Source organism: Strongylocentrotus purpuratus, unplaced genomic scaffold (genome assembly GCF_000002235.5).
Source record: "Strongylocentrotus purpuratus isolate Spur 01 unplaced genomic scaffold, Spur_5.0 spur5_scaffold_4, whole genome shotgun sequence".
NCBI lineage: Eukaryota > Metazoa > Echinodermata > Echinoidea > Camarodonta > Strongylocentrotidae > Strongylocentrotus > Strongylocentrotus purpuratus.
In genome coordinates, this window is record NW_022145610.1 from 8,928,558 (window position 1) to 9,216,915 (window position 288,358).

A 288,358-nucleotide genomic window follows, 5' to 3' on the forward strand; every position below is an offset into this window, starting at 1 on the left:
CTCCTGTTGGACATCCAACTTATTTCGTATTACACTACATAAAACTTGTACTTTGTGTATATATATTCATGTTTGTTTTAGATTTTGATTTCTACTATTTGTATATCTATATATTTTTGTAATATTGATAATGTTTTTTGTTATTTGTTCTGTCTGAATTCAAAATGTATTCTCAGTATATTAATTTTCCTAGTGTCATGATAATGAATATGTATCAGATTATGCAAATGTGACACCTGTGACCTCAGGAGGTCAGATCGCATGTGCGCATGTATATGCAATACGCGTGACTTGATACCCAGTGCGGGGAATAAACACCAGACTATGGTTTATGGAATTCAACTACTTTGTTAGTTTGTTTGCACTTAATATGTGACATTGGCGACGAGGATTAATGTTTCTTGGATGTTGAATCTGTGGCTACGAGCTGGAAAAGTTTCAACATGGCATTCGCTGGAGCGGAATTGTTAGCGCTTCGAGGAGTTCCACACTTCGATCCGACGGGTGGTGCAAGTATTGTCAGCGGCAAGTGGAAAGCTTGGCTTGAAGAGTTCGAGGCCTACGCCGATAGTCGCGGCCTGTTTCTGGACGGATGTACGCCGGCCCAGGAGGCGCAACGGAGAGCACTGTTGCTGTACACTGCGGGGTCCTGTGGTAAGGGAGACTTTCAAAACACTTCCCAATAAAGGAGAGAGGAATGAGTATCAAAAAGCCACAGATGCCCTAAATGCTCATTATGTTGTCAAACCTAATGCTACGTTTCAAAGACATTTGTTCAGGAAAACAAAGCAGGAAGATGGTGAAACGGTTGCCCAATTTGTTACCAAATTACGACAGGTTGCTATTGGATGCAATTTCGTAGCTGGGGATGTAGAAAACCAAATTCTTGACCAAGTAGTTCAGTACTGCAGAGCTGATAAACTTCGCAGGAGAATGCTGGAGAAAGGAGGTGAGCTCAAGTTAAATGATGCATTGTCCATGGCTGCTGCTCTGTTGAAGGTCAATTTAACTCCATGTCATTGAGAGAGAGAGAAAGGCCTAGAGCTGGTGGACAAGTTCAAGTGAACCAAGTATCGTATGAGAATGACAGAAAAAAGAATTTGGAATGCTACCGATGTGGGAACAAAGGACATTTTGGGAAGGATGCATCATGTCCAGCCAAAGGAAAGATCTGTCGGAAATGTGGAGGCCAAAACCACTTTGCGACGATGTGCAAAAGTAAGGCCAAGAGCACAAGTGAGGCGAGAGGAAAATTCAGAGATGGGAAGTCCAGAGATGGGAAGTCCAGAGATGGAAAGAAGTATAAGAATAGAGTTCGCCAAGTGGAAGGTGAACCCGGACATGATAGTGATGATGACAACAGCCGTGGCCGTGATCAGAGGTACTATCAATTTGCTGTGAATGGTGATCATGAGAAAGTCCCAATAATCATTGGAGGTGTCACAGTCCCAGTGATAGTAGATTCGGGAAGTGATTGCAATGTAATAGATCAGATATTGTGGGAGAAACTGAAGAAGGACAAAATCATCTGCAAATCTACTAAGAGTACCAAGAGGCTTTATCCATACACATCACATATACCATTAACGACCATTGGATGTTTCACAGCCACCGTAGAAGTTGGCAAGATGAAGTCGACTGCAGAGTTTGTTGTCATCAAAGAAAAGGGAGAACCTTTACTGAGCAAACGTACGTCTAGAGAGCTGGGAGTGCTCCAGGTGGGAATTGTACATGTAAATGCGGTACAGAGTTATGCAGGTTTAAAGCAGGAGTTTGAAGCAGTCTTCAAAGGAGTTGGGAAGTTGAAGGGCCGACAGGTGCGGTTAGCAGTGGATGAAACGGTGAAGCCAGTGGCCCAGCCTGTGCGAAGGACTCCATTTGGACTGAGAAAAAAGGTCGAGATGAAGATTGCGGAATTGATCGATCTCGACATCATTGAGCCAGTTGAACGCTCCACGCCATGGGTAAGCCCAGTTGTCATAGTTCCAAAGAGAAATGATGAAATCAGACTGTGTATCGATATGCGTAGAGTGAACGAAGCAATCATAAGAGAACGTCACCCCATTCCCACTATTGAGGAAGTCCTACAGGAGCTGTCGATTAGCAAGGTCTTTTCGAAAATAGACCTGAAGTGGGGGTACCACCAACTGGAGTTACATCCGGAGTCTAGAGAGGTGACAACCTTTGTCACTCATTGTGGGTTGTTCCGCTATAAGAGACTGTTGTTCGGAATCAATGCTGCTCCAGAGATTTATCAATATGAGATACACAGAGTGATAGCTGGGATAGAAGGAGCTGCGAACATATCAGATGACATCATTGTGCATGCATCGACCCAGAAAGAGCATGACAAGAGGTTGAAGCAGGTGCTTGGCAGACTGCGGGACGCAGGACTTACTGCAAATGCAGAAAAGTGTAAGTTTGGTGTCTCTGAGTTGGACTTCATGGGGCACAGACTGACTAGCGAGGGACTCAACCCAGGATTGGCCAAGGTGAAAGCAATTGCAGAGGCCCGTGAACCCCAGAATGCAACTGAGATGAGAAGTTTCTTGGGGCTAGTCAACTACTGCGCAAAGTTCATTCCGAACTTTGCTACATTGGCAGATCCACTGAGAAAGCTGACCAGAAAGGACACGCCATTTCAATTTGGTCATGAACAGCGACAAGCGTTTAAGTCGCTAAAGGAAAGCTTGATGAGTGCAGAGACCCTGGGCTACTATGATCTAAATGCACCGACAAAGGTCATAGCGGATGCCAGTCCAGTTGGCTTAGGAGCAGTGCTGGTGCAGGTGCATGCTGATGGCCCGAGGATAGTAGCATATGCCAGCCGCTCGTTAAGTAACGTTGAAAGGAGATATTCTCAGACGGAGAAAGAAGCCCTTGGACTTGTGTGGGCTTGTGAAAGATTCCATGCGTACCTGTATGGAATAGAGTTTGATCTAGTGACTGATCACAAACCGCTTGAAGTCATTTATTCACCGAGATCTAAGCCATGTGCGAGAATAGAGCGGTGGGTTCTGAGGCTTCAACAGTACAAGTACAGGGTAGTCCACATCGCAGGAAAGTCCAACATAGCAGATCCATTGTCAAGATTGCTGAAGGATGATCAACCGAGAGAAACTTCTGTGTTGGAAACAGAAGCAGAGAGCTTTGTGCGTTTTGTGGCAGTCCAGTCAACGCCAGGTGCGGTGACAACGAAGGAAGTCGAAAGAGAATCTGAACATGATCCTGAACTCGAAGTTATCAGAGAGTGTATTCACAGTGGACAATGGGATGATTGTCCATATAAAGCATACATTCCCATCAAGGATGAACTCTGTATAATTGGTCAGTGTGTGCTGAGAGGTAGCAGATTGGTGATTCCACAGGCACAGAGGCCAAAGATGGTGTCATTAGCTCACGAAGGACACCTGGGCATTGTTGGCACCAAACAGAATTTGAGGACCAAGGTATGGTGGCCAGGATGTGAGAAAGATGCAGAGAAATTCGTCAAGACTTGTCATGGTTGCCAAATCACAAGCAGGGGTAATCCACCAGAACCAATTCGAAGTACTATGTTGCCAACAGGACCTTGGGTGGATGTAGCTGTTGATTTCCTAGGACCACTTCCGACAGGAGAATCTATACTTGTGGTAGTTGATTATTATAGCAGATACTACGAGTATGCAATCATGAAATCAACCACTGCAGAGAAGACAGTCAAAGCCCTAGCTGAAATCTTTGGCAGACATGGGTTACCTGTGACGTTATACTCAGACAATGGACCCCAGTTCATCTCAGAAGTTTTCGCAGAGTACATGAACATTACAGGAATTCACCACCATCGGGTGACTCCTAAATGGCCCCAAGCCAACGGCGAGGTCGAAAGACAGAACCAGAGTATAGTGAAAAGGCTTCGAATTGCACAGGCAGAAGGCAAGGATTGGAAGGAGGCCTTGCTGACTTACGTCGCAGTCTACCGGGCTAGTACTCATTCGACAACAGGAAAAAGCCCGGCAGAAGTGTTGTTCGGGAGAAAGATCCGAACTAAACTACCACAAATCCAGGACATTAGTGAGGATCAGGAACTCAGAGACAGGGACCTCCAAATGAAAAGTGGTGCAAAACACTATGCAGATCTGAAGAGGGGAGCCGTACATTCTGACATAGTGCCAGGAGATAAGGTGATAGTAAGACGTGATGAAAGGAGGAAACTAGACACGCCATACTTTAGCCAGCCATACACAGTGACAGCAAGAACAGGAAGTATGGTAACTGTGAAATCACCTGACGGAGTCCTGTATAATAGGAATGTATCAAGTGTAAAAAGATACATGTCCCGAGACACTCATAACGAAGCTGCCAATCCCGAGAGGACAGATGGCAATCCTGAGGCGGTGACCGGTATTCCTGAAGGGTCGGACGATAATCCTGAGGCGGAGACCAGTACTCCTGAGGCGGTGACCAGAGATCCAGACTCAGAGGCAGCGAGCAACACATCAGGCGGTGACCAGAGACATCAAGATGGTGATACCCAAGCAGAGACAACAAACACCAACGTTCCTATGGCAGCTAGTAGACCACAACGCCAGAGAAGATTCCCTAAGCGATATGATGATTTTGTGTGATTCCAGATCAATATGGTGGGGAGGAGCTCTTTGTAAAATAGCGACAGTGATATATGAAACTACATGTGCCAAGGAGAAATGTTTGGAAATCATTGGTTGAAGCCAAGTTATGATTTAAAGGGTGTACGCCTTGCGCTGCCCATATTTGTGAAATCGACATGTTGGAGAAATCACCATGGAAACCAAGCGTACGAGGAAGTTGTGTTATGTGCTAAAATAATAAGTTCTGATATATATGTTTCAATATTACACATACATTAATCAATGTAAAAGGGTGTACGCCGAACGCTGCCCTTATTGTATGTGATAGGTGTTGCGAAAAACACAAGTTTGAGTTGGAGCATCGATCAGTTTTCAAAAATGGATTCAATCATCGAAGAGAGTATTTCCAGAAACTTCAGCTTCAGCTAGTCGTATGAACGCTTGGAGATAACAGATGATTTACACGAACTCAAAACTAGAACTCAAATAGTATCCAGTGAACAGTTGAACTTTTATTTGGACCACAGACTGGATGCATGAAAGATATTGCATGAAAGATATTATATTGCATGTTATGTTTTATGTTGTTCAACAAAGTTGTTTGGAAGATAAAACATTTGGGAAAAGTTTATCGACCAGATAAATTTGTTGTTTGTTAGAAGTTGTTTTTTAAAAAAAAAAAGAAAAAAAAAGGAAGAAACAAAAGCAAATGCACCAAAGCATGTTTATTTCAGTAATTCACATATGGCTGAAACACAAGAACAAAAGAAATATTACAAGAATTTTCAGTGAAACTATAGTATAAAAATAGACCAGGATAAAGTTTCATTCTGGCAAAGGAGGGATGTCATGATAATGAATATGTATCAGATTATGCAAATGTGACACCTGTGACCTCAGGAGGTCAGATCGCATGTGCGCGATGTATATGCAATACGCGTGACTTGATACCCAGTGCGGGGAATAAACACCAGACTATGGTTTATGGAATTCAACTACTTTGTTAGTTTGTTTGCACTTAATATGTGACACCTAGTACTATTTTAAAGGAGGTGGAAAGAAAAAAAGTTTGAAAGTTTTAACAATGATTATTTTTCTAGATTGAGACTTTTTGAACCAAATATGGTGTATATATTCTCATGTGCTTGCTGTAAGCATCCTGTGTTTTCTTTTTTAATTATATATATAAGATGTGTTTCATTGGTTGCCTTTACAATACATGGGTAATCCGTTAAACGATTTGGATCCAGATATATGCATATTTGAACACGGTAATACTTGTTCATGTTATAAACCCAGTGAATTTAACTCTTCTTTTGTAAAAAATGAATATAATTTCAGTTTAATTCATATGAATGCCCGTAGTCTTAATAGAAATTTTGATAGCATTACAAATCTTCTCGATACATTGTCAAATAAATTCTCAATAATTGCCCTTTCCGAAACATGGATTTGTGGTAAACCAGTTACTCCATTTCACTTACACGGTTATACTTTCATACATTCGGATAGGGCTGGTTGTGTTAATAGAGGAGGAGGTGTTGCACTGTTTGTAAAAGATGATATAACATGCACCGTTCGGGATGATATCTTTAACACCTATGATAATTCAACTTGTGAATATTTATTTGTTGACATTACACTAGGACCTACTTTAAAATACACAGTTGGAGTCATTTATAGAAAGCCAAATTCAGATCTTGATGTTTTTTTCAAATTTTATAATGAACTACTACTTCGTGTATCTCGTCGCAGTTTAATTATTACAGGCGATTTTAATATAGATCTTTCAAACTTAACGAACAATAATAGTGCAAATACATTTGTAAATTTAAACTGCTCATTTGGTTTATTAAAGTTGATTACAACTCCCACTCGTATTACAGTTAACTATGCAACATTAATCGACAATATAATTACCAACCTTACTCAATCCAAATGTACGAGCGGAACAATTTGTACTGATGTATTAGATCATTTACCTGTATTCTCCCTTTTCAATATAGATAATTATGAAAGACATAGGAAAACGATTCAAACTTATACTCGGAAAATCTCAAACGAAAATATTGCAGCATTATTAAGTGAATTGTATAGAATAGATTGGACTTTTTTAAACAACCTTCAGGATATAGAACAGATGTACGATACATTTATATCGGTGATAACCACTGCATACAACAAATGTTTACCTTTGGTACCAAATAAGTCTAAGCGATTGAAAATCAGAAAGCCTTGGATAAATAAAAGTTTGATACGGTGTATTCAAAAGAAAAATAAACTTTACAAAAAATTTATACATAATAGGTCTTTTGTAAATGAAAATAAATTCAAATCTTATAGGAATAAAGTGAATAATCTGTTAAGAAAGGCAAAAAAACATTACTTTTGTTTAAAATTTGAAAATTCGAAAAATGATATCAAAGATACATGGAAAACTATCAATACCCTTTTAAATAAATCAAAACCCAAATTACCCACATATATTATGAAGGATGGTAAAATGGTTGAAAATGATCAATCTATTGCAGATGAATTTAATTTGTATTTTATTTCCTCATGTTCTGGGTTCGATGCAAATAATCGCCTTGCTCAAGTTAATACTATTTCTCACACAGATTACCTACATGTCCCAACTTCTTCTTCAATATTTTTTAAGCCTATATCACAAAATGAATTGATTGAAGTGTGTAAATCATTAAGAAATACAAAATCTTGTGGATATGATAACATAGGTTGCAATGTACTCAAACAAATCATTCATGCTATTGTAAAACCATTGGTCTACATTTTTAATATATCACTGTCAACTGGTACGTTTCCAAGCAAACTTAAAATTGCTAAGATTATTCCCGTTTTTAAAAAAGACGACCGTCATTCATTAAAAAATTATCGACCAATATCTTTGTTACCTTGTATATCTAAATTACTAGAAAAATGTGTTTATAATCGATTGTATAGTTTTCTTTCTAAACATAATATACTTACTGATTGTCAATTTGGATTTCGACGTAATCATTCCACAACCCATGCTTTAATTGATTTGCAGGATAAAGTGACTTTAGCAATGGAAAAAAATAATTTTTGAATTGGAATATTTATGGATTTATCAAAAGCATTTGATATAGTTGATCATTCAATTCTCTTGTCCAAATTGAACTTTTATGGTGTACGTGGAAACCCTCTTAATTTTTTAAAAAGTTATTTATGCAATCGACGTCAATTTACTATGTATAATAATAATGCTTCTGATTTTGCAGACATAACACACGGAGTTCCTCAGGGATCTATACTTGGCCCTTTGCTTTTTTTGATATATATTAATGACTTAATTCAATCTTCTCATATCATGCAGTATATTATGTATGCAGATGACACAACTCTTATTTTTTCACAACCTGATTTAAATAATGTAGAGCACGAGGTCAACAAAGAATTAGACAAGGTATCAACTTGGTTCAAAGCTAATAAATTGATAGTAAATCTTTCTAAAACAAACTTTTGTATATTTCACAATAAGAGTAAAAATGTGTCCAATGTACTAGATAAGGTAACTTTAAGTATTGATACTACATCTATATCAAAATTAAATGTTGTAAATTTCCTTGGAGTATCCGTAGATAACAACCTTCGTTGGGATCCCACATCGATAATGTTATAAGCAAGGTATCAAAATCTATTGGTGTTTTATATAAATTAAAATTTCATGTACCATTTCCCATTTTATTTACTTTGTACAACTCACTTATATTACCTTATCTTACATATTGTATAAGTATTTGGGGAAATTCGTGTCATGGAAAAATTAATACCCTCTTCAAATTACAAAAGAAGGCTCTACGTATTTGTACAGGTAGTGATTGTTATGCCCACTCTGCTCCTTTATTTCTTCGTTTAAAAACCCTAAATGTTTTTGATTTGTTCAAATACCATACTGCACTAATTGGTTTTTATTTTTTTCAAAATATACTTCCAAAAAGAATATCCTCCATATTTTCGATCAATAACCAAATTCATACTCACAATACTCGGCTTTGTAACACGTTTCATTTATGGAAAGTAAAAAGTTCATTTTCTAAAAAATCTGTAAGAAATACTTTGCCAAACATATGGAACACTCTACCTCAAGTCCTCCGCTTTTATAAAAACAGTCCAATATTTAAAACAAAAATGAAACAGAGCTTTTATTCTGAGTACCGTTAAATTTACCTTCCAAACCTTTTTGCCCCCCCCCGCCTCCAATCTTAGATTATTTCATACATATGTTTGTTGTTTTTTGTCTTTATATTGTGTTTATTGCTGTATTTTGTGATATCTCGAACTCATATATGCTCAATAATATAAATAATATAAATTATAATATTCGGGGAACTTTTTATACAAAGCCACCATGGGCTTTTCCTATGTTCTCCAATTTCATTTGAAACTATTGTAACAACTGACCATTCCTTGTATGTATATATACTTGTATGTTTATTTGCATTTGCTGTGTTTTTTATGGAAATGATATAAATAAACGAACTTGAACTTGAACTTGAACAAAGTGCCTGGTGATATCCAAGAAGAGCAGTCCAAAATGTAACTTGAAACTGAAAGAACAGACTATTAAACAAGTCTCCTCATTTAACTACCTCGGCAGCATGATTACCGAGGATGCCAGATGCGAGACAGAGATCAAGAGAAGGATAGCTCTCGCTAAATCTGCATTTTCAAAGTTAGGCAAAATTCTGACAAATCGAACAATGTGTATGAAGACCAGAACAAGGGTATTGAATTGTTACATCTACCCAGTACTTATGTATGGTAGTGAAACATGGACTTAAGCCTCTGATACTAAAAAGCGTTTGGAAAGTTGCGAAATGTGATTTCTAAGAAGAATGATGAAAATCCCTTGGACTGACAAAGTTAGTAATAAGGAAGTTCTTACACGAGCTGGAGTGCAAAGGAAAATGATACGTGAGATGTTGATTAGGCAGTTGAAGTTCATGGGTCACATTACACGTAAAGAAGGCCTAGAGAATTTTGCTTTGACGGGGAAAATTGTGGGAAGAAGGAGTAGGGGAAGAAGGAGGATACTTTAGATGGACAGTCTGCAGAAATTGTTGGAAGAGAGAGGAGTGAAAGAACTGGGAGTGGTACTAATACAGAAGGCTAGGAGCCGAGGGTTGTGGAACAGCATGATCGCCAAAGTCAAACGATATGGCACTTATGCCTCTGTCACATATACACTCCGGGGCCCGTACGGCGAGTAAAAACAGACATTTTGGGAATTTCCGGCCGGTGTCCGGCCGGCTGCCGTCAAGTTCCTACGGGCGCCGGGACAGTTTTCTAAGCCGTACGGGCGCCGTGGTGCTGAGTCGGCTGCTCCCAATTCTCCCGGCGTTTTTATCTGACCGTTAGCCCGTAGAAAGCCCGTAAAGGGCCCGTGGGGCACCTTACGGGTCCCGTGCGGGCTCCGGACGGTGCCCGGACGGGCCCCTCACGATTTTGGGGGTCAATTTTCATGAAAAATCTTTACGGGCGCCTTGCGGTGCTCAAGGGTTCCGTACGTGTACCCTACGGCGCCCTCACGGGCCCCTCAAGAGCCCCGGGTGATATGCACAACAATAGGCGTCTGCCGTCCGGGGGCCATTTAAAATGAATATTGCCCGTGCGGGTCCCTCACGGCGGCATCTCGAAATGTACAACGCAGTTTTAAATACAGGAGATGCGGATACCAGAGGACACCTACAGAGTGAGTCAGAAAAAATGTTCCACTTTTTAAAAGTTGTATTGTTTGAAGTATGAATATTTAATCATGAGTTTCATGATATGTCTTGATAGAGTTATCCTCCAAGTACATTTAGGTACCATTTTCATTTGAACCTCTGCATGCATGACTGAACATCAGACAATCTTTACAAGACTGCTAGATCGATCTCACTTGAGCCAAGTTGCTGGGTGAGGAATAAAAAAATGTTTTGAACAAAGACAGCCAGTTTTTTTCAATTATCCAATTAGCCAGACAGACAAAAATACACAAACACACGCACACGCACACTCTCACACACACACACACACACATACGCACACACACACACATACGCACACACAACGCACACGATGACAATTGTTTCATACTTACCCCTTTTGTGATTGAGCATTGATTTTTATCAAGATCACTGAATGTTTAAGTGGCATAACCATAAAAATCTTTCCCTTTTGTACACATTCACTACCACCATCATGTCATCATCATCATCATTGCCATCATCTTAATCTTCATCGTCATCATTATCATCATCATCATCATCATCATGAAGCACAACATCTGCCAATACGCACCAATTAGAGGACAGTGGCCACTCAACTTATCGTACGATAACAAGAATTCCCGACAAAAAGTAACAGTTTGCAATTGGGTGGGCCTTGTCGGGAATGGAATGCTCATTTATGTGCGTGTGCATGTGTGCGTGTGTGTGGGTGCATGTGCGTGTACGCGTGTCTGACTGCCTTTGTTCAATGCACTGTTTTATTCCTCTCCAGTAACTTGGCGCAAGTGAGATCTGGCAGTCTTGTAAAGATTGTCTGATATTCAATTTCAATTTAGTATTGTCCATTTCTGGATATTTTATTCAGTGATGCATGCAGAGATTCAAATGAAAATGGTACCTAAATGTATTAGGAGGATCGTGCTCTATCAAGATATATCATGAAACCCATGATTAAATATTCATACTTCAAACAATACAACTTTTAAAAAGTGGGACAATTTTTCTGACTCGCTCTGTAGTTCAGTGCACCGCACGGCACCCGGCCGGGCGCCTTGAGGACCCTGGCCGGCCCCCGGCAGGGCACCTTCCGGGACCCATCGGTACACCTGGTCATCGGACGGAGCCCGTAAGGTTGCCGGTCGGCACTCGGTCGGCACCCTGCCGGCACCCTTACGGGCGCCTTGCATTTCACTCGACCAATTTTCTCCGGGCACCTCCCGGGCGCCGCAGAATATGTGACCACACCTGCCGTAGAAATGAAAATCGGACGGTTCCCGTACGGTCTCTAAATCCACGGCAAGCCGCCGGGTAGGGAAAATCGTACGGGGCCCGGTTTATATGTGACTTAGGCATTAGAGAGAGAGAGAAGTAATATTTTTATGCCATTGCTTTTCATTTTCTCATGTTTCATCTATATGTATAAAATATGCCATTGTCATTAAATGGAATCCAGTCTTGTCACTGTTTAGACTTTTTACCATGTATATAATTATGAATACATAAATAAAATAAAAACTCTTTAAAGGCCGACTGTCCTAGTTCGGCCAGAAGGGATTAGACCACACAGCGAGGTCACTGACAGGTGGCTATCTCATTAACTCAGCTCTCAATTAACCTAAGAAAAAGGGGATCATGGGGGACCAACATGCAGGCATCGATTGGGCAGTTTTCTATATAGAGGGAGCAAGTAGCTACAAGTAGGACAGTGTGGCTTTAAATTCATAAAGATTATTGTTTATATACATACATCGCATAGCCACGTGAATATGTGATGGCAGTGTGAGCAGTTCTTTGTTTCTTACATGATATGTCATCATGAATTTGATTTTCTTTTGCTAAGAATACACTTTCCTTATGCCTGCGCAAAATGCATATTGAGAAAAAGGCCTGTACGATTTTTAAAGTCCTATATGTAAATAAACTGTTTACAAATATAAATAAAATATAAAGTATGTATTACATACTTTACTAAAGGGATAATTTCATCTTTGAAATAAATTTCCCCCTGATTATACAACCCAGGAATAAAATGATTTAAAAAAAAAAAATGAAATTGATAATGGATTAGTGTTTTACCTGAGTGCTGATAAAGCAATAGTAGGCCTATGCTTTTAAGGAAGCAACCGGGGAACCGACGGCTTTAAGCACTCTCCAAGGTACTTGGTAATAAGCACTAATGTCTGCAAGGGCACTAGCACACTGACTTGATTTATTGAACGCCGGAAGCTCTGGGCTACGAGACCACTGCTTTACCAATGAGCCATCGCACCTCCAGTTACCATGGTTACAGCTACTTTCACGGTAACATCTTGTGATGATATTTATACCTTCCACACAAAAAACGCCTTTAAAGGTAAGCAAAGATGTTTAGAGCAATCAAAATTCACCTCTAACTCAAAAGAAGATGGATTTGTAAAATTTAATCGAAGGGTCTGTCAAAGTAACACGAGGTCGAACTCAGTATGAAAAGGCATTGATCACGTTGATTGCGTTCGGCAACGTCGGCGGCGCGCGACCCTGATCAAAATAACTTGGCTGTTTCTACATCATCTACTGAACTCATCGATCTGCTACAACAAAACGTAATACACCGGTCACACCACTAAACCGTCTCCCAGCCGACCAAAACACTTTCCGATAGTGTCATATTTTGGTTCGGTCTGTCATCTGTCTGCTATCGATCTTGGTGTGACTAATGTGTATGCACACGACACCGGCGTTCGTGATTTTGCAACGTGCGCGCGCATATCAAACAAAGTGAGATATGAGAATATAGTGACACTGATCCGTTTTGATATGTCTTGATGTTATTGTCTGCAGTTACAGTGTGCTGTGTATCTGGCAATGAAATAATTTTCAAGACATATTTCCTGGTTTTAATTTCGACGTTCAACAATGACTGCGATTCTACTAGCCCTTCTTCTCACTGGCCCTCCACACAATCTCAATGAAATCCATTTGCGCCCCGCCATCGACATCGCCTTCGAGAAGGTGAACAACGGGGCGGCGCGAGGTCTCTACCTCAACTTCTCGATGTCTTACGTCTTTCGCGAGACAGGACCGGATTGTGGACGGCCGGTCATGGAGGCTCCAGCGGTCGCCGCCGAGCTCTACCGTCGCTACTCGCTGGACGGCATCCTCGGCTCGCCGTGCAGCTACGAAACTGTGGGAATCGCCGACCTCGCCGCCTATTGGAACCTCCCCGTCGTGACTGGCGTCTCGACATCGGCCGTCCTCGACGACAAAAGCCGATATCGAACCCTCACTCGCACGTCTTTCAAAACTGGAGTGCTTGCGAAAGCTGTCGTGGCGTTTTTCGAGGAATACGAATGGCGTCAATTCGCGTTGGTCTGGCAGTATCCGGGCTACTCGTCCCTCATTGCAATCGCCATGAAAGAATTGATGGAGACCCAAGAAAACGTCACCATGTACGAATTCGATCTCAGAGATTATGGGTCGATAAAAGATGCATTAGACGCTGCCGCAGCTGTGTCAAGAAGTAAGTTTTTGATAGATTAAAGCCTTGATTTCCTATACTATAGTATAATTCTGCCATTTATTTTCATATTTCTCTTTTAAATCTCTTTCTCCATTCCTTGTATGTCTTTTCTATATGTTTCTCTCCATTCCAGGCTCTCTATTCACAATGTGCGTCTCTTATCAGTATTGTTTTTATTATTATTATTATCATTATTATTATTATTGCCATCACCATTAGTATTAATTTCACTCTCTCACACTCTCTTAATTTTTTCCACCCCATCTCTCTCTCTCTCTCTCTCTCTCTTTTTCTATCTCTCTAATTGTAATTCTGGCACTCATTCTGTATCTCTCATCGGTATGTCTCTGTCCCACTCCCACCCCTTCCTCTGTCCATACCTCCCCCCTCTCTCTCTCTCTCTCTCTCTCTCCATCTCTCCCTTCTCTCTCTCTCTCTCTCTCTCTCTCACCGAAATGGGCATGGGCAATTTTTAATTGTTGTGTTATCAGTCGACTGTTGTGTGACCTGAATAATACATTTGTAATTATCGATAAGCGAGTGTGTTAATCGTTAGGTAGAATGAAAGTTCTTTCATTACCAGTTTTAGGAATATCAAACTTTGCTAGAAATTCCCAAGCGTTTTATGAATTTTCCTTCCGTAAACGTAAATGATATCCCACACTTTTTTCCTCCGTGAGAGCAACACCGATGCATTATTAGGCCTGCATAAACCTACTGCATTTCCTGCTACAGGTGAAACTAATTTTATGCATTAGATCAGGGTACATAAATCCGCCGGCATGTATAACATGGTCGGTGACGATATAAATCACGGTACTTGTCGACGGCGTAGAGCCAGCTTATGGGAAAGCCGGAGTGCTCCTTTTCCCACCCCGCCTAGGAAAAAAAAATCAAGAGAACTTCTAATGGAGTTTACAGCATGGAGGGTTGGGCAGATACTTTAAGCATACGTCGGTATAGAATGGTTCCACCCCCCCCCCTCTTAAAATCATTTTCTGAATACGCCTCGTTCATCGCCATGGCAAAAACTATAAAGCCCTGTGACTATTACCATACAGTACAGAAGTATAATCAAATGTTCTACTAGTTACCTTCTCTTAAGGCATAAATAGTCATTTATAGATGAAATGCCTTTAAGTTCAATCAAACAAACAACTTTTTCTAGGTACGATTTGTTGTGTTTTTTTATTAAACGTACAGTAGTCTCTATGTGAGAAGATTCAGGTAAGCAATGATCCTCTTTACCCTCTTCAGGATATTAAAGAGCATTCCGCTTTTGTGATTTCAGTATGCATTTCGTTACGCATTTCGGGGCTAGAATATCATATTTCAATCTCTGCGCCGTGTGGTAGAGAAACGTACCGCCGCGCCGTAGTGAAAGCACTATGAACATGACTGACAAAGAAAGCGGACAAAATATACAGTTCCTCATGTAGACAAAGGAACATCCCTTCACTGCTATTATGTAAAAATGTGTAGAACAGGTGTCACATGCATATTCACCTTTTTACATATTAGCAGTGAAGGGATGTTCCTTTATCTACCTGAGGAACTGTATATTTTGTCCGCTTTCTTTGTCCGTTATGTTCATAGTGAAGGATCCCCACTCCTGACATCTGTTATCTGTTATCTCTGATATACCGATCAATTACATTGTCAACATTGGCTTATTATGTCCTACTTGCAGGGGTAACATTATTTGCTTTCGTGCTTCTATACGCTTACAGGTGATCAAGGTAAAAAAAAAAATAGGTGAAATAATGATGATCAGTTTTGGTATTTGGATCTATGTCGTATACAAAATTATCCAAAATATGCCTCTTTTTTAAAAGAAGGAGTTTTCGACAAAGATTTTTTATAATTTGTTATACAACGATAGGGTAACTTTGGACCCTTTTAATTATCGCAAAACATGATTGTAGTTTCGTTATAATGTATATTAGATTGGCTGACGTTATAACCATGCTATATCAATAATTCATAATGATTTTCGCAAACATTTCTCACGGACACCATAACTAGCAGACAATTATAATGGTGATGAAGGTTGGATTGGCAGTCATTAAAATTTGATAAAGATGGTAATCATAAATGAATAAGCAATTGGGCAGTAACCTTGCTTGGTTTCTATTAATGAAAGAGACAATATTGGTGTATATCACGATTATGACAGGTTTTCATTTAATCGTGCCTATACTTGATGGAAAGTACGGGGAGAAAAGGGTGTTCAATTTATTAAATGAAAGCTGATAATGGGGGGTTTTGCACAAAAGAAAAAGAGAGAAAATATCGCTAAGGGCTGCTAGTTTATAAATTATGAAACTGGAACATAATAGTCACGAATATTTGAATTATGTCGACGTGGATGAAGAAGGGTGGATCCAGAATGTTGTAAAGAGGTTTTGGGGGTAATCTTAGAGAGGAAAAGCCACAATGAGAGGGGATAAATATTTGTAGTGTACTTAAGGAACTTGCCAGATGGTTTTTCAAAAAGGGGGTCATTGGCCGGTTTTGCTCCCCTTCCAACCCCCCCCCCCCCCCCAATTCGACACAATCAATATCATAATTAAGGTTGGTCTTATCTACTCAGATGGCGCTCAAAGTGCTTACAATAAAACATAACAAAACATACTCAGGAGAAATCTTGTTTTCTCTCTTAAAGTCATCAACAGTCTCGCTAACTTTAAGTGATTGGGAGAGTCTGATTCACAACCGGGAAGCATGATCTTTGCGTTTTAATGTAAAGTAAAGTAGCTAATTCTTTAGATGAACAGAGACTAGAGTGAAACGGCTTGTCGTGGCGGTTGCCTTGAAAAGAAATTATTGTGGTGAGGAGGAAAAGGGTATGAAAGTGCTCGTGAACTCGAAGGCACTGTCCTTAATCGATGGGGTGACTGTGAGTGAATGGTTTTTGGAAGGATGATCCGAATAACTTATTCAATACATCTTTTTTTGTCAAAGAAGATTCACAGATAAATAGCAGCGAAGGCTAAATCTTCATAAATTAAGTATAACAATATCCATAGCAGGGTGACAAATATGACCCAGATAAATATTGGCCAGTTTTGTTATTACAATGTATTTGTAAGGTTCTCGAAAGAATAGTACAGAAACACCTGATTCAACATCTAAATGTAAACGATATTGTATCTTCACACCAATCTGGTTTCAGAAGAAAAAACATCCATTGTGTACTGCGCTTGTCAAAGTGACTAACGACTGGTTAAACACAGGGTCGTCGGTCTTTGTTGATCTACAAAAAGCCTTCGATTTGGTGGATACTGAAATACTTTTGAAAAAGCTCTTACTAATAAGTGTCACATGTGAATCGCTACAGTAGTTTAGGAGCTATTTGGTTGATCGAAAGACAGTGACTTGTATTATGATGTAGTTTCTGAAGCAGTATGATTGACCGGTGGGGTGCCTCAGGGTTCTCTACTGGGCCCATCATTGTTCGTCATAGCTATTAATGATATGCCTCATTCTTTAAAAAATACAAAATACATCTATATGCGGATGACACTGTGTTATATTACTCACATACCAATCCGTCTGTTGTACAGTGAGTTCTGAACACGGTGCTAACTAGATTACATACATGGATATCTCGGCATAAAATGAATATTAACTATAACAAGACTGTGGGTATGTTAATTACAACATAAAAAATGATGGGAAAAACACGATAAATTAGTTTTGAAAGTTCGGGGGACAAAATACCTAAATGTTATCATCGATATAGAATTGAAATGGAACATTCATATTGAAAACATGTGGTACAAAATTTGAAAAAATGGTTGGATTTCTTGGGCGGTTGAGACATGTAAATGAAATAAATTTGAAAATCATACATCAATCTGTTATTCTATCGTATTGTGGGTATGCAAACAAAGTTTCGTCGTTATCTTTTGATCTTCTGATCAGTTACAGAATCTCCAGAAAAGAGCGGGGAGAATCGTTTTGAATATAAATCGGCATTATGTATAATGTATTGTTTTACTGTACTATTTATGGTCCCAATGAAAGACCAGCGGCATCATTAGGATACCGCTGAATTTGGGCTATCCAGCCGTTTATTTTATCTTGCAATTCATTATTCTATTCGTTATTGTTTTACTGAATGCATGTTGTCTTTTTATACGTAAATAAAACAAGCAAACAAACAAACAAGCATCTTATATTGACATGGTTGACATGGTATTTATGCTGAATATAATACGAGATGCATAAAGTGCTTTTGCAAGTTATTTTGTCCGCATTAGAAGGATTTTTAAGCATTTTTTTTGCAAATTATCCCATTAGAATGTAGTTCACGGTCGAAGTAGCGATGAATAGAATAGTAGATTCGAAGAGTCGTATCGATCTGATGGATAATGACCTATCACATTTCTTTAGAATGGCAGACAACCGCTAATAATCATTACTGCTATCCCGTCGCAAAACAAAAGATGTTTATCAAAAAACCCTGTACACGAATGAACACAACAGACTGAATCAGCAGTTGATTGACAAGACATTTCATGATAAATAAGAAATGAAGGTCATGAATAGATGTCGTTGACAACGAAATCTTGACCTAGGTGATATGAGGAAAATGAAAGAACCGCGGATTTGGTGTAAAATTCAACAATATGTTTCGAAGACCAATGAAATCCGCATCTAACAAACAATCCCATGGAAAGAGCTTTTTTCCATCTAGTTACATGCCAAAATCCATTGTTGCTGTCTTCTTTTCACCCTTCTGATGAGGTGATCACATTGCCCTAGATAACTCGATGGGTTTTACAGTTTTGTAAAAAATTATCTCTATCTGCCCATGCGCAGATAGTATCTCGGAACTGGCTTATTGAACTATGAGAGGCTTAAAACGGGCTAAAAAAATGAAAAAAGACATGTAGAATAATTTTTGACGGAGGTTCCGATATTTCTGATAAATCATCAATAATTCTGGAATCTAGCTTAAAAAATGACGACTCTGAACTCTAAAAAAGGCCCAGTTTCGGAGCTGTATTGCGCAACTGTTTATGACGTCACTGCAGGAGCCTCTCCGGTGAAAAGGAAGGTGATTTAGGCATCAAATATTGTTTAAAGGCAACCTATGATATTAATGAAAAAAAAAAATTATCCGAAAAATAATATATACTTGCTAATCCCAGTACATTTCATTTATGAATTGCAATGAGATTGTAAGATCCTTAGTTGTAGGTCAAATCGGACATGCCCGCAATGACGTCAAATGCGTCATCAAGGCAACGTGACCGTATTACCTTTTTTCGAGGGGCGTAGCCTAGCAAGCGTGAGAACTGTGAAAAAATGGATGGTTATTATCATTTTTTGGTCAATACAGAGATTTTCTGAAAAACCAGAGGCTGGGATATTAATAAGTAGAGGTGTATTCATGTTTGAAAAGGCTATGTTAGTTGGGTTAGAGTTGCCCTTTAATCAGGATTAATGCCCTTCTTTTTTCTTTGACTGCAGTCATCATCCTATCGGCCCAGGGTGAACTGGTTCGTGAGGCCATGCTACACGCTTTCGACACCGGACTCGTTGACGGCGAATACGCCTTCGTCAGCATCGAGCCGTTCAGCAACACTCTGGTGTTTGGAGATGATAACTGGAAACAAGTAAGCTGTCAGAAATTAAACAAATTACACGATCGCAAAGACCTTAAGGAAAAAGTAGGGCCGTGTGACGTCATAATTGCCAAGTTGTCAAGGTTGCTGGCTCCAATCTTGTGCTAAATAATGGTGTGGTGATCACACCAGCTCCAAACCCTAAATGTGCCCTATAATACATAAGATTTATAAGGCGCCAAATCCACTTGACAGTCAAATGCTCAAGGCGCAATTTGTGCAAAAGATGAAATACGTGCATGATACTTTTATACAGAGTGCAATAGGAAAGGTACAGACATGAAAGGTTATGGTAATTAATTATAAGCTAAATTAAACAGATATTTCTTAAGATTGTTATTTAACACTTAAGCAGAGGTGCTATTCTTTATCCATCGAGGGAGAGTATTCCATAACGAAGGCCCAGCATGAGCGAAGGTTCGCTCCCCAACTTTGTTTTAACCCTAGGAGTAACAAGACAGTAAGCCAGAGCTTTGAGAACGTAGGCTTTCGTCATCCTGCCATGTCCCCATTTCTCTCCTGGATATGGAGTGGCAAAAATTAATGTAGATTAACGCCTTGCCAAAGGACATTAGAGCCGTGTTGGGGATCAAACCCACGACCCTTGCATTTCCAGTCAAATGTTCAAACACTGGACTCCGACACCTCTTTCACTGTAAAAAAGAATTTGTTCATTGGTAATTTTTACGTATTTTTTCCATGTAGAATTTACTTGAAAACATTAGTTTTGCCACTTACGCACTAAATTTAATTCTTGCTAACGCAAACTTTCAATTTAGTAGAACATACGTGGATTATTTAAGTAAAATCAAATACTTAAGAACTTTAAGTAATTTCAGCTTGTATTAATTTAGTAATTTTAACTCAAAATCAGAAATTATACGTATTACTCAAACAATTTATGTTGATTATTCTTATCTTTTTAAAGTAAGGACCGATGCAGTGCGTAATAGAAATATTTACATAATTTATGAATATTCATTGAGACCAAATTAAACTCTTTTTAAAATAAAACAATTCTTTTTTGTGGTTGAATGAAAATTTAAGGACTTTAAAACATTTACTAATTCATTTAACATGGCTAAGCAAAGACAAGACAATTTTTAATTGTTACCCAGTTCAAAACAAATCAAAACTTTATATTTCAGGAAATTGTCAACCAATATTCCTTTTAAGATGCTACGATCAAGTATATATAAAATTTGGAGCCTTTCAATATGTGTCGAATTGAAGCGTATGTAATAGTTTGTGATGGTGGTAGATATATATATATATATATATACGGTTAAATCTTAAATAGAAGTAGTGAATGATTAGAGGATGTTTCTTGTTAGATTAGATGAGTACCAAATCGTGCAATATGTAATCCTATTATAGCTTTTTTTTAATTATCTAAAATGATTACAATACTTAAATTATTTACGTTAATGTAACTCGATTTAACTGAGTAAAAAATTATTCAGCAAAATAAGTAAATTCTACTTAAGATGCCGTAGGTAATATTTACTTAATAAAAATAAGGCAATTCTTTTCCTCAATTTTAATGAGTTATTTCGACTATTATTTTTTTACAGTGTTGATGTGTAATGACCTGTTCAGAACGATAATTATGCTATCATTGTCATTATTTCAATCATTACATCAAACTTTTTTGTCTTTAGAATGACGGTCGTGATGATGACGCGAAGAAGGCCTACGAATCCGATGTATAATGACCTATTCAGAACGATAATTATCTTATTGTCATTATTTTAATGATTACATCAAACTTTTTTTTGTCTTTAGAATGACGGTCGGGATGATGACGCGAAGAAGGCCTACGAATCCCTACTAATATTTCGTCTCTTCAAACCGCAAACTGATGAATACAGAGCGTTCCAAAGGGAGCTTGAACGACGAGAGATCCTGGACTACAACTGGACAAGACCTGATCCGGACCATGTATGTATAATGTGTAGGGACTAGTCCCAACTTAGGGGACCGTGAGACCGTTTCGTAAACCCCCTGGAACACTCGTTCAAAAATGAACATCAGTCAATGGCAGCAGGATATGTTCCACCAATACAATATTTTTTACTAGATGATCTGATTCGGGACTCATCAACTATTACTCTGCTAAAAATATTAACAAATTGAGTTTCCAAGTTTGATTTGTTTTGATGTTTATTCATTCCATTTAAATCAAAATATTTATATTTACAATCTTGTAACTTTAGATGTATGATAATGACATGGTGTACACAGAAAGAAAAAAAAAATGGGTCGTCTTAAGCATAAGCTTAAACAGACCGCCCTCTCGAAAATGAAAATAACAATACAGTGATGCATACAAATTAGGTTAATTAGGAAAGAAGAAACTAGATAGAAAAAGAGCATAGGAATAGAAGGAACAGAGAGAAGCGAAGAGGGAGAGGAAGGTACATTCGTGATGATATCAGGAGGAATACATTTTATATATCAAGTCAAGTTAAAAATGAAATTTTAAATGATTATTCCCCCCTACTGTAAGAATAACAATATATAAAGATGTGAAGTACACGTTTATTCTAAGCTTGTCTATGGTTCTGACAAAGGGAGGACGAGGGAGTACAAATCTGAAGAAAATTACATGGATATATACATGTATATATATATTATATTATATTCTTAAATCAAGAAGAAAATGGGTCAATTCTCTGTCGCATGCGAACTATGGCCTTGAGTTTCCTTCCTATTATTACAAATAGAAAGGCTTTGATAGTTTCCTGTAAACATGTAGGTACTTAATTACCAAAATTAATAATTTTAACTTGTACCATATCTGTTATCTGCAACCTTAAACTTCGTAAAAAGAGGGGGAAAGGGCGAAAATTTCCGTTATTGTGTTTTAGTATCAAAAGAACTCTCGTTCATTTCCTGCCTTTATACGATATTGCAAGTTTTCAAAGTGAAAAGATTAGCGGGGCCTTTATATAGCCTGAAATCCGGAGCGGAGAAAGAAGCATTCTGAAAAGTGACTGACGGGGCACAAAGCCGAAGGTTATTTTCAAAAGCTCATCTACGTCACATGTCTGAATGGACGTTCAAATATCTGGTTAATCATAAAGTATTGAAAACCAAGGCAATATTTTAATCCAGCCAAATCACAAGCAGTGTATTGAAGGTTGCTTCTAAAAAATGAAATGTCTTGTAATCTAACTTTTTTCTTTCTTTCTATGCGTCACCGAAGCTTTGGCACGACCTATCACTTTCCATAAAGTATTTGGTATAACGGAAATTGCGCTGTAACGTTTTTTTTTTTATTAAAAAAAAAATATCTTTTGTTATTTTTTAGACGGGCGGAAGACCCCAGTGATAGATTTCATTGACATTGGTCTTATTTGCAGAAACCGTCATAGAGTTTGTTATTGAACTTTTACATGTACATGTGCAATTTATAACCTTATATCATGTTTTCTGTATTTTATTGTTAGTATGAATATATTAGTCTACGGAATTGTGCAATTTTGTTTTATTTTTAAACAATAAGACCGAAATTGAAATGAAATTGAACTGTTAGATGTGTTACTCCGCATATGTTTTCTTATTTCCGAGGAAGCACCTCCAAAATATTGCAAAAGTGCACAAAATTAAGAGACTCATAACTTCTCGCTCTTTATCGTAGCAGAATAATTTCTAAATTTGGGGCCAACGCGTTCCATGTTTTCAAAGAAGCACCATAAAAAATATTACAACCGCGCATAAACTAAATTTCAAATTTCTCATTCTTAATCGTTGCAGAATAATTACTTTGCGAGTGCTTTTCATGATGCTGTGATTCTGTACAGCTTGGCGGTGAATGAGACTCTAGCTGAAGGAGGGAACATCTCGGATGGTTATGTAATCACTAGGAAGATGTGGGGTAGATCATTCAAAGGTGATTGATTTGATTTGATTTGATAAGATTTTTATTTAACTAGGGACTTGGTAACATTGTTAAGATGAGAGAAAATGGTGCTAAGGTAGTGACTTCAATGCTAGATGTACAATTAAAGATAATCTGGAAGTTTGAGTGTAAACAAACCATTATTTATGATAACAATTTGGATAACTGATCTGATTTATAATTTTCCTGACTATATTATTGCAATTTAATTATATTTTAGGTGAATGTAAACCGTCACAAAGCAATGAATTGGCTCTATGTATCATTTCAGACATTTAAGTGTTGAAAGAATTTTAAATGCCTGTCTTAATAGTCTATGTCTTATTTTCATGGATAAACGGTTGGAAAAATTAACTGTTAGAGGGTTTTGCACAGTGACGCCTTCAAAGAAACGATAATTATATTTGCGGTTTGAGAATTTCTTTCAGGATTTTTGCATGTTAGAGGGTGAGTACAGTAAAAGGAATAAAATAAGTAACATTTCATACTACAAAAAAAAACACAGATTTTGTCTACCAACCATTTACAATGTTACCGAGTCACTTCAAGGCGTAAGTCATGGCAACTGCATATGTCAACTTCAAATACATAATCAAAGTCTGAATAAATATTTGATTACCTTATACATTTATCTAGGGCATCAGTGAGGTTGTTCCAAAGAGGTATACCTTCTTACAGTCACAAACTAAGTGTTTCAATTTAGATAGACAATATTATTGAGAGACACTATTCATGATGTTACATGTAACTGGATCTTCAAGTCAACCATTGTATTATGTGCATATATTTGTTATTCTTGTGTAATGTTTCTGTTTTGGCTTTCAATAATGACATAAATACAACACCCCAAAACGCGGCGTGTTTCAAAATATTAAATATTTTGATGAATTTGGAATTTGCTTCACATTTTGTACCATAAACGCAGAGCTCAGTGAAAACGCGCAAAACCTTTGTTATACGCAGTTTCCCTTCATTTACATGGCCTTTTTGCGATGGTTTACCTCACCATATCTATTAAAAAATGTGTTTACAGCGTGTTACAAAAATAACGCATTTTTTTCATCAACCTTCAACAATGTTACCGAGTCACTTTGAGACGTGTGTCATGACAACTGCATATGTCATCTCCAAATGCATAATCAAAGTCTGAATAAACAGTGGATTGCCTTATACATTTATCTATGGTATCAGTGAGGTTGTTCCAAAAATGTGTACCTTCTTACAGTCACAAAATAAGTGTCTCAATTTAGATACATAAAGTAATGGAGAGACACTATCCATGATATTTCATGTAACTGGACTTTAACCATTGTGTTATATACATATATATTTGTTAACACTGTGTAATTTTTCTGTTTTGGGCTTTCAATTAAAAAGCGTAAATTTAAAAAAACGCATCGTTAAAAAAAATATCATGATGAATTTGGAATTTGCTTCACATTTTGTACCATAAAACAGAGCTCAGTTAATACGCGCAAGACCTTTGTTATACACAGTTGCCATTCATTTACATGGCCTTATTTGCGATGGTTTACCGCGTCATATCTAAAACAGTTTTGTATTAAAGGTATAGACCAGTTTTGGAAACGTCCCCCTCTCAAAAAATGAAATGGAAACTCTTATTACCAATCATGTGAAAGAATATGTTTTTATTAATACGTGATGATACAAATTTTGCCGGGAAACCGCCTTCTAATTGATATATTAGTAAATTATTACATCTATCCGGGCCGGATAGATATCGCGCACGTGTCGCATAGTCGCATCTTTCTGTGTACAGTGCTTGTAACTTTACCAAGACTGGGCAAAATTTCTTATCATTTTGATGATTCCAGAACCTTGCAGCACACACCAATACTTATATGCTAGATGATCAACCTTTCCTGATCGATTCCACAACGTTTCTTTCACAATGCAATCGCATGACCAAAACTGGTCTTTATCTTTAATTTAAAAATGTGTTAACAGCGTGTTTTCATCATTAACACTTAAAATATTTGTAAATACTTTGGTTACTGGCAGGTATATCTGGTACAGTAACGATCAACGAAAACGGTGACCGCAGTGGAGACTACTCACTTTGGGATATGACCAATACTGAAGATGGCACATTTGAGGTACAGTTTGAGTTTGATTTAAACAATAAAGGGGGAGAGAGAGTTCAATCCAATAAAAGATAAATAAATGATAAGGAATGTAATTCCTTTTTAAATTTAATAGTTAATTTACAGAAAAAGGTGTGTTTTCTTCTTCAGTCACCACCGTTGTATTTGATTATTCGGAAAAATTCCCAAGGAGTGGATTTAAGCATCATTATGTACAACAGTGTGTGAAATATAAAATTTAGAAAGACTGAATACTGATGGACAGCTTCATAAACATCCGGCCGGACAATTCAGTTGTCCTATTTAAGCACACTCTTTTCTGATTAGGGAATTCATACAGATTCCGTTTACAAATAAATAGAAAATAGATAGAATAATCAAAAAACTATAAACGCTTTTGTGTGTCATTTATCTATTTAAACGTGCAATTCCTCTTTACAGGAATAATAATACAGCTAGTGTTTTTATTAGAGTACACTCAGCAAACCCCAAAAAGTAGACAATATTTGAAATTGAGATTTTCGAGTGAACAAACATAAACCTGGTTTAAGATGATATGCAATTAGAATCATACCGAATGAGTGAGTATAGCCATTTAACAATAAAGTAGTCTCTAAAAGAAAATTGTAAAAATGGGGCATCTGGCCATTCAAATGTTGATTAGCATTGTAGGTATCCACGATCGTACATGATCTTTGATGGAAAGGAGAGGAGCCTTGGCCTTGCTTGTCAAAACCATGACATTAGGGACTTTTAGATTTGCGTGGACTGATACGTGTGACGTCCATTCGAGGCAGTGCATTAAAAGGACGTCGATCGTAGCAATCCCCATTGTCTTCGTGCGAATCTAAAAGTCCCTATTCAGAACTCAGTCTTCCTAATTGTTCCTCATTTGTTGTTTTCATTGCTGAATTGAATGAGCTTGTCTCACAGATGCGCATGTAACATTTCAATGGCTACTTGCTATATTTTTGCAAAAGGCCATTTTCGTAATTTAACCAAATGTAACCAAATCTTAGTTGAGTGCCTCGTTACTAGTTATTTCATTCACCTGTTAAAAATAGTTATATTTCAATGGTCAGAATGCAAACTGCAAACATTACGTGTTGTTAGGTAGGACAAGCCTTAATGTTTGTAGGTACTTAAAGATTAATGTATTCAATTTGATAACTTTACGAAAATGGTCTATTTTTTTTAATAAGTCCTTCCTACGGTTAAATGAATATGCCTATTCAAGCGTGAAAGTTAAATACTTGATCTTTATTGATTTTGTTGGAGTGTTAATCTTTCTTTAATTTGATATATATATATTTTCAACATATTTGAATAGTGACGGTTTATATGCAATTTTTTTAAAAATAAAGAGTGTCCACCTTCTTTCTGTTTTTCTTTTTCTGCTGAGATTATATTGGCATGGAACCCCCAAAATACCAGGGTCTATCCCATCTCCCCGAAGAGAAGGAGCTACATGTTATTTAATTATTGGTTTCCGTCATATTTTTATACAACAGGTCCTTGCGAACTATTACGGAGAGACAGGTGTGATTGAGACGACAGGGGTGAAGCCAGTTTGGCCGGGAGGGGGGATCGGACCGCCCAGAGATGCCCCTGAATGTGGATTTGAAAACGAGTTATGCCAATCTAGTGAGTCTTTTTATCCCGGCTGTTATCATATTCAATACTCAAATATCATTTTATCTATCAACGCCGAAAAACAAAGTGCATTTATAATAGTAAGCAGTTTTACTTCACAACCTTTACATTTTAAATTGTTGGTCCAGGGAATACGGTTCCGACGAATGGGATATAAATATCTAAATCCTCTGTAATTTTGAATTCAATAAATGAATTTAAGCGAGGCACATGTAGAAAATTAATGCAAGAGCTTCAAAGTCTCCTCAGCAATCCCCGCCCCCTATGCCGCTCAGTTATTCTTCTTGAGCCGCCCCTGTTTACTTTTTGTATCAATATTTTTCAAGCCCTACCCAGATTCTCAATTATAAATGAATCGAATCTAACCACTTGTAGAAAAGGAACGCAATAATCAACCCCTAACCCTCTCCCAGCGCTAATTTGTTTTCCTCCAGAACCGCGCTTGTTCTTTGCTTTCCATTCCTTATATGCGTCTATACTTCTCTTTCATTCTCATATTTATATTGCATTGTTTATAGGATTTACGCTCTCTCCCTTGTGTTTACAGTGCTGAAGTTCTCTTCAATTGTTTATGTCATTATGTATATACACATCGTTTGATAATTATAAAGATAAGAAAAAAAGAAGTAATGAAGAAAAGTAACGTTTCTCTGGATTGAATTGAACACAGATGAGCTCCCTATTCTTGGTCTGGTTGGCATCGTAGCTGTGGTGGTGGTCTTGGCAGCGGCGGGCATTCTCTTCGTTATTTACAGGTACTAATGGACCCATCCTAAAAATGTGTATACACCCCGTATTCTGATTTGATTTTTGATTTAATTTGATTTAAATTGATTTTTATGCTCTAGGATATATGGTAAAGAAATGTACGTCTTCTTTGTTTTAGGTAGAGGTTTTGCATATGTTGATTATGTTTATGGTGATGGTGATTTGGAAAGAAAAATCAGCAATACAAGAGATTGTCAGGAAAGAAATGTTAGTTACTGCAAGTAAACATTCTCAAAATATTTTTCAAGTATTGATAAAGTGGTAAATGGAAACTTGATGTACTTATTCTAGGTTTTTTCCGATGTTATTTTTTATTTTACTCAAGATTTGGAATGTGTAAATATAATGTGTGAGTGTGTGTTGGTGCGCGCGTGTGTATGTAGGTGTACGCGTGCGTAGGGATGGGTTTTTATTGATCGGAAAAATACACTTAGGCGAGGCGTCAAAAATATCGATACCAGCAGGCTGCCGCCTCACGTATTGGCCGAAACCTGGCTGGGGCAATTATTTTTCACTTATTAGCCCAGCCGGCTTGCGCCAGGCTGGGATCTGAGGCTCGGTTTCCATTCGAAAGGTGGCAGCCGGCGCATGCTTTTGAATGCCATTTCCTACCGCCAGCGGTAGCCGGCTGAGCTAATTTGAAAAAAATGCAGCCAGGACGCACAAGTGCAGTTAGCTGCCGCTGGCTGGTATATTTATTTTTGACGCCTCGCCTTAATGGAATACTCATCAGGAGCAAAACCGGAATTGTAAGAAAGGGAGGGGTTAGAACTATGTGTGTGTGTGTGTGTGTGTTCGGAGGCGTTAGAAAGGAGTGTTTTTTCTAACATGAACCAATATTTGTTGTACAACGCTTTTCGCTTTTCCTATTTGTTTATTTCCTGGATCTACATGTGTACATTCAGCTTTAATATTCAATATGGATTTAAGACTCCGCTAAATTAGAAATTCTAAAAACGGCAGATACTCTGCGTCAAAATGGGATATTTAGTGCTTTCCTTTCTTCCAATATTTTCACATAGAAGCATAAATCGGGTCCAATTATCTCTCACAAAACATCATAATTGGTAACCATGTTCTGATCCTCGTTCAGGAAACATCGCCTTGATGCAGAGCTCATGAGCATGTCATGGAAGGTTGCTTGGGAGGAGCTCATCTTCGAGGAGATTGGTAAATCGGTCGCCACGGCAACATCTGGTTCCAGGGCATTGTCTTCAAAGGTATTAAAAGAAATCACCCTCCCTCCCTCACCCTCCCCACCCCAACACACACTCACAAATTACATCTCCTGCTCTCGAAAAGTCTCTCTTGAGCTTTCCTCTTATTCTTTGTAGCTTTTTTATCTTTCTGTTTTGTATTGAAAACTGTGTTTGACTTTTATACTGGTACTCTCAGTGCTTTCTGTACGCTTTATGTACATTCCTATCCATCTATCTCTCTTTCCATCTCTACATCCATTTATCAGTCCATCTGACTATTCATCCATCTTTAAATACCCTTCTACACATATCCCTCTATTTGTCTGTCTATCATCCATCGATCTAATCACTTTATAAACATTTAATATACGTCGAATTTTCGAGACCTACTAAAAAAAGGGTTTGGATTTGAAGCATGGATTCTCTCTTCTTCTTCACTATTTTTGCGTTGTCTGTCGATCTATATACATGTTTATGTCTGTTATTCATTGAGCGTAATATTCTATATAGGTACATGTATTTGTTCCATTCTTCTCTATATCTGAATTTTGTTGTTGTTTTTTTTGTCAATAATCTAAATTCAGTTTTTACTAAACATTCATCACCTCTCCATCTACTTCCACTTTCGTCAATAAATTATGTGTATGTATTCAAATCTGTAATGAAATATGACATTGCAATTCTCACAACAAAAAATACGTTTAATGTTATTTCATTTTAGGGGGTAAATGTTATACCACACTAATATTCATATATAGGTACCAAAATTCTAGGATTTAGCATGATTTCAAATCTTTAGAAGAATTTAAGTTTGGCCGAAAATGAACTTAATGTTTTCACAGTTTTATAATACTCATCGTAATTGTTCATTTGCATCTTATCCCATTTTCAATAGAGATCCATGAATGAAGAGATCCAAGATGGCGGCCAAATATTTGCCACTGTTGCCAGGTACAAAGTAAGTCGCAATATCAATCATGTTAACATATAAATTAATAAATAATGATATACATGTTAATAGGAAACGGAATGGCTCGCTGCAAGAAGCGTGAAAACGAAGCTTGCATACAATCATGCATTACCGAAATGCTCATTATTAAATTTTGCAAACATTTTCGTAAATTATTAATAGTTTATAGATGATTATTAGCAGAAGTAATTTTGTCAGGGAAATGATGGTGATATTCTCTGCCATGTCATGATGATTTAGATACATGAAAATTGTCATTTACCTAGTTTCATGGTTTACATTAATAAAGTCCTTTCTGGTTACATGATGTGTCAATTCAGGTATGTTTTGCTCTCGACATTTGTAAATTCGTACATTTAACACTTCAAAAGATGACAGAATACCCATCTTTCTATCAATATCTTCGTGTTATCTCACACAAAAGTATACATTCAACCTGTTAAAGCTCGATTTAATAATGATATGCATTTTTCTTTATTTCTTTATCATTGTTCGTTACGTATTATAAAAAAAATTATTCTATTTGAATTACCAATTATTGGAAGAGTAACAATCGAATGTGTTCTCATACTTACTGGCGGGAAAACACAACTTCAAAGTTGCTTTTTCAATCATTTAGCTAATTCCACCTCTTCTAAATCGTGTCCGTCATTAATGGTTTTTTTCTTCTGGCATCCCCCTTCTGTTAAAGGTACTATGTCCCTTTTGCAGCCAACCTCAAATGCTGTAGAACTTTGCAGGAATTATGAATATGTCATGTATGTTCTATCTGTGAAATTTAAACCTTAGCAGTGTCCTCATATTCAAATTATGCAAGGAAACCCGTTTACTTGCTAGACTTCACTGTCAGACACTATTGAGTGACTGACTGGCTTTTTTCTTCTTTGGTAATAACATACATAAAAAGAGTTGTAAAGGGTACATGAGCATTTGTCTACATCAATAACCCACTTCTTGTGATGGCCAAGATTAAACTGATTGAATCTTTGCGCAGCATAAAACGAAAGACCATTCGGCACAATTGTCTGAAAATCAAGACTATTACTTTTCGGCTCTATAGCCCTTAAGTTGATTTGACAACTAATAGTCGTTATTTTCCCACTTGAAGACATTTTCAAGCCCAACCTTTTTTAGGGAAGTTCTAAATAAGTATTATCTTTCAAATGCAGTTGGAATTTAACTTTTTCATTTTTTGGCCTGCAAATGGGACATAGTACCTTTAACCAATCGTAATATGTTCGCCGCATTTTTTGTATGTAGGCATTCAAAAATTTAATTCGTCAAAATGAAACTCCAACGAATTAAACTGACTGTTGGCGATGGCTGATAGGACGTAATAATTAGAAATTGATCACTTTAATAGTGTTAGAACTTTTTGACAAATTGATTTACTATACCCCTGCCACCTCTACAATACAATCAATTTATGTCAATTTTCAGGGTCGCATGGTCATGGTGAAGAAAATAGGCCAAAGCAAAATTGACTTAAACAGAAGAGTACTCATGGAACTCAGAAATGTAAGTGAAACCGTTTTATTCTCTGCTATTTATTATCCTCCTTTTCCCATTTTCAAACGTAATTGTTTTTCTCAATCCCCTCCCCCCCACTCTCTCTCTCTTTCTTTTTCCCTCCATTCATTCTCAATTTTTGTCGCAATCACTGTCACTCCTTTCATGTTATGTTTCTATCTGTAGGTCGCTCTTTCATTTCGATTTCTGTCTGTCTATCTGGCTGGTTGTCTCTCTCTCTCTCTCTCTCTCTCTCTCTCTCTCTCTCTCTCTTCTCTCCCCTCTCCCCCCTCTCTCTCTCTCTCTTTCTCTCCTGCTGCCCCCTCTTTCTCTCTTTGTCCGTCTCTCTGCCCGTCTCTCTATCTGTATCCGTCCAATGTTTATCTCTGATTTCATTTTCTAGTTTTGCCTATCTCTCTTCTTCCATACTCTCTCTCTCTTTCCTTTCTTTCACTTTCTCCCTCTTAATATACATGGTATATCCACGATCTCGCTCCCAAATTATCCCGTCTCACTCCCTTTTTCTACTTTAGCATTGCCACCTGCTATCACCCCCTCCCCCTCCTCATGTGTCCGGTGGCAGATCCCGGATTCACTAGAAGGGGAGGGGGTTTAAAAAAAACCTGGTCATGTTACATGTCTTTATCCCTCTCTTTTATCCACACTGTGCAGTTCTTTATCTTTTCCTTTGTTAATCAATTGATATCATTGTTTATCATGATTTGTTACACGAAATGATAGTGTAATTCACAGTTAGCACTCGTATTTGTTTTCTCTTTATATCTCGCTCTGTCTTTATCTGTTTATCCTTCTTCTGTTCCTCTCCCCGTTCCCCCACCCTCCCATATCTATTTATGTCTGTCTCTCCCTCTCTCTCACACACATTCTTTCTCTCTCTCTCTCTCTCTCTCTCTCTCTCTTACACGCACACACATACACACACACACACAAACGGGCACGCTCGCCCACACTTACTTTAGTTCTTTCCCATTTCTTCCTCTCCTCTTCTCTCTCTCTTTCTCTCTCTCTCTCTCTCTCTCTCTTTTTTCACTCTTGTCACTCACGAAATGTTTTTCTCCATTTCCCTACGACATTACAGATGAGAAATCTAGAGCACACGAATGTTGTACGGTTCGTTGGCGCATGCGTAGATCCGCCAGACCAAGCTATTCTGACCGAGTACTGTCCTCGTGGGAGTCTTCAAGTAAGTAAACTATGCCTTCTCGTCTTCTTTTCATTTATCTCGTATTCGTATTAAAGATAAAGTTGAATTCTAGTCATGTATATGGTAAAATTGTGGGGAAATAAACACTGTCTAGGAAGTCTGGAGGTAACTTGGAAAGTAAGTTAAAAACATGAAGACATATAAAATGGCGTATATTCTGAGGTTTCAGTATCATCGTAGAAAGTTGACTTAGTTATGATTAAAACCTAATATACTACTCACACCGGAAATTGACGTGTGGAACCCACACAAATGTGCCATAACTATTTGGTCCAAACGCTTCAGGTATTTTTTGTCATATTTTGAATAGGAGGGCATTTGAATAGCATCCAAATAAACCTTATGAGCAAATTCACAACCTTATTCCACCTTTAGCAGAACTCAATCTTCTCTTTTAAGGGGAAGCCCATCCTTTTTAAAATTGATTTTGATAAGTGTATAGAAAAGTGTCATCATACTTTCATTTTCTCAGTTATTGATGACGGAAAAGATTTGGTTCATACATGGGTTGTATTAAAACGTATTTGCAAAAATGTTAGGGGTAAATGAACGATTGAACACTTTCTTAACGGAAAATATAGATTTTTGAAGTTTGTGAGTACAGAACAAATGGGAGGGAACCTCGCAAGCTAGGCCACAGAGTTGCCAATTTGTGTTTGATTGGTTGGACCTTCAAAAATTCAAAACTTTCTTATTTTTTACGTTTTTTGCTCAAACTTTCACATATTTCTTATTTTCATTTGTCTGCTTCTATTAAAACTAACCTAATATCAAGGTGGACTTTCCTTTTAAGAGAATGAAATTATAGCGACAATTTGATCATGATGAAGTACTGCCCTGTGCGAGTCTTCAAATAAAGACATTAATTTTGCCTGCCCTGGAGCACTCCATTCACTTCTTATCCAAGTTACGAGGATGAAATCGTAATAACATTACCCCTCTTTAGTCCCTGATTGAGATCTGCTCTCGTGGGATTTGGCATGAGGTAGACCGTTTGCTTGCCTATCCACTCATGTTTTAACTCTTAATTTTTGAAGAGGATGAAACATCCATTTGATATTTAGAGGAAAATGCTTTCTTGATTCCGATTTAAGACATGACTACTTTCATTAGTCTTTGACAAACATGCACGTTTACCCTATATCCGCTTCCTCCCCACATCTCTAAATGTTTGAATAAACAAATCAACTAGGTTAAGTTTTTTTTTTTCTTCTTATACGGTTGTCCTGAAATTTGAATATCATGAAATTATGAAATTATGATTCACAGTTTGCTAATGCAAAAATTGGATACACCTTTATATGATATATCTATCCATCTATCTATCCATCTAGCTTTATTTCTATCTATCTATCAGTCTATTTATATTTTCCCTTTTCGCCAGTCTGAGATAATTCCTTTTTGATTTCCCAAAGCCCATTTTCTTAGCATAATGATGACGCAATAATGATAGACATGGGAATTTTTTCTTACTTTTTCTTTTTTTAAAGGATATCTTGGAGAATGACCAGCTGAAGCTTGACTGGATGTTTAGACAATCTTTACTAATGGATGCAGTTAGGGTGAGTAACATAATCTGATTTCATTTGTTGACGTGTGGTGTAATGTCGTGTGCCACAGTGTGGTAGGGAGGGGTGTGGTATGATGTGGTACATGGTGTGGACTGGTATATGATTTTGTAGGGTTTAATGTAATAAAAATAGTGCAGTGCTGTGTAATATGGTATGACATCTGATTTCATTGTGAAGTGTAGTGTAGTGTCGTGTGGCGCAGCCTGTAGGAACAAGTGTGGTATGGTGTGGTACATTTGATTCGTTTGGGTTTAGTGCGATGGTGTCGTGTGGTGTTAGCTTGTGTGATGCCGTGCGGGGAGGTGTACTATTATGTGGATGGTGTAGAAGTTACATGCGATGTAGAAACGTGTCGTGTGATAGAGTGTTGTGAAGACCAGTGTGGTGCTATGTGGTACAGTGTGGTGTTAACTGGCGAGATGCGGTGCGGGGGAGGTGTAATATAATGTGAAGGGGTGTAGAAGTTAGATGTGATGTTGAATCTTTGTATGATGGGATGGGTTGTGGTGTAGTGTATTGAGGTGCGGTATGCTGTAATGTGGCGTGGTATGGTGTTGTGTGATGGAATTAAACTGGTGTGGTGCACTGTTGTGAGGCGAAGTGTCGCGTGGACCAGTGTGTCGTTTGGTGCAGCATGGCGCAGACCGATGTTATACACTGTGGTGAGGTACAGTATTGGACATCAGTTAAAGTATGATGTGATGTTGGGAGTGGTATGGTGTGGTGACACAGTGTGTTGTGACACGGTGTTTTGTGATGCAGTGTTGGGTAAACCAGTGAGGTGTGGTGTAATGCGGTGAGGCGAGAATCAATATAATGTGGTGTGGAAAGGTGCAGTTTTTTGTTAAATTGTGTGCTGTGTTTAAATAGGCAGGGTGTGGTGTGATGTGAAACAGTGTAGTGAGGACGACTATAATGTGAAATGGTGCAGTGTGGCGACGTCTCGTTCTTCATCATGAGCTATTGACCAATGGTGCTAATTGGTGTGGTGCAGTGCAATGTATTGCGAAGTGGTGTAGTTGGTGTGGTGTGACGTAGTGCACTGGAGACTAGTGTTGTGAGGTGTTGTGTGGTGTAATGTAATACAATGTTTCCCATTAGAACGTATGTTATAACATTGAGTATAAAACTAATTTAAGGCGATTTCAACAAAATATGACGGTTTCGATAAGCTGATCCCAGTTAAGATGCGTTGTGATTTGGACTGATGGGAGTTATTTATTACTGTGTTTGTAGCAGTGATATGATAATGTGATGGGATGTAGTGTTGAGAGCAGTAACACGGTTCGGTCTACGATGAAATACAACGGGTGTACTCTCGACTTCTGTATTCTTCAGCTGCATGAATCATTATTTAGGTAATCTTAAACCACTTTTGTCCGATCATTCTTCTTTAGGGTCTCAACTACATCCACGACAGCGTCATCGGAGTCCATGGTCGCTTGACATCATCTAACTGTGTGGTCGATGGCCGGTTCGTCCTGAAGATCACCGACTTCGGCATACCGTCTTTCCGAAACTCCAACAAATATGAAGATAACAATTACAGTAAGAAGAAATAAAACTTCTGCCTCAATATTATATGCTTTTGATAATGATTGTGGCCTATACATAACATGTCAAATACTGATTTTAAGAACGTTTTGTTGAAATTCTTACCTCTGTGTGCATGCAATTATAAGTAGCTGAAACGATTCTCTTTTAACCCATTGCAAACGGGAACTGTATTAAACCTATGGGGAATATGATAATTCAGTACTTAATCAGTATGATTAGTATAATGCAATCAGTAGTTAATAGAAACCAAACCAGAAGGCATTTAAATTATAAGCCGGATGAATTACAGATCTATGGTATTTGTTGAGTTTGTGTTAAATCAGTCAAACAGAAATGAGTTGCATATAAATTATTGTAAATGAAAAGTAGGCGTATACATTTCTGTAAATTAACTTAGAAAACTCGATGTTCTTTCTTGGTTTTAAGAGCTGTTGTGGCGAGCACCAGAGCGACTCCGCGACCCTTCCAGTTTACCGTCAAAAGAGGGAGACTTATACGCACTGGGTATCATCATGCTCGAGATCGGAACGCGGTGCGGACCGTTCGATGAGGAAAGAAAAGTTATGGATACAGATGGTAAATTTATCCACTTCTTCTGTCAAGTGCAGGGGCATCTTTAGGGGGAGGGGGTGCAAGTGATAAGTCTATTTTGACATGATATAAACTTTGTTTAAGTGTCCTTTTCTATAACATACAATCTTAGTGAAACTTTTACATGATCGAAACGTCGGATGATTCAAGGGGGGGGGGCACAAGAAAGAATCTGGGGAATTTACCGACACCGATGGCGAGGGCATATGTGTTTCCGCCCTGTACTTTGAAAGGACATGACACTCTCTGAGAATTAAACAGCGTCGGGGTTGATATAGAGAGGGGAAATGCACGCCGGCTTCCATACAACATAAAGATGAGATTCATATGCTAATTCTATAATTATTTATATTGAATCCAACTGTTTATAAACACATTTAATTGTAATATATATCATTTGAGTATCATGGCCCCCTCTTCTTGTTACATTGCCAATATTTCACAACTCATTTTTATCTTAGCTCGGTTGACCGTCTGCACAAGCTTTTGCTTACAACGGCGACCTTCTGCTTTCTTTCTTTATACACGCAATGGCCCAACGTATAAATTTACTCTTACTCATGTATTATACATTTGTTTCTATATTTTGTATATTGTTGTATAACTGATTTGTTTGATTGCAGAAAATAAAGTCTTCGAAATAAAAAACAAAACAAAAACAAAACTGTATTGATGCCTTTACGTTGCACTTGAAATCCCCATTCTGGGCCCCGTCTTATATACAGTTGTGATCAATCGCAACTATGTATATAACAGATAGGAGACTGCAAACTTGCGATTGATTCGGAACAATCGCAACTTTTTATAACAGTAACACTGATGTTATGAAGAAACAGGATTTCCATTCATTTCTATAGTTCATCGTCAACGTTTTCGATACCATCATCCACAGGAATCCTTGAGACACTGAAGTCGACCAGCAGCCAACCACCGTTTCGTCCATCCGTACCAGAAGCTGCATGGAACCCCGTGATCAAGGACCTGATGAAACGATGCTGGGCCGAGAACCCAGGTGACCGACCGACGGCCAGTGCCTTGCAGACTGCGCTCAAGAAGATCAACAAGTATTAACATGCAGTTATCAGTCGTGTAATCAAGCCATAGTTCAAACCCGGTGGGGTAAATACAGGGAGGGGGCACTTCCTCCCAATAAAAAAAAAAGACAAAGACAAAACTAGAATAAAGAAATAAAAATAAAAAGAGGGGAAGGCTAAAATGAAAGAATATACGATCCCCTCCCACCCACACTCTTGTACTTTATGGCTTTGTTCTCTGACATTCACCTAGTAAGTTTGGTGGCCCCTGAAACCAGTTTTTCCCCCAAGTAGTTGGACCCACACTATGCCACTGTTCTTGATTACATGTTATTAGTTTTTTAGGTGTTCGTGACTAGTCATGACTTGAAACACCTTTTGGAGTGATCAGGGAGACACAGTGTTTGGATAATATTGACTCCCTCTTCCATGTGATTTCAAAATAGACCTTCATCTTAAATGATATCATAATCTTTGGAAATTAAATCTTGGAGAAAAAAAATTCTGACAACTTATTAAATCGGTTTGTTTACCTCGGTGTTTCGCTAATATGCTGAAATATTTTCATTGATCACTGATCACTGCCATTGCATTTAACACGACCGCAACTACGTTCACAAAACCAACGTAAGGCAATTCCAATGGCCACGTACGTAATCTTTTGAAATGTGCGAATATTTGACATGTTATGTAATCTGAACATGATTTATTTGGGACATACAATAAGGTATTGAAATTGAATTTTCGATAGTAGTTGCGATCTTGTCATTTTTTTCTAGAGGAACATCCAGCGGTGGCAATATTTTGGACAACCTTCTGAATCGTATGGAGCAGTACGCAACCAACCTGGAGTCCTTGGTCGAAGAAAGGACTGCAGCCTTCCTGGAAGAGAAGAAACGATCGGAGACACTGCTGTATGAGGTGCTTCCCAGGTACGTTTCAACTTTAAAAGGTGCTTCCCGGGGTTCTTGACACATTTATAGCCTACAAGCCAGGTATCAGCCATCTTTGTATGGTACTTTCCAATTACCTTCCCCTTATAGGAGGTACATCCAAGATTAAGTTACACTTTCAATGGGTGCTTATGGTGTACGGAAGACCTTTAGAATATTGTCTCCGGATAATTTGCCATCTTTATAAGATACTCCAGACTTCCAGAGGTACCTGCCCCTCATTTATACTCGGATTTTGGCAGATGTGCTCTTCACTTGCAAGGATGTTCCAGTTTCACAGTTAGCTGCCATCTTTATAAGATGCTTTCCATATGTGCTACAAATTATTGACTAATGTCCTCTTGTTAAAGGTACTTCCGGACTACTTGTCACTTTTAACAATTTCTTTCCTAGATATATGGGATTTGCAAGTTATTTCCCTGTTGCCTGTCACATTTTATTTGTCTGTAAAGGATTACGAAAAAGGATTATGAAAAGTTTGGATCCATGACGCTTCCTATTAAAATTGCATTTTCCAAAAATGTTTTGATATCTACCTTAGATCTGTAGCAGAGCAGTTGAAGCAAGGAAAGTCTGTCGACCCCGAGTCTTACGAGAATGTTACCATTTTCTTTAGCGATATCGTTGGTTTCACCTCCCTGTCCTCTCAGAGTACACCCCTAGAGGTGAGTTTATTCAATTTTTTTGTTGCGGTTAGAATTGTTATAGAAATATAATAGAATTGCTAGAAGTCTAGAAAAACATGCCATAAGTTACACCAAACATGAAATAGGATGCGTCACGAACGTCAGGTATAGTAACAAAATTAATGAAAAAGTTCTTAAAAGGGTGATTTATCATAAACAGGCGGATGACATAGTCAACATAACCTTGTGAAATTTTTTTTTGAACGAATACAAAGAAAGTGTGTGAATAATCACTTGTCTTGAGAAAATCCACAGGAATGGACGAAAGCTTGCCTACTACATGTTAAGGTTGGTAAAACCTTAAACTACGCGTTAGATACAAAGTGTTCTTAATCATTTTGCAAGTTGTTAAATGTTTTTCACAAGTTATACAAATACCAAAATGGCCGTCCATAAATTTGATCATTTTCATTTCCTAATTGTTCCCCCCATTTGTAGGTTGTTGCTCTCTTAAATGATTTGTACACGTGTTTCGACAGCATTATCGCTAATTTCGACGTATATAAGGTATGTTGTTTGATGTTATCATATAGAATGTTCAGTCCGAATTAGCGAAATCACACCAGTCTAATGGACTTTACGATAAATTCACAATTCTGTTTTATAAGGAATTGACCTTCGGGGGCTTACAAATAATGAACATATATATTTGATAAAGCCATATTTTGTAGAGCAGATTAAGGTTCCAAATCCTTATTGTCCATTTAGAGATAGACATTTGTGTTATTTAAATTGAAAGTAGGAGCAGAATTTGTTGAATTTCCTGGAAATATGATTTGTTTCTTCTCTATAAGGCCCATAACGAAGGGAGCAGCAGCAGCAGGACCCCCTCCCACGGAATATACTACTGTTCTCTAACGGGCAATCCTCATGTCTTCTTCTTCATATCTCTCCCAAAAGAGGGGTGCCGAGGTTGTTTTGTTCCCCCTGGGCTAGCCTAGGGTTTATGTCAACATATTTTTCAATATGGATATATAATCAATATGGAACAGTTTTTCTAATTCATTCATTACAACGCCTTTGATTGCCGCTTCCGTGATCTAGATGTGTGGTAGTCGAGTGGTTTAAAGCCTATCTGCACTCGTTTGGCCAGCAGTAATTAGACCACTTTGCCTGGTCACTGGCAGGTGGTTATCTCATCAAATCAGCTCTCAGTTAATATAAGGAAAAGGGGATCGTGGGGCATCTACTGGTACCGCTTAGGCATTGTTGGCTATATAGAGGGTACAAGAAGCTACACTTAGCGCAGTCCACTCAACTTGAAATACATAGGTTGTGGGTTTGATCCCCGACACGGTACTAATGTCCTTTGCAAGGCATTACTCTATATTTGCCACTTCATACTTAGGGGAGAAATGGGGACCCGTTATTATGACGAATACATGAGTTAGTAATTGCCATATGCCCTCAAGGTGACCATATAGTGGAGATGGTGCACATGGTGCGTGAATGAATTCGATGACCGGATTTAATATCTGTAAAGCTCTTAGAGACGGTACCAAACGCTATATAAATCCAGTTTATTATTATTATTAGTATTATTATATTATATCTTTAATATAAAGGTCGAGACTATTGGAGATGCGTACATGGTGGTATCGGGACTACCGATAAGGAACGGCTTTGCGCATGCTCGTGAGATTGCGCAGATGTCCCTCGCGCTTCTTGGTGCAGTCACATCGTTCAAGATCAGGCATCGCCCCGATGAGCAGCTCAAACTACGAGCTGGTATACATTCAGGTAATGAGTCGCTTTTGTTTCAGGCATACGTAAACACAAGCCCCTTGTTTCTTCAGTGTAAATAATTCTAGTGGTATTTTGTAAATTTAATCTGATACTTTATAAAATATGACAACCACCAAAAAAGACTGGACGAAAATTGATTTTACTTTCCCTACTTTCCAAAAGACACACGATTTATGAATTAATGTCACTCATCACAGAATATGATAGTAAAGTGCTTCATATCAAGCTAATCCTACAGTGTACTATATATATCAATCATAATTTGATTGCAGGTCCTTGTGTAGACGGTGTGATAGGTGTCAAGATGCCAAGGTACTGTCTCTTTGGAGACACTGTCAACACCACATCTCAAATGGATTGATACTGTCCGCCACGGTGTAAAGAAGGTTTATAATGTTTCCATCATACTTTGATTTCAGGTCCTTGTGTAGCTGGTGTAATAGGTGTTAAGATGCCAAGGTACTGTCTCTTTGGAGACACTGTCAACACCACATCTCAAATGGATTGATACTGTCCGCCATGGTGTAAAGAACGTTTATAATGTTTCCATCATACTTTGATTTCAGGTCCTTGTGTAGCTGGTGTAATAGGTGTTAAGATGCCAAGGTACTGTTTGTTCGGAGACACTGTCAACACCACTTCTCGAATGGAATCTACCGGAGAAGGTAGGACATACTTTTTGAACAAATTTATTTCTTCCTTGAAATCAAAACGAACATTAACATGTAGATGTACATAATACAGTCAAACCCGTCTATAACGACCGCCAAAGGGAAACACAAATAGTGGTCGTTGTAGACAGGTTCCTTTAGTACATGTTTCAACGAGAAACCATTTTCAAGGGAAACAAAAAATGTGGTCTTTGTAGACAGGTGGTCACTAAAGCAGGTTGTATGTCTACATGTATTTACAATGTAGGAAGGAGGCGAAATTCCCCCAAAATGTGCCCATGTTTGCTTGATGCAGACAGGAGGTTCTCTTTAGGATACCTCTTATCATTCCGCCAGTACTGTCTCATTTATGTTTGGCTAAAGCAACATTATTCTTTAATCACAAAATACTGTGAATCATACACATTTACGATAATGGGATTTACATGTTTTTCTTCCAGCGCTCAAGATTCACACAAGTTTGACGTGTAAGACGATTCTAGACAAGTTTCAAATCTTCGTGCTCGAGCTTCGAGGACTCGTGGAAATGAAGGTGTGTACTTGTTTATTTAGTGCATTCTTCCCCATATTTATCCGTTCGATTAAGAAATATTCCACTTCTAATTTCGATATCTGGGGCCCCTCTATAAACAGTTGTGATCAATCGCAACGTATTTGCGATTGACACCAATCGCAACTCTCTTATGTATTACATAAGATATAGGGGACTGTAAACTCGCGATATATTGATTCGAGGACTTGCGATTGATTTGAACCAAAGACATGTTATTATCTTCTATGAAATAGACATTCGTACATAAAATAGATTAGAACAGATTAAAGGTGGAGTGAAACGAAAAATAGATCCTTAAACAAAAAATATGAGTAGGCATTATGTTTTAAATAACATCTTCATAAAGGCAAGGAGACTTAAAAAAAAAAATGTTGAACAGTGTAGGCCTACCGGTCTCACAGAGGCGCGGTAGCTCATTATCGGTAGAGCAGTGGTCTCGTAATCCGGTGACCCGGGTTCGAAACCATGTCGATGCGTTAGTGCCCTTTGGTAAGGCATTAATCCTATTCACCAGGTCCCTCGGAGAGGACCTAAAGCCGTCGGCTGTCTGGTTGCTTACTTAAAAGCATTTATGCTTTCTTAGCAGTCGGGTAAAATAACCATCACCACTACATATCTAAATTCTTTCAGATCGATTCACTGGATATTTGTGAAAAATATTTAATGTGATTTTTGTTTCTTTTAACAGGGCAAAGGGCAGCAGACTACATTTTGGTTGCTTTCTCAAAAGGACAACGACAAGGGATGACAAACGGCCCCATAAATCTTTATCCCTTGTTAAAAATGGATAAGAGATCAAAATGAAGATCATTAGTGAATACTTGTAGTTGGCGTCTGAAATATTTTCGTTGTTTATTTCTTATTTGCTTGTTTTTATGATTAAACCGGCCTATTAGTTCCTCGATCACCCACAGGTGCAATACAACCACAATGTGTTATAAGTATACTTCACCTGATTAAATCCATCACTGTGGATAAAAAATTATTTATTTATTATCAAAAATCGGCCTTCTATGTCATTCCGTTACAAAGTGAATAAACTCAATGTTTTTATAAATTTGATGAATGATTGATAAGTAACCCAAAGTTTGTGAAAGTATTAGATATATATATATCATAATTTAATCACTTAATTCGCAACTATTTTCGAAAAATTAATTGAAGGGCAACTTCAATCATTGGCGGATCCAGGTGGGGGCCGGACCCCCACCCCTGGGAAAAAACCTTAATGTCATCTTTATGTGGAGACGAGGAAAAATACAAAATCAGTGCTCACTACCATTAAAAACCATTTTGGTCGATCACTTTTTGCAGTCAAAATAACAATCCAACAGAAAACCCAGCGTTGTAAAGAAAGCTCTCTTGTATTTTGTCAACAACCCGATAATTGTTCATTTTTACAGTGAAAAATGGGAGCAAAATGCTAGGTTCATTTGTTTCTTGTTGCAACTTTCTGGTACTAAACACTGTATTATATAATTATACTTTCGTTTTATTTATACAAACTCTCGACTTACACAAAAATTGCCTAACAGCTCTTTTTCATTACACTTTCTGAACTACAAACACGGGAGTAAACTTGGGTGAAAATATTGGATGTCATTGATATTCATCTTTGTATTTCTTTTTCATTAGATGACTTATGGTCCTATGCTATTTTTAGGCCTTGTTCAGTGTTATCATTTAACTATGGGTATTTATCAAAAAAAACGTGTGGTATAAACACTGTATTATTTTGTACGCACAAGTTTTTGATGTGGTTAATAGTCCTGAATTTCCGGTTATAATGTTCATGGACATGCAAATAAATTGATAGAATTCGGTACTGTATATACAACTATATAATAGTGACCTGATGGTATTTAATTTGACCCTATTGAGATAATATGAAATAAAATAAAGGCGATCACGATATATTCAGGTGTAAAGTAACTATATTGCAATCGACAAAAAATAGAGTAGAATTTGTATACGATCGTTTTAGGCTGCACGCTAGTACATGTATATACCCACTACTGTACTACATTGTATGTAACATCCCTTTGCCGCATTGTCAGTTGTACGAGTTTTGTCGTTCTAATTAGGGACTTTTAGATTTGCGTGGACTGATACGTGTGACGTCCATTCAAGGCAGTGCATTAAAAGGACGTCGATCGTAGCAATCCACATTGGCTTCGTGCAAATCTAAAAGTCCCTATTGCCTTCATGTAAGACGGCATTCTATATAAAATGGATTTAGTATACAAGTTAGTATTGCTATCGAAAATGTAAAAGATGAATAAAGAAGCGTGCAACAAAGTAATGTTAGAATTTTGAGTGCGGCACTCAGAGATTGTAAACCGGTAATGAGGCAGCCAGAATGATAACTTTGAAATGTGAATGCGTTTGTAAATTTTTGATGATGGAAGGCTAATAAAAAGATTGCATAATATTTCATTAAATTCATGACTAAAAAAGTACAACATTGGGGGGTTTGTTGTTGTTGTTGAATGTATAATTTGTTAATTGCTCAGGTATCTGAATATAAATCATGTTCACAGCAATACCTATCATTCTTTAGTAGGAGAGATGGTTTCTTTTCTTCTCAAAATTATCTCCTCCTCTCCTTCAATCTTTCTTTCGCTCTCTCAAGTGACCTTATTGTAGGAATGATTGGTATTAAAGGTATTATATGTCCCATTTGCAGTTTAAAAAATGATAAGCTTAAATCCCAACGGCATTTTAAAAACAATACTTATATTGTTGTCTCTATCATCATCTTTTTTTATCACCGGTATCATCGTCTACGTCGTCATTAATAATAATTTAAAAAAAAACGTTTTCATGGTATCATTGTCGTCATCACTATCAATGTTTTCTAGCGCTATCATCATCATCATCATCATTTTCATCATCTTCATCATCACCGTCTTTCGCCTACGTTTACATCAGAAATATAGGCAATCGATTACACTGCATCACTGTCATCATCATCATCATCAACATCATCACTGTCATTGTCACTATTCAATCTTTTCATTCTTTTGATTTTTACAAACGTAACATCAGATCATAAGATTTATTTTATTTATTTATTTATGCATGTTCACAATTTCACAATTCATTGAAGTTAACATCACATGAAAATTAATATAAGATGACAAATCATTTTCAATTTTACAATACATTTGAATTAACTTCACGTGAAAAAGAATATAACATTGTTTTATCAAAGACAAGTTGCAACTATACAGTTTGAAGAATGAACACACAAAGGTGATGAAACATAAGCAAATAGAGCTTGAATCGTTACAACACCTTTCAAATATATCATATATGACAATTAAAATTCCTAAAGTTATGTAGTGAACTATTTACACTATTTACAAAGTTTTAAAAAAAGAAAGAATTTTTTTTTTTCGTTAGGCCTAGTAACAAAATTATGTTAGATTTAATTAGAACTGATAAATAGATTATAATGTAAGTAATATCTTACATCTGTGAAATGATAATACATTTGAGTGCTCTTTTAAAAGAGTTTGTTGATTTTATATTTCGAATATCATTAGGTAAAGAATTCCATACATCTGGACCTCTGTGTCTGATTGATTTCTGGGCTAATGTAGTGTGAGGATTGACCACATGTAAATTCGATGACTGCCTTGTTGAATACGAATGAACCATGTTATTAGGTTGGAACATTGAAGATAATGACGTAGGTAATAATTTGATATTAAAACGGAACATAAATATGGCAATTTGGAGGAAGTTAATATCATCAATCTTTAAGCATTTCAGTTTAACAAAAAGTGGGGTAGCATGGTCACGATAACCAGCTCGGGTACATATGCGTACAGCTTTCTTTTGTAACAGAAGAATATTATTAGTCACACACTTGGATGTTGCCCACAAAATATTACAATAAGAAATGTGTGGTAAAATTAGACTATTATATAGCATAAGTAATATTCTATCAGAAACAAAACATTTTATTCTATACAGTACGCCAATATTTCTGGAGATTGGTGTAACAATGTGTTTTACATGGTCGCTCCAGTCAAGTTTTTCATTGATATAGACACCAAGGAATTTCGTACATGTCTTTCTCTCTAAAGAAATATCATCTAGTTTAATATTAAGAGCAAGGTTGTCATTAGATTTTCTACCTCTAAAATGAATATAATTTGTTTTAAGAACATTGAGAGAGAGCACATTACTTCTAAACCATAAAGTCAACTTTGGTAGTTCCGAATTTAGTTTCTGTTCTAGAGTGTTGATTTCACGATGAGACAAGAAAACACTCGTATCATCTGCAAATAAGGTATAATTTAAAGTTTTAGATACATTACAAATATCATTGATATAAATAAGAAATAATAATGGGCCCAGGATGGATCCCTGCGGAACACCACATTTAAGATACAGAATGTCAGAGTTAACAGAGTTATAATAAGTGTACTGTCTTCTCATAGATAAGTAACTCGCAAGCCATTGTAAAGCTATGCCCCTTATTCCATAATGCTCTAACTTAGAAAGAAGAATTGAATGGCCAAGTGTGTCAAATGCTTTACTCAGATCCATAAATACACCAATGACATGCTCGTGAGCAGCGAGTGCACTTGAAACGCGATCATAAAATTTCAGTAGCGCAAGATCTGTAGAATGAGACCGCCGAAATCCAAATTGATCAGGATTCAATGATTCACATTTATCTAAAAAACTATAGAGCCTGTTATAAACAATTCGTTCCAAAACTTTAGAAAAGCTAGGCAGTAATGAGATTGGTCTATAGTTAGAAACGACCATCACGTCATCTTTTTTATGAACAGGAATCACCTTTGCCAGTTTGAAAGAAGAAGGAAACACTCCGGTCATCAAAGAAAGATTGCAAATGTGTACAAGAGGCGTTAGAATTGAACCAATGATCTTTTTCAATAAAAATGTACTGATTTCATCATGCCCAGAAGAGTGACTGTTTTTTAGCGATCTCACTACATTGAGAATTTCAATGTAATCCGTTGGTTTTAGAAAAATAGAAGTATTAGATGGTTCATTGAGGTACTGTGTGAAGTTGGTTCCATCTTTATTTATCATCTTGGCTTGATTTAGGCCAACATTGACAAAATAAGTGTTTTATGCATTTGCAATATCTTCTGCATTTGTTATTTCTTTATTACCATGAACAATTTTCCCTGGAACTTCATGTTTTCCTTGCTTGCATAAAATATCCTTTACAATTGTCCAGGTAGATGAAATATTGCCATTTGCACTTTCAAACCTCTTAGAGTAAAATAAACGACGTGAACATCATATAATTGATGTTAATTTATTTCTATATTTCTTGTATTTTTCAACATTATCTGGTGATCGTTTTTTCATACTTCTTTTATATAGGACGTTTCTTCTTTTTATCGATCTAAGTATCCCTCTAGTAATCCATGGATGATTTCCTTTTCTCTTGTCGTTTAATTGCACATATGGAAAATGTTTATTAAAAAGATAATAAAACTTATTCCAAAATACTTCAAAAGCACTTTCTACATCGTCACAAATTATAAGATATGCCTGAGGATTGCCCGAAACGAAAAGTATTTATTTCTGTATTTTGTATCAGGGCTATTCTCATTAGTTATTGTTTCAAGAATCAAATTAATAGAAAATATATACCAAAAAAAAAAAAAAAAAAAAAAAAAACATAATTCGGTACCATTTGATTACTGGCATTTATTTGTAAAGAGATTACAGCCGAGAATAAGTATTACCAAGGAGATAGGAGGAGCTTTGGTATTACATCAGCAGCAGCAGCAGTAGCACCTCGATGATAGATCCATGGTTTAAAAAACGAATGTGTTTGCAGTCCAATATTGATGAAAGAATACCAAATTTAGGTTTTCTGCATACAACAGAACACCCTATATGTATTTTTAAAACAAATATTTGTCTTCAAACACATTTTCGGGGGGAATCTTCGCAGAATTGTGTCTTTAATGACATCCTCTTTCACATTATTAGACATATTAAGTGAAGTACTCGTGTGACCAGAACTTAACTTTATCTAAAAGAACATAAAGAAATATATAGACCGAGTTATTGCGTTTTCGCGAGCTTAGGTTAACGATGATATATTTTCTTCAAATAACTTTGTAACTTTTCAGAATTCGAGATGTATGTATCATTTTATAACAGAGACTGCCTTGACAGAACCTTGCGGTTTTTATTTGCAGTTTTCCCAATTCATTTCTTTTGATTGACTTTTTATAATTCTGGTATATTTGTAAACATGTTTCCATTTTGTGTGTGTTCTCTGTTTTCTATATTGTATATAATCTGTATTTTATACCTTCATAAAATTTGTTTTGATGGATTTGAAATGAAATCAAACTTGAAACTTGAAACTGGAGATTAACCCGGTGATCTTCTTTGGATTTCCTCAATTATAATTTATTTTGTGATTCCATGGGATAACCACAACAAAGTCTCCTAATTATTGACGTATACATCCTGTAATTACGTAGCACTATAAACAAGTAATTTTGACGAGAATGTGAGTTACAGAATGAAATGATTAAACAGGGATGGCACTCCAACCATATAGATGTACATGTACACACAACAAAACAGAAAAAAAAAGTATTTTCAATTTCACCTTGGGTATAAGGCCTAGTGGCCTACTATGAAAGACGATGAAGTATTTACATGTTTACAAGGTCACCGCGTGATGATCTTCACCTATACATGTATTAAAAGGACATCTTCATGTTTCTATAGCTTCGTCTTTTTACATGACAGTGACATTCCAACGAAGCGGCTAGTTATTATCAAGTTGGAATACTTATTACTAGTTTTGTTCATTAAAATTTCCTTCATAGTTATATACATATATATAAGTTTCCAGTTTCAACTTAACTTCCACTCATGAAAACAGATAACAACAATAACATTATGAATATATACATATGCATTTATACTTTTAATTATACGTGTACAAAAGTAAGAAAATGACAGCAAGGACTAACTAGATACAGAGTTGAGGAGCCGACAGAGGCCAAATACCTGCCGAGGGCTAGATTCTTACAGACTTGCTTAATTTAATACCATTTTAAAAGATTAGAAGGAGAAAAAGAAGGAAATAAATGAACAAAGAAAGCAAAATTAAAATTAAAAAAACAACAGATTGGGTAATTAGGAATATTTACAAGTATGACAATTCACAATGCATGATAATGTAATGCAATGCAACGTCAAGAATTTATATAACAGTACCTTAATTTTGTCTTAAACGAATACAGGTTTTACAGAAACCCTATCATGTTTAAGTTTACAACAAATGCCTTTCCGAGTGCTACTTTCTTGAGCCAACAATGCCAAAGGCCTCATTTCTCATTATCATACTATAACATATTCACTAATGATAGCATCTCGAAGGTCTAATTACGAGGTATATTCACTTAACAATATCCACGTCCAAAAATCCACGTCCAAAAATCTACTAGTATTCGGGTTCAACGTAAGCTTCAATACAAAGCTAAAGTAAAATGAAGAGATAAGCATGCCATAATGAAAGCAGGCAGTTTTGCTCTAAAAATTGCCATCTACAACAAATGCATGCAAGGATGTATACCACGCAATTGCATATTAATGGTATAGGCCTACCTCAATTACAGATCAGTCGTTATCTCTAAAATTACTCTTTTGAATTAACCATTCAAACATATTCAATTATCCTAAATGGTGCATAATGATCACACATTTGATACGTTTCAATTTACAATATTTTTGTTTTGTCATGCATTTAATTAATTGTATGCGTGTGTACTTTTAAATGATTTGTGACATATAATATTTGTGTTATACACTTTAAATATATGTGATAATGCTTTTTTTAAATAATACATGTATATACAAACGTATATATACGTAATACAAAATGAAATTATGTGTACTCTGTTCTGTGTCTATGACCATACTATTGGTATGTATCAATAAATGCAATATAAATACTTTTTGACGTCATTATTAAAATCCAGTTGACGAGCAACACCGTTTCTTTGCTCTATTTTAGACGACAGAAGTTGTCATAATTATATTATGCGTGTACCCTGTTTTTATACGACAAACCAATGTTGCACACAAAGACCTAAACATAATGATAAAATAACATTAATCATCGAATTATTCATGGCAGGCATTTTTTCCTCTAAACGGAATTAGATCACTGGGTAATTAAATTGATAAATATGTAGGCATATTATCATGTATTTTTCTTCAACCGTGTACCTATGATAAAATGATGCTACTACATGACTGTATATCCGGGATACATTTCAATCCCCTGAATTAAAGGTTGTTAATCGGAACAAACTTCAAACACATACCAATGGTACATACTTAAAGGGCAATCGAACCCTTGTAATAAGTTGATTTGAATGAAAGCAGAAAAATAAGAGAAACAGAATGGCAAAACCGTGAAATGAAATAGCTGTCTATTTGGGTTGAATTTCCCTTCAATATAGAACCGAAGCAAAATTATGCACTGCCATTAATTTTGAAGGGTGTATAACCCGCCACCGCGGCCACCCCCTGACACCACTTCGTCATTAATTTTTACATCTTGGTGTAAAACACATAAAACACAATTTATTATGCATCAGGGTAACTTATCGCAGAATACCATATCTGATAACCGTATATAGGGCAGTTATCCGTGAATAATACGCCCGTACAACTATCAGTCGGATACTTACCGATAAGTATCGGTAGTTCTTTTATCTCTTTTACCATGATAAGAAATTAAAATACAACCAAAGAACGTTAATGATATTACGAAGCTTATCATTTGTTTATTATTGGAAATATCATAACGCAATCACAATAACAACGCATACCTTACACATCGTAAACAAAATTCCTTTCCTCTCATTCGTTGTTTCTATTTCGTTCAAGATGCAGTATGGCGGTTTATGTACTATTAGATTTAGAATTAGTAACAATATCCCATGGCCAATACATATTTTACAGTTTGAATTGAATTGAATTTTATTAGTTTGAAACCCACGCTTCAGATTATGCTCGAGTCAACAATGGAGAATAAAAGAGCCTTTAAAATTACGTTGACGTTCTGGGTAACTGTGCGGAAATCACAAATAACTCCAATATAATAGATCTGTTGACAAGGGAGAATTTTATCGTTCATAATATCAAATTGTACATGGTTTTGACCTAGTATGAGAATGCTTCATAAAAAAGAACCGCTGCACTGCAGCTGTTATGGTTAACGTGTACATTATACAGAACATGCAATGTCAATTTAATCTACATCTACTGGTACTTTACAGTTCTTTACGATCCAGATTGGTATCCATGCAATAGGGAAATGAAAAGTTACACTGATTGAAAGGGATTTCAGCATAGGCCTATACCAAGTTCATAATATTCTCCATCAAAATATAGGCCTCGTAATAATTAAAAATAATATATTTTCGTCTGTTTTAGCACAAAGGTAACACCCTTCTGGCACTGTACAAACGTTTTACACTATATACACTTCTCCAAAGCGGTTGATTAATTTCAATTTTCATATTTATTCTCGGTTTTGGCACTGGTTAGGTCTATTCAGCATAATTATTATAAACAAATAAAACTGAACAACAATCCGAATTACTATAATTTCACCCCCCCCCCTCTATCTCTTTTGTTCACATTTTGTTTATAATTATGAAACTCTGATCCCAGTATAATTCTACGGTTCCGTTCACGACCTATTAAAGACTACCCGTATTATTCATTGCTGGTAAATTGCATATGATCGACTTTTTTGACAATGTATTTTATCTGAGTTATAATCTAGAAAATGTCACGTCATAAAATATAACAATCTTTAAAATGCTATACTATAGAGCACACATTTCAGTAGTGATACGTTCAATGTAATATGTGTGGATTGAATTCCAGCCGACCCCGCCGAGCTCTGGTCAACGACTATGATAGTTTCGGCATGACGTTAATTTCCTGTCGATAATAGTGTCACGTAAAACAATGTAACACTCTCTCATATCATTAATGCAGTATTATCATACATAATTATTGGCTGCCACATAATTTACCGTTCAATTCGTCTCTCTCTCTCTCTCTCTCTATCTATCTGCCTTTCTCTCTATGAGCTATGTCAGATTTGTATACTGCAAAAGTGAATACAATATAATTTGATGAAACGTCAAAGGGGAAACTGAATCAGACAAGGATTAAGAGTCGAGCAAGGTGCAACGAATCGTCTACTTTCTCTAATAATTTAATGAAACGTCAAAAGTTCCGCGCTTTGCGCGGGAGGGGGAACTTCATTCAGACAAGGATTGAAAGTCGAGCACGGTTCAACGAATCGTTTACTTTCTCTAATAATTTAATAACACGTCAAAACTTCTGCGCTTCGCGCGAGAGGGGGAGAACTGAATTCAGATAAGGATTTAGAGTCGAGAACAGTACACCGAATCGTCTGCTTTTTTTCTCATAATTTAATGAAAGGTCAAAGCTTCCGCGCTTCGCACGGGAAGGGAGAAACTGAATCAGACAAGGATTAAGAGTCGAGCACGGCTCAATGAATCGTCCATTTTTCTCTAATAATTTAATGAAACGCCAAAGCTTCCGCGCTTTGCGCGGGAGGATGGTAAATTCGTTCAGACAAGGATTAACAGTCGAGAACGGTATTGGGACATTTAATTTTGTCCGTAATTGGTGGCTAGTTGTGTCGGTAATCGTTGGCCTCCATGAAGCTCAGGGGTTTTAGGCATTTAATAACGGTCAGATGAGCATCCAGGGGCTCGTCTTAGAGCCCCTGGTGGGGTGCAGGGGGCAGACCCCCCGGAAGCTCAGGGTTTTACGCATTCAATCACGGTCAGATGAGCAAACAGGGGCCAGCCATAGGGCCCTTGGTGGGGTCTAGGGGGCAGAGCCCCCAGAAGCTCAGGGAAAAACCATGCCATTTCAGCAACATTTGTAAATCACTGGTATCGGGTTAGAAATAAATCAAGTTTGAATTTTATTAGGGGGGCAACTGCCCCCAAGCCCCCCCCCCCCCATCTCATCATTACGCCAAGGCGAGGGAGCAAAGTGAACGAGAGGGGTAGAGGTTATGGAAGTGACTATCCCCTCACAGGTTTTTGAAGTTTTGTTGTTTTAACAAATTACATTACAAACAAGCAATATACCTTTTTCACACTTCACTTTTCTAGAATATTTACTGTACGCTTCGAAGAATATTATGCGAGGGAGCATAGCTCCGGAGCGAGAAGATTTTTGCATTTTTATTTGTCTAAACGCTGCACTCTAGGGCCCTCCAGAGCCTAAAAGTTTGTTGCAGTCTTTAGTCAGTATTTGCTATACACTTTTTTTTCTCACTTTTTCAATTTTTCGGGGGGGGGGGACGGACGATCCCCCCCAACAAAATTAAGGGGGGACGTGTCCCCCCGTCCCCCCCCCCCCCGGGATCGCCGCCCCTGGTCTGTATTAGATACAGCCTACCTGAAAAAGAAGAAAGAAAATTCTGACGAAAACAATAGGTGATCTGTCGAAGACGACAGACCACCTAAAAAGCTATACCGCCACCATAGCGGTTACGACCACGCCTGAGTAATGTATAACCAGGAATAATAATTTCAGCATCATCAATATTATCACTCAAGTGTGTCTCGCTGAGTGTCAAGACATCCAAGTCTAAGTCATGGACAGTTGGACTCAATTCATCAGAGACAAACAATTCAAATTAGCTACTTTAAGACCTTTTCCCAAAGACAGACATAGATTTGGACGTACATCCTCAGAGTGTTGATTTAGATTTATATTTACAAAATGCGTAGAGATATTCAAATCACTATCCGTATCTAACAAATAATCATCAATGCATCCTTGATTAGGTAATTCTTTAAATAGGCACAAATCACATGTCTAGTCCTTGTTGGACTCGAACACTGGGAGAGGAACATTAAAACAATTCAGATGACTCCACGACTTACAATACAAAGTAGGGCTTTTTTTTTTACTGCCTTTTTACAAATTATACAGGGGTATTTTAATCGCTGCATACACGGTTTAGCAATGAGCTTACCGAAATACTAACACACAAAAAGAGAAATTAATTAACAATTAACAATCAAAAATTTGCAAGATAATAATAAGAAAAGTAAAAATAAAAAGATTCAAAAGTCTAATGAGTTTGAGTTTATAAAGAGAAATATGAAATGTTTCAGCAAGTTCAGTGGTTCATAATTTGTCCAGATCTTGTTTGCAGTGAATTGTCCTTTTCATTAACTTTCCGTTCGTGGCAGGGAGTAGAATGACGATCCGCCCGACGTAGGCTATAGGCAGGCACTGTAGCCACGGGGGGGGGGGGGGGGGGGGGTGGGATCCACGTGCCCCCAAAAATTTTCCAAGATCGGTTGAACCTTTTTAGACCCCTCCCCAGGACGTCGATTAATTACATGTATGTGCCCCCCCCCTCCCCACTCCCAAACATCAAACTCTGGCTACTGGCCTGGCTATAGGAACACACCTCCTTTACCATTTCATGCCTTTTTGCACCTTTTTTTAGGACAGCGCTCCGTACACGATACGAGCAGAACTTTGTTATGAGGCCTAACAAAAAAGGTGTTGTATTGCTCTTTAGGTGCCAAAACATGGGTCGGTCGGTCGGATTTTTTTTATTCTTCAAATCTCTCTCTTTTGGCTAATATTTTTCAGTTTTGAATGCTTCAACATTTTTTTCTCTAAAAAACGGTTAAAAAAAAAAATTAAAAAGCCGACCGTAGATTTCAAGATTTTTGAGTCGGTCGCGAAGGGCAATACGACATCTTTTTTTTTGGTTAGGCCTGATAGCGCGAGACTACGGAAGCTTAAAAGTGCCACCGAGATGACGAGATAATTCCTCGTCTTCTCGACTTTTTTGGTCCGAGAAGGCGAGAAGGCGTCATCCGGCATCTCGTCTTCTCGACTTCTCGGGTACGAGAAGGTGAGAAAGCGAGATTCCAAATCTCGTCTTCTCGACTTCTCAGGTACAAGAAGGTGATAAAGCGAGATTCCAAATCTCGTATTCTCGACTTCTCAGGTACAAGAAGGTGAGAAAGCGAAATTCCAAATCTCGTCTTCTCGACTTCTCAGGTACAAGAAGGTGATAAAGCGAGATTCCAAATCTCGTATTCTCGACTTCTCATGTACGAGAAGGTGAGAAAGCGAAATTCCAAATCTCGTATTCTCGACTTCTCAGGTACAAGAAGGTGATAAAGCGAGATTCCAAATCTCGTATTCTCGACTTCTCATGTACGAGAAGGTGAGAAAGCGAGATTCCAAATCTCGTATTCTCGACTTCTCAGGTAGGAGAAGGTGATAAAGCGAGATTCCAAATCTCGTCTTCTCGACTTCTCAGGTAGGAGAAGGTGATAAAGCGAGATTCCAAATCTCGTATTCTCGACTTCTCAGGTAGGAGAAGGTGATAAAGCGAGATTCCAAATATCGTCTTCTCGACTTCTCGGGTACGAGAAGGTGATAAAGCGAGATTCCAAATCTCGTCTTCTCGACTTCTCAGGTACAAGAAGGTGATAAAGTGAGATTCCAAATCTCGTCTTCTCGACTTCTCAGGTTCAAGAAGGTGATAAAGTGAGATTCCAAATCTCGTCTTCTCGACTTCTCGTGTACAAGAAGGTGAGAAATGGAGATTTCAAATCTCGTCTTCTCGACTTCTCAGGTTCAAGAAGGTGAGAAGGTGAGATTCCAAATCTCGTCTTCACGGGTACATGATGGTGAGCAAGGTAGATCAAAATCTTGTATAGAAAGTAGCTTTTAGTAGAACTTGTGGATCTACAAATTATATAGCCGTAGCCATATCGAGGCATCCAGAAGCTCTTCAAATTCAGCCAATGAAGAGTTTCAAGATTTTCGGTTTTCCATGAATTATACCTCGTAATGTGAATATAGAGAAAGACATATTGTTTAGTTGTATAAATAAAAACTTAAGCGTACGAAATATAAATACTATCGGTTTTTAATATCTGAAATATTATAGAACTCAAACAGTAAATCATATTGGGATTGCATTACCTATTTCTACGCTACATGACACAAAGGCTTTCAAGGTCCGAGAGTGTTCAAGCCCCCTATTCCCCCCAAACAAAACACAATTTTAAAGTGCCTCCCTCCCCACCCCTCACCGGGTAATAACTAGGTTTATTGTGTTTCCGGTGTTAGGAAAGTTTCAGGAAATCAAGATTGTGGATGAATAAAGGTAGGTTTATTAATATTAATATTAACTAGTATCCCAAAGTATGTCATTGAAAAACGAAAATCTTGAAACTCTTCATTGGCTATTAAAAATTAAAGAGCTTCAGGCCTGGGTCCTTGGATATGGCTAAGGCTATATAATTTGTAGCTTCATAAGTCCTACTAAAAAGCTACTTTCTACAAAGAAAAAACATTATTGGCGTATAAACTAAAATAGCAATCTCAGTCCAGCTGTCGATTCAATGATTGTGACGAAAGTGGTGGTCCGATATATTGCTCTGGTGACGTAGATGTGGCATAGATGAAGGCTACGGTTGCTTACAGGTTTAGAGTGAGAATGAGCATAGGCGCCGGAAGTGGGGGTGGGGGGGGGGCAGTTGCCCCCAGCCAAAAAAGTGGGGGGGAGGGGCAAAACGCATTTTTGCCCCCCCCCCCAAAAAAAAAACAACGCCCCCCCCCTCCAAAAAAAAAACAGTAAAGGAGTAAACATGGTTTGTATTTTTGATCCAAAAGAACGTAAAAATAATAAAAACCTGAATTAAATTACATATACAATACCATTCAAAGAAAAAGGAAAGTTCACAGGAATTAAATTTCATAAACATTGCGCATGCCACCTATACGGTATTTATCAATGGAGGTCTCTATAATAGCGATACGCGCATATCGTGGACATATTGTTCGAGAATGGGAAAGCGTGTCTGTTTTTTTTGTTATAGGGGTGAGAAGACATGAGGCCCTGAACGCTAGCGTACTGATGGGGGAGGGGGTGATGTATTTCTTATTCGAAACAAGTGATATACAAATGTTGATGTTGTGACATGATTTTCCGGCATTTTTTCTCCATTTTTTTTTGTAAGTCATAACTTTTTATGCGTTCGTTGGAAAATAAGAAGGTCCCAAATTACAGTCACGCGAAAAAGCGTATTTAGAAGCCTTAATGTCATGGTCTGCAAAGTGGCTGGGCTCGAGCCCCCCCCCCCCTCCTTTTTGAAAAAGTATGTTAAAGAGAAAAAGAAAGAAAGACGGAGAAAAAAATAAGTGACCTGCCAATGTCACAAATAAGGTATAAAAAATGCTCATCTGACCGTAATTAAGTGCTCAATACCCCAAAGCTTACGGGGGCTCCGCCCACTGACACCACCAAGGGACCTAAGGCGGACCCCTGGATGCTCATCTGACCGTAATTAAATACCTTAATCCCCCGAGCTTCCTGGGGCTCTGGACCCCAACAAGGGCTCTAAGGCAGGCCCCTGGATGCTCATCTGACCATAATTAAATACCTCAAACCCCTGAGCTTCCGGGGGCTCTGCCCCCTGGACCCCACCAAGGGCCCTAAGGCGGGCCCCTGGATGCTCATCTGACCGTAATTAAATACCTCAAACCCCTGCGCTTCCGGGGGCTCTGCCCCCTGCACCCCACCAAGGGCCCTAAGGCGGGCCCCTGGATGCTCATCTGACCGTAATTAAATACTTATATCCCCCGAGCTTCCTGGGGCTGGCTCTGCCCCCTGGACCCCAACAAGGGCCCTAAGGCGGGCCCCTGGATGCTCATCTGACCGTAATTAAATACCTAAAACCACTGAGCTTCCGGGGGCTCTGCCCCCTGGACCCCAACAAGGGCCCTAAGGCGGGCCCCTGGATGCTCATCTGACCGTAATTAAATACCTCAAACCCCTGCGCTTCCGGGGGCTCTGCCCCCTGCACCCCACCAAGGGCCCTAAGGCGGGCCCCTGGATGCTCATCTGACCGTAATTAAATACTTATATCCCCCGAGCTTCCTGGGGCTGGCTCTGCCCCCTGGACCCCAACAAGGGCCCTAAGGCGGGCCCCTGGATGCTCATCTGACCGTAATTAAATACCTAAAACCACTGAGCTTCCGGGGGCTCTGCCCCCTGGACCCCAACAAGGGCCCTAAGGCGGGCCCCTGGATGCTCATCTGACTGTAATTAAATACCTAAAACTCCTGTGCTTCCGGGGGGCTCTGCCCCTGGACCCCATCAAGGGCCCTAAGGCGGCCCCCTGGATGCTCATCTGACCTTAATTAAATACCTAAAACCCCTGAGCTTCCGGGGGCTCTGCCCCCTGGACCCCGCCAAGGGCCCTACAGCGGGCCCCTGGATGCTCATCTGACTGTAATTAAATACCTAAAACCCCTGAGCTTCCGGGGGGCTCTGCCCCCTGGACCCCATCAAGGGCCCTAAGGCGGCCCCCTGGATGCTCATCTGACCTTAATTAAATACCTAAAACCCCTGAGCTTCCGGGGGCTCTGCCCCCTGGACCCCACCAAGGGCCCTAAAGCGGGCCCCTGGATGCTCATCTGACCGTAATTAAATACCTAAATCCCCCGAGCTTCCTGGGGCTGGCTCTGCCCCCTGGACCCCAACAAAGGCCCTAAGGCGGGCCCCTGGATGCTCATCTGACCGTAATTAAATACCTAAAACCCCTGAGCATCCGGGGGCTCTGCCCCCTGGACCACATCAAGGGCCCTAAGACGGCCCCTGGATGCTCATCTGACCGTAGTTAAATACCTAAAACCCCTGAGCTTCCGGAGGCTCAGCTCCTTGATCCCCTGCCGAGGCTCATGCCCTGGACCCCACGCCAATTTACGCTCTACCTAATCGATAATTCTCTCGTTCCGCGGGACCTGCATGTAACGTGTAAGACTGGTGGTGATGCAGATTTTTCGTCTGCCCCCCTTCCGATTTTCTTTTCTCATTACGTCACTGCCCTTGAATGTAAGCCCCCTGGAATGTTTGCCCCCCCCCCCCCATCCCAAACTGCTTCCGGCGCGCCTGAGGATGAGGAATACAATAATGGGTACATTGGTTCAGGGTTAGGTAATGATGATTACGCCATCAATAATGATGGGCGCAAAGCATTTGTCGTTGGAGCACTATTAATATGTGGTGGTATAATCAAAGTCAATAGCTCCGAGAATATTAATTTATGAATTCCATGCTCCAGTAATTTTGATATATTTACAACCTTCTATGAATTGGCCTTTATTATAAATGACAGTAATTCAAGAGTTCTTTATTCGCTTTAAAAAGCACATATAAAAAAAATAACAAAAAATATACAATATATTCTACAAATAGGCACATTCACAATATATGTAAAGACAAAAAAACAACATCAACAACAGAATACATGTATAACAGGGTAAGATCAGAGTGTGCATAAATACAAGATAATTTCCTCGCACTCCTCTCGGTTAAGGAAACCCTTACATAAATAATCATCCCTCGAGTTGATCAATTCCTTTACTTGTTCAACTATGCGTATTGTCTCATTCACTTGGCATTGCACAGCCCACTGCTTTTGAATTTCATTGTTATCCATGAAGTACTTATCATTCAAGAATCTTATGTTACCTCCCAACACAGAATGAGCTCCATACCTGGCCATTCCAGCTATATGTGCCACTGTATAATTTTTGGAATTCATAGCTTTCACAACAAAAGATAAACATCTTTTTGCAAACCATAACTCTGGATCCATAACACCTGCTAAATAAGGCAAAAGATGACAGTGTGTCTGCCATGGAATTTTCCAAACCCTTCTTATTGCAACCCGCCATTGTCTACAAATATTATCAAAACATTTATCAAACAGAGGATATAACTGTGAGCCATAGAAACTCGAACAATATTTATGAAACAATATATTTCTTATGTGAGAGCTAGCATATTTGAAATTAAACAAAAACATATTACATTGTCGATTGAAATCTCCAACACACTTTGAGATATCAAAATCATTTATATTCTTAGAAATATCATTCCCTAGATGAGTTACTTTTGATGCAATATCAATATGTCTTCCATTTATCGTGATTCCTGGATCCATATCTGGTTTACCATTACAGCTGAAAACTATTAACTGACTCTTTTCAGGGTTAAACACAATATCAAATTTAATGGCATAATCTAAACAAGTCTTAATCATTTCTTGAAGAGCAGTCACGCTAGGTGACAGCAGTGTCAAGTCATCTGCATAACCAAATGCTCCTGCAAAAACATTGCCCATAAAGCACCCTATCCCATTGTCACATAACTCTTCTATCAGCCCATCTAGATACAAACAGAACATGCAAGGAGAGATAACTCCACCCTGTTTAACACCATTTTTAACTGTAAAATAATCAGAATATGCATTGTTCCATTTCAACCTTAGCCTTTGATTCTTATACATATTAAGCAATAGCCTGCATATCATTGGGCAGACCCCTTTGCTCAGCATAATGTCAAACAATTTCACATAATTAACTCTATCAAATGCTTTACTAGCATCTAGCAATAATCCATACACATTACTCCCTTCATGATTAAAGTACGATACAGTTTCTTTAACCATAGCAGTACATAGTGTAGTTGATAACCCTGCTTTGAATCCAAACTGTAGGTCATTAGTCTGCAAGTTCCCTTCTTCCCTTTTCATAAATACATAATCCAAAACTTTACCAATGATACTACCAAGTGTTATTGCACGAAAGTTTCCTGAATCGCCCAAATTTTTCCAACGACCTTTAGGTATTGTTACCATTGTACTTTTGAGCATACCATCTGGCGACACTCCATGCCATAACATGGCAGTAAAAAGCATTGCTAAATATCCACTGATTATTTTCTTTCCATGTATAATATGATCAGACATCACACCTGTTACACCATCACTTTTGGAATGATTTAACCTAAGTATTGCTCTAGATACTTCATCTCCTCCTATAACATGGTCATTCTGTAAACACTCATTACATTCACATTTCTCCTGTGTAGTGGAGTTTATGTGATTCAATAACGTTTCCATATTTCCTTCATCATATCCAATACTTTGATATATCCTTCCAAATTTCAATGCAAACAACTCTGCTATATTTTCTTCCCCCTGAACACCATCCACTCTGTTTGGGTAACCCTTAGGCTTTTTTGAATGTTTCTTCACCTCTTTCCAAAAATTTCTGATATTCTTCTCTTTTAATGCATTTGCCATTTTATCACATCTAACTGACATAGATTTGTTCAGCATCAATTTCAAAGCTTTATGATACTCAAACCTAGTTTTCTTTCTTAATCCATACAGTAATCCCTGAGATGGACGATCATTTTCAACCCATATCTTATGCCAAAATAATGCACTCCTAAAATAGGCCTCAACATGATCATTCCACCCAGGCACCACTTTACACTGTTGAGAACTGTGACTTGAAATCATAGCATCTGCACTACTCAGTAAAGCAATGATAATATCATCATGAAATACATTAATGAGGTCATGATGTTTTCTACATAACCTGTCCCTACATTGAATGGCTGAAACAGGGATTTTAATTTGCCTGAAGTTTTCTTCCAATTTTTGTGTATACAACTCCAAATCTTTTGATGATGCAAACTTCCAGTTCACTTTCCCTTCCCTTTCCTTTGATTTTGTTTCCTGATCAGTTTCTGTTATCTTTATATCTAGCACACTCTTGACTGCCAGATGATCTGAGGATTAATGCCCCACAAAAGGGCACTACTATTGCACATCGACACGGTTTTGATCCTGGGGCCTCACAATTACGAGGCCATTGCTTTGTCACTGAACCATGACTGTACGCAGCGGGGGCTAGGGTAGGGGGCAGTTTCCATAAATTAAAAAAAAGAAAATGCAATAAATTTGCAATGATTTATTGCATTTTACCCGGTTCCCAACATAAAAGAATCCTCTGTGTGCCCATGCCTTGAGCCATAATGCATGGATTTCTAATTGTAGTCAACATGGGCAGTTGAGTACGTTGACACGCATGATCAGTCGTCGTTCGTCGTGTACTCGTCCACTCAATCTAAAAGTCCCTATTGACAGATGATTTCATCGGTGTAAGTTCCGAGTCACTCTCCTTTACGCCGTAAAACTTCAAACAATAACGTCGAGAGTACTGTATAAATTAATCATGCCTTCGTCCATTTCGTGGAGTTTTTGCATGGGTTTCTTTCGAAGCAATCGAGCTTTTTCGACCGCTCTTGTAATCATTGTGCTCATCGCTAACGAAACTTTCATGACTGCTGTTCGTGAGTACAACTTTTAATCGCTACAGTTTCGTTAGAAACGGAATGTATACATCTTATGCTGATTATATTAGATTTGTTTATTTATTCATTCATTCATGATTTCTTTCAACAGGGTAGTTTCATTCAGCTCCACTTAAAGCCTGTGGACCTGATTTTCAAGAAAGCCCTGCATAAAACAATAACCTCCTGTAGGTTCCATAATGCTGTATACCACGGGTGGCCAAGCTTTTAAAGCTCGCGGGCCACAGCTAACGATTGGCATAACTTGGCAGGCCGTAGGTAGTCTCCCCCCCCCCCCCCCACACACACACACCCATGCAATACGTGTGCACACCTGCAGTTTTGCAAAAACAAACAAGCAAACAACAAAATCAGTGGAAAAAAACAGCCTTACATTTTTTTAGTGTGATTTCTGGGACTGCATCTCATTGAACGCGGTGTAAGAAAAGGGGACTATCCAGTTTATAAGAAATTCAACGGCGGGAGAAAAAGGGTGTACATTTCAAGCCCGGGGGGGGGGGGGGGTATTCAGATTTGATCGGGGGTGTGCCGCTCGAGCTCCTATACCCCTACCCATTTTAAAGGGTCATTTATGGAGATTTTTCTCGAAATAAGGCCCCTTTTTCAAAATTTTCGGGTGTTTTCCGGGTGCTTGATACATCCGGAAATTTGGGAATTTTTTTGAAAAAATAGATCCATTTTTAGGGATTTGTGTGTGAAAAAGCCACCCATTAGAGCGGCACACTCAACCAAATGGGGTTTAAAAACAAGTATGGAATTTCAAACATAAAATATTTCTCGATTCACAACATTTGTATTTTAATTTTACAAACGTTGCGGAGATTACAAACTGAAATAAACACGGCCAGTGATGTTACTGTAATGTAATGTAATTGGAGGGACTTTGAGGATTTTTATATCAACCAAGTAATGGCCCGGTCCCACTGGCCGATGGACACAAAACGTATGCATAAAGGACACAGCGGACGAGCAAAATTTCGGGAGTGGCTCCATCCGTTTTCATCCGCTCCAGAAGCGGAAGCATAGCGTTTTCCAACGGATGGCAAGATTTTCCAACGGATGGCAAGATTTTTTAACGTTTTTACATCCTCTTTGCGTCCGTAAGTGCAGTGGGACCGGGCCTTGTGGGACCGGGCCTTAAGCTTATAAGCTATTTTTATCAGTACTTTTTCAATGCTCCGCGGGCCGCACCAGAAGAGCTCGCGGGTCGGGGGTTGGCCACCCGTGCTGTAAACCATATAGCAGCATGATTTCTTACTTGCACGTCACTGTTTTACTGTATAAAGAAATTGTACACCCTTTTGTTGTCTGCACCTTCACCTGCTGTCTCAACACATCACATCCCAGTATAGCTTGGAAAAGCTGCTTCAGGGATTACCTCATCAACTCAACTATAACATTAAAAAACATAAATATAATAATACAAACATTATAGGATCTTTTTATGTGCCATGTTTTTGTTATTTGATGGCTTTTGAAGCTACATACAGTGTAGAAATGCCGTCTTTTGTCACCAAATATTGTTCAAATAGCATTGTAGAGACGATAAATAACTACTAACGTAAAGTCGTTAGCCATGAGAATGTCAATTTCTATCTCGTTCTGCTAAATAACCCGAAAAATAAAATCAACCAAGTGGAATCAACTGTTAAACAAATTTATCATGCGTTCTGAAATTTCAATTTGTTACTGCACGTCATAATAGTATTAAAGAGCAGCAAAGGCGAACGATTGTCGCTAAAATTCAGAAATTGTTGCTTAGATTGCTTAAATTACCATGAGACATCAAGCTACATAGAACTATGATCGACACACATGATATTGTTTTGAAAACAGTCTGAAAAATTGGAGGTAGAATGAATAAGAGAGAATGTGGTCATGTAAACAAGTGCATTATGTCTATGTTATTCCCCTAGTTCCAAAATCATGATTGTATTCTCTATTTATTTCTCCTATATAATTTATTTCAATTTAAAATAGAAATTCGAATGTCCTTCTTTTGGCTTGATATATTTCAGCAACGAATTGACAGTTTTGGTAGACATCTTGGATGTATCATAGCAATAGATTCTTGGCACATGACGTATTGTGTATACGATAATAATGATAAGAAGAAGAAGCATACAAATAACTATAAGAATAATAACAATAACACATACTTACTATAATAATTATTAAAATTACGATATTTACTATAATAATAAATATAACAATGATAATAATAATATTTATTATGATACTGCTGCTATTACTACTACTACAACTACAACTACTAAGAAGAAGTAAATGAAAAAAAAGGGGTAGGAGAAGAATCATTTCAGCGATATTAGTGAGTATATTCTTAATGATTGAGGCATACACGTGCATACACATTACATATTCCGTGGTAAGAATGAAGTAAGCGAGGGAAAATGAAGGCAATGACAAACGAGAGCGACAGAGAGAGAGAGACAGAATATGGCCGGGTTCAAATTAAGTTTCCTTTAAATCCGACCCAGTACTGAGGATCTTTTTATGTGCCATGTTTTTGTTATTTGATGGCTTTTGAAGCTACATAGAAATGCCGTCTTTTGTCACCAAATATTGTTCAAATAGCATTGTAGAGACGATAAATAACTAACGTAAAGTCGTTAGCCATGAGAATGTCAATTTCTATCTCGTTCTGCTATTACCCGAAAAATAAAATCAACCAAGTGGAATCAACTGTTAAACAAATTTATCATGCGTTCTGAAATTTCAATTTGTTACTGCACGTCATAATAGTATTAAAGAGCAGCAAAGGCGAACGATTGTCGCTAAAATTCAGAAATTGTTGCTTAGATTGCTTAAATTACCATGAGACATCAAGCTACATAGAACTATGATCGACACACATGATATTGTTTTGAAAACAGTCTGAAAAATTGGAGGTAGAATGAATAAGAGAAAATGTGGTCATGTAAACAAGTGCATTATGTCCATGTTATTCCCCTAGTTCCAAAATCATGATTGTATTCTCTATTTATTTCTCCTATATAATTTATTTCAATTTAAAATAGAAATTCGAATGTCCTTCTTTTGGCTTGATATATTTCAGCAACGAATTGACAGTTTTGGTAGACATCTTGGATGTATCATAGCAATAGATTCTTGGCACATGACGTATTGTGTATACGATAATAATGATAAGAAGAAGAAGCATACAAATAACTATAAGAATAATAACAATAACACATACTTACTATAATAATTATTAAAATTACGATATTTACTATAATAATAAATATAACAATGATAATAATAATGATTAGCATGATACTGCTGCTATTACTACTACTACAACTACAACTACTAAGAAGAAGTAAATGAAGAAAAAGGGGTAGGAGAAGAATCATTTCAGCGATATTAGTGAGTATATTCTCAATGATTGAGGCATACACGTGCATACACATTACATATTCCGTGGTAAGAATGAAGTAAGCGAGGGAAAATGAAGGCAATGACAAACGAGAGCGAGAGAGAGAGAGAGAGACAGAATATGGCCGGGTTCAAATTAAGTTTTCTCTAAATTATTAGACCCGGTACTGAGGATCTTTTTATCTGCCATGTTTTTGTTATTTGATGGCTTTTGAAGCTACATAGAAATGCCGTCTTTTGTCACCAAATATTGTTCAAATAGCATTGTAGAGACGATAAATAACTACTAACGTAAAGTCGTTAGCCATGAGAATGTCAATTTCTATCTCGTTCTGCTATTACCCGAAAAATAAAATCAACCAAGTGGAATCAACTGTTAAACAAATTTATCATGCGTTCTGAAATTTCAATTTGTTACTGCACGTCATAGTAGTATTAAAGAGCAGCAAAGGCGAACGATTGTCGCTAAAATTCAGAAATTGTTGCTTAGATTGCTTAAAGCTGATATTCTAAGCAAATAAATGTCCCTTAATTTGGTACCTACGGCAAGCATATGTTATTTATAAGTCTTTCAATTACATAGCATATCACCAAAAAAATCTGGCTACTCGAAATTCTTAATTGAAATGTCGAAAATATCCGCCTCTCTTTGCGTAGAAAATCAGTCACGGCGCTGGTCTACTATATTATGACATCACGTCTGGGAAAGAGTATATTCACGTACCCGGATGTTCCATAGCAAACATGTGCAGAGTGATACGATTTTCTGCTTATTTTTGTTTCAAAGGCTGAAAAGTCTAATAAATCATAATTCTATGTACAATTCTTTACCTTCCCCTAGTACTTCATAGTATTAATATCAATTCCCCTTTTAAAAATTATGACACATATGCCAACGATGTGCTATTAGTCGATATTTTCACCATGTAATTTTTGTTTTGGTGTTGAAATCGGCCCAGGCACGGAGTAAACAGTAGCTGTCTACCCATGCACAGTTCATTACCATACAGCGATCTCCCGATGGTTTCTTTTTCCTTTTTCCCATGTCTTTCGCCTTCCTTGGCCCTGAAGATCCTTCATCTACAAATTCTGACACCTATAGTCAGGAGCAGTGGCGTAATGAGTAAAAACGTTTGGGAGGGGGGGGGGGGGGGGGGCTGACAAAAAAAAAATCGGCATCATCCCACTATAACATGCAGGCCCCGCTGAACGTTTCGCAAAGTTGGGTCTAGGGGCAAAGCCCCGGCGGTCACACTGTATGAACACGTTCACAACGTTCCATAATGGAGCTCTCACACTCTGCCGTGTAGGCCTACCGTCCACCTGCCGGGCTATTAAAAAAAAACAGAGTCCAGAACGTTGGGTTTTGAGCGAACTTGTCCCCGGCCGCAAAAAAAAAAATCATAAAATTAATCTTTTCACCGTTTCGTTGCCATCTTCTGACCGTTCTCACCGGGCGCATACCGGGTGTTGAACGTGCTTCTACCGTCTTCACCGCCCAGATTGACTTTTGTTGAAAATTTTGGCCGTTTCCATACCGGGCCCATACCGGGTCTCGAACGTGTGCACCGGGTTTGTAGCAGCCACCTACCAGTCACTTAGCGTCCCCTCACCGCTCGGAACGTCCTGTGAGCGAGTCCCCGGACTGCTGACGTTCATGACACGTTCACAACCCGCTTACAACCCGTTGCAGACGGTGGATTTTTGTTTTGCCCGTTCATCACCGTTCTGTAACGGGTTATGAGCGTGTTGTGAACGTGTTAATACCGTGTGACCGTTTTCATAACGTATTCATACCGTCCTCATACCGTTCAACACCGTCCTCTTGCCGCTTACTTGCGGCCGGTGCCAGCCGGCCAAAGTTTTGAACATGCCCAAAACTTTCGCCGGGTCCCACCGGGTGTAAATAAGCGCCAACGCCCTATTAACGTGTTGCCCGCTTTGATAACGAACCACCGTGTGCCCTCGCTGTTCCCCACCGTCCGCAGACATTTTCGCGCACGGTGGCACACGGTAGGCCTACACGGCAGAGTGTGAGAGCTCCAATACCATCAGCATTGCGAAATATTTTTGTGTACAATTAAAGCTACATTCTTATCCTACACGACACTCATCCAAGCTCTATTTAAATAGCAAAAAAAATAGTATGGTTTAAAGATCGATTAGATGCCAGGGTCCGGAATTTGGATGATTTACCTGACAACATTAACACTTTGCATCTCTTCATTCATTTAAAGCCTCGATGAAAAAATATCTAATATCCAAATATCCACGAACATTAGTATGGGTCTTAACAATTTTATACCATTGTTTGTTTTTATAAATTAAATTAAGATGACCAATTCATGAACAAAACGATTCGAACTCTTCACTTGTATACACCCACAGGCACACACTTGCAATTTTCTTTTTCTTTTTTCTTCTTTCCTCCACCTACTTAATCATATACGTTTTGAAGAAAAAACGCAATTCTTTATACGTGACACTCCACTTTCCTACCTACTCGCATCATGTGAACCCCCCCCCCCCCCCCACCTCTAGCTGATATCGACTCTGCATTTATCTTGATTCTTTAATTTACCTCCATACTTTCAAGTTTTCAATAATATCTATGAATTTTTCTGTTTTTGAGTTTTCACATTTTATGTCAATCAATTCTACTTTTATATCATTATTGTCCTTGGAATTATTTTGTATTTGATTTTCAATAAATGCAGAAAACATCTGCTAAAAAAACAACTGCACAAGCATTACGTAATTAGATAGCCTATGCGATATCACACGTACCACTCAGACTTTTCCACACAAAATATCTAAGGCTTTCATTTTAACAGAATGATAATTGTATTGCACTTCGATGGAGTCATAAGATCATGAGTTTGAATCCTTTGACAAGACATATAACTACACTACTATGTAAAGCTCAAAGAGATTTAATGAGTTTAACGCTCTATATATAAGAATGTACTTTTTATTACTATTAAGCTCTAAACATGATTTTTGATAGCGACATACAGCTTTGGGCGATTTTAATTACCTTATGCGTCACATTTTGAAATGATTGACCTTTCGAACAGTACAATTACATAATACATGATGAGAACATGATACCGATAGGCAATTTAAGAGGGCTTACATCGAAAGGGTGCGGTGCGGTGCGGCGCGGTGTGGTGAGTTCAACGCACCCATTCGATAAAAGGCCCCCCGCTTTTCTCGAAAGGGTGCGTTGAGAACGGAGGACCGTCTTAGCACACCCTTTCGAGGTGTTTGAAATGTTTAAGGAATAGAAATGTCGTTTTATAAATTGAAATAATAAAAATAGAAACTACTTTTTGCGTAGTCTTGCAGATCAGGCATTTATAAGAATTAAATCACTAAATAAAAAGAAACAATGAAATAAGATGGTTCCTTGCATGGGTCTGTGGCACTCTGTGCTGATCCTATAAAAGCCCCAGCCCCCCCCCCCTCTCTGTCTCTCAGGCGCGGATGTAAGGGGGGGTCGAGCAGGCCTTGCCCCCCCCCCCTCGCCCCGCAAAAAAAAGAGAGAGAGAAGGAAAAGAAGGGAAAGGGAAAACGGAGAGAAATGGAAAGAAAGAAAAAAAGAAAAGGGGGAAGAATGAGACCAGAGGCGAAAGGGTCTTGCATCTCAGACTGTTGCCTCCCCCCCCCCATAAAACAAATAAGAGAGAAGGAAGGAAGAAGGAAAGGGAAAGAAAACAGGAAAAGAACAGATAAAGGGAAAGAAAATGAGAGGAAAAAGAAAAGAAAAGAAGGGGGATAACAGTTACAATTTTCCAGCTAACAAGTTGTGGGTCGGGGGGGGGGGGGCAAATGGCCCTTGCCTCCTCCCTCCCCCCCCCCCCCGCCCCGGCTAAAACAAAAAGAGAGAAGGAAGGGAAAAGGAAAGAGGAGAGCGAAAAGGGAACAAAAATGATGAAGAAGGAAAGAAAAGGGTGAAAAGAAGAGGAGGTCAATAACGCTTAATCCCGCCAACAACGTGTGGATCGGGGTGAGGGCCGAAAGGCCCTTGCCTCCCCTACCCCCAGCAAACCTAAAATAGAGAGAAGCAAGGGAAGGGAAAGAGGAGAGAAAGGGAAAGAAAAAAAAAGAGTAAGAAGAAAGGTAGAGGAGATCAGTTGCGATTTTTCCCGCAACAAAGTGTAGATCGGGGGGGGGGAACTGGCGTTCTGAAAGGGGAGGGGGGACTTGGGGGAAATAACATTCAAACGTGGTTAATGTTTAATTCCATAACGGTGATTTACAAATAATGCTGAAATGACATAATTTTTTTAAATCCCTAAAAACCCTCAGCTTCCGGGGCTCTGCCCCTGGACCCCGCCTAGGGCCCTAAGGCTGACCCCTGGATGCTAATCTGTCGGTAATTTAATGCCTAAAACCCCAGAGCTGGGAGAAATGAATTTAATCAAGGATTAAGTGTCGAGGACGGTACAATGATCGTCTTTTTTCTCTAATAATTTAATGAAATGTAAAAGCTTTCGCGCTTCACGCGTGAGGGGGGAACTGAATTCAGACGAGAATTAAGAGGCAAGAACGGTACTTTCTCTAATAATTTAATGAAATATAAAAGCTTTCGCGCTTCGCGCGTTAGGGGCGGGGTGGGGAACTGAATTAAGACAAGGATTAAGAGACGAGAAAGGTACAACTAATCGTCTCATTTCTCTAATAATTAAATGAAATGTCAAAGCTTCCGCTTGCGGAGGAGGGAGGAAAAAAACTCGCCCTTTCCTGCACCCACCCCCCCCCCCTTTACGTCACTGCTGGTCACCATAACGTACCAATATTTTGCTCTCCTAATTCCAAATTTGCCCCCCCCCTGAAGCTTTGACATTTAATTAAATTAATAGAGAAAGTAGACGATCATTGTGCCGTTCTCGACCATTAATTCTTGTCGGAATTCAGTCCCCCCCCCCCTCCCGCGCAAAAGCTTTTACGTTTCAATCAATTATTAGAGAGAAACGATTCGTAATACTTGTCTGAATTTCAAAAATGTTTTTGTCTGCTACTTTTTTTTTCCTACGTCATCTTCCTTTTTTCTCCTCTCTTTTTTGTTTTTTGTTTTTTGGCCGGCGTTCTGGGGGGATCGCCCCCACCACCCCCACCGCCCCCCTCCCCTGGGTCTCAGGGGTTTTAGGCATTAAATTACCGTCAGATGAGCATATTTCGAGGCTTCCGATCCCCGCCATTTCGCGGGCCCTGACATGTAGGCAACTCAAAAAAGCATATTTCTTGCCTGACTGCAAATTTAGGAATTTGCCATTTTCCAACAAACGCATAAAAAGTATAATTTACTAAAAAGTGAGGAAAAATCTCCGAAATTATATCATTTCAGCATTATTTGTAAATCACCGTTATGAAAATAAAGGTGCTCCCTCTATATAGAAAACTTCCCCAATCGGTGCCTGTTGGTCCCCCATGATCCTCTATTTCTTATGTTATTTATGAGCTGAGTTGATGAGATAGCCACCTGTCAGTGACCTCGCTGTGTGGTCTAATCCCTCCTAGTCACACTAGTGTTGATAAGCTAATAAACGTTAATAAACGTTTGAATGTTATTTATACCGAGCCCCCCCCCCCCCCCCACCACCCCTATCAGTACGCCAGTGCCACCCCCCCCCCCCCCCGATCTACACTTTGTTGCGGGAAAAATCGCAACTGATCTCCTCTACCTTTCTTCTTACTCTTTTTTTTTCTTTCCCTTTCTCTCCTCTTTCCCTTCCCTTGCTTCTCTCTATTTTAGGTTTGCTGGGGGTAGGGGAGGCAAGGGCCTTTCGGCCCTCACCCCGATCCACACGTTGTTGGCGGGATTAACCGTTAATGATCTCCTCTTCTTTTCACCCTTTTCTTTTCTTCTTCATCTTTTTTCTTTTCTTCTTCATCTTTTTTGTTCCCTTTTCGCTCTCCTCTTTCCTTTTTCCTTCTTTCTCTCTTTCTTTTAGCCGGGGCGGGGGGAGGGGGGGGGGGGGGAAGCAAGGGCCATTTGCCCCCCCCCCGACCCACAACTTGTTAGCTGGAAAATTGTAACTGTTATCCCCCTTCTTTTCTTTTCTTTTTCCTCTCATTTTCTTTCCCTTTATCTGTTCTTTTCCTGTTTTTTTCCCTTTCCTTCTTCCTTCCTTCTCTCTTATTTGTTTTATGGGGGGGGGGGGTGGCAACAGCCTGCGACGCAAGACCCTTTCGCCCCTGGTCTCATTCTTCCCCCTTTTCTTTTTTGCTTTCTTTCCCTTTCTCTCCGTTTTCCCTTTCTCTTCTTTTCCTTCTCTCTCTCTCTCTTTTTGCGGGGCGGGGGGGGGGGGGGGCAAGGCCTGCTCGACCATCCTTGCATCCGCGCCTGAGAGACAGAGAGAGAGGGGGGAGGGGGCTCGAGCTTTTATAGGATCAGCACAGAGTGCCTCAGACCCATGCAAGGAACCATGTTATTTCATTGTGATTCTTTTTATTTACTGATTTAATTAATGCCTGATCTGCAAGACTACGCAAAAAGTAGTTTCTACTTTTATTATTTCAATTTATAAAACGACATTTCTATTCCTTAAACATTTTAAACGACTGATGTGAAAGACTAGTCGACGCACCCTTTCGAGAAAAGGCCCCCCCCCCTCTTTTCTCGAAAGGGTGTGCTAAGACGGTCCTCCGTTCTCAACGCACCCTTTCGAGAAAAGCGGGGGGCCTTTTATCGAATGGGTGCGTTGAACTCACCACACCGCGCCGCGCCGCACCGCACCCTTTCGATGAAAGCCATTTAAGAGTGTAGAGGATATACCCTTCATTTGATTTGTCATAAGTCCTTCTGATCTTGTTACTACTTTTGAAACTCTAGGCCCAGGTGCAATAAGTGGACACCTGGTACGGCTTAGGGCAATCGGTATTTTATTGGAGAACTTTAAAAAGCCATGTGTGTGGTGAATATGCCCGCTATTATAACGATTATTAATATCATCATCATCACCATCGTCATAATGATGACCTGTAAATGATACTTTTTGAAGGCCTAAGAATGAAATCTAGTTTATCATTAAACCTCACAATCAGAGAGCCCTGACTTTTTGGTCACATCGAGAGCTTTTAACATGTAATTTTGTGTTATCTTTGATTTCCATTATCATAAGTGGCTTATGCATCCGCAGGAGATTTATTTTAGGGTCGAAATTTATATTTTCTCTCATGTCCATGCTTAATAAGTCTACTTTATACAAATATTTGTGATATTTTATGGTTTGTAAGCTTTGAAAAGATGGGAAATTTGTATACTATTCCATCCAATCCCCTACTTCTCAATTCCGCGTTAATACGACAATCATGATCCTTATAATGTAAATATCAAAGAACCCCCCTCCCCCGCGGGTCGCGATTTTATTTTCTTCTAGCAGACTTGCGCCATCGACGAGAGAGGGTGTTCATCGCCTCAACATGTGGCAGTGGCGTAATGAACAAAAACGTTTTTTTTTTTTTTTGGGGGGGGGGGGGGGCTGACAACAAATATCCGAATCACCCCACTCTAACATGCAGTCCCCGCTGAACATTTCTCAAAGTGGGGTCTAGGGGTAAAGCCCCGGCGGGGGTCAAGGGGCGGATCCCCCGAAGCTCAAGGGGTATGGGCATCAGTGGCGGATCCAGGAATTTCTTACCGGCGGATCCACGAATTTCTTACCGGCGCTTCCTGGAAAAAAGAGGCCTTCTTGAATTCAGACAGGAGTAAGAGTAGAGAACGGTACAACGAATCGTCTTCTTTCTCTAATAATTTGATGAAACGGCAAAGCTTCAGCGCTTCGCGCGGGAGGGGATTCGTTAGAAGTTAGAGAAAAGTGATCTGTCACGTCGTTAGACGTTGTAAATTATTATAAATTATGCTTTGATGCCGCACAATGCACAAAGACGGTGGTCCGGTACTTCACCGTAGTACTTGCAAAAATTATCTCGAGTGTATAAACTGTGTCGTTATCGGGGGCGCGGCTATATCTTTTTCAGTGGGGAAGGGGGGGGGTGTAGAGGCCACTGATTACCGACAAAACGAGCCACCAATTACCAACAAATATATCCCCCCCCCCTCCTGCGCGAACCGCAGAAGCTTTGACACTTCATTAAATTATTAGAGAAAGAAGACAATCGTTGTACCGTTCTCGATTCTTAAATCTTAGTTTCGCCCCTCCCGCGCAAAGCGCGGAAGCTATGACGTTTCATTTAATAATTAGAGAGAGAAGACGATTCATTGTACCGCAGTCCCGACTCTTAATCCTTCAAGGACAAGTTGTCTGAATTCAGTTTACCCCCCCCTTCCCGCGCGAAGCACAGAAGCTTTAACGTTTCAATAAGTTATTACTCTTAATCCTTGTCTGAATTCATTTTCGCCCATCCCGCGTTTCATTAAATTATTAGAGAACACTGTTAGAAAAAAATTAAACAAGTTGTTTAAAATTTTAAACAACCCCGAGTTAACCGGTGAATCGCTCAACGTTGTTTAAAAATTAAACAAATTAAGGTTGTTTACATTTTGAACACTTAGTTGTTTAAAAATTAGGAAACCTTTTAAACAACAGTTGTTTAGTAATAAAATTGCACAACTCGGTTGTTTAAAGCAAGTTGTTTAAATTTTAAACAATAATGTTTAAATTACTAAGCAACTGTTGTTTATTCAGTATTACTGCACAACTGGGTTGTTTAAAAGGAGTTGCTTAAATTTTAAACAGAACTGTTTGATGGTTATTATCTGGTTGTTTGAATTTGTGAAATGACCTACTGGAACCACTCCTGCAATAATCACTTACTTACTTACTTTACTTACTTTAATCCATCGATGCTTGTAGGGCAATGCCTGTTCATCGATCATTGGGTTAAAAACATTTCCATCTCTCTTCGGGCGTAAGTCTTATCAAGTGAACATTTGTCTTTCATACATACATGTATGTTTAAACTGGATAGTGATGTGTGTGCATGGAGCAGAATCAGTTCTCAATTTAAATTTCTCTCTCCTTCGGGGTCAAAGACGGTAGGTAGATTCTTCCAGTGTTTGTCTAGTCTGTTTTTGAAGGAGTTTACTGAAGGAGCTGAAACTACCTCTTCTGGTAGATCATTCCACGAGTCAACCACTCTGTGAGAGAAGAAGAATTTTCTCACATCCAGGCGTGTGAATGATTTTTCCAGCTTTAGTGAATGACCTCTTGTTCTTTCTCCTCTGTGAAGGCTCTCCCAGCATTGTATAAGTCATGCAAATACTTATAGACTTCGATCATGTCTCCTCTCCTTCTGCGATGGACAAGGGATGGCAACTTCAGTTTTCTCAGTCGTTGTGGGTAAGACAAGTTCTTCAGGCTTGGTACCATCTTAGTGCCTCTTCTCTGTACTGTTTCCAGTCTTCTCTGATCTCCTAGCCGATATGGTGACCATGCTGATTGACTGTATTCCAGGATTGGTCTAATAAGTCCTTTGAAGAGAAGTTTAAGGGTTTCCTCATCAATAATTACAAAAGATCTGCGAATCAGACACAGTATCTTATTAGCTTTGGAGACAACATTAGAGATCTGGTCCTTGAAGGAGAGTTTTGCATCAAGTAATACTCCAAGATCCCTTTCTACATCCACTTGTTTGAGGAAGACCCTTACATTATTGTTCTCCATGTAGTAGCCGTGGCTTGATGGAGACTTGCCAATCTTCAACACAATGCATTTGTCAGGGTGGAATTTGAGCTGCCATTTCTTTGCCCATTCCTGCAATTTATCTAGGTCATTTTGCAGATTTTGAGCTTCAACCATGGAGTCGCATCTAGCATAGAGTTTAGTGTCATCTGCAAAAAGCTTGATTCCCGATCCAATTGAGTCGGGTAGATCATTGACATATATCAAGAACAGCAGGGGCCGAGAACACTCCCTTGCGGGATTCCACTGATAACTGGTGACCACTCTGATTGTTGTCCATTAACAACTACTCTCTGTTGTCTTCCGTTTAGGAATGCCTTTATCCATCTATGTATGTGACCTTGAATTCCGACAGCCTCAACCTTGAGCAGCAGGCAATGTGGTACAGTGTCAAATGCTTTCATGAAGTCCATGTAAATAGCGTCAATGTTACCTCCATTTTCAAGGGCACTAGTCCAGTCATCAAGTACTTCTAACAGTTGGGTGGTGCAAGATCGACCTGGGATAAATCCATGTTGATGTATAGATAGGATGTCGTTGGTTAACAAATGGTCCATGATTTGTTTCCTCACTAAACTTTCGAATACCTTGCAAACAACACTTGTGAGGCTCACTGGTCTGTAGTTCTTACTTTCATGTTTGTTTCCCTTTTTAAAGATTGGGGATACATTTGCCAACTTCCAGTCCAGTGGTAGTTCTCCTCTCTCCAAGCTCATCTGAAACACAAGCGAAAGTGGAAATGCGAGAACATCAGAAAGCTTTTGTAGTAAACGTGGATGTAGTCCATCCGGTCCAGGGGACTTGCTCGGATCAAGATTTCTCAGCAAGTCAAAAACGTCAGATGATGAGATCTCCAGATCGGTTAGTGCAGATTGAAAGATTGAAATCGGAGGGACAGGCATAGTCTGCAAGTCTTCATGTGTAAACACACTTACAAAGAACTCTTGTAGCACTTGAGCTTTCTCTGTATCATTTGTAGTAGTACTTCCATCGTGTTTGTGAAGACTGGCAACACTTTCTCGAAGAGTTGATTTTGATTTCACATACGACCAAAAGATTTTAGGGTTCTCTTTAACTCCAGATGCTATGTTTTTTTTCCATGTTTTTTACAGCTCTCCTACACATCCATTTGGCTTGATTACTTGCTCTGCAGTACAGCTTGCGGTCAACTTCATTCCTTGTTTGACGCCATCTTCTGAAGAGTTGGTGTTTCTTTCTGACACTTGCTGTAGTAGCTGCATCCATCCAGGGTTTCTTGCGCTGTCCCTTCCTCACGTCTTTCTTTGGAGTGTATCTGTCCGAAAGGGTTAACACTTTATCTTTCAAGAAATTCCAGGCCTCGTCTGTTGTTCTGGATGAGAATTCTCCTTTCCAGTCAATATCTTCCAGTTTATCAGACATGTAGTCATAGTCTGCTTTACTATGCAGGTACTTTACAGATTGGTCCTTCATGATCATTTCTCCTCCTTTAATACTAAAAAGAAGAGTACTGTGGTCACTCTTTCCTAAGCCTGCAGTAGTTTGAATGCTGGATATTATGCTCTCATTGTTTGTAAACAACGATGTATACACTGTAACATGCAGAGCTTGTTGCCAATTTACTTCAACATTTGTTCATCATATTCATGGCAGTGACAGACAACATTATTATTTGTCTCTATAACTTCACCTAAACCCCATCGGCGAAGCCGAGAAGAACCAAGTCGTCGCCTTGCCCTTGTTCCGCCATTTTCGTATGCACTTGCACTGCACGCTAGCACTGCATGCTTGCATGCATGTATTATGTACGTACTTTGGGCATATCGCATGTGTGTGCGCAAATTGCAATCGCGTTTTGAGAAAATATCAACGACGCCCCCGGGACTTTTTAAACAACTCTGTTTAATTAAATATTTTTTTCTTTTAATACATAGTTATTTAAGTCAATCGAGCACTGATTTTTCGATTTTGAACAACGTTGTTTACTTTTTTAAACAACATTCTTTTAAACAGTGATATTTTAAACACCATTCTAACAGTGAATGAAGACGATTGGTTGTATCGTGTTCTTGTCTGAATTCAGTTTTCCCCCTCCCGCACGAAGCGCGGAAGCCTTGGCACTTCATTAAATTATAAGAGAAAGAAGGCGATCCGTTGTACGGTTCTCGATTCTTAATTCTTGTTTCGCTTCTCCTGCGCGAAGCGCGGAAGCTATGACGTTTGATTTAATTTTTAGAGAAAGAAGACGATTCATTGTATCATTGAACCGTTCTCGACTCTTATCCTTGTCTGAATTCAGTCCCCCCCCCCTTCCGCACAAAGCGCGGAAGCTTTGACGTTTCAATAAATTATTACTATTAATCCTTGTCTGAATTCATTTTCGCCCATCCCGCGCAAAACGAGGAAGCTTTCAAGTTTCATTAAATTATTAGAGAAAGAAGACGATTCGTGTTATCATGACTTGTCTTTGTCTGAATTCAGTTTTTCCCCTCCCACGCGAGGCGCGGAAGCTTTGTCGTTTTATTTAATTATTACTCTTAATCTTTTTCTGAAATCATTTTCGCGTTTCATCTAATCATTAGAGAAAGAAGACGATTCGTTGTGCCATTTTCGACTCTTAATCCTTGTCTGAATTCAATCCCCCCCCCTCCCGCGCAAAGCGCGGAAGCTTTGCCGTTTCATTAAATTATTAGAGAAGGTAGACCATTCGTTGTACCCTTCTCTACTCTTAATCTTGTCTGAATTAATTTTCCCCCACTATATGTGCAGTGTTACATGATGTAAGTATGGAACGCTCGTTCGCAAATCTGTGCATGCTCAGCCCGAGTGGTGGGTATAGCATGTTATCTCCCGGCAGCGACTTTGCGTTTTACACCCTGGCCTGGACATTTTCCCGGTAAATAGCAATGAAACTGCTTGAATGAGTCTAGTCTACGCTCCTCGATCGGGCGCGCCAGTTCCAAATCGAATCGTACATGCACAGACGTACGTCGATGCATCATTTTAGAAACAAATATCATGAATTGAGAGCTAGAGAGAGAGAGGTCTTAGAAACAAATATCAAGAAATGAGAAAGAGAGGGGGGGGGGGGTCTTAGAAACAAATATGAAGAGAGAGAGAGAGGCCTTAGAAACAAATATGAAGAGGGGGTTAATGAGAGAGAAAGAAAGAGGGGTCTGAGAAATACATACGAGAGAGAGAGTGGGTCGAGAGAGAGAGGTCTTAGAAAACAAATATGAATAGAGATGGGGGGGGGGGGGGGGCGGGAGGTCTTAGAAAACAAATATGAAGGGAGAGGGGTCAAGAGAATTAGAGAAATTATAGGTCTTAGAAACAAATGACATGAATTTAAAAAATGAAAGACGTGATCCCACAATAATAGAAAATGGTACGAGTGCAATATTTAAATCACAGTTTATGTATTACATTACCATTACACATATTATGTCGAGTGTAGTCTGTGTATGTGTCGATATGTGTACACGTGTGTTAGGGGGGGGGGGGGTCCGAATCAGCAAATGGTTTGAAAGTAGGCTACACGTCAAAAATTGAAACCCTGAAGAAGGCGGAATTAAACCACAAAAACCATAATATTATTTGGTTTCTCTCTTTCCTTACTTTGATTAATTCCTTCTCTAATTTCTCTCTTTCTTTCAAGTTAGTTTTTGTTTTCTCTCTCTGCTTATGACATTCTTTGTTTCCTCTCTGTTCTTTAATTATTTATTGTTTTTCTCTATTTCCTTCTGTTGTTATTCGTTGTTTTTCTCTCACTCGTACGTCTCGATACAAAAGTACATGTACCGCGTACCGCGACACTGGACATATAGGACGTACGTTGAGCATTGAAGAAGAGCTACGTGCGCGCGCAATATCTTGTCATGGATAGACTTTTCCCAGTCGGTTCCTTGAAATTTATTGGGAAAAGGTCCAGGCCAGGGTGTAAAACGCAAAGTCGCCTCCCGGCAGCGTCATTTTTTTCTGCGGCACAGATTGGGGCCTTTTTTTTTTTTAAAGAGGTTTTGATTTAACCCTAACCCTTACCCTTATCCTAACCCTAACCCTAAACTTTCCCATAGGCTCAACACGCACCTAACCCCAATCTGTGCCGCAGAAAAAAATAACGCCTCCCGGCAGTGCTTTGCACAATAGCTTCTGGAAAGGACTTTTTTACTAGTGTTACTGTTAGTGGCCACTATAAGGCCCTTAGTGACTTTAAAAAACATATGCTCTTCCTGGCTTTTTGAGAATGGGTCTGTTTGCAAGAATTAATGGAGAAACTAGCATTTAGTTGAAAATCATGTGATATCACGAACATTTATACATGATCACTTGTGAAAATAAGTCATGGTTCAATTTTTTTTTTTTTTTTTTTTTTTTTTTTTGGGGGGGGGGGCCGGCGCCCCCCCCCCCCTCCCCCCACCAGTACGCCAGTGGTCAGGAGCAAGTCTTTGTTAGTTGTTTTTCTTAGCTGCCAACGTCGCTTTCATTCTCTTGCAATTGCCGATAAACATAACTAGCGCACGTACGTTCCATCACATGCAAGCAGCGCCTAGAGCAGCGGCTTGGTCTTACCTCCCGATTCTGCTCGCTTCACGAACGTTCATGCAAGAGCCGCATCACTAGCCAAAATATTATAGAGGAAGCGCGCTTGCATGATCTCGTTCAAGTTTGATATTTTACAACATAAAATGTTTAACTGGTACTGTAGGCCTTTCCTTTTTTGAGGCAGTCACACACATCTATGATAAGTGCTATCATAGTTCTAGACCTATTCGTTTTACAAAACTGATCCTGTATCTTATCTGATGCCAAGATAATGCATCCGCCTATTCATACGTGCACGATTTAACCTTGTTTCCTAAGCAGTAAACTCGTTTTAAATCTCTACCAAAAAGGTGAATATGAGGCTATAAAAAGAAATCAGCGACTGGAAAATGTTGCTTCGTTATTCTTCATTCAAATGAAACATATTGCTCCGATTGTCTCATTTTCGCTCGCGTGAACATTGCCAGCACAAACCACTGACCTCTACCTCCTGAACGGATCATCGCACATTCCCATTTACTATACGTTACGTACTAAAAGGCTGTATTGTCTGACCGTTCATGAATATTCATGTTTTTGCTAAACTCGGCAAAATGTTTGCTTTTACTAAATGGAAAAATTACGGTGGGGGGTTGGATGAAATGGACAAAATGAAATAGGCAGAAGTGATCTATGATAATTCATGCGTTTTATGTTTCGGGTGCTCGACTTATAATCTTCAAATCGCTTGGTAAACTGAGTCCAAAGTTAGACTTGTTTCACATGTGTATTTTAGGCAATGGCGAGCTTGCAACCTATTTTGAAAAATTACGGTGGGTGAACTTTCAAAAGTCAATGAGACATGAGGGCTCAAATGAGAGAGCTAGTGATAACGTACGTCGGGGTGGATGTGCTTTTCGTTTAAACAAAAAATGAATTTTTAACGATTTAAAAAAAAAAACGTCCATAGGCTAACATGTTAGGCTGCTGACGCTGACCATGCTCTGACGATAGGGGGCGTCGTGAAATGAGACTAAACGGAGCCATATGACAGAAAATCCATCAAATATACTCCTTAACAACAACAAATCTAAGCTCTGACAAGATAGCATTTACGTAGGGATCACTGCCATTCACTCTCACTGAGCCCATGAGTCCCGTTCGTGACGTCACGGATAGAGGCCCGACTCTACATGCACTTCCGGGTTTCAGACTAGATAGTTTGGTAGAGTTTACTCGCATAAATTCACCATTCTAAACTGGTTTTTGTCAGTTGGACACCATTTAGTGTTATTCTGGGGGTTAAAAGCTTTCTATTGATGTAATTATCTCAATATTTGGGATTGTCTTAGAGTATCAACTTTAAATTACCATGAGACATCAAGCTACATAGAACTATGATCGACACACATGATATTGTTTTGAAAACAGTCTGAAAAATTGGAGGTAGAATGAATAAGAGAAAATGTGGTCATGTAAACAAGTGCATTATGTCCATGTTATTCCCCTAGTTCCAAAATCATGATTGTATTCTCTATTTATTTCTCCTATATAATTTATTTCAATTTAAAATAGAAATTCGAATGTCCTTCTTTTGGCTTGATATATAATATTTCAGCAACGAATTGACAGTTTTGGTAGACATCTTGGATGTATCATAGCAATAAATTATTGGCACATGACGTATTGTGTATACGATAATAATGATAAGAAGAAGAAGCATACAAATAACTATAAGAATAATAACAATAACACATACTTACTATAATAATGATTAAAATTACGATATTTACTATAATAATAAATATAACAATGATAATAATAATGATTATCATGATACTGCTGCTATTACTACTACTACAACTACAACTACTAAGAAGAAGTAAATGAAGAAAAAGGGGTAGGAGAAGAATCATGTCAGCGATATTAGTGAGTATATTCTCAATGATTGAGGCATACACGTGCATACACATTACATATTCCGTGGTAAGAATGAAGTAAGCGAGGGAAAATGAAGGCAATGACAAACGAGAGCGAGAGAGGGAGAGAGACAGAATATGGCCGGGTTCAAATTAAGTTTCCTTTAAATCAGACCCAGTACTGAGGATCTTTTTATGTGCCATGTTTTGTTATTTGATGGCTTTTGAAGCTACATAGAAATGCCGTCTTTTGTCACCAAATATTGTTCAAATAGCATTATAGAGACGATAAATAACTACTAACGTAAAGTCGTTAGCCGTGAGAATGTCAATTTCTATCTCGTTCTGCTAAATAACCCGAAAAATAAAATCAACCAAGTGGAATCAACTGTTAAACAAATTTATCATGCGTTCTGAAATTTAAATGTGTTCCTGCACGTCATAATAGTATTAAAGAGCAGCAAAGGCGAACGATTGTCGCTAAAATTCAGAAATTGTTGCTTAGATTGCTTAAATTACCATGAGACATCAAGCTACATAGAACTATGATCGACACACATGATATTGTTTTGAAAACAGTCTGAAAAATTGGAGGTAGAATGAATAAGAGAGAATGTGGTCATGTAAACAAATGCATTATGTCTATGTTATTCCCCTAGTTCCAAAATCATGATTGTATTCTCTATTTATTTCTCCTATATAATTTATTTCAATTTAAAATAGAAATTCGAATGTCCTTCTTTTGGCTTGATATATTTCAGCAACGAATTGACAGTTTTGGTAGACATCTTGGATGTATCATAGCAATAAATTATTGGCACATGACGTATTGTGTATACGATAATAATGATAAGAAGAAGAAGCATACAAATAACTATAAGAATAATAACAATAACACATACTTACTATAATAATGATTAAAATTACGATATTTACTATAATAATAAATATAACAATGATAATAATAATGATTATCATGATACTGCTGCTATTACTACTACTGCAACTACAACTACTAAGAAGAAGTAAATGAAGAAAAAGGGGTAGGAGAAGAATCATTTCAGCGATATTAGTAAGTATATTCTCAATGATTGAGGCATACACGTGCATACACATTACATATTCCGTGGTAAGAATGAAGTAAGCGAGGGAAAATGAAGGCAATGACAAACGAGATCGAGAGAGAGAGAGAGAGAGACAGAATATGGCCGGGTTCAAATTAAGTTTCCTTTAAATCAGACCCAGTACTGAGGATCTTTTTATGTGCCATGTTTTTGTTATTTGATGGCTTTTGAAGCTACATAGAAATGCCGTCTTTTGTCACCAAATATTGTTCAAATAGCATTATAGAGACGATAAATAACTACTAACGTTAAGTCGTTAGCCGTGAGAATGTCAATTTCTATCTCGTTCTGCTAAATAACCCGAAAAATAAAATCAACCAAGTGGAATCAACTGTTAAACAAATTTATCATGCGTTCTGAAATTTAAATGTGTTCCTGCACGTCATAATAGTATTAAAGAGCAGCAAAGGCGAACGATTGTCGCTAAAATTCAGAAATTGTTGCTTAGATTGCTTAAATTACCATGAGACATCAAGCTACATAGAACTATGATCGACACACATGATATTGTTTTGAAAACAGTCTGAAAAATTGGAGGTAGAATGAATAAGAGAAAATGTGGTCATGTAAACAAGTGCATTATGTCTATGTTATTCCCCTAGTTCCAAAATCATGATTGTATTCTCTATTTATTTCTCCTATATAATTTATTTCAATTTAAAATAGATTCGAATGTCCTTCTTTTGGCTTGATATATTTCAGCAACGAATTGACAGTTTTGGTAGACATCTTGGATGTATCATAGCAATAAATTATTGGCACATGACGTATTGTGTATACGATAATAATGATAAGAAGAAGAAGCATACAAATAACTATAAGAATAATAACAATAACACATACTTACTATAATAATGATTAAAATTACGATATTTACTATAATAATAAATATAACAATGATAATAATAATGATTATCATGATACTGCTGCTATTACTACTACTACAACTACAACTACTAAGAAGAAGTAAATGAAGAAAAAGGGGTAGGAGAAGAATCATTTCAACGATATTAGTGAGTATATTCTCAATGATTGAGGCATACACGTGCATACACATTACATATTCCGTGGTAAGAATGAAGTAAGCGAGGTAAAATGAAGGCAATGACAAACGAGAGCGAGAGAGAGAGAGAGACAGAATATGGCCGGGTTCAAATTAAGTTTCCTTTAAATCAGACCCAGTACTGAGGATCTTTTTATGTGCCATGTTTTGTTATTTGATGGCTTTTGAAGCTACATAGAAATGCCGTCTTTTGTCACCAAATATTGTTCAAATAGCATTATAGAGACGATAAATAACTACTAACGTAAAGTCGTTAGCCATGAGAATGTCAATTTCTACTATCTCGTTCTGCTAAATAACCCGAAAAATAAAATCAACCAAGTGGAATCAACTGTTAAACAAATTTATCATGCGTTACACATTACACATGGAGAAGTTCCACTTTGAGCATATTAGAATAATAACTGCCAAAGTCCTAGATGTGCTTCATGAATACCTTTTGTTTGCCCTCTTGATGCTTCGACCTGCGTATCATAGAATGTACCGTTGGTGCATAAATAAATAATGTTACATAACTTTCATGAGCGCATATCCAGTATTCATCTCTGTGGGTTTTACTTGTTGGTACAAATGACCTTTATCTGCCCATGCGCAGATTGTATCTGTAAACTCCCTTATTGTAACCGTGTGTGTTGTCTGTGTTTGTGTATGCATGTGTGCGTGTGTGTATGTGTGTGTGTGTTTGTGTGTGTGCGCGTATGTGCGTGTGTGTGTCTGTCAGTCTGTCTGTCTGTCTGACTGTCTTTGTTCAATGCACTGTTTTATTCATCACCCAGTAAGTTGGCGCAAGTGAAATATGGCAGTCTTGTAAAGATTGTCTGATATTCAGTCATGCGTGAAGGAATTCAAATGAAAATGGTACCTAAATGTACTGGGAGGATAACTCTATCCAGACATATCATGAAACCCCTGATTAAATAGTCAAACTTCAAGCAATACAACTTTTAAAAAGTGGGACATTTTTTCTGACTCATCCTGTATAGGGACTAAATTTTAAGGTTGATGAATTTATTGTAGATCTACATCTCTAAAAGGCTCTCATAATATCAGCCTAAGAAATTGCTGTGATGTTCATAGTTTTCAGGTAAGAGTTCCTGCAATAACTGAAGTAACAAAATAAAACTGATATTATTAGAGCCTTTTAGATGTGTATATAGGCTAGATGTATAATAATTTCCCACCCGTAACATTTTAAGAAATGAGTCCCTATATAGTGGCTTCGATGATGATAAGGCCTACCTTACATTGCTAGAGTAACTTTAACTTCGTGATAATTGATAGTTATTCACAGCAATTACATTAACTGATATCATTAGAGGTGTACGTAGATCTATAATAAATTTGCTAAAGGTATGCTATTCAAGAGCACAAATGAAACATTTGCAAGCCTATGCATATACGCCCACCATGCGCTATGTGTGTGGACCTAGAGCTTCGCATCACCGTTTCGAATTTCGCATCCGTAAAATCTTTAGCACGCGTAGTTATAGCTTGTTATTGACAAGATGAGCTCTGATTGGCTGTATGCAAATAAGTCTATACTGGGGTCCGGAGCTCAAGTGGGAAAAAATTACGCTTCCGGGGGCTCTGCCCCTTAACCCTTGGAGGGCTTCGCCCCTAGACCCCACACCAATTTACGCTACGCTTTAGCTGATCGTAAATACTTTAGCCTCCCCAAACCCACTTTGAAAAATGTTCAGCTAGCCTGCATGTTAGAGCGGTGGCAGATATTTTTCCTGCGTAGTCGATCCTTCACGTCTGCCCCCCCCCCCCTATTGAAAAATCCTGGCTACGCCTATGATCATCAGTGTCTGAATTGACCAACACTGTCCAAGCAGACGACATCCCATAGAGAATGAACATACTTGCAAAGCTATTGTTTCACAAATTATAATGAGTTTAGTGTATATAAATGTAATGGCATGTCAAAACAATCAAAAGGGGATATGACCCGATTCTGATAACTAACATCTTTTGCTTGTAAATACACAGGTGCATAGGGGTTAATTAACAATCAAAGAAACCAGACTTTCAAATTGAAAACCCCCCGGAATGATATCGAGGACGGCATTTGTTCCCTCTTAAAACGCCGAACATACCCCGGTGTGTGCAGCTGAATATACAATGGCGTCTTATTTTGTTTACAAGCAACAGATTCCTTTATTTTTGTATCGCTGCATTTCTCATCAAAATAAAACCATGCGCGGGGTTTAGAGTGAGGCAATACATTATACATTTAGCCTGACGGTAGTGAAGTAAGAGAAAGAACTCAAGAGAAGATGAAAACACAAGCACTGAAAATGTGTGAGATGTCATGGGACATCGTCTGCTTGTGCAAGTCATGTCCATACTGTGACCTCACACATCTCAGCAGCGTTCGGAGAGCTCTTCAGGTGCTATGCCGGGGCTGTGTTTAAGCGTTTTGTAATTCATAATAATCGTTACTTCGAATGTTTCCAAGCATTGAATTTTGATAACCTTGTCGAATCAAAGTTTCAACTTTGCAATAATGAAAATAAAGTTAGTTTTTAAAATCAATGAATATCTACTTTAAAAATTTGTATTGGATGTCATGACTAATTGTTACGTAACTCTAGGAAAATATGCAAAAGGATGAGGCAAAAGCATGCCAAAATTTTGAGACATTTTTATTGAATTGGAAACATTTAAACATCCAGTGCAGTTGATTTCAAGTAAGCTTGACAAACACATTATGAAAACAAATACCAGCTTTTGTTTCTCATATTTGTGCCATAGACCGTATAATGGGCCCACGCCTGCGCTCTGCATATATGCTCCGACCTTCAGACACTGAATGGTAAAAGAAAACGAGCACCTATGTAAGGGTACATTGTCCTTCTCCCCCCCCCCCCCCACTCAGTGTTATTTAGGGTACGCATATGCTTGTTCCCTCTTTTTGAAAGCATCCCCTATCTGAGGACTGCCAAAATTGCTGGACCCCTCCCCCCCCCCCCCTTCGCGGGCTTTTCGCGGGATTTTCGCGGGCTTTTCCTGCCTTGGAGACCCCCCCCCCCCCCTAAATCCGGAACACTGCTCAATGAACCCCCTTTTCTCAGGACATGCACCCACCCTCCCTTATCTCAGATTATGACATAATTTAACATGCAGATTATAAAAATATTCCACGGATATTTCCTTGGCGGCATTGGTAAGTTAAAATAACAGTCTGCGCGATTTTCAAATCCCCCCCCCCCCCATTGGAAAATCCTGGATCCGCGTCTGAATATATAATTCTTTTTCCTCTCAATACAAACCTGAAATGCGCTGTATAAGTACGAACTATTAGTATCATTATCGTGCACGCATCTCGCCACTCCGCTATTCTGACATAACCATCCAAATGATTCGCATTTAGGCCTAAACAACCTTTTCCTGATATAATTTTGTACCGCAGGAAAATACAATCATTATTGTTTTGCTATGTACCGCGCCCTGATCAACACGCGCACGTTGGCCTACTCGCATGCCTGCCTACTCATGAAGTTCAGTTTTTTTCACACAAACTGCTCCTTTCAAACGCTACAAATCTAGGAGTTTGATAGTTGAATCATACTGTCTAAATTAATCATGCCTTCGTCCATTTCGTGGAGTTTTTGCCTGGGTTTCTTTCGAAGCAATCGTATGGAGCGCCAAAGGTGCCAATATCAACAGTCACAAAAACAAACAAAGATGCATACAAACAAACAAAGAAGATACAAACAAACAAAGGACAGAGCAAAATAGACAAAGTACCCAGAAGAAAGGACCAATTAACAAAGAATAAATCAAAGGTCAGAGCAAAATAGACAAAGTACAGGTCAGAAGAAACAGAGGGCGTTTTGGTTTACGGTAAGCAAATAGACATCAGGCACGAAAACGAGAAAGGACAAACTCAAAAGGACATCAGCTCAGCTAGGAACTGACCCTCAAAGGACAACAGAGGGCGTTTTGGTTTACGGTAAGCAAATAGACATCAAGCACGAAAACGAAAAAGGACAAACTCAAAAGGACATCAGCTCAGCTAGGAACTGACCCTCAAAGGACAACAGAGGGCGTTTTGGTTTACGGTAAGCAAATAGACATCAAGCACGAAAACAAGAAAGGACAAACTCAAAAGGACATCAGCTCAGCTAGGAACTGACCCTCAAAGGACAACAGAGGGCGTTTTGGTTTACGGTAAGCAAATAGACATCAAGCACGAAAACGAGAAAGGACAAACTCAAAAGGACATCAGCTCAGCTAGGAACTGACCCTCAAAGGACAACAGAGGGCGTCCTCGAGGTTTTTTTCTTTTTAATCTAGGGCCTACTCCAATATAATACGCTGTAGGTCAATACAACAAATATGGGCTTTCATCGAAAGGGTGCGGTGCGGTGCGGCGCGGTGTGGTGTGCTCAACGCACCCATTCGATAAAAGAGGGGGGCCTTTTCTCGAAAGGGTGCGTTGAGAGCGGAGTACCATTTTAACACACCCTTTCGATGAAAGCGGGGGGGGGGGGGGGCTTTTCTCGAAAGGGTGCGTCGACTAGTCTTTCGCATCAGTCGTTTAAAATGAGGATCTCGGACAGAAGGTAATAGTTGCCAATTTAAGTATATCGAAAATGTATTAAATGAAATGGAATGGTCTTGATTACAGAGTGGTCTCTTTGATGGGGGAGACAGAGAGAAGGAAAAAAGGGAAAGGGAAGATAAAAGGAAAGAAAGGAGAGGAAAAAGAATAAGAAAAGAGGGAAACAGGGGCGAAGTGCTCTTGCCTCCTCCTTCCCCCCCCCCCGCCAAAAAATAAATAAGAGAGAGAGAGAGAATCTGTTCTGATCCTGGTCCTGATCCTCAAGAGGGATATAAAGATGACCAATAAGAACGTTATCGTTCGAGAGAGAGTGTTTGTTGCTTCTAGAACATTTTAGAATTAAGTCCCATCACATTGCAGTTGTGGGGAGGGACTATGATTATATTACCCCCTTGGATGGCTTCCCATAAGAGTCCGGCTTTGAAGGTTTCGACTGCGTCGCAGGCAAAGATGCTGGGGGGGGGGGGAAAGTAAATTCCAGGCCCGTATGGTTCTTGGAAAGAAGGTGAGTCGATATATATCCGTCTTGCATCTTATGTTGGAGAAGGAGAGGGAAAGAGAAGATAAAAGGAAAGAAAGAAGAGGAAGAGGAAGAAGAATTTGTGTTCTGCCAGTGTCACAAATAGATAATATAAATATGCTCATCTGACGATAATTTGATGTATAAAACCCCTCACCTTCTTGGGGCTCCGCCCCTTGGATCCAACACCAATTTGTGTCCTTCCAGTGTCACAAATAGATATAAAAATATGCTCATCTGACAGTTATTTATTGCCCAAAACCCCTGAGCTTCTGGGTGCTCCACCCCCTGGACCCCACGCCAATTCGTGACCCCTGTGTCACAAATAAGGTATAAAATAATAATTATTTAATGGACAAAACTCCTGAGCTTCTGGGGGCTCCGCCCCTGGACCCAACACCAAATTGTGTCCTGCCACTGTCACAAATAAGGTATAAAATTATGCTCATCCGACGTTAATTTTGATGTTTAATACCCCTGAGCTTCTGAGGGCTCCGCCCTGTGAAAAAAACGTGTAAAAAAAACACGTTAATTTTTACCGTTTTTGGGAGATACCCCCCCCCCCCTGGCGTTCAAGGGGGGGGGGGGGTACGATTTTTCAAATTTTTGAGGGCCCCAAAAAAGATTAGTGCTCTCTAGTAATTTCGCGACTACTCCGGAACCGCGGCAGTTTTTCTTTCATGACTTTTTTCTTTCGAGTCTTACGCATCTTTTGAAACATTTTTTTGTTGAAAATCGGACGTATAATTGCGGAGTCACGTGACCTTTTGTTTTTGCATGTCAAAAAAATCTAAAATCGCTCATTTTTGTGATTTATGTACCAAACATATGGAAATACCATTTATTCTTTTAAAAAAAGAGAAAACATTGGTTATTTGGTCTTGTTTCAAGTAAATTTGTTTGATTTTGGGTAAAAATAGTTGAATTGTGGTTAGAAATGAAATGAAATAACAAAATAATATAATACATAAATACAAATAATCAAAACAAGAGATAACATAGGGATAAACTGGCTCTTCCAACTTTGTTGTCGTATTATTATTCTAACGAATATATGAAGTGAAAAAGAACGCTCGAATATGAATTATATATGATTTATGGGTAAAAATGTGAATTCTCTGACCTTGTTTGCATAAATTACCATAAATATGCATTTTCGCGGCGATCGGCTGTGAAACGGCCGAGATCTTAGGAGGACCCCCCCCCCCCCACCCTCAAGTCCACTCCAATCACATTGAAAAAAAGTATGACTTAAATCATCTCTCTCATCATTATACCGCTATAGTATTCATGTTTTTAATATTATTTATTTTCCATTAAACAAGTTCATAGAGAAAATACTTATCTCTCTGCAACATTAAAAAAGAATCTTCATTAATATGTCTTAATTTGTATTGATAGCCTTGTGGTCGCCAACAGTGGCGAAGGCAGGGGCGTCTCCAAAGGGGGTGTGGGGGTGCGACACCCCCCCCCCCCCACCTGTCAGGATATTGTCGGTAAAATTGCGCTGCCGTCGGGAAAATGAGAAAAGGGGGAGGGGGAAAAAGAGAGTAAAAGGGAAAGAAAAGAAAAAAAGAAAAAGAAAAGAAAAAAAGAAAAGAAAGGAAAGAAAAGAGAAGAAAGAAAAGAAAGAGAAAAACGAAAAAGCGGGAGAATAGGAAAGAAAGGAGGCAAGAGCCCTTTGCCCCCGTTACCCTCTTTTCTTCTTCTTCCTCTTCTTTCTTTCCTTTTATCTTCTCTTTCCCTTTCCCTTCTCTCTCTCTCTTATTTATTTTTTTTGGCGGGGGGGGGGGGGGGGGGAGGAGGGGAAGAAGGGCTAGGAGGCAAGAGCCCTTCGCCTCCGTTTCCTTCTTTTTCCTCTTCTTTCTTTCCTTTTATCTTCTCTTTCCCTTTCCCTTTCCCTTCTCTCTCTTACTTATCTTTTGGCGGGGGGAGGAGGAGGAGGCAAGAGCCCCTCTTTTCTTCATATTCTTCTTCCTTTCCTTTTTTATTCTCTTTCCCTTTCCCTTTCCCTTCTCTCTTTCTCTCTTATTTATTTTTTGGCGGGGGGGGGGGGAAGGAGGAGGCAAGAGCACTTCGCCCCTGTTTCCCTCTTTTCTTATTCTTTTTCCTCTTCTTTCTTTCCTTTTATCTTCCCTTTCCCTTTTTTCCTTCTCTCTGTCTCCCCCATCAAAGAGACCACTCTGTAATCAAGACCATTCCATTTCATTTAATACATTTTCGATATACTTAAATTGGCAACTATTACCTTCTGTCCGAGATCCTCATTTTAAACGACTGATGCGAAAGACTAGTCGACGCACCCTTTCGAGAAAAGCCCCCCCCCCCGCTTTCATCGAAAGGGTGTGTTAAAATGGTACTCCGCTCTCAACGCACCCTTTCGAGAAAAGGCCCCCCTCTTTTATCGAATGGGTGCGTTGAGCACACCACACCGCGCCGCACCGCACCGCACCCTTTCGATGAAAGCCCATATTTGTTGTATTGACCTACAGCGTATTATATTGGAGTAGGCCCTAGATTAAAAAGAAAAAAACCTCGAGGACGCCCTCTGTTGTCCTTTGAGGGTCAGTTCCTAGCTGAGCTGATGTCCTTTTGAGTTTGTCCTTTCTCGTTTTCGTGCTTGATGTCTATTTGCTTACCGTAAACCAAAACGCCCTCTGTTGTCCTTTGAGGGTCAGTTCCTAGCTGAGCTGATGTCCTTTTGAGTTTGTCCTTTCTCGTTTTCGTGCTTGATGTCTATTTGCTTACCGTAAACCAAAACGCCCTCTGTTGTCCTTTGAGGGTCAGTTCCTAGCTGAGCTGATGTCCTTTTGAGTTTGTCCTTTTTCGTTTTCGTGCTTGATGTCTATTTGCTTACCGTAAACCAAAACGCCCTCTGTTGTCCTTTGAGGGTCAGTTCCTAGCTGAGCTGATGTCCTTTTGAGTTTGTCCTTTCTCGTTTTCGTGCCTGATGTCTATTTGCTTACCGTAAACCAAAACGCCCTCTGTTTCTTCTGACCTGTACTTTGTCTATTTTGCTCTGACCTTTGATTTATTCTTTGTTAATTGGTCCTTTCTTCTGGGTACTTTGTCTATTTTGCTCTGTCCTTTGTTTGTTTGTATGCTTCTTTGTTTGTTTGTATGCATCTTTGTTTGTTTTTGTGACTGTTGATATTGGCACCTTTGGCGCTCCATACAATCGAGCTTTTTCGACCGCTCTTGTAATCATTGTGCTCATCGTTAACGAAACTTTCATGACTGCTGTTCGTGAGTACAACTTTTAATCGCTACAGTTTCGTTAGAAACGGAATGTATACATTTTATGCTGATTATATTAGATTTGTTTATTTATTTATTTATTCATGATTTCTTTCAACAGGGTTGTTTCATTCAGCACCTTTTAAAGCCTGTGGACCTGATTTTCAAGAAAGCCCTGCATAATACAATAACATTAAAAAACATAAATATAATAATACAAACATTATATATTGTACATAATTTATGCCCTACATGTAAAATATCAAAATAAACATATATCTTATACAAATTTGAATCATGCAATAGTTATTATCAATCATTCAAAAATAAATACTGAAGTATTACACTTACAAAACCCACCCCTAAATCAAAAACAAAAACACAATGGATAAATAGAAATAATACAATTATATACAGAAGGAGACAAATCTAGGCCTATTGCACTTTTGAAAGTTACCGATATAATTTTACAATCACATTAATTGGTTTTACAAAATATTAAAAACGCCAGGGGTTGGGGGGGGGGGGGAATAAATACGTTAAAAGGTTACAGAGCATGCGCGGAACCAGGCGGGGACACAACCGAGGTTTCAAAATATACTCATCTGACCGTAATTAAATGCCTAAAACCCCTGAGCTGCCGGTGGCTCCACGCCCTCGACCCCACCAGGGGAGGGGGCTAAGGCGGGCCCCTGAATGCTTATCGGACCGTTATAAAATGCCTCAAACCCATGAGTTTCATGGGCCTCAGCCACCTGGACCAAACGCCAATTAGTGACCTGCCAGAGTCATGAATAAGGTATCAAAATATGCTCATCTGATTGTAATTAAATGCCCATACCCCCTGAGCTTCCCGGGGCTCTGCCCCTTAACCCCCTATTGAATAATCCTGGCTACGCCTGTGATCATCAGTGCAGTCTGAATTGATTGTCATTTGTGATCGTACATGTGCAGTTATTAGCATAAAGCCTCTCACTCGCACGTAATAAGGTCAAACCCTCGTTGCCCTATTCAATGCAGATATTCAGATCACAAGAAAGAAAATGATTTACATTGAATTGAATGTTACGCGTTGTTATAAAGCTTTGTAACGCCTGGAAAATATGCAAGCAGACGGGGCAAAAGCGTTTAAAAATTTGTATTGGATGTCATGACTAATTTTTACGCAACTCTGGGAAAATATGCAAAAGGATGAGGCAAAAGCATGCCAAAATTTTGAGACACTTTTATTGGATTGGAAACATTTAAACATCCAGTGCAGTTGATTTATATTCAGATTACAAGTAAGCTTGAAAAACACGTTATGAAAACAAATACCAGCTTTTGTTTCTCATATTATTTTGTGCCATAGACCGTATAGTGGGCCCACACCTAGGCAGACACAAGGCCTTTATTTTTAATCGTGAGGGGACGATAAACGCGACATCCCGCAAATCACGATCGTATAGTGGGGTTCGATAGTGGGGTTTGATAGTGGGGTACGATAATTTTATGTACATATCTAGTGGCAAGCCCTGATAAACGTACGCGCCCTATATCAATGACAATAGGCCATTTTCGTGAAGTCTTTGTGAAGTGCATCAATACAAATGATTTCATTCACCTTGTAAGAATAACAGTATTTCAATAGACATAATCAGAACTGCATACATTAGTTGTTGCCAGATTGGACGTGATGGTACGGGATGTGGCCCTTAGTGGGAGACTCGTAGCTCTCTTTGCATGTTTAGTGCATGTGTTTGTATTTGTCAAGTTGTCTTGATATGTCTGTTTGTCTGTCTTGTTTCTTTGTCTGTCTGTGTTGCTCGTTGTATTGTACTGTTACTCATGCTCTATAAAATAATGTTTAAAAATTCATCCGATGGCCTTATACATATAGCCTATGTATAAAATAGTTATTTGTTATCATGATGTATAATAAGTTGAAGATTATTTCTATGAACTGTAGTGGTTTGGGAAACTCTCAGAAAATAAAAGATGTACTAAACTATTTAAATGGAAAACATGCTAACATTTGTTGTTTGCAAAATGAAAAATCTCTATCTAAATTCAAAAGTTCAAAATCCCTTAGACACGCGTGTTATAAGTCCGTTTTTGTCGAAAACAAAATCGTGTACAAACCCTACGGCCGTCCGCCAAGTCACTGCTATAACTACTTCTAATAATAACAATAATAATAATAATAGCCTAATAGTCCACTCCAAATTTTATTAAACCGAAACGGAAATTCTTTTTGCCCAAGTGATCGTGAGCCCGGCAGCCACTGAGCAGCGCCAGATCGACGTTGCTCTATTCAAACAAACATTAATAATACTTTATCAATGAGTTACATAAACAAATGATCCGGAATGCATTAGAAGAAGAATTGTGGAGATAAAACCTATTTCTAATTTTCTTACCCATGCATGAAGTAATTATTTATGTAAAAAATAGATCCGTTATTCGAAATCGGAAAAAAGCCTTTAATCAATTGTTAATAGAAGATTATTAATTAAGATCTTATCTCTCTCTCTCTCTCTCTCCCTCTCTATCTCTCTCTCTCTCTCTCACACACACACACACACACACTCCTCGCCCCATCTCTCTCTATCTCTCTCCCTCCATTCTCTCCCTCTATCCTCCCCCTAATTCTCCCCTTCTATCTATCTTTCTCCTTCAATATTCCTCATTCTCCCTCCTTTTACTCTCTCTGAATACAGTACCAGTGTCTCCTGAAGTCCTACTCAAATTTTGTTACAGGAATGTGTACCGTTCTTTGTGTCAGGAGGTTGCACAGACGGGACTATTCAACATGTCGGAATGTTTGACAGAGCAGCCCGAGTCGTATCACAGTACCAAGGATGTCACACCCTCCTATACAACCAGCTCCACTCCAGGTCCCTTCTTAGCTCCTCTACACGACTGTCATGAGAGGCTTAGTTTCCAAAATGGGTTGCTCCTGGCAACAAAGTTCTTGATGAGGATCTTGCTGACTGTTCCTACAAGCTCGCTCGTTGATAAGTAAAAAAAATATTTGGAGCACATACATGTCTTATAATTCGCTCATTAATTTAATATTCGAATTTAGTGGTTAGACTTCTAACATGCAGGACTGTTCTCAATTTATCTTAACAAGGGATAACAAAATTAGAATTATGGTGTACAAAATACAGTTCACAGTGATAATTTCGTGCCAATGTCAAAATTACAATAAACAGAATTAACATCACTTTTTGTGCTGTCACGTGTCTCTTCAGGAAAAATACAGATATGATAAGAAATTACATTTCTGTAATTAATGCTTGATTAGGTGTTAATTTGTATCTTCTTTTTCAGAATTGGACCGTTTTTAACGTTTTTCTTCAGTACACTCTTGACTCTGGCCGCCTGTTTGAGTAAGATCCTTCTCGATGTTCATAATTGTAGTTATTACTGCTACTCTTTTGTATCATCTCTCTCTCTCTCTCTCTCTCTTTCTTCGCCTGTTAATCCGTTACTTAAAGAGAAAGTCCAATTAAAGCAGAAAAGGTAAAGAAACAAATAATTCAAAATTTGAGGAAAATCCGATGAAGAATGAGAAAATTGTAGATTTGTATAGTGACTTACGTGTACCTGTGATTTCACATTCGACCCCATCTCCATTTGTTAATTGCTTTATAAATCTTAAAATTCCATTTTCTCGCGAAAGAAAAATATTGTACCAGCACTCTACTTGTAATTATTTAACATATGATTTTACACAACCCCTATACTAAGTTAATCGATTCCTTAATCATCAGTAAAGAAGAGGGCTTTTTTCTCTCTCTCCCCATTCCTTGTTATTTTCAGTAGAAAGCAAATGGTAAAACAAATTAAATTCTTTTAATTTTACAGTGATGGGCTTTGCTGACTCGATCCTGGTACTTTTTCTATCGCGAGCACTCCATGGCATCGGTGCGACTGGAGTGGAAATCGCAGGTACATTTGCCACTCTCCACCTTGGTGTAGTAAATGTGTACATGGTATAATGTAGCTATTATTTTCGTCATTGTTATTATTACAACTTTCATTTTAAGATATCTCGGAATCATCGGTGTAGATTGACCTATTGTCAACAGATTATAAGGCAGTCTTTAATATATTCCGAGATATCTTAAAATGTAAATGAACAATACAGTGTACAACATTTATCTCTAACCTCTTTCTCTCGTTCTCTATGCCCCTCTCTCTCTCTCTCTCTCTCCTCTTTCTCTCATTCTCTCTTTCTCTCTTATTTCACTTCTCCCCCTTATGCTTAAGATTGTATTCATGTATCTAAAGTATCAATAATCAATTCGTCCCCATTTTCACGAAGTGACGGATGAGCGCGCAATTAAAAGAAAGTTAGTTTTGAATAAATTGCTTCCGAACTTTCAAACCATAATCTCAACCACTTTAATGTATCAAGGGCAAATAAATGTTATATCCTGGGATAGAACATATCTCAATGTTTAGTTCTAAGTTTAATTATTTCCATAATTTCTTATACTTTGGGGGAAATGAGCTCTAAAAATAACGGCTTATGCCGAAAGGGTGGGTAGCGTCGCGTCGCGGCGACTTGAACGCGACCATTCGTCCGAAGCCCCCCCCCCCCGGTTTGGCCGAAAGGGTGCGTTGGATTGTTGGGTGCGTCAGGTCAGATAACGCGACCAAATGGCACATACAGGGGGGGGGGGGCTTATTCCAAATGTACGCGTTCAGAGTCCCATGCCGACAGCGCGCGCGCCTGTTACGTACCTTAGAGATCTATAATAACACTTGATCTCTATGTTACGTACGTATACGCACCTCGCGTACGTCGTGGATATCGATGGTGGATATCGATCGCAAGCTGACTAGCTGAGAGAGATGGAGAGAGGCTGGACATCTTCGAGCTTCGTGATCACTTTTGTGGTGAGTTTATATGAGTATTCCTGCATATTATCGTGTTTTTGTGTAGTACGTGTTCAAGTATACAAGTAAAATGTCAAAATATAGAAGTTTTTTAGTTTTGTTTCAATTGCCAAGTGGTAATCCGCAATGTTGTATTAAACTGACCTTGATGATCGGATCGTACGGTTGATCACAACGGCTGAGCTCAGTCCTATATGCTAAATTTGGTGTAATCTTTCAGAACTACCTATACGCAGAATTTTGAAATTGTTCTCCATTAATTAATTATGGTAAGTTATGCAAATTTATTCCAGAAAAAGCAAAAATTGCTTTTTCTCCCTCATTTCTTGACCAAATTTGATTTGGTTTGCTTTATCTGGTAGAGCTAAATTTGGTTTACTAAAATTCTACACAGAATTTTGAGATTTTGCTCCATTGATTAATTATGGTAATTTATTCATATTTATTCTAAAATTAACAAAAAATGCTTCTTCTCCTGTAGTTTCTATTTAATCTTGTTCGGCTAAATGAAATTATGTCCCTTCCAGGGCATCAAATTTTTATTTTTTGACCAGTTCAAAAGTGTACCACATAAAATTGACGATATTTGTTGTTACGAGATGCGGATGAGCGCTACGTCATTGACGTTCTGGTTTAATAAACTGAACTGAACTCGTGATCCAGGCCCCGCGCAACGGCGTAGCATGTTCTACAACGGTGGTGGGGCGTTTCGAGGTTTAATGAAGGAGTTAAATGGGAAATTAAAGTGATTAGAAATGGAGTTGAAAGTGAGTGGGGGACTGGAGGATAGAGTATTTTAGATAAGGTAGAGCGTTGCACAAATTGGCGGGGAGATCAAGGGGCGGAGCCCCCGGATGCTCAGGGGGTAGGGGCATTTAATTACGGCCAGATGAGCATATTTGAATACCTTATTCATGACACTGGCAGGTCACTAATTGGCGTATGGTCCAGGGGGCGGAGCCCCCGGAAGCGCAGGGGTTTTAGGCATTAAATTAAGGTCAGATGAGCATACAGGGGCCAGCCTTAGGGCCCAAGGTGGGGTCCAGTAGGCAGAGCCCCCAGAAGCTCAGGGGTATAGGTATTTAATTACGGTCACATGAGCATATTTTGTAACCTCCTTATTTTGTGACACTGACAATTCACTATTTTTCTTTTTTTTTTCTATTTCTTTCTATTTAATTCTCTTTAATAATATTTTTTCAAAAGTGTGTGTGTAAGGGGGAAGGGGGAAATTGAGCCCCCAAGCCCGCAGATCCGTGGGACCTGACATGTAGGCCTCTAAAAAGTACATAAGCACATTTCTTGCCTGACTGTAAATTTTGATATTTGTCATTCTCCAACAAACGCATAAAATGTATAATTTACTAAAAAGTGAGGAAAAATCCTTGGAAATTATGTCATTTCAGCAACAACTGTAAATCACTGGTATCGAATTAGACCCACCCCCCCCCCCTCCTTTTTTTTTTAAAAGAAAGGAAAGGAAAAAGTAAAGAAAAAAGGGCTAAAAATACGAGTTAGAAGTGGACCCACCAGGGCACTCACTTATCCGTATATAGGACAAGGCCCTGGGGCAGCTAGCCATACTCGGATATTATTTTGGGTCGTTTCCCGGTCAGAACTAGCCCTAATTATCATTCCAGGATTTCGTTTCAAAACCTCTCTCTTTGCTGAGGAGGGGGAGGGGTACAAATCGGGAAATATCACAACTGATCTCCCCTACCTTTCTTATTCCTCTTTTTCCCCATTTCCCTTCCCCTCCTTCTCTCTCTCTCTCTCTCTCTCTCTCTTTTGTTTGCTGAGGGGCCGGGGGAGGGAAGGCGAAGGCCTTTCGCCCCCGATCCACAACGCGTTGGTGAGAAAAAAGTTTTGTAACAGACTTCTGTATTTTTCATATCAGTCTTGTTTACACGCATGTACATACTAACACATATGCATCCACGTTTCTGATCATAGGGGGTGTGGCTACGCAAGATTAATTGTTATTGTACCTCTACTTTTCTGAAATGTTAGGCAACACGAACGTGGAATTACTTTACTGCACCTCGTGTATAAGGCGATCATTTGAATCTGATCAATACAATGTGAAATGTATGTAACCACTCAGTAGCTATGTACTTACTTTAATCTCAAATTTTTAATATCTTGCACTCCTTGCTAACCTTTAAGTTTACAAGAGGAATACTATTTTTGGTTATGACAGTAACTATTATACAGAAGATAGGAAAATAAAAAATAAAAAACAAACAAAAAAAACAAACAAAAACAAACATACATATTTTTCATTTTGAAGGCCGATACACTCAGTGGATACACTGAGTGGATCCTGATCCCCTCATGCTTCTTTATCACATTTATATGAACAATATTCCTACATTGTTCACACCCCTGAGCTTATTTAACGTATGGCTTCGTTGCACTTTATGATTAAAAAAAAGTATATTCCTGGGTTTGCTCCTTATGTGACCGCTTATTTATTATTCTTTTATGTGTAAATGATTTCAACTATTATATACATGTTCTTAGGTGGTTGAGCTCTGCTCTACTGCTTCCAGTGATTTTCTTATGCTGACCAAGATGGGTCTTATTATTTTTATAGATGAACTTTATATTGATATTGACTGCACATCAGCACCACTGACACACACGAACACACGTTCAGTCACTTGCAAACGCACCTACACCACAAGCACGCTTGCAGTTGATCCCTTACATAATATCTGGTACTTTACATTTTATCGTTTCTGATGGAGTCACTCTCTTTTATTCCTGATAATTACATAGAAAATTCATACAATAGCAAATACTACACACCTCAAGAATTCAATAACATGTTTGATAGTAATCCAAATGATATTTCCCTTTTACATGCACATTTAAGAAGTCTGAATAGAAACTTCGAATATTTTGAAAATCTCTTACACACGTTAAACAATTTCAAATTCTCTGTTATTGGTATTAGCGAGACATGGCTACATGAAAATTCTCCAGATTTGTTTAATTTACCAAATTATAAGTTGATAAGGGCAGATCGCAAAGGAAAAAGAGGCGGAGGCGTGGCCTTCTACATTGATGAAAAACTGAAATTTAAGATCCGTTCCGATGTGAAACTGTTACATGCAGAGACTTTATTCATTGAAATAGAAAACACAGGATTTAAGAATATCATCATAGGTTTAATTTATAGACCGCCAGACTCTAATCTTGATTTATTTTATAAGGAACTTGAGCAATATCTCTATATAATAGGTAATGAAAATAAGCATACTTTTATTCTTGGAGATTTTAATATCAATTTCTTACCCTCAGTCGTCAATAATAACTCAAACAATTTTATGAAACTTATGTACTCATTCGGCTTCCATTCATTCATCAATAAATCCACCAGAATTAACCCATATTCATCAACTCAAATTGACAACATTTTTTCCAACGTACATAACAACATGAATAACAAAATGATAGGAGGAATTCTATGCTCTGAAGTTTCAGACCACTTACCAATATTTTTAACTTGTGAATTAAAACTACCATGCCCCAAATCATTTAACCAACGTACATATCGAAAAGAATCTAAACGTAATATTGAATTAATGAAGCAAGACTTATTAATTGAGGGGTGGGAGGATGTATACAATGAAGCTGACGCGAACATATCATATAATCTCTTGAATAATAAATTACAACATTATTATGAAAAAAATATTCCCATAGGTAAAGTAAAAAATAATAGAAAAACCCCAAAACATCCTTGGATAACAAAGGGTTTTTTGAAAACAATACAGACACGTAATCGCCTTTACAAATCACATTTACACAATCCTACTGAAGCCAATTAAAAAACATACAAGTTATATCGCAACAAGTTTACAAAATTAATTCGTATATCACGTAAACTGTATTATGCTAATAGAATAAAGGACGTCAGTTCAAATACTAATGCAACATGGAAAGTCATCAAAGAGGTAATGGGAACTAAGGCAAATCCCCACCTACTGATGATATGACTTTAAATGGTTCTAAAGTTGACTCTTCCCTTCATGCAAACTCATTTAATTCATTTTTTACAAACATCGGACCCGAACTTGCAAGCAAGATTAATAGCCGAAATGCGCATTTCACGGAATATCTCCCCCAACCTAATCCACATTCTCTGTTCTTGAGCCCCACGAACCCCACCGAAATGATCAATATTACACGTTCTCTTAACAACTCCAAATCTCACGGGCATGATAGAATTAGTGTGTCTCTTTTAAAAGAAATAATCCACCCACTTGCTAACCCTCTTAGTCACATTTTCAATAAATCATTATCACAAGGTGTTTTTCCGGACTTATTCAAAATCGCCAAAATCAATCCAATTTTCAAAAAAGACAATCCTCATGAAATTACGAATTATCGCCCCATATCTCTACTCCCAAGTATATCCAACATTTTTGAAAAAATAGTATATAATAGACTCTATGAATTTATCAACAAACACAATTTGCTAACTTCTAATCAATATGGCTTCAGAAAAAATTACTCAACAAACCTGGCTTTAATCCAAATTTATGATAAAATTACAAACGCCATAGCTAACAAAGAACATGTCATTGGTATATTTTGTGACCTCAGTAAGGCATTCGATACACTTAATCACGATATTTTACTTTCAAAACTTAATTATTATGGTATACGAGGTCAATCACTCCTTTGGTGTAAAGATTATTTAAGAAATCGAAGACAATATGTCACATTTAATGGTTATGACTCTGATTCACTTTTAGTTCAATGTGGTGTCCCTCAAGGCTCCATTCTAGGCCCACTGTTATTTCTGCTATATGTCAATGACATTATTAATACATCCTCCATTTTATCTTTTGTATTATTCGCCGACGACACAAATATCTTTTTTTCTCATAAAAATCTCACTTCCTTAAACAACATATTAAATCATGAAATAAACAAAGTATCACAATGGTTTAAAGCTAAAAAACTATCTTTGAACACAAAAAAGACCCACTTCATCTATTTTAAACACCATTCTTATGTTACTGATACTCCAATTCACTTACAGATTGACGGCATGCCATTAAGCCCCAGTCCCATATATAGCCGGACCAGCACGGACGAGCACGGACCACTCCGGACCATCCCGGACCATGGTCTGGGGTGATCCGGGATGGTCCGGGATGTTTTGTTCAAAAAAGTGTGATGCTTTTAAGCTACAGTCCCATATACGTCCCGGACCGTCCCGGACCATCCCGGACCCCATCCTGGGTGATCCGGGATTCGGTCCGTGTTGACACCATGTTGGCACCGGGGTGGTCCTGGATGGTCCTGGATGGTCCTGGATGGTCCTGGATGGTCCTGGGCGGTCCGGGAGTCGACCCCGGATGTTTTTGACGGTCAAAAACTGCCGGGGTGGTCCGGGACGGTCCGGGACAATAGTTTGATCCGGGGTGATCCGTGTAGCCACCGTGCTGGGTCCGGGGTCATCCGTAGTGGCGCCGGGGCGGTCCGTGTTGATCCGTGGCAGTCCGGGAGTGAGTTATTGACCGCCCAGGACCATCCAGGACCATCCAGGACCACCCCGGTGCCAACACGGTGTCAACACGGACCGAATCCCGGATCACCCCGGATGGGGTCCGGGATGGTCCGGGACGGTCCGGGACGTATATGGGACTGTAGCTTTAAGCCCCAGTCCCATATAAAGCCGGACCAGCACGGACGAGCACGGACCACTCCGGACCATCCCGGACCATGGTCTGGGGTGATCCGGGATGGTCCGGGATGTTTTGTTCAAAAAAGTGTGATGCTTTTAAGCTACAGTCCCATATACGTCCCGGACCGTCCCGGACCATCCCGGACTCCATCCGGGGTGATCCGGGATTCGGTCCGTGTTGACACCGTGTTGGCACCGGGGTGGTCCTGGATGGTCCTGGATGGTCCTGGGCGGTCAATAACTCACTCCCGGACTGCCACGGATCAACACGGACCGCCCCGGCGCCACTACGGATGACCCCGGACCCAGCACGGTGGCTACACGGATCACCCCGGATCAAACTATTGTACCGGACCGTCCCGGACCACCCCGGCAGTTTTTGACCGTCAAAAACATCCGGGGTCGACTCCCGGACCGCCCAGGACCATCCAGGACCATCCAGGACCATCCAGGATCATCCAGGACCACCCCGGTGCCAACACGGTGTCAACACGGACCGAATCCCGGATCACCCCGGATGGGGTCCGGGATGGTCCGGGACGGTCCGGGACGTATATGGGACTGTAGCTTTAGAGCAGAAAACTCACTCTAGATTTTTAGGTGTTATCATAGATCAAACTTTATCTTGGAATGTACATCTGCACCGTATCATAATAAGTATCTCAAAAAGTATTGGAATAATTTCCAAGTTAAGATTTATTTTACCTCATAAAACTTTATTTTTATTGTATAATTCGTTAGTACTCCCATATATAACCTACTGTAACGTTGTTTGGGCTAGTTGTGGTTCTACAAAGCTGTCTCCTATTTTTAAACTACAAAAGAGAGCAATTCGCATTTGTACAGGATCGCATTACTTGGCCCACACCGATCCTTTATTTTTTAAACAAAAAGCACTAAAAATTGCCGACTTATATACTATTCAAATAGCTATCATTATGTTTAAGTATATTAGTAATCTGCTCCCTTCGTCTTTTGATGACATGTTTAAATTCAATAGCTCTGTCCATACCTACCCAACTCGCATATCCGGAAACTTTCATCTCACAAACCCAAGACTGTTAATTGCCTCTAAATCAATTCGTCATCATGGTCCAGACATCTGGAATAATCTTTCAGACAATATTAAATCTTGTTCGACCATATACTCCTTGAAAGCCACTCTAAAAAAAACTATCATTCAATCGTATGAATCCCATACACCAAATTAATATATTCACATGAATATTCACATTCGTCATTCAATATCCTCATTTTACTCAACTGCTACGTACAGCACCAGCACCTGCACCTGCACCTGCAATGCACCCACTTGACCAGTTAGTATCAATTTCAGTCACGAATCTTTTTATGAGGCCGCCATCAATTTCAAGCCTTACCGCTCACGATGGCGGTCTCCTGCGTTCATTGATTGGATTATATATTATATTATATGTGATATATTATATTATATTATATGTGAGAGTATGTATAGGTGTATATGTGTATGTATGTATGCATGTGCTGTGTATATGTATATATATATATATATGTATATGTAGGTATATGTGCGTATATATGGATATATATATCTATATAAAAAAAAATTAAGCTCTCTTCCTTATTTTGTATTCATTATGTATCATGACTATATTGTTTATCTTATGAATTGTTTTGTATATTATCTTTGTAAACACATTTTATATTATGTATTGTATTATTTTGAACGCAGAAATAAAAGCAAACAAACAAACAAACAAAATCTGATCTCTCGTACCTTTTCTTTCCCTTTCCCGTTTCTTCCTTCTCTCTCTGTTAAGTTTGCTGAGGAAGGGGGAGGCAAGGGCCATTTGCCCCCCCCCCCTCCCATTGGCGGGAAAACTAAAACTGATATCCCCCCTTCTTTTCTTTCCTTCCCTTTATCTCCTCTTTTCCTAGGAGGCTTCCCCTCGATCTCCTTCTTTCCCCTTTTCTTTTCTTCTTCCTATCCTTTTGTCTCTTCTTTCCCTTTCACTTATTTTCCTTCCTTCTCTCTCTCTCTCTCTCTATCTCTTTTGCTGGGGTGGTGCTGGGGGTGGTGAAGGCCTTTAGCCCCCGATCTCCCTTCCCCCCCCCCCTTTTTTTCGTCTTCCTCTTCTTCCTTTCCCTTACTCTCAGCTTTACCTTTCCCTTCTTTTCCTTCTCTCTCTATCTCTTCTTTTTTGTTGGCGCCGGGGCAAGGCCCCGTAGCCCCCCCCCCCCCTGGATCTGCGCCGGGAAGACCTGTAATGTCATCCCTAGCTAGCTGGTAAAGCAGAATATGGGTTATCCAGCCGTTTCATTCACTGTGTATAATTATACTTGTATTGATGACTATGTACGTGTGGACTAGAGTACGGACATTCGGTGCGGCAGGCGGCATATTGGTGCGAGACCTCTTCCGCACAGGTTGTCCGTCAGACAATTGAGGCGCGCACGGAATGTCCGATACGGACTTCTGCGCGGATAAAATCCGCACCGATCGTCCGCTCTCGATCGATCTCTAATTCCCGGACGAACGGTGCGGGCTACATTCTACGCGGTCGCACCGGCTATAAGCGCGTACTTAGCCGTCACTTCGTGAAAACAGAAAATCCTTTTACTAACTACTAGTTAGTAAAAGGATTTTCTGTTTTAGTTTCTTGTTTACGTCATCGTCATAGTGACATAATTAAATATTATTGTGGTTCGAAATTTTGTGAGGTTCAAGATGTTAGTGACTGATGTCCAAAAATGCGACAAAATTACTGGAATTATATGCGATTTTCCTAATTACCGTGACTTCGTGAAAAAAGGGACGATTTATGCCACAAATGTACTGGATTGTACACAAACACAATATAATCTAATCAGTGGCACTGTATGTAATATTTAGAAAAATGATATTGGATAAGTAACAACACGCGGTAGGTAAGTAAGCAAGTAACTAATATAAATAATGATAATGATGATAATAATATCAATAATAATCTCATTTTGTTTATAACCTTTCTGATGTAATTGATTATAAGAATGACGATATAAGTCTGTTATTTTGTATGTATTATGAAAGTATTTTGTCTCATTATATGTATGTTTATATTACTATACTACTTGTACCAACCATGCAGGGGGATCGAATTTCCTGATATGGACAATTACTTATATACTTATACTTATAAAAAGCATCATTGTAAGGCATCATTGTAACAGCACGTCTGTGAGATGTGGATCGAGGACAGAAGCCGATTTCTCCACGAGTGGAGATGCAATGTTCAATCCGTTAATGAGAGGGCTAGGAATCCAGAAAAAAATTGAGAGGATAATGTAAGGCCACAGTGAATATGCTTAATGTCCGTTGTGTATATAGTGGCAAAGGGACACGATTATCGTATATTGTTATACATGTATATTTTGAAATGATCTAACTACAAGCCACAACAATATTTAATCGAAGGTTTTTATCATTTCATTCATCTCAAGGAATTTCTTACTTAGCCGTACGATACCAAGATGATGAGAACAAGAAAGGATTTGTTTTTGGTTTGGTGATCAGCGGCTTTGCTTTCGGAACACTTAGTAAGTCTTGAATTATTTCATTTTCACATTCAAGGACGTAATAGGTATTAAGCGGAGGGTCAAAGTCAGAAAAGAGGAGTTTTCCTGCCACTATACCGCACAAACTGAGCACATCTCATTTATTCGAAAGACTGGATCAAGATACACAATATTCCAGAATATTTTTTAAGCGCGATCACCCCTTAGTCGGAGGGGGCGTCTAAAAAGGCGGCCCTTTTGACGAAAATTAGTATTTTGTAAATAATATTTAAGGGAGCTTTGAACCACCATGAGTTTGGTGTCATATGAAAGAAAATTAAATCGTTTATTTTTGTATGGCAATTTCAAAGGAATGGGATTAATTAAAATCACACATTTAAGTAAAAAACATGATTTTTGTGTGTGATTGATTTTTAAACAAATTGATTTTTTTTAATCAAAAACCGTTATTTTCCATGTATCCAAATCGGAGAGGCGTCTTTTATTGTCACTTTCCAGGAATTTGGCCATGTTTAAGGATAATTTATTGTTTAAAAAGGGAGGCTTATATCTCTTTTCAGTCACGGTGAAAAGATATAGCAAATTTAAGTTATTTATTTGACTTCCACAAAAACTACATTTTTCCCGTATGTGTATTAACAGCTTGGATGTACTTGTATTTATGTATTTAGGACGTGCTTACTGTGTTTAAATCAATTTTTAGGATATGTTTTAAAGATATAGACCGGTAGTGGTAAAATTACGGTTCAAGGGTTTTGTGTGCAAAATATCCATTCAATATTGTTTAAATATTGCCTTCAGAGGTTTAGATGACTTTACTTCAACCTAAATTCGCAAAAAAGCAGAAATATATGCCCAAATGTTCAAGTGCATTCGCGATATCTCTTACATACTCCTATAACAGCGCCATGTACCCCCCCCCCTTCCCGGCTGCTATCGACTCAAGCCTTCTTGCTTATGATGGTTGGCATCTGCATTTATCTTGATTATTTTACTTACCTCCATACTCCAAGCTTTCAATTATATACATATATATATATATATAGGCCTATATATGCATTTTATGTGTGTGTATTTAAGTTGTCACTCTTTATGTATATCAATTATGTGTTATATACTATTATTGTTATTTGAATGTTTTATATTTGATGTATCAATAAATGTAGAAATATCTGCTATAATATATCTATCCAGGCCGGATCGATATGATAATTTACCAAATATATCAATTAGTAAGCGGTTTTCCGGCAAAATTTGTATCATCACGTATTTGTCAAAACACATTCTTTCACATGATTGGTAATAAGAGCTTCCATTTCATTTTTTGAGAGGGGGCGTTTCCCAGCTTGGCTATACCTTTAAGCTAAACCTCTTATAAATATGGGTTGGTGTCGAATGATGGATAATTAACTTACATTCAGGTTGATATCAATTTCCCTGAGTTATGTAGTGTGTAAAATGTAAATTTTGAGCCGATAACGTGTTTTGGGAGATTATTTCCCCCTGATTTAAAAAATAGTTTGTTGACAAAATACTGGTATTACACTGGTTTTCAAGAACGCCGGCAAAATAGGTGGTGTTGCACGAATGAATTCTGTATATCAGCACACCATGTTATAATTTTAAGAGCAATTTGAAGGATATTTTGAGAACATTTTTGTTTTAATTCAGAAAATCCAATTGCGCATTTGCAATCAGATAATGACCCAACTAAAATGTTGAAAGAAATGGAAAGAAGATCATGATTGTGGGCACAGGTGCGGTTGTTTTTTCCAGACGAGTTATGATGCACAATATTCAAAATTGGTGTAACCTTGCGTCCTTGCCTTCAAGTTGTGATTCTCGACTTTAATGATTACGAAGTATAGGGATTATAACATTAATTTCTTTTCTTGCCTTTTTACCCCCTCCCCCATTATCTCTCTCTCTCTCTCCATCTCCATCTCCATCTCCCCCCCCCCCCCATCTCTCTCTCTCTCTCTCTCTCTCCCTCTCCTCTCTTTCCCCCTCTCTGTAGTCGGTCCAACTTTAGGTTCTGTCCTGTATGGACTAGTAGGTCAGTCTGCTCCATTCCTGGTCATCTCTGCTGTATTAATTGCTTCTGTAGGTATGTTCTTTTTCCAGGTCAGAAGTTAGCTCGATAAATATTTACCCCCATTCCCCCCCCCCCCCCCCAAACAAAACAAAAAAATATATATATATATATATATATAATGATCGAAACACTTTCAAGAAATCAACTTAGGGGCAATGTTATACTCTGTTTTATTCCATATCGAAATCATGTACGGATGATGTAACATGCTATTATACGACGTCAGAACATTATCAAGGGACAGAGCTATTGCAAGTGCATTAGCTGTGTTGATTTTTCGAAAGTCTTTGCGATCCTGTCCCGTAGTATTCCACATTGTATCTTCTCTTTCAAAATCATGTTGATAGTGAAATCCACCCAATATGTGGAAATAAGTTAATAAGATTCATAAAATATATACAAGAGTAAAACGTCTAGAGATTTTTGTTTGATATTTGGCATGGTATACTTTTTTCCAATACATTATTTGTTTTAAAAATGTGCTATATTATGATACTCATCAAAATAGTTTTGTTTCATTGACTTGTAATGTGTACGTAATATGCTTACGCCAAATATTTTAGAGTGCACGATCATGTCCTTTTTCTACTCACAGTTTTTATTCCAATCTTCATGCCTGTGGACATACGACCTCCTTTAACAGAAGAGGGGTCATCTGCTCTTACCTTAATAATGAATCCTTACACCATACTGGTCTCGGGTATGTAGCAGACGTAATAATGGGGACTTTTAGACAACGACAACATGGATTGCTACGATCGACGTCCATTTAATGCGCTGCCTTGAATGGACGTCACACGTATCAGTCCACGCAAATCTAAAAGTCCCTACTGTCATTGAATGTAAGGACAGAATTTATAAAGCCCTTCTGCTATAATTGAAGCGTAACATAGTGTATCATTAACCTAGTAATATGATTCAATAAGGGATGAAATTACGATTCTGTCTTCACTCCTCAGGGGAGTATTCCAGTCAGTCGCAATTATTCCAAAACAGTGACATTCTAATCATGCTGGGAACCCACTCAACACCTGCGTGGACAGGATAAACTTAGATATTTAATGGTGGATCATTGGTGGTTCCAGGAGTCTCTTGTCAGGTGGGGGGGGGGGGTGGTGGCAAAGGTATCCATGTAAATAGCTATGGTGAAGCTTAACAGTGCATCCAAAATTACATAGAAATTACAAGGTCCAAACCTTGAAATTTATCATAGACCTTGTAATTTATCAAAAAGAAAGCCAAACTCGTATTTTGACTCTATTAATAATTCATTCATATCGTTGATGCCTAGAAACATTATTTCACATGTAAAAGAGGAGCCTTTGGGTCTTTACACAAATTTCATTTCGGTATGCTTTCATAGTTGAAGGGAATGTAACTGAATTGTATCATCACCATTACATATCTTGTTTTCGTATGTAGTTCTCGCTTTGATGACCACGATGGGCATGGCCTACGCTAGTGCAACCCTTCCAATCTGGCTTCGATCAACTTTCCTCACACCAGACTGGCAAATAGGTATACACAATAGTATGCACCACGTAGTGACAGATACCGGGGGCATGAGTGGCTGTGCCCTCATTTTAACCAATATCTTCACAACACAAAAGGTCCCTTCCCCCATTGTGTTTTGTGCCCACTTACAAATTCTTGACCTCAAATATCATGTTCATTTCAGGTGACGTATTTTTCTATCGTTATGCATTATTTTCTTACTTCTTTGCTTATTTTCTTTTTTTCTTTTTTTCAGAGGCCAAGACTATACTATTTTTCACATGTTTAAAATGTAGTCGGTGGCGTATCCTTAATAGGCTTGGTGTAACCCCCTCCCCACCCTTGTTAAAAGCCCAGAAACACTCATTGGAGTGTGTATCCGTCATGCGGGAATGCCGAGATACCCCCCGGCCCCCTCCTCCCCACCTCCCCCTTCTTGAAAAGGATTTAGCCTCCCTGTACACTGACTGTCAATTTCTCGACATTATATCATCACACCGTTTGCAACCATTATTTTTTTTTTTTTTAGAACCATGTAGAAATCGTACGAATTACGCACAAAAAAGATTCAGATGAACGGTTATAAACGTAAAGTCTAGGGTCTGGAATCATCAAAATGATAAGAAATCTGGCCAAGTCTTGGTAAAGTTACAAACACTGTACACAGAAAGATGTATATGGGACTACACGAACACGTGGCGTAAAAAACCTACCCCCGAGTTTTACGATGTTACATGACATATTTAGAATAAGAAGGCATTTGAAGAGCCATGCTTTTCAGGGAATATGTCTTATCTGATGTTCTTCCACACTTGCATAATAAGAATGATAAAGTTCACAAATTATTTTTCACCTCTTCCCAGAACTCAACCAGTTCTGCTTATTATACAAAATATAATTACGTCAATAAAGTGCTCATTTCTTCTCCAGGTCTGATTTTCATTCCAACCAGTATCATGCACGTTATATCAGGACCTCTTATCGGATACTGGAATAAAAAATTGAAAAGGTAGCTGTTTCTTCATTTCTTTCTTCCCCTGTAATGTTCATCAAGGTTTTTTTTTTTCGTACTTACATCTTTTTCAAAAGAAATGATATGTTCGAACGAGAGATGTTCAGAAAATATGGACTTGTGTGGTTCTGTTGATACAAATATATAATGCTTGATATTTTTATGTTAAGTGATAATTTCGAAATAAGAAGAGGGGAGGGTATAATAATTTGTTAAAATATTACGAATTCATAAATCGTTTTATTCACATGTTTATTCATAAAATTGGTGCTTAGTATGTATATCTATATTCATATTTTTGAATGTCGCATAAAAGTTTTAAAATTTGAAGAAAACTGTTCACTATCTGCAATCACAGATGGAGGTGTATGTTTGTTGGGGTGTTAGCGATGGCCATTGGTATTTCCACGGTAAGTTAAATACGTGCACTAGACAAGTTCATAAATATGTGTATTGCGTGCGCACATATTTTTTTCTAAATTATTAGTTACTTTTGACAACTAAACAGCTTGACAACGGCTCACCCAATACATCAAAACTATATACTCATGTACGACAGATTTATCAAAATACAATGTTAGCATGTAATATTATCATTGAAAGGGACATTTGTCGATATATCAAGTTGACTTAGAGCTTTAATGTATTTACGTCAGTGGTGTGCAAGAAAAAAAGGTTCTACACTGTTTAAAGTAGAAAATAAGAATGTCAATGTTTGCTATGCTTTTGATCTATATATTTTATAACATACCAAGCATTTAGTTCGAAAGTATAGTGTAAATTATATATCTTCGGAGGGACTGGAGTAACATGCCAGTCCCTCTTCAGATAGATAATTTCTGACAGCTTGGTATATAATTATATTGACTATCTTAGCAGTGTAATAGTATATATCTATTGTATCATGATGTTTCAGGGTTTTGTCTGAAATGCAGACTTCACATTTGAATTAGCATTACTATCATTAAAAAAATGAAGTTAAAGTATAACAGAAGAAATGAATAAGTAGTAGCTACAATTTGATATTATTTACACTGATTAATACTATTCACGTTATATCACAAAGCTTCCACTAGCTCACGGGATCTGGCACCTGATTCCCTCTATGAGCATCATTGGATTTGCCTTTGGTGAGTTGAATACGTATCATATTCTACATTATATCATTAAGTTCAAGAACAGATAATAGGCCACGCCGGATACAATACCATGATTAAATCACTCTGTCCCTTCTTTTCTAACCTCTCTCTCTCTCACTCTCTCTCTCTCTCTCTCTCTCTGTCTCTCTCTGTCTCTCTCTCTCTCTCTCTCTCTCTCTCTCTCTCTCTCTCTCCCTCTCAGTCATTCTAATCTTAATTTGTCACCCCTCTTTATTGGCAGGTACTGTTGATAGCACCGTAATGGGAATAATGTATCGAATTGTAGAAGTTTGGTATAACGGCGCGCACAGCTTGGCTGCCGCCGTTTTCGTCTTTAACTTTTGTCTTGCGTACACAATAGGTAAGCAACATTTCATCTTGTTCATTATTTGTAGATTTTTTTTTTTTTTTTTTTTTTTTAAATAATTTTTTAGGGGGGGGGCTGTTGTGGGGTCATGGGGTTCTTTAATTCATTTTCTACAGTCATGTTCCTTGCTTTAATTCATTTAAAATCAATATAATATTGGATTGCCACCCCCTCCCTCCCCCTCCCTATCCTTTCTCTCTAGAGCTGCTACTTGTCTTGAGTCTCTTTTTCTTTTTTTCATGAAACGACAACTTTTATTCATTTAATGTTGAATAACTATAAAAACAGAAGTTAGCAATATATTATTCTCCAAAACAGAATTGTAATGCTACTCAAAAGGCTCACTTAGAAAAAGTAATTTTTTTAAGGAGATTCGTCACAAAACAGATTTCTTATTCAGAGCATTTTAATTGTCGAGGTTAGATAACGACTACCCTAAAATAATACATCTACAATTATCAAATTTTGTTTATTAAAAAAAAAAAATTGTTTATTACAATGCATTCTCCTCGCAGGTACGATGACTTCAGGTTTTATTGTCGGATATATTGGATTTAATTGGTAAGTTTTGTGTGAGCTATACAGTGCGTCCCAGAAAAACACGAAACCGAGAATTATCGATGTTTTATCATAACGTAATCACCGTTATAATTAATAAATGACACATATTTGAAAAGCTTAGCTCCATATTTCACTCATGAGTGATTAAAAACAATTTGAAGAAAGGGTACCAAAAAGTCATTTGGCGAACGGTATTTCCAGAAAGTTCGTTTTCTGCCCTTTCATATGACACCTCAATCAGGAAAAATGAGCCAGGAATAACCAGTGGTGGATCCCGGGGCCCTGGGCCCCGGGCCCCCTCCCCTGGGGAAAAAAAACGTGTATTCGTTCTGTCATTACACAGGTAACTGCCCGCCCTACCCCCCTCCCCCATTCAGTGTTATTTAGGGTACGCATATGCATGTTCCCTCCTTTTGAAAAGTCAATACGGGCCGGATTTTTGTGTACTACGAGCCGGACTTTGGTGCGTGAAACTACCGGACATTTTGGGAACACGCATGGTATCCCTCCGTTCACGGAGTGGGGGGGGGGGGGGGGGGGAGGAGGAGGTGGTCGGGGGTAACTGTCCCCAGAGAAGGTGCACAATTTGTGACTTCTCTTCTTTTTAAGCACAAGCTATATATAAACAGATCTTGGACAGAGGTAGAGTTCAGGTTTAATAAACATGGACATGATGGAAACAAAATGCAAAGATGAATAAAGAAAAAGATGTTAAATGAAAAGAAAGAAAGATCACCTACTCAATCAAGATTGATCAAAACAAACCATTAAAAAAATAACCCCTAAGGCATTTATAATGAAAAATATGAAGATATGAATAAAGAGATGTTTCAACAAAAATAAAGAATGTCGAAAGAAAGAGAAAACATAAAATACAATATAAATATATCAGAAAAATAAGAAGATTGTGTAATGTGAAATCATGTCAGAAAAGATATAGAGAAAAAGAATAAATAAATGAACATGAAATACTGAATATCCGATTGAACATCGAGCCTCATACTATGATTATGAGGTCTCGTTTTAATTTTAATGTCCCGATTGCGAAAGAAGTTGCCCATAGACGAAAATGAAACCGCCAAAGAATTCACCTGCCACTCAACATTGGCGAAATTGAATGACCCTTACGCATTTCCAAATTGACTGAACCAAGCTTTAATTTGAATGTGCATATTTAGAAAATTCGGTGACTCGAAACGAAATTGAATGCAACAAGTTTAAAAATGAAACAGGGGAGAAAATTTGCTCGAACATGAATGCACTTTAATGATATTGATTGCTGCTTTTACGAAATTGGCCGGGAAAACCTATAATAATTTATAGGGCAGTTTTGTTTAAAGTAAGTTTTTAATTATCTGTAATGTTATTATTAGAATTATGTATTATTATTGCTGTATGTTTAGTTTACGTTGTGCCTTGATATGTTGAGCGTTTAAAAACATTGTATTAAGCGCTTTATAAATGTGATTTATTATTATTAATGAGAGAGCGTTTAAACTATGAGTACAAGTGGCATTGCGCATTGTAGCGTGTCTTTAGAAACAATTTATTGATACGACATTTGAGAGAGTTGTATTTTATTTTCAGTCACCTTCTTCGTCTTTTTAATTGCGACGTACCACCAACCGTAACTGAAGTCTAATTACCTTTTTTTTGTATTGCATTGTGTTGTACAGGACTATGTGGAGCTTATCGATAGCCATTCTCGTGTCTTCACCATTTTGTTTACTGCTCAGTCGAATTCCAGAAGAGAAAGAAACCCTACCATCTCCTGATCAAGATGTTCTGTTACCGAACTGTCCACCCGAGACAATAGAAGATAAACCACAACCATCGCTTGATGAAACCATACGCTTGATCAAAGGATGATAGCAAACTATCGTAAACACGATCACAAGATGTTGCATTATATATATACCAAAATCATGTTTCCCATTTTGTAAAGCATCACCGTGATGTTCCCACATTTCAAACAGTCTCACAACACTTATACTTTATAATGTGCTCCGGCAATAATTATTGTTTCCGCGGACAACAGTATTTCTGACATTAACTGAATTCCTGATTTCAACCATGAAACTATACAAACCGTATTACATAACCTAAAAACCAAACCACGACCCTTATATTCCTTAGCCTATTTTTGACATAGCGAAACGGGGAGCAAACGTCCCCGGAACATGTATCAGATTACTTGCAGACACTTACTGCCTGTTACTGGTGCTGTATACCACTATGATGCCTTTACAAATTTGTGTTCTTTATTTTATGTTTCATCAAAGAAGTACGCTCTATGATTAAAATCAAATTAATTTCTTTCCAGATTGTTACGGCAGCAAATTAAAGTGTGCTCGTAAAGATCTGTAATACTGTTTTAACTTACTTTACCAAAACTCTCTATAAATATTATGAAACTAAGTTTTAGGGGTTTGCTTCTTTAGCATGCCCCTCCGTGTCATAGTATTTAGATCAACAATGTTTCGTTATAATTTTCGGTTCTTCAATATTTCTCATTTATACAATTCTATCACATTGTTTTATGTCATTGTTGAATTTATATGTACTTTGTACATGTTTAAATGTGTTCATATTGAAACGGAAATATATATATCAATTCAAATCAAATTAAGGTCAATGGTTGAATGTAATGGTAATTGATGAGGACACCACCATAAATACTCTTTGAAAATAGTTCAAATTTCCTCTTCCGAACTCGAGGAACATGATAAAGGGATACAAAAACTCTTTCTTGTGATATCCCGAACGCGTCACAGCGCCATCATCATTCATGTAGCAGTCGGCGTAAACAAAGGAGGCGTATACTTGGATTGTGTTTTTAAAAGTTATCATCATATTTTAATATCATTTCTCATACTTAGCACCATCATTTTATATCTACAAAATAATGGATATTATCGTAATACAGCAGTATTAATCTAAATAGTGGTAGTTATACTTTTGTTATCCCTCTACTTCATTTGATTGTACACTTTTATATTATGTTCTGTGGCCAATAAATTCAATTCAATTCAATTCGATTACAGTCGTGTAACGAGCGAATTGATGTTTGGTCTACAACCAGTTCATCTACTACCCAATTAGTCTATTCCCGTATTGTCTACCAACAGTCCGTCTACTATCCACGTGATCTAATAATCATTTCGTCTTCTCATAAGTTGGTCTAATGACCATTTAGGCTGAAAGCCATTTGGTCTAATTTCCATTTGGGCTTATCTGAAATTATTCTACTATCCATTTGGTTTATTGTTCATTTAGTTTAATAACCAGTTAGTCTAATTCCCAGTTTGTGCCCATTTCGTCTATTTTCCGTAAGGTCTAAATGATTAATCATTTAATGACTAATTTGTATCCTCCCTGCCTTTCCTTCTCTCTCTCCCTTTCTTTCTTTGACTACCTGACTCCCGTATCCCTCTTCTTCTTTGTCTCAATATCTCAATGCTCATACCCTTTCTTCTTATCTGTAACATGATTTCAAAGTCTTTGGTAATACAAATGGCACATTTTTTAATAATTTACTTAGTAATGATAAAATGTTTATTCAAAATATATAGGCAAAATATATATATTTATATTCCGACTTTCAATTTCTTCAAACAATCCTTTTGTACGCAGAACAAATGAATAATGTTCAGTTCACGATATCATATCACGAAAGTACAAAATGACATTTTAATAAACATGGATAAGGGGAAAGTTACTGCATTAGTTCTGTTAGATCTCAGCTGCTTCTTCGATACTGTTGACCACAATATCTTAATCGACAGACTAAAAAAGATTGGCATTGGTGGAACATGTCTTCATTGGTTTCGTTCTTACCTTTCAAATCGATCTCCAGCGGTTAACCTACATGATACAACTTCATCGGTTGTTAATCTTCTGTTTTCTGTGCCCCAAGGATCTGTTTTAGGTCCCCATCTGTTTAATGTATATACCTTACCACTTCATGAGATTATCAGTAAACACAGTATGCAGACGATCTACAATTACATTTTTCGTGTCTTCCTATTCAGGAACAGGTAGAAAAACGTGTCAAAGATCTTGAAAGTTGTATTCATGATGTACGAAAATGGATGAATGATTGCTATCTCAAACTAAATGACGATAAAACAGAATTTCTCTTGTTAGGCTCCAGACAACAACTTTCCAAGATTGCTATAACTTATATACGTGTTGGTTCTGTGCACATTGCTCCTTCAGATAAGGCAAGAAATCTTGGTGTCATTTTCGATACAAGCATGTCTCTTGATGCACATATTTCAAAATGTGTGAAAGCTGCCAATTATCATCTTCGTAATCTTCGCGCTATAAGGAAATTTTTAACCCCCCAAACCACTCAACAATTGATTCATGCTTTTGTAACATCTCATCTCGATAACTGTAACTCTCTCCTTTATGGACTTCCTAAATACCAAATTCACAGACTACAAAAGGTTCAAAACGCAGCTGCCCGCCTTGTCACTAAATCTAAACGTTCGACCCATATACTCAAGAAACTTCACTGGCTTCCAATAGAACAGCGTATCAAATATAAAATTCTACTACTCCTTTACCGTTCACTAAATGGATCAGTCCCTGAATATATTTCCTCTCTTCTTAATATCTCTTTAAGTTCTCGTGCAGGTCTTCGTTCCTCTAATTCAACAAATTTAACACAATTAAGAACAAAGAGGAGTTGGGGAGACAGAGCCTTTACAGCTGCTGCACCCCGGTTATGGAACTCCCTACCCCATTCAATCAAAATGTCAGCCAATCAAAATGTGTTCAAAAAACAATTGAAAACCTATCTAATGTCTGAATTCCTTAGTTAAGACGTAGTGTATTTCAAAATATGATGTAATTAACGTTGTTGAATTGTATTTAATTATGTTAAATTATTTTCGTTCAATGTACTTACCTTGTTAGGCGCCTTGAGCATCTCTTGGGGTGGATATGTGCGCATTATAAATGTTGTTATTATTATTATTATAAAAAAAATTAAATTAAAATTAGTTAAAATTAGACATGCGTAGAATATAATTTCGATCAACAAATTAATTTGCTACCGTAACATAGTAAACTACTGCAAGACTAAGAAAGTAAATTGTTGCTAAATATTATTGTGAGGGAGGGCAGAGAGAGAGAGAGAGAGAGAGAGAGTGTGTGTGAGAGAGGCAGAGGATTGGAGTCAGACAAAGATGGGAAGAGAGACACAAGAGAAACCGTGGACGAAGATGTAGAGAATATACCCTGTAAAAACAACGGGACTCGCTATTATGAGCAGTGGCATAGCGAGGGTCCATTCATTGAGGGGCGGGGGGGGGGGGAATCTTTCAATTTAATCTTAAAAAGCTTATGTAAAATTTACCGATATTTACAAGATGTATACAGGTCTTGTCATGTTTCCTGATCATGCTGAACGTTGAAAAATTAAATACAAACTGAAACTGAAAGAAGAGTTACGGGGTGGACATGGTGAACTTACGTAAAGAATGGTAGTTTGAAAATAATCCTATACCCCTTTTCCTTTACATATCAGCAAACGTAAGAGCGTAAAACAACGAACAATATAATAACGAGATGAAGTACAGACGGTTAGATTCGGTATAAATAGCCATGAGACAATTTTGGTCAATATTTGCAACGCTAGAACTCAAGTTCAAAGGAGACGGGGTATTAAAATAAAAATAGAGAGCGATGGGGAAGAGAGTGAGGGAGACCAAGTGATAAAGTGGAGAGCGCGCGTACGCGGGAGAGAGGGAGAGAGAGAGAAGGAGAGAGAGGGAGAGAGAGAGAGAGATAGAGAGAGAGAGAGAGAGAGAGGGAGAGAGAGAGAAAAAAAAAGACGGAGAAAAGGAAATAAAGGATTGACGAAGAGGGAGAGAGAGAGAGAGGGGGGCGGGGGGGGGGGAGAGTGGGTGGGTGATGTTGCTGGTGTTGATGGGATGAAGATAGGGGTGCCCTTCCGTATACCATGATCTTTTCTCTTGAGCCGTCTTGGCAAATGAAGAAAAAAAGAGGGGTTAACTTTATGAAAAGAGCTTTTATCTCAAGTATTTTTATGCGACGTATATAGGAGACTAATAACCTATTATGGCATATTATTATAGAAGATGCGAGACTATCATCAGTTGACTTCAATGATTAAGAAAGGTTGTACGGGGGAGGTGGGGGGGGGGGGGTCATCCCAATTATTCTTTGCCGAGAAAGCTCATAAACAAATTAATCACAATGTAAACAAAATAAAACGTAACAAAACAAATTTACAAAACCTAAACAAAACAAAACAATGAACACCAGGAAAAGGCGAAAAAAATCTTGTTGAAAAAATGACTGTCAAACACATATGATATCAAATTAATTTTATCAAACATCAAAATCCATTATTTTAACAGGCACCACAACAAGCTATTAAAATTACCATCAGCAAGGTAATAAAAATGATATTTATCAATATATTTGTAACTTAATATTATATCGGTAAACTTTTAAAGTTTTTTTGTGGCAAAATTGGTGACTGAAGGGGGTATTCTTTTGTTTTAAATTATACTTGTGAAATCTTACTATGTCTTTAATATTGTTTTAATCTTTGAATTTTGATGGAAATTGTTTTTTAGCCTAGCTAGGGTATAGTTTTCTCTGGCATATGAATCACGAAACATATCAATTGTCAATGAATACCTATTAATTCTACCCTTGAATTACATTGACAGTTACATTGACAGGCACCACAACAAGCTATTAAAATTACCATCAGCAAGGTAATAAAAATGATATTTATCAATATATTTGTAACTTAATATTATATCGGTAAACTTTTAAAGTTTTTTTGTGGCAAAATTGGTGACTGAAGGGGGTATTCTTTTGTTTTAAATTATACTTGTGAAATCTTACTATGTCTTTAATATTGTTTTAATCTTTGAATTTTGATGGAAATTGTTTTTTAGCCTAGCTAGGGTATAGTTTTCTCTGGCATATGAATCACGAAACATATCAATTGTCAATGAATACCTATTAATTCTACCCTTGAATTACATTGACAGTTTTTCACAGAAATTCCAGCCGCCATTAATCATTATCCAAAGACTCTCATTGTATTTTAAATTTCTACCGTAATCTAAATCGATTCGAAAATCATGTTGTAGATTTATAATAGTTGTAGTTATTAAAGATACTATGTCCCTTTTGCAGCCCACCTCAAATTCTGTAGAACTTTGCAGGAATTATGTCATGTATGTCCTATCTGTGAAATTTAAACGTTAGCAGTGTCCTCATATTCAAATTATGCAAGGAAACCCGTTTACTTGCTAGACTTCACTGTCAGACACTATTGAGTGACTGACTGGCTTTTTTTCTTCTTTGGTAATAACATACATGAAAAGAGTTGTATAACTTGTAAAGGGTACATGAGCGTTTGTCTACATCAATAACCCACTTCTTGTGATGGCCAAGATTAAACTGATTGAATCTTTGCGCAGCATAAAACGTATGACCATTCGGTACAATTGTCTGAAAATCAAGACTATTACTTTTGGGCTCTATAGCCCTAAAGTCGATTTGACAACTAATAGTCGTTATTTTCCCACTTGAAGACATTTTCAAGCCCCACCTTTTTTAGGGAAGTTCTAAATTAGTATTATCTTTCAAATGCAGTTGAAATTTAACTTTTTCATTTTTTTGGCCTGCAAATGGGACATAGTACCTTTAACATGTACTAATTTTGTGTATATATTTCCCCCTCGATCCCAATTATTGTACAAATGTCACAAATCAGTTTTCATAACAGCAACTGATTTTTAAAAAATTCATAAATCATCTGTGCCATCATTCTGTACTTTTACACGTAGTTTTATAGAAAACTAGATGGCATGAAATCGTAGATGGCGACATACAACTTTTGGAAATAGGATTAGTCTCACAGAGAAGACATTATAAGGATTAAATCATTCTTTAATTTAACATTTCCCTCATTAACTCCAGTGTTATTAAGAATTATTTTATGATTTTCTTTACCTTTCTATTGTAAAATACATTTTATATCGATTGAATATATGACAAAAGTGTATAAGTAATGTCATAATCTTATGATATTTTGGAGATATTTCAATTATAATATAATTTGCATTTTTGGAGACTAGCCATCTGGTAGAATGTTTACTACGTAGATGTGTTAACTGATCAGTGAGAAGAGCCGACGGAGCACCGCAATTCATCGGTGAAATATTGAACTTTTAGTTGACTATTCTAATCGACAACTGATATTAATTTGATGCTGAATATCTCGAATATATTTACTACAACCAGGGTAAGCATACAGATCTTATAATTATTGTCTTACTCAATTTTTCTTCTTCCTTTCGCTCATTCATTTCCTGTGCACTCCTGCAGCAGACTTTAATTGGGTAGACTCGCCACGGTCTACCCGAGTTCCAACCGGCGGACGACCCTGCCCACTCGGCCTCGGGGTCTCTTCCGGTGAAAATATGGCTTATCGCAATTTTATTTAAACGCCCACCAACTCGTTGCCATCTCGTGTTATCTAAAGTGATATGAACTCAAATAAGGTTATTAAAAAGACAAATTTACATGTACATGGTTATGCCAGAGAATGGCTAGATCTAGGTGTAGGCCTAGCTAGTCTGTCGTCGACCAAAACTCATTCAGTCTCTGAATCAATGATATCAATCGTTTTTTCCACTCGCCTCTGACTCGGAGACTTCGTCTTGCTCCACTGTTGCACTGACCGCTTCTTGAATTTTGAATCTTGAATTTGTTGCACCCAAAAGGCTACGTTGACAGCTGTCCAGGGTGGAGTAATAGTGGTAGTGTGTGAGTGCGTGATGCGTGCAAGTAAAAGAAGCCAGACATTACTATGGGGTATTGAGGGTGGGGAATGGATGGGTTCGACACAATTACATGGGAAATGGACAGTGGCAATGAGGTAACAGGGAAAAAATACTTTTAACAATTTGGGGGTACTTTTCAAGCTTGCTTGCATGAAAATAACAGTTTTTATTTTGTTTTGCATTGAACTCTATGCAATTTTGGGGGGCTCTTTTATGACTTTCGGGGTTCTTTTGGCATTTTGGGGGCTAATTTACCCGAGCCCCCATGTATTTTTCCCCCTGTGAGGTAATCACTGATATGTTGTACATGTAGATTGGACTTCACTCTGTAAAAAAATTGTTCTTCTTCAAAGGAATGTAAGGCCTAGGGTAATCAAGAAAAATGAAGGGCGCTAGTGTACTTTAGTATCCATTTTTGACCCGTAACTCCGGCCTACTAAAACACCTACATCCGTACGAGAATACACCCGACGGTGGCCTGTACTTATAGCGAAGAAGAAGAAGAAGAAGAACATACCAAAAATCAACTAAATCTTCATCAATTGTTCAAATAATGGTCATGATATAGAGTCGTTATATTTCTTGCCCCCTTTGTGTCAATTTTTTTATCTTTTTGGAATATTTTTCCTAAATTCAAAGACAGTATATTATTCACTTTCTCACAGGTTTCACGGCAAACCCCTGCACAATTACAATACAATTGCATACTGTACCATACCGATGAAGGGCCAGGGTGCATGAAGTCGATTAATACAGTTGATAACTTTATGCACGCTCGCACACCCGTGAGTTACGGGTCAAAAATGGATACGAAAGTACACTAGCGCCAAATGAAGCAGGACTTATTATTGTATCAACAATTTCAGGCAAGATCTCTGTAATTTTCAGTCATATTCCTGATAAGTAGAGTCCCTATAAATAGACAATACCTAAAACTTTCAAAAGTTAGTTAAGTGATATTTGTTTGCCTCAAGAATAGCATTCATCTAGAATAATTTACAAAAAACTTGTACATCCCGACATATTTCTGAGTGTCCCTCCCCCTTCTTCCAGCCCCACTATAAGTTGTACTTTTAACTGTAAAATTTAAATTTTGCCTAGGTTTCTACTCCAAAAGGAAGGGCTGAGTAATTTTTTTGGTCCACCCTGGCACCATATTACATGTAGTCCATACAGTGCAAACTATTAAAAAAGATCAGTGTCTGGATATGTTTTTAGTTGGATTTGAGGCCTTGTCAGGATGTAATTATTATATTATGCATCAGTGGAGTATTGAATTCCATTCCAAGTCCGCCAAAAACAAACTGCACATACATGTACATGTATGATTGTTGCTGCTATACAGCTGTACTTGCTAAAAAATTCTGGTCAAAATCGCATCTGTTCTGATTGACTTGAAAATTCATTTTCAATACATTCCAGATATTTATTTCTTTAGTTGTGTCATGTTATTTTAAATAAGACTTTTCATTATTAGAAGTGCAAATTGTTGAATGGCTATTTGTAGATACTGTTTTTTTAATACAAAAGTAATTTAGCCCATGGGGCTGACTTATGGGACAAGTAATTTGTAGTTAGAAGGAGTAGTTTTTCCGGTGACGGCGACGGCAACGGCGTCAACATCAAAAACTTACCTAAGGTTAAGTTTTTTGAATTTTTGATATAATTTTGAAAATATAAGTCCTTAGTCAATGAAACTTAGACTATAGGGTAATCAAGTATCCCCAATCATGTGAGTTGAATTTCAGGTCACAAAGTCAAGGTCAAAGGTCATTTCAGGTCAACAGACTTCGACTATGTTGTGGCATCATTATCGAAAACTTAACCTAAAGTTAAGTTTTTGAATTTTTGATATAATTTTGAAAGTATAAGTTCTTAGTCAATGAAACTTGGACTATAGGGTAATCAAGTATCCCCAATCATGTGAGCAGAAATCAGGTCACTAAGTTAAGGTCAAAGGTAATTTTAGGTCAACAAACTTAGACTTTTTTGTGGCATCAACATAAAGATTTTGAATTTTTAGCATATTTTCAAAAGTGTTTGTCAAATTTCATGAAACTTGTACCTAAGGGTCATCAAGTACCTCAAGTCATATGATACAAATTCCAGGTCACAAGGTCAAAGGTCATTTTAGGTCAGTAGACTTGGATTATGTTTTCACAACTTAATGTGAGAATAAATGAATCAATTTTTCTTATTTATACATGATTCTTAATTAATATTCACTTCAAAATGCTGATTATATTCAGAGGATTTCATTTTGGGGGGCCTGCTAATGGGCCACCCTGCCTATAAATAATGTTCCAACCTCAATTTTTCATCATATCGAATGGCGTAATGCAGGCGAGACCTCCGAGAGCGTTTCCCTTGTTTTCCTTTAAAGATTGTTTGAGTACGGTAGACATTATGACTATGGCCATTTTGTATATGATAGCATCTCTACTCTTCAGCAAGCAAAAACATAAAATGGAAATAAAAAGATAAAAATGTAAGAAGAAACAGAAGGGAAAGGAAATGAGTGTGAAAAGAAAATAATTTCCTATGTTTAAAAACCCAAGAAGAGTTAGTGCACATTGGTTTTACTCGGCCCAACTCTGCTATGATCAGTACTTTTTATGCAATTTCATCTTGGCAAAATGACATTTCAAAATTTATCATGTTTATTCATCCATACTTCTATTTTACAGTAGACTGTACATGTATACATGTACTGTACATGCTCAGTTACTCACTGTAACATTGCCATAACATTTCAATAAATTTTGCAAGTAATGAGCTACCCTCTAAATATTCCTCCCCCATGCTGTAGAACATAGACTGTACATGTACATGTAGGTCTACAACTTCTCGTACACCTGTACATTCATTTTGAGGAACGACTCATCAGTTCAAGGCAGTTCATTGATAGGGCAAAGCTGGGAGGAAGGTAGAAAAATTAGCAGTCATTAGCATTGGCATTGAATGCACTGTGGGTGTGTTCACACAGACAGAGGACAAACATGATAACAACTGCATGTTAATGAAGGTGCATGCGGGTCTGTAGTTTACCTTTAAAAGCATGCATACGTTTAATGAGAGGAGAGAGAGAGAGAGGGAGAGAGAGAGACAGATAGAGAGACAGAGAGAGAGAGAGGGACAGAGAGACAGAGAGAGAGAGACAGAGAGACAGACAGAGAGACAGACAGACAGACAGAGAGACAGACAGAGAGAGAGACAGAGAGAGAGAGAGAGAGAGAGACACACACACAGACAGACAGACAGACAGACAGACAGAGACAGACAGACAGACAGACAGAGAGGATTGTAATGTACATTGTTTGTTACCAGTACTACAAATACATGTTTGCAGACTATGAATGTTAGCATCTTTCAGGGAAGAAATGTACTCCTGTTTGTATTGTACATTTGGTTTGTTCACACAGACATAACAGTATATTATGTTTCCAGCCTAAAAGTTTACAATTCGTCGCTGTTTTCACGAAGTGACGGTAGTGAAAAAAAATTGCATTCACTTTGTGTGACGATTTTCCTCATTACCGTCACTTTGTGAAAACAAGGACAAATTATACATTTGTTAAAGGTAAAGACCAGTTATGGTCGTGCGATTGCATAGTGAAAGAAACGTTGTGGAATCTATCTGAAAAGGTTGATCATCTAGCATCTAGCATCTAGCATCTGCAAGGTTCTGGAATCATCAAAATGATAAGAAATTTGGCCCATTCTTCGTAAAGTTACAAGCACTATACACAGAAAGATGTATATGGGACTACCCTATATCTCTCACAGTCCATGAGAGAAACAAATTTACGAAATATATGAATTAGTAGGCAGTTTCCCAGCAAATTTTTTATCATCATGTATTAGTCAAAACATATTCTTTCACATGATTGGTAATGAGAGCTTCCATTTCATTTTTTGAAATTGGGGCGTTTCCAATACTGGTTTTACCTTTAAAACTAGTGGTGAGATACATGTACACCCTGTACATATTAAAGTCTGTTCAAAAAGAGAGAAACACCTTAAGATGTACATCCGGTGTACTTAATTGGTGTGTTCCCACATATTACATAACAACATGTCTGCAAGACCTCAGCCTCAAGTGTAAATGTACATCTTCAAAATAAGGAAGAAGTAATTATGAACACACATGTACTTGCAGGGTTTATTCACACAAACGTATAAACAACATGTTTTCATGATAGATCTTTACATGTACAACACACCTTTTTTTTACCATCAAATATTATATTCCACTGTAGTGTCTATCTGTGCGTTCAGACTTTCAACATTTGTTGTATACATGTACATGTAGCTACATATGAATCTGATCCAACAGTCATTCAATTTCTCCTAGTCCGAATGTCGTATTAAGATGTCATGTAGTGTCTATGAGTGCATTCAGACTTTTAACATTTGTTGTATAGCTACATATGAATCTGATACAACAGTCATTCAATTTCTCCTAGTCCGAATGTCGTATTAATATGTCATGTTACAATTAGCATGACTGGGCACTCGTGATTGGCCGGCTGTCATGTCAAATTGTCAATTGACCTCGTCTAAATTAGTTTTTTTTTATGCAATGTTGTTTTCTAGTCTGTATGCTCCTTTCGCTGTAAGACGATTCTTTATGTCCTGTTTTGTAAGGCCCTTAACACTCAATATTGAGTTTCCCGTCGCTATAAACCCGCATTATGATTTGCGATCGAAAATCTGAAAATAATGCATCATTTTGAAAAATTCCATATAACATTTTTTTAATCACACTTTCAGTAAATTTCTATAAATTTATTAACATAAAGGAATCTTGCAAATGAATAATGAAATAATTGCCTCATTATGAGCTTTAAAAAATGTGATTGGAAACTCACCATCGGGTTCATTGGCCTATTGCCTACATACTGTACAGGTATAGTCTGAACAGCCTATACATCATGGAGCGCTGTATAAACGGCAGCTAGGCTAAAGTCAGGGTAATAATAAATGCGCCTCGGAATAGAATTATCTAGATAGATGGCGCTATAGAAATGCCTATTATTATTATTATTATTATTTCATGGTTTCATGATCCCTTGATATTTTGTCAAAATAGAGCTGTGGCAAAGATTTTTGTCCTCTCCCAACCTTACTCAATTAAGAAATACATCAATGTGATAATGAGGAATTACTACAGTTTATTCCTTTGTACATGTTTATTTTGAGAATTATACTTCTTTTGGAGTAGAGCGGTGTGTACTTGTATAGATCTATGCATCAATTATGAGTTACAAATGCGAGAAAAACAACAATGCATGTCAACTAGAAAAACTAAACCAAAAAGTTCTCTCCATTTGTAACAGGGTCTCTCCTCAAGAGTCACATTTACTTTATTGTAATAGTGTGGGTACATTTTGTGCGTATATTGCTATTTCACAAAATAGATCATTTCAAAAGAAAATGTATGTGGGGGTCAGCCAAAGTCTTTTCCGCAAACTGTACGCACCTCCCCACTCCCCAGTCTCTCCTCCCTCTCCCTCTCCCTCTTTTCTTCTCACTCTCTCCCTTCTCATCTTTATATTCACATTGATCTCAAACTAATTATCTCTCTCTCTTTCTACCCTGTCTCTCTGACTTTATTCCCATATATTTGTAGAAATCAAACTAATTATTTCTCTCTCTCTCTCTCTCTCTCTCTCTCTCTTTCTCCCCTCCCTCTTTTCTCCCACCATCTCCCTTTCTACCCTCTCTCTCTGTCTTACTCACAAAAATCTCAAACTAATTATCTCCCCTCCCCTCTTCTCTTTCTCCCTCTCCCTTTCTCCGATCTCTCCTCTCTCTCTCTCTCTCTCTCTCTCTCTCTCTTATTCTCTTGGATATCAAACTATACAAATAGGTAAATGTATACACGTACAATGTTTTGTGTACCAGTACGTACATTACATGACATATAAAGTATGTGGGCTTGAAAAGAACTTCCTTATAGTACATGCCACGGTTTTATGGTACCCTTAAATCTGTTATTTCCCTTATCCCTGCTGGTGGCTATGAGAAACTCGCACACACTCTTTGAATCACCGTGATTAACACATGCCAGGAAATTGTAACCAACAGTGTTTGTTGCCATGGTAACCCTAGGCCTATGCTTGAGGTTGGTTTTCTTCTCCGCTTACAAAAAAAACAAAACAGTCTGCTCCATCATCGTTAGAATGGTAGGATATTATTATTATTCTTCTTCTTCAACATAATATGTATACACGTATGCATCTTGAAAAGGTCAAGTATTATTATAAGATGATGTGAGATGAAGAATTTGCCTCAGACTATGAATATTACGATGAGATGATTGCTAGAAGATTATTTTTTTAAAAGGCATTCAACTTTCAAGCTTTGCTGTCTTCATCCACTCATCTATGTTTGTTTTCAATACTGAATGATTTTTCATTGAGATTCTTTGAATCATTGTATATATATCCTTTATCTTCCTATCTATATTACTATCTCTCTCTCTCTCTCTCTCTCTCTCTCTCTCTTTCTCTCTCCCCTCCTTCTCTACCTTCCTCCCACTCTCTCCCTTCACTCGTAAAAATCTGTATAAACCATCTCTCTCTCTTTCTCTCTCTCCCTATCCTAAAGTTTCTCCCCTCTTTCTGTATCTTATTTTCATAGATCTCAAACTATATATACCCTCTTTCTCCCTCTCTCTGTCTCCTCACCCTATCTCTCTCTCCCCTCTGTCTCTCTCCCCCTCTCTCTCTCTCTCTCCCTCTTATTCATAATATCCATCTAAATCTACATGTATATCTTACTCCATCTTTCACACTCCCTCCACAAGTATCTCTATCATCATTAGAATAATAAGATATCATATTTATTCATTCCAACTCCAAGAGGTTCATTGTAGATACATGTATTCAACAATATTCTTGGAATTATTGAAGATATTGTCTTGAAAAGGTCAAATGTTATTTAATAGAGGCAGGATATTGAATCTAACTCTCCTTATTGCGTACAGATTATTGCCAGATAAAAATGGTTTGTATGATGGCTGAATTCAAATATCATCCGTTTGGAGCCAGAAGGGCATTGACCCTCTGTTAAAGTATATGAGTTATAGCCCTTTTTTTTCTTCAAACAGACAATATTGTCTGGTTGAGTCGTAGAGCCATAAGGGCATTAATCTCTGTGTTAAATGGATATGAGTTGAAGTTCTTTCCGCTTTAAGCCAATATTATTAGAAATAAAGTGCACTCAGACTTGGCTGCATTCATCCATACCTACTTACAATACATTCCTTGAATTTCATTCTCCCGTCCTCTCTGTATTGCTATTCTTTTGATTATTATACCTCCCTTTCTACCTTTTCTCCCCTTTCTCTCTTTACTCCTCTTTCTCTCTTTTCTCCCCTTTCTCTCTTTGTCCCCCTCTCTCTTGTCCCCCTCTCTCTCTTACCTGTATATGTTTACAGTTTGCTTAAAAAAAGTAAACAACTCACTATCTGTCAAAGGCATTTAACCTACAGGATAATGAAGAAATAATAATAAATACCTTTAAATAACCTTTTAAAAAAACAATGGGCTGAAACTGAGAGAGGAAGCTATGAAAGTTTGCTTGGATAAAAATAAATTTTCATGGAACAACAGTTTCAATTCTTGGCAACATTTCACCCGTGTCATATTCATGTACATGTATGAAGGAATATCTCTTATCTTGCTAAAGTAGGCCCATATATTGGCTTTTTTTTGGGGGGGGGGGTGGGGGATACATGTATGAGGATTTATGTTTAACTCATTGAGAGATATAGCACGTGTACATGATTTCCAAATTACATAAATTATACACACAAAAACAAATATTTAAAAAAAAGAAAAAAAAGAGAGGAGTGTGACAAGATGAAACATGTACAGTTAACAACTAAATTATTCATTTATCCACAAATATGTTTGAATAATTTAATTAATTATTCATACCTTTCCAAGTTTTTTAAATTTTCAAGTATATTTCTTGTGAATGTGGCATATTAAAACTGACATGTACATCAAAACGTATTCAACCAGTCCACCGTTATGAAAAACACCACCCCCCCCCCCCACAACCCATAAAATTTACAAGGGGGTGTGCATAATTCTGTTGTTGTTAACTATATATTGTACATGTACATGACAAAGTACATGTCCAATGTAGCTTATCAAATATGTCAATTTCAGTAAACAAATATAATCCAAGCCTATTAAAGTAGGTTAGTACATGTACTCTACCTACTGAAATCTGCTTATGGCCATTTGTTACGCATGGTCCAGTGGATATTTATTTCAATAGGATTCTCCTGTACATTTAAAGGATAGCTCTGGACAATAATGTAGAAACAAAATAGGAGATTTTAGCTGTGCAGTTTTGTCCTATACAGCAGGTTTTTGTTCAGTCTAGTGGGTTTTTCCGCAGGTACAGTTAACAACTGATTAATCATGCCCTTTACTAAATTTGGCAATTTTTAAGTAACCAGTAGGTGGAAAATTGATTGATTTTTGTTTTCTTTTTTCTTTCTGATTTATGTTTATTGAGAAGGTGACGTGTCAAAGCTTAAATATAAAAGTACTCAATCAAGGCCCTAGTTCATCCAGTCCACTTTTCATTCTTGAGTTTATACAGAAAACACAAAAAACATCAAATTAATGAGGGGTATGAATAATTAAGTTGTTAATGTACGTTAGGCAAGTAGTTGTCAACCGTGCGGGTACTCGAGCATTTGACTACCCGTCGCAGCCTTTGTGTACATTGTCCAATAATATATTTTTGTTTTCTTTGTTCGCCCCTAACAGAATCAGAGAACTCCTTGCCCGATCTGACCAACAGCCCATGCCTCATTCTCGGTGGGTGTCAAGGATTTAGTAGGTGCTGATAGAGGGTTGGGTAATGGCCACTGCAGAGTCCACCACCGACAACCCTCCCAACATCTCAGTGACAGTTCCTAGCAGCCCGGAGGAACTGCCGTCGCCTGTCACCAAGGAAGAGTCGCCCAGGATACCCAAAGACAGCGGGAGGAATGGAGGAAAGGGAGGACGAAGGGGAAGCGGAGATGGCTGCGGACTAAACGGGACGTCACCGTCGGGCCTCGACGACTCGCCTGGCTCCAAGAGCCAAAGCGGAGAGAGCACAGGGGATGGCGACAAGGGAAGTCCTGGACCCCATCTCTCCTTGGACACGACTTTAAAGAGTGTTGATTCCCTTGGGACATTGACTAGCCAGTGTAGCATCGGAGACGGCGACACCAGTAGCCTGACCAGTGGGGCTAGTAGCCCAGAGGCGACTAGCTCCAGCAGTGGGAAAGTGGAGGCGAAGCTGGGCAAGATCGAGGTTATTCGAGCAAGTACGGAGGAAGAACTGGTAGCAAAGATGGAAGAACAAAATAGGTAAAGTACACTTCATGAGATGAAAATAATGATAATAATAATTGTCTTGTCTGTAGCTTATTCCTGTCTCACCTTGTCTGTACCTCCTTCATGTTCTTTAATTCTTTCTATCTCTTCTTGCACATGTTTACAGCTTCATGGTCATAGCATTTTCAACTTGACATGTACTCTGTATTGTAGATTTAATCTCCTTCATAACAACCCATATGCCCCCCTCCCTTGTTTTGCTAATCTTTGCATTCTTCAAAGTAGATTTATTTCATCTACGCAGAAAATGAAATGTAGATATCTCTACCCTTACAGGAAACACTGTACAAGTACATCTACATTGTACAGTAAAAAAGCAAACAGAATTAATGCCAGCTGAATGTAAATGTTGATTACGTTCAAACAAAAGCTCCTGTTTCTATGGCAACCTTTCTAAAAAATTATTGACTTTTGTATCGTTATTTGCCCACAAACACTACTTTGACAGTACCAATCATTCAGATGTTTTTGTGTGATGTTTTGGTAGATGACACAAATATTTTCATCTGTCATGGATGTCATGTTTGCTGAAAATCACAAGGTAAACTAAAAATTTGATTGATAAATGAGAAACAACAAATAAGAAAGAAATGTAAATTTAGGGTGTCGCCCTGTAAAATTGTAAAATATGATGAGTACACTGTATGAGCAAGGCAAATTTCAATCTATATGAAACCAATATTTCAATATTTACAGAGGAAGCAAATCTTTGGACAGCAATAATAATATAATCAACAGAAATCTAACCAAATATATGTATCAATGTCAGGACATTTTACCATATCATAAATATGTTTATCATGTTTTTATGATTCATACAAAGCTTTCAGTAAGTATTATAAAGTCAGACTTTGAGACTTAAATTATGAACAAATGGCCTCTATCTGCAGTGGCTTGGTAAAAGTTATGGTCTAAACTCTCCATGATCCTTCAGTTAATTAAGATTGTCACAAGTCCAAATCTAATAATGGCTCCAGGGTATGTCATAAAAGACTAATAGACCAGATCATAGCCAACTGTAGTTGGCTTTAGACTCCATGCCATATGGTATGTGCATATTTGTACTTGCATTAAAAACATGATAATGTATCTATATTAAGAAATCATTTCATAGATTCTGATTAAGATGATAAAGGAAATTATCACTTGGCACGCTTCAATTATGATTTAAAAAAAAAAAAACTTTATTTTTGGTGGGGGGGGGGGGGTGTGGAAAATGCTAGTGGACAAATTTTATTACCCCTACATCTAGGCCAAATGATTTTGCACACACGTACATGTAGGTACATGTATATCCTAAGTATCTGATGCTAATCCTAAATTGTTCTTATATCAAGTTGGATAAACCCACATACAGTACTTGAATCATGAATTAATTAAGCCCAATTTTATTGCGCATGTGTTAAAAGATTCGCTACATTTATATGCATGTATCCACTACACACTAAAGCAACCTTTAGCTAGTATGGTGCATGCATATGAGAGCTAACAGGTGGCTCGATTCATTCATAGCCCAGGAATGCCTGTAATTATGAGTTCATCATGAGGTCTCCAGGGCCAGTCCGAAAGGCCTGTCATCATCAGCTCAAGTTTGCCAAATTACCCGCTACTTTAACTATCCCGATCGCAAATTATCCAGCTAATTTGTGTCTTAATCAGCCCGCAGTTGCATTTAGTGGAATAATTGGTCAAGAAAATATCTCAAGCAATCTTGGTCTTGTTTCCTAAGTATCCCGGTATTTGGGAAATAGCGGGATAATTTTCGCCCGTCTCCATCAGACTGAAGTACGGAGTCAACTTCTCGATCACACCCTGCACAATGATTTCCGGTTTTCTGTGTTTGTAAATAAACCGTACGTTTGTGTACGGTCGGAAGCATAGCACATGCGGTCTGTCGTCGACGGAAAATAGCTGGTTATTTGGAAAACTCGAGCTGATGAGGACAGGCCTCCTGAGGTCTCCAGGGCCAGGCCAAGAGGATTCTGATCATCATAAGGATAAATCCATATCTTTGGTGATTCATTTGCTGGCTGGGCCGGGTAAACAGATGGCGTACATTTGTGTACTTGTAGGGATAAAACGTCCAAGGCCCTGGTTCAAAATGTTGATTGATCGTAAATTGAGTAATACTTTTCTTTGCAATGCACACACACTCACTCATACATGTATGAAAACATATGCCAAAATCATGAGTATTTCCACGCTTAGCGTAGTCAAGGAAAGTTGCATGTTATCCATTTAGGAGTGCTGTCAAATGTTTTGAGAGATAAAAATGCTTCGAAGTCTTACCGCTATGCTGAGCATCGGGTAAGTGCCAAGTACTACAACTTTTCTAAAGAGGGGCTGGACAGTTACACCAGGATTTTGTACCTTTTTAAAACAATACAACTCATGGTTTATTTTGGTAACTTCGGTAACCCCCTCCCCCCCCCCCCCCATCATAAAAAATTTGTACCATGTGATGACTGAAGTACATCAGCTATAAAGTACATGTACTGTATGTCTTCATGTACATGTATGTAAGTGCCATGAGCGTTACTGTGTGAAGAATATGAGCGCCATTCACTTTCAGTGACTATTACTTGAATTCATATGGCCAATGTTTGTTTTTAATTTCATACTGGCAGAACAGTGTGAGGACATTTTCAACAAGTTTTATTCCAATTTCCTCTTCGCTCTTTAAAAGAACTGGAGATTACCTTTCAGTTTGTAGTGGCAATAATATTGATACTCCTTATGTTATATTGACAAGATACGGAAATAAATACACGTATACATTGTAATGTTCCCTACTATAGTACCATGTGATGGCTGTAAATTAAGTACATAAAACTTTGGGTGAACATGTAGAAAGAATCATCTTGGTTTCATTAGCTCTAGTTGCCAAATAGCCCGCTATTTCTGATTCGAGAAATTATCCCGATCACGAACTAGTGGGCAATTTGGCAGATGAGACACAAAGATATCTTGGGCTAGTTTGCAAAATAGCCCGCTATTTGTCCGGTCCGTCTTCACCAGCCCGGAGACTCGCACTATGCGCAAACACTGAGCAAATTTCTCGAGCTCGAGGTTTGAGCTGATGAAGACGCGATTTGTAACTTCGGGCTAATATCCCAATCAGGAAGAGCAGGCTATTTGGCCAACTCGAGCTGATGCAGACAGCCTATCGTATTTTAATTAACATCGTTTCCTCTAGATATTATACCAGGTTGTAGAATAGTAAGACATAAATAGCACGAGCTTAAATGTTTACCAGATGTTCTTTGAGGAAGCTTTAGTAGTAATTTGAAGCGTACAGCAGGATCTCGCCATTTAAAGGTACAGGTTTTTAATAATGTTGCATAATCATGTAGTCCTTCAACATACTGTACAAGTACCTGTGTCTTACAAATATACATGTGTAATTTTAAACAGAAAGTGATTAGCACTGTTTAGCACATACAGGTACAGTCAAACCTGTCTATAGCGACCAACCAAGGGAAACACAAAAAATGGTCTTTGTAGACAGGTGGTCTTTGTGGACAATAGTACATGCTTCAATGAGAAACCATTTTCAAGCGAAACAAAAAACGTGGTTGTTGTAGACAGGTGGTCACTAAAGCAGGTTTGACTGTACATGCACAGTGTATTTGAATTTTGAAGTAAAGTTGATGAATAAATATGTAATAAGGTGTTCATGAAGCATGTGTGGAAATATTTTGAAAGACAAATATTGACTTTTCATTGACTAACAGCTGCAGAATTCTAATGATTGTGTAATAATATTCATTCATTAACAGTGTATTTGAAGTAATCTCTAATTTGAATTTTGAAATAAAGTTAATAAACTTTTATGAATATGTACACTCTACATGTACATGAAGCACGTGTGGAAATATTTGAAAGATAAATATTGACTTTTCATTGACTAACAGCTGAAGAATTCTAATGACTGTTTAATATTTATTTATTAACAGTGTATTTGAAGTACATGTAAGTTCTAATTTGAATTTGAAGTAAAGTTAATAAACTCATATGAATGAATATGTACTACATGTATTGACATGTACATTTGTTATTGTACAGTACATGTGAAAATATTTGTAAGGTAAATATTTACTTTTCATTGACTAACAGCTGAAGAATTTTAATGACGGTTTAATGATCATTGAGAGGAAGGTCATTCATTGCGCTTAGATTTGAGTTGATTTAATTTTGTTCTAGATTTATACAATTCATACATACATGTACATTGTGTACCGGTATGCATAATAGTACAGTTAGTTTACCATGTACACAAATAAACATATGGCATGTTTTTCTAATTAAAAAAATGTTCATATGTAATTTATTATTACCCGTATCAGACATCTGAGCTGGTCATTTACAAAACCGTATTGCCCTAGTTTTCACTAGCAGTGGGAACGGAGGGGTATATTCTTTGTATTTTCCTTGGTCTCCCTGCGCGTATTGACTTTGCGTGTAGAGACGAGTGAAAATATACCTTGGTATTTTCCACGGTCTCGCATCCGGGCATCTTGTATTGACCGCGCCGTATTTTGTCATTTTCATTGCGCATCTATTATGCGTACGAGAACCTACGCAATCTATTGTGACGTAATAATCACACCTAATGCACACTGTTTGCAGTGTATCGAAAAAAAATTCAAGCACTGGATGCACAGTGCTGGTTTGAAAAAGTTTGTTCAGTTCTTGAGATTGTCATGGTGGATTTCTGTATTTGCTCTAGATGTCTGATTTGGATAACAATAAAAATATTGACTGGCTTTACTTTCGGGGGATATCAGAAATATTGACCGCGCTAAGACCATATTGCCCTCGTCTTTCTACTCGGGGCAATATGATCTGAGCTTGGTCAATATTTCTGATATACATGTACCCCTCAAGGCCAGTCAATATTATATAAATATCTGATTAATTAGCTGATAATAGACTGTACATGTCCAATGTACCTGCAAATGAAGGTTTGGCCTACATGTTCATGTTTATTTTTCATCTCTCCCTCTCTCTCCCTCTCTCTCTCTCTCTCTCTCTCTCTTGCACTTTCATTTTCATTGCAAATCTTATAGATAAAGCACTTAGAAAGTATGAATAAGCACGGTATACAAATTCATTATTATTACTATTAGATGTATTATCATAGAAACCTGTACTGCAAGACATACTACAGTTCCTACAAAGGCCACATTTATTTCCTCTCTAGATTTGGTATGTGGTATTCATATCCAAGTTTCACTTTACTTTTTCTCTTTCATTTCCAACCATTGTCTGGTGTCGGAATCTTTCTAATTTCTTCAGATTCAACTGTATCTGCTACACATCCTCACTCCCCTGCCCCTCTCTCTTTCTCTTTCTCTCTCTTTCCCTCACTCTTCCTCTGTCTGTAATAGATAGTTTATTCCTCAGCACTACATCCTGACTTATGGATCCTGCTGAGTATCGTCGTAGAAGTAGAAGTAGAAGTAATAATAATAATAATAATAATCATTAAACGTTTTTGTGTATCGCATGTAACACATCTAGATGTCGGCATAATTTCATATCTCTATGCACAGAATAGCATACAGAAGGACTCGAGGGGAAATGGTGCACTGGGTTCCTAATTGTGAGATCTCACAAAGTGCTAAATAGATACCTGTATGTTTTCAAATTACCAAAGCCATTTCAAAGCCAGTAATTCTATAAAACAGCAGCTGCTAGTATATGAAAATGACCTTTCCCAATAAGATTTCGTCTCAGTTTGTGGAACATAAAATATTTCTGATTTTCTGTAAATGATCTGTCAGTCAGTTTTCCTCCCCAATACGGTCACTGATTAGCATGGCCATGTCGGGTTCAGGTAACCAAATCAGAAGCTTGGTTTTTATGCAGGTACAGCTCTGTCGTGTTTACCAGGTACACAACGTTTGCAAGAAGCTCATACATGTACATTGCCTTCCACTTTCATTACACATTTGCTCGCAACTCAGTCTGAGCTGAGCCTGAGGAGCCAAGTTAAATACATGTATTGCTGATTTGCACTTGGGCAAATGAAAATAAAAACCAGTACTACTTGTATCGTATGTACATGTACTCTATGTGGAAGTGTAGAACCTCCTACACACATTCAAGGTCTGAATTTATATGTGCTTTAAGACTATCCCATTAGGCTCCTGTACATGTACATGTACATGTAGCTGGTCCGTACTGCAAATTGACAAAATTAGGCCAGGCTATATAGGCTCTAGGCACTTTGAATTTGTTTTTATTGACAAATTGAAGTCCGAGCCTGTAGACTATACATTTTATAAGCATTGTTCTGTATATGGGGTTAAACAATATGAGAGAAAGAAAAAGACCTTTAAAGAAATATTTTCAAAAAATCATTAATTTTTTTTAGACAGACACATAGTACATCATGGATATTATTTTTCCCCAAATATTCCTTTGAGTTTATATGCCTTTATCCTTCTTTTTGCTAGCATATTGACTCAAGTCATTGTTTTTATACAATGTAAATTGGGGTTATTCAGGCTTTAAAAAGAAAATAGTAGTTCGGAAATTGAAATTAAATCCCACACCCATTTACATACATTGTAAATGTTCTACCAAAGTCTCAAAACAGCATGTCGTGGTGTGAGAACCGTTGGGCCATTATAATACACGAATGAATACATTTAATCTTATAATTTAATCATGATGTTATCATAAAAAAATACAATGGACAATTCAACATGGCTCATGAAAGAGAGAACATGTACAGCATGTAATGTGCCAATTATGATATGCATGACTAGAAAATATGACTTTGTATCCTACGAAACTATTGTAAAGATCCTGATCAACATGCAGTTAAAAGGACTTTATTTGTTATGGGTGTTCACATGTGTTTTTGTTGTTGTTGCAATCATCCGTGAAAGGTGAAATTTTTCTTTGAATTTGCATTTATTACTGGTGAGAAGAATAGGTTGATATTTATACTGCATTGTGTTATTAATAATAAAAATAATAATAATAATAATAATATTTTACAGTATTATTACAACCTTCAGCACAAAAACAATAAACAAAAGTAAATACACTGTAAAAGTAGAATGCAAAGTTATTGAATATTGACAGAATTCTTTTTAAGTTTGCAAATGTTGATAATGGTGACTGTACCATGTAATGTAGATGTGCAAACATGTAGATATGGAAGAAAACAGATTACACAATACTGCTTTTAATTTTGTCACCCACCCCCCCCCCCCCCCCCCCTCCCCCACCAGGGATGATAAAAGGCACATTTTTGTGTAGGCTACATAAGGAGTCTATAGGCTTGTCTTCACTATCTCAAGATTGCCAACTATCCAGCTAATTTGCGTCTTCATCGGACCGAAGTAGCAATTAGAAGGATATTTGGTCAGGAATGTCATCCCAAGATGTCTTGGGATAGTTTGCAAAGTATCCCACTATCCCACTAGGGGAGAGGAAGAGAGAGAGAGAGAGAGAGAGAGAGAGAGGGGGAGAGTAGTTTCATTAGTATTAATATTGTTCTTCCTGAGGGCCCTGCCATTTTATTATTATCCCATAGATGCAGATGCACTGTAGCTTCCAAAAGCCAAAATACAGGCTCACAATAACCTTAAATATTCATGTGCATGCTTCCTTTGTTATCCCTTCTACAGGCGATTAGAGGCAGACTCCAAGTCCCTCAAGTCAGTCAGGTCATCCCGACGAGGTTCCAATGCCAGCCAGCAGTCCACCAGCTCTTCCACCAGTAACCTTAGCAGCCAGGCGCTTAACAACAGCAGCGGGAGTGGAGGAGGTGGAGGAGGGGCAGGAGGAGGGGCAGGGAGCGCCGACCTAGGGCCGGAAGATGAAGAGAGTATTAGCATGCAAGACCAGTGGCTGGTCTGGGGAAAGATCGTGAACGACTGGGATGAATACACAAAGAAGAAGAGTAAACAAATAAAGGTAAGAATTAAAGGAGGAGGAGAGAGAGGGTAGGAGGAGGGGCGGGGCAGGAGGAGGGGCGGGGCAGGAGGAGAGGCGGGGTGTGCTGATGGAGGGCCGGAAGATGAAGAGAGTATTAGCATGCAAGACCAGTGGCTGGTCTGGGTAAAGATTGTGAACGACTGGGACGAATACACAAAGAAGAAGAGCAAACAAATAAAGGTAAGGGTTAAAGGAGGAGGAGGAGGGAGAAGGGGTTAGGAGGAGGAGGCGGGGCAGGAGGAGGGGTGGGGAGTGTTGATGAACGGCCGGAAGATGAAGAGAGTATTAGTATGCAAGACCAGTGGCTGGTCTGGGGAAAGATCGTGAACGACTGGGATGAATACACAAAGAAGAAGAGCAAACAAATAAAGGTAAGGGTTAAAGCTCCACTGCATTACTAAAAGCTACTTGCGCCCTCTATATATCAAACAATGCTAGATGAGGAGTTTGAGAAGGATACGAGACGATGATTATGGTTATGGTAGTAGGAAGGGGTGGGGAACACCTACTTTAATTGTCTCATAATGTGAAAGAGGATTTCAATTAAGACACATTTCTGGAAGGATTTTCACAACAAATGTGTAATGAAAGAATACAAAATTCAGGTTTTCTGCGTACTACAGAAAATCCAAATTCGGGGCTCCCAACACTTTAGAGGGGCTTTAACTTGAAAAATTGAAATCTCTGAAGAGTACTATGATAACTCAATCCAGAAGGAATATACAGATATGTTGAGTAAAAAAACAACCTACATTGTAAAACAGATTAAGCATGGGATTAAGACCCTTTAATCCCAGATTACAATGCTGTTTACAAAATCAAAGATATTATGCTGGTTGGTAGTGGTATTTATCCAGTATCAATATTGAGGTTAGGAAGGATTTGTGTTGTTTATATACAAAAGATAAAAGGCCCGACCTTGTAATAGTGATATTGACTATTTATTTGTATTTGCAAATGTGCTAGTAATACAGGGTACATGTATGTACGTACATGAACAGAAGGACATACATGTACCTATGTTGACTGACCCAACTCATGCACAGTTTTCATTGTTCAATGAGCAAATTTGTTTTGGAACATTGCCAATTTGATGATCTCCTCTTGAAAGGTGAGAGAAATTATCACATAGGATTAGGAATGTTGATGATTATTGCCATCACCAATATGTTCAGTTCAGTTTATTTCAGTTCAGTCTTTATTTCATTCTCAATAAAAAAAAAATTGTACATAAAAAAATACACAACAGAGCAAGACCAATATAAGTCAATACAGAACACTTAAAACAAAAACAAATTATGAGAATGAGGGGTCAAAAAAAGAGAGCAAATACTGTAAAAGTAGAAATATTTGCGGTACATTAATTTTCACTGATTTTGCGCTAAGATCGGCAAGCACAAATTTTAGAACTAGGGAAAATATATTAAAGTATGACTTCTTATTCATGTTTTGAACAGGCTGAATAGCATGCAATATAAATTTTAGAACTAACGGATATGTTTTGGGGTCGCTCAGCGCGAACAATTAATCACACAAAAATAACAGCGTTTAGAGTAGCCTTATAGTACGTTGACCGCAAAATTAACAATACATACATACAGTACATATATGATTATAACAAACGTACAGACAAACTAATAGAGCAAAGAAACAAGCCTGCAATATGTACATGTATGTCACATAGGGGAAAAAAACACTTTGTTTATTAGTTTATACCCAACAACTCACAGGCATAAAAGGTAGCCAACCTTTTGTGTGGTCATACATGTACAGTATACCTTGTGCTGGAAATATAGTAAAACAACAGAAAATTATTATAATGCGTGGGATTAAGGCCAGATTAAGAAGATTATATTGATGAGACAGTCAAAAGTACAATTTCCAAGGAACTACAGTTGTACATGCATTTAACTTTGAAAATGACCCAGCCTCCCCTAAGTGTCATGGCAGAAAGCCAAGAAAACAACATATGAGTGGACTATGTTAAATATAAACAGTCATACATGTAAAAGAAAAATTATGATAATAATTATATGGTACATGTAAATGCTTTAACTATTGACAATTGGACAAGTTAAAGAAAGAAAAAGAAGAAGCTTTGTTTAACGGTACGCAATGTGTTAACAGACGGTTTGATGGCTGATAATTTTCCAATACTCTGTATGTTACAATAGTGTAGAAGAGATAAAAGAGACATTTATATCACAGACGGGGACTTACTTTATTCTAGATGTGAAGTCGTACACAACAAGTTTAGCTTCCTTACACTGACTTCACAAGTTCTCTGGACCAATTGCTAATCTTCATGATGGTATAAGAGATCCTGCCTTCCTAATATGGATTATGATGATAATAGTAATAAAGACAGATGCTCTGTATACCTGCTTCATTTTATTAAGTAAGTTGGTAACACATAAAGCCATGCGGACGTTAGCGGTTCTAAGACACCTACCCCCTGGACATCCACCCCCCGGATAACCACCCCCAGTCAACTACCCCCTAGAACAACTACCCCCACGACAACTACCCCCGAACAACTAACCCCTAGGACAATTACCCCCCAGAAAAATGTCCGGATACGTTTTTTATTGCATAACTCTGTAACTTTTTAACGTTATCATAGTCCATAATTCTTATTATTTACACTGTTCCCCTTCCCCCATCTCCTCTTCCTCCCCCTCCCCCTTATTGCAGGAGCTGGTGAGACTCGGCATCCCCCGCCATTTCCGGGGGATCGTCTGGCAGCTGCTGTGTGGCGCCTACAACTCGCCTCTCAAAGAACAATACGCCCTCTACCTCAAGATGCAGTCATCCTACGAGCGGGTGATCCGTCGGGACATCGCCAGGACCTACCCCGAGCATGAGTTCTTCAAGGAGAAGGACGGGCTCGGCCAGGAGACCCTCTTCAATGTCATGAAGGTAATACCGCTTGATGGTGTCTGAGTGACCACTATCTAGACTTATTACCTTCCAGGGCCCAGTCTTAAATGAAACCAAAACCTTCATACTAAGTTACTTTTATTGTAAAGTTTAAGATATTTGAAAAATATCAGTGACAATTTGAACAAAATCGGGCAAGGAATAAGGAAGTAAGAGCTTTTTGAAATGACTAGTCACTAGAGGGCGGTATTCAATTTGATGACATCATCTGTGGACAACTCTTCATGCCTTTTGTACATCAAATTTCATGTTTTTCCTTCTTTCTTGTGATTGAGATAATGTACTCCCCCGAAAGCAAGATATAGCATGCAAAATGATATTCTACTTCACATGTCATGAAGTCGGATCAAGAACACAAATAAATACGAAGAAAACAAAAAAATTGTGAAATTTTATGTACAAAAGGCATGGAGAATTGTTCACAGATGATGTCATCAAATTGAATACCTCCCTCTAGTGACTAGTCATTTCAAAAAGCTCTTACTTCCTTATTCCTTGCCCGATTTTGTTCAAATTTTCACTGATTTTATTCAAATCTTTTAAACTTTACAATAAAAGTAACTTAGTTTGAAGGTTTTGGTTTCCTTTAAATACAAAGGGTTGCGATTGATCTAAATCAAGCGCAAGTCCTCCCATCAATCACAAGTTTGCAGTCTCCTCTCTCTAATATGTACATAGTTGCAAATAAGTTGCGATTGATATCAACTCTTTGTAAGACAGGGCTCTGGAGTACAGCTCGTACCATCAAGGACAGTTACCCCGTGCATGACTGCCCCAAGACATCTGTTCCCTAGAACAACTTCACGTATGCCACTAGAATAAATTAACCTATATGTCCCTGACACCATTATCTATGGGTTGATTTTCGTATGGGAAATTGTGTTGGTGTTGGGTAGTTGGCCCATGGTAATTTTTGTAATCTTCAAAGGCTTCCATGGTGAAGATAGCTTTGTTTGTGGTTACACCACATATTCTTTCAAAAGTGATTAGTAGGTGAGCATGAGGTGGGCCCTTCTTTATCTGGGCCACCTAATCACTCTAGAAAAGGTACATGGTGTAATAGCAAGCTTCGCTCATATCATGGTAATTTTTTGAAGAAGTTAGTTGTCCTAGGTGCTAGTTATCTAGAAAGGAAGTGTTAAATATTTCCTCAGAGTTTGGTCTCTGCTGGGGAGATTGTATTTGGGGATTAGTTATCTGGGGGACTATTGTCTTGGGAGATAGTTGTCTTGGTTAGTTATTCTTGGAAGAGGAGGGGGGGGGTGGTTAGATACAAGTGATATAGTCCTGGGAGGTTGTCTGGGAGAATAGTTGTCACAAGGAGCAACCCAGAGTGTTGATATCATAAAATCATGCTTGATGATACACAGGAGTCCTGACATGGGGTTTGGGAATTTCCTGTCATGGAATTCAAATAGTTCGCAGACACTTACCATATTCAAGGCACTCTAGAAGGGTCTGAGCTACCATTTAAAGGAAACTTCTATACCGTCAAACCTGTTTTAACGACCACCTGTATAGAAAGACCACCTGTCTACGATGACCACTTTTCCTGTCTCCCTTGGGTGGTCTTTATAGACTAATATATCAGAATTATATTTCTTTCTAGCTGACCCTTTTCTTTGATCTTGATCCAGGCTTACTCATTACATGACAGAGAGGTTGGTTACTGCCAAGGAAGTGCCTTCATCGTTGGTCTTCTTCTCATGCAAGTAAGTTGATTTAAAGTGTTCATTCTTTAGCCTGTCAAAGAATCTCCTTTCCATGGCTGTCACTTAATGCAAATATCGACGTTGACTCGAGGCCGAGGCTTCCTTTCAATACATTTGTTGTTGTAGTGAAGCCCTAATATCCTTTTTTTAATAATTGGGTGAAGCTTTACCTATAAAGTTGATGAAAGGTGTGAAGCTTTGACAAGTAATTTGTGTTTTCTGGTGATACTACATCGGTCACATCAAAAATATGTCAAAGTTGTGGCGTTTCAAACAACTGCTGTATAACAATAAGCTGATATTTTTACGTACAGATTTTGTTTCGCGAATGACAGGCTAAAAGACATTTTTGTGAGTCGTTGCTTTTGAGAATGACACCTCTGCAGTACTTTCGTATTAAAGACCGTCAATACTACTGGGCTTGAAGGGATTAGACCACACAGCAAAGTCACTGACAGGTGGCTATCTCATTAACTCAGCTCTCAACTATAAGAAAAAGAGGATCATGGGGGACCAACAGGCACCGATTGGGGTAGTTTTCTATATAGAGGGAGCAAGTAGGTACAAGTAGAACAGTGGGGCTTTAAACACTACACCATGCCTACACTCCATGCTACACACACATACAAGCTTCACCTATGGAAATAATTCAAAGGGTGAAGCCTGGACTAACACCTTTGCCGATAGAGTGATACTTCGCCTATGCTTTTTGTAAAGCAAGTGAAGTGGTGGTGAAATTCTGACCTTATGAATAATTGGCTCAGGCGAAGAAAGGTGATGACTTGAGGAGGCTGGGTCCAGGCTTCAAGTTGACGCCTGCATGAACTGTTCATTTGGTTTGCTTGGTATACATTCTTGATGATTGATTAGGGTATTCAACTTTCAATTGCCATGTACAGTGAACTGAATAAGATAATAATAATACTAATAATATTATTATCATTATTATTTTTATTATTATTATTATTATTATTATTATTATTATTATTATGAATAAGATTTATATTTCATTTAACTGTTTTCTTCTTTGCTTACCTAGATGCCAGAGGAAGAGGCCTTCTGTGTTCTCGTCAAGATAATGCAGGAGTACGGAATGAGAGAACTCTTCAAGCCTAACATGGCCCACCTTGGTCTCTGCATGTTCCAGTTTGAATGCATGATTCAGGTTGGTATACGTCTTTTATTATTATGTACAGTCAAACCTGCTTTAGCAAACACCTGTACATAAAGACCACCTGCCTATAAAGACCTTTTTTTCTTGTCTCTCTTGGGTTGTCTTTATAGACAGGTTTCACTGTATTTGGCATCACCTGTGCCTGGGAGGCGAAAAGCAAACTGAATCACTGTAACCCTCTGGTCTCTTCTTCCGGTATAAGTGATTGGGGGTGTGAAGGTGGACCTCTACACCGGTGTTTCCCCCTACTCTTTTACAAATAGTGTAGTGGTTTCTTAATGTCCTCTACATGGGGGGCTCCATTTAACGTCTTATCTGAGAGTGCCCAGGATATAAGTAGTCGGAACGTCATCATCAATAGGGTCACAAAGGGTCAGTCATGGCTCGTAGGATGACGACGACACTATGCCTGCTTCCTACTTTGACCTTATTGGAGAAGCCATTTGTTTCTATCAATGAGAATAGTAGAAAGACACTACCTTGATCAAAACTGTGACAGTAAAAGTCTAATGCTAGAAACAGCTAGATACAGGAGGTGTGCGAGAAGCCACTGTAATCATATTATCATCAACATCATCATCATCACTAGTTTATGTTATACTTCTTTAATCATCCACCCCCTCCCCACCGCTATCACACTATCAAGCAAGTGCTTACAGTGATAGCCCTTCTTCTACAGATTTCTTAATGAATAATTCTCAGTAATGTGTTATCAGTTACATTTTGTTTTAATGTCAACATTTCTATTAATACTATGTTGTGTACACGTTAAAAGATTTGTTATATTTCGTATATGTTGTGTCGCTAAAATATAATTTGATATTTTTATGTTGCAGTAGAAAATAAATGCAATTCAATTAAATTCCAAAGTTGACTTTTGTTTCATCTACAGGACCTCTTACCAGACCTATTTAAACACTTTACGGCGCAGGGCTTCCACACATCAATGTACGCGTCGTCATGGTTTCTTACACTTTTTGCCGTCTGCTTGCCAATCTCGCTCTCCATGAGAATCATGGATCTCTTCATCTCAGAAGTAAGTCTTGTGTTACCCAGACTGGTAAAGCTCTATGTCTAGGGTACCATGTTGATATCATTTTGTTTTTTATAGCTTGTGAATACAAGTTAAAGCTAATCTTGAACTCTGAAATCGTATGTCAAGAGAACATGGCTGTAATTTGTTCTGGATAGTTTATCCTGCAGTAGATTGATTGTTTGAACAAACAAACTCACAAAAATTGCTGGAAATCATCTTCGATAAAAACCACCACTCTCATTTGCACATAGTGACCTGTGTTAAGCCTAGGGTGTCGGGCCTACTTACCTTGGTCTCCTTATATTTTATGCTCATTACTCAGTCCCTATACATTTACTAACAAAATCATTTGGCACGTGTCATTTATTTGTAATCTTGAACATTCAGAGTAAGTTTTGTTGGATTCTGTAAGAATTATTTTCTATCATTACCAGAACTCATGCTTTAATTGTGATACAAATAATAGTCTAAACACAGGTGAAAGTAGAATGCACATATTTGTGCATTTGAGTAGACCTGGGAGGTGTTTCACAAAGATTCTAAGTCGAACTTATCTCTAAGTTGGACTTAAATATTATGGGAAACCATTAGCATCCTTGAAAATATTTTGTAAATTTCTTTGTAGAAGGCATAAAATGTTGATTCAAATCATTCATATTTCCTATTATCATGGGAGATTTCATGTTCTTGGCGTGGAATTTATAAAAAAGTCTAAAACACTTGAATTTCTGCTTTTGGATATATTTCATTTTAAGGCTCCAATGGCTGTCCATAATTTTTAAGTCCAACTTAGTGTTAAGTTCTAATTAGGATCTTTGTGAAACACCCCCCAGTTGATACAAGTACATACATTACACACAACGAGAAGTGAAATTCATAGGTAATAGTTCTGGTAGCGAAAAGGTGTTAAGATGAAACTGGGTCTCATATTGTTCCAAAACTAAAGATAAATGTGCTAGATATTTTTATATTCTGTCCATGAACCTTGATGAATTCTTGATCAAATTTCAGGAAAAATCCTTGTAAATTGAAGTTAAGGTTACCATTCTGTAAAGATCCTCGCTTGCTCTTTATCTGTCTGTCTGTCTCTCTCTCTCTCTCTCTTTCTCTCTCTCTTTCTCTCTCTCTCTCTCTCTTGCTCTCTCTTTCTCTCTCTTTCTCTCTCTTTCTCTCTCTTTCTCTCTCTTGCTCTTTCTCTCTGTCCGTTTTTTACAGTACAAGTATGTCACTGCCTATTTCTTCGCCTATTTTTGTCCCTATCTGTTTGTATGTGTGTCTCTGTCTCTCTGTTTCTGTCTGTCTCTCCCTTCCTGTCTGTCTATCTATTTCACACTCTCTCTCTCTCCATCCATCTATTTCTCTTCTCTTCACACTGTTTTCACATTTCCTCTTAGCTGTGACTAGTTTAACGTATCTCCTTATTGATAATGAAATCTCTTTTTTTTTTATTCTCATAGGGTATGGAAGCTATATTTAAGATAGGAGCAGCCATGCTTCAACTCAACTGTGAAGATCTTCTGAGACTGGACATGGAGGAAATGTTAAGGGTAAGCTTCATCAGAAGTTTAATAATAATAATGGTATGCATTTAATTATCATCATCACATCTCGAGAGCTGAATTACGAATGACTTTACAATAAAAAGTGCATGAACTTAATTAATTACAAACGACGTAAAACATAAACATAAACAGATATTTCCTCATAAAAGTTGGAAGGGTTATTACGTTAGAACAGGAAAATGTATTTATAACAAATTAGGCTTGAAATGGAAATAGTAAAGGAGAAGTTGAGTTCCTAAATACTGATTCAGTTTATATAATCAAAGTAAATGTTGTAGATTACAAAAATAGTTTGAAGAGGTAACATATTGTTTTGGCTGCATTTAAACACGATAACACAACATTGAATATGGGTCATTAAATATTAGGGTGAAAGAAACTTTCGAGAGGTTATTTAAAGTGTAGAATTGTATAGATTATAAAATAGGAAATGTGTTTGAGAGGTTTCTGAATCGTCCAAAGTATTACAAATTCACAGATCATGCTGAAAGTCACCGACAATAAAAAATGCATGACATGGATGAGAAAACATTGTAGGACAAAACTTTTTTAATTTGGTTACATTAGATGCCTATAAGGCATAGAATTGCATATAAGATACTTTTGCTCGTTTATTAAGCATTGAACAGTGAAGCCCTAAATTATTTGTCCGAATTATTATCTTTTGAATAACACCCATATTCACATAATTTACGAAGTACACAGGACGAACCGCTTCTAAAGCTACTTGACACAAAAACAAAAGTAGCTCTTGGAGATTGCCCTTTCAGTTGCCCCACTCCAAAGCTTTGGAATAACCTACCACTAGACATAAGAAAAGCCCCATCTGTTGCTGTCGTCACAGTTTTGAAGACGCACTTGTTTTCAGGAGCTTTTGAATAGTGTTTTTATTGTGTGTCAGAAAAGTAGCACTGTTAGGAGATTTTCTTTCATTTCAGCAAAGTAGAATATATTTATATAGTAGCTGCGCTATATAAATTGATCTAATAATTATGATTTGTATAAAAATGACATTTGCATACTAAGGGTTACTGCATCCTAAGGGGTTACTCTATCACTCCTGTGTTGAGAGAAGCAGTGTAGATAAAGTGCCTTGTTCAACGCCACGAATACCCCAAATGCTATGAAGCCCTTTTGTCATTCTTTATAATCCACTTTCAGTTTATCCAGAAACTTGCTCCTAAGATCCATGAGGATGAACCCGAGCATCTCCTCCAGTCTTCCTACCTCATCAAGTACAACGCCAAGAAGATGAAAAGGTGAGATGATTGTATAATGAGGGAGTGTTTCACAAAGACTAAGATCAACTTTAAGTTGGACTTAACTATGGCAGGTTGTTCATGCCGCTGTTTGCTCTCACCATTTACTGACATTAATCTCTCTAGGGACGTACAAATCATCATGATCACAAATCTACAGAATTAACATTTGTTGATAATTCTTTATCGAAGGAAAAAATTATCTAAAGATCGTAATGGTGAGTGCAAACAGTGTCATAAACAGTCTGCCATAGTTAAGTCCAACTTACAGTCGATCTTAGTCTTTGTGAAACACTTCCAGGGCATCCTATGTCTGTGACACGAAGGCCTGTTCAGATACGATGCGGCAAAACCACAGGATTTTCTTTCGAAGGATGACGAAGAGTGTAATACACATCACATTTCTGTATCTTATCACAGAGCTATTAAAGTGAATACACGCAGGACCGTTGTTGCACGCAGGGCCATTGTTGTGAGCAGTCATCGTTCATGCGGCATTTTACTGCATCACATAAAGAAGTCTTAAATTCCACTTAGAATTAAACAGAAATTATATCTTGCATTCCTCTAATGAATAAGGTTCTATTTTTTCTAATATTCTAAAGAGTGTGTGTTCCAATTTTTTTTTAATTAGAAATAGAGCTAGAACCTTTTCGTTCTCACAGCAAAAGACAACATTGGCATGACGAAGCACAACAGACTTGCCATACTCATTTGTTTTTAAACTCATATATTGTTTTTTGTTTACATCAAAGATGCCACTTTGTTTTAAAAATTGCTGAAACAAGACCTTTCCTCCAACTTCTTATACATGTAACTCTACCATGCAGCAATGTAAATAACTACTGTACAGATTGCAAATTAATTGTTGCACGTTCTGTTTCGATTTAATTTTTTTAATACCCTTTATTTTTTAAATGTTGTTACAGGCTTGAAAAGGACTACTTTGCATTCAAGGAAAAAGAGACAGAGGAGCAGATTGAAATGAGGGTAAGTTCTGGGTACAGAAGATAGTAGAGGAATACATGTACGTATGTAGAGGTGTTGTGGACGAGTGGATAAGTCGCCGGACTGTGGATCACAAGGTCCGTGGTTCAAGTCCCGCCGCAGCACTAATGTCCTTCGGCAAGACATTGATCTACATTTGCCACTCTCCACCCAGGTGTTAAATGGGTACCCGGTAGGATGCAAAAGCTAATGTGGTTAGATTAGCAAGTGTGTGCATGTAAAAATGACGCCTGGCTGGAATGCTCCCCAGGGAGGGGAGAATGTGCATACATTGTGTGCGGGTTAGCCTGAATCCAATGACCGGGGTAATAATATACTTATCTGTAAAGCGCTTTGTGAGGGCCTCCGGTCCTGAGAAGCGCTATATGAGAACGAGCTATATTATGTTAACTAAATCAGTAAATGTTGAGTTGGTAGACGTCCTGGGGGATGGATAGACAACATCCAGAATCAGAAAGGTGGAATGAGAGTAGCAAGATTGAATGAGGGGCTATGGTATAACCGAGTGGTAATTTGCAGGCCATGTCATCAGGTTACCAAAGCAACTACTATTCTCGCAACTACCCGCTGGCGAAGAACCATGGCTTTCGCTACAAGGATACGGTCAAACAGAACCTTAAGTGGAGGCAAATTGAAATCAAGACTTGGACAACTGCTGCAGGCCAGCAAGCTGAATGAAGAACAGCTGTAAAGTAAAAGTGAAGGCGGTCATTAGCTGCTACTACTACTTTGAACAGTAATGATGCATTCTGCAAAGCAAGTCAAATATAAACATTCACCATATTTTTGTTTTGGAAAATCTTACAGAGGCTCCGCACAGAGAATAGGCTTCTCCACCAGAGGATCCAGAACCTGGAGAAGGAGAACGAGCAGCTGGCCGACAAGCTGATCCAAGGCCAGCTTTCCTGGGCCCAGGAGGCTGAGGAGGTCTACGCTGTCCGCAGGGAGCTGGAGCAGACCCGCAACGACCGCAATGCTGTTGCCAAGGAGCTTGAAGGAGCGCAGACCGTCATCAACGACCTCAGAGAGAAGGTAGGACAAGTTTGTTTGTCTGTCATTGAATTGGTCGTCGAGGCCACCTCTCCATGAAGGGAAGATGTGTAAAGGTGCCCCCTCTCCGTTAGGCCTTTAAAAAAAGATGTTGTATTGCCCTTTGCGACCGACCCAAAAATCTTGAAATCTACGGTCTGCTTTGTAAAAAAAAAAAATTACTGTTTTTTTAAAGAAAAAAATATCAAAATCTGGCTGTCCTTGTTCAGCCAGAAGGGATTAGACCACACAGTGAGGTCACTTACAGGTGGCTATCTCATTAACTCAGCTCTCAATTAACATAAGAAAAAGAGGATCATTGGGGAACCAACAAGCACCGATTGGGGAAGTTTTCTATATAGAGGGAGCAAGTAGCTACAAGTACTACAGTGTGGCTTTAAAGCATTCAAAACTGAGAAATATCAGCCCAAAGAGGGAGAAGAAAGAAAAAAAGTTATAAAAAAAAAAAGATTTCTGACCGACCGACCCATGTTTTGGCAATACAAAATCCTTTTTTTTTTAGGCCTTATGGTCAAGTGTGTGCAGTGGGTACTTGTCTATAAAGGCCACGCATCCATAGTGGCCACCTCTCTATACAGGCCACACTGGGCCCTGTAACTCAAAGGCTAGCAATCGGTTGCAAGATGGCAATGGCCAATCAAGATCATCCTTGCATGCACATATTGTTCAAAGGGCTGACCATTGACCAATCAAAATGGTCGTTTGAAACTTGCAATCGATCGCAAACCTGTGGTTACAGCGGCTACCTCTCTATACAGGTAGCATGTGTGTATTTGTCACATCTCTATAGAGACCTTGCCTTATCTTAGCTGGTCTTTATGAACAGGTTGTATTTGTACACATTCGTCTACTCAACCCTACCATAATAGCCATCTAGCTTTAAAGATCACCTGTTTACAGTGGTCACCTGTCTATAAAGGGCAACTGTCTGGAGTGGCCAGTTTCACTGCTCGCTTCACATGTAGTTGGTCTTTATAAGCAGGGTATGTTTGAACACACCTTCTTCTAATCAAACCTTTTAGAGTGGCCCCCCTCATCAAGGCTAACTCTCTGTAGTAACCACTCCGCTACTTTTTTTAGGGTGCCTATATTAGCAGTTCATATTTCAATACACTGTTTAAGTTTTTTCCCTTTTTATAATGAAAGTCATACAAACTGCATATTTTCTTTAATTTTTAAACTAACTTGACTCACCAACAATGATTATGCATGATAGAACTAACCCAAGTTAATGACAGCTAAAGATATGATGGCATTTCGTCAGACTGTTGACTTGTTTTTAACCTTTGATTTATATATATGTTTTTATTCAACCATATTTATTTCTTGACTAACTTTTTAACCCAAATTGTCTGTGCATGATGTCATAGATAACTATTAAACAGTTTGTGCACCCTAATTTTTAAACAAATAGCAAGCAGTAGTATATGAGACTTTAAATAATATGATGATGTTAAAAATGTAAAACAAATCAATATGCAATGATAATGTATAATTATATATATATGTACATGTACATATAGTATGTATCCGAATGCCTTATATTTATGATATACATGTATTATTATCTCTAGTGTATAGAGAGAGATTTAGGTGTTAAAATCCCAGAGCTTAAGCTCTGCTTGAAATCACATGACCACTCTCATCATGTGACCGATATTCTGATTCCATTAGGGTTTCTTACTAGTGAAAGAGCTGAAGCTTGGCTAAGCTTCATCTGACATGGCAGCAATTATTTCTAGCACAAGTTGCATTTTTACTTGCAGTAGAGTACATATTTTGGAAGGGGTTATTTATGGTTACGTTTAAAAAAAGAAATTATTGAGGAGGAACTCAATTAAAAAGATGGCAATGTCATAGAATAGCTTCAATATGTAGATTGTGCTACTGTATGTTAAGTCAGTTCAGTGACATTATATTATGCTGCTTGTAAAAGAATTGAAAAAGGGAAGCAGTAAAGTTATTCTTGAAGTACCAAAAATACATCTCAACATATCTGATCCTTCTTGCCGTCCTTAAATTCCAATAGCCATCCGACTTCTTGCAGTGTTTTGATGTGAACAAAGCACCCCCTCCCCCGCCCCCTCCACTGCCCCCTCCACTGCAGTTGGCTCTATACTGCTCTAATGCTCATAAAGTTTGGCACTCTTCTTTTTTTAAACACTAACATTTTCCAATCAATTATACAGTGCAATAACAATCTCGTTCACACTGCTCGTAAGAAGAGACGTTCAGTTTGATGTTTGTTATGATTGTACAGGCCTAACAATTTCCTAAATCTGTGTCTGACTTTAATGCAATGTGTCTTGCCTATACTAATGCTGACAGAAATGCATAGGATAGATTTCAAAAGAAACTTTCCTCATTTTCACAAAAGATTTCCCTTTTCATCTTTTGTCCTGTATTCATTGTTGTGTATGTGTTATGTCTTGTTTTGTATTTTCGTTGTCTAGTGATGTAAGAACATTTTTATTATGAAAAAATTGGAAGTCGATACCGTACATGTTTTGTTATGTTTCAAAGTTTGCCTTTTTATTCAGTTTTGGCACAATTCAACTTTGGCACAACTCAACGTGTTGCTTTTCTTGCGAGGCATCAGCAGGAAAATATATATAGAAATTGAACTTGTCCAGTGTGCTTTAAAATGCTGTAAAAAACAAAATGTGACATTGTTCCCCACATAAAAGTGAGTGCTCTGGACTACTGGCTCTGTATGTGGTATAAGTGCCGGAAGCAGAGAGTAGATGAATACATATAAATCCCATTTTCAAATGCTTTTCTCTTTTCTCTGATACACTTTACAATAAAAATGAAAGGATAGTAGAAATGAGTTTTTGACTGATAATGAAGCATTGATTGTGATTCCTGTATTGATTCAAAGTTTTTAGGCTACAATGATGGACTTATTTGTATGTAGACTACAATTAATAGGCCTACAATGTATATTGAATGAGAAATCACTTTTTCCTCTCAAACAAAATGATAGATTATTTTCCTTTAATTTTTTTTTTTTTAAATTTTATCCTGAACTTCTGGTGAACCTCTAGTTTTTCTCCCATTTTTTTTTTTTTTTTTTTTTTTGGGGGGGGGGGGGGGCGGGGTAAGGGTGAAAAAAGGTGAGAGGTATTTAAATTTCAATACGGTCAAATATTACGCTGAACAGCAATTACTTTCTGAGCATTTTCTAGCAAACGTAAACAAGTTTTCATACCCTCTGGTCTCTATTCATTGAATGTAACAAGTCATTTGTGAAGGGAAAAATATCCTGGAAATAATGGAAATAGTTCATTCGGAACGTCATCGTCATCGAATTGTGATCTATTGACCTCTCTCTCTATGTGTTGTGCAATTTATTTGCATAGAATTGAACAAATAAGCAATTATGATTTTTTGTACAGGTTTATTGAAAAGCTGTTTACAGTTGTAAATCCTAAAGGTCACAATTCACAAGGGAGTTGAAATCTAAACCATGGTCTTAAAGGTAAAGACCAGTTATGGTCATGCGATTGCATTGTGAAAGAAACGTTGTGGAATCGAACAGAAAAGGTTGATCATCTAGCATCTAGCATCTGCAAGGTTCTGGAATCATCAAAATGATAAGAAATTTGGCCCATTCTTCGTAAAGTTACAAGCACTATACACAGAAAGATGTATATGGAACTACCCTATATCTCTCACAGACCATGAGAGAAACAAATTTACCAAATATATGAATTAGTAGGCGGTTTCCCAGCAAATTTTTTATCATCATGTATTAGTCAAAACATATTCTTTCACATGCTTGGTAATGAGAGCTTCCATTTCATTTTTTGAAATTGGGGCGTTTCCAATACTGGTCTTTACCTTTAAACCTCTGATTTAACTTTTTATAGCTTGAAAGGCAGAACACAAAGGCGAACAAAAGAAAATATGTTGTTTCATTTTTGGAAAATAACGGTAACTAAAAGATTTATTTGTTTGTGTTTTTCTTTAAAAAGTAAAGGCAAAAAACTTACGTTATTGGATTTTGCCCATATCTTGACTGTTTCTTATTCAAATTTGAAATAAATGGACAAATGTAATAAATGATGTATTCATTCCATTTTGTTCAGATACAAGTATATTAAATTTGTTGAAAATATCAAGTGATAGCTGTCTATCACTTGTTTGAATTTGAGCTGAAGAGACTTAAATTTCAATGAAAAAGTCCATGTTGCTATATTCATACAGTCCTACATGTAGTAAAGTCTCTCCATTATAACGACAATAGATGAGGTATCAGGGAGCGGGAATAAGAGTAGTAGAAGTAATTTTAAGGTGTGAAAAATGTATTTTTAAGCAAAAGAGTGAAGTACCGTAAAGTAATCAGTTGAAAATGAGAAGTGACTTAAAAAAAAGAAAACGTTAGACTTCAGGCCCTGTTCATTCTCAACCGACGAAATTAATAGAGTTATATTTCATAACGATCTTGTTTCACGAAACATAGTAATAGTAATAGTTCATACATGTAGTAATCCTGTGTATTATGAACACATTGTGTTACATGCATATCTTTACTACATTTTAATCATCGCACAATTTGTCTTCCTCCAACAATAGATTTTTCGTTTACAAACCCCACATATATGATATCATGTAAGTATTTTGTATCAAAATGTGCCCATCCTTGTTTGACATTTTGAAAAAGAACCAAAAAAGAAATCACCTTGCATCCATAAAAGAACATTATCAGCTAGAAAAAACATTACCCAAGTGTTTTTATGTGGTTAATATATGTGTAGAGATTTTAATGTCTTTTTAAATGTTTTTATTTTATTGTAGATTCCGGTTTATTATAGAAATACCTGTAGTTTCCCTGTTTTGATAATGTGTTTGTAACATACATTCCCTCATTTCCGTGGCATCCAAGTTTGTGATTTACCTCTTTTTTTCTCCAGTATTTTTATTTTTTATTTATATTTTTTGCATTTATTTGGTTATTGTGATTATTATTTTTATTGTGATTATTATTATATTTTTTGTTGGTATATGTTTATTTTTATTTATGTGACTCTTGAAATATACAAGGAGTACATTGTGATAATAGTGATGTTGTGTGGAATGTACGAACATTTAAAATGTTGTTAATTCTGTGGATGTGCTAGTACAAAATGCATTTCGTGTGTTTGAAAAGTGTGTGTCATGAATGTGTGTGAAAGCATGAGGTTTAGAATCCAGGGAGCTTAAATTACAACATTTAAGTTTTCCAATTACACTATTTGAAAATAAGAAAGGATATTTTTATTATTTTGTCTGTCATATGAACATGCTTACCTTAATATACTAGTGAATCTAGAAAGTATTTGCGATGCAGGCCGGACCACCACCTCTTGGATTAAAACAAATGCTCTTTGTTGTTTTTGAGTGGTCTGTGGATCACATGGTTTGCGTCCCGCCGCAGCGTTAATTGTCCTTTGGCAAGACATCAATCTACATCTGCCACTCTTCACCTAGGTGTTACATGGGTACCTGGAAGATGCAGATGTTAATGAGGTTGTTTCAATTGAATCATCATTCCCATTTTTCCTTCATGTGTTACTGGAAAAATAAAATCATAGAAGTAAGATTCAAATTTGCCATGGCCAAGCCTTTGCTTGATACTCATTTACGACATTTACAAATCATGAGTAAATTATTCTTCTGGCTCCAAGTCCAAGCAGACAGATGTGTAACCTAGTGGTTATTTGCATTAAAACCAATTATGCTCATTTCATCTGATGTCATTTTACATTTCGATTCGGACTACCAATTTTCTTTTGTTTTATTTCATTTATTTTATTTTGGAGCCTTTTGTGTCTTCCGTACCTGCTGCACAAATAGATGAGACAAGTCTAGACAAAGCATGTTGTATTTCTGACTGATATTGGTCATGCTCCAATAAACAGATTAATTAGCGAGAGCGAGAGAAAGTAATTGGGTATTGAAGCACTGTATTGTGATGTTAATGGGGCAGGGAATCAATTAATAAATGCTCAGTTGGGAAGGCATTGTTCCAGAGAAAGAAACAAGATTAGGTATTGAAGAAGAGATTGCAATCACATGCACTTTTTTAAAGCAGATAATTTGGGGAGGGGGGGGGGGGGGAGGGGGGGAGGGGGGGTCATGCCTCAGGCTCTCCTCTGGCTACGCCTAAGTGTACATGTATGTAGTGTGTACAAATAGATGTATTAATAAAACATAAATGTTCATGATGTGTAAATTTGAGTGATTTTTATGACAAGAAACTCTTGTGAGTTGTAAAATTTAATGTCAGTTTTTATTCAGTTTTTTTTTTTTGGGGGGGGGAGGGGGGGGGGGGGGGGGGGTGGGCATGAAAATTTTCTGAATCTGAACCAAAAGACGGTCACCTTTAGTAGTCATCATGATCTACCATAGTTCTCCATTTCTGTAATGAAATAATAATCTGTGTAATGAATGGAGAACACTAAACAATGCAACAGAGTGGGACACATACCTTTCCTACCACAACAAAAAGATTATTTATCGATTCATGGAACCGTATCATGTTTTTGGTAAGGGTGCCATGTTCCTGTACGCATTCAAATTGGAAAAACATGCATAAATACCCGTTGGCCTCTATAATGTTGACTTAATCACCTTACCTTCAGAACCAAAGCTTGTAGAGGTTAAATATTTTCGTATTTGTTTATAGAAATAGTGAAAAGAAATGCTTTCAATCAACTTCTGGCTCTGCAAAACTATGAATGATACAGATAAAGCATAAAACTACTTTATTTTTATCACCATATGTGTGTATTATCAATATGTTATTTAAAAGTCAAGAACAATGGCGCATTTTCACCGTAGGGAATTCATTTTTTACTGCGGAAATGATAACCTGTGCTTTATTATATAATTTTTTTTGGGGAAAAATCAAAGGCTAACAAAATAGAAAACAAAAACAAACAAACAATAAAAAGAAAAGAAAAGAGAGAGAGTGATAAAAGTAATTGACTTGGTATCTTTCTCTCTGTTCCATCATGTAGCCTACTTGTACCAAATCCTTAAAACTCTATTTGATTGATGTTTACACATGAGTGGAACTTCAAAAAAATTCCTTCCTGTATATTTTTACTGGAACAAAAATCAAAGTTTGATATGAAAATCAGGCACATCTAACCTGTATGGGCAAAGCTTGAATCTACCCAGTCGAGCAAGAGTAAAATAATATTTTTGCTTCTCGCTTTGTAAGGTTCATATTCCTTTCCAATAGCGCTAGAGAGAGCCGCACTTTATTATTACGAGTATCATTCAGCGTGAGCTTGTGTTTTTTTAGCCCATCATGTTGCCTTAGGAAAGAAATTTTCATTAAAGTTGCAGCCTTTTCTCTACATCTTGTTGTTTTTTACTTACCAGAGTATTCTTTTTTAGACATATTGGAGGAAATATTCTTGTGCCCCGTGGAAGAAGAAAGGAAATCATTCAAAGCCAAAAACGCAGAATATAATTGCATTACAGCTGGCTTGCTGGCTGTAGGTGATAGCCAGTGTATTAAAGGTTTCAGGAACCAAGATATTTAGCCTATTTTTGATATTCAAAACAAAAAAGTACATGTACAAGTTCATGTATTTCAAATTTCCATGGACTAATTACTGGTAATCTGGAAATTTTACTTGTGTTTTTTCAACCAAATTTTGATTTTCGTTTAACTGGTTATTTAAAGTTGCAGGCTGCTCATCAATTGAATACATTGTATTTGCCAAAAAAAAAAAAAAACCCTTATTATTTTAGGGGGTGGAATAGTGAATTTGAAGGATACATAATTTATACAGTCCACAACTTAAAGATGAAGTTGAGTTCTGGTCATGCGATTGCATTGTGAAAGAAACGGTGTGGAACCAACCAGAAAAGGTTGATCATCTAGCATATAAGAATTTGTGTGTATTGCAAGGTTCTGGAATTATCAAAATAATAAGAAATTTGGCCAAGTCTTGGTAAACTTACAAACACTGTACACAGAAAGATGTATATGGGACTACACGAACACGTAGCGTAAAAAGCCGGCCCCCCCCCCCCCCCCCCCGATTTTTACGATGTTACATGCATATTTAGAATATGAAGGCAATTGAAGAGCCATGCTTTTCAGGGAACATGTCTTATCTGATGTTCTTCCACACTTGCATAATAAGAATGAGTAATGCTCACAAATTATTTTTCACCTCTTCCCAGAATTCAATCTTCTCTTTAATTATTCATTCTCCTTGTAAATTTGTAGTTTGTGTTTTTCATAACTCAAGAGTGAAAGATAGAATTTGGGCCTTTCTTATATACGGTTACAGGTTAATTTTCCTTGTGGATGTGATAAAAGAACTTTAATATCATCATTACCGGTACAACCATCCTGATGAATCTCTTTCATTACTTAAAACATACTTATAAACAATTGCAAAACTTGGTATTTAAAAAGGGTATGAATAATTAGTTAACTTAATAATGCTTGGGATATCTTTTTGGAGAATATGTCTACTCTGTTCATGGGCTTTCTTGATAGCCACAAATATTATCCCTTTTACCAAAGCCTCCGTAGACTTGTAGACTTTTAGGTTATTTGCGTGGGCTGCTCAGAGGAAAAAAAGAAAAAAGTGCAAGAGATTTGGACAACACGTTGGTTGCTTGGAAGAATTCAGGGGGCGAGAATGTTTGCAAATTGTATTTGTTAATTTCAATTTTTTTTCATCATATTTCACCGGATGACGGTAAATATGACATGCTCTGCGGAGCGTGAAAAGCGACAGCAGACCCAGTCTGTCTTGCTACTGTATGTTATTGTAAGGTTTCTCTTTCAGGCGGAGATCGTTTTAAGTCTGCAGAATCAGACCTTTGTTGGGAGATGGAAAAATTATTTTTATTTTTTCGACAAAGACTGGCAGGTATTGGTTGGTCGAATTAATTGTATTGGTTTTAGACATTGTAGTTCCTCACGAGGACCTTATGCTGCATCTTAGTAGGATGTTACAATGTTGAAAGTAGAAGACAATGTTTTGATAGATGCATGATGGCCCAGTTATGTTCAAAACTCATGTTGATGAGTTGTAGTGTCCCTTGGTAGTGCATTGAATCCTTATTACCAAGTCATTTCGTTAGGACTTCAAGCTACATAGTAATCAGTGTCCATGTTTATTGCATCACAATTCGCTGATACCTTATTTGATTGAATTACCCATTAATGTGTGTCTGGGTGTGCAAAGGTTTCTGAAGCAGCGAACCCGTGGTCCCACTAGAAAATAATCCAAATTGCCTTCATATCTCGAGGGAGGGAAATTTGATATTAAGATGAGAATTGCATATGCGGTAGGCTAGGGCACAGTGTATTTCACCAGAATGACAAGAGATGTCTGTTGTAAAATTGAAGTCCACTCTTGGTGACTGACAACACCTGTTATTGGGTAAACACCCGAATTTCTCATGAAAACCCACTCCTATGAGCCTTGAAAGTTTAAAGCCATGTGAGCCTTTATAGCCATATTCCCTCTGGTTGCTTATTGCACGTGGGTCTACATGTAGTCACTGTCTTTAATAGCAGTCGGGTAAAATAAATCTTCCTCCTCTTCCTCCTCCTCATCACCACCAATCATTACGTCTGTAATTACAGACTACAGTCTCTCTCACGTTCTCTCTCTGTCAGGGCGCTTCCATGTAGGATAGCTGTGTGCTTTCTGATGCTCCAACCTGGTAGAGACACACAATACACTAAACACACACTACCTCCCACACACACTCTCTCTCTCTCTCTTTCTCTCTCTCTCTCTCTCTCTCTCTGTCTACCTCTCTCTCTCTCTCTCCCCCTTTTCTGTTTCCGTGCTGTTGCTTTTTAGTGGTAGTCGTAGCGCACTCCTAACGATCATGCTCGCTCAACACCGGCCGGCGGCTGGGTGGTTAGTGCGAAGACTAATCATATGCAAGGGGGAGAGACACTCCGCACTGATGAATTGCGGATGCGCCTCACACAGACGTACTCAGCCTCTCCGCGGCAATGCCTCACCAGACGCTTTATTGACTTTTTGCTTTGCCAGCATACCCCAAAAATATCCTTCATCCTTTTAATTCATCAGTGCAAATTTTCAGAAGAGCATACAAACCTGAATACATTTTGGATCCAGAATGGCTACCATTGTCGTGATTTTGTAGAGGGTAAGATCTGTGTTTCCTCGGTGAGAATTCTGATTATTCTTTTTTTTTCCGATTGAGTTTGATTGATTTGGGCATTCATTAATGTGATTAGGGTTTAATGGGCCACTGACCGTATAGTGTCTGTCGAGAAGGCTGGGGAAGGGAGTGTTAAAGCCATTTATCGGCTGTATAGCTTATTCAGCAGGTAGCGTTCCAGACTTCTTTTCCATTTCAGTTTTCACGACCTGTGGTTTTTACGTGACGGCTTTCGTGTAGCATTGAATGAATGAATGAATGTCTGAATGAAATGCCTGGGTGCATATTCAATTTTATTCATGCCAAAATTGTGCAATATTTTGTAACTGGGGAAAATATTCAGTAAATATATTTTATACTAACTGAAGTTTAAATGTTGTGTTCATTGAAATACCATAGACATCGTCTCTAATTGAGCAGAACTCATGACTGCTGTACTGTTTCAACAAAATGTTATTTACTTGTTTCTAGTGATCTATTTTAAAGTATGTTTGACATCGATCAGTCATTTAAACTCATACCATCGTTCATTCATGTATTTCATTTTGTTCTTTTCGATTGTGATTAAAACAAATTCTTTTCTTAAACATAATTGACATTTTAAAATGGGCAATCCAAAACATGTCTAATCATTTTCTTGAACAGTCTTGATATTTATCCAATCATATAGGTTTATATGATAGTAACGATCCTGTATTGTCTAGTTGTTATCATATCAGTTAATTGGAAATCGCGTTTTGGAATACACATGTTATTATATTGCTCGCAGAAAACAAATGTCGGAGGCCATTGCCCCATTTAAAGTTGATCCTATAAAGTGAAATTACATGTAAAAATCTTCATCTTCCTGATGCATGCATTTGGTATATGTACATGAATAATGAATCCCTTATGATTCCTAGTAGTTTGGAAAAACAATAGTAGTGCCTGTACATCCCCCCAAATATCCACTCATGTCTTCAAAATGTAGATGGAATCAAACATGATCTGAGATTTGAGCTTGGTGTCCCCCAGGGGTGTAACATACCCCCTTTGTCTTTTCCCCTGTGAGTCTTCTCACCTCAATGCCTTACTGTTCTCCATCCACCTACACACTGCATCATGCATCAAAACTGAAACCTCCCATCAAAGTCCATCCTCGTGACTAGCCCCATTCAGACCAAAAATGTTCCTTTAACACACATAGCAATACATGAAACGTTTTGTTATGCAATGTCGTTTTTTATTGTGAACATTGTTTGTTAAAATGTATTTACCGTATAACAAAATCTTACATGGCAAAACTGTTAGGCTTTCAAAAGTCATAATATACATGTTGATGTATAGGAAAATTGTATAGCATTCATTTATCTTTTCATCTGAATGTCATGTGATGAAATAAAATGAGCCTTGTACAGCAAAACTATTCAGACTTGCAAAAATTCATTGTATTGGTGTATGAAAACAAAAAAATACCATGAAGATATCAGTAATTATTTCTTTTAGTCTGAATATTTTGAATTATATTTCATCGTAAAAGGAGACCTTGTAAAGTAAAACTGTTCTCAGTTCAGACGAGCAAAATTCATATCTATAGTGTTCATGTAGATTTGCGAAAATCATTTGGCAGTTTGTATAAATCAATTTCACCCTTGTCTGAATAGGGCTGTCAAAATGAAACGGTGTTGACAATCATTAGTCATCAGTGGGATGCCCTCCTAGCTTACTCCCTGTGCCCTTTCATTAATTACCTCCGATTGTATGATCATTGTGCTGCGTGTGTGTGTGGCCTCCACTAGTTCACATTCAATTAATGTAGCAGTGTCCATGTCCAGTGTCGCAAGGATATTGCCTGTTGGGGCCAAAAGGGCGTTAACTCTGATATAGATGATGTGAGTTAATGTCCTTCTGGCACTAATATATCCCACTGAACTAATTAGAGATCTACATTTAGTCCTCCATTGATTAACATTCAGTGAATGCAGCAGTGTCCCATGTCCAGTGTTAGATAGGATATTGCCTGTTTGGAGCAAGAAGGGCTTTTATTCTGATATGAAGGATGTTAGTTAATGTCCTTCTGGCATTAATAGATGCCATTGAACTATTCAGTCCTTCTAGTCCTTCACTAGTTGGATATATAATAGACTCTGAGTACAAGATTGAAATATGATATTCGAAACAGAAAACAATTATTATGTTTGAAGAGGTTTGCTATACGAATAATCAAAGTGCTTGGGAAGAATAATACAAATTCAGTGGCAATTTATCTCAGTGCTGAAACTCATAGATCCAAAGCAATTTACTATAAAAGCCTAAATAAATTTTCGGAAAATCATGCTATGTAATGTTGTTTTGAAAGACAAACAAATTGTGCGATATATACAGTTTGAAATATATTGAAAAGATGAAAAACCTCCCAATTTTTTAAAGCTTATTCTTATACTGGAAGCATTATCAAATTTATCTTATTTCATTTTGTATTCCTTTTTTTTTCCCTTCCCCATATTTGTAATTTTTAATGTGTAGAAGGCAAAATGTGGAATGGCTGTCTTGAAAGGGATACGTAAACTAGGCATTGTAAACTCCTTTAATAAACCTCAAATCAATGTATCACCGGCCGGAAAGAGAAAATATATATGCATGATTTGTGTAACCGATCATGCCTGTGATTTTCGTAGATGTCCCCGATTCGATTCGTACTTCTCTCTCCCTCTCCGACCTTGATGCTGATGATCTGCAGAGCGAAGCAAATTGGCAATCAAGTCTGTTCTTAGGAACACTGACATTTCCAATCCAGAGTCTCCATCCATTCCCAAATCATTCTTGCACTTTCCTGGTCTCCGCGGTCAAATCTTTAAGGGGCACGACTTACTTGTAGTTACTCTTTGATATCGTGGAGGCCACGATTCAAAATCCATCGAACATGTATTTGGGACAGAAAGAACACCAAGAAAAACAAACATAAAGCAATTTTAAGAGATTATTGAATTAAATATGAAGCATATATGGGAAGAAAAAAAAAACGAAGTGACCAATTTCTCTTTAGCTCGGAGCACCATTATTGGTTTGTTTGATACCATTTTATGGGGTTTAGAATATATACAGTACTACAAAAGCTCAATTCAAACATTTTCATACCGGTACTCTTACATACACCCCCATCATTCTTTCCCATGTCTTGCCCATAACATCATTCTTGACACGTGAATTTATATTGGATGGTGCCTGGTAAAGAGATAAACCAATACTGATCTAAAAAAAAGATGCAGGTGTTTCTGAGCAAGGTATTTGAGGGATTTACATATATTTACCCCTCATATGTAAATTTGGCACTGATAAACTAAAAAAAATAATCATATTCATTTATGATTTTGTGGTCTAGCGATTTCAAGAACAAAATCATGTCAGGTTGACTTTCTTCCATTGATCAATCATTTGCTTTTTCTCATACACCATTTGAAGAGCCATGTTGTAGCTATATTTGATTCACCGAACGTAAGGGGAAACTTCATGTACTGTACAATGTATGTACAAAGAATGGGAATTAAAAAATGTAATACCGGTACCAAAACAGTGAAGTACGGTATGAGAAATTAGAAAATACTTTGTTAGATTGTGCATGACTGTCCCTTGTCGACCCTGTAGAATTATATATAAAAGCCAAAAGTTATTGCATTTTGCAATTACCATGAATTTGCAATTGTTGTAAATATGTCAATTTAGAGCAACAGTGTTTTTGCACTACATGTAATCTTGGAATGGAAAGTTGTACATTGAGAAAACATACATTTTTGTTGTGAATGAAATTGGTTGGTTGATTGGTTGGAGTTTCCTCACCCTTTCAACTCTAAGAATACATGCTTTGATTGAGTACTTCATGTAATTTATGTTCGCAGGAGAACAAAAGAAAAGAAAAGAATAACAATTGAATAAATGTGCATTTAAAGCAAGTGCTCATACGCCCTTGTACCGTATAAGCAAATATTTGTGTTTGTCCTTGCTTTAATAACATTGTTAGTGTTTATCAAAACACGCTCTGTGATGTTCCGTACCTTGTTTGTTTTCCACATCATATCATTCATCTTCTCTCTCTCCGTTCCGCCTCGTTTGTTTTCGACCATCATCCTCGCTCCTCGTCGCTCGCAATCTTTTCCTAACTCAGACCATGGAGCGAATCTCGCAAGCGTCCGCTCGCTTCAAAGAACTCTTGCGGAGGGTAAGACACGACCGCTTGATTAACACTTCATCTAGAGCTTGGGCTTCAGCCGTCTTTTTTTTTGCGGTGCGCTTTTGATTTCTAATGAAATTCTTCTCTGTATTGATTTTGTCGTGTTGTACCTAGTGTTCATCCATATTATTACTATCCTCTTGCTAGTCTTGTTTCCAAGCAAAGGTAGTTTTTTCCTCATCTTCGTAAACTCAAGATATGTCAGGTTACGTCTGGAGCTTGTAGACTAATGTCTACTTTGTCCTTCTATTATGATATACACTCTCTGTGTGTCTCTCCAGTAGTTGATACTAGTCTGTATCTCCAGACTTAATCTGATATATTATTTCAATGAGAATGAAGAAAAGCTGCCTTAGCCTTGAAATCAGACTACCCTCTCACAAGCCCATGGTGTCCTTTATGCACTCCTAAACTGAAAAGCAAATGGTGGCTCTAGTGGACATTTTCTTGCATTTCACGAAGAAGTTATATATGCCATGCCAGTATTTGAATTGTGTATTGAGACTGCGTGAGAGCCCAAAAGGGCTTTATGCTAGTTCAACAGATGGGTTAGCGCCGTTCTGACCCTCAACAAATGATACATGTATTATCATCTGTAAGATATATTTTGCTTACAAGTGAGAAGTGCTCATTTGATTTTCACTCAGGAATGTATTTTTTTTTTATTTGCTGAGAGTCAGAAGGGCATTCATTTATATATTCTTAAAATGGAGTTAAAGCCCTTTGGCTCTCAGTACATACAAAATTAAAGAGCTGTCATCAAAACATGTTCAACAATTTTGAATTATGTGTATCATTTTAATATTGGAAACAGCACATGTAATTTCAGTGTGTGTGTTTTGTTCATAGAGTTTAGTTCAAGTGTGTGCACTTTCTTTATATTTAGGATATATTATTGTTGATTGTGCAGTTGTATCAGTGATTTTTTCTTTCTTTTTTCTCACTTGTACTGTAGTTTCATATTTTGCTGACGTGATGATTCTAAATCAAATTATAAAGCATCCTTTCTTTGCTAGAGTGATGCATCTTGTTTTAAAGGGTGCTCTATTGAAATAATTTCAAACCTAGGTCTACTTTCTGCAGTCTTTATTTTTTCTTTGCATGAAATGTCTTACATATGTGAACACTTTGTGGAATTCTTTTGACAACTTTGTATGTAGCATGAAGGGAAAATGTTTCTTTTTTTAATATTCAAAATTGCTAGTATTATTGTCTCTGTTTCTTCAATGAAAGTAGCAGAGCCTGACTGCATTTTTCTTTGAATGAGAGAATTAATGACTGCCCATAAATGAGTTGAACTTAAACTTTGACCTGTTGAGAGCCAGAAGGGTGTTAAATCTGTGAAGAAGTACAGTGTATATGTTTGAAATACCTTCTGGCTCAAAGTGGACGATATGTCCTTCGCCCGCATCCCTGTTTTACATATTTTGCCACATTTCAAAATGGCTATTTTTTCCTCTGGTTACACCAATGTATGTCACACATAATATTGCTGCAAATTTATACCTACACCATCCTTCTATGTATTGTCTGTTGATAGCCAGAAGGGTGTTAAGTCATGTACTTTAACATAGACTTTATACCCTTCTTGCAATCAACAAATATTATGGATTGTGAATGATACAAACACTTGTGTTTGTCATTCATTCCACAACAAAAATATTGGCTATTTGAAGTCAGAAGGGCATTAACTTGTTTACTTGAACACAGCAATAATGTCCTTCTTGCTTCAAAAAGACCATATATTTACTGTACATTATGCGGTAAACTATCCTACATGTGTATATGGACATGAAACATTTATGTATTGTACATTCATGACATACATCATTTATAATTTATATCCAAAATTCCAAATCATTCTATACATCTGGGTATGGTTAATAATCTTCATAAAGATAAGAATAATAATAGTGGCTACATGTATAGATGTGTAAAATATATGGAATCTCGTTAGTTCTATCAATACGACTGGATGTGAATCAATGAGAGCTTCATTAACATATACATGTATGTTTAGGGTGTTCCCAAGATGCCTCTATTACAGTACATTGAAACCATCACGATAGCTTGGAAATAAATGTTTATGTTTCCATGCACGTTTCTGTAGTAAACTAAACATGCCAAATACTACACACCTGCAACACTTTCGAGGACAGTCTCACACAAGCCAAGGTCTCAGACATCCTAAAGGCGTGAAAATAGAAATTGGACATTTATCTTCCAATTTTCCCCTTCGTGTTATCCAGACACAAAGTATCCATAGGCCTGTACAAACTGAAACTGCCTTATTTCAAAAGAGCATAAATTATTCTCTCTCTCTTTCCTCGGTGACGCGTGTTGTGAGCATGAAAAGTTTTATTTTGTTTGATCATATTTTGTAGATGGAATAATTGGTAAAACAACTATTTGAATATACCTTCTTTTCCACCATCTTGATAACAAAACTATTATTATTTTCCCCATTACATTTTCCAGGATGTGTCCTTTGGAAAAGGAAAGAATGAATGTTATCATTATTACCGGTAATGAAAAGTCAAATCATACAGTTTTCTTTTTAAATTGAAATACCAGAGAGCCGTGTGCATTATTATTCAATATATTTTTAGCCACATTGTACATGTATTATTAGATGTGCTCATGAACTTCAAAATATCTTCAATTATGCCTCCAAGGTCGAGCCACTAATCACCCTCCTTGATAGGGTGGAGGATATTGATTCCTGTATCGGATCGTTAATTAGCCATGTACCTCATCAAGAGATACATGCATCATGCGTACAATGTATGTGGGTAATGAAACATGTAGCATGTAGAGGAGAAATAGGGGGGGGGGGGAGGAGTGGGAGTGGCCCCCTCCCAATACAACAATTTCTGTAGGCAACTTTTAGAAACCATTTTGTCAAATTGTGAACAATTAAATCTATCATTTTATGATTTTATGATAGGTCAATTCGAAGCTCAATTTTTTTACTTGATAGAAATTTTGTGGCATGCTTGCTATTATTACAGTGCCCCCCCCCCATTCAAAACGGTCTATCAGTGCCCCTGTGCAGCCTGTACATTATTGGGAACTGGTATTCTTAAACTCGGCCCTATACACTTACATGTACATGTGCACTGTACAGTCTTGTCTCAATGTGCCATTGTGTGGGTCTATTTCATGAAAAAAAATCTCAACATTTTACTTTACTCCACTTTAATATTGCAATTCAAAATACATGTACATTGTATGTAGTTCCTGTCTACTAGTATTCAAATGATAACAAATTAATAGAAATTATATCTTTTGTAAGATATCATATATGGAGATTCAGAGTTCTGTCTATCCATTCTACGTCTTTTTTTTTTAAAGCTGATACTCTAAGACAATCCCAAATACTGAGATAATTACATAAATAGAAAGCTTTTAACCCCCATAATAACACCAAATGGTGTCCACCCGACAAAACAAGTTTAGAATAATGAATTTATTCGAGTAAACTCTACCAAAATATCTAAGTCTGAAACCCGGAAGTGCACGTAGAGTCGGGCCTCTATCCGTGACGTCACGAACGGGAGTCGTGGGCTCAGTGAGAGTGAATGGCAGTGATATCCCTACGTAAATGCTATTCTGTCAGAGCTTAGATTTGTTGTTGTTAAGGAGTATATTTGATGGATTTTCTGTTTTCATTTGAATGAAGAATAACGAAGCAACATTTTCCAGTCGCTGATTTCTTTTTATATCCTCATATTCACCTATTTGGTAGAGATTTAAGACGAGTTAACTGCTTAGGAATTAAAGTTAAATCGTGCACTTATGAATAGGCGGATGCATTATAAATTATTGTCATCAGATGTACATGAGCAGTTTTGTAAAACGAATAGGTCTAGAACTATGATAGTACTTATCATAGATGTGTGTGACTGCCTCAAAAAAGGATACAGTACCAGTTAAACATTTTATGTTGTAAAATATCAAACTTGAACGAGATCATGCAAGCGCGCTTCCTCTATAATATTTTGGCGAGTGATGCGGCTCTTGCATGAACGTTCGTGGAGCGAGCAGAATCGGGAGGTAAGACCAAGCCGCTGCTCTAGGCGCTGCTTGCTTGTGATGGAACGTACGTGCGCTAGTTATATGTTTATCGGCAATTGCAAGAGAAAAGTGACGTTGCCAGCTAAGAAAATCAACTAACAAAGACTCGCTCCTGACTACCGGTGTCAGAATTGGTAGATGAAGGATGTTCATGGCCAAGGAAGGCGAAAGACATGGGAAAAAGGAAGAAGAAACCATCGGGAGATCGCTGCAGTGTATGGTAATGAACTGTGCATGGGTAGACAGCTACTGTTCACTCCGTGCCTGGGCCGATTTCAACACCAAAACAAAAATTACATGGTGAAAATATCGACTAATAGCACATCGTTGGCATGTATATGTCATAATTTTTAAAAGGGGAATTGATATTAATACTATGAAGTACTAGGGGAAGGTAAATAATTGTACATAGAATTATGATTTATTAGACTTTTCAGCCTTTGAAACAAAAATATGCAGAAAATCGTATCACTCTGCACATGTTTGCTATGGAACATCCGGGTACGTGAATATACTCTCTCCCGGACGTGAGGTCATAAATAGTAGACCAGCGTCGTGACTGATTTTCTATGCAAAGAGAGGCGGATATTTTAGACATTTCAATGGAGGATTTCGAGTAGACAGAATTTTTTTGTGATATACTAAGTAATTGAAAAACTTAAAAATAACATATACTTGCCGTAGGTAACAAATTAAGGGACATTTATTTGCTTAGAGTATCAACTTTAAAGAGACGCACCAGGCCTGCTTTTTTCAACACACAATTGCTTTTCTATTACTTTATTAGCTATCATTTAGCTGTCTGGAACTTTTTCTAGAAATAGCTTGAAAAGGTCAGCTTCATGACTATTCCATAAATAAAAGCAATAGACACAAAACCAATAACTATCAGCCCTTCATTGGCCCGTCATTGTTTTCAAAAGAAAGAAAGAATTCTTCACGGTTGTGAGGTTTCGATCGATTCTAAATGCAAGCTACGAGCTAAACGACAAATTGATTCAGACAGAGTGTCCATATATTCACGTCACTCCGGTCGAATGCCCGCTCAGCTCGAGCTGGAAAGCAATACCGTTATTTGCGATTCAAATTGATCGTAGATGCATTCGGAAGAGGTCGTCGTAACATGGTAACTGACCGCACTGCCTATTTGCTGCCAGGGAATCAAACCGTTTCTGAATTTTTCAAAGTGATACTCCAACTGCATTCTACCCTCCCAGCGGTGGCGCCGCCAGCTGTATTCGTCGGAGTTGACATTGGCTATAAATAGATCATGATGTCATGTCTTGAGAACTCAAGTTTCGATACGTCACATCCAGGAGTCACACTGCTTTTCTCTCTCCATAAGCCTGTTTTCATCAGCTTGAGATTGCCAAATAGCCCACTATTTCTGATTTGGGAAATAATCCTGAAGTTACACATCGCGTCTTCATCAGCTCGAGATCGACCTTGAAACTTGACCTTGAGAAATTAGCGCAAGATATTTTGCTCAGTGTTCGCGCATAGTGCGAGTCTTCGGGCTGGTGAAGATGCACCGGGCAAATAGCGGGATATTTCGCAAACTAGCCCAAGATATCTTGGGAAGATTATCTCGACCAAATATCCCGCTAATTGCAACTTCGGGCTGATGAAGACGCAATTTAACTGGATAATTTGCGATTAGGATAGATGACATTGCGGGATATTTGGCAATCTCTAGCTGATGAAGGCAGGCCTCATGTGCTGTTTGGCATGTGTATTTGTATCACACAATCTTATAAATAGTCGTCCCTTCGTTAAAGCCAAGCTGAGTTTCCTACGAGTTTGTGGCTGGTGTTAATTGCATTTCGTGGTCCTTCCCCTAAAGGCTTTTGACTTTAATGGGAAATACCAGAGCTTTTGTAAAATTCATGAAAATGATTTACTAGTTAGCTAGTATTCAGTGACATTTGAAACTGTCGTTGAACACTGCCCTCTCTCTTTCTCTTTCTCTCTCTCTCTCTTTCTTTTCCTCCATTTCTCCCTCCTCCCCTCCCCCTCTCTCTGTCCTATACTTGTATTTCTCTCAATTCTGTGTCTTTCCCTTTCTTTTTCACTCCTTATATTTCTTTCTTTCTCTGTTTTTCTCCTTTTTTCTCTTTCCAAATTCTCTTTCTTTCTCTATTTACTTTCTTACTTCTGTCTCCCCTTCTGTCTCTCTCTCTCTCTTTTGTCTCTCTTTTTTTCCATCTCTCTCTCTCTCTCTCTCTCTCTCTTTCTCTCTTTCTCTCTTTCTCTCTTTCTCTCTTTCTCTCCCTTTCTCTCTCTCTCTCTTTCTCTTTCTCGCTCTCTCCTTTTCTATTTTTTCTTCTTTCGCCTTACATATATTGAATGTCTCCCTGCAGTGATTTCTTGCCAGATTTTCAATCAAGAATCCACCAACTAAAATTACCAATTAAAAAGCCCAGACTACTCTCTTCTAATGATACTATATTTCCTTATGTGAAAAACGTCTGCATCAAATTGTAAGGACTGATATCAAATATTTTACTTTTTTGATTAATTTTGCAATTTTGGAAGGCATGCAATCGAAGCTATATGAAAGATGTATTTTACACCATATAGTCTCATATAACCTCGTAAATACTTGTTTATCCGTCCCCCTTGTTGCGGGAGACCGTATCTGATTTGATCTTTATCAGCATAATTACTTACAATTTCATTTTCCAGAATGATTGACAAGATCGTTTGATCGTAATCAGTGAAAATTACCTGAAATTGTGTTTTCCATAATTACTGAAAATTTCATTTTTGAGAATGACTGGCAAGAACATCTAATCGTAATCATTGAAAATTACCTGAAATTGTGTTTCCAAAATGACTGAAAAGAACATCAAATAAAGGCTTCTCAGAAAGCAATGCCCTTGAGGTGTGCACTCAGTAGATCCTTACATGAATTTGATCAAATTAAAAAGCCCTAAATTTTTAATTAGATCCTTACATGAATTTGATCAAATTAAAAAGTCCTAAATTTCTAATTTGTTTATGTTTGCATGTTGTGTACAAACTTTTCTTGTTCATGATGTATTCAGCCTCTGTTAACTTGTAAAGTCAATAATTTGCAGGCACAAACCCCTGTCCTTCGTTTTGCGTAACAGTGTCTGCACTGTGAGACTAGGCTGATGGCATGCTGCATAGGCTGTGTACTGAAGCTGCTCCGGACAATACAGCCAAAGACTGACAGAGCTAGGCTCTGCTCAAGGCTTTAGGCATTGTGGTAAAGTGTCAAATTAGAGTCTGTGCCTCAAGACTATGCAGTCATGTACATGTACATGTACATGTACATGAAGTTTACAGAGTCACTGTTTTGTTTACATCACAATGTGAGGGCAGGTACTGGTAATTATTGTTCTGTTTGACTTGACTTGGAGATGGAATTTACAAGTGGACAATTGGAATGTTTGCAGGCTATCTACACCATAAACAACTTGGATATTGTCTAAAGCCGAGGTGAGGTCAGTTCCATTGACTGAGTTTTTGAACAAATCCCAATTAATCCCCTGTATGTGTGTGATATGGCTGTCTAAAGGAAATCTGTGGTCCATATGGATAAATAATGACCCCCCCCCCCCCCCCAAAAAAAAAAGAGCAAGCACTTGGGAGGAAGTACTCCCCAGGCCCAATTACCCCCGCCCCCTGCCCTCTCCCCAGTATGAGTGTCAATATTTTTTTCCCTTATCAAACTACAGTATAAAGATACGTTTCTCCTATAACATTCATATGTGTTATAAAGAACGATTAATTAAATACTTTGATTTGGAAATGCCTCACACAAAAAGGGTAATGAACATTTAAAAATACATGTCAACAAAAAGTTGGAAGTAAGTTGAAAGGAAACAAAATATATGGACAATGACAGTGCCAGTGGTATGAATCCCTTTGAAATTATTTCAATGTATTTGGAAATTTGGTAGAAATAAATCATCCATTTTTGAAAAGCAATTTAATAATATCAAAGATCATCAAGGATCGAATTACATCCCAAGCTAAAGATCTGATTTCATCCCTCATTTTTCTGCTAAAGTTACCCAATCCCTCTCCCACTCTTTAAGGGTCAGGGGCAATGTCAATCTTGGTGACCCCCAGAGTTCAGGCCAGCATCATCGCTTGCCTGCCTGCCTGCTGCATCACCGGCAAGCCTCTGACATCTTGTCCACATCTGCCTAATCGCTACAACCAACCGACAACATCCCCCGTGATATTATACCCAGCCGGGTCTGTCTCGGTACCGGGGCACTGTGTAATAGGTCTTGCATACGTTCTGTTTACTTGCTGATTAGCAGAAGGAAATCCCTGCTATTCAAATGCCTTGCATCGCTGGAGCAAGCCAGGAGAAGGTCCTGCCTATTAAAGAGGACGTTGTGTTGGCGTTTGGGACTAGGAAACCCCCAAGCTGGCTTTCAATGGGAGTCTAAAGTGTTTGAGGTGTGAAGGAGAAGAGGGTCGAGTTCCATCTTTCCTTAGTGCTGGTACCATCGAGTTTACAGCCGAAGAGCTGGATTATGTCGCTTGACTGCCTCCGAGGGAAATGCTCTTTGTATGCGAGGGATGATTTATACCCTGAGCTTTAAGGAGCATTGTACGCAAGTCAATTCACAACACTGGAGATCTGTGTAAGGTACAACTCTTGGGACTCCACTGCCCAGCCTGTGTATAAAGGGAACTGGAATATCTATATAATTATGTATTTCGGATGACGAGATACTGTGTTATTCATCTTTGGAATTAGATCAGTGGACTGATCGAAGTGCGTATTGCTCGTGAGAAACACCTCTCAGCTAGTTTTTGGTTTGTATGTATGGGACTATCAGCCTTATTGCAGGTAAGAACCCATCTGTAAATCAGGGATAGTAATTAGCTTGAGATGCAATTTCAACTCTGCGGTTATATGTCCTTAGAATAATACATATTGGCCTAGTACATGTATATGGGTCGGGCATGCATAGCTAGCATACAGGATGGTATTGTTGTTAGGTTGACTACACGGTCATTCATTATGACTCACTTTGGTAAATGAGCTCAATTTACATAATGTGATTTCTAATTGAGGTAAAATTGGGGAGGATACATGCATAACCCAAGTTAGCATAGATAGAAAGGAGATGATGTCCCGTGGAAGGTCTTGCAGTTGATTTCTATTTTAAGCAAAGGGCCTGTAAATGGATATTGGATAACATTGTTTTCATAATACATTGACACTTGAGGAAAGGGAGTTTAATATGTGAGTTTGGTTTTCGTTCAGTAAATTGTAACGGCATTATCCAAAGGATTAATTTATTAGGATTCTATTGATCAGGATTGGAAGGTAATTCTTTTTGCATTCACTACTTTAATAATTAGGCATCATAAGTGCTCTGTAATACTATGTTTTGACAACAAAATGGATTAGAGAGCAATTTATAGCTGGTCAGCATGGGAAGCTGTCTAGAGCTCTATTATATATTAATATAGATGTGGACAAAAAAAGCAACACAAAAATAAATAAATAAAAATCCCTGATATATATGAAAATAGATGCAAGGAAATATAATCTTAAATGCAATAAATGCTTCTGAGAACATTAAAAAGAAGAAGGTATTATTAAACACACTTTGTACAAATTGGGATTGGTCTTTTTACTGTTCATTAATAGAAAGCCAAGAATAGACCATGCCATTCATGTATGCCTACATGTACAAGTTGTCTCACTAAAGACCAACATATCTGCTCTGTAGGCTAGGAAAAGCATTTGTAATTGGATAAGAGATGCTTTTGCAGTCATGAATCACCATTTGTATTCCTTAAAATGACCTTTATCTCAGGGGAAGGGGGAGGGGCAGGCAGCTCAACACTCTGACTTTTCAGAGAAAGATATATATATATATATATACCAGCATTTATCTTTAATACTTTTGATGTCATATGGTATTGGGGAAATTGCACTGGTATCTAATTTAATTCATTCAAATTTACATCTCAACCTTGATACAATAACACCCTTTGAGAAGACAGTGATGTTTCTTAGCCACCCTCAATCTGTGTGTAGTAACTTTCAAGACGAAGAAATTCCTTGAATGTTTTTAGCATTTTTGTGCCTTATATGGCAGCCCGGCTAAAAGTTAAAGCTAGGTAATGTACAGGCATCTTGAGGAGACCAATCCCTTTGGTTGGATATCTGCACGAGTTTTAGAACGTTATTAGGGTGATTTCATTTCATATATCCCATTAGATTTAAGAACTTGTTTACCGGTATATTTCATTTCATCTGAAAAATGAAGTATGATTTACAAGATTATTACCATTGACTGTTGCGCCTTTCTGGCGTCACTACATACCAAGCAAGAATTTTTCATCAACTAAAATGGAATATATGAACAGTCAAAAAGGATGAAAATGCTGTCAAAATGTCCTACAGTACGATATACCTGGTATTGCACCGTATCGATATTATGATGTGATGATAGACGATCGCTTCCTTCACATTGCAGTTTGTGTTTATAGTCTTCCTTGTCGATGGGCAACGCACAGAGCGATGATCATCCTGAGTATGAACTCTATTACCAGATCCTCAAAGTCAGGCACCAGGTATACATGTTACACTCCACTCTGCGTTCATACATAGCTTCAACATCGTTCCAAACAACGTTCCTTCTGAAAGTTTCCAAATGCAGTACCCAATTATCCTGGTTCAGAGGCACTGGGGGCATGGGAAAGGGGGGGGGGGTTATTAAAGGTCCCCCACCCCCATTTCAACCAAATAAACTGGCATTCTTTAAGTACAGAAGAAAGAAATTTTTGTTTTGCTTTTCTCAAAATTGTCAAACATTGTGCCCCTTATTTTCCTAGATCCACCCTAGCTCAAAGGGTATTTGTTTTTGTTTTTTTTCCCACTCCTCAATGGAAATATGTTTTGTTTTGAGTTCTGAGGCATTTTTATAACTTTACACCATCTCCAGCTGAAATATGTAATGAGAATATGTGGGGAAACATTTTTTGGGAATGCTTGCTTAACTTCGTGTGAATTTGATTCATGATTTGATGCAAAGCTTTAGCATAATCTGCAGGTTCAAAATTTCATTTCATTTTAAAGAATATGTTTTAAACTTTTAAAAAACATATATGTACATGTACATTCAGGCCCGTAAATGCGCAACAGATGTTGAGGTTATGTTAACATGCAGTGGTGACATACACTGTACAACCAGACTAATAACACCAGAATTATATATAATCAATACTACTAACACACATATCATCATCATCATCATCATCTTACGTCTCTCTGCATCCAACTGTGTGTACCTGTATGAAACTCTCCTGTACTCGTATATAGCATGCCTGGCAGAAGGTCATATCTCCTCTGCATGGACTTTTGAATGTTGTGACGGAAGATCGTTGAATTTGAAGTTAGGACACTACAGATAACTGTGAACAGACCAGTTTACTAACATATTCAAATTTATGGACGCCTCTTTGCTGAGGATCTAGTGACGAGTTATTCCATGAACTGCAATACTTGGAATCCAATCTGTGTGCATTTCTTGTTGCTATGTCGGGCAAGCCTTTCAGATTGTCTAGAATGACCTTTGTTCAGAAGTTATGCATAAAATTTGAATATGTTAGTAAACCGGTCTATTGATTCATAGATGTACATAGTGGTTTGAGAGTTAGAAGGGTGATAACTCTGTATTTATAGGTGATGCAAGTTGTGCCCTTCTGGCTCTGAACAGAAAAAATAGAATTGGTATTAGATAAAGTCACCTGTATTGAGCTATCAGGACATTAACTTGTATGCCTCAACACGGAGTTAATGATCTTTTGGCTCCAAACAAACAATATCTGTTGAGAACAAGAAGGTTGTTAATTCACATTTACTCCAACGCCCTACTGGCTCTCAATTGTGACAACATCTCATATTACCGTACATATTCAACTTCAAATGTCTGTTTTCTTAGTCTGTTTCATTCATCGGCAAACGTGGTCGTAGAGAAGAACCTGAATACACTGTATACTACCAGGTAGGATTTAGGGTGGACACCAATTATAGAAGATTCACCATTCTGAATATTTTAGTCAGTTTTTGATGGGCGATACCTTTGCTTTATGAATTTTAGGGTATATTGTGGTTATTCAGTTCTTCTCCTGCTTTTTGACACTTTCTTAAGATTGCCCCTCGATATCATTTTGCGAAAGGGGAGCTTTTGTATTTTGGTTGGGAGTTGCATGATGATGTTTTCCTCTTTCAAATTGTGTTTTTATCCCTTACTTTCTCTGCTTCATAGTGAAGTTCATACTCAGTTTTTCTGAAGTGTACTTCTCTCACTTCCTTTTGTTCTATCCTTTTTCTTTCCATATTCTTCCTTTCAGTTCATAGTATAGTTTCTCCTTCTTTCTTACCGGTAATCATGTTGAGTTGAGGAGGGTGCTTTGTAGAGGTTCATGTCGTGTCTCGTCCAACAAGATGTCATCTGTTCAGAGCCAGAATGGTGTTAACTCTATGTTGAAGTATATGAGTCAGTGCCCTTCTGGCTCCAAACAGACATTGTGTGTGTTTTTCTTGGAGAGTCTTTTAGTACTACTTCTCTTTCTCCTTTTATAATTGTTGTTGTCATTGTTTTTTTTAAATCTTTGAATTTCATTTCAAACACTCTTCTTCTAGTTGTTTTTATACCACCACTGGTGATAAAATCATTCCTAAATCTTGTTGGTGTTATTCCTGAAATCTGGAGCAATTTTTTTCTTCTTCAAATATTTCTGTTGAGTCTAATTGTATTTTTTTGATTTGTTGATATTCATATTTTTTCAAAAATCTTATTGCATCTGTCATTTGAGCCGTGTGGATATCTGCCTTTTAGAATTCAAACACAAGTGACTTGTTTGTTTAAGCTTTAATAGTGCATGTAGATAATCAGGAGGGATGTTGGGCTTCTGAGGCTCTGTTTCATATTTCTTCAGAAAACCATATGAAAATGATAATTTAAAGTGAACTGCCTGTTTGATATACATTTAATTTAATCCTTGCTTGGGTGGATTGTGTAGATTGATTCAGATTGATTCAGCAAAGAGAGAGAGAGAGAGAGAGAGAGAGAGAGAGAGATAAATGAATGAAAACATTTATGAACCATACATAAGTCTCACAAAGATATATGTAGTGCAGTCTTACTTTTTATATTGTATTTACTGTTTTTTCCTGTTTTTCACATGGAAAACTTTATTATTGAAATTCATTCAAGTCTTTGGGACACAAGAATTAACACTAACAGACATACATTACATGTTATAAAAAGCCTTTCTGTCTCTTAGCAGATGGCATGATTTTTGTTGTTGTTTACTTTACAAATAAATGCTTCATTGCCTTTTTAAAAAACAATCAACTTTCTAGACATGCTTCTGAAAGTACTTTTCATATCAGTTTCATTTAAAAAGCTTTTAACCTTTAAGGGTGCTTTTTAAAGCATAATGTTACTTGCTTTTAACATATCGTAATAGTCTCTTTTGAATCAAACCTACATGTATATTGCATGCTGATATTATTGTATGAATTGTGGATTGCATATGTTTACCAATTTTATTCTGCTTTGTATTTGATAAATAATTTGGCATATTCTTGTTCTCCTTTTCATATATATTGTTATACATGAATGCATGCAGTTGCATTTTCTTATCATATCCTTATTATATTCTTTCATTGGTGTTTTGATCACTAATGCATGCATTTTGACACATTTGCTTTTCATCAGTTTTAATCCCATCTGATATATATTTTTGTGTGGTGTTTTTAAACGTTCATATTTGCATATTTGTAAAGGTGTCATATCCTGTGTGACCCATATATGTATTCTCATTACAAATATATATTTTAGGTACTCCAGTGTCATTTTTCATATATTTCCTCACTAGTATAGTTTTCTAGTTAATTTTCAGATATCAGATTTTACTAGATAGTTTAAGCTGTTCAAATTTGTTTTTTTGGTTTAAAAATGGAACTTGTTGAATAAAGTTTGCTCCCTTTAAAAAGAGTTCTACTTCTTACATATATTTAAAGGGGGGAAAAGGGCAAAGGAAATGGAGATAAAAGAAAGAAAACAGAAAAACTTTACAAGTCCTTAAACATATATGTATATGCCTGGTTAAATCTTTTCAGTGTAAATATTAGCCAATCAAGTACAATTTTATGGTCGTTAACATTCCATTGCCATGGTTTCCATTGAAATCTACACCAATGCAATCAACAGGAATATTTGTAGAGGCTAAACATCCTTCCTATAAAAGAATATTGACTTTTGTCTGTTATTGTCCAGTCTAAATCCCTGCGGTTTGCATTCAGTTTACCAAGTGCAGTCATTATTGGACACTTGTAGAGAGGGAAGAAATGTTGACATTATCAATTGAAAGCAATCGCAGTATGTACAATATATCAAGGATAAACTCTTTTTTTTTTGGAGTGGGGGGGGGGGGTAAAGTTTAGGAGTTGTGCTGCATGATAATTCAGCGCTATTCTTGTATTTTTAGTGAAGGTGTACAAGAAGAGATTGCGGATTTTCAATGTCCTGTAGGGAATGTTATTTCACTAGAGACTGCTTTATTTGACTAAATATTGACTATATATTAATGAGCTGAACCAAATTGCTAGATTCATCATGAATAGCACTAACTGGTTAGCTGCCCTGAAAACAGTTGCCTTCATATTTGCATAACCATTGCAGAGAAGTTATCCAAAGTTGAATTTGTTTGAATCCATGCAAGTGACAAAAAATAACCAGTTAGCTAGAAACATTTATTCCTAAAATCTCAGCCACTCTGAAACAGAGCCGTTATTGCGAATATCAGTACTACAGCTTTAGATACCGTAGGCATTATAACCATTCACATTTATAGCCATTTGAAGTGCATGCTTTATTGATTTTCTTCCATTCTCTTTCATAACCCTCATGATTTTATATTTTTATGTTGGGTGTTTTTCTCATCTTTTTGTTCCCCTTTACCTTTTTTTTTACGACTACCTTACGACGACTAGGCTAAGAACGAACGGCCCTGTGTGTTGGACAAGGAGGTAGAGTCGGTGGTGATGGAGCTCCAAGAAGAATTGATCTCGGTCAGGTTAAAAGAAGCAGAGTCGGCGGAGTCTCTCAAAACTTTTAGCACCAAGATTGAGAGTCTGGAAAAGGTACCCCTACCCCCCCCCCCCCAAGAATAAAATGATCAGAGAAAGCCACAAGTAGATTTTTCACTTCATTTTTAGGGAGATCGTTTCAAGTGATCCCCAACCATTCACCCATCTCCCCCCAATGCTATCAAGTAATCAAAACGTTTTATATAGTAGTAATAAAATAAGGAAATAAAATTTGATGAAAATGAGAAAAGGAAAATGAATTGAACAATATTCATTAATTGACATGCTTTGTGGTATAAATATGATTGAAATCATTTTTTTGGCTTTGAACACCTAATTATAAAGATGAATACAATAACCACTTTACATCTAAAAACGACAATTTTAGACGAAAATATTAGTAGAAAGCACTGTGTTTTGTTCCAAACACAAATTGTCCCATCATTGTAAAACATTAATATCTGTGATTGATAAAGAAAATGTGATGTATAAAATGACATGGCCTCTGACTTTCATAACACTTTTTTTTATTTTTTTATTTTTTGTTGGCTCACTTATTTATTTCCAAACATAACCAATTACACAAAATGTATCCAATACTCATTTTTTATTTTATTTATATTATTTTCATTTATCATCTTATTCATTTATTCCCGTCATCAAATTTATTCCCACCCTTCCCCTCCATTTTTTGGGGATTCATCTGATATTATTTGAGTTTCCATGCGGTTTTTGTTTTCCTTTATTTAAGATTAATTGCTATTAATTAAGCATGTATCACGCTTAACTGTTTTCTGAATAAAACAAAAGAAACGCTTCCAATTTGAAAACTAATCAACACAACTCTGAACTATAATTTTTCTAACAGAAATAATTACAGTCAGGGTTCAAATATACTGTCTTTCAATAATAAACTATAATTGTCAAAATATGTTAAATTATATTTGTATTTATATTCTGATCTCTCTGTTCTCATGTATATCTTATAGCCCCTGTTGCTCAGAATATTTTGTATATATTCTGTATTTTTATTTTACTTGTTGACTTCTCCTCTCCTGTCTATTTTGCATTGAAAATGCTTACTTAAATGTAATGATGATGGCTTTACATGAATGATAATATAATATTCCTTATCTATAAGAGATGATTTGTTGTAAAATATTTATATTGACAGTACATGAATTAAAACATTGTTACATTATTTTGTTAATATTGGGCACTTAAATACAAAATACAAATAAGTAACGTGCAATTCTTAAATTTTATCAGGGGGAGGGAAAATATTAATTAATAATTTTTTTTTAAATGAAAATTTGACGTTTTAAAGTTGGTTATGGAAAGCATTTACTGTGAAACCTGAAACTTTTCAAAATTTTGTGAACCGTTCAGATTTGTGAATCACACTTGTGAAAAGTTTATGTTGCTAAAATGGCATTGTTTACAACTCTTGAAAGATTCTGGTTTTACAGAACATCGTCTGTTTGGAGCCAGAAGGGCGTTAATCTACTTCAACACAGAGTCAACAGCCTTCTGGCTCTGAACAGACAAGATAAAGTAAAATATATTCTTTCTCTCATGGTTTCCTCCGTCTTCTCTTCTTTTTCTTCCATCCTTCGCTCCATCCAGATCAATCAGAAGTTACGGAAGGAGCCCGGCCATTCCATCGCGGCCCTCCAGGATGAGCTGATCGCCGTCAAGCTGAGGGAGGCCGAGGCCAATCTCGCTCTCAGGGAGCTCCGGGAGAAGGTCAACGACCTTGAGTCCCACTGGCAGGTAGGTTGGTTGGGGTCATTGCACTTTAGTGGAGTCAATGAACTTTGAAGATATACATGCCGTGCATGTTCTTCTCCCGTCTGCTTGGTTGCTTTCAGAGGAGTTAAACTGTACTGCTCCTCATGATGAAGACTTGTTGGACCACAGGCCTCCATGCACCTCATACAAACCTTATACCCTAGTCAAGGCTCATTAAAACTGCAGGGGTGTTATAAATATGATAGCATAATAACTGATTGCTGCAATAAAATGCAATTTAATTTCATATATGATTAAATAAAAGGAAACCGGAAGAATGTTAAATCTGTGTCAAGGTGTCAATGTGAAGATTGTCCAAGAAAAACAATTAAAATTGCTAAAAAGTCAAACTGCATCTTATAATTTTTAGTGTTCTATGATCTTAAAGGTAAAGACCAGTATTGGAAACGCCCCAATTTCAAAAAATGAAATGGAAGCTCTTATTACCAATCATGTGAAAGAATATGTTTTGAGTATTACATGATGATAACAATTTTGATGGGAAACCGCCTACTAATTGATATATTTGGTAAATTAGTGTATCTCTTGCCTGTTGAGAGATATGAAATGCACCTTTTCTGATCGATTTCACAACATTTCTTTCACAATGCAATCGCATGACCATAACTGGTCTTTAGCTTTAAGGTTAAAATAGGAGAATGAAAAGTTTAAAATTACAGCATCATCTACAGTATGATAACAGTTTTAAGCCTTTATTATTATTGTAAATTAATAATGAGGACCCTGTCGTATAAAGAGTTGCTAATGATTGATTCAAACCGATCGCATCTCTTTATAATACAGGGCCCTGATATCTAGTTGCATCTATTTGCATGAGCGTTTTCATGACTGCCATAACTAATATCATTGCCTATCTCTTTTTCTTTTTCTTCCAATTCATCCTGACATCATATTTCCCATCCATTCTTCTGTCCCTCCTTCCATCCATCCATCCATCCATCCATCTATCCATCCATCCATCCATCTCTTTAAAAAATCCTCAGAAACACCTGGAGAAGCTCACCGGGAAGCAGAAGGGGTCAAACTCGAGACCCACGCTCCAGCAGGTCACGGAAGAGCTCATGTCGGTGAGGTTACGGGAAGCGGACACGGCAGCTGACCTCAAGGAAACCCAGCAGAGGGTCATGGAACTTCAGACACAAGTACATACCCAGAAATCATCTTTTTGAGATAATTTCCTTTCGATATATATGTTAGGGCCCTTAGCAAAATGGAATCACATGTATGTAGAACTGCACTTCCTGAGATATGGAGCTGGTAAACGCATACACATGTATGCCTTCCTGATGAGGATTAATGTTGGCTAAACTTTCATTCACAACCCCGTCTTATAAAGAGTTGCGATAATCCGCATCAATCGCAAGTCCTCCAATCAATCACAAGATTACAGTCTCCTATCTCTCATGCGCATAGTAGCGATTGATATCAATCACAAATAAAGTTACTGTTAATCGCAACTCTTCATAAGACAAGGCCAAGATATGTCAAAAAAGAACTTTAAATTAACACACATCACTAACTACAGTATAACTAAAACTGTCATGAATTTATTTATTCAGCCAGTGATGAATGAAAGAACTAAAAATATATCCTTGATATTTTAAAGAATTCAATCGATGTGTATTATTCTCAACTAGAATAATCTGAATTCTAATGCTGAAATCAAGTACATCACAATTGAGAAGTAAATTCAAAAGAATTCCATGCCACACATGCAATTTATTTTACTTTGAAGTTACATGTACCTCCCATCTCCTATAGGATCTATTTTTTTTATTATGTATTTTCAGAACATCAGATATATTTAACATTTGGTGAAAATAATGTTTAATACTGTTTGAAATCTACCCTGGTATTTGTGTGTGTGTTTTTTTTTGGTGGGGGTCATATTTATACAATTTTAAGATTACTTTTTAAATTTGATTTGATTTTTTTTCTTTTTTAGAACCAAATGACAAGTAATCAGATGAGGAGGATAGAGGAGGAGAGGATAGAAGTCAAGCAGGATCTTGAAGTGTGTGAGAAGAAAGAACAGGAGCTACAAAGACAATTCTATGAGGCTCAGAAAGAACTATGCAAACTAGAAGCCAGGGTAAGGATCTATGGCAGTCATGTCTTAAGCCCCACTGCACTACTTATAGCTACTTGCGCCCTCTATATAGCAAACAATGCCTAATCTGTGAACGTTGGTCCCCCATGGCCCCCTTTTTCTTAAAGAAGATGTGTTTTCCACTCAATACAATGCAGTATTTGGAAGTAGAACTACCCCCTCTTGTGTCATGAATTAGCCCATGCTTTCATTCACAAAATGTACTGGTATTGAGTTTGACAAATTCACTTCAAATGTTGAATAACATCATGTAAATTAATCATGATTCTACAAGTTCTTGATTTTCATTAAGGGGTTTTTATGTCTTATAATATTAAATAGCTAGGGATAGATGACATTTTGATCCTTGATTTGAATCATTCAAAATTGAAGTAAAAATCAAAATCAAATCAAAATAAAATTCAACACATCCTGCCACATACATTTGTACTATAGCAGTTGTTTGTAAAAGTGGAATATCGCCCTCTGCAGGCCAAGTTAAGCTCATGCTTGTAAAGGCAACCTGTCACTTAGTCATTTTTAGTGGTAGTTATGAAGAACATGATTCAATAATGAAACAACTTATCTGTGTCTTTATACTAGATGACTGTTCAACATTCACTTGTAATGTTGCTTTATGTAGACACAATTTGGTGGAAGCACCGTGTTGATTTGGTAAAATTTGGGTTTATCTTGTCATATGAACTTGTCATATGAACTTGTCATATGAACTTGTCATATGAACTACCTGCACTAACAGACAACTTGTTAACAAATTAACAAAACTTGTTAACAAATTAACAAAAAAACAAAAAAACAATAACTATTAGTAGTTGTAATTCCTCCTATGGTTAAAGACTGACTTCACTACTTTTAAAAGGCAGTAATAGGGAATCTCTCGATCAGTATCTTTTTGTTATGATACAGATGCTTTTATACGATTTCATTTGAGCATTTGATTTCAAGTGGAGACTTGGTGGTTTACAAATCTTATATATCATTATTATTATCATCATCTTGTGGTTTTGTTCAGGGTTTGAAATAAAGTTTGAACCAAGTTGATGCGCTAGTGCCCTTTGGTAAGGCATTGACCCTCGTTACCAAGTCCCTCGAAGAGGACTTAAAGCCGATAGTCCCCTGGTTGCTAATACATGTACAAGCATTCCGTACACATGCTTTCTTTGCAGTCAGAAAAAAGAAAAGAAAAAAAAAAGACTGAAACATTGAAGAAGAAAAAAATTATTTCATGAAAAATTATCAGTCTGGTTTTGTTGGACTCAGCTAATCTGCCCATAAAATGCTTACAGTTGCTTGTACAATATCCTAGGAGTCATTGAAGTATGAATGGATTAGTGAGATTCTATTGCTATTTTAGGGAACATCAGCGTATGTGCCATGCCCTGGCAAGTCCCAGGAAATGCCCAGACAACTCCCTTTCAACTCTGATGTAACTCCCATGCAACTTCCAAGCAACTCCCAAGTAACTCCCATTTTTCAGATTTCCACTATACACTAGCTGAGTGTCTTATCACTTGATTGCTTTCCTGCAGTAAAATGCCTACCGGTATATCTTATTGTGCCAAATGTTATTTCAATTAGAATTTTTTTTACCTGGTATTTTGTGGAAATGTGCAGATAGATAGAAGGATAGATAGATAGAAATGCTTTATTAAAAAGTTCATCGCAACCAACGGCCGAATTGCGATCCATTTCACAAAGATACAATACAATTGCAATTCAAATCCAAATAACACAAAATATGACATAATGTCATCTGTCATTCACGTACAAGATGTGTCATCCACGACACGTACGAGATGTGACATTCACGTACGAGGGCCAATACTGTTGGTGCCTTGTAGTGCAATATACACATTATATGCAATAACAATTCATGGGTTCAACCAGGCCATAGATTATTACCCTTTTAAGCTTGCCGAGTTCAATTGTGCTTTTATCTGATGACTTCTTACTTTGGAAATCTTCAAAGATGAAATAAAACCGGCACTCGGATTTAAATGAACAACTTCAAGTGCCGACAAGATAATGCAGTCCCATGTATTTGTTTTTATGTTCCTTTTACTTTCAAGTCCTGATAGCCGCTGTTTACCAAGCCATAAAGCATATCGACTTCATATCTTGTTGACGCCATTCTGGCATCAGTGCAAACATGACTCATTCTTTGAAGTCGGTGTGATTGCAATATGTTCAGATGTCAATGTTCGTTAATACAATCACTATTTTGGAAAACAAAATTAGTTTAAAATTAAAGTGAAGTAATGGATTCATAGTGACGTATTAGTTTTGCAAGAAAATTAGAGACACAGGTGAATGAATGCTTCTGAGAAATCTGATGAAGAATTGGAAAGATATACATTTTTGAATATCCATACAAAAAGTGATTACTTTTCTATATCTTTTATAAGCTACTCGCCAATCAATTTTGTTATAGAAAATCTATGAATAGTTTGGAACCACACTGCTATTATTGTGAAGTCATAGGTCATCCTTCAATGCCTCCTGGCATTACTTTTTCCTGTATTGTCCGTTTTCTGTTCATCCAGTCAGTAATGTTTGTTTACATATGTTCATTTTATATTTTCCATGATAAACGTTACGATTGTTATATTTTGAGTACTATCTCACAAGTTATGATGTATGTATTTTTTAATTTTCTATCTGTAATAAGTTTTGAATTAAATAAAAAATAAAAAATAAAATATTCAAATCCTTTCTTGTCTTACATGAGTATGAAGGAGGCCAACAATTCAGGGGAGGTTGTGGGAGGGGGTCGTATCTCTCCCACATATCCATTCTTTCTCTTTGGAGAAATTCAGGTCTCATTATCAGGGGCATAGTTTTAAAATTTCAGCAAAAAAGGGAACATAATAATAATAATAATTACAGTGCTTATATAGCGCCTAACACTTACTTTGTCAGAAGTCTCTAAGCGCTCTACAATAATGCAGCATAATTACCCTGGCTTTAGCAGTGCAGCTGTTACGCGCTTGCGTTTCAAGGAATAAATTCCTACCAGGTACCCATTTACTTCACCTGGGTGGAGTGTGGCAAATGTAGATCAACATAGAAAAGTGTTGCTTATGTAGCCAACAAGAAGTTGTTGTTGATGTCCTCTTTTTATTATTACGATTATTAAATATTTGGTGTCACCTGTGCCTGGGAGGCGATAAGAAACTAAATCACTTCACTTCACTTCACTTCTCCCGGTATAAAATGATTGGGGGTGTGCAGGTGGACCACTACACCGGGGTTTCCCCCTACTCTTATACGAACAGTGCAGTGGGTTCTTAAAGTGCAAAGGTGATGACTCTCCTGTACAAGGGGCCTTCATTTAATGTCCTATCCAAGGGACGGAGCGTTGTCCACTGTAACATAGCCTGCGTCTATGAAACAGGGGAGGGGGCACGTTAACACACAACGCAGGCTTCAGTCATCCGCCTGGGTTGGATTTGAACCCATGATCTTTGGTTCGACAGGCAGACGCTTTTACTGCCTTAGCCAACTCGCCTCCTCTTTTGTATACGGACTAGCTGAAAAACTTCCTTGGGGCTGCAAGCAGGGGATATTTCTAAACACTGTATTAAAAAAAATGAAATAACCAAACGAACTTGGAAAAGGATACTGAACTGATAAAAAATGTAAACTGGATAGATTCACCTTGATTTAATGACCTATTGTTCAGCATCGAATTCAGCGCAGCTCATTGTTATCATTCAAGTTCTCGAATTACTGTTTAGACTTCAAACACATCCAGGCCTGCCCAAGTAAATACACGTAGTGTACATAAATTTCATAATGTACATAAAAACATGCGACCCAAGATTAGTCATCGCCCGGGTGCGTTGTTTGTTTTTTCTCTGTTTGCTGTTGTGCTTAACAAGTTCAAGTTTGCATAAGACAAAACAATCCTTCATTTTTTTTTTATAGCAGCATCCACCCTCTTCAAGAAACACTTGAAACTTAACCAGAATGAACATAAAATCAAACAGATCAGCAAATATTATCAGCTCACGCTTCATCTTTGGTGTATTCTGCTCTCTTAAAGCTGACACATAAAATCCAGTAAACTTCTTTTATGATCCATTAATACAGGAAGAATAATTATACAACAAGTATGAGTGAATCACATGACACTTCTGTCACTTCATTATTACTACCTGGATTTTGCTTTTGCTTCCAAGTAATATCTTTCAATTTGTAGGTACCCATTCTCTATCCCTAGGTTGAGAATGGCAAATATTGATAAATGCCCTGCCTTACTAAAGAATTGCTGTTCCTGGGTTTGAAGTTTGAACCCATGAGCTTGGCATCAACAGTTAATTGTTTTAAGTTTAGAGTTTTAACCACTTGACTGCAACACCACTGTAAGGGCAACACAGCTAAAGCCAGGGTAATAATCTACAAGTTTGGAAGTGCTTTAATTGAGACTTAAGTTAATTGTAATTATTATTATTATTAAAGAGCAAGTGCTCAATAGATAGTCATTTCTAGAAATGTTGTATTCAATCTTTTCTGGTCCAGAGACTCCATTTCAAAGAATCATCAATTTGCCACGGTGTCAGAAACACGATGTCAGACGATACAGTACATAGGCCTACACCAGTCTGCAGTTAATTTTCCTGTCATAACTGGCCTGTACATGTATTTGGCAGATGCTTGTGGAAATGTTTTACTACCTAGAATTGTTCAAAGAAATAGATACAAACAAACAAATGAAAAATGGTTGATATCATGGTTATTTTGTCCCAATAGGTTACAAGCTGTGCATGTACAGTACATGTGCCAACGATACGCCCTTAATGTGTACATAACATACATTGCATTTCATAAAATGATGACATGCTGCTGTCGTTAAATGACTGTTTGGATGCTCTATTGGCAGTAATCCAAGGATCATCTCCTAAAATGCCCTAGAAACCTGACATTTAGTTTATTGATTAAGATATGGTGACCTCATTCTGTTAGCAGTGCAATTAAAATGCAGGGAGTCAAATGAAGGAATACTAGCCAGAATCTATGGTAATATTAGTGGTTTCTTGTATAGCGAACGTGTCTGTCGGATTTGACACTCCTGGCGCTCCACAACTATTACCCTGGCTTTAACCTGGCTGCCATTGTGGCGCTCTAGCATTTCAAGGAAGTTTTTCCTGCCAGGTACCCATTTACCACACCTGGGTGGAGTGTGGCAAATGTAGATTAATGTCTTGCCAAAAGACATTAGTGCTGCAGCAGCCGCTGCTCGTACTACATATAGGTAAATGAAATATGAGGTTACACGTAACAAGTCCATCATGCAAGGGGACAGGTGTGGAAGGGAGGGGTGTGATCTTGTTTTCTTCCAAACAGTGAATACCAGTAGTTGTGAGAACATTTGTGGATCACTTCTGAGGGATTTGGAAATAGGCAGTATCTCTTTCAATCACTGTAAAATGTCTCTTTTTGTCCCATCTCTCCCTCTCCGTCTGTCTCTCAGTCTCCTTTTAGGGGGTGCATTCTTCTATCTCTTTCCACTCCATCCTTATCCTTCTTTTGACCCTTCATCCTTCTTTGCTTTCAGCCTTATTTTGCTGATTCCCATCCCTCCTCCCCAAACTTCACCTAAACTGTATCTCTCCCCCTCTCTCCCTCTTCTCCCTCTCTCCCCCCTCTCTCTCTCCCCTTCTTTCCCCCTCTCTCCAGCGGTAACTCTTTGTAATAGATTAGCGGCAACATTGATTCTCCAAAATGTTGAAACAATGATTGCGGCCTCTTCAGTGGTAATCTGACATTTGCTACGCTGACATTGACCCAAAACTTCTAATACTTTATAAAGTGTACATAGCATTTATGGTGTTGGTTAAATTAAGGTCTATTCCAAGCAAATACAAAATTATATTGTCAGAGAATTTATATGTTTGAAAAAGATGTTTATTAAATAAACCATTGTGAAAGTAAATCGCAACTTCACCTAAACTTTATATATCTCTCCCCCTCTCTTCGGCGGTAGCCCTTTGTAATTGATTAGCGGCAACATTGATTCTCCGAAATGTTGAAACAATGATTGCGGCATCTTCAGTGGTAATCTGACATTTGCTACGCTGACATTGACCCAAAACTTCTAATACTTTATAAAGTGTACATAGCATTTATGGTGTTGGTTAGATTAGAGGCTATTCCAATCATTATGAAATGACATTTGCAGAGAATTTTTAAGTTTGAAAAAAGAACATTAAAGACACTTTGATAAAGATGACACATTAATGATTTAATATATAAACTAATATGGTACTGTCATAACAGTTGACTTTCCTATCAACCATTAATCAAATTCATAAAACATTGTAGTTTGAATAGCTTTGTTACAGAATTACTATAAAATGACATCCTATATCATTCTGTAACGAAGTATATGAATCTTTAATACTGCCCAAATATATACTCCCTCAATATTTGAATGTGCAAGAATCTTTATCATTTTCAGGAAAAATTTAAGGAGCACAATCCAGATCATTACTTTGGCTGCATTAAACTGCTACTAATTATCTTTATTTGGCTGAATCAAAATACTACTATTTATTTTTATTGACCAACATTCTTCCTACTACAGTCTGGGTTCAGAGTATTTATTATGTCTCATGGAAGCAAACAGGCAGGGACCAAACTCAATACCTTTCCTGTAAATTGACAAATTTTCCATGAACAGAGCAAGGAATTCCAAATAAAAAGATAAATAAGTAAATACTTTAATTTGGCCTCCAGACGATAAGCGAGGATAGACTAAACATTACTGTTTATTGTAAGATTTGATTGTTTATCTTGTCTTAAAGATACTTTTTTTCTTATCGTCCTTTTCTTTGTTATTTTGCAATTATATGTTTTCTTTTCCGCAATTTTGCTTGTTATTTGATTGAGATATATGTTCAGCAATTTACAGTGATACGTGTGGTTCTTGTTGACCCCGAGTATTGGCTGTAGTTTTAGGTTCAGTGAAAACTAACTCCTATTGTATCAACGATGTCTATAAACATAAGACTTTAAAATGCTTTTAAAGCCCCTATCAAGGATTTGCAAACCCTCAAAACCTATATCACAAACACTAAGGTCGTCTTAAATTGGACTTGAACTAAGGCAGGCCGTCCATGCCACTGGTTGCCCTCACCATTCCTGGCATTGGTCTGTCGAGGGTCGTACAAATCGTGGTCACACATCCACAGAATTCACATTTTTTGATAGTTTATTATTCAAGGAAAAAATATTATCTAAAGATCATAATTTCTAAGGTCTTTTTCCTCTCAATTTAAATCTGGTTCAAGATTTTTTGAGGGCATAAATCGCCTACTCTATTATAGGTCCAAGTCTTAAATATAAGTTTACAATGTAAGTAACTTTTTTTTCTTCTCACAATGAACTATAAAAATGTAAATTCTGTAGATTTGTGAGAGACCAATGGTGAGAGGTCTGCCATAGTTCAAGTCCAACTTAAGTCGATCTAAGTCTTTGTGAAACACCCCCCTGACCTGTCTAATCGTAACCTCCGTGAAGACACCAGCATGATGCCATGTCCAAAGTTTGCCTGACCTTGCGACATCTTCAATTAGGAGTCGATAGACACGCATCGATAACGGTTTTAATGATGTCTCTCGACTGGTTATCTTCGTTTTCAAGTACAATTGGCAAGATAATGGAGTAGATTATCTGTGCAAATTGATATAAAAATGAACTTAACCATGAACGCTGATTGCTGGTTGTAACTAAGAAGTGCTGTTCGAGCCATTCAGCTATCATTTTTTTTTAACTACAAAGTTTTGTTTATTTGTCTTTGATCTTGTATTGATCATGCTTTTATTGAATTGCTGATGATTTGCTGAAATGATCAAGAAGAGTGCTTGAACTTCCGCTGGCCTGGGCCATCGGTAATGATCATAGCTCATTAAGTAATCAAAAATCATGCTAAAAAAACGTGTTTTCGTCAGGCAGACGACACATGATTAATTCTGATTAATTATGGGAAAAAAATATATGGCATTACATTTTTTAAGAATGACCGGCTAAGATACTATTGGGTCAAAAGGGCATGTAGCTTTATTCCATTTCAGTGAAAGAAAGAAACCAACAAACATAAACATTAACGAATTATGGAGAATTTATGTGTCAATGTATTTTGGGAGTTGTACTTACTATTTTTCATTTTGGCTTTTTAACAGCCATGTGGAACTTGCTCAGTTCAGGGGTATGCAGAAATTAATGTTTATGTTTGTTTATTCACTAAAATGGAATAAAGCTCCATGCCCATTTGACCCTATATTATCTTTAATAGCCTGTTGTTCTTGAAAAAATAATGCCATATCTCTTTCTTTCCATAATTAATTAGAATCAATCATGTGTCTCCCACCTGATGAAAACACGATTTTTGAGCATGATTTTTGATTACTTAACAAGCTACGATCATTACCGGAGTTCAAGTACTATTCTTGATCATTTTCAGAGAGGTCAGCCAAATAGGTCAAGTTGGTCTACATCAAATGTTGATTTTATTGAAGGGTCTGTTGACACCCTGTGCTGTGTACCCAGTTCACGTAATTGGGCCAGTGCTGAGGTAATCTCGTAGATGCGATATATCGAATGCAAGAAACGGTTGAAAATACAGAAAATGCATTGTTTTTGTAGATGTACATGCAGACTGACTTGATGATGATAATCCTTTTTGTTTTGCCCCTTTGAGCTTACAAAGTTGACATTATTACCTTGGCTTTTACATGTAGTTCTGGCAGCCATTTTCAGGAATACGTTCTACCGAGCACCCACTTTTTTGTGCATGTACCTTGGTGGAAAATGCATAGAATTGCCAAGTTGTCTTTGATTGATTATAATTATCTTTTTCTCTCTTTTTTTCTGCTTTTACCAGAACCAATTTGATATCAGGGTGGTCTCCCCGTTTTAGAATAGAGACTTTAAACTAGAATAAAATCTTTCCAGTCAAAGTAGATTATTATATGTAAAAAAAAAAATGTTTTGACTTTCCAGATGCTACAAAAGCTGAGTTCCCTATTGAATGTTAACTTTGGATTGTTTTGTTGTTTTGTTTTTACAGAGCAAAGAAGAAATGATCAACATGAGGTTACGAGAGGCCGAATCCAACGCGGAGCTGATTGAACTGAGACAGCGGGTTTCGGGCCTGGATATTCAGGTATGTCAATATACATGTACTATTTCAATCATTTACTTGTAGCTTACCAAAAATTGTTGCGGAGAAGGAGAAGGAGGAGGAGATGAATGAGAAGGGGAAGGAGGGAACGGAAGAGAATAGAGAGATTGTATTTAGAAGGAAAGGTAGAAAAAAAGAAGAGGGATGAATAAGAGAAAGAAAGAAAGAGATGAGCAGGAGATGAGAAAAAGGAGAATGAGACAGGGAGGAAGAAGAAAGGAAGAGGAGGAAGTAAGATGAGGAGAGGAGGAAGAAGAAGACAAAGGAGGTGAGTGTTGAGGAGATGAAGGGGGAGGAAGAGGAAGGAGAAAGAGGAGAAGAAGAAGAAGAAGAACAAGGAGGATGAGGAGGATAAAAAAAGAAAAAAGGAGTTTAAAAAATTTATGCAGAAGAAAAGAAGAAAGTACAAAACAAAAGAAGGAAGGATGAAAAGGAAAACAGAAGAAAAGTGGAGAGGGTGGAGAATCAAGGAAAAAAGTCTTTTTCAGAGAGGGGGTGGATTTCTTTGTTGAATGACGGTGAAAATTAATGTCTTTATGGTGCTTACTTTTCTTTCCAGAATTCAGAGCTTATAACCAAGAACTCTTTGATCCAAGCTGAGAGTTACCACCGGGTAGAGGAACTCAAAGACAGGATCATGGAACTAAAGAGAGAGGTAAGTTTTATAACAGAATTCCCTCTTTTGGGTTCTGTGTTATTGCTGTTGTATTATGGGAGGGTTTATTGGTGTGAGTTTTCCAGGACTATTCCACCTGTACTCAGTATTACTTCCCATGCATTTTTACCCTGGGATATCCCCCCCAAGACCTCTACACCCCATTCAACTAAAATTCTAAGCATCTTCCTCCTTCCCTTCCCCCTCCCCACGCCCTCCATAAAAACAAACAACAACAGCTGAATCACTTATCCTGTATGTAGTTGTATGAGGGGTAATTTGTTAGAATTGGGGGGGGGGGGGGGTAGTTGGGATGTGGGGTAATTGTTATTGGGTTGATATGGAGGGGGGGGGGATAGTTGCCCGGGAGGGTGGTTGCCTAGGGGTTAGTTGTTCAGGCAAGTTGCCCCTGGATGGTAGTCCATGGGATGATTGCCCTAAAACCGTTGGGTTGGTGTGTCATAGATAGTCTGCTAGCACAGACTCTGATTTGACACTTTTTGATGTTTTACCACAATTCTTAAAGCCTTGAGCAGAGCCTAGATCTATCAGCTTCTGGCTGGCGTGGCAAAAGTATATTGTAGTCTCATAGTGCAGGCACTGTTACGCATAACGATTGACCAGGGTTTGTGCCAGCAAACTATGTCATTGATATGAACCAGCGATGAAGAAGTGTCTTTGCATTGGCACTCCAACAATAGTTAGGCTGCTCACCATTCTTATGACACAAATTTGTTTTATTGCTTCATTTGTGTTTGATTTGTGTGTGTGTGAACTTGTGTTATGATAGTGCTACATGATCCTGAGCCCTGTTACATAAAACTTGTTATCAAACAATAACAAGTTACAATAACTGTCATAGAACTTTAGCATTTGTTATTGATAGCAAGTTTTATGAAACGGGGGCCCTTTTGTTGTGCTAAGGTTGGTGTTGTATTGATGCTCTTGCATACACATGTAAAGGTATACAACTGAATGTTTTAATGGTCGTTTGATGGCGAAAATATACTTTTATGATTTGGGTGATTCTAGATTTTGTCTTTATTTTGATGAGGGGTGTAGGCCTTGTGAATCTGAATTTCGATCAATTGTTGGTCCTGTATCAAAATTATCTAAACAGCTTAAAGCTGATCTTGATCAAGCTCTGGTATGTCAAGAGAACATGGCTATAATTCATTCTGGATTGTTTATCCTGCAGTAGATTGCTTGTTTGAACCAGTGAAATAATTAAAAAACGCACCAAAGCTTGCTGGGCATCATCTTCGATAAAAACCACAACTCCCATTTGCACATAGTGACCTGCGTTATTAAAGCACATGGTGTCAGGCCTACATACCCGGATTTCCTTATCTTTCTATGCTCATTACTCAGCCACTATACATTTTCTACCAAAATCGTATGGTACATGTCATTTATTTGTAATCTTGAACATTCAGTGTGAGTTTTGTTGGATTCTGTGAGAATTTATTTTCTATCATTACCAGAACCAAAGCTTGTCTTTAACCTCTTATGTCAAACCTGTGAACCATGTTTCATTATTTAGAAGCTACTGTTTCAAAAATGTTTTTCACACACCTCTGAAATTTCACCTTTCTGATCTCTCAGTTTCAAGCACAAAGCTCCTGTCATTGTAAGCTTATATAAACAATAACCCTGTTTGTTTTGTTAATAATGCTAAATCCATATATCTTTTGAATGAGATACAATTGTTCATGCTCAAACATTTACATTTAAGATGTTGTTTGTTATGTGAAAAGAAATGATTGAATATCAAGAGACACATGCAGCATGTCTTTCTCGTAACGATTAGGTGTATTGTTGTAACATTTCAGTGGGGAGCGAAAGGGTAATACCTGACCAACTATATGCAGGCATACCTGGAAAAATGTTAAAAACCAATATTTTCTATCACAAAAAAAGTAAAAATTGAAAAAGAACTTTAGGGCATTAAAGTCATTTCGCTCTTGAAAGCCTTGCTCTTCAAAACTTAAAAAATGGATAACTAATTAAAGATACTTTGAAATTTTAATCACATTCTATTAAATCTATCTCAATATCTGGTCAGCTCTCTTTTTATTGTTTTGAATAAAAGATATCAAATAAAAGACAGGAAATGTAACGTATTAGCCTAGCAAATCCAAAGAGGTCTTATAGAAATTGACAGCAATTTCTTTATGCTAAATAATGGCCTCTCACTTTATCCCACTCACCTATGATCAGAAGGTTCAGAAGCAAAATTTACAAAGTTCTGTTGAAAGCCAAAAGGATGTTCAGTCTGTAAAAAGTACAGGATTTAATGCCCTTCTTGCTCACAATGAATAATAATGATATCATAATAAAATGTCTTTAAGCATTATACAAACAAAATACATTGACAAACAATTACAGGGTGTATATATTAAACGAAAAATGAACACTCACTATATTTTTAGTAATCCATGGTGGGAATATCCAGTACTGTCAGTTATTAGTTATGTTATTCAACATCATTGTATTGATAAATCATCATGGTCAACGACTTTGGGAAGTTGTCAACCCAGTTCTTGATACTTGGTACCTTGCCAACTCTCTGGCGCACAGGAGCTACCGCCGGAGTCAGCGGTGCTTGTAAGGGGGTCAGCGATCACCCCATGCTCGAGACCTTTGCCACTCCCACAGCAGTGTTTAATTAATTCCAAGTAAGACCTCATAGGGGTTTGCTAGGAACACAATTCCATCAGGAACAATGGCTTACCCAGCTTCAAAAAATAGCTTGATATATATATATATATATATAATTCTACCTCATACGAAAGAAGAAGGAACAATGGATCTTTTTTTTAAAGGTACAATTTAGAGTCTTTGGGGCATTCACATTTTATTCTCCAAAATGTTTTGATATTAATGATAATAATAATGATAGTGGGTTCTGGTATAGCGCTCATGTCTGTCAGACTTTATTTTTACTCCAGCTTGAGCATGGCTGCCCTTTAGGAAAGCAATCACTACATGATATTGTCTTATAAATACAGTCATTCAGATTCCGCTGGAAACCCAGCATTTGAAGGAATTAATTCCTGCCAGGTACCCATTTACCTCACCTGGGTCGCAGAAGCAGAAAACAATCGGAACGGGTCAGTAAAAGTTTTAGTTAAATTGGATTTTAAAAATATAAATTGGCAACACTGTGACATATCTTGCGAGGTCCTCTCCACTTTACTCTGTACATAAAATTCCATGAACTTTCATTTTCTTTGTTATTGATGACGTAATAGATTTTTTTTGTTTCCATACAGGGGTTAATAATAATAATAATAGGCATTTGTATAGCGCCTTCTATCTAGACAATGTTATATACCTCACTTAAGTAATCCAGCCATCTGATTGGTCGAAATTGCATTCATAAACTTCAACTGTTCCTGTAAAATTCCCGGTAACCATGCTTAAAACATTTAATATTTTTAATAACCACGGTTATTAAAAAAATAGGTCAGTCTCCATGGTTACCCCATAGGTTTACATGTTAAAAAATGGTTTGAGCGATGGAGGATACTGTATGTGTGCGAATAATTGGTCGGTAATTTCAATACAATTGAATCTCGATCGATCTTACCGACAATTTTATCTTGCATTGTTGACATGAAGACGAAAATAAACTTCCAAAAACAAAAAAACAACATCTGCCGATAGATCTTGATCTAAGTTCGTGCCAATATGCATTGCAAAAGTAAAAGAAGAGTCCGTATATGGAGCTTTTGCGAAGCATTCATCACACGCAAAGCCGGTTTCAATCCATTTTAATGTATATATAGTACAAAACTGCCAAGCATGTTAATAACGCGCGATGGCCGAGAGGTCTGAGGCGCTGACTTAAGATACATCACCTTTTGTACGCAAGAGTTCGAATCTCATCTTGGACCAAAAAAAAAAGTATTTTTTATTTTTTATTTTTTAGTCTATTTTTTTTCGGCATATAAAAGTATTAATGACTGCTTTAATATTCGAGAAATAGTTGTTTTTATACGCTCTTGGGAAGGTTACAATTGGGCTATTCCCCTCGGCACGCCTCGGGTAATAGCACAATTCTAACCTTCCCTTGAGCGTATAAAAACAACTATTTCTCTCAAAGCAGTCATTAATACTATACTATTCCGAGGTGCACAAGAAAAATAGAAAGAATGAGAAAGTTTGGATGAGTGTCATAGTGCCAAGTACAGGTATTGTTAAAAAAGATAAGATTTCAGCTTGGATTCAAAGGTCTCTAAGGAAGTTATGATTCTCAAATTAAATGGTAAGTGGTTGTATAGAAACTGCTTCTATTAAAACCAACTTATTATCAGGGTAGACTTCCCTTTTAACTGCCTTATGACCTTAGAGTTACAGAACAATTTTTGTTTTATATTTTATTTGTTTTGCTACTTATTGGTGAGTAAGTTTGAAATTGAGGAGGAGGGGTGGAGTGAGGGAAAGGCAGGCCCCAGTTTCTCAGAAAAACACTACCTGGGGAGAAAATATGACGTAAAAAAAGGTTCTGTTCAAAATATTTGTATTTACTTTTAGTTGATTGTCTAATGACTGTTCAAGAGATTATATTAGGTCCATGGACGTATTTTCATTTGTAAAGTTATGCAGGCTTACAAAAGGTATTAAGGGGCGAGCAGGGAGACCCATTTTCTCTGAAAATATTGTCACTTGGAGAGAGAATCCTTCAAGAGTTTATGACCTCCAAAGGTTCTGTTCAAAATATTTGTATTTACTCTAAGGTGAGTACTAGGCTAATGACTCGTTGAGGTGATGGGGTCGTGTCGTCATAGAGTGCAAAGATCACTTGCTTGTTTTCTTCCAAGTTCCATGCAGTGTTGCCACTTCGAGGGGGAGGGGAGAGTGGGAGGGGGGGGGTATGGAGGGTACTGGTGAGGTGTTTACGTCCAAGCACAAACAGAGTCACTAATTCAATTTGGTGAGGGTAGGAATAAATAAGGATATAAGGTCATAGGCTTGTTGATTCTTAGTCAAGGATGATGACAAAGAAAAGTTTGTTTATTCCATCATAATTTCACGAGATCAAAAGTAAAGTTAAACCGTGGACCTACTGGTGGTGGTTGATTGCTAATAATCACTATAAAGAGGTCCTGTATTTGTGCCCCTTTCCTCTCAAGAAAGCACAAAGGCTCAGTGGCTCAGGGGTATAGCTGTGGTCTCGTAACCGGAAGGTCCCAGGTTCAAAGCCGAGTCGATGTGCCAGTGCCCTTTGGTAAGGCATTAATCCTCATTACCAAGTCAATCAGAGAGGACTCTCAGCCTCTGTCCCCTGATTGCTAGCTGACAAGTCTACACATGCTTTCGTTTATAGCAGTCGGGTAAAAAAAAAAAAAAACTCATATTGAATAAAAAGTGTGATGATATTGAGGAAAAACAACAGGATCTTCTTTTTTTTGACAGGAAGATTTTTCTTTCTTTTTTCAAATAAAAAGAACTTTCGTTTTATCTGCTGAGCTAATTTGATCAGGATCGTTGGGGTTTCCCTAAATGTGTAATTCTCATCCAAGTTGATAGGTCACCTGCACTTTTGATTTTATTCTTGGAAGTGCTGTGATTGTGGTTTGCGATATGGTATTGTTCAGGTTAAACTGAAGACCTTGCTGGGTTTCCAGGGGAAGCAGAATGACTTTATTTGTAAGAGAGCAACATGTTTTGAGTGATTGTTTTCCTTCTGTTTGTGTCTGGTTAGGAAGGCATTATTTTTAATTGATTTAAGTTGGAAACCCAGGGCACTTACTTTGCACAGTCCTTGACTGTGTAGCACACAACTGACAAAAATGTTAAAGGTAAAGACCAGTATTGGAAACGCCCCAATTTCAAAAAATGAAATGGAAGCTCTTATCATGTGAAAGAATATGTTTTGATTAATACATGATGATGAAAATTTTGCCGGGAAAATGCCTACTAATTGATATATTTGGTAAATTAGTTTAGCTACATGGTCTGTGAGAGATAAACGCAATACGCATGTGTGCGTAGTCCCGTATACATCTTTCTGTCTACAGTGCTTGTAACTTTACGAAGACTGGGCCAAATTTCTTATCATTTTGATGATTCCAGAACCTTGCATTTCACACCAATACTTATATGCTAGATGATCAACCTTTTCTGATCGATTCCACAATGTTTCTTTCACAATGCAATCACATGACCATAACTGGTCTTTACCTTTAAATTCAAAGTGGCAAAATTATAAATTCCATGAAGAATAACATTGTTGAAGTAGATGGGTTGTTTTTAAGAGAATGCAAACCACTTTGATATATACTCCTTATACCATATTTGGATTTTAATGAACCCAAGGTTTGTCTAAGGCTTGTCTGACATTGTAGCAACACCTGATGCTTGCAAGTTGGATTTCATCCATTAAAGTGCTATTGGATGATTAGTTACAGGGAGTTTGGAGCAGGAGCATCTTCAAAATTAGTCATTACTTTATAAGGAAAGGTTCCCTCTCTTCTTAATCTTGCTTTTTGTTCATCACCCTCCCCCCTCCTCTCTCTCTCTGTCTTCCTTCTCTGTAATGAAAAGGGGAAATAATAATGATAAAGGTAGCTTCTTGTATGGCACTCATCTCCTTCATGCAGTGATGATCCAGGTGTTCCAATGTTATTACCCTGGTCAAAGCAAATATGTGGTGCTCTAGCAAATGAGGTACATTTGTACATATTAAATCCTGGGTGGAGACATGCAGTGTGGATTAATGTCTTGCCAAAAGGACATGTTGGACTGGGATTTGAACCCTCAACCCTTTGTTTGAGAGTCAAGTCAAGTGAGAGTCGACCTGATAATGAACCACCATACTAGTACACCATACCACAATTTCCCACTCTCTTTCTCTCTCTCTCTCTCTCTCTCTCTCTCTCTCTCGATCGATCGATCGATCGATCGATCGATCGATCGACCTCTATAACTATGTTACTCATGTAGTTACATAGTTGAAATATAGTTGAAATATTTATTGGTTACTGAATCATCATAGGTTATAACAATAATGTGACAATGTCTTTACATGAGTATAAAACATAAGTTAAATTACATTTCCACATTCAGTAAATCATAGATACATACGCTCGAAGAGGTGATGATACAGAAGGGCTACAGCCTAAGCGTGACAGCTTGATACGCTTGCAGCCGTGAAACATTTAAAATCATAACGATTGTAAAGTAAAGTAAATTACAGAACATAATTGGTGGAAAATAACAAAAATAAACAGTGACTTGCAACCAAAAAAAAAAAATGGGATAGAGGGTGCATGGGAGGGGGATTTTCCTGCTATATCAAGGAAATGCTGACAAACATATCGTCGCTGTTTTCACGAAGTGACGGTAGTGAAAAAAAATTGCATTCACTTTGCGTTACGATTTTCCTCGCTACCGTCACTTCGTGAAAACAAGGACGATATATGATATCATGTGTTAATTTAAGAGATTTGTCAATATTTGCTCAATAAAATTGATTTCACACTTTTCTTGAAAGTATATACTGACTTCAAGTTACGGATGTCAACGGACAGTGAGTTCCAAATATCCGGACCAGAATGTCTTATAGATTTCATAGCCATTGTTGTTTTAGGATTACATAAATGGTATTTATTTGATTGTCTGGTTGGGTATGTATGAATATTTCTATTCAAACAAAACATTGGTGGGAAGTGGGAAGGTAGGGAATCATTATGTAGACGGAACATGAACAGTGCTTTTTGTAAAAAGTTAATATCAGTTACTTTCAGAGTTTTTAACCTCGCGAATAGGGGATCAGTGTGATCGCGATATCCAGCATTGGTACACACACGAATCGCTTTCTTTTGTAGAAGTAGCATTTTATCAGTATATACTTTTGAGTCTGCCCACAGTATATTGCAATAAGACATGTAAGGAAGAATCAAGGAATTGTATAGCATATATAGAATATTCAAAGGCACATAATGTTTTAACTTATACAGTAAACCAACAGTGCGTGACACTCTCTTTGAAACGTAATGTACATGATCACTCCATTTCAGATTTTCATTGATGATAGTTCCAAGAAATTTAGTATTTTGTTTTTTCTCCAAATATTCACCATCCAAGACTATTTCAGGTATAGGTTTATCAGTTGCATTTTTCCTGCTTTGAAAATGAATATAATTAGTTTTTTTCAGATTCAGAGACAATTTGTTGCTCCTAAACCACAAAGACAGCTTAGGTAGCTCGGTGTTCAGAATTCTCTGAAGAGATCGAAAATCGGAATTGGAGCAAAACACATTAGTATCATCAGCAAATATAATATATTGTAATGATGTAGTTGAGTTCGAGATATCATTAACATACAGTAGAAACAATAAAGGACCGAGTATCGATCCTTGTGGGACACCACATTTCATAGGCAATAATGATGAATCTACAGATTCGTAGCTTACATATTGCTTTCTACCTGACAAATAATCATTAAACCAGTCAAGAGCAACTCCTCTTACTCCGTAATAATGAAGTTTGCTTGATAGTACCTTGTGATCAAGAGTGTCAAATGCTTTGCTTAAGTCCATGAATACACCAATAACATGCTTTCGAGACGCCAAAGCATTCGAAACCTTATCATATAATTGTGCAAGGGCTAAATCGGTTGAGTGGTATTTCCTGAAACCATATTGATCCTGATTCAGTAAGTCATTTTCTGTTAGAAAACAATATAGCCTATTGTATATAAGTCTTTCCAATACTTTGGACAAACTCGAGAGAATAGAAACAGGGGGATAGTTTGAGACTTGGGAAGAGTCATCCTTTTTGTATATCGGAACAACCTTAGCAATCTTAAATGCTTCTGGAAATGTACCTGTCGTCAGAGAGAGATTAAAAATATGCACTAGTGGGGTTATTATATTTCCTATAACTTGTTTCAAAAGATATGTGCTTATCCCATCATGACCGTTAGCATAGCTTATTTTAAGAGAACGTGCAATATTCAAGATTTCAATCAAGTTTGTTAGTTTGAGAAATAATGACTTGTTGCAGGGAGTTTGAAGAAATTGTGAGAAGTCGACTCCGTTCGAAGCTATTGTATTGGCCTGATTGGGGCCAACCCCAACAAAGTAAGCATTGAAGCAATTTGCTATTTCTTTTGAATCAACCATTGTATTATTATCTTTGGTAATATGACACTTTGATTTACTCTTTTGTTTTTTGAGGGCTTGATTGATCACATTCCACGTTGATGATGCATTTCCATTTGCATTTTCAAACTGCTTGGCAAAATACATTTGTCGAGACTGTCTAATAATGGTGGTTAGTTTGTTCCTATATGATTTGTAATTATTCAAGCTTTCCTCTCCTGGGTGTCGAAGACTATATTTATATAATCTATTCCGTTTTTTAATAGAGCAAAAGATACCTTTAGTTATCCATGGCTGCTTGATTCTATTTCTTGCCGATCTTTTTTAGTCATTGGGATATGTTTATTTAAAAGAGAGGAGAACAAGTTCCAAAAAAGTGCATATGCCTTATTGGTGTCAGTACATGCGACCACGTCATTCCATGTTACTTTGAGTAGTTCGTCATTAAACATGGCTATTTTTTCAGCTGTGATTTTACGTATCATAGCTTGATTCTTTTCGTCCTCAGGATAATTGCGAACATGATTACAAATCAGGAAAATTGGAAGGTGGTCAGAGATTTCACTATACAAGAGGCCAGAGCCTATATAGTTATTGGTGACATTTGTAAAAATGTTATCTATCAATGTAGAAGAGTTATTTGCCAATCTGGTTGGTTTATCAATCATGGCATTGAATGAATTTGATCGTAACATATTATGAAAAGTATTATCTTCCTGCAAAAGATCAATATTAAAATCACCCATCAAGTAAACATCCTTATTTTCTAGATTGACCTTATGCAGCATCCTATCAAACTCATCCAAAAATAATTCAACCTTTGTATGCGGAGGCCTATATATTGTACATATCAAGATGTTTTTCCTTTGAGCCATATTGATTTCAATGCATATCGAGTCAGTACCATCACTCTTCAAACTAAGGTCAGATCTAATTTTGTATGTTAACAAGTTTGAGATAAACATAGCAGCTCCACCACCCCTTCCGGTTTTTTCTATCAGAACGTACAATCGAATAATTGACAATATTACATAAAGTAGATGGAGATGTATCATTAAGCCACGTTTCTGTGACTCCTATGACTGAAAACGGTTTGGTGAGGGCCGACAGCAGAATGTTCAGATATTCATAATTTTTAACAAGACTTCGTGCATTTGTATGTAATAAGCTAAAGGAATTATTTTCACTCTCAAATCTTGAATTAAATTCATGAGGAAGATAATATTTACAATCCACATACATGTATTGTCAAGGTGGTAAAAAACCACACATGTTGTTTCCTGTTTGATTGTGTAAAGAGAAAAACAAAATCATCATGTTATTTAACCATATCTAGTAAATTCACAAATGTGAGGTCGTGTTCCTCACCTTTCACCTTTGACCCATCGAACGATCTCAACACTCAAAATAGAACAATAGGAAACATACTACATGTTCACATGATAATTGAAAAACAGCTGATCGGAGCTTGCATGTTTTCCACATTTGTTCATGGTTTTAAAGGAGAAGTCCAATCAGATTTCAACTTATATAGATGAAAGTAGAGCAAACAAAAATAGAACAGGACATTATTTCTAATCGAATGAATAATATCGAGAAGTTATGGGTTTTGAAATCATGAATATATGATACAATGATACGAATTGGCAACTCTGCGGTCTGCATGCATGTATAAATATCATTCTCCCCTTTTTTTGTTACATAAAATTTTATGAGCTTCCATCGCCCGCCCTACCTACCAAAAAAATATTTCTCATCTCACCCTGGTATAAGTCACCAAATGAGATTTGCAAGATAGCTTTGATGGTTCAATTTAACTGTTTATTACTTTAAATGTTGCCCACCACTTCAGGATGTCGTTGACCTCAGAAGCAAACCCCAAAATCTGAAAAACATCCACTGTAGTGTTTAATTTAAACAATGGAAGGGCCATCAACTTGGAAACTCCCCTTCTCTCCTCCCCCCCCCCCCCTCTCTCTCTCTCTCTCTCTCTCCCCCCCCCCCCCCCCCCCCCCTCTCCCTATTTGTCCCTCCCTCCCCTCCTCTCTATCTCTCTCTTTCTCTCGCTCTCTAACTTCCTGTTTCCAGCTCCCTTTCCTCTTCTCTCTCCCCCCTCTCTCTCTCTCTCTTTCTTTTTATCTTCCCTTCTCTCTCCCTCACTTGCTTTCTCTACCTATCTGTCTATCCAGTATCCATCTATCTCTCTATCTATCTACAGTCATCTACCTCATCACATCCTTTTTCTCTCGCAACCCCTGTCACTTTATTTGTTATTCAAAATCCAGCTACTTCTAGATCTCTCTGGTTCTCTATTCCATAACCATCGGAAAATGACTAAGAACTTTGGTCTGTTTGTTGATCGTATTTGTAATGTTCCATAAGTCTTTTGTTTTGTCATTGTATAATAGTTTGTTTTTTTTCTTCTTCACTTTCCATAAAAAGTATGAAAGGAATATTTCAAACATATAGTCTTACCATAATGCTATGACTTTATAATACCTTTTTTTTTTAAATCATCTCTGATTCTCTCTTCATAACCTTATTCAGTGTGTTTTTATTAATGTTTAATAGATTCCATTCAAATTTCTGTTTTTTGTGGAAACAGCTTTGAAAGGTGGTTGTCGTATTGACCATCAATACATTTTTCTTCTTTAAATTTCATGCTACTCACATTATTCCAAGCAATCATATAACTAAATACATTTACTTTCTTAGCCACAAGAATGGATACTAGTGTATGTCTTTGTACACTTCTGCACAAGCAAATACGTGATTAACGTCAGAATACGTACCTGCAAAATAAGAAAGGAGTTATCTCTTGATTGAAGCAATTGTATTTTTATTGTATTTTGTCTATTTTATATTGGATATGCTTAATTCAAACACTTTTGAAATCCTTAATGATACCTTGGAAGTGATGGTGTCCTCAGGCTGGTTCGGTATACTTTATCTGGGCTGGTTCATGCACAACTCTTCAGTATCCATTGTTTGTTGTCATTAATTTTCAGCAAGTACATGTACGTGTATGTAATGCTAAATATATTACTCATTGCTATACTGCTAGTGACATTGTCACCTGAAGAAGTGTTGCAGTGGCACACGGAACGTTGTGATCTTCTAGATCCCTTGTTGACCATACATTGCGAGACAAACGAATATCACTAGCGATATTATTTTTGATACATGTATGTACTTTGCACAGATTGCATGACATATGCAACATGTCAGCGCTCAAGGTACCAGCACTCATCAAGATGATTTAAAGCAACCAGTCTAGCCGCCCAACAACGCCATTCCATTAATGCTTAATATCACATTGCAATTTTCTCTTTGCTTTCTTCAGGTGGCTGTCTTCAAGAAGCGAGAGAGGCTACGGTCGGGGGAGAAAGCCATCGACATTGAACGTACCACCGAGGACGATCCGGAGCTGATTCAGCGAGAACAGAGGGTCCTGGAGGATGAGGCCAACGAGGCCAACCACAAGGAGGAGGTGATGGGGATCGACATCTCCATCATCGAATCGGACAACGATGAGGACATCATCGCAGAGATCTCCGATGAAGAGGTCCTCCCAAAGGACGAGAACCCTCCTCATTCGCCTCTAGAAAGGAAAGAAAGTACTGTATGATCATGGTTGATGATGGGGATGCTTCAGGGGATTCCTCGCATTCTTTATAGTAGATGAACAATGAAAGACGTACCTGGTGGTCGAAGGCATCGGAAAGTTCTTGCCCAGATTCTGTTTCAAGTGAGAGATCTCTGAATGAGGAAATATTTTAGGATGCGACCTGGCACCGCTGAAAGACATCCTGCAAGGATTCGTAGATCAGAATTTTTATGACATTTTCTCAAATGACATCATGGATGTTATTGTAGCCAAAGAGGTTACGGCCTCCAGAGGACACCAGGGGCCAGTTTCACAAATCCTTTTTTCAATGACAAATGACAAAAAACAGTGACAAATCTGCTGATAACCAATCAGAAGGAAGGATTTCAGTAGCTTATAACAACAACTGTCATGTGTCACTGATGACAAGTTTTGTGAAACGCCCCCCAGGACGTGACACCGCTGGAAAGACATCATTCAAAGATTCATTTGATCACAGAGAAGGTTTTACGACATCTGTTTGAGAAAAATTATGCATGTTTTTGAGCCGAAGACCGTGGAGTTAACGACTAAGACTTCAAAGATGGAACCGTCAGGGGATGAAAGACACTGATAGAGACAAGTCCTCTCGGTAACAGCGCCCTCTTTATGCCTCCGAGCATACAGCATCCATTTGTGATTCTGCTTGTTATCGAAATGAAGGAGAAGGCAAAGCTGTTCTATCACGCAAATATCCATGTGCGAATTACGCAAGGCTCTTTTGTGCCCTATATGACCTGGGGGTGTTTCACAAAGATCCTAAGTTGAACTTAACAATTATGAAAAGCCGTTAGCATCTTAGAAAATATTTGGTAAAATTTATTTTAAAAGGCATAAAATGTTGATTCAAATCATTCATATTTTCTATTATCAAGGAGATTTCATATTCATGATGTGGAAGTTATGAAAAGTCTAAAATACTTGCATTTTTGCTTTTGAATATATATTTCTTTAATGCTACAAACGGCTCTCCATAATGTTAAAGTCCAACTGAGTGTTAAGTTCGACATAGGACCTTTGTAAAACACCTCCCATTGTATGTCACCTGCAGAGAGCTAGAAGGACACAAAGATGTGATTCAACGCCCTTGTGACTCTCAACAGAGGGTGTTTAGTGACAGGTAATCGATCCCATTTCTTCTATGTGCATTTTTTATTTCACATTTTTACATGTAATCTGTATGTGACAATTTACCTTGGAAAACGAATTTTGTTTCCAATTTTATTTGAAAGCAGTTCTGGAGGTTTTGAACTGAGATTGGATGTATAGAGTGTTGATGCATTGTCTGTTTGGAGCCAGAAGGGTGTTAATGGCTCTGTGTTTGAGCCCTTCTGACTCTCAGCAGACAAATAATATAGTCTTCTATTTTATGTTTAACGAGGCCATGTGATCATGAAGCAAGTTGTTTAAATCTTCCCATGTCTAGCCAAAAGATATTAGAGCAGGGGAATTCCTAATAGTTATGAATTTTGATAATGCCTTATGTCGTGCGCATAACAAATAAACTTTAAAGAAACAAATTATATGAAATTGATAATAAATGTGATTTTAAATGTATTGGATTTAATATGTATTAGAATTCATAAGGAGTTAGATTTATTCTATATATTTCAACAATAGGATTTATTTTTAATCAAGTAGGAACAAACATAGGTAGATGAAAATATCTGATTAATGTTTTGAGTTACATAGAGAGAATGGGAAATAAAAGCAAAATTAAGCCTTAACAAAGACTATGCATGAATTAAAGATGTTTATACAACACTAACTTATTTTTTTATAGGTGTGTATATGCATCAAGCACCATAGTTATGAGCACATTTGAGACCATTTAAGTACATGATATACACTAGACATTTTATACTTCAAGTGATGGGTTTATGATCTGCATTAAAATCTGTTGTAAACACTGAATTATCATCATGTGCAGTGACAATGCACCTTGTTTCAGAAAACTGCATTTCAAACACAGCTGAATTAGGTATGAAGAAATGAAAACATGTATACACGGCTGCAAGCAGTTCCAGGAAATGCACTGTAAAGCAACGTCAATTCCTCCTAGAACTCGTGTATGTTCTGCTTATGTCAGAGGGTATTTAGACTTGAGAGGCTGTTGTTTTTCTACAAATATCAGTTGTCTGGAAAATGGAAATGCTTTAGCGCCCTTCAAAGCACAAAAAGTTGTATTCATGTTAATGGTTTGACTAGCCTTTCACTTGACACACATTCTTGATCTCTTTTACATATTTGTAGCAGCAGTAGTATTAGGATTAATACATATTCTCATTAAAGATAGGGGTAACTGAAAATGGGCTTTTGCTTTTCTTCTTTTGATCACGAGCCACTAATTTTAGATAGGAAATATGAAAATATCCTAATGCACTTGCAAGAAATTTTTATTTCTAGATTTTGCTGAAAGAAAAATTCAAATCCCAAAAGGAGATAACTAGATATTAGATGTGACAACTCTTTGGTATCCCCCCACCCCCCCCCCCATCCCTCACATTCTTTGTTGTCTGCATGTTGTTTCATTTTTGTTTTGACTATGTCGCATTGTTTTGTCTTCGAAAAAGTTTTTATTAGAGCTGCATTGTGTCTTTCATGAGGCTGTCTTTGTGCATGTGGTTTTTATGATATCAGTGGGAGGATATTTTGTTTTAACTCATGACTGTTTTTGTCTTCCTAGTGTCTTGATATGAAAATGATCTAAATTTGCCAAGACACATTTGCATAGGATGGATACATTTTCACCCTGCTCTGTTGTAATAACAAAAAAAAACAATTGCACTGGAGTTTTTTTTAAATTAAGTATGATTTTCTACTTTGCATTGTACAATGAGCAAGTTAGTAACTTATATCATTAGTTGTTGTACAGAGGTGTGCTTTTTATTTATTCGTTGTCCAGTTTATCCTCTTTTCTTTTATGTGCTTAGTATGGCATTATGTTGTTTTTTATGCAATCGCTGTAAGAAAACAATAAAGATCTGTACAGTTTTTATGTGAACTATGTCTATTGACAGACAGGGTTTATATTTTATATTCTCATGAACAATGCAGTGTTTATTTTTTTTTCTCTGTATATAAAATACAACTGCATTCATTGGAATACACATTTCATATAATGTATAGTGCCGCAGCTTGCAAACATGCAGTCCATATTTAGGTGAACTCCACTTTTCCTTTCATATTTTGATGATATTTTTTTTAAAGAAACTCCTGTGATTATCGTTCTCCAAGTAGTCGTTGTAGGGGAACACCACAAACTTACAAATTTTCTAGATTTGATAACCGATATATATAAATATAAATTGAAGATTTCATACGTCAAGTTTTAAATAGGGAATAGATGATATGATATTTGCTTCTTTCCCCTTGTACTCGTTGTTTAGTGTCTCAAGAAAAAATATATAATGTCATTTTAGAAAACGTTTTTAAAGATGTGCAATTAAGAATGGAAGTTGAGCTGGAGATCATAATATGCAGATTTTGGTTGACTTGAGAGAAATAGCAAATACTATTGTACAGTATATATTCCATTTGTTGATAGTGGTATATATTTTTAAAGACAACGCACACTTGCCATATACCAAAATGTATGAGAGGTTTTGAAGCGAACCTTCAGAAAGAACCAAAAATATGTAAAAAGTGATTTGTATTTTTCTTTTTCACTGACTGATGATGTATTTTTCTAACGTGTGAAGGAGCTTGTAGGTGTATTTCTGAAGGAATAAGGTTGAGAGAGGAGTATGGTTATAGAAGGCAAGATGTCGACTCAACAGGGGACTCCCTTCACACCGGAAGGAAGAATAGTTTATATGTTTGTATTTGTTGGATAAAAAGTTATTTTAGCGATAAAATATCTAATTATGTCAAGCACAGGTACTATTCATCAGGGCCCCCCGTTCTATAGAATTTAGCATTGATGGTAACTTCCATGGAAACCTTGATTTGATAGGCTGTTGAGTAATGTTACCATGGTAGTGGTAAATGTTATGCAACGGGGCTCTCGTCAGGGCCAGAAGGGCCTTTACTCTGCGTTAAGTTCATGAGTTAACGCCCTTCTGGCTCCAAACAGACAAATCGTTATCCCACGCTCATGTTTCAGATAGGGCTTTAATATGACCAGGGGGGGCGTTTCACAAAGATCCTAAGTAGAACTTAACATTAAGTTGGACTTAAAAATTATGGACAGCCATTGGAGCCTTAAAATGAAATATATTCAAAAGCAGAAATTCAAGTATTTTAGACTTTTTATAAATTCCACATCAAGAACATAGAATCTTCCATGATAATAGAAAATATGAATGATTTGAATCAACATTTTATGCCTTTTAAAATTACTTTTACAAAATGTTTTCAGGGATGCTAATGGCTTTCCATAATTTTTAAGTCCAACTTAGAGATAAGTTCAACTTAGGATCTTTGTGAAACACCCCCCAGGTGAACTACATGTTTTTATATCATTCGTTTTAATAGAGCAAAAAGGCAATAAATATGTGGCAAGTGATATGAATTTATGCCCTTTAGTAGTCCCCCAAAATAGGGCACTCAATGTACACTTAATGAAAATCAGTTCACTTGAATGAATGATGAGAAATGCTAAACTCGATCTTGATGTTATGTGAACACATGTTGACAAAAGTATCATGTTGTAGAAGCCAGTGGGCTACAGGACATTGAATCTTTAGAAGGTCATTTGAGTTAATGCCCTTCTGGCTCTCAATATACAATATGTTGTCTGTTTGGAGCTGGGAGGGTGTGAACTCATATATTTTGATACCAAGATAACGGCCTTCTCTCTCTGAACAGACTGTATTTCAAAACCCAGCAAAAGGGTGTGTTCTCACTTGTTTATAAACACATGCCTAGATCAGATATCGCTGCTGAGAGCCAGAAGGGCATTAACTCATATACTTGATACAGAATTAGCACCCTTATGGCTCTGAAAAGACTGTGTTTCAAACCCAGCGAAAGGGTGTGTTCTCACCTGTTTATAAATACATGCATACAGTAGATCAGATATCGCTGCTGTGAGCCAGACTCTGTGAAATCATGAGATGACCCATCTTGCTCTCTACTGATAAAAAGTCACTTTGGAAATACGAAGCCAGACTTGACTGTGGGAAAATCTTTCTGGTGTAAGGGAGGATTGTGGGGGGGGGGGGGTATATTTGGGAATATCCGCCTGCCCTTGTTTGTATGCTTGGGGTATACATTGCAATGGTTAAACTGTGTTTGATATCCATTTTGTTTGCTTCAATGATAATACCTGTGAGAGTCTTTACTTCATTAATATTTGTCAAGGAATTGGCTTAATTTATTTAAGTATCACCAACTTAATGTATTTAAGGATTTAAGTGAATATATAGATAGGAATTGAGGAATTCCTCTTATTTCATCTTCATATTTATAAGTATGAAAATGAGTTAAGATATTTGTCATGTGGGGCACTATTTTAGTTGAATGCATATGTTGAGTTTATTGTCCCTTTGTAAGCATATTAATGTATCATTCACATGCCACAATCATTTTATATTTTTCCATTTGGAAATACTTTTTGATGATTGTAACATACACTTTAGAGAGAAATACTAATAAATGCAAATGTTATATTTAAAATATAATGGTTTATGTCCATGTTTTTTTCTTCTTTCTAAAGTGTTTTTGACTCATTATGTTAATGGGATATAAAAGGAAAATGATTTATAGAAAGTGGCTGGATCAATGCCTTACCACTGGTGGTTATAAGGAGGGGCGGAAGAGGAGGAGGACGATGGGTTGATGGTCGTGGTGGTGGTGGTGGTAGTAATGATGACCATGAGGACAGGCGCAGATCCAGGGGGGGCCGAGCGGGCCTTGGCCCCCCCCCCCCCCCGGCAAAAAAAAAAAAAAAAAAAAAAAGAGAGAGAAGAAAGGAAAAGAAGGGAAAAGGAAAGAGGAGAGAAAGGGAAAGAAAGAAGAGGAAGAAGAAAAGAAAAGGGGGAAGAAGGAGATCGGGGGGGGGGGCGAAAGGGCCTTGCCTCCCAGGCTGTCGCCTCCCCCCCCCCCCCCCCCAATCAAAAAAATAATAGAGAAGGAAGGAAAGGGAAAGAAAAAAGGAAAATAGGAGATACTGGCGTACTGATAGAGGGGGGGGGGGGGGGGCTTGGGGGAAATCAAATTCAGACGTGTTTCATTTCTAATTCCATAATTGTGGATTACAAATAATGCTGAAATTACATAATTTCCGAGATTTTTCCTCACTTTTTAGTAAATTATACTTTTTTATGCGTTTGTTGGAAAATGACAAATTCCTAAATTTACAGCCAGGCAAGAAATATGATTCTTGAGATTCCTACATGTCAGGGCCCGAGGAACGGCGGGAATTGGGAGCCTCGAGCCCCCCCCCCCCACACTTTAACCAAAAAAAAGTATATTAAAGAGAAATTAAAAAAAGAAAGAGAGCAAGAAAGAAAGAATAGTTAACTGCCAGTGTTAACAAATAAAGAGGCATCAAAATATGATCATCTGACCGTGATTAAATGCCTAAAACCCCTAAGCTTCCGGGGGATCTACCCCCTAGATTCCACCTAGGGCCCTAAGGTGGGCCCTTCGATGCTCATCTGACGGTTATTTAATGCATAAAACCCCTGATTTTGGGGGGCTTTGTCCCCTTGACCCCACGCCTAAGTGTCCTGCCAGTGTGACAAAATAATAAGGATTATAAAAAATGCTCATCTGACCGTAATTAAACGCCTAAAAACCCCGAGCTTCCGGGGGCTCCACCGCCTCGACCCCACCAGGGGGCCTAAGGCGGGCCCCTGAATGCTTGTCTGACCGTAATTCATTGCCTTAAACGTCTGAGCTTCTGGGGTCGGACAAGGTATCAAAATGTGTTAATCTGACCGCAGGCGCGTAGCCAGGGGGGCGGTGGGGGCGACGATTAAGAGTAGAGAACTGTACAACAAATCGTCTTCTTTCTCTAATGATTTAATGAATCGTAAAAGCTTCCGCGCTTCGCGCGGGAGTGGGTAACCTGTATTCAGACGAGGATTAAGAGTCGAGAACTGTACAACGAATCGTCTTGTTTCTCTAATGATTTAAAGAAATGTAACAGCTTCCGCGCTTCGCGCAGGAGGGGGGTGGGACTGAATTTAGACAAGAATGAAGAGTCGAGAACGGTACAACGAATTGTCTTCTTTCTCTAATGATTTAATGAATCGTAAAAGCTTCCGCGCTACGCGCGGTAGCGGGGGGGGGGAATAACTGAATTCAGACGAGGATTATTTTCGAAAACGGTACAACGAATCGTCTTCTTTCTCTAATAATTTAATGAAACGTCAAAGCTTCCGCGCTTCGCGCAGGAGGGGTTGGGGGGTTGGGACTACATTCAGACAAGAATTAAGAGTCGAGAACGGTACAACGAATCGTCTTCTTTCACTAATGATTTAATGAATCGTAAAAGCTTCCGCGCTTCGCGCGGGAGTGGGTAACCTGTATTCAAACGAGGATTAAGAGTCGAGAACTGTACAACGAATCGTCTTCTTTCTCTAATGATTTAAAGAAATGTAAAAGCTTCCGTGCTACGCGCGGGAGCGGGAGGGGGGGTAACTGAATTCAGACGAGGATTATTTTCGAGAACGGTACAACGAATCGTCTTCTTTCTCTAATAATTTAATGAAACGTCAAAGCTTCCGCGCTTCGCGCAGGAGGGGTTGGGGGTTGGGACTACATTTAGACAAGAATTAAGAGTCGAGAACGGTACAACGAATCGTCTTATTTCACTAATGATTTAATGAATCGTAAAAGCTTCCGCGCTTCGCGCGGGAGGGGGTAACCTGTATTCAGACGAGGATTAAGAGTCGAGAACTGTACAACGAATCGTCTTCTTTCTCTAATGATTTAATGAATCGTAAAAGCTTCCGCGCTTCGCGCAGGAGGGGCCGGGGGGGGGGGCGTTGAAAATGAATTCAGACGGGGATTATTTTCGAGAACGGTACAACGAATAGTCTTCTTTCTCTAATGATTTAATGAATCGTAAAAGCTTCCGCGCTTCGCGCGGGAGTGGGTAACCTGTATTCAGACGAGGATTAAGAGTCGAGAACTGTACAACGAATCGTCTTCTTTCTCTAATGATTTAATGAATCGTAAAAGCTTCCGCGCTTCGCGCAGGAGGGGCCGGGGGCGGTAAAAATGAATTCAGACGAGGATTATTTTCGAGAACGGTACAACGAATAGTCTTCTTTCTCTAATGATTTAATGAATCGTAAAAGCTTCCGCGCTTCGCGCGGGAGGGGGGAAACTGAATTCAGACTAGGATTAAGAGTCGAGAAATGTACAACGAATCGTCTTTTTTCTCTAATGATTTAATGAAACGTAAAAGCTCCGCGCTTCGCGCGGGAGGTGGGAACCTGTTTTCAGACGAGGATTAAGAGTCGAGAACTGTACAACGAATCGTCTTGTTTCTCTAATTATTTAATGAAACGTAAAATTTTCCGCGCTTCGCGCGGGAGGGGTGAACCTGAATTCAGACGAGGATTATTTTCGAGAACGGTACTATGAATCGTCTTCTTTCTCTAATGATTTAATGAATCGTAAAAGCTTCCGCGCTACGCGCGGTAGCGGGGGGGGGGGGGGTAACTGAATTCAGACGAGGATTATTTTCGAAAACGGTACAACGAATCGTCTTCTTTCTCTAATAATTTAATGAAACGTCAAAGCTTCCGCGCTTCGCGCAGGAGGGGTTGGGGGGTTGGGACTACATTTAGACAAGAATTAAGAGTCGAGAACGGTACAACGAATCGTCTTCTTTCACTAATGATTTAATGAATCGTAAAAGCTTCCGCACTTCGCGCGGGAGTGGGTAACCTGTATTCAAACGAGGATTAAGAGTCGAGAACTGTACAACGAATCGTCTTCTTTCTCTAATGATTTAAAGAAATGTAAAAGCTTCCGTGCTACGCGCGGGAGCGGGAGGGGGGGGGGGGGGGTAACTGAATTCAGACGAGGATTATTTTCGAGAACGGTACAACGAATCGTCTTCTTTCTCTAATAATTTAATGAAACGTCAAAGCTTCCGCGCTTCGCGCAGGAGGGGTTGGGGGTTGGGACTACATTTAGACAAGAATTAAGAGTCGAGAACGGTACAACGAATCGTCTTCTTTCACTAATGATTTAATGAATCGTAAAAGCTTCCGCGCTTCGCGCAGGAGGGGCCGGGGGGGGGGGGGGGCGTTGAAAATGAATTCAGACAAGGATTATTTTCGAGAACGGTACAACGAATAGTCTTCTTTCTCTAATGATTTAATGAATCGTAAAAGCTTCCGCGCTTCGCGCGGGAGTGGGTAACCTGTATTCAGACGAGGATTAAGAGTGGAGAACTGTACAACGAATCGTCTTCTTTCTCTAATGATTTAATGAATCGTAAAAGCTTCCGCGCTTCGCGCAGGAGGGGCCGGGGGGGGGGGGGGGGCGGTGAAAATGAATTCAGACGAGGATTATTTTCGAGAACGGTACAACGAATAGTCTTCTTTCTCTAATGATTTAATGAATCGTAAAAGCTTCCGCGCTTCGCGCGGGAGGGGGGAAACTGAATTCAGACGAGGATTAAGAGTCGAGAAATGTACAACGAATCGTCTTTTTTCTCTAATGATTTAATGAAACGTAAAAGCTCCGCGCTTCGCGCGGGAGGTGGGAACCTGTTTTCAGACGAGGATTAAGAGTCGAGAACTGTACAACGAATCGTCTTGTTTCTCTAATTATTTAATGAAACGTAAAATTTTCCGCGCTTCGCGCGGGAGGGGTGGACCTGAATTCAGACGAGGATTATTTTCGAGAACGGTACTATGAATCGTCTTCTTTCTCTAATAATTTAATGAAACGTCAAAGCTATCGCGTTTCGAGGAGGAGGGAGGGGGAAACTCGCCCCTCCCTGCACCCACCCCCCCCCCCCGCATTACGTCACTGCTGGTCACCATTACGTTCCAATTTTTGGCTCGCATAATTTCAAATTTGGGCCCCCCCCCTAAGAAATCCTGGATCCGCGCCTGCATGAGGATGATATAAGTAAGAGAGAGTGGGACGCATGGTACTGATGGGGATGGTGATGATGTGGTGGTGGTGACAGGTAATTATAATGGTGATGATAATGATGCTGCTGCTATCGATGAGGATGATGACAATCATGGTGGTGGTGGTGGTGATGACATATGAAAGAAAATGCCTATACTGCAGTAGTAAGCACAAATATACAATTACCAAGAGAGTGATCATATTACCAGTTGTTTTGTCTGACTTTACTCTGTGATAAATAATAAGCTAAACAGAAGTGGGCAAACCCCGCCCCCCCCCCCCCCCCCCCCCCCCCACTCAGAGGTCAGAATGACCGCATGCGTGTTGCCAAAATGTCCGGTAATTGGGTACTTTTCGTGCGACAAAGTCCGGCCCGAGAATTGTAAAAAAAGGGGTGTATTTGACTTTTCACCCGGAGATTTCTTTAAAAAGGGGGCGTTTTTTCTTCTTTTTTTTCTCTCATCTCTTTGGACTCCTGAGAAATTATTCTGAATTTAGGGGGTACATAGAGCATTTTTCCTGATTTAGGGGGGTCTCCAAGGCAGGAAAAGCCCGCGAAAGGGGGGTTCGAAAATGTTGGCAGTCCTCAGATAGGGAGTGCTTTCAAAAAGAGGGAACAAGCATAATGCGTACCCTAAATAACACTGAGTGGGGGGGGGGGGGGGGTGGGGGCCGGGGGGGGGGGCAAACTGACAAACATGTATGAAAACCAACATAAACTCACACCAGCCTGTGCCAGTCAATTTTCCTTCATTGATATATCAGGGAGGTGAGACTTTAAACTTTTAACTCACATGCCCTGGATATATGCTATCTCAAAAATGCTGAAACCAAGTTATCCCAATATCTCTCATACGTGCAGACGCCATTAACAAAGTAGATAGAGACAAAATCCTATTTGTCGGCCCCGCACGCTTTCCGTTTTGACGTGCAATATTTGTTACTGCTAATAAATGGGATAACCAAATTACTTACTGCTAATATCGTATTGACACGTCTGTGCCATAAAGTTTTTAACAAAATCAATGCGCTTCGTGCTTTATGACATAAATATCTGAAGAATATTTTACAACCAAGTAACAAACATCGCTATGCACTCTAGACAGACATTGTACCATGAAATTGTCGTTGTATCTTCGTATAGCTCAAGCATCTACAGCGAGGCCTAGCCCATGACATGGAGAAATGTGATGGTGGATGGGTGGCTGGGGGGGGGGGTCTCCTTTACAGTTTCACCCTACTTGTTGTTATTGTTTTAAAATAAAAGATATGGCCATATTTAGTAAGGGGCGAAATGAAGAGGGAGAAAAAAAGAGGATAAGGAGCCCAAGAAAAGAGAGAAAGAAGAAGAAGAAGACTGAAAGGAAAGGAGTTGAGATAAGATGAGTGATGATGATGATGATGATGTCGAGGACTAGGAGGAAGAGGAGGATGGTTGTGACGGTCAGATGTTGTTGTTGATGATGATGATAATGAGGATCATGGCGGTGGTGGTGATGATAACGAGAAGGAGGAGGAGGAGGAAGAGGAGGAAGATGGACGTTGATGATGATGATCTGATTATAATCATGGTTTTTTTAAAAAAATCAAAACTACGTGAAACATTAATGTAGTTTAAATACAAAGAGAGGATAGTAGAAAGGTAACCCGAAATAAATCTATACCTGCACCTCTCATATTAAGTGTACCGAGAATCATGGTTCAGAATCCTTCGGTACATCGTTTTCCAAAAACAACCTGAAAAATATCAACAAAATAAACAAAAGAGAAAGAAAAATAACCTTTGACAAAAACATAATCACGCCACATCGTTCCAAAAAACAGTCGATCAAACTTCCACAGTACCAAACTTATCCACCACCAGCACCCATTCTCTTTATCGAAACTCCTCACTGATTGGTCAATTGATCCTTGACTCCACCCCGCCTACCAAGATCCAACCAATCAGAACGGGGCAGGTGCTGGAAACGTGACGATCGAACTTTGAGCAAATCGCAGCACCTGGATGGGATGGAGCCCTGGCGGTTCCTTGCCGTGCGCAATATGTTGTGAAAATGAAGATAATCAAAAGCCTATATAAACCCCACATCTTTGATTAAATGTTCATCTTGCGCTTCAGACAGGCTTTGGCAGTGTCTGATTTGAGCATTATTCGAGGACTTTGTTGCCGATTTTCATCAACTCAGCTCGGAGAAGTTGTCATCATGAGGGCTGCAATTCTCTTTTGCCTGGTGGCCAGTTCTATGGCCGTGCCAAGCCGCTCGTTGGGTAAGTTACATTTAATCTTTTGCTATTCTACACCACAACTTAAATGATCGTTTGGTTTTCTATGGACTGTATTTAGAACTTATCTGCATCATAATGCCTCTGAGATACAGTTAACTTTGTCAAATCATACCACAAGCGTTCAGTTAATAGGGGGATAATTTTGCATGTTCAGAAATCAGAACTAACAGTTTTTCTTTTTAGTTAGATCTTTTGATATCAATCATCATTATAATATATTGCCCCCCCCCCCCAGAAGAGACAGATATACAATCTTTAGGGAGTAGACCTAGATCTATATGATTTTAATTTTATATGTTTATTTCCTATTAATTTTTTAATTAATTTAAAATCAAATTTCTAAGAAAACTGTATCCAAGATATTTTGATAGGAAGTAGAGAGTCAAACTTTTAAAAACAGACCGCATGAGGGCAGCGAACCTCGCAATCATAACGAAGCTAAGTTGTAGGCTGCTGCGGCATGCGGCTGCAATAAACAGGTTTGATTTTCAATGTTCGTAACGTTTAACGTATTGATGAGGTATTCAATTATCACATAATTAATTTGCTGATGATTTCAACGATGGTAAAATGTCTATGGATGTAGGAATTTTGTGATTTTATTGTTTTTGTCCATGCTGTGACCCGGCTGTGTGTATGAAACTGATTGATTAAAGCCCCACCCATTGAAATTCGTGTCGGGTTTCGTTTGAATTTATGTTACTGTTTCGTTGTTGGCTTTTGTTCTTGTAAAACAAATTCATGGACCATTTCTTAATTTAAACCTTAGATTTTTCCTATCATAATCAGTCTAGAATATAGTTGTGATTGTACAAGTAGTTCACATAGTTTCTTAATTATTATATTTTAAGGAAATTAAAATTGATAAAGGTGAAAATATATAAATTAAAATGAGCAATCCCGCCAGGCGTCAGAAACCTGAACTCTACACAATCCTTTAAACTATGCCTCCAAAAGAACCATGCATCAATTTAAAATGCACATTGCATGGAAGCGACACCACCTCTAGACCTTAGTGCTTCTAAGCAATGTCTAAATACCATTCTGAGATTCTGAGATTCTATTTCTAGAAAGTCAGCAGAAACTAGATCTGGATCTATACTTTGAAAATATGAAATGCAGGCCACTTTTTATTGATTCATCATAAGTGTAAAAACGTTGAACATTCAGACTGTAAAGACTGTAAAAAAAATGGGTAGTTTGTAGACCAAATGGCAATAAACCTTATTAAATCATTCTCTTTATTTAATCATCAGGCTCGAGGCCCGGAACTTGCCCACCTCAACCCAGTGATCAGGTCATGATTGAAGCAACACGCTGCTCTTACGTGTATGGATTAACCTGGGACTGGAACTGCAACAGCCAAGGACAGGAAAACTACAAGTGCTGCCAATATGAGAACGACATCAGGATCTGTGTTCCTCCAATCCCAGCTGGTAAGAAATACTTTAAAATATCAAGGAAATGCAAGGATCTGCTTTAAGATGTAAAATTGAAAAGTCTCTCTTCTTCTATTTGATTTAATTTAAAACATCAATCTCCGATCTCTCTGATATCCCTGTATGAACATACCTAGTGAAACATTAAAAGAGAAATGTGAACATTCCCATTGATGCCTTATGTAGGCCTATGCCTTAACCATCCTCTCTGTGTGAATGAACCCAGTGCAACATTAATGTCAACATAAATATGTGAACTCATCCAGTTTACTGTTAGATGAAGATTTGAAAGTTGCAAATTGGCTATTTGGGAAACTGAGATTTTTACTGTTCAACTGGTTGCCACTATACAGATCAAAGTGCTTATTTGCCTTTTACCTACAAATCCACACAACAACTTTTTTTTTGATGTTTTTATTTCAAGTGTTAATCATCTGCGAATCTGAACAAAATTATATGATTTTTCTACCTTTTGCATTGTAAAGCACACCTATTCACATTGTAATTAACTGTAATACATTTTCTATCATATTTTTGTTTAGTTTTAATTCATTGATTTGTTTGTTTTGTAAAGCGCTTTGATCAGTTCTAAATTAGATGGCGCTATAAAAGAAACAATTTATTATTATTATTATGATTAACCCTCATTATCACCCACAGATGTTGATGTGGAGGTCGGTGTGGAGCAACCTAGACAGAGCGTGGACGAGGTCCGCCAGGCCATCCAGAAGACCCAGGACTTCATCCGTAAGGTGGGTCTGTACCCCGCCCCCGATCAGCGCCGCCGCACCACCCCCTCCCCCGACACAGTCAGATGGTGCGTCTCGAGCCGCTGCCAGATGACCAAGTGCCAGAGGATGGTCAGCGAGTTCACCTACAGCCCTAACATGGTCCCCAGGAAGCAATGGAAGTGCACCCAGGCTACCTCCCAGGAGCAGTGTATGTTCTGGTGAGTCCATGAGGGGGGTTTCACAAAACTTGTCATCAGTGACAAATGACAGTTGTTGTTATAAGCTACTGAAATCCTTGCTTCTGATTGGTTATCAGCAGATTTGTCACTAGTATTTGTCATTTGTCATTGAAAAAAGACTTTGTGAAACGGGTCCCACGTTTGTTGTCTTAAGTAGAGGTGTTGTAGTTGAGTTGTTTTTAAAGAGAAGGTTGATCGAGTTCTGGGAAGAGGTGAAAAATAATCTGTGACCATTAATTATCATTGTATTATGCAAGTGTGGAAGAACATCTGATAAAAAATGTTCAATGAAAAGCTTGGCTCTTCAAATGCCTTAATATTCTAAATATGGTGTGTAACATAAAAATCGGGACAGAGTTTTATGCCACATAATATCAGATACTAATACCACTATCTGCATACCCATTTTACAATTTATTTGTTATGAAGAATCTCCAATCTTTTCTTTTACCAAAAGGACTGTATACTGTATCAAAATTTTGGGCATTTCAAATTGCCTATGGCATTGTAGTATTGAAAGGGTTATTCAAATTTGATTTGATGTGGTATATAATAATTCAAGTGGGTCAGTCACACAAAGACGTAACTCCATTTTGGCTATTTTGAGAAAAAATGTGTCACTGAGCGCTTGGGCTTTAAGGAGTTAAGTCTACATGTATGTTTCACTAGCCATCGACTTCAATGGGGTGTTGGGTGAAGTTAAGTCTTTGTGTTTCCTGGACGGCCTACATTTTTCTGAACATTTTGATATCAAATACTCATTTTGGCAAAATATGGAGTTACATCTTTGTGTCCTGAACCCTCGAATTGATTTATTCTGGTCTTTGTAGGATTGAGCAAGGATGGGCTGACATCATGACCACACGTGAGGGACAGGTCTACTCTGCCAACACCACCTTCAACCTGAAACCTATCGCTTATGAAACCACCATCAATGATCAACAACCAGAGGTAATTAGTGGGATCAGGGGCGTATCCAGGGGTTTGTGGGGGGGGGGGGGGGCTGATACAGTTCCAAAATATAGCTGATGTGCATGTAAAGATGGTCTATCACAATATTTTTAGTGCAAATTAATGACAGGAATTTCCAACAAACAAGCAACAAAAAGTTATCACTTTGCTCATTTATGCCTTTTGGGATTTAAAATTTAAAAAAAAAGGAGGGGGAGGGGGTGTAGCAGTGATTTTAACACCTGTTTGTGTATACCAATTGGTTTTAAAAGGGGTGCATGGGCCAGTTGTGCCCCCTCCCCTAAATCTGACTGTGAGTTGCATATCCATTGTGTGTTACCAGTTGCAAATTGTTTTGTTACACTTCAGTTAGATTGGAATGAAACCTGGGTCGGGTTCGAATATAAAGTAGATTACAGGCCTGACGTTATGTCTTTTTCTCACTATCAATTGCGATCCAACTCTACAGGTTTTCGCAACATTCTTGAAAAGCCCCGCTTATAACCTTTGTACCAGTAAATATAGTTGAAAATTGGCTGTTACCTTGTATACTTTGATTTTCATATTGCGAAATAAACTGAATTGAATTGAATTGAATTGAATTATAGATCCAGATCCTGAAGCATTACCAGAATGTGACCTTTGCCCTCAAGTCATCCCGCCTCGTGAACCCCAACACCTTCGCCGAGCTCCGCGACAAGACCACGTGCCACGCCGGTATCGACATGCCAGCCAGCTTTGCCGACCCTGTCTGCAATCTCATCAAAGAGGGCGTTATTCCCGTCACCGGAAACTACATCGAGAGCTTCTCCGACTTTGTCCAGGAGAGCTGTGTACCAGGTGAGATTGATGTTGGATTAGGGTTAGGATTATGGATTAAGCTATATTTTCTTAAATATCAGCTGTGTACCAAGTGAGATCGATGTTGGATTAGGATTAGGATTAGGATTAGGATGTATCCTCGTTAATAGCTAAAGCATAATTCTAAATGGCTGTTCTCAAACCATATCGAGAGCTTTTCTGACTTTGTCCAGGAGAGCTGTGTACCAGGTGAGATTGATGTTGGATTAGGATTAGGATTAGGATTAGGACTAGGATTAGGATTAGGATGTATTTCTTTAATATCAAAAGCATAATTCTAAATGGCTGTGTTTGAGGCACCTACCCTCTCAGCCTTTCAAATTAATGGGTCCAGAGCAAAAGTCCAAGAACGTTTCAAGAAAGAAACCAATAGATTATCTTTAACCTCAAAATATTACCAACATGGTATTGAATACTGTTCTTTAAAAGTAAATCTTTCTTTTCTAAGGTGTCCTGAACAAGACCTCCAAAAAGAATGGCACTTGTCCTCTCAAAAAATTACCAACATGGTATTGAATAAAGTTCTTTAAAAAATAAATCTTTCTTTTCTAAGGTGTCGTAGCTGAACAAGACCTGGCACTTGCCCTCTCAAAAAAGTACCAACATGGTATTGAATAAAGTTCTTTAAAAGCAAATCTTTCATTTCTATAAGGTGTCCTGAACAAGACCTACAACAAGAACGGCACCTACCCTCTTAGCCTCGTCACTCTGTGTGAGGATCAGCAGTACAAGTACTCCGGCATCAAGGGAGCCCTCAGTTGCCTCGAGTCGGGCAAGGGACAGGTCACCTTCGTCGACCAAAAGGTCATCAAGAAGATCATGAGTGATCCAAATGGTGAGTATTTCATAAGTTACGACTGATGCCGAGGAATGTGATCGTTTCTTCCATTTTTTCAGGAGGCGGCCGTGATTTTATTTCATTTTTGTGACCGCGAAAGGAAGCTTGGCCAGCAAGGAATTGCATTCTGTTAATTATTTCATAGCTTTCTAGGTATATTATACACACTTTAAAACAAACTAAATTCAGATAGGACCCACATGGAACTTACTGCCACTGCATGAAGAGCAGCTGTTCATGTAGGCTGAAGTGAGTTTAACAGTGATAGAAAAAATAAAAGAATGAATGAGTTAAAGAAGGACCTGACACTTGTGCTCTTTCCAAAGCTGTCCTTCAAGAGCCAAACGGTGTAACCTCTGGACCAAACTTTGGTGTGTAGTCCCATACACCCATTTCTGTGTACAACACGTGCCTGAAATCTTCAGCAAGATTTAATCGATGTCTTTCCATTTTGTCGGACCATTTCAAAACGTCCCAGTACTCATTATTCCAATGTGCTAACATAACCAACCTTTCCCACTTGTTCCAGATCACTAGTTTATTTTATGATGTATTTGCATTACTAATTCTCAACTTCATCTCAAATCTTTTCTGACTTTCAGTGAGGGACAACTTCCAGGTTGTTTGCCGTGACGAGAGCAGGCCTCTCGACGAGGAAATCTTCACCGACGTCACATGCCACGTCGGCCACACCGCTCGCCCCACCATCTTCATCAACAAGAACAACACCCAGCAGAAGGAGACTGATATGAAGACCCTCGTCGTAAAGATGATGGAGGTATTTAAATAAGGATGGGAGGGGGGGGGGAAATAGCTTTGTAGTGGATTCTTTTGAATTGCATAGAATTTATTGTTAACATATGAAGAGATAGATGAAATATACTACCAAACTCTTTGAAATTAATTATTGACAAAGATAAATACAAATACCATCCATAACCGCCTCTCTCAGCAAAGTAGATAGTAAGGAAAACTTGTCTCTCTCTCTATCTCTCCCTCTTTTCATGACAAAAATCTATAATGTTTTGCCCCTTTTAGGAGTGTTGGGTAACAATGTTAGAAAAGAAATATAGAAAGAAAGAAAGTAAGTCTGTTGGGCAATACTGTAAAGAAAGAATGAAGAAATGAAGAAAGAAAGTTGACCCCCCTCTCAATTAACCATCCCCAGCTTTATGGCAACACTGACCGAGATGTCAACTTCAACATCTTTGACTCGTCCGTCTACGACTGTGGCAAGTGCCAGATGACCGGCAAGCCGCTCAACAAGAACCTGATCTTCCTGGAAGAGTCCAACACCATGAAGATCGTCGACGACAGCAAGGTCTACGCTGGCGAAGTCTATGCTGCCTACAACGTCTGCTCCAAACTGGTGCCCAAGCCCCGTGCCAAGATCTGCATTACCAACGTTACCGAGTACGAAGCCTGCCGCCGCTTCAAGGGCATTGCTGAGAACATCCCAGAGGTAAATTAAACTTGAACTTGACAGAGTTAAAATAGTGAAGGTACCTTAGGTTTAGCTTGAACTTGGTAGGCACCACTGAGAAGATACCTTAGGTAAAGCTTAATCTTGGCTGGCACCATAAAGATAAAGAGGATACCTCATAACTTTAATAGTAGGCACCATCAAGAAGGTTCCTTATAGCTTGAACTCAGTAGGCACCAAAGAGAAGTTGCCTTAGGTAAAGCTTGTACTTGTAAATAGGCACCATAGAAAAGGTTTGTGCACCTCATCTAAAGCTCGAACTTGGAAGGTACCACAGAGATGGTACCTCAGCAACTAAGTAGGTACCATTAATTAGGTGCCTTATTGGTACAACTTGAACTCAGTAGGCACCAAAGAGAAGGTAATAGTTAAACTTGGCAGGCACCATTGAGATGGTACCTCAATAACTTAGTAGGCACCATTGATGAGGTGCCTTAGGTTAAGCTTGAACTCAGTAGGCACCAAAGAGAATGTTCCAAAGTTAACAGTTGAACTTGGCAGGTACCACAGAGATGGTACCTCAATAACTTAGTTGGCACCATTGAGGAGGTGCCTTAGGTAAAGCTTGAACTATAGGCACCAAAGAGAATGTTCCAAAGGTAACAGTTGAAGTTGGCAGGCACCATTGAGAAGGTATCTTAATTAGCTTACACTTGATACCTTTTGTAAAGCATGTACTCGATAGACACAACTGGAAATTCAATTCTACTCCTGCCAATTGCAAATCTATATTTAGATTTTTCTTGCAGGTTCTCAAACCCAAGTGTTTTGGGGGTCATTTTTAGTGGATTTTTGAAAATTCATATGGATTGAAACAATGATAACAATATTTTTATAAGACTACATTCATATCTTCTGTTTGGGCCTAGAAGGGCTGTTGCTATGTGTAGATTGATATGAGCTAATGCCCTTCTGGCTTGTAACAGACTACTGTTTCAAACCTGGCGTCAGATTTATGATCCCATTTTGCGGAACATGAATTTTCATTGACCAGTGTGTGTCCTAGACACCTGGTAAAGTTAAGTCCCCTTCTCCATTTCCTGATCTACAGGTCAAGAAGGTTGCCTGGGGCTGTGTCCTTGCCAACTCCAGCATTGAATGTATGCAAGCCGTCCACAACAACACCGCTGACCTCTTCAAGGCCAACCCAATGGAGACCTTCATCGCTGGCAAGGAGTTCCTGCTCGACCCTCTTATGTCCGTCCACCGCAATGTAAGTGCTCGCTGATCCAACATTTGCTCCAGGTTTTCTTTAATTGCTCTAGCGTTTATTTTGTGAAAGATACTTCTTCAAGCTTGTCATTTTGTCACAGATGTGAATTTTTGTATAAATAGTTTGCTCAAGCAACATTTGGTCCAGTTTCTATGTTGTCCATGTTATTGAGTTGGGACTTGTATTGCATTTTTATTGTATGTCAGATTTAGAGTTATGGTTAAGGAGTGCGGGTAAGGCATTTAATTATTTCAGTCCAGTATGAAAGTGTAGACCTCGATATCCCATCAGAAACATCAGCTACAGTGATAACTGTCTGTATTTTCTTTATAGATCCTTCAAACTCTGTAAATACTTGAAAGTTCTGTCTGTAACGTTATATTTTTCTCCTTCCATTTCTTGGTATTCGCAGGACAGCGTAACCATGAACCACACCTACACCAGGACCCTGGCAGTCATCAAGAGGTCTTCCCTCGCCAAGTTCCCAGGCCTTCTCAGCGTTCCTGAAGGACAACCCAAGTACATCAAGGACCTCTGGAAGCTCAAGATCTGCTCTGCTGGTCTCAAGAATGTAAGTTAAAGCCCCACTGCACTACTTATAGCTAATTGCGCCCTCTATATTGCAAGCAATGCCTAATCGGTGACCATTGGTACCCCATGGTCCTCCTTTTCTTATGTTAATTTAGAGCTGATTTGATGAGATAACCATCAAGTAAAGATCAGTCATTCCTATTCATTTATGTATGCTCAAAACATTTCCCATTTTACAGTTCTCAGCCTTCCACAGCCCCATTGGTTATCTCCTCGCCAACGGCACCATCCCACGTATCGGATCCGTCTTTGAGTCTGTCAACAGGTACTTCCAGGCCACTTGCGTCCCAGGTAAACACAAACATCAGTCTGCTCCATCATATCTCATAGAATCGTTAATATATCGCTTTCATATTTCATTATCAAATAAATATGTTCTTCTTCTTGTAAAAGCTGATATATTACTAGATCAATAACTACATTTGTAATATGTATCTCATTTCCTTTTGTGTGATTATGATTCACAAAGAATTGTTTTTATATTGTAATATTTGTATCATGTGAAATATGGCAAACAATAAACTGAATTGTTAATACAGTATAAAGCAGAAAGGACTCTGCATACCAGTAGAAAGTCTTTATATTATGTCCCACAAACTATGACAAAATCTTAATGGGGGAAATGTTATATTTTCATACACAGTTACTGTTTACGCCCATGTGTTATGCGCTATACAAAAACGTTTACTTTTCATTGTTATCCTGTGTGTCTCTCTGTCTTGCTCACTTTCTTTGCTAAGTCCCAATTCTGGAATTCTTACTTTAATATTTTGTACTTTCTATTCAATATGTTCCTTTAACTTTCTTGCAGAAATCGAGCCCGAGACCTGGCGCTTGGACTCTGATCTTCTCCTCGGCCGCGAGATGAACTGGGGATTCTCCTCCCTCAACATGTACAACTTCACCGGGCAGGAGTGGCTCCTGTGGAACACACCCGCCACCTGGAACTTCCTCACCTACAACAGGAAGGTCTCTACCGGGTAAGATGGAGGGGATCGGGGCAGCAGAGAGAGAGAGATAAAGGGGGGGGGGGGGGGGAGAGAGAGAGAGAGAGAGAGGGAGAAAGAAAGATAGCTCAAGGGAGGGCAAGAAATGCATGGAGAGGACAAAGAGAGAGGGGGAGCGGGAGATGAGGGAGAGAGAGAGGAAGAGAGAGAGAGAGAGAGAGATTGCTAGAGGGGGGCGAGGAGATCAGGAGAGGGGGGCATGTAGGGGGAAAAAAAAGGAGAAAGAGAGAGGGGGGGGGGGGACTTGAAAAAAGGAAGGAAGACAAAAATAGACAAGCATGATGGAAAGATAGCAAAACAGGCAAAATTGAAACTGAAAGGCAAATAGAGAGAGGAAAATCTTAGAAGGAGATTGAGAGAGAAAGAGAGAGAGAAACGGAGAGAGAGAGAGAAAGGGCTTTCAGCAACACTACTCATCACTTTAAGTCAACTTATCAATGTCTTTTAATCCTGAATAAAATCTTTGAAGGAGATTGAGAGAGAGAGAGAGAGAGAGAGAGACAGAGCTTTCAGCAACACTACTCATCACTTTAAGCCAACATATTAACTTATTATCACTATCTTTCAATCCTGAATCTTATATAGTCTTGACATCAAGAAGCTGATTGAGCTGAAGAAGCAGAACCTGACCTCGCACATCTTCAACCAAAACCTCTCCTCCCCCAGGAACGTTGAACTCCTCGATGACCTCGTAGGGGTCGAGGGTATCTCTGACCTGGTCAAGGGTGTCCAGGACACCATCGGACCCGAGGGCAAGCAGAAGATGAACATGTTGCGTGACCGGTAAGATATCCAATAGACCATTCTCCTAATGTAATCAAATTTAATGTATAAATCTTTCAGGGATGCCAGTTTTCAGTCAATAGCATGAATTCAGGCCCTGGTGAATTATGTTCTGACCATAGTTTAGGCTTTTATTCGTACAAAATAGCACATTCTAGGTGATTTTCAGGCCCTCTGATCAATTCTAACTGGCATCCCTGATCTTTGTTAAGTGCCACATTACACATTTTGTCATTAACCTGTTATGAATAATTGTATTTCAACCGTCAGAATGCTAATTCCATATCATGGTTGTTGCTACATGTAGGTAGGACAAACATTATGGCTTGTCCTACCGAAGAACTCATAATTAATGCAATTTAGGTTTAGGGCTACTATTAGGTAGAGTGTAAGGGCTAGAATTATGTTACTACTAGACTAAATTGAGACATGTACAAGTGATGCAATCTTCTTCTTTTTTAAATCCCTTTATACCAATGTATCACATTATATTTTTGTTTGAATTTATTCTTTTTTTGTTCAAGAATAACTAAACAAAATCTTTCACTGATTGAAAAAAGAAGTGCGACTTTAATACTTTAATACTCTTTTGCTTTGACCGATCACATCGTTTTCATCGTTTTTCTTTTTCTATTTATTTCTTTTACCAGTCTGAGCAACTCCTTCCCCAACTTCGAAGCCGTCCGCACACTGTCCGATAAGGTCGATATCGTCAACAAGATGAAAGATGCTCGTCAGCAGAGGTTGCAGAACAAGGATCATCCATTTGGAAACGTCATCCAGGAGTACGTATTAAAAAAAAATGATAAACAGTTGAACTGCCTTGATCTCCTTCCCATGTTTTTTTAATTTCAGTCTATCTATCCCTCCCCCAATATGATAATAATAATCACAATATTGGATATTTTTTCAGCACACGTATTCACCCTTCAAGTCGCTCAAAATTTTACCCCGGCTCTGCTAGCTATCGATTTCAGTCCTCACGGTATTCAAGGCGGAATTCCTTCCTACCGGTACCCATTTAGCACCTGGGTGGAGAGTGGCAAATGTAGATTCATGTCTTGCCAAAGGACAGCAGTGCCGGGGTGGTACTCAAATCATGAACCATGTGAACCACAGTCCAAAAACATATCCACTAGACCACGAAACCCCTACATACAGTATTCCTTCCAAATAGTTCTGATATCAAAAAATGCTTTCCAGAAGTATTTTCAAAGCTATATTGTAGTTCATTGATCTGATTGAACTTTAGTTCTTTTATGACCTGATTCTCCTCCACAAAGGAATCAATAAAAGTCCTTGCAAGGACCCACCCACACTTGTGTCACCATGATATTTATACATTATCTTCTCACCACGAAAACCTCTAATAAAGAACCATCTAACCCCAAAGTCTTCTTTTTCTGCCAATTTTTCAGAACATTCCAGGGTCATCTGATGGTGGATGTGTTCAGCAAGCTTCTGGAGCTCCGTAGCGACAAGATCAGCACCCTTGAGGAGATCATCTCTCACGTCAAGACCATTCCATACCTCACAGACTTCAAGGATGTAGAGATCACCACTGTCCTCAAACACCCTGCCATCATGGTAAGATGACAATGATAATAATAATAATAATATTCTGCTTTTATACAGCGCTTAAACAAATGTCTCTAAGCGCCTTACAGATATACTATTACCCCGGTCATTGGATTCAATACTTGCCCGCACACACTGTGTGTACAATCTCCACTCCCTGGGGATTATTCCAGCCAGGCGTTACTTGACGCTCAAAAGAATGTTTGACCAACAATGACGGTCACATCCTACCGGGTACCAATTTAACACCTGGGTGGAGAGTAGCAAGTGCGGGTTAATATCTGGCCAAAGGATATTAGTGCAATGATTGCTTCGGGCAACATTTTCTCTAGGCTTTATCTCATCTAGGATATAGAGTTTAGAAATGTGATGTTTCTTCATGTATTTTTAGTAGTGTAAAGCTTCTGTTGTAAACCAAGAATAGGATACAAATGGGACGTTTACAAAGAAGTCTGATTGTTGGAGCAGACAATGAATGTATTAATTACTTTAAATAGATTAAAGCATATGAAAACAGTAGTGAATTCTTAAATAAAAGTCATGAAAGCACATATCTAACTGATATTTTTACTCTCTCCCTCTTTATCCTCTTCCCTTACATGGTTGCTCTCTTCTTTGAACACCAAATGACAGAGCTACGTCGAGATCTACTTCCCCCGTCTCTCCCAGACCTTCGTCGAGCCCTTCGATAACGTGGAGCTCCGTGAGCGCGAATTCAACCGCTACACCAACCCTCTCTGGCTTTCTCCCAAGGTCCACACCTACCTTGACCTTGTCAAGGTTAGATAAATTAAATCCTCATGATAACAAATCAGCTTTTTGTATTCAAATTGGCAACATGGATAGTTTTCATTGATTTGCTGATATCTTTATTCTTAAAACAAACTAGGAGCTACAATTAAAGTGATGGAATCTGCATAGAACAATGATTCAACATACACTGTAGTGAATTTGTATTGAAAATGATTTTTTTTTTTTTCTTTCTTTTCTTTTTCTTTTTTTTTTTTTCCTTTTTTTCCCTTTTTTTTTTCTTCTTTTTTTCTTTTTCTTTCTTTCTCTTTTCCTCATACGAGGCACTTTATTACTTTATATCATTTTAACAACATCGCATATAGAGTTTGATTACAATATATATATATATATATATATATATATATATATATACAAAATCAACAGACTGATAAAATGAAATAGGGGAGACAAAAAGAAAGTGAAAGGGAAAGATCAAGGCATGAATAGAAATGCGTTAAAGGCTTAGCTAAGACAGATTCATCTTGATATTAATTATTCATTTTTCTTGGTTTCTGTATTGAAGAATGATACATTTCACTTTAATTACACGGTGCCAATTTAAAGATTTTGAATGTCATATTTCATTTACTAACACTCTCTTAACCACCTAAATTCTACACTTGAAGAATCTGTATGGTAAGGTTTTAAGGTGTCCAGTGACTTCATATTCTAAACTGGGATGAAACATGGTCAAGCACTCTGCCTGTTTAAAAAGAGATTATTCTAGAAAGCCATTTCAAATTATCACATTACAAAAATACTTCAGTATATCATGTAACAAATCACATTCTCAAATCTTAGTTAAATATTCACCATGGATTTTTTTTTTATGGAACCCAACAGAATCACCAGACTGAGATCACCAAGACCTGCAACTCCAACCTCCCACTCAACTTCAAGGGCTATGAGGGCGCCCTTCGATGCCTCAAGAGCGGCGTTGCCGACCTGGCCTTCTTCGACGAGCAGACCCTCCGCGACACGGACCTCCTCGACAGGGTGGGCTTCACCTATAACGACCTCCGTCTTCTCTGCCCCAACGGCCAGGTGGTCGAGATCGACGTCAACATGGACATCGCTAAGGTCTGCAACTTTGGCGAGGTGATGAACCCCGTCCTGGTGACCGCCTACAACACCTCAGGTTAGTCCAGGGCTCAATCCTTTTTGGGGTCGATTTGAAGATTGTCGGTGCAGTTCCGTGATGAATAGATGCCCACACTTAAAAGGTCTTGGGAATTTCTCAGTCTCACATCTCAGCTACAGAGAACCAAAACAAAACAAAAAACCTGGGAAATAAATCTTATTCTTAATCTGGGTACCCATAATGTTTATGTATGTATATTGTGAAGGCAATAATATCCTTTTTCAAGACATTGATCTACATTTGCCACTCTCTATCCAGATATAGTACATTCATAATCGGTTTAAAAAAGTGTCGTACAAATTGCTTTGTATCTTCAGGAAAATTGCTGTATAAAAATAAAAATACAGTCAAACTTGTCTATCAAGGATTTTTGTTATGGTTTTGTTTTGATTGTTGTTGACAGGAAGCTGGCGCTGGAACATCACCAAGGCCTTGATGATTGCCCACCAGTCTGTCGCCCTCCCAGCCCTCTTTGGAGAAGGCACCGTCATGGGCAAGGACTATGACATGCTCCTTCCCATCGCCCCTCTGAACCAATCCTACCAACCCTTCCTCGGACCCAAGCCACTCCGCTCCATGGAGGCCATCGTCAAGGCTTCATCATGTAAGGACTTGGTCCTATCCTTGGCCCTATCCTTGGTCTAAGATTATATCTCAATCAATCAGTCATTATTAAATCCTTGAAAAATGGACCTTCTCTACAGAAGGACCTGTTCCTATTCTTGGTCCTAGATGAAAAATGGTTTATGCAGTCCCCCTTCTCATAGAGGACCTAGTCCTACTCTTGGTCCTAGATGAAAATTGGTTTGGTGTGAGATTAAACCTGAGTACAATCAATCTTATATTCCGGTATCTGATATTATTAGATAAAGTCCCAGCACTTAATTATGTCTGTTATTCATACAACATTTATAAACTTTAACTGATCTTGTAAACTATTCTGAAGTGCAGTTCTTGTTGTCTAAGATCAGAAATATAAAAAGAAGTTCTGGGTTGGGCTTGCACTAGACGTCATTCATATTTTTACTTTCTAAAAGCCTTCTGAAGCTTGACCAAAGAATTATGTCATCTTTAATACCATTAGATGACTGGTTCAAGGATCAGACTGGCATCTGCTACGGCGAGACCTACACCAACATCGTCAAGCAGCGCAACGAAACCTGCCAGGCCATCGTAAAGGACGTGACCTGCGTCGGTACACCCAGGATGAAGAAGATCAGTGTCGGTCGCTTCGGAGCCAAGCAGTTCAAGATGATCAAGATGTGCAGGTAGGTAGTTCCAACATGAGTAGAGTTTGTGAGGTAATCGTTGGGGATATCCCACCATGCCACCAGTTTAGATGGTGCCATACTTAATGCAGGTTGGAGATGACATCAGGCCATAGGATTCATGTTGTATACCACATCTCTTTGGTTATCTCACCATTGACTTAAGTGAAAGGGTCCTCAAAAAGTTGTCAGGTTCACAATGTAATCTCTGTGAGTATCCCACCGCTGTCACCAAATTAGGGTATGATTGCTCAGGATGTGCGGTTGTCAGGGTTCAACAGGGGTTAGAGTTCATAACAAATTCAGATACTTATTTGGTTATCCCAGTGCTGGCATCCAATTTGGAATTACCCAACTTACTACCTCTTGAAGAGTCATTTTAGAGGGATAAGAGGGGGTAGGAGTGAAAGTTAGTGTGTTATTACCGGAATTTAAAGTCTTGACTTTTTTTCAGTTGACGCAATACTAATCTCTTTTTTTTGCAAAGCTTGCCATAAGGATCTAGCACTCATGTAGACTTGTATTTCAAATTTGCATCAAACATACCTTTTCTCTTGTAGCCGCCCAAGCAAGTTTGTGCGCAAGATGGCCGACTTCCAGTGCGACAATGGCTTCGGCTACCTCAAACCAGTCATCACTGCTGTTGCCTGCGAGTGCATGCCATGTGAGGAGATGATCGAATACAACACCTCTTTCACCGAGGACAACATGTGGTCCGATGTCTCCAACAAATACGTGCTCACAGGAGAGCAGGACATCTACAGACAAATCCCTATCTGGGGTAGGTTTCATAAAACTTGTTATCTATAAAAATTGCTACATTTCTATGACAAATTTGATCTCGGCCAATCAGGTGCCATGATTTCAGTAGCTTATAACAGTAGCTTGTAACTTGTCATTGATATTGTAGGTGAACCAGGCACCTGTTTCATAAAACTTGTTATCTCTAACAACTGCTAAATTCCTATGACAAATTTGCTCTCAGCCAATCAGGTGCCTTGATTTCAGTAGCTTATAACAGTAGCTTGTAACTTGTTATTGATTACCAGTTTTATGAAACTGGGCCCAGCTTATCATGTCCATCTATATGACATTTTCTGCACCTTTTTCATATCAAATATACTCAGAAACGTTTTGAAACCTAAAGTGCATGCTTATAAGGAAAAGATAATTTTGATTGATAGTAGATGCTCAACATACTCTTGATATCCAATATTTGTATGTTCTTAGGTGTTTTCCTACATGTTAAATTGTTTCTTTGCAAATGTTATGTAGAAGTTGCTTCCATTTTCCAGAAAAGTGTATTGGTACATCAGGAAATTTTAGGAATTTAACAACACCTATTTTGCAACAAGAAGCTTTTACGGATTGAAAACAATTCAATCCTGGTTCTGGACTACTTTCTTAACTCGCAAAAGAGTTAGGTTAAATGGTTGTATTCATATAGTATTGTCAGTTTGCAAGGTTTTAATGTCCTCGCAATGTTTTTCCCCTAGGAAACAACTCCTACTTCTACGACCATACCCTGAACAAGAACTTTGAGCTTGGAAACCATTCTATTATCGTTGAGCATGTCCAGACTGTTGTTGTTGAGAGGCCGAGGTAAGTATTATCCATTCCTCTTATTTCTCATGTTTGTGATGTGTTATACAGTACCTCAGTCACACAGACGAGGCCAACACCGGACCAATAACAGGCCAAACAAAAAGTTACGTTATACCAAATGGCCGAATGTTGGTCGGTTGGGAATCGGTTTGGAGTCGGCCTGGTGATGTGACTGAGGTTTAAAAGGTGAAGTCCCCCCTTGTTTGAGCCTGACTTTAATAAAGGCACTTTAATAAACGAGAGAAACAATTCATTGAAAGAAGAGGAAAACCATACAAAGAATGAAAACATTTATGAACTTTTCAAAAGTTAATTGTCGAATGCCAATTGCCAACTCTGTGATTTTCTTTTGAGCTGTTCCAAATTGATTTGCAGATTTCAATAAGCATCAGCTTTTGCCATATAGTTGTATTCTTTGTGATTACTGGAATGTTGTATCGAGAGTAAAATCATAATTCTTCTTCTGTATAGATTCTCTTTACCACCCTAGGATGTCTCAGAACAACTTCCAAATAGTCCCTGGGACTCAAGTCAAAATGAACTCTTGGACTTTTCCTGAGTCCAAACCAATTGGTATCCCTGAATAATTGGTGAACTATTTCCCTAGAGTTATTTCCTTGAAAGTGTTTCTGAGATGTTGTATCCTTGGTTAATCATTACGTCTTATTCTGAATGACCTCCATCTACAGCCCCGGAATTCTGTCTCAGGTCAACTCCGAAGTAGACCCCGAGGTCCAGGTCCAGATGGACTCTGCCAGCATCACCAAGACCTGTGAGACAGTCTGGAACGGCCAGAGCTGGCTCCCTGAGAGGTTCCAGGGCTACAAGACCAGTGGCTCCTGCGTCGTCCCAGAGACCGGAGCCAACGCCAAGTCTCGCGTGGACCGCTTCCGCCAGATCATGCAACGCAAGCAACAATTGGTCGATCACCACCATTAAACCGCCCCAAGATTTAGAATTAAACGGAACCACTACATGACTTGCTATATATGGAACTTTCTGGATCTTAAAATCCTTTGATTTATAAATCAGAAAGCTTTAGAACTTTCTTATGAACATTTATCATTACGGTAGGCTGACTAAATCTACCCAGTTGGTATTTTCTTATTTTTTATGGCAGTATAATTGTCAGGAAGATATGTTTAACTTTTCTATTTTTGTAAGCCGATTATCGGGGATATGAAACATTTTCTAGTTATGTCAACTTGTGAATGAATGCAGTCGTAATATCTTCATTCTTCAATGTCCCACATTCTTTTTTTATAGAAATAATGCTTTCCAATCTAATTGGATATTGTTGCATTGTATCCTCAACTTTTTTCCCTTCTTTACAAAACATCAAATGAAATATGTTTTAAATACATTTTTTAGTTTCCCGTTCAAATGAGAGTATCAAAATATTGCCTTGATGCATTCCATTTGCCTTCATGTTATTGAGAAAAAAAAGCAAGCAATCATTTTCCTCAGTATTGGAAATCATGCAATGAATTTTATTGATATTATTTAGAACTTACTCTATGCAGTATCAAATTATAAATGTATTTGAAGTATATTATCTTGTAATTTGATGAAGAGCCATAAAAAATCAATTGCTATGGTAGCATTGAATATATCTATAAACAAAATTCTTCTTTTGGTTTGTTGTGTTACATAGAGGAAAAGCAGGTGAATGATTAATGTAAATACTTGTAAAACGATGATGTGAAGCTCTATTACTGTATCTCTTTAGTACATTATTACTGTCCTCCCATTTGAATTTGTGCAAAGGTTGACAAAAATGAAATATATACATATAGAGAGAGAGAAAGAGAAAGAGAGAGAGAGAGAGAGAGAGAGAGAATGATGGAGAGTAAGAAAGATGGTGAAAGAGGGAGGAAGAGGAAGGGAAAAGGAGTAATAGAGAGAGAGAGAGAGAAAATAGTGAAGAGTAAGAGAGGAGGGAGAGAGGAAGTGAGTTCTTGAAAGGGATAGTCATAGAGAGAGAGAGACGGAGGATGGGTAATAAAGAAAAGAGAAATAAATTATATACTGCATGTATTTTTATGTAAGCAGGGTGTAGGGAATACCAAATTTTCTCTCCACCTCATCTCTCCCTTCCTCCCTCTCTTGCTGTCTCTAGATATATTTCTCCCTCGCCCTAACTCTTTCTCTCCCCCTCTCTCTTTCTGTCTCTAGTTATCTCCCTCCCTCCTTCCCTCTTTCTTTCTGTTTCTAAATCTCTTGCCCTAACTCTTTCTCTCCCCCTCTCTCCTTCTGTCTCTAGATATCTCCCTCCCTCCTTCCCTCTTTCTTTCTGTTTCTAGATCTCTTACCCTAACTCTTTCTCTCCCTCTCTCTCTTTCTCTCTTTCTCTTTCTCTCTCTCTCATTCTCTCCCAGGGTCTGACACACTCCCATTGTTGTCTCTTTATGCGTTCACTACGTTTAATAGAACGGTTTCCTAACATTTAAAATGGATGCATACTTTTTAAACATGCCCCAGGGGTGCCTGACATAGCAAGAAGTAATGTATGCAGATAGGATTCAAAGTATTGTAATTCATTCTATAGGCCGGTCCACAGGAAAGAATCATCCATATACCTAAATATGTTAGTATTATAAAAACATGGTCTATTCGTTGCGAATGGGCTAGATCTGTTTACTAATGCCTACATTCAATTCTATGGATGTCTCTTGCAAGTATCCTTAACAAAAGGCCACATGTAGTTGTTTTTTTCCATACGGATGGCAGTATTTGAATGAACTGAGAACAAATTGTGTTTGTATATATGCAGTAGCGTATGTAGGTTTTATTGACTGCAGTTTATTCACAACAAGGAAATAACAAATAACTCAACAATTAGAATTGAAGTTTATTGTATATCAATTGAATGCAAATATTTTTCTTTTAATACAACACAAATATGAGGGTAGTAGACAAGACATACTCTTCATCAATTCAAATTAATAAAGAAGTACATGTATATATAAAGATGAACGGTCCAAATAAACTAATCCATTGCAGAAAAAAGAAATAAAACAATAATTTGATTTATTGACTTACAATTAACATGTACGATACATGTATATCACGCGACCCTGTGTACCCATTAACATTAGATCAACACGGGGGAATACATAAAATTAATCACGCTGTAATTTTGTTCGTGGTATTTTACTACGATACTGGGGAGTCTGAGGTCGGTAAATAATATCATATTCCATAATTAATGACCATAACACAATCGCAGCTACAGTGAAACCTGTGTATAAAGATCGCTCAGGGGAAACATACCGGTAAGTGGTCTTTATGTACAGGTTCCTTTAGTACATGTTTCAATGAGAAACCATACTGAAGAAAAACAAAATATGTGGTCTTAATATAGACAGGTGGTCTTTCTCTACAGGTGGTATTTCTAGACAGGTAGTCTTTCTATACCTGTGGTTGCTAAAGCAGGTTAGACTGTACTGTCGAGAAGAAAATAATAAAAGGCAATTTCAATATTAAACCTAATGTATATTCCATAGCAATGGGCGCCTTTAAAAGTGCACCTCTGAAAATTCAAATACAAAGGACTGCACCTTTCTGCTCTGATAAGGGTACACTACTCTTTTGAAATTGAGAAACGATTGGTCCATATCAACAGTGGTTCCTTTCCCCATTTCCAATCAACTTCTAAGATTTAATCTACTTTGCCATGTACATACTTTAAAAATATCTGCTAAAACAATGTCGACTCAATGAAAATGTAAACATCATATATACTCATACTGTAGAAATAAAACCTGAAGATTGCATCAAAAAATTATTGATACATTAGTCGAAAATGCCATTGCCCATTTGATTTGTAGTTCACAAAATATATGTACAATGTATGTGTACACTACACATATACAATATATTGCATAGATGCAAGAAAGAAAGAAAGAAACAGTCTCCTTTCTGACCATATACGGAAACAAATTTTATAACAATTTTCATATCATAAATCATATGATTAAAACCAGAAAATTGGTCCATTTGTGTGTTTTTTCCCCTCAAAATAACATTTGGGGAAAAAAAATTAATAACTGATTCATACTATCCTAAATTTTTCATTAGAAGCATTTTTTTCAAGTAGGACGTTAACATGGAACCTAAATTGCAACAAATAAATCAATCTACGTTTGTCGAGCAGCTATATAGCAATTCATGATTAGTTCTTGGTATCAATACATGGACATCTACAGTATGTATCATTTAAAGTCAAATAACTGACAACGGGAATTTTGGGATTTAAATAGGGTAGGGGGTACTTCCCAAGCTGAAAATTTCTTTGAAATATGTTTTGTCTGAGAGAAGTGTAGACCACCAGATCATCAGTTTTCTTTCTGTGTATGCAACATCAATTTCCAAGTAAGGGGAAATTTAGTTGAAATCTGCTATCATATTACTGGATAAACTTTCAATTTGCAATTTGAAACGTGGCTTTTCCATAATCATGACACGTTGGAATTTAGGAACATATTCTGGCAAAGAGACTGACATTTGTTAGCCCATTCAGAGTACAGGGTATCTCAACATAATGCTTTAAGGGCATTTCTATGTGTATAACTAATATGAACGTTATGGGGTGGGGAAATAGTATTGTGAGGGCGAGTCTAGATTGTGAACAGATTCTGACTTGCGATATGTAAATAAATGTTTTCCTCTGAAAACCTGTACGGTATACAATTTAAATATAATTTTGCACATCACTGTTTTAATACAAATAGGTGACAAAAAATGAACAGTTTTTTTTACGAGCAGAGAATGACGAATTCAATGATTATATAAAAAGAAAACCTAGCGAAAAGAATACAAAACTGGGTAAGTTACTAATGTTGAAAGATATAATTTATATAAAACCTGTATGTAGAATATTATAATTCATCTAAGAAATTATCTGCTTGTAAAATAAAGATTGAAACGATTTGTTTTTTCTTGTTTCTTTTGAATTTTGTCTCTCCTTTCCCCCTCTCTTTCTCTTCCTTCACTTTGTATTCTCCCCCATCTTGTCCCTCTTTCTCCCTCCCTCCCTCTCTCTCTCTCCACCTCTCTCTCTCTCTCTCTCTCCCACTTACTCCACTCTTTTCACTATTCTATCACTCTATCTTTCAAGATTGCATCTAAAGAATTTAACACATTTTAGGGTTCTCCAAAGCAATCTAGAAATATCTATATACATATACATCTACATTGTATATTGAACATGTCACAGATAGTGATTTAATATAAAAACTAATTATCTATTATATGATAGTTTTCACACAATTATTGAAGTACAGATTTTACCACATATACATTTAATTACAAGACTATTCAATATACATAGACATTCTAATATATCTCTCTCTATATAATATATGCATGCTAAAACATAAATAAATATGCCTAGAATGACTCTATAAAACTTCTCTTCTCTTCAAGCTTGCAAAGATCAAGCCAACCCCCCCCCCCTCACTGTTCCCCTCAAATGATACCAAAAAAAAAATATGAATAAATAGATAATTATTAAAAAAAGACTCTGCTCCTATCTTAAAAGTGGTGTGTCTCTTTTGCAGGATAAAAATATAAACTTGTGTGAATCCTATGGTAAACAAGAGATAATACCAACTAAAAACTTCCCTCAAAAGATTAGAACTTGTGATTGGCGTTATGTGGAATTATATCGACTGTTTGGAATTTTCGCAAAGCTTTCCAAAAAGGCAAAAAAAGATAACAGAAATTTTGTGATACATTTCTTAAGCAGTACAGAACGCCGTTCATGAATATGAACAATTTAATTGTACCTAATCATTACAGTCTCGACTGAACTATGACCCTCAACTTTGTCTTGGGGCATAGTACTGTTTTGAGATCACCTTGGGCAATAGCTTTACGCTGTCCCTCAAAGCTGTCAATATTTGTAAACTTTTGCATTTCCTACATCCTTGATAATCTACCGTCATAAAGGATCATTCAGATATGATTTTATTTAAAGGGGGGGGGGGGGTGGGCGGTTGTCCTAGAGCAATCAAATTCAAACCTGATAGCAAGTGTAATATCTATCTATTTTTATTTCCTTATACAAGAAAACTTTCATCACCGGTCCAGAAGTAATGAAAGCTTTGAATAACTTCAGATACTGTTCAATGATACTGTTATTATGCACATAATTACCAGATAAAATTACTCCATATCCATAATATAGAAATAGCAAATAAGGCCAAATGTACACAATTTCTGTGTTTCCTCGTCTTCAATTCATAAAGAAGTACAAGTGAAAAGGAAAAATATCAATACACATAAATTCAATTTTTGTTTTTGTTGACAGAATATGTGAAAAAAACTGATGAAAGATCTAAATATGACTTGCACTGACTGCGGAAACACCACTTGAGAGTTTCAAGGAGTCAAATTTACGCATATTCATAAAAAAGTGATTTCATTCACTACTTTCACCGAGTGTGTGGAAAAATGAGAGATAAAAATACATGCATGATTTTAATACACTGAATGAAGGCATCCTACATTGTATGCCCAGATGGTCTCATACCATTGGTGATCGGGTTTCTGTTAATAATGTGGTAAAAATGAAATTTGTTCGCATATTACAAAAAATTCTGAGATTTTTGTACAGAATGTGTAAAAACAAAACACGGATGAAAGATATAAATATTCCTTGCATTGATCACAGGAGGACGTTGCATGTCCGGCCTAACTCGATCAGAAATGGTAATTTTCAGTTTACAGAGTAAAAACTAAATTATATTCATAATTTGGATATATGTAATTGATTCCTGGCCTCTTTAAATATTTTTCTCTCACAGAATATGCGGGAAAAAACAGATGAAAGATTTTTATGACTTGCACAAACCAAGGGAGAGCACAAAGTGTATGCCTCATCTCGGGAAACTGGTAATTTGTTAGTTTATTTAGAATAGAGTACCGAAGCTGTGACGTCATAAAAATCTATTTTTAGAATTTCTAAATTTTGTATTCATATTCCGAAAGAACACCAAAAATAATGTCCAAATGTTGAAAACCAATTGAATATGTTAAATATTGGCTGAGATATGACCATCTGAATAAATATACTCCCCATAGGAACTCAGTGTTATATGCTCTGGCTCCTAATGGTTAGGAGCCAGAGCATATACATGTAACACTGAGATCCCATAGGAGATATATTCATTCAGATGGTCATAACTCAGCCAATATTTAACATATTCAATTGGTTTTCTACATGTGTACATTCTTTTTGGTGGTCTTTCGGAATATGAAGAAAAAATTGAGAAATTCTAAAATTAGATTTTTGATGACGTCACACTTCACCACTCTATAGAGTACAAACACAACATGTCCATATACAAACAAAAGATCCCAGGCAATTTTTGTACAGAAAATGTGAAAAAACGAGCTGAAAGATAGATAAATATGACTTGCAATGATCGTAGATGTTGGGAGTCGAACGTCTCTCATCCCACCGGCGTGTTTCCGACGATGATCTTCGAGGTGATGTCACCCCGACATAGAGGGCACTTGAAGAGAGGCTGAGAGCACTTGACACAACAGCAGATATGGCCACACATCATAAACAGCATATCGGACTAAAGGGGAGAAATGGGGAAAAGAGTGAATGGATTATGTCAACTCATGCAAAAATGTAAGGTACAGTGTATAGTTTGGCCTTGTTTACATGCAATGTGTAAATACCGGTAGAGTCAAACCTGGTTTAGCAACCACCTGTCTACAAGGACCACCTCTTTTGTTTCCCTTGAAAATGGTTTCTCATTGAAACATGTACTAAAGGAACCTGTTTTCAAAGACCCTTTTCTTGTCTCCCTCAGGTGGTCTTTATAGACAGGTTTCACTGTACATCAACTGTTGAGAGCCAGAAGGGCATTAACTCTGTGTCAAAATATATGACTTAACGCCCTTCTGGACCGCAGCGGACGATATCAACTATTGATAGCGAGAAGGGTGTTAATTCAATGTAAAAAGCTTTTAATACTGAATGGCCTTATGGCTCTCAGCAGCCGATATGCATCATTCTATTTCTGTTTTTCTGTTATTCTATGTTAGCAAATTCAAACTTGTGTCCCATGCGCAGAGTATTATGCTGTCCTTTATTTTCTTCACAGTCCATAACCATTAACCCAAAGAATACCACATGAACTAAGGTTGATATAGAGATTTCAGTTGTACAGATATAATTTTGTCATGTGATTGGTACCCTTCAAGAGGAAAGTACTGAAAAGATTAAAGAAAACAAAATTTGCAGGTACGATGATCACCCCTGATCACGCCCCCCCCCTCCCTACCCCCCCCCCCCCCCCCCCCAACAAAAAACAATGAAATATATACTCACATCTTTCTCCATACATATGACACACTCTGTAGTAACCCTCACGGTCACATCGGGGTTGTAACCTTCCGGCGCTTGCATCGCCTCTACCGGTCTAGAGGCAGCAGCCGCGCCCATCTCCTCCTCCTCCTCCTTTTTACCCTTCCCGCTACCAGGATCCATGGGCGGGGCCGAGGGTTCTGCCGGTCGCTCCAGGGCGGCGGCTTTCTCCATCGCTCTGGTCTGGGCTTGGACGTAGCCTTGGACAGCCGTCAGGATGGCCTTACGCAGACCGACCTCGTGCACACCGATCTGCAAAAATAGTTCACCAGAAGTTGTAAATGGGATTGGTGAATGTGACTTACATCAAATAGGTGTCATGGTTGAGCGGTTTAGACACCAACCTGGGGATTAGAAGGTCTTGGGTTCAAGACCCAGCAGTGCATGAACGTCCTTCTACATTCGCTCCTCGACAACCACACATATTTGCCTTAAGCAGGGCTCCCACTTAGCCGAGTTGGAACCTCGAGTTGTGGCGAGCTGGGGCCATCTTATGGCAAGCCGTTTTGTTATTAATTGATATCAAGAAATCAATTCTTGATATCAAGAAGTAATTCTACATTGTAAAGCAATGGTAATTCTTGATATCAAGAATTCGATTTTGTGATATCAGGAATTTGATTTCGTGATATCAAGAATTGAATTCTTGATATCAAGAAATATGTATTAATGATAAAACTGCTTGCCATTACATTGCGCCAGCTTGCCACAACTCAAGGCTCCAACTCGGCTAAGTGGGAGCACTGCTTAACACAGTAAAAATGCAAGGTGGTTTCCATTTATAACCTGGAAATATGGCCCTTTTCTTCTAAAAATCAAAATCATAATTAAATCAAATATTTTGTATGAGTTATGGAGACAACTTTTCAATCTTTTCAAATTTCAATTATATTATTCTACTTATCTTTGTGCTAACACTTTTCAATGGTACCTTGTGTCACAATGCGTGAGCCCCATTCTGAATTTTAACAAGAAAGACCTGCTTCTTTGAGAAAAAAGAAATACTCTCTAAAATTTGAGAACGTATGAACCACCCACAAGTGCATGGCCACTCATTTGCTATGCATGCAATTTTGCAATAAACAAATGGTACCACTTGACAGCAGGGATAACTTTGTGAAAGACAATGTCTTTGTAACATTACCTGATTTTGAAAAATTACCCATTTTCTATCTTGATCAGCTCCATGACAACCCTTTTAACGCAAGTGAAAATTAATCTTGTACTGGAATCAATTAAATAATCTCGAAGTCTATTGTCTATCTTCTCCATGATAAATATTTTGTGGCACAGGGAGATTATTTGGGTGGCATGTAAAGAGTTAATTAATGCATGCCACACACAAACATCATCCTCATGAAAAATGCATGATTGATCTCGTCCTCGAAATCCATCACCTACCTCTCTCAATTCATCCATTCCCATCTGCATCATGGTTTCTATGGAAACGCGATGCCTTGCAAATCTAGGGATGTAGTCTTCGGCACCAGCCTCTTGTAAGATATCGACCACAGCAAGCTCCAGCTTGTGTTCCTAAGAAAATACGAAAGGAGAAAAAGCTGGATTAGTAACTTATGAATTTTAATTTAGATTTTCCAACATAATTTTTTTTTAAATGATTACATGTACATGAATAGAAATCACATGAACTGATTTTCATTAGAAGTCTATTCAGGGCTACAACCAGGATTCTTTTTAAGAGGGGGCACAATGTCATGAAAATTTTGCGACAAGCAAATAGGGAAAATAATATTTGGGATGCTTTTTTACAAAATTTCTCTGACAAGCAGAGAAAGCTCAGAAGCTTTTGAAACTGAAAAATTGCTAACAAACAAACAAACAAATACATTCCACCATTGAGTCTAATACATCATTCCCAAGAAAAGAATGATGTCGATCAAATATCATGCCTCAAAAAACTTGACACTATTAAATGCAAGATAGATCAAAAATGTAAAGCGATGTGCATGCTAGTACATGAAGCCTGTCTAATTTTCTCTATGGTATTAAAGGTACATGTGTAACTTAAGGGGTTTCATCTGATACTAAGTAAGGTTTTCACAAAAACAGAAAACTTGAAAAATGGATCAGTGAAAGATTGAAGAAAATCTGAAAAATGTGAGAAAATTATGAATTTTAAAAGTACTTAAATTTTAATTCTCAAAATAAAATATTCAACTACATATTCAGCAACATAGCTACAATCAGTATACATCTGTTTCTACATAACCCCTTTATAAAATATCTACATGTATTTGACTGCTGATAATAGCAAGAATACACATAATGATGTTATTATCAATGTTTTTAAAAAGGTACAGCCTGTACAGGTAATAGGTTGTGGGACTTTAAAAGAAAACTCTATAAGGGGCTGCACATCCATGCAAAAAATATCTATTTATTAACTGTCAAAAACATAAAAATCAATTCTTTATGGTGTAATCGGGCCCAGGTTATGCTACACAAATTCTGTACATCGATATACATTTCAGACTTTATATTCGCTGGTTCAAAAGCAAGAACAAGATATATGTGTATATAGTATACACTCTTACAAATGTATTGACTTTACTCTTTTTCAGGCAAATGCAGAGATGCCAACCTCCAGAACAGAAAATCAGTAATCATAAGGCTCAAAATCAGTAATTTGGGGAATAAATCAGTAATTTCCTATGCGGCGTCATGAATCTAAAAAGAATGGCAGGCGGACGCATGCGCGCATGATTATCTGAAATTTTTTGTGATTTTACTCCCACAAAGTTGCTAAATATTGACTTTCAGTTCATCACAACACATAAGTTTTCAATGAAAAATTGGCTTCTATTAAGAGAATACTTGATACTTTTCCATCTTTCTCATGGATGGCCACCATAATGCACAGCACTTGCTACGATAGATCCCTATGCGCAAAAAAAAAAAAATCCGTAATTTTTAGACAACATTCCGTACTGCCGTAATGGTCGTTAATTTCCGTACCAATTACGGGAAATCCGTACTGGTTGGCATCTCTGCAAATGAATGAATTTGAGAGTGCAAACAGCATACATGGATATGACTTATACAGTTTTGAACTAAAACCACAAAGAAACAAATTTTGCACGGCATCTGAAATGAACTACTACCTTATTTGCCCCCCTGCGTGATCGAGGGAAAAATCTTTTTTTCTGTGGAAAAGCCTAGAAAACCAAATATATGAACAGATAAAATAAAATATCTGCATACACCTATACACATATTATACATAAAAGTTGAAAGTGGGGAAAGTACATGTATCAAGACATTTTAATATGACATTGTTACAGTATCATTAATTGAAATTTTATAAGTCAATAATATTGTAACCACAATTGCCATTAACAAAACCACCACCACCATCACTCTCATCATCATCATCTTAAAAGCCACATCATCATTATCACCTTCACTATCACCATCATCATCATCATCATCATCACCATCATCACTACCACTATCATCAGTATCATCATCATCATCATCATCACTACCACCATCACCACTATCATCATCATCATCACCTTTTCATCATCATCATCATCATCATCATCATCACCACCACCACCACCACCACCACCACCGCCACCTCCACCACCACCACCACCACCACCACCACCACCACCACCACCACCATCATCACTATCATCATCTTCGTCATTACCACCATCGCCGCCATTATCACCACCACTGTCATCATCTTCATCATCATCATTATCATCAACACTTTCATTACATAAACATCTGCCTCTTCCTCCTTTTCCATTTCATCCTCCTCCTCATCCTCCTTATCATCATCATTACTCACCTGATCGATAAGTGACTGGGGTTTCTTATCCAGCAGCCTCTGATACTGCACCAGCCAGTAATCCTGCTCCGTCCTCTCTCTCAGCTCCTCCATCTCCAGCTGATCAACAAACACAAAACATAAACAATAATTAGATAATGCTTTTAAGTATCGTCTCCTGACGAGGGATAGTCGACCAGTTCGAAGCGTTGAGCCCCTCCTACTACCAATCCTCTCCAACTGGCGCTATAGTTCTCTTTAGAACTATAACCTCTTTAGAACTATAAGCTCAAGAAAGATTACCAACAGTCTTTTTCAGGACTACACACACACTGACGAAAGAAAATTGAATACACACAATCCTTTTCAGGACTCCCCAATCCTCTTCCCTCTCTCAGATGGTGCAACCGTAAGCCTACTGTATCAAAACAGTAATGATGATATTTATTCAAGTGAGTAATGCTAAGAATTCTGCTTTAGTAATTACATGAAAGTAGATATTAAATATTAAGATGACTCTCATTTGACAAAACTTAAATATAATTTTTTTTAAATGTATTCACAAAGTCTACAGATAGGTCACACTAAGACCCCCCCCCCCTAAAACTCTCCGAAAGACCTGGTCGCCAGATTACGAGACAACTGCTCTACCACCTGAGCTATCGCGCTTCTTCTAAACATACATACTTTCTTAGCAATCAGGTAAAACAAACAAACAAATAACAAACTCATACCATTCTCTGTTTGAGTGCTCCTTCTCTCTCCTCTCTCTGCATCATGAGCTGTTTGAGCAAGGCCGCTAGGTCTTCCCGTTTCTGCTCCAGGGCCAGCGAGGCTGAATCGGCCTTCATGTTCCGCTTCTCTATCTCTGCCATCGTGACCTCGGCTAGCTGCTGCTGAATCATGTAGATCTACAAAAAACAACAGCAACATAAAACAACAAAAATATATTATTTTAGAAACATAGAAAATAATGACTTATGATTGCATTGGTAAATAATATATATGGATAGCCTTGCTCTGCTGTGCCATTATAGCACGGCTGTTCTAACAAGAGGTCGTAACAATAAAATAAAGACGCAAATAAACATTATAATACAAACATGTACATGTCAGTACTTAACATATTTTATAATACACAACACACTACCAACTCCCTGTACATGTTCCCAAACAACAATAAACCTCTATGGCGCAAACAGTTACTAAGTATATCAACCTTAAATAATTTCTCCCTTCTCCCCCCACCCTTTTTTTTAATAATTGAAACACAATTTTACATTTTTAAAAACATTGTTTTATTAAAACGTTTAGAGGCAAAGAAACAGGAAAGTACTGAAAATATCAATGAACTTGGAGATCGTGTTTGGCTTTTCAAAAGAGAGGACTCTCAAAAAGAATGCTATTGTCATCAGATCGAGCTTACCGTATCTGTTAATAGTTTCTTATGTCTTGCATCATTATTAAAGGGTTTAGAGGCAAAGCAACAGGAAATTACTGAAAATTTCATTGAAATCAAATATTGTGTTTGGACTTTTGAAAAAGAGGACTCTAAAAAGGAATGCTATTGTCATCAGATAGAACTTACCGTATCTGTTAGTCTCTTATGTCTCGCGTCCTTGTTGATGAGGAGTGTCTCAAAGGCTTGGCGTTGGAATTCTTCCTCCTCCATGAGTTCCTTGAATATCTCGTCTCGGTTCTGCTTGATTGAGCTGAGCTGGCGTCCAAGCTTTTGCATCTCTAATTCATCTCTGTCAATGATTGAAAAAGGGAATATTATGACAGGATTATTGAATTATCGATTATAAGCATGGTGACTTCGACATTTTCTCTACGAGCTACCATCCCCTAGCACCATCATGTCACTTACTGACTGTCACTGTAATCACCACCGCATGTTATCATCACTAGAATTGCAATCACAGCCACTACTACTAAACATTATCATCACCACCACCTCCACAACCACAATTATCATCACCATCACAACCAGTATCATCCTCATAATCATAATCACAATCACAACCAATAACATCATCACCACCACCACCACCATCACCACTGCCACTACAACCACCACCACTACCACCACCACCACCACCACCACTACCATCACGACCACCATCATCATCACCACCACCACAACTATCATCATCATCATCATCATCATCATCATCATCATCATCATCATCATCATCATCATCATCATCATCATCACCACCACCACCACCACCACCACCACCACCACCACCACCACCACCACCACCACCACCACCACCACCACCACCACCACCACCACCACCACTTACATGTCCATGGCCTGCTTGGTGACGCTATCCCTGTGCTCCTCATACTTGAGTCTCTGTGATTCAAAGGCGTGTCTCTCTCTTAGGATGCGTTCCATGGATACCAGTACTTCATTCTCTCTCACCAGCTTTCTCTCCTCCTCCTGAATCTTGAACATCTTCTCATCTTCCATCCTGTAAATTTGGTCACAAATCATTACTTATTATTATTATTAAAGAGAAGGTCGAGTTCTGGAAAGAGGTGAAAAATAATTTGTGAGCGTTATCATTCTTATAATGCAAGTGTGGAAGAACATCAGATAAGACATGTTCCCTGACAAGCATGGCTCTTCAAATGCCTTCATATTCTAAATATGTCATGTAACATCGTAAAACTTGGGGGTAGGATTTTTACGTCACGTGTTTGTGTAGTCCCATATACATCTTTCAGTGTACAGTGTTTGTAACTTTACCAATACTTGGCCTAATTTCTTAACTGATTGGGATATGCAGGTGGACCGCTACACCAGGGTTTTCCTCCTACTCTTATACGAATAGTGAAGTTGGTTCTTAAAGTGCATAGGTGGTGACTCTCCTCTACACCGGGCCTCCATTTAACATCCTATCCGAGGGACGGAGTGTTACCACTTTACATAGCCAACGTCTATAAAACAAGGGGAGGGGTACGTTATCACACTCCTCGGGCTTCAGACATCCGTCTTGGTTGGATTCGAACCGAAGATCTTTGTTTCGACAGGCAGACGCTTTACCGACTGAGCCATTATGTTACGCCACATTAAAATTGTTCAGTGAGCACATGTACCTAATTGAAATTATTTCTTATAAGAAACAAAATCTAAATCAGTTAACACTTTGGTTGCTTTCTTCACCTCTCTGCAAGGTCGCTCATTTGCCGCAGGTGCCATTTTGCACAGAATAGGCACCAATTGATGGACAGATTGCTTTGTGCAACACAATGAGTGATTTCAAGTTTGGTGTTAGTGTTAGTGTTTAGACTAGAGCAGTCAAGAGCTCTTAAATCGAGCAGAAAATTTGCTGATGAGATTAAGAGCCCGGTACTGATATCAAAATCGATAGCTTAACACCAGCTGTGACGTCACCACATACTTGATTTCACGACGATGATTTAAAAATAGTACATCAAAACTAAAGATATCATGAAAAGTACAGAATAAATTTACACCTATTTCTCTGGTCTTATAAAATAACTAATTTTACACAAAATAATATATGAATTACCTGTTTCACATATTTTTATTTGATCGTCAGACAATAAATTGGCGTCGTTCGTGCGTTGACTGTGTGCGGGTACAACACTAACACCGAACTGGAAATCAACATTTGCTTAATCCCTAGGGGCTAGTGTTAGTGAATAGGACATTTGTACGTAAAATATTAACACCAGCCACAACGGTCAGTTCAGCAGACGACAATTTAGCAAAATCGATAACACTAGCTACCGGAGGTTGACGATATTCAGAGGTCAAAGCCTTAACACCAGCTGATTTCCATTTCGGTGTTTTAATAGGCTGGTGTTAGTGTTTATTAAACACTAACACCAGCCTTAAACACCCAACTTGAAATCACTCATTGGCTTAGTAGTCTTGACTAGCTCCATGACTACTCTTTTAATAGCGATATAGATTAATCTTGCTCTGGAAACAATTAAATAATTTTGAAACTTTCATATATCTATCCCAAGATACATGATTATTCGTGGGGCTTTTAAAGAGTTAATAAGAAATTTCCAGAAAATGGACAATAAGTAATCAACTCATTGCAACAAGTAGACAAAATAATTGAAGTTCAGACAAACATACAGAAAAGACAAGGACTGTACACATATGAAATAAAAGACTTACATCTTTCTTTCCATTTCATCTAGGAATGCTTCTTTCTTTTTGGCCCTGAAATCAAACAAAACAACAAAATAAATAATTTAACAAGGTGATTTGATAATAAAAATAATCTAAATTTATACACTGCTTTATACGAAATAACGTCTCTAAGCGCTTTCCAGATATTATTACCCTGTTCACAGGATTCATTCACGCACAATGTGCACCATCTCCATTCCATTCCTACCATATGGTCACCATGAGGGCATATGGAAAACACAAAGGCTTTTGTCATCTACCAGGTCCTCATTTCTCTCCTGGGTATGAAGTGGCAAATGTAGATTAATGTCTTGCCAAAGGACATTAGTGCAGTGTCAGTGATCAAACCCATGACTTTTGGTCCAGCTAGGAGGACAATGGGGAAGGAAGGGTCATTGAAAGACCATTCATACAAGACCTGTAAATTAATTAAAATTAATCTGATACTAAGTTTCAAATCATGGTTATTACTAAACGCAGCTGCTGCCAATAAAAAAGATCACTGATTCATAGATACACACTTAAAGAAACAGTATGCTTGTTATTCACTTTACAGATACATACAGATACAGTATTCCTACTACAAAAACTTGTATTTTGGAATTACAACAAAGAGAAAATTAAAATTACTTTTCATTCATCTCCAGCAACTGTTGGATGAGATATGCTGATCTGTGCTCAACTGCAATGAGAGAAAGAAAAAATAAATAAATAAATAAACCGTCGCATTTAAACAAGCACAGGATAATGAACATGTACATTAGACAGAGGATAACATCGTAACCACAAAGATTCACTCAAAACATAATCCAACATGTGAACAAAATTACATGTTATCTCATAAAATGTTACAAAGGAAAATCAATGGCAAAATGAAATTATAAAATGTACTTGAAGCACCGTGGGCCTTATGGGAAAAATGCAGTATAAGTAATGTTAATAAAAATAGTTTAATACCAGAATTTGTAATGCATCAATTAAGGAAAATAGATTTTTGAAAAAGTCAAAAGGATAAAAATTTGTTTTCTGGGATTCACAATCTAAACTAAATGCCCTAGAAAATCTAGAAATACAGTGTATGTTATACAGTAGGCTTGCGATTGCACCATGTGAGAGAGAGAGAGAGAGAGAGGATTGGGAAGTCCTGAAAAGGACTATCGATAATCTTTCTTTCTTGAGGGTGTGTAGTCCTGAAAAGGACTGTTGGTTATCTTTCTTAGCTTATAGTTCTAAGGAGAACTATAGCGCCGTTGGAGAGGATAGGTTGCAGGAGTGGCTCGACGTTTCGAACAGGTTGACTATCCGTCGTCAGGAGTCGAGAGTCCTTTTCAGGACTTCCCAATCCTCCCTCTCTCTCACAGGGTGCAACCGCAAGCCTACTGTATATCTACATCACCATGGGAGCCAATACTTATAAGCAGCATCTAACAGTGTATGTTGTTCAATAAAACAACTTGATCAAGTATACATGTATCTATTGACAATCACAATTCACTGGAATCCAATGTTTCAATACAATAATCGACTGACCTTCTTGTAATGAGGATATCATCTGTCTTTTGTCACTTTCAGATTTCTCTTGGATATTCCTGATATTATGATCAGCTTCTTCTTGGTCCTATCATGGTGAAAGAAAAAAAATTAGCACTCATCAGGATTTGGTTCTATTGAATTTCAAAATCATTAAAGTAACATGTTAAAATGGCAAGAATTAAAAAAGTGTTCTTTCGAAATTATCTCTTCCCCCTTTCTGTAATTCACAAGCCCAATACACACTTTATGACCTGATTTCAAATGGCACTAGGAATTCAAAAAGAAAAGAAATAAGCTTTAAAATCCTTAAATTGCCAAGACATTGAGAAGTTTAAAAAAAAAAATTAAATTGATATTGGCAAATTTGTTCCACTCTTTGACAAAACTTCTACCCATGTACATTGATTTTGTAGACATTGCATTTTATTAGAAACTTGAACCATTACAACAACAAAAAGTTGTTGCCAATATGAAGAATGATATGAGATCAATTTAGCTCTTTAAAAAAATCCTTGTCCTGAAAGGGTTAAGCAGAATAATGCATCATGTCTGAACGAGGCCTTCATGTATCGCTATCACTGATATGCTTACCCTCGCAAGTGACTGTAGTAACAAAACCCTGTTCCTGTTGGAGGACTCGGCAATCTGGGCCTGCTGGGCCTCTAGCTGGGCCAGCTCCTGTTCCAACCGGACAAAGTCACTCTGCTTCTGGTTCTGGGCAGGAATACAAAGTAATAAAACAAAGAATAGACGTAGAAGTCTAAAAGAAAAGTAGCCAAACACGCAGAAGATATATTTTTCAAAAATTATGGATGGAAAAATTGAATCGATTTCAACATGTGCTACTACTGTGTCAGCGAAGGGCCTATACAGTGCAATCCTAAACAGCAACAACAAATTGTTGATTAAGAATAAAAATTGTCCTTTATAACTTAACCCTATTTTAACTGGGCTATTTCAGACCAGGTTTTTACTGGGGGGGGGGGGTCAATTTGACCCCCCCCCTAAGATCTCGGCCGTTTCACCGCCGATCGCCGCGAAAATTTGCATGCATGTCAAGTGAAGTGTATAGAATACTATGGTAATTTCAAATTTTTGAAAAATTTACTCATTTGCATATTTATGGTAATTTATGCAAATAAGGTCATCAAATTCACATTTCTGCCCATAAATCATGGATTATTCATGTTTACGTATTCTTTTTCACTACACATATTTAGTAGACCATTTGGAATAATAATACAACACAAAAAATTTGGAAGAGCCAGGTTATTCCTTATGTTATCTCTTGTTTTTATAATTTCTTATATTTTATTGTTTTTGTTGTTTTATTTCATTTATAACTACAATTCAACTATTTTGACCCCAAAACAAACATCTAAACTTTAAACAAGACTGAATAACCAATGTTTTATCTATTTTTAGGAAAAATGACTTTTACATATGTTTTGTACACAAATCACAAAAATGAGCGATTTTCGGGCTGACATGCAAAGACAAAAGGTCACGTGACCTTGTAACCGTAGGTCCGATTTTCAAAAAAATTGTTTTAAAAGATGCGTAAGACTCGAAAGTAAAAAGTCATGAAAGGAAAATTTTATATCTGCCGCGGTTTCGGAGTAGTCGCAAAATTTCTACAGGGGGGGGGGGTCAAATTGACCCCCCCCCCCCAGTTAACATAGGGTTAAATGACAATGACTTTATTTGTAGCTTTTCAACATAGTTATGAACATCACCATCTCGGGAAGGATTAGCACAACTGAATGACTGAAACACATGCAAATTGTGAATACGAGATACAAAGGAAAGAAAATGAAACGGGATAGGAGAAGAAAACAAAAGTTGATTAAACACTCACTCTCTTGGTCTCATATTTAAGAACTGAGCTGTTCAGTTGGTCGTCCTCGCGTTGCAATGCTTGGAGGGCGGAGCTTGACGACTCCGTTTCTCTTGTGTATGTGTTCAGCACAGGTAAGAGGTGTTTAGACGGTGGGGAATACTCTATACCATTTTCTGTGTTCAGACGGAAACAAGAATGGGAATTAATAGAGTCAAACAAAATATTGGAAATGTCTGAAAGAAGGGTTATATGACATATTATATAACTTATTCAAATGTATGGATGTTTTTTCCTGGGACCCTAGTAACAAGTTATTCCATTAACCTGTGATTAATTAATTAACCAAAATACTTGGAATCCAGTCTGCATTCAATACATTTCGCTATGTCGGACAAACCTCTGAAAAGCTTTCAGGTCAAGATCAACCTTTGTTTAAAAAGGATGCATACAAATTGAATATGTTACTAAACTGGTCTATTTCATCTTTTAACAATGTGGGCATTTGCAGCAACTTACGTGTATCTAGCAATTATGCTACGGCTCTAAGGTCTTACCTGCACACATAAACTTCATGATACTATCTGTTCCATCCTGGCATATGTCAGGCGTTGGGTAGGTCATGTGATCGATATCAAGGGTTAAACTCTGTCATAAAAGATTTATAAAAAAAGGATATCGCAAATATATATTTAAGCAACTGAAAATGGGATTTTACCCAAAAAAAATCATTTGTGGAGAGCTAAAAACTAATCGATACAACATGTCTTGTTTTAGAATTACAACATATAAATTGATGAAGATCACAAAGAATCAATCAGGTAAGAGAGAAAGTTGCAGACAAAATAAAACTTTTACCTCTCTCTCTATATCAATTTTTCTACGCAAGAAATTCAGAGCCAGAAAGGCGTTCAAGTATATTTCTTAATGCCCTTCTGGCTCCAAACAATCAGAAAGTCTTTTACAGGATTCCAACATAATGAGTTAATAGGACTTTCACAGGAACTCATCAGTAACAAAAGGTTGCATTTGGTGTCAATTGTAAAAAATATGAATCCATATGTGTAATGCGTTAAAATACGGGGGAAAGCAATAGACAGTATATAATGTAAAAGAAACATCATTACTTGCCAATAAACTATGAAACTCTGATTCTGCCATAGAATCTGCAAAGCCTTTAAGAGATGTACAGGCATATTTAGAAGATGATGATGAGCAGTACTTACCTCTAATGTCCTGATATTGCAGAACCTCCTTGGTAATGATCTGATTTGATTGTGGGAGATGTCTAACGTTCTCAAAGATTTCATCTGACACACGCTGTCTGGAAGCTCTTTCAAAGAATTGCCTATCAAGAACAACAACAAAGAGAAGGAAATTACATAATATTTTTATAAGAAAAGGGATGATGATGATAGTAGAAATTGTGACTATAATATACATGTACTTATTGAGACAAAAGAGCGGGGGGGGGGGGGGACTTTATTTGAACTTAACCATGCATTCCAAACGTGATTGAACATCATGTACTCCAGTGAAAAGTGTCTGAATTCTAAACTTCAACCTTGGAACATACATAATACCTCACCCTCACTATATCCTTCAATCTAACCTAGGGTTGTAGTGGCAAACACTCTTTCCCTCTGATAGGATGTTAAATGGATGCCCAGTGTAGAGGAGAGTCACCACCTTTGCACGTTAAGAGCCCACTGCACTGTTTGTATAAGAGTAGGGAAACACCCCAGTGTAGTGTTCCACCTGCACACCCGCAATCAGTTATACCAGGAGGAGAGACCCGAGGGTTACAGTGATTTAGTTTAGTTTTCGCCTCCCAGGGACAGGTGACGCCAAATACTTAATAATAATGATAATAATAATAAAAGAGTCCCCTTCCTACCTCTTGCATTGAGCGTCTGTAGTGCATGTAGCTTGCCTATACTCTTTGGCAGCTGTTTTAGTTTATTATCTGTGACATCGAGAACTTGTAGTTGTCCGAGCTCCGTAAGAGCATCCGGAAGCTGAGCAAAACGATTGTTTCTCAAATCAAGGACCTGTTACAAAGATTGAAAGATGAATTCTTGTTAAGAACATTCTTTAAAATTCTTTAACAGTGTTCTAAAAATCAAGAACCTATTACAGAGATTGAAAATGAAATCTTGTTAAGAACGTTCATTATAATTCTTAAACAATTGTTCCTCAAATCTAGAACCTATTACAGAGATTGAAAATGAAATCTTGTTGAGAACATTCCTTATAATTCTTAAATGATTGTTCCTCAAATCAAGAACCTGTTACAGAGATTGAAAAATGAAATTTCATTAAAACATTGTTTTTATTTCTTAAACGATTGTTCCTCAAATCAAGAACTTGTTACAGAGATTGAAAAATGAAATTTCATTAAAACATTGTTTTTAATTCTTAAACGATTGTTCCTCATATCACGAACCTGTTACAGAGATTTTTAAAAATAAAATCTCCTAAAGGATGCTCCACGTAATTCTTCATTAATTTTCAAATCCTTAGGTGAACTAATTCCCAAAGATCACACGAGACATACATGTACAATCTGCTAATCAAAGAAATTTTGTATATATCCCCTTTCAATATCCTCCTCAGTAATCTCCTAAATGATTGATAAAATTCTTTAATTTTTCAAATATTCATGAGAACTAAATGCTAAAATTTACATAAGACATACAGCTTTGAGTCCTATCTAAGGGACTTGGTGTATGAGGTTTGTTTGATGCCTTACCAAAGGCCACTATAGTGCATCAACTTGGTTCCAAATCTGGGACCTCCTGGTTAAACCACTCCGCTATCACTGAGCGATTATGCCTCCCATTAATTCTAACTTGCACATGAAAGTACACATGATCTGGGTTTTGCTGGGGAAATAAAAAGTTGCATAAATGATATATTTACCCTGAGCAGCGATAGGTCCTTGATGTTGCCTCCACCATTTAGTGATGAAAGTAGATTATCACTCATGATTAAAACCTAAAATATACAAAGAAAAGGACAAGAAATGATTTATAGATGAATGAGATCAATAAGTCAGAAACCAAACATAACTGAAAGCTTAAACAAAACGGTCAATGTAAAGTACAGGAAAAAGATGTTGATTTTAAATGAATGTATCAGAGGAATTCTATTTGTACAATTTACCGTCTTACAAATTATGCTCTGTACTAAAAAATCTGATTTTTGTTGTTGTTTCCCTCAAGAAATGTTCAATCATACATGCACCTTAAGTATGATAATTGCAAATGTGTTTCTATAAAACCCCTGTATGGAGAAAGTCTATTCCATCATCCATAACAAAGAAAATAAAAGTTAATGAAATTTCCTTTACAGAGCTATTTGGAGAGGGCCTCGCTAGATACATCACAGTGTTGCCAATTTGTGTTTCACTGATGACAACTTTAAAAATTCATAACTTTCATATTCTTTTATCAGATATTGCTCAAACTTTCACTGATTTGTTTCTCTCATTTTTCTGCTTCTCTTCAAAACCACACTTCATATCAGGATGGTTTTTCCCTTAAATTCAATGACCCCTCTTCTGAGTTGGTATAATACATGTGCATATACATGTGTGTACTCTACATGTTATCCATAATGGTATCTAATACATCATGATATTTATATAGAGAGGTTATAAATCGTGAAGGGATGGCGCCATAGATCAGATAATTTTACCACAGTCGTCATCGCCTTGGATGAGAGAAGGAAAACATTCCTTGTTCTTGTTGATCATAAATACACATTGGAATGGCGAACCTTGTAAACAAGCATTGCTTCATGATTGTGAGTGATGTCAGATGCATTCATGATAGAATTTTACATGCAAAGGGGAGAGGTGTTCAACTTCGTACTTGTGAGGTGTAGTTTAAATATATATATTGTATTTTCCCTTATGTATTGCATTTAATGTATTGCTACCGTACTATCTTTTTATACATTATTACTTTAGGAACAGCCTGTGTATGGTTTTGATTTTTCACCCTTTCTCGACAATCATTTCACATTTTGTGGTTTGGATCAATCATTTTTATTCAGAGCCCTAAAAAATTGCCAGATGCATGAGTAGAATTTTTTTTTTTTTAATTCTGCACATACTGTACTACATTCCTTTTTGTTTCATTATTATACTGCGTTTGATACCAGGAATCTTCTAATAATAATAATATGGATATTTATATAGCGCCGGTATCCGCCAGGCTCTGACGCTCATGGCGCTGTACATACATGTATTACTATCACAGAAATGTAACTTTCTTAACTAAAATAGAATAAACTAAAACAACACAAGTTATTACGCTACATTTACATGGAAAATAAGATTTGAAATCCCTAATTTGGCAACATGTTGAGCCATTTAAAATCATTTTTAGAATAAAAATGGGCCACTTTTCCAACTTTTTTGACAATATTCTCGCTCATGTATATTATCTCGAGAGACGTTACATTTTGTTTTCAACAATAAAGCAATAAAAGAAAATATTATTGTTGCCAATTTGAAGACCAACATTTGATCAATGTAGCCCTAAAAATAATTCCTGTCTTGAAAGGGATAAGTAGGGTGTCCCACAATTACAAAATTAAAGGAGAACCCAACCTGAGCGTCAGAAAACTATTGAGGTTGGGTGTGCGCCCTGCAAGGCGACCCAGTTTTGGCTCCTCCAAGATTTCATGTTTTTTTCGCATTTTTGCTGGAAATATTAGTGTCTGCTGGTTAACACCTTCTACTGGATACCTTAAGGATACTTTTTGATGCTATGTTGGCGGTTCTTCTTCATCACATTTGTCTGAGATTGTCCATCCTTTTTTCAGCTGGATGTCTGGATTTTACACTGTGTGTCCCATATGTTTAAATTGAAGTTGGAAATTTGAGAGTTCACTTTCCCTGCCTGTCACCATTCATGTTCAGTGATGCACAAGTGGATGAATGGAGCTTTGTTGTGCTCTTTTGTCATTCCTACTGTGCCATCTAGTTGGAATGCCCTTGGCTTTTGACTTGACTTTCAATACCTCTCATCATACAATTGACTATGCTGCAGTATACATGCACTGAGCTCTATTGCATAAGGATACACATGACATATGATCAGAGGAGACTCCCTGCCTCTGACTACAACAGACTGGTCGACTTAGACATCAGGAGACCCAGGTCTGGTCACAGAGGAATCCGAGGTGGTAAGAGGAATCATCAGAATATCAATCAACAGCAAGAAGGACGTACTAATGGGCAACTAAAGGTAGGATTGATAAACTGCCAGTCTTCACGTAATAAATCTGACCTTATCATTGACCATCTGAAAGATCATGATTTAGATTTGCTAGCATTGACAGAGACTTGGCTTAAGGAAAATGACAGTGTAGCTGCCGGAAATATCACACCTGCGGGTTTCAGTCTCATCAGTGTTCCCAGAGAACATCGCAGGGGTGGCGGGGTTGCTCTACTTCATAAGTCCAGCCTCCATGTGAAGGCCCAGGGTTTTGGCCATGACAAACCCAGATCCTTTGAGATAACGGAATGCGACCTGAGTTATGACAATGCTACTTTAAAATTAGCGATTGTTTATCGCCCTCCGCCTTCGTCGAAAAATAGGTCAAGCTTCAGTGACTTCATCCAAGAGTTTTCTTCCCTTCTGGATAAGTATGTTCTCTTCACTGGTAAATTACTCATACTTGGAGACTTTAATGTCCACTGGGAGAATGAGAATTCTAATGAGACAAGCCGGCTTATGTCTTTACTGCATGATCATAACCTTCAGCAGCATGTGGTTGGGCCTACCCATGAATCTGGCCATACATTGGATCTAGTTATTGGACGGGTTGGCGAAGAATGCTTGGAGACTGTAGAGATAGGCGAATCTTTGTCCGACCACTCAGCTATTCACTGTAAGCTGCATTTGAGGAAGCCAAAGGCAGTCAAGAGGGTAATCCAGTTTCGCAAGATAAAGGCAATTGATTCCACCACGTTCAGCTCAGACATAGAGAAGTCCGAGCTATCATCATCTGATGCATCACTAACAGCTGAAACATTACTACATAAGTACAACGTGGTTATGGGAGAACTCCTTGACAGACATGCTCCACAGCGATCCTGTGTCATCATTGATCATCCAGCCATTCCATGGTATAACCAGGAAATAGCAGACGCTAAGCGAAAGCGACGTCAACTTGAGCGTAAATGGAGAAGGACGGGGCTCTCTGTTGATAAACAACTTTTCAAGGATCAAAGAAACCTCACCAAAGAGTTGTTTAAAGTGGCGAAGTCAGAGTTTTGGAACGACCTCATTATGGAGTGTGGCAGTGATCAGAAGGCCTTGTACGGTATAATCAGCCAACTTCTTCATCAGAAAACCTCAGCGTCAAAGAAAATGCCTCAGCATTTAACTGATGATGACCTTGCTGTTGATTTCTCTCGCTTCTTTGTCGGAAAGATTGAGAAAATCCGGGAGTGTATGCCAGCAACTCAGGTCCTCCCAAACGGACAGCCTTCACGTGATTGTGATGCCCATCTGACATTGATACATCCTACATGTCCAGAGGAAGTCAAGCGGATAATTCACAAGACCTCTGCAAAGACATGTTCGCTTGACCCGGTGCCTACAGTTCTTGTTAAACAACACGGTGACCTCCTAGCTCTGCATATTACGTGTCTGATTAATGCGTCACTGCGTGATGGAGTCTTCCCAGACTGTCTGAAACTGGCATATGTTACCCCAGTATTGAAGAAATCTTCACTTGATCACAACGATCTGGCTAACTATCGCCCAGTATCAAATTTGCCTTTTCTGGCCAAAGTGACTGAGAAAATTGTCGCAAGTCGTCTGACAGCTTATCTGCAGGGCAATGATCTACATGAGTGCCTACAGTCTGCATACAGAAAGAATCACAGTGTGGAGACGGCACTACTGAAGGTCTCGGATGACATCCTAACATCAATTGATTGCAGAAAAGCAGCTGCCCTAGTTCTGCTTGACCTGTCAGCTGCATTTGATACCATCGATCATGCTGTTCTGCTTGAGAGACTTAGAGAAGATTTTGGAATTGAAGCAACTGCACTCCAATGGTTTGAGTCTTACCTCAACGACAGAAGACAAGCTGTGGTCATCAATGGCAAGCTATCACCTGAGACCACCCTTAGCTACGGAGTTCCGCAAGGCTCTGTCCTCGGTCCCTTGCTCTTCACACTCTACATCACCCCTCTTGGCTCTATCATACAGCGACATGGTCTTAGCGCACATTTCTATGCAGACGACACCCAGCTCTACCTAACTTTTGATCCAAAAGTTGGAGGCGCTGAGGAACGTGCAGCTGCAGCCATCAGTGCTGCCATCGAAGAGATTCGATGTTGGATGAGACGCAACTTCTTGAAGCTAAATGAAAAGAAAACCGAGTATCTCCTTTTGTCTTCACCACACATGGGAAATAAGATCACTGGTACTCCTATTCTAGTCGGTGAGGAAGCTGTATCTCCCAACAACAAGGCTAGAAATCTTGGAGTAGTCTTCGACAGAACTATGAGCATGAAGGATCACATTTCGCGTGTCTGTCAGTCTGCATTCTACCATCTCCGCAGGATTGCAGAGATCAGACACTGTCTCACCAGAAGTGCCGCGGAAAACCTCATTCATGCTCTAATAACCTCAAGGCTGGATTTCTGCAACTCTCTCCTTGTCGGCTTACCATCATCAGCCATCAAACGTCTCCAGGCGGTCCAGAATGCTGCTGCTCGCCTTCTGATGGGAATCAGGAAGTTTGACCACATCTCGCCTACACTCCATGAGCTTCATTGGCTGCCAGTGCACTGCAGAGTGCAGTATAAGATCTTGCTGCTTGCATTTAAGGCTCTACATAACTTGTCCCCTGGCTATGTATCTGCTCTCATCAGTGTACGTCAGCTACGACCAGGACTACGCTGTGCGGGACTCGTTCTTCAAGTGCCCAGTACCCGTCTAAAAACATACGGGGATAGAGCCTTCTCTTCATCTGCTCCGCATCTTTGGAACTCTCTACCTGTCCAACTTCGAAATTGTAACAACATTGATACCTTTAAATCTGAACTCAAAACCTATCTTTTCCGGCAACATTGCGAATAATATGTGACATATTGAGGGAGCCAGGCGCCTTTGAATGCTTTTGCAGATAAATGGCGCTATACAAATGCTGTTCATCATCATCATCATCATCAATAGCAGCTATTCCAAAGGAAAGCAAAATTATTAGACAGGGAGATTGATAAAAGTTGAATGAAATAAGAAATTTATGCATTTTTGAAAGACAGATCACTATGCGTAAAGGAACTCAAATTGGCCAAATCAGAAATTTCACTGTGATGTAGTAGCAGACAAATGTCTCATTTGTTCCAATAAAAAAATGACTAAAATGTCAATTTGTCCAAATCTATTACTCAGGAGGGTCATAACAGTACATGCATATTACATCCAGGGGGGTGTTTCACAAAGATCCTAAGTTGAACTTATCAATTAGACTTAACAATTATGGAAAGCTGTTAGCATCCTTGAAAATATTCAGTAAAAGTTATTTTAAAAGGCACCAAATGTTGATTCAAATCATTCATATTTTCTATTATCATGGGAGATTTCATGTTCTTGATGCGGAATTTATGAAAAGTCTAAAATACTTGAATTTTTGCTTTTGAACATATTTCATTATAAGTCTACAAATGGCTCTCCATAATATTTAAGTCCAACATAGAGTTAAGTTCGACTTAGAATCTTTGTGAAACAACCCCCTGATATATAAAATCATATATTCTATGTACTCACCTCTTTTCTTAACACCTTGCACTGAGAATATGTTCCCGCTAGCACCTAGAGCAACAGACAAAAGAAAGTGAAGAATAAAAAAAATTAAAAATTGTTCCATCTATAATCCAGATACCCTAGGAGAAAGTTATTCGCTGTACATGTCGACAATGCTATTTTGGTGAAGTCTGGATCATGGTTAAAGATGGAAGACCTATAACTAACATCCGACGGGATTGTTCCATTTTAGGCACAGGTAAGGAGGGGCATCTATTAAATCAATCTCAGGAATATTTCTGATACAAGAAACCTTTAATTGACTACAACTGAGAAAGTTATCACGCTTGCATGAAATTCATAATAAAGGGCTATTTTGCAACTTTGTAAAAGTGTGATCTTTTCAGCCTACAAGCGATTTTGTGATTTTCCTGTTCCTACACTTCCCTCGCTACCCGCAGTAGAAAATGGAATCTTCCAAGACGTGGTATCAGGATTGGAAAGATGATAGAGGGAGATACATCACGACTCTAGTTGCAGTCTAGAATTCTAGGTATGTAACACGTCAGTCTAAACAATGACCGACGTGCCCAGGAACTGTTCACACAAACATCTATAACTTCAAAATGTGTTGTTATGTATTATCAAAATATATGAAAGGTAATACAGAGTTTTGGTATGGGGTCATGAATTTGGTTCAAATGAACATATTGGAAGCATATGCGATCCTACAATATTCAGTGATCGTTGTCGCGGTTGTAATCAAGTCTAAAGTTATGAAATTTTAAATAATAAACTGTTTATGCTCCCTCTCAAGGTCAATATATTGATTTAGCTATAAAACAATGTTTCTTGACTAGAATCAACTAATTAGATATTCCCGTTTGGAAACTATATGTCACAACTACATATTCTGAGATTTTCATGGTCGCAGCTACAATTGTATGGCCGTAGGCGCTATTTGAAATATTCAATTTTTCTCGAAAGAAAAAGTGTTTTAGGGGCTAAATTTTCTAGTGCTTATAATAATACATCCTTGGGGGCATCCAAATATATCAAAATTGTAAAGAATCACTATCCACCTAATTTTCAAAATTTCCCAAAACTTTGTAATACCTTTAATAACTTTAATAAAAATGCTAGGAAAACAAATAGGGGATACGGTATGACAAAATAGCAACCCCCGGTATGTTTTTTTTTTTTATTTTTTTTTTTATTCTCTTTTTACGTTTAGAAACTTTGATGGAATCAAACAAGGTTTGAAGAAAAAAATAGTTCTTATCCCAATTCATTACAGTCATTTCTAGCATCTGTAGAAAGACAGAAAAGCATGAATACCAAAAAATGGGTTAATGACTTAATGCCCTTTTGGCTCCAAATAAATGATATTTGAATCAACCTATCAAAAATATTGAGTCATTTTTATACCTAACTATATATGCATGTATTTATCTGCCGAGAGCCAGATGGGTGTTAAAGGGACTATGTCCCATTTGCAGGCCCAAAAAATGAAAAAGTTAAATTCCAACTGCATTTGAAAGATAATACTAATTTAGAACTTCCCTAAAAAAAGGTGGGGCTTGAAAATGTCTTCAAGTGGGAAAATAATGAATATTAGTTGTCAAATCGACTTTAGGGCTATAGAGCCCAAAAGTAATAGTCTTGATTTTCAGACAATTGTACCGAATGGTCATACGTTTTATGCTGCGCAAAGATTCAATCAGTTTAATCTTGGCCATCACAAGAAGTGGGTTATTGATGTAGACAAATGCTCATGTACCCTTTACAACTCTTATCATGTATGTTATTACCAAAGAAGAAAAAAGGCCAGTCAGTCACTCAATAGTGTCTGACAATGAAGTCTAGCAAGTAAACGGGTTTCCTTGCATAATTTGAATATGAGGACACTGCTAACGTTTAAATTTCACAGATAGGACATACATGACATATTCATAATTCCTGCAAAGTTCTACAGCATTTGAGGTTGGCTGCAAAAGGGACATACATGTAGTACCTTTAACTGTAGTGTAAAAGTATGAGTTAATGCCATTCTGGCTCTCAGCCGACGATTTATTATCAATATGGATAATGTACTACATGTACATGTTTTAAAGCTTCCTAGCTTTATAAGCAACCTGGATTGCAACAAAAATCTAAAATCAGTCGATTACAATTCAGTATGTGAATACATCTCCACCATGTGAACACACCTCCCGGTTGCTTGTGGCATGTCAGTCGTTAATCAAGATAAAGAGCACTAATGGATTACAGATGACCCATATGTAAGTAGGAAACAAACGTAATTGAGCCCTTTGAAGTTCAATTGACATGATGAATATGAACTTGTATTGCACTGTTTCGAGATTAGTCTTGCATCCAAGTTCATTTACTGTTTGGTTTGTTTTCTCTTTAATGTTGACTCTTCTGAAGAAAAACAAAAGACAAGGAGATAACTACTTTGAATATTTCAATATCTTATTTGGAATGGAGAGAGTGGTAGTTTAACTTGATATATATTTAACAACAACAAAACTTTTTGGTTCATGTGCATTTAAGAAAGACAAAATTTGCCATATAGTGACATTTTCTTGCACTGATTTTTTACAAATACTTAATTGTATATCATAATCCATTATATAGTTCTGGGGACAAGCCCAAGATAGACCTTTAGTCTTTGTTTGTCCCTCCACATTTTGATATGTTTTTGTTAATTGTATCTATTGTAATTATGTACTATACCTTTCATTGTGTTGAATTTCTTTAGAACTTTACTGCATTGCTTTTGTATGTTCTTATTGTCATTTTTATAGACTTGTGGAAAGAATAAATTGAACTGAATTAAATTTTGCACCACTGTTCTTCTTTTCTTTTACTTTGCCAGAGTTCTTTTTGAAAACTGCTTTCAGGATATTCATATATTTTTCTTTTGATGGGAGAGATGGGGGGAGGGGAGGTACTACCAAAGAAAATCATATACCCCAACTTACCTCTGTCAGCTCACACTTTGATAAATCATAGTTCGGTTCCGGTGAAGCTTGAGCCTATAATATTACAAAGGAGAGGAGGAGAGATTTATTTTAAAAAAAGGAAAACTATAGTAGGCATATTCTTTAATTTTTCAAACAACACTGATAAAGCAAAAATTGACCAAATGATATTTGGGAGTTTTCCATCACAAGATTTGAGGATTATATTGTCTGAAGTTAAGCAAATTTGAAGTTAGTTTTCTACCCTCAATGACTGATTTGATGAGTATTGATGAGTAAATCACCATTTGGCAACAGGTGTTGCAGTTGGAGGCACTGTGGTTAAGGGTTAAAATCCCAGCCTTACAACAACATCCTTTAGCAAGACATTGATCCACAGTTGCCACTCTCCACCCAGATTGAATTGGTACCTGGCAATTGCTGGGGCAATAACAACTACAATGAAGATGATGATGATGCTTCCTTAGGTTAAAGGTATAGACCAGCTTTGGAATGCTCCCCTCTCAAAAATGAAATGGAAGCTCCTTACCAATCATGTGAAACAATATGTTTTGACTAATACGTGATGATACAAATTATGCCGGGAAACCGTATACTAATTGAAATATTTGGTAAATTATCATATCGATGCGGCCTGGATAGATATCGTGAATGCACTTCAACATTGAACATTTGGGCATATATTTCTGCTTTTTTGCAAACTACGGTTGAAGTATTGCCATCAAAACCTCTGAAGGCAATATTTAACAATATTGAATGGATAACTCTTGAACCGCAATTTTACCACTGCCTATCTTTATCTTTAACAAAATTATCATTATCATCATCATCATCATCATCATTATTATCAACATCTTACTCACCAAGAACTGGCAGTGCTCCATCCGCTTCTTAGCCTCATTGCTCTGCTTATGCATTATCACCTCTACCTCCCAGACATCCTTATTGCTCTTGGGCTCTGTAGGCTTCTTCTTAAAGAAAGGCATCTTAGTGGGTGAGGAGTGGGCCTCACTCCCCGTTGACTGGGTCTTGGATCCTCCCTCCTCCTCCTCTCTGTGGGCACTGTCAGGTTTCTTAGACTAGAGAATAAAGAAGTTTTGAGTTTGAGTTTGAGTTTGAGTTTGAGTTTGAGTTTGAAGTTTTATTATTCAAAAGTACATCAATATAACAATCAAATGTGAATGTTTGACATTGAAAGGATAAATGGGACCTGAAAATAGCATTAAATACTAATCGTGTCTGGTACCACTAGCATCACATCAGTGATATAGACCACTGGCCCCATCCCCAAAGAAAGGTGTAAAACAAAACTAAAATAAACTAACAAAATGAGGAATAAATAAAAGGAAAAGAAAAAGAGAGAAAGATATAGAAATAAAGGGTACTAGGAGGGAGGGGATGGCAACATGAACAGAAGATGATATTGACCCTCTTTAAAGCTCTCCCCTCACTCAGTGATTTCTTCACCTTGTAAGAGGAGTCCCCTAAAATATGAGAAGGTTAACATTTGTTTTGATAGATATGAAAATTAGGGAGCATGCATCAGAAATAAAATGAATAGTTTGAGAAAAAGCAAGAACTTTAGGAAGGATATTGGGAAAACACTTGTTATAACCAGACAAAATTAACATACATCTGCTCTGACTGTGTATCACAAGTTTTTGTAAGAATGTAAATTGAACAACAATAATAACGATTTCAATATATTTCAACAATATTTAGTCCTGTCTTGAATCTGATTTTTATACAGTCCAAACCAAATTCTAAAAAAACCATCTACATGTAAGCAAGGCATTTTTTGTAATTAAAATTTCTGTAGCACTCAGGAAGTAAAACACAAATACATCAAAAATAACAACATTGCAACTTCCACTCACTTATCACAAGCCACTTGATGCCTACAACTTTTACAGTCAAAGCTGGCCTGGAATTAAGAGGATGGGGTCAGGGGTCATTGGGGGACCTATGGCACAAAGAGAAATATGCATGGAAAGGGTATGATCTACATGTACATGCAAGAAAAATACAAACACATGGACGGGTCTATGGGGGGGGGGGGGGGGGTATACACAATATCAAATATTATACAAAATTTCAAATGATGCATGCAAATGAGTTTATCCTACAATTATCCACACTTGAGTTGAGGATGTATGCAACTATTGTACAAAGCCGTCAGGCTATCGAAAAAATATTTTAACAATTTTGGGGGCTACTTTTTAAGCTTGCTTGCATGAAAATAACATTCTTTAATTTGTTTTGCATTGAACTCTATGCAATTTTTTGGGGGGCTCTATTAAGACTTGGGGGGGGGGGGGGCTCTTTTGGGCATTTTGGGAGCGAAATTGCCCCAAGCCCCCTTGTATTTTTCCCTGCTACAAAAGAGTTAATTTCAACTTTTCAAGATCGTTTTGTGTCATTATAGGTGACAAGTAAACCTCAGGTTTATTAGTCTTACTTAGGGCACACACATACGCAGGCTCCACTTATCAATTGTGACCACTACGAGAGACGTACCATGCCACAATTTCCTTGTTTAGTTGCTTAAAATGCTTTTGGCGAGTATTAGTAAAGAATTAGAAGTAAAAGAAGAGATAAGTGCTTTCATTTCTACACCTGTCACGCGCAGTGCTATGCTACGCATGTATCAAGTGATCAAGTCATGAACTGATGCGCATTGCATACTTTAAAATTTAGTACTGGAAAGTATTGCATGCAAGATTTTTCTACGACTTTCCAAGTTACACTGTCTCTAGTAAATGTTCAACTTTTAAGTCTAAGTGCTTCCACATGTTGGGTCGTCATTATCAATAGGCCAGTTTCCTAATGTATTCAGAGACCTTTAAATCGCATTACGTAATCGGAGGGTCGGACAAGCAAAGAACTCGCGGTGCGTAGCAGACTACACTTTGCGTGCATACCATACATGACTGTGTTCGCTAGGTGTGATTGTATAGTTTGTTTTCGCTATTTTGAGAGAGAGAGAGAGAGAGAAGAAAAAGGAGGCAGTTTCAAACTTGAATAATAAATATCTTTGAGATGTGATTTTGTTCTTCATACATTTGATCTTTAAAATCGCCGAGTCTTAGGCAAGAATAATAGAAAAGCATTGCTGGTACAGAACTAGCGATTCACATCTTGCAGCTAAACCTGTTCGGCCAAGTCCCCGGTACAGGCAGCGCACGATACCCCCTCAAAAAGAAGAAAAACAAGGTCGATGATACAAGCGATATTGGCTTGAAAGCCAGTGATGAAACAGAAAGCGAAGCACCAAAATATAAGTTAGCTAGCCGATATCGGCAATTTCCATTCAATTTTGCATTTACCTAAGCTTGAATCTGAGTACAAATTAGGACGTAGAAATGAAAGAAGTGATGAACTATTTTCCACTCGTTCGCACACTGTCACACAGTCACCTCTGCTTGCAGAAGCGTGCGCGCGTACCACGTGTTCGTGTTCGTGTAGGCGCGATTCACATTTTCAAAATGAAAACAATTTTACGGATTAAAAAATGTTTGTGAAACGCCTCGATACGGACTATTTCAAGGCGGACGAGAAACGGCTAACGAGAAGCAAGCACTGACCGCAGAATCAATATTATAAACAAAAGCAACGAGAAATAATGACAATAAAGGTAATAATATAATATATAAGGTCTTTGTTAATAAAATAATATTTATAAAATAATATCGTCCGATGACAGATCTAGAAAGCTAGAATAAGAATGATGGATAATGATAAACAAATAATTTTGAACGGAAAAAATGAAGAAAAACAATGAACAAGGAAAAAGAATGATAGAGCAATGGAAAAAGGGAATAATAAAAGTAATAAAAAAAAACCTTATGATGGCAAGGAAGAAGAATCAGGATGATGAATAATTTTATTGTTTAGAATAAGATTAGGAATTAAGTTTGATTTTCATAAAATAAAAGTTAATGTATTAGACTACAATTCGTCGCTGTTTTCACGAAGTGACGGTAGTAAAAAAAATTGCATTCACTTTGTGTTACGATTTTCCTCACTACCGTCACTTCGTAAAAACAAGGACAATTATGCCGGACCTTCGTTATTCAACTTCAAGAAGCAAGTATTATTATTTAAAAAAAACATTTAAAAATAAAACTGTTATTACATTTTCTATTAGATCTAGTCTAGACTTCTACTTTTTATTTGTTTATTATTTATATATTTTTTCTTTTTGTTCAAGTTGGTATGTTCTGTCTTTTTGCGTCAGTTTGACCTGTATAATCTAGTCACAAGTCGCTATCATAAGCTGCCGAGAGCTAACTAGAGGGAGGATTGTACTCGAGCTTCTCCAGGCCACATAATCTATGGCCATCGGGAAATATCAATCGAAAGTCTTCAAAACTCTTAAAAGCCTTCAGTTTTCGACGATCATAAATGCATGGTCCGCCATATTCTCTACTAGATAATTGAATACGTCATAGGTCCCAAAGTCAGGAATATCGTCAAACTTAAGGGAGGTATGTAACTATAGTTCACTTAACGAAAATCCTGTCCTTTGTAATTTCCCCATACAGTCACGTCTACCGAGTGACACGGACCCCGCAGGTCAGGGGCTACGGGCAGGCTAGTCCGCTACTGCGGACGCTAATTTAACGAGTCTTTTCTCGGGTGTATACCATAGTCGAAACTCCTCTTTTTCTTAGAAAATATTGCAGCTGCCTGAAACTCAGCTTGATGAATGGCAAGTTGGAAGACATTTCCGGCCAAAACAGAAATTCATATATTTACACGCAGTTTTGATAGAAAGATATGAATGAAATTTAACGGCAAGAACCGACAGTCTAATACACAATGCACAGATTCAAAATGGTGATTTGACAAAGCTTGTCGGGCTTGGTTACAGTAACCGCGCATTACGTAACCGCCGAAACTGGCCTATTGGCACACTCAATTATTTAAACTGTGTCTCAATGCGGAAGTGATATATGACAAATCACACAGACAATGATAACTCACATTTTACCCATTTTACACCAAATAGAGTAAAGGAGCCGGTAATCGGCCAGCTCCAGTTTTCGGCTGATTGGTTGGATGCAAGGTAAAATCACTCTAAATACATCGCATAATAGCATAACACATATCCCACACATACCATACCATGCCAGTGTCACTGAAGAACCAAATTTGCAATGAAAAATATATCCTAAAATATCACATTTTAGCGATGTAATCGGCGGTCCCGCTACCCGAATCTGAAAAATCGAGTATCTTACGCGTGTCTGTAAGAAATATGGGTACCATAAAATGAGCTTTATTTCAAGTATTTTTCAGATTTAGAGCCCGATTTTGTGCTAGTCGCAAGCTCAAAAGTATCTCATCGCATGTATTAAATCAATGCAGCCGCACACCGCAACGCACACACGATATCTCTGTCTAATTCAGATTCCAACTTCCGATCACCGCTGTGCCTGTCTTCGGCCAGGCGAGCACCAGGGAGCTCCGGCGTGGGATACCTGCTCTGCCCGCTTGTGCTGTACATCAGCGCGGAAACGCACGGCGCGCGCGAGCGCTTCCTATTGACTTTGTACATGCGGCCGTAAACTGGAACGCTCGGCCGATAACTGGCTCCAAAACAGTGAAAATTGAAATGAATATTGTCATGGCAATTCGTGATTTTTTTCTGGGATTCTTGTTTTGTTTAAATAATAATAATATTTGCTTCATGATTTGAACAAAGAATGATAATAAATAGGAAGTAAAGGGTCCTAAAAATAGGATTTTGTCTTAAGTGGCCGAAAACGGGCTTCTTTACTCTATACAAATTACAATAAAGAAAAATAAAGAAAACAATTTTTTTTTCAAATGACAGCTTGCCATAACAAAAACAACAACATTCTAGTTTCATCTGAGCTGGAATGACTCTTTCAACATAGCCTTAAAAAACGACAATGCAATCTAAGGACTACGGGTACACATGTCAAAATCAAAGGAGTAACATTTCATTGGGGCAACATGAAAAACAAGGCGAGCGATAAACTGTCACATTCATACAACACATTAATTCTACTAACGCCTAAAGCTACGTATGGGACACACATTAACATCAACCATTCATTATGTCATTATGATGCAAAACAAACACAAGATACACCGCCTTCACATCAATTTTTACTTACTTTGGGTTTCACAGCTTCACATTCAGCCATCTAACGCTCGGATAAATTGTATCATTTGTTTGTAAAATGTCGTAACCCGCAAATTCATGTATATTTCAATTGGCCATTCCTGTCATCTTTCGGTTTTCCACCAGCCTTGTGTTTGTTGTTTTTGTTAACTTTGTCTTTGTGATGATGATGTCATCTCTATAACGGGTCATTAGGATAACTCCTCACCGATATTACGTGAGCTTGGCATATATTCTGAGATGATGATTTAATGAAGTTGGTGGTTGTTGTGGTAACTATTGTGAAGCATGATAGAGGATGCCAGTATCAAATTGAATAGAAAGCGATGGTCTGACAGAGAGATCGAGAGAGAAAGAGGGAGAGAGAGAATAGCGAAAGAGAGATCGAGAGAGAGTAGGGAGAGATAGAGAGACAGACAGATATACAGGCAGACAGAGAGAGAGGGAGAGAGGGAGAGAGGGAGAGAGAGAGAGATAGGTAGATAGATAGATAGAGAGAGAGAAAGAGAGAGAGAGAGAGGGAGAGAGAGAGAGAATGGGGAGAGAGAAAGAGAGAGAGAAAGAAGAAGGAAGGGGGTGTATTAAAAAAGAAACATACAACCCGTTCTAAAATAGATTTTGGCGGACTTATATTTATATCTTGCTCAGTTTCCTAATTATATGTATTGAAATGATTTAATGGCTCAGTCCGAGGGGCCTTGAATATTATTAGGAATGGATCTTTGATATGATTATCTCATATAGAAAAAGATTCGACCCTATCATTTCTTGATTTAGATTTTCTTTTGTTTCCAAATTTATACTTATTTATACTGTTTATATTTATTCCAGATTCATAGTCTACTAACTCTCACATATCTTATCTCATTATTTAGAATATACAGACATATTACCAGGTAACGCAAAGCTTAGTAATACGATTTATTTTACATAATGATGATTGCGATCAATAGCAAAACTCAATTGTACAACCAATTGCTAAGCTTTTGAGGAAGAAAAAAAAAATAGTTTCAGGAAAAAAAAGTCAATACTTTTTAGGCGCTCTCTCTGTCTGTCTGTCTCTCTCTATCTCTGTCTCTCTGTGTGTGTCTCTCCATCTTTCCCTAGCTTCTCATCACTCTCTTTCGCTATTTCTCCCCCCCCCCCCCTCCCCCCCCCCTCTCTCTTTCCCCCCCCCCCTCTCTCTCTCTCTCTCTCTCTCTCACTCTCTCTCCATCTATCCATCTATTCCTTCTCAGCTCTCTCGTTCGCTATCTCTCTCTCTCTCTCTCTCTCTGTCACCATTTTTGTATTACCACTCTTTCTATTCAATTCCATTTAAATTGCAATGTGCCACACCCCCAAAGCAGCGAAGTTGTTCTCAGGGGTCGATATAGGGACTCCGGCCCTGGAAGTAAAAAAAAAAGGAGCGGGGGGGGGGGGGGGGGTAGGGGTGTTAACAAAAATAGACCCTTATTAAATTTCAGTCATCAGGAGTTCAGCTCATGTGATTGTGTTTCACTTTTTTGTTCATAACAAGTCACGTTTTACGGAATTATTAATATAGATGTCCATATTGATGCCGCGTAGACGATGACTCTTTAAAGTAGTAAAAAAAAATTTAAAAAAAGTAAGAAGATTGGAACAACAGAAATATCAAATAAGATAATAGAGACAAGTAAGAAGAACTGGAAGTTTGAAAGAAATAGTTATTGATGAAAATTATAATAATATAAAGTATACTAAATCACAGTCTTATAAACCATGCAAGGAGCTATAGCTGTTTTTTTCCCTCCTGATTGTTGTTGTGTTGTTTCCCTTCTTTTTTAGGATTTAGGAGGAGTATGTATGTGTGTGTGAGTAGGGGGGGGGGTATTTTTCATTTTACACAACTGAACATATTCTATCCCAGTGTACGATGTTGAAGACTGAGACAAAATGTTTGCAGCTAAACTATGTTTGATTAAGATATACGACTTTAAATTATTGCTGCTCGGTTATCAAGGAGATAAGAAGCCAGTCCTTGCGTTGTCAACAGTTGAAAACATCTTCACTGATGGCCTTTCAAGCCACTGACAGATTTAGGGAGTGGGGTGGGGGATATATCATGGCTGAGTGGCTGTGTCCCCTTCGATGTAGTGACTCTCTTCTTCTTCTTCTTCTTCTTCTTCTTCTCCTTTTCTTGTTTTTTCTTCTATTTCAATCTTCTTCTTTTTCTTTTTTTTTGTTTGTTGGAGAATTCTGGAGCAAAATGGCACCGAAATAAATATTTTTATGACCCCCCCCCCTCTTTTTTGCTCGTCAGAATTTAGGAACACGGTATAAACAATATTATGTACCCTTCTTTTCACAAATCCTGGATCCGCCCCCGTTTCAAACTGTGATAATAATCACCTGCACGTATACCAGTGTATCTGGGTCCCGGATCTTGGTTTATATTTCATTTCTATCATGAAGGAGGGTTATAACATTCACTCTATTTTACGTCAAATCAGTCAGCATGGGATAATTTGGTTAATCATTCAATTCCTTGTCGTTATCAAGCTCGTAATTTCAAATATATTCGAAAACAGATTGAGGCATGCATTTACAGAGTTTGGCCAACTTCGTTCCTATTTAATAGTCACGAACCCAGTGTTGCTTTGTTGGGCAAGCACACACGTTGATAAAATGCGCCTATTCGTGACCAACCAGTGGCTACTGAAAAGTGTGAAGTGGCGCCATCAGTGCGTTTGCGACCGGTCTGCGACACGAGTGAAAAAAGTTTGTACCAAACAAACAAAACATCATACAAATGGTTGTTTTGGGAGCGCTTAAAAAATCAAATCTTAAAGTGAAATCTGCATTGGAATCTAAATTTTGCTAATCTATTATCTATTTTTGCCTTTCCTTTCAATTTTCAATCTCTCTTAAAAGTGGGGGGTTGGGGGGGGGGGGGGTATCAAAGTAAAATCTGGATTAGATTCTAAATTCTTGCTAATCTTTTCCCCAATTTCTTTTTGCCTTCCATTTCAAGTCTCAATCTCTCTTCCCCGGTCTCTCCACGTTCCCCCCCCCCCCCTTTCCCCTCATCTCACATCCTCGAGGTCTCACCCTTTCTCCCTCTTCCTCCTGAATATGTTACATTCTAGCTACTCAGAGATCACCAGCAAACAACAGAGATGTGTTTTTATATATTTTTAATACCTTTATAATTCCACTGCACAGAACAATAATACCAATTATTGCAACTTCTGTAGAAATAAAAGCACAGTATGAAAAGTGAATGTTTTAGGTAAACCTGCATGGTTTGCAAGATAAGAAAATACACCAAACTTCTGTAAATAATATGTTACGGTAGAACTTTGAATTGTTGAGAGCCAGATCGAAGGACATTAATTCTGTTTTAAAATGATGTTCATTCCCTGAGCAGACAATTTCGTCTGTAGAGAGGATGAAAGGCATTATCAAAACTTGTTATTTTACTTCTGGCTCTCCTCATCTCATGAATTCAAACAATTAAAAAAAAAAAAAAAAAAAAAAAATCACCATTGATCCAATACCTGTTATTTGGAAAACCGGTGTGCTACTGTCTTTTAGCAGTAACTTGTTGAGGAAAATCCCAAAACATATCATTGAACTAGTTGCATGATTTACCAAATTGTGTCACTGAACTTTCATGTTTACAATTTCTTCATCATCTTTCTGTTTATGCAACATGGATTTCAATGGTATAAGGAAAATATGCATGACCGTATTTTATCAAACACAATATTATGTCATATTAATATCTACATCCATAGAATTAGACATTTTGGCTTATAATCTTTAACAAGATAAAGGTGGACTAACTGAATCCTGGTGTAACTTTAGTGATTTATGGAGCACAATTTAGAACAATTTTGTTTGTAAATATGGTCACAGATTCATGGTAATTCTTAATGCTACTTGAAATATTGACTAACAACAATATCTGACTAAAGTGTATGAACTTGAAGCTACACACAACTTTTCAAAAAGCTTGCAAAAGACATATCTCTATGATCACAAACTTGATAGTCAATTGGACTGTCCATTTTAAGACAATTAAGACATTTTCAGACCTGTCATGGAATTAACAGGCTAAAATATTACCACTGATGCATAGATAATTTATCTAAATACTAAAATTGTAATACTAAAGATTTGTATTGGTATGATTGCATAGTTCACAGAAAAAGAAAGCACTCATAATTTATCTCATGCATAGAATATATAATCGTTTCATAGAATTATTACTGAATCAATATTACAGCGCAGCTTTCAAGTAGATAGCATGGACGGAAAAGAAAAATTAGCACAAACCTCGTTGATTAATAATATTGATGATGTACAATCGTGCATCTTATTTACAAATATATAAGGCAGCTGTATATATACACAACATGTTTACTGTAGGATCAGAACAATAGTATATTCTAAGGTATACTCAATACACATTATTTCCCAACCTATAGTCAAGAAATTTTTGCAACTAATATTTTGCAAGGCACAAAGACAATTGGCAATTTTTTCTCTCAATTTAGACTAGTCGGTGAAGGCATTCTCCAAACTATAAGGCATATAACTTTGATTTTGCGTCTATTACCGTCTTCTTCGGTTCAAATCTCACAAAAAATACAAAAAGCAATTCATCTCTTATCTATATCGGCATAAATGAACTTTTGCATGCAATGGAATGTCGTAAGGAATCATGATATGATGATTTTCTTGCTCCAAACGGAACCCTGATAAAAAAAAATTCTTTGCATGCACACAGCAAAAACCCCACAATATGATAATCTTTTTTTTTCTGCCTCACTGGAGAATTTTCAAGTGACTTGATAATCATTTTCATAATAATAACTTTGTCACCTCTTCCATGTAGTGAAAAAAAACTCATTGAAGATTTTGGTTTTCTCCATCCAACCATTGAATACCCTCAAGGTTGGAAGAAGGTCTATGAAAGATATCCTCTACAGCACAATCAAATCGCATTGAAAGGCCGATATCTTGAAATAATCTTACATGCTAGCTTTAGCGTCCTAAGCATTATGCTTTATTATTTATACAAAGGTGAATATAGCGGCCAATAAGGGCTTAATAGATACACCCAAAATGCAAATTTTATTACCCTGTTCTAAACTTGCCGTTCAGTAGCCTCTTTTATTTCTACAATGTTTGTGCATGCAGAGTGGTCTATTAATGCTCCTCCTTTTTTATATGAAAGACTACTAGCTGTCCTCATGAAATCTGCCTTCATTTCATCCTATGAAAAATAAAGGTCTGAGAATGAGCTGTACAACATAAAACAGACTAGACATCAACACTTTCTTCAAGGTGCAACCATTTTTAAACTCCTAACAATGTAACGAAAAGTCCCATATATTCCACTTCATTCCAAATCATTCACAGCATATTTAGAACCAGAGTGACCTTTGACATAAAACTATAGTGCTTTGCACACTTACACTTCCTAGCAGATTAAAATGTGACACTTCATTCGATTTACATGCAATTTATTCACAAATGTTTAATTTGTCATCATTTCTATAATGCAATAAATAGCATATCAAGACATTGTATGACTAGTAATTTTAAACTATATATTCTTAATATTATATTATTTTATTTAATATTTAGATAACTTGCTAGTGATGCTCAATTAGGACAGATAGAAACATTTTCTGAACTTAATGAGATATTTTACAGTTGCTCTGAAATTACTCTTTGTTGTCTTGTTAGATAATCCAGACTCCTTTAGGTCATCGTACTATGGACTCCCTAGGAATTAAAATACAATATACCTCACATGATAGAATCATCTCCGCACTTTATACAAATGTGTTTATCAGATATACTTTACATGATTTCTTTCATTAAAAAGAGAAGAATATATTGCTTTTTTTTTTTTTCTTCTGCACACTGGCAACACCACCTGACAGACGGGAAAAAATCAAACGCTTCCCATCACCCATCGGTGGTTGGCAAGGCGACGTCGCCCCCGTACGATGGCGGAGTCGACGCTGGCACCGGCGTGCTTGTGTCGGATATCACCTTGGAGACGACCCTGGGCCAGCTGCAGGAGGCCGATGTTGCGACTAGTCCTGAGGAGCGATTCGTCCAGGCCAGCAGCGCCCTGAAGAATGGGATGAGGAGAGTGAAGCATGTTAATAATAACGTGAAGTACGGGGGATTTTTTTCTAAAAATACAGACTACAGTGAAACCTGTCTTTAAAGACCATCAAATGGAGACAATAAAAGTGGTCGTTATAGGCAGATGGTCTTTGTAGACAGGTGCCTATAGTACACGTTTCAATGAGAAACCATTTTCAAGGGAAACAAAAAAGGTGGTCTTTGTAGACAGGTGGTCACTAAAGCAGGTTTGACTGTATCAGCATCTACATTATGTTTACCCATTGCCTACTGTAAGTTACTTGGTGGCTCATTCATGTACTAAGTCCAGAGATTGAGAGAATTTAGGAGTGAACAGGTTAAATGAAAGTTATTCTACAGGAGTGCCCCCGGCCAGTTTGCAGAAGAAGAAAAAAACAAAAAACTTTTGGTAGGGACACAGTAGAAGGTGCAATTCATTTCACCTTGTTTACCTTACGTATATGTACAAATAAACATTATCATGCATTCTTGCGACAAATACAATTTCATCAAAATGATAATGGTAAAAAGAAACTGCTAGTTAGATTAGAGTGTGGTTTAGGGACACAGAGATTTTTTTAAAAAGAACTGGTTTTACAGGATTCCTTGTCAAGTACTTAATTGTGTACATGTAGATAGACTTGCTGTACAAGGATTAAATGATTTACATGTATGTGTACTATGGTGTAGGTCTCCATAAAGTTTTATTGGTACACAGAAATTCTTTGAATACTACCCAAAACCCCCCTAAACCTTGGAGAAAAAAGTGAAAGGACTAATTCCTCCTGCTTACCCTAATGATACCCTGTGCTTCTGGTAGGTTTGTGCCCGGGTGTCGTTGGAAGACCCGGACTATAGGGCGGGTCAGCTTCTCCCTGGTCTCCAGGTCGGACTGCAGCTCAGGCCCAATGGTGTAGCCCAGGGCCTTCTCGGTGGAATCGTACCAGCGCTGGGCACGGTGGATGGAATGGCGGTTCTCACCAGCAGCGACCGTTAGATGTTGCTGAATTTTGAAAGAAGATAAAAGGATGTTACAAAATTTGTCAAACCTAGCCAATATATAATTCAATGAAATACCCTGTTGATAAGACAACTAAAAAAATGATTCATTCAGCTGATTTAAAGATGGATATGCAATAGCTGAACCAAAAATACAACTATTGACCTAAGGTGAATATCTTGAATGTTAAATGTAATCTATAGAGATTTACTGCATTTAAGATTATAGAAGAAATAGTTGAATTCTTAGCAATGTCATGGAGTACTACTTTACACTTTGTACTGAAGATCAATTTACTATCTGGGCCCTGTTTCATAAAACTTGTTATCAATAACAAGCAAGCTATTGAAATCATGGCATCTGACTGGCTGAAAGCAAATTTGTCAAAGAAATTTAGCAGTTGTTATAGATAACAAGTTTTATGAAACAGACCCTAGATCCATTTATGATATACTGCAATGTACCTTCAGTGTGATAGTCTCTGCCACTTTCTGGTTGAGGCCATCATTGACGGCTCTGTGTGCAGCCTGCTGTAGCTGCTGAGTATTCTCAATGGCATCACGAATGTCTTTGCGCAGGAACTGTGAGCGTTGACGAGCTTCCCGGGCCTGAGCGATAGCCGCTGCTGCTTCTGGGGTGAAAGGACCCAGAGGGTCCGGAGGGGGCGTCCCCGACCGATTCTCTGCATCTGGTGGGGAGGCTCCTGTACCTAGTAGCTCCGCAACGTTGCCGTTGACCTGGCGAGTGTAGCCCATGCCGTTGCCGCCAAAGGTCATGGTCTTGTCCTGGCGAGAGACGCGTCCGCCGCCGCGGGAAGCACGTCCATTGACGGATGAGACGGCGTGGCATAGAAGGTCTAGGACCCTGTTCCTTTCTTGGATGACAGCACTGAGTCGCTTTCGACACTGATCCAAGACCTGAACATAAAATACATACCAACATTTAGACACAATAATCATCATGGTAACAGGGCTAACATTTTCTTGATGCCCTTTCAAAGAGTTTTGGATTCATTTCTCCAGCTTTAGGTCCAGCTAACACGGTGCAGTGCATTCAAGAAATTAATATGAGAAACAAAAGTAGATTCAGGTCTGGCCAAGGTATCAGTCTTGTGTTGGGGCTTGGACCTGTGACCTTTGCATTTCTACTATTTCCCGGGCAAGTATTCAAACCGCTTCAATAACTATAACATCTCTAGCTACCCCTACGTGAAAGTCGATAATGATGTCTAAAAAAGAACACCCAAAACAAAAAGCAGGGTTTGTGAAACTTACCTGAAGTTGTTTCTGAACTGAGCGTAGTTGCAATTCAAGAGCCTTTTTCAGTTGATGGAGATGTCGGAATTCTTTCTCCATAACGTTGTCGGCACCATCCCTTCCCTATAACAATGAATGGAAAGCAGATAAGAAAATTATTAATATTTTTTAGAAAATTCTTCAGGAGAATATCAAACTGCTCAAGGAAAAGTATACAGGTTCCATTGCATATAGATTAAAACAAAACAAGTTTTCAAAAGAAATTGAATTTAATGTAGATACAGTGAAAGCTGTACACAAAGACCACTCAAAGACAAGAAAAGTGGCCTTTCTGCATGGTTTCTTTTTTATACAGACTAAATTTGTGAGAAAACTATTCACATGAAATAACAACAAAAGCAGAAATGTGGTCTTTATAGAGAGGTAGTATTCACATACAGATGGTTGTTGAGCAGGTTTGTTTCCATCTTAAATCAAGATCCCCTATGTACACTAAAACTTGCTTACCCACAACCTGTATAGAAAGACCACCTACATTGTATCTATAAAGACCACATTTTCTGTTTCCTTTGAGAAAGCAATTCTAATCGAAGTGTGTAATAAAGAAACCTGTACATAAAGACCACCTGTCCACCTCCATGTACATTTTGTATAAAGTTTGCTTTTCCTGTCTCTTTCCGGTCTTTATATACAGGGTTCACTGTATCAACTGTCATGACTTATCCATACTGGGCCCCCATCTTATAAAGAGTTGATATCAATGGCAACTTAATTGCGATTGTTATCAATCGAAACTATGTTCATACGAGATAGGGGACAGCAAACTTGCGATTGGAATACAGGAATTGTGATTGATTTGGATCAATCACAACTTGGGGCGCTGATCTTTAAAAATGCAATTAGCAACTACACTTAGTTACTTGAAGGTTGCCATGCCAAACTTCAAAGAGCAATGGTCTATTTGCTTTCCCTTGGGTTACAGAATCCATGCCTGCTTTGTTTATTTAAAAAGAAACCCCATCAGTAAGTCAGTATGAAGAACAAACAAAAGGAGTTGCTACACAAAGTTCTCCTTACATGCTTTGGGCCCGAACAATGGTCAGGCTTTTGGCATACACTCACAAATGGAAGTCCAAAGGAGGATTTGCAAAAACAGCCAAGCAGTAAAATGTTAAAAAGGTAAGATCCCCTCCCCCCCCCCCAAAAAAAAAAGGTCAAAACTCATTTTGAGGGTGTGCGAGATTTCTATTACCGGAAATAAAACAATAAATCCAAGTAGACCAGACTGATTTTTCCACCATGGTATTGAAAAAATAAAAGCATCAGCTTTGAACAAATGTAGTCTAGTTTTGGAGCAATGACATGAAAAAACTGTGGAAAAAAATTACATTGTGAAAATACTTACGGTATGAAAGATAAATTTTCATTGATAGGTCTTTTTTAGATAATGAGTTTTGAACAATGGTTAAACAATGCATTTGGCTCTGCATGACTGTTGAGTTTTGAATTTCTACAAACCAAAAAGAGATGCGGGACTTGTAGATCTAGGAGGGTTTTAATTTTCCACTAAACTATTATCAATCATTCTGTTAAGTAAGTGAGTTTGACATCAACATTTACGTGAATCACAAAATTGTTCCAATCTCTTAACTCATTATTTATGGATCTAAACTCGTCTACAGTGCTTGGACTCTTTTGAGTATTGTGGCAAAGTCAACTGTGGGAGTCCTCATATAGCTGCAAAGAGTTACGGCTCTTTTATTCTGTTAGAACTTTAGAAGATTAATGGACAACAGATTCTTAAAACTAAGACTAGATCTACATCTATTCTAGACCAAAACTGCAAAAGCTTCATTCTCTGATATCGATGATTGTTCCGCTGATATTACATCTTGCTCCTCTGACCGCCTCAGCTCTAGATCTAGATCATATGATTATGAGGTTGACAAATGTCAGTTTTATTAAAGAATGACCCATACCACATGGTTACTTCTGTCTAGACCCCTCTCGACTATAGCAGAAGATAGAAGTTATTAAACAACGAATTGAAACACGTTAGACTAGGCCTATCTTTGATCTAGAAATAGAATCTACATTGGAACAACAACAAAATGACGGATCTAGAATGACTGTAGAATCTACTAAAAACAAGATGAATTACCCTTTCTCTTGATGGCCGTGTACATCTGATTTCTGTGCTCATCTTATTGAGGGCAATGTCTTTTCGAATGTGTTCCAATTGCTTCTCCAGTGCCTCCTTCCCTCGTATTAAACTTTTGACTTCTTCATTGGTTTCAAGAAAACTGTCCCTGAGTTTGACGAGTGATATTCTGCATTCTCTGACATACTGGTGAACAACTGTGTTACTCTGCTGTGCACAATTATCTCGAAGGGATGGCAAGGCATCAAACGATCGTCCAACTTCTTGGCCTGTGTCAGTTTTCTCTACAGCCGCCTGAGAAATTTTGATTTCTTTCACCGTAGCATCGCTCCAACTTTGTGGGCCGACCGTCGCCGTGGCAAGCGGTATTTGTGTACGTGAGCGCGTGGACATCATCTTGGAAAATGCGTTTCTTTATTCCTCCATTGCACAGAAAAAAAATATTCCTTTGAAAAATACACCCGTTTATCCAGGAATTCAACGATCTTTTTCTAAATTCCGGCTATTTTTCTGATGATTATGAGCAGTTAGCAGGGAGTGGGTGTTGTTATCTCCCGCGTGTGGTGGAACATTACAGGTGCTAGGTACCGCGGTAGCGTGTATAACACACGTTCAATATATTAGAGGCGGTGCCGGTACTCTTTGGCGTCTGTTGCTAGATGGTGTTGTCATGGGATCCCCTCGACCCTGTTATGCGTGACCGATGTCAATAGAAAACGTCACCGAACTCGTTAGAGAGCGCTATTGTGATTGGTTCATTGGCCCCGTGCAACAGGTGCACAGCATAGATCTCTCTACGTGGTTTTGTTTATAATCTAATCAATTAATTATTTCGCAGCTGATAACAGAAAATAACAAAATAGATTATTGTATACATTGTGTTTGACAAATAGTTTCATGTATCATGACACGGCTTTGACTAATAAATATAATTGATAAATGTCCCTTTTTCCCCTTCATTATTGGTGATAGACTGTCTATAGGCCCTACAATTATTTCAACAAAATTAAGGACCATTTCAGCATAAAATGACAAATAAAGTATAAATACATATACTTATAATAGATAGACAGATAGATAGATAGGTAAGTGAATAAATAAATAGATGACGACGATGATGATGGCGATGATGGTGATATAAAAGAATATAATGATGGTGGCAATGATGATTATGATGATGATTATGATGATATTGATAACGATGGTGATGATGATGAGGAGGAGGATAATCTCGTGTTTTTAATATCATAAACGATATACAATAATAAGGAGAAATATGTCTTCTTTTTTTAACTGCACATTCTCAAGGGCCAAGAACTGAACAATATTATTTTCACTACAACTCACATACACTGTCGCTCATATAGTTGGAATTTTGTCTTCTTCACCCCAATTTATGGAATTATTTTGACAATCATTTATTCCTAATAGATCTAGATAATAGTATACATTCTCAGATTTTATTAAATAATAATTTTCAAGTGTTTGTTTTGCGTGCCTGCTAAAGCATGTGTATGCTTTTATGCTTATCAACTAGGGGACCTACGCCCTAAATCATAAATGAGAGTAATGAGGATTAATGCCCAACAAAAGGACACTAATATGGCACATCAACACGGTTTTGATCCTGGGGCCTCACCGTTACGAGGCCATTGCTTTGCCACTGAACCATGACTGTACGCAGCGGGGGCTAGGGTAGGGGGCAGTTCCCACAAATAAAAACAAACAAAGAAAATGCAATAAAGTATCAATAATTCATTGATTCATTGTAGGGGGGGTAGTGAGCACATTTTTTTTTTTTTTTTGATCCTCAAAAAAATTTCAATTTGCGACCCCCCCCCCCCCCCTTGAGCGCCAGGGGGGGGGGGGGGGGCCCAACCCCCAAAAAAGGTAAAAATCACGTGATTTTACATGATTTTTTTCTCAAGGGGGGGGGGGGCCGGGCCCCCGGCCCCCCCCCCCCCCCCCTGGATCCGCCACTGGATGCAGACAATTACATGCACATGTACTGATACAACATTATAAAACAGCATTATAAAACAAACTTCCATTTTTTAAAGTGCAAGGGCAGATTGTTTTTCTTTTTTGCAATACGATATTCAAGATCTTTATTATAGTCGATGTTAGTTCTAAAACCCTGAAAATTTGATATTTTACTTTGAAATATGCATAAATAAATGTAATATTTAAGCATAAGAAATAAATACGTCAAAAACATATCCTTTTCATAGCCAAACATTCTTTCAAATATTGAAAAATTCACTACTTTATTAATCTTCTGATTGATAGTTTTAATGGTATCATCCCAAATGGGTTTTACAGTCTGACATTCGATGAAAAGATGTAGGTAAGTTTCGGGTTCATTATCGCAAAATGAACAATTAGGAGAATTCTTTCGTTTAATTTTGAACAAACAGTTATTTAATGCTACGGCTTTATAAAATAGTTTGAAATAAAATGAACGAATGCGAGTGCTTATAGAACATTTGAAATTATCAATATGAATCTTGTCCCAATTAACAGGGTTAGGGTCAGAAAGTTCTTTCCAGAATGTTAATTTCTTTTCGGGAACATGTGGCTCTAGAATGACATTAAAAGCATATTTGGGAACCTTTCTAGCTTGCCCAAGTTTATTGACAAAGGCACCAAAGATTACATCATGATTCAGATCTGATGAGACCAACCAATCAGAAGGAACATTTTTCATAAGAAAAAATTGTATTTCCTCCTATCCCTAGGATTAATATCGTAATCAAGTATCAATTCTTCAAAAAGTTTGCCAACAGGCTGAGGAGGTTAAGCAAATCACTTATAAAAATAATCCCTTCATCAATCCAACCCTGATACAAAAAATAATTCTTGGATTTTGAACTAATATTCTTATTAAACCAAATACATTGACAAGATCCAATTGAAGAAAAAGCCATATCAAATTCAGCTTTCACGTTCGAAGGGAATCAGCTAATTGACTCGAGTATAATTCGTTCAAAATTTGGTCAGGGGCATGAGCCTTCCATAAAATGTTCTTTTCTTTATTGAACTTTACTAAAACAGCAAGCTCAATGGATTTCCATAAGCTTATATAATTATCGTCTAGTAGTATCTTAACCCAAGACATTTTCTGAGCAATAGCATATGAATAGGGGTCAATCATTTTTAAACCCCATAACGAAAAATGATTACACATGAATTGTCTTTTGACCCTATCATTGCCTCCATTCCATATGAACTTATAAAAAATTGTATTCAATGTTTTTAAAAAAGATTTTGGTATCTTTATACATAACACAGAGAACATATATAAAAGTTGAGGCAACAATAGGGTCTTTACGACACAGATCTTCCCAACTAGGGATAAATTTCTAGCGCGCCAACAATTCAGAGTATTTTCAATTGATTTAAGTTTTGTCTTATAATTAAGGTAAAATAAACGGTTGGTATTCAAAGAAAGGTGTATTCCCAATGTCTTAAACGATTTTTTTTGGTTCCATTTTAAACCCGTTTCAGATAATGGTTGTTGTAGAGATCCCCGCTCGGAGCCAATTCATATAGCCTCTGATTAATTTAAGTTAAGTTTACAACCAGAACAACCAGAAAATGTACCAATGATATTAAGAGAGAGAGAGGAGACCCATCAATAAAACATGTAGAGTCATCTGCTAGCAGGGAAATTTTCAGATCATTACCTTCTATTGGAATACCTTGACGAACGGCAATGAGTGCCATAGTTTCAATGACTAATAAAAATAAATATGGGGATATTGGGCACCCTTGAAAAATACCTCTTTCCATATCGAATTGTTTAGTGAGATTTCCATAATTAGTGACATAACTTCTCCTATCCGAATAAAAAGTGTGAATACAGTCAATAAACTATACCAAAATGGAATTTTGTTAACACATGAAACAAAAAGTCATGAGAGACACTGTCAAATGCTTTTTTAATTATCTAGAAGTACGATAGCACCAGGAATATCATTTGATTCAGTGTAATCAATTATATCA

At 37.8% G+C, this 288,358-nt stretch overlaps 7 protein-coding genes across 10 annotated transcripts; 5 read left to right on the top strand and 2 right to left on the bottom strand.

Moving 5' to 3' along the window:
• Positions 1-443: 443 nt before the first annotated feature.
• Positions 444-4,607, top strand: LOC115929298 (uncharacterized protein K02A2.6-like). Its single transcript, XM_030998013.1, has 2 exons — positions 444-654; positions 1,000-4,607. Exons 1-2 carry the CDS (start codon positions 444-446, stop codon positions 4,605-4,607), a joined length of 3,819 nt encoding a protein of 1,272 aa, XP_030853873.1.
• An 8,630-nt stretch (positions 4,608-13,237) lies between these two features.
• Positions 13,238-43,239, top strand: LOC582837 (atrial natriuretic peptide receptor 1-like). The gene is made up of 23 exons (XM_030998015.1): positions 13,238-13,841; positions 13,975-13,990; positions 19,291-19,468; positions 21,263-21,418; positions 23,237-23,372; positions 25,404-25,498; positions 26,998-27,130; positions 27,810-27,894; positions 29,001-29,127; positions 30,002-30,064; positions 31,517-31,594; positions 32,685-32,789; positions 34,301-34,372; positions 35,779-35,929; positions 36,365-36,514; positions 37,422-37,593; positions 38,343-38,495; positions 39,058-39,181; positions 39,641-39,709; positions 40,768-40,942; positions 41,515-41,613; positions 42,060-42,151; positions 42,861-43,239. The coding sequence occupies exons 1-23, from the start codon at positions 13,238-13,240 to the stop codon at positions 42,918-42,920; spliced, it is 3,093 nt and encodes a 1,030-aa protein (XP_030853875.1). The 3' UTR covers positions 42,921-43,239.
• A 49,180-nt stretch (positions 43,240-92,419) lies between these two features.
• Positions 92,420-116,092, top strand: LOC100889040 (chromaffin granule amine transporter). Its single transcript, XM_030997835.1, has 14 exons — positions 92,420-92,477; positions 95,168-95,468; positions 95,784-95,842; positions 96,321-96,404; positions 106,522-106,617; positions 108,614-108,703; positions 109,287-109,391; positions 110,114-110,209; positions 111,116-111,194; positions 111,556-111,607; positions 112,264-112,327; positions 112,578-112,697; positions 113,219-113,264; positions 114,941-116,092. The coding sequence occupies exons 1-14, from the start codon at positions 92,465-92,467 to the stop codon at positions 115,131-115,133; spliced, it is 1,398 nt and encodes a 465-aa protein (XP_030853695.1). The 5' UTR covers positions 92,420-92,464; the 3' UTR covers positions 115,134-116,092.
• Positions 116,093-121,407: 5,315 nt separating this feature from the next.
• LOC594521 (EVI5-like protein) lies at positions 121,408-208,116 on the top strand. 2 transcript variants are annotated; one of them, XM_030998011.1, is made up of 18 exons: positions 121,408-121,566; positions 130,899-131,493; positions 139,167-139,455; positions 142,171-142,395; positions 144,054-144,128; positions 145,168-145,293; positions 146,195-146,338; positions 147,796-147,885; positions 149,062-149,159; positions 150,089-150,149; positions 150,975-151,199; positions 180,677-180,826; positions 182,399-182,545; positions 183,568-183,726; positions 184,530-184,676; positions 193,765-193,860; positions 194,438-194,533; positions 206,990-208,116. In XM_030998011.1, the coding sequence occupies exons 2-18, from the start codon at positions 130,997-130,999 to the stop codon at positions 207,272-207,274; spliced, it is 2,910 nt and encodes a 969-aa protein (XP_030853871.1). In that variant the 5' UTR covers positions 121,408-121,566; positions 130,899-130,996; the 3' UTR covers positions 207,275-208,116. The 2 variants fall into 2 exon arrangements, with proteins under 2 accessions (XP_030853871.1, XP_799050.4); XM_793957.5 differs by having other exon boundaries at positions 130,903-131,493.
• Positions 208,117-219,517: 11,401 nt separating this feature from the next.
• myp (major yolk protein) lies at positions 219,518-237,768 on the top strand. Of its 2 annotated transcripts, NM_214575.1 has the most exon segments (25): positions 219,518-219,610; positions 220,885-221,064; positions 221,728-222,016; positions 222,868-222,988; positions 223,597-223,828; positions 224,502-224,684; positions 225,290-225,465; positions 225,856-226,149; positions 227,222-227,383; positions 227,796-227,954; positions 228,154-228,265; positions 228,786-228,954; positions 229,567-229,764; positions 230,415-230,549; positions 231,183-231,351; positions 231,976-232,122; positions 232,978-233,084; positions 233,086-233,135; positions 233,137-233,175; positions 233,177-233,272; positions 233,679-233,879; positions 234,360-234,543; positions 235,104-235,324; positions 236,040-236,145; positions 236,838-237,228. In NM_214575.1, coding segments are annotated over 25 exon segments (4,044 nt in total). In that variant the 5' UTR covers positions 219,518-219,546; the 3' UTR covers positions 237,088-237,228.
• Positions 237,769-243,431: 5,663 nt separating this feature from the next.
• LOC100892006 (E3 ubiquitin-protein ligase LRSAM1) lies at positions 243,432-273,962 on the bottom strand. 2 transcript variants are annotated; one of them, XM_030997106.1, is made up of 21 exons: positions 273,797-273,962; positions 269,528-269,613; positions 268,514-268,729; positions 267,651-267,704; positions 264,688-264,732; positions 258,809-258,883; positions 257,784-257,937; positions 257,113-257,234; positions 256,444-256,534; positions 255,908-256,062; positions 254,641-254,763; positions 254,047-254,134; positions 253,147-253,198; positions 252,502-252,546; positions 250,643-250,813; positions 249,922-250,084; positions 249,068-249,244; positions 248,355-248,453; positions 245,936-246,067; positions 244,499-244,786; positions 243,433-243,737 (listed from the first exon to the last, which is right to left on the bottom strand). In XM_030997106.1, exons 3-21 carry the CDS (start codon positions 268,634-268,636, stop codon positions 243,606-243,608), a joined length of 2,289 nt encoding a protein of 762 aa, XP_030852966.1. In that variant the 5' UTR covers positions 268,637-268,729; positions 269,528-269,613; positions 273,797-273,962; the 3' UTR covers positions 243,433-243,605. The 2 variants fall into 2 exon arrangements, with proteins under 2 accessions (XP_030852965.1, XP_030852966.1); XM_030997105.1 differs by lacking the exon at positions 269,528-269,613 and having other exon boundaries at positions 243,432-243,737.
• A 2,983-nt stretch (positions 273,963-276,945) lies between these two features.
• On the bottom strand, positions 276,946-284,992 carry LOC575169 (coiled-coil domain-containing protein 105). Its single transcript, XM_775585.5, has 5 exons — positions 284,354-284,992; positions 282,211-282,315; positions 281,401-281,853; positions 280,730-280,939; positions 276,946-279,919 (listed from the first exon to the last, which is right to left on the bottom strand). Exons 1-5 carry the CDS (start codon positions 284,747-284,749, stop codon positions 279,737-279,739), a joined length of 1,347 nt encoding a protein of 448 aa, XP_780678.1. The 5' UTR covers positions 284,750-284,992; the 3' UTR covers positions 276,946-279,736.
• Between the last annotated feature and the right edge of the window lie 3,366 nt (positions 284,993-288,358).

Bases quoted from the DNA above. Each gene is read 5' to 3' on its own strand.
- LOC115929298 (XM_030998013.1), top strand. From the start codon at position 444: ATGGCATTCGCTGGAGCGGAATTGTTAGCGCTTCGAGGAGTTCCACAC. The intron at 655-999 runs GTAAGGGAGACT...GCTCTGTTGAAG, and splicing joins GTACACTGCGGGGTCCTGTG to GTCAATTTAACTCCATGTCA.
- LOC582837 (XM_030998015.1), top strand. From the start codon at position 13,238: ATGACTGCGATTCTACTAGCCCTTCTTCTCACTGGCCCTCCACACAAT. The intron at 19,469-21,262 runs GTAAGCTGTCAG...TTTTGTCTTTAG, and splicing joins GAGATGATAACTGGAAACAA to AATGACGGTCGGGATGATGA. The intron at 39,710-40,767 runs GTATGTTGTTTG...TTTAATATAAAG, and splicing joins CTAATTTCGACGTATATAAG to GTCGAGACTATTGGAGATGC.
- LOC100889040 (XM_030997835.1), top strand. The intron at 96,405-106,521 runs GTACATTTGCCA...ATTCATCTCAAG, and splicing joins GACTGGAGTGGAAATCGCAG to GAATTTCTTACTTAGCCGTA. The intron at 111,608-112,263 runs GTAAGTTAAATA...TATATCACAAAG, and splicing joins TGGCCATTGGTATTTCCACG to CTTCCACTAGCTCACGGGAT.
- LOC594521 (XM_030998011.1), top strand. From the start codon at position 130,997: ATGGCCACTGCAGAGTCCACCACCGACAACCCTCCCAACATCTCAGTG. The intron at 147,886-149,061 runs GTAAGCTTCATC...ATCCACTTTCAG, and splicing joins ACATGGAGGAAATGTTAAGG to TTTATCCAGAAACTTGCTCC. The intron at 183,727-184,529 runs GTACATACCCAG...TTTCTTTTTTAG, and splicing joins TCATGGAACTTCAGACACAA to AACCAAATGACAAGTAATCA.
- myp (XM_030997003.1), top strand. The intron at 227,955-228,153 runs GTAAGTTAAAGC...CCCATTTTACAG, and splicing joins GCTCTGCTGGTCTCAAGAAT to TTCTCAGCCTTCCACAGCCC. The intron at 229,765-230,414 runs GTAAGATATCCA...TTCTTTTACCAG, and splicing joins ATGAACATGTTGCGTGACCG to TCTGAGCAACTCCTTCCCCA.
- LOC100892006 (XM_030997105.1), bottom strand. From the start codon at position 273,826: ATGGCTGAATGTGAAGCTGTGAAACCCAAA. The intron at 250,814-252,501 runs GTAAGTCTTTTA...CCAAATTTACAG, and splicing joins GATGAAATGGAAAGAAAGAT to GATGGAAGATGAGAAGATGT. The intron at 244,787-245,935 runs GTAGGTGATGGA...CTATTTTTGCAG, and splicing joins GAATGGATGAATTGAGAGAG to ATCGGTGTGCACGAGGTCGG.
- LOC575169 (XM_775585.5), bottom strand. From the start codon at position 284,749: ATGATGTCCACGCGCTCACGTACACAAATACCGCTTGCCACGGCGACG. The intron at 282,316-284,353 runs GTAATTCATCTT...TCATTGTTATAG, and splicing joins CACGGCCATCAAGAGAAAGG to GGAAGGGATGGTGCCGACAA. The intron at 280,940-281,400 runs GTACATTGCAGT...TTCAAAATTCAG, and splicing joins CAGAGACTATCACACTGAAG to CAACATCTAACGGTCGCTGC.